At 34.9% G+C, this 288,358-nt stretch overlaps 2 long non-coding RNA genes across 2 annotated transcripts; one reads left to right on the top strand and one right to left on the bottom strand.

The window, feature by feature from the left end:
- Positions 1-61,205: 61,205 nt before the first annotated feature.
- LOC107078289 (uncharacterized) lies at positions 61,206-72,837 on the bottom strand. The gene is made up of 3 exons (XR_001479229.2): positions 72,767-72,837; positions 65,421-65,531; positions 61,206-61,362 (listed from the first exon to the last, which is right to left on the bottom strand). It is a non-coding gene; the product is annotated as an uncharacterized lncRNA (long non-coding RNA).
- Positions 72,838-98,220: 25,383 nt separating this feature from the next.
- On the top strand, positions 98,221-245,920 carry LOC107078282 (uncharacterized). Its single transcript, XR_001479221.2, has 4 exons — positions 98,221-98,287; positions 242,914-243,027; positions 243,921-243,961; positions 245,341-245,920. It is a non-coding gene; the product is annotated as an uncharacterized lncRNA (long non-coding RNA).
- Positions 245,921-288,358: the final 42,438 nt, after the last annotated feature.

Genomic DNA, 288,358 nt, shown 5'->3' with positions numbered 1-288,358 from the left:
CAGATTTGTAATCTGTGATTTCAAGTGACCGTACAATTAGAAACAGGCCGTGCTTCATAGATGAGATGGTGCTCCTTTTCTATCCACAATGTAACCATATATTTGATAAAGTTTTTTTTTCTCTCATCTGTCCATAAAATATTGTTCTCTTGTGTCCAATACAGGGCACTTTATATGCAAAAACACAAAAAAATTCTGCAATACAGCTTTAGAAACTCCTTCTAATTAGGAGTTTATAAAGTCCTCCGTAAGAGATAAAAAGCTCTAATTAGGAGTTAATAAAGGTCTAATTAGAGGATAAAAAGTTCTATGTATGAATTTTTTAATTTTTTGTATTTTTTCCTTGTGGCACTGGAATGCTGTTGTAGGGTTTATGGATTGCAAAACAAAATATGAAATTAACATCTCTTGACAACCAGGGACCTAGACAAGTCTATACCTATAATCAACACACAATGCTCAAATTAGCCAGATAACTTTAATAAAAAGGCTGGAAAAGTAGTATCAACATACTCTATACTGTAGTATTTATCCTAATTTATACACACATTGTGCTGTTGCCATTCAACGCAATATCTACTGAATAAAATTACTTATAAAACTTATAACGAACATAGTTCCCACTAGCTTTACTTGTGCTCTTTGCCACCAGAGCATTTTATAAAGAAAACACCGGCACACTTTTCTCAATTTTCGGCTTCCAAAAATAAAACGTAAAACATAAATCTAGATGGCCCGTCTTTCTGCTGCCCACAAAAACTACACCTTCCAGAAATCCACTGTTCTGATCCTTGGGTCCTGCAGGTCCAGCCCAGCCTTGGAAGTTCTTATATAAATTATGTTTGTTCAATCACATGTTGTTCATTGTTTTTCATTTTAACCTTGCAAGTGTTCATAGGAAATGTAGTTAAAATTAGCATGTCAAAACTTTCCAAAAATAATGACAGAAAGTGACAGAGTTAAAGAAATTGTTGCAGAAATGTTTATGAAATATGTAGAATACTGTTTTGTGCTTCATTTTTCATTTTATGTTTTGGAAACATTCCTATAACTTGGTTGTTTTTATTTTCAGATATTAAAATGTTCCTTCAGTAAATGATTCCATATTATGTGGATTAAAAAAAAAATTAGGCTTCCAGTACATGAAGCATCATACGTATTGATCTAATGTGAGAGCCACATTTCATTTTAAAATAGTAGCTAGGCTATGTATTTTATATATTTATATATCATTGAAAATATTTGATGTTTTAAAGAAATATGATTATTAGACTAAGAAAAAAATAAATTAAGGGAAAGCTACATTTTCAGTAATATCTAACAACACCTATTGATCTGCTTTGAGTAGTGAAGGGCTAAAAGAGGCACAGAACTGTAGTATACCGCAATGTGCTTTGTGCTGGCGTGGATTTTGACATGCATTCTAGATGACGGCATCTGTATTTTGAGCTTTTGATAAAAGCCTGGGTTTATTTATTACAGATAAGGCATTTCAATGTGACTCTGGTGTTCTTTCATCTGTTTTTCATTATGTATTCAAATCCGATTTTCAATAGGTTATCCAAATCTTGATTACATAATTTAGAAAGTTAAGGTTTCTAGTCCCCAGATGTGAAAATGACAGGGACGATATTGGGACGGATGATTGTCCCACAACTGACCACATTTTTCATTACCTCTGAAAAACAGTAGATTGATAATATTCAATGATAACTCCAAATATTTCTAGCACTACAGTTCTTTTACCTGGGAACTTTCCTGATTGTTTTCAGTATTTCCTCATGAAATGGGAATTAATTGACTTACAAATTTTTCCCCTTTGTATCTCTGTATGTTTTCTGCTCTGCAGAGTGTGTGCTGTCAGAGGTCACTCTGTGTACCCAACACTCTGTATAAACTTCAGTAACTCATTCAATGCATTGTGTTTGATCTGAAATTTCTGTTCCATGAATCCCGATGTAATGCCTTTAGTGCAATCTTACTTTGAATCTGAAGATTGCATTCATTTAGATCAATGATTATATCTCAAACATCAAAGAAAACACTTGTTGTCCACATGCCACAATTTCAACATCATTGTCTGCATGAGAGAGACATCCACTGTCATTGATTACATCCCAAGAATAGGCTTCTTCATTTGAATCAATTCTGTCATCAATACGTGCTACTCTGTTGTTCTGTCAGAGAGATATTGTTTCTTTTTTTTTTGTTTTGCACAGCCTTTGTGGTTGATCTGCAGAGATTCAGTGATGAATAACATTACATTTTCCTTTTAGTACTATTCATTCTGAAAATATATGCTTTTAATCCAATACATATTTTAAATAGTAAGAGGTGATCTGCAGGATCTGATTCTCTATCAATTTCAATAATCCTTATACTTAGGGAGTTGCAATAGCTTTTGATTATGTAAAAAATGTTTTTAAAAGTTACTTAAACATACTCCACTTATGACCTCTTGAATCATAATAAAAAATACTTTGCCTCATATAAATATCAATGCACGTTTCTAATACCCATATTCTGTAGTCCAATTGGTGAACTTTTGTTGGATTGATTTATGTTGTTTTCAGTTCTCTGCAGTTTTGTCATTGCTTTTTGCATATTTTAACAAATCTACGCTTATACTTGGGTCCTAATGCCCCAGTATAGTGACGGGGACACTATACTGTAAACAGGCGTCGTCCTTCGGATGAGACGTAAAACTGACTCTGTGGTCATTAAAAATCCCAGGGCGTTTCTCGAAAAGAGTAGGGGTGTAACCCCGGCGTCCTGGCCAAATTTCCCATTGCCCCTTACCAATCATGGCATCCTAATAATCCCCATCTATGAATTGGCTTCATTACTTTGCTTTCCTCCCCACTGATAGCTGATGTGTGGTGAGCGTTCTGGCGCACTATGGTGGATGCTGGTGGATGCTGCACATTGGTGGTGGTGGAAGGGAGTTCCCATTACCTGTAAAGCGCTTTGAGTGGAGTGTCCAGAAAAGTGCTATATAAGTGTAAGCAATTATTATTATTAGACAATGTGCTCACTATTCTTATGGGTTGATGTTACCATTCTTTTCTTCACAAGAAATGGTAACTATCATTTGTTATGAAGAGGTAATTAGCTTCAAAAACTACCTTTAACTACCCTTTAACCTTTTAAATCTTTTTTTAAATATATAATTATCATGTATTTCTGAATACAGAAATGCTGTATTATACATTTTTACTTATGAACTAATTCTTATACTGTCATGTCTGATTCTTCTTCTGTATAATTGTTTAAAATGGTTTTGATTGAATATTGTAGTATATATTAATATGATACAGAGTGGCATAGTAATATACAGTAGTAGTTAGCATTTCTGCCTCCCAGTGTTAAAACCCTGTGTGTAGTTCCAGACTTGGGTTGCTATATGCAGGAAGTATGCATGTTCACACCATGTTCATGGGGGTTTCCTTCATGGCACTCTGATTTCTTCCCACAGTCCATTTTTGGTAGGTTAATTGGATTCTGAGAAAACTGGCCTGATGCTAGTATATGTGTCTCTGTGTGTAATCTGCTTTGCTGTTGCTTGCCAGGATAGGCTCCAGCTGCTACCTGGAATTAGATAAAGTGGTAAGAAAGTGAATGGATATACAATATACAGTATAATACATGTAGAGGTCAGATGAAGAGTAAAGTGTTTATAATGTACAGATTTGGATTTGGAATCGTAAAGGGTGTATTGCATGCATGAATACAATCATGCATTTGTCTCTGACAGTACAATTCCAATTAACCCAATCCTTGTGACTTCCTGGTCACTTAGAGGCTCAAGGTGACATAAGTGATGGATGTACCTCTTCTACAACCAGCACTAAACATTACATACAGTACATCACTGTAGAGCTGGAAAAGCATTAGAACATTAAATATTGGCTGGGTAATAGGGTTGGAGGAGCTGCGTATGTACATAAGTAAAGTGATTGTCAAAGTAAATAAGCGGTGAAACACACTTAGTTTTTCTAGATTGGATTAGAAACAAGTGGTCTATATGTAAAATAATTGATACTAAACAAAATTGAGATCTTACTGTATTAGTTTTGTAAGTACTTCAAGTCATCCTCAAACACTTGTGTAATATATTTAAAAGTACATCAAATATAAGAGCTCACATCCTAAAAGGATATTCAGTCTTTTTATGTGTAAAACAATGCATATCCAATAAATATGCTGCAGAGGTAGGTGAGAACCCAGTTCCTGTAAATAATGCATTGGTCAAAGTTGAAGAAAGGTGGCAGTTTATGAGGGTCAGAAGCTGGATGCATTGACAGGTTCAAAGAAGTAGCAAGGGATTTGGAAAAATGGGGAAGAAGGTCATGAGGAGAAATAGAAAAACACTTTTTTCTTGCTCTTTATATTTGTTTTTGTTTAAAGTGTTTAAAATATTGTTGTTGAGGATGTTTAAATGTCCGTCAGTAATACAGCACATCAAAAAAGCAACATAAATAATTAGAAGTAATACAATTTGTATTACAAATCAGGAACAACAACAACAATAATTCCATGACCTCATTCTGAAATTGAGTGTGGAGGTCTTAATAACAAGTAGAGGTAAAGTTCAATAGGATATTTTTACTCCATGTGTCAGTGTATGTGAGGTGTCTTTTTGCATCTCCTTATCCCAACTTGTAGCACTTCATTTGTGATTGACAAGATGTCTATCTTGTTTTAACCATTTCTGGCAATTCAGAGTCATGGAGGGGCCATAGTTTCTCCCAGCCAGCAATGGACACAAGGCAGGGTATACCCTAGATGGGACACCAGTCTGTTGCAGAGCAGACATACAGACACGCACACACAATCACCAAAGGTTTATTTTCCCAAATGCCAATTAACTTATCAGAATGTTTTTGGACTGTGGGAGGAAACCAAAGCACCCAGAGTAAACTCACATTAACATGGGTTGAACATTCAAACTCCACACAGACAGCACCCCTAATGACTCAGGTCCTCAGCTCTTCTAGGTAGCAGTGCAAACCCCTGCACCAATGTGCCACTCCTCATAAAAAACTTTATATAAAATACTGTAAATATAAAATTATATTCTGTAGTTGTAGTAATTATGTAATTATGAAAAACACTCAAGTGTCCACTACCAACTGACCTACATTGAAATCCTCAGTATTGCCAATATGCGTTAATACAGTATGTCAATATTAATATATTAATATGTTAACATCGTCAAAAAAACACATAACAAGCAAAAATTGTAAAAATATTTTCTATAAACTCATGGGGATTATATAAGGTGTTTGGAAATCACTTCAACAGAGTGATTAAACTACATTTTGTATTCCCCTCACTTATACTGCATTGTCTCTTTCTAGTTTGTCACACTGAAAGTTCTGCAGGTCTTTAGTGCTGCTTATCAGTCCTGCATGCAAAAGGACAACTGACCATTAACTATTGATTCATGCAAACACTCATTAACCTTATGAACAGCAAATAGCATTTAACTGCAAACCAAAAAGAAAATGTTTTAAGTTTCTTCTCAAAGCATTCTCTTGTGTTATCAACTGCACCTTATCCAATTGCATTTAAATTGAGTTAAAGTTTATCTAAGCCTTCTGTGAGGGCTAAAAGATCACATTTACAATTCTTTCTCATTTTTTCCAATTTAAACTAGCATCTGCAAAAACTTTATTCATGAGTATGTTGCAGGACATAGAAGAACGGGATGATAATGTTGCTGTGTGTGCTTTTATATCCCTTTGATTTGTGCATTTTAGCTAAACTGTAATATCCTTTATGTTCCATAATCAATTGAGCTGGAGCAATAGTCAGTATTCAGTATTTTAAAATAAGAAAAGAGACTGAACTGTTAATATTAATTTCTACTTCAAAATGTTTAAAAAAGCCAGTGTTCAACCCTTAAAATCCAAAAATATTTGATATACTGTTTTTAAGTAGGAAACATGAGAAAACAACAATAAAATAATATAAATAATTATATAAGACTAATATTTATACAGGAAATGATCATTTAAGATGAAGTAGCCATCTCCTATTTTAGTGCTTGCTTTAGTTTTAAGGCTTACTTTATTTTTTATATTTTCCCCTAAACCCAAAATGAAAATCATATAATATGGTACTTTTGATCTTTCTACACTACATAAACTATTATTTTGTTGAGCATTTTATGTCAAATGATAAAAAAGTGTCAGATTTAAAAATACACAAGAAACAATTTAGATTCTCAAACATTGGGGATTCTGTCCTTTCCATAAAAAGCCACAGTCATATTTATTGTGGTTTTGTAATCAAGTGTAATCTGCATGAGACTAATCTGAAAATGTCATGTTATGTAAACCATCTATCAAAATAGATCAATTTTAAGGATGTGGACTATGTTTATTTAGTTTCAAATATTTTCAGCTACTGTACATTATTTGAAATCCATTGAGACAAAAAGACTGTTTTAAAAGTAGGTTTTAACACTGCTCCATCACTCCATTGTGAAAAATGTATTAACACAGATGACATGATGAAGCACATATGATTAAATAAATTACAAAAGTTCCACAATTTGTCTTTTTTCTGTGTGATAAAATTGTTAATGTTTTATTTTATTTTCAGGTTAACAATTTCAATCTGTCTGGTTATGGAATAACTGAACATGGAAGACATGTATGTTTATGTACACAGAAAATGGATATGTGTCCTGTGTATACAGGAACAAGCAAAGGTTAAAATCAATAGCACGAAAGATTAAAAGAAAGACATGTTCTGGCTGTGGAGCCTCTTCAGATGTATGGGGGAATAAGGGAGAGAACAGTAATACAGGGGTAAGGAGAACAAAAGAAAGACAATGAGATAATGGGTAGGGGAGATAAGAGGGCAAGTGAAAATTATGGAAATGTGACAGTCAGAGAAGTGTGTAAGGCTGATATCTGTAAACCAACATAGAGATTGTGAAAGAATTTGGAGGAGAGATTGATTTCCTGCTCTCTTCTTCATTCTTCCACACAGCTGGCGAAGGCCCAACAGCTGAAACATTTTTACCTTTACCTTTTCTTTTTGTGGAATTAACCTCTACTTCTTCCTGTGGAACTTTCACACTGAATCAGCTCCCCTCTCTAACCATGCTGTACATACTGTATAATATACTGTATATAAACACACATTTAAATAGATAAGACCCTAGGCACATTAAATATATACAGTCTGTATTTTAGCTATCTAAGTATAGAGGTCCTTGGAAAATTAATATTTGTTATACTGTATACACAACAAACTCCACACATTCAAAGCAAAAAAAGGTAAATAAAAAGGCAAGTTTTTATAAGTATTCAAACCCTTTGCTGTGGAAAACAAATTAATATAAGTGAACAAATTTACCTTAATGAGCCACACAATTAGTTTAATGACCTCTGTCAGTGTACAATAATTGTTTTCATGATTTCAGAATATAAACAACTGTCTCTGTGAGGTTCCGTAGTAAGGTAATGTATTTCAAGCGAAGACTACAGAGTTCTCAGAGAAAGTCATGGATAATGTCATTGAAAATCATAGATCAGGAGAAGGGTATGAAACATATCAGAATTTGCAACTAAACAAGGAGAAAGGTGATCAGAGATGCCATCCTTTGGTCTACAAGAACAGTTAGCAATATCTAGGCCACTTGCAACCTTTGCCCATGTCCCAAAGCTTGCCTGAACAGCAGAGGGCAAACTCATCTCATGTCCCACATGGGGTTTACAGCAAAGTATCTGAGTGAACCTTCAGATATGTAGCAAAATGTGTTGTGGTCAAATGACACCAAAGCATGGTTTTGGCAGCATTATATTGCAGTTCTGGGTGGGGAAATTTTCCAGACTGATGAAAACATAGATGAAGCAACATACTGGCAAATCGTAGAGGAAAACATTTCTTAGTCTGCTTAACACTTAAACCTGGGGTGAAAATTCAACTTTTCACCAGCACAATGATCCAAAGCACAAGTCCAAAGCTACTTAGGAAAGTTAATGTCTTGAAAACCTACCAAATCTCAAATTAAATTTACTCCCAATCAAAATATCAGCATTTATCTCCTATTTATCTTTTGGCATCACATGCTATATTCATTAGCTTTTTTTTTAGAATCTTTTGGCCCTTCTTGCCCTAATGTTGGTGTATGCCATTAGCCAACAGCTATATCAAGTGGTATTAATACAGTACAACTTTTTTTTTTACAATAACAGCAAGTGGTGTTCTTACTATGTATTCTTTTTTCATTAGTTAAATATTTAATATGTTGTAGTACACAGTTTAAAATTAATAAAAGTCTAAATAGTATAGAACTTAAATTCTAAAATTAAAAAAGATTGTTCTTCAGCATTGACCAGGATGCGAAACAAGATGTTTTCTGGCAACAGCCCAGATGCTCTACACGCCACATTTAGCTTTCACTGCTCCGCCTGGCGATTTCACAAAGTAGTGCAGTCACACAACTGAGTATTTTCAAAAAGCTGTGGTAGACCACAGAACCTGCACCTGCACAAAGTACTGCAGTATCCACCACTCATTCTGAAAGGCTGTATGTGTAACAATTTAATCTTACCCTTTCATCTTTTTTTTTTAGAATTGACATATTCTTTTTTTTATTATACAGTATCAACTTATTAGGACTTGCAAGCAACCTTTTCATATACTGTACCGCAAAAACAGATGAATTCCTCCAAAGTCCACAGAATCTTACACGTGAGCTAGCAGCAACAGTATGAGTCCCACCATTTCTTGCTAGCATCATCCTATGTCTGGATATCGATAGCAAGAATGTCAGGCTCTTCCAAACTGCACATCTACTGTCCTTTCATCTTTTGACATGCTATTAGCTCTGTAGTGACATACAACAGGCTCTGTGTGGAATGAAAGTAAACACATCCCTTCGAGAGAGCACCATAAGGCTGTAGGTACCTAGGAATTACTTAGTCAGCTTATTCCAACCCAACCCCTACAATCAGTGCAATGCTGATTGTGCACCACTACTTGCGGAATCCCAGTCACAGTCATCTAATGACATAATCCAGGTACAAATTCTCACTATCTGCTGATTACAGCTCAACCTGTGCTGGAGGAACACGCCTGTACTGGTCGATTACTCAGGAGCCTGAACCTTAATATTTAAATACATTTCTACAAAATTCACAAATAATTAAAAATTGTGCCCACCATTTACATGATCAATTCACATCCAAGGAGATATTTCTCGTGTATTGGCTGCATCTAAAAACACCTACATTTTAATCTTAACAGATGTCTCTAATAGACACAGAAAACTATACCACAGCTAAAGAAAATATTCTTCAGGTTAATGTTATTCTGGAAAATTCCCAAACAAGCTTGTCTTTGCTTTCTGTCCTTATAGGATTTATGTAATGTAACAAGTTTACAGAGTCAGAAGGCCTATATTTCCATGTTAACACCACTGAGTAGCTCACTATGCACTCTCTGGGAGCCATAATGCTCAATTTAATTATTTATTAATTTATTTGCATACTGCATTTCAAGGCTGGTATTTCAATATCATTAAAATTGTAAAACACCAATTAGAGTGCAAACAATATTTAGGTGATGATAAGGTCTCAGAACATTTACTGTATGACATTTAGAAAAGCAGAAAACAGCACAAACATAAAAAATGTCAGTCATGTGGAAATGCATAATGGAAATCAGGAAATTGAAACACCACCAGAGAACGTACCGTAGCATTCCACTTAAAATAATGAGATAATTATGTGAATTTATCAGCTGTTGTGAGATGGCTCGTGAATATAAAGTTAGACTAAAGTTGAATGTGTGTATATTATATTAACACATAAAAGTTAATTCCATGCTGAAAAGTAGAAAAAACACTCAACTGTTTATGGTGGTGAAGCCTTATTTCTTGCGTGTAATACACCTGTCATTTTAAACATTTTGTGTTTTTTCCTGTTTACTGTACTTTTAATTGTGGAATTAACTTCTTTCTTCTCCTTTGCTGACAAAGGTTTCCACTGTAATTTCTATAGAATATGTACACTGCACATACTGTATGTACATAGTGTGATGCAGTGTGGGGTGGCCTACAATAGGGGTACAGGTTCTAGTTGAGGCTAGACCGTGCAAAAAAATAGAGCTCTTCCCATAGGACTATGGGGAAGATAGTTAGCTATGACACTGCCTTTCAGATGGAGCTGGAGTGGAAAATAATAGCAGCGGTGTGGCCCTTCAGCTGGAGCTGGGAAAAAATAACAGCAGCAATGCTGTCCTTTCAGCCGGAGCTGGAAAAAAATAATAGTATTTGTAGCAAACTTTCAGATGATGGACAGACTCAGTCTAGTCTGGCTTGAGGCTGGGAGATCTGATATAATTCTTCCTTGAATTCAGCTCCTATTCGAATGACAAATACCATCTCTTTCCCTGTTTTGCACAGCTGATTCTGCTCCAGTGATTGCTGGGGTCATATTGCTCGTGTTCTGTGTGTAGCCATTTTGGGTAGGGGAAAGCTTTAAACAATGCATACATCCAAGGGGAAGGCGCCCCCCTTCAATTTTCAACTCCAATATGTAAAAAAGTAACATAAAATAATAAAATGAATAATATTTGTTATAAACTTAGTATACTTAACAGAAATGGAAAAAAATAAGTGGGAATTGACTGTTAATATCCTATCATTCATAAATAAATATATTCATAAAGATAATGTAGCTCTCATCTCATCTTGTTGTGAGGCTTAACTCCTTTAAAGTTCTGTCAAGGACTCCAAAAAGCATACTTTATTTGCATTACTTTTGATACTGTATCTTGTAATGGTATCTGCTAACACTGATACAATTTTAATGCAAGATTACTGTCACAATGATATAATACTGTACATCCATATCGTGGTAACTTATTGTGAGGTTAAGAGTACTTTTTATAGAATATACTAAAGCTCTTTGTAATGCTTTTGTAGTTTAATGTTGAAACAAAGTCTGTGGATATACAGAACAATTTAATCTCTGTTTTTTGCAGAAATATAATTTCCTCTTGTATTAATATTTAACATGCAAAATTGTAACTACTTTGGCAGTATTGCATTTGTTTTATTACATCATTTTCTTACTTTCATTTATAGATACAGTATATTGCCATTACTGAACTACATAAGACATTTATTTTATCCAAAGCAGCATGGCACACTCAGTTCAACATCATGCCCCTGTTTCAGAGGTAAATAGTGTAACTTTATTAAACATTCATTGTTATAACAAGAGTCTTGTAGTTTTCTTGTTTAGGTAAGTGTTTTTGTGCTTCTTACAAATAAACTCCAGGTAACACATATGTACATTTAACTGTCAAATAAATGTTTTATTTATTGTTTAACAGATTTTTCCTCATATAATTATCTTGTCTTATTGCCCACAACTCACAACTGACAACCCACTGAAGACCACCCTGTGGTCTGTGTGAGTCCTAATGCCCCAGTATAGCAACGGGGACACTTTACTGTAAAAAGGCACCGTCCTTCAGATGAGACGTAAAACCAAGGTACTGTCACACTGTGGCCATTAAAAATCTCAGGGCATTTCTTGAGAAGAGTAGGGGTGTTACCCTTGTGTCTTGGCCAAAGTTCCCATTGGCCTTTTTAAGTCATGACCTCCTAATAATCCCCACCTATGAATTGGCTTTATCACTCTGTTCTCCTTCCCACTGAGAGCTGGTGTGTGGTGAGCGTACTGTGTGCACTGTGGCTGCTGTCGCAACATCCAGGTTGGTGCTGCACATTGGTGGTGGTGGAGGGAAGTCCCCATTACCTGTAAAGTGCTTTGAGTGGAGCTTTTCCAGAAAAGCGCTATATAAGTGTAAGCAATTATAATTATGTATTTTTTTTATGCAGATCAAACTTTCAAAGTGGCAACAGCTTGTTTCTTACCTCTGTAGACAAGTGACAGGATTAGGAGTGCTGCAAATTTAAAAAGAAAATGATCTCCTAGTTAAAATTCAGGTCACTGTAATATTAACTGAACAAGCTATTAACTTGTAATTAATGCAATGTGGTAGATTATTGCTTTCAAGGAGATATACCACATCAATTCCTCCTGGTCCTGGAAGGCAGACATTTCTTCTGGTTTTCATTCCACCCTGGACTCTTAATAAATTTATCTGAATCAATTGTTCACTTAATTGGTCTATATTACCACTTTTCCCGGGTCTTTACTCATTGAGGATTATAAATGACCTATAAAACCTGAAGGACTATAGTGAATATCAGTGAAATATGCAATTATCTATGTCTGGTTGTCTTTCAGTACAGTATTTTCTTCAATTTTAATATTCTTCAAAAAGAATTTGTTGAAAACTAAAATGTATATTAAGTATATAATATAAATATTCAGTTTCTGTTTCCAAATTCATCATTTGTGTTTCTAGATCTGAAATTATTTTTAGAAAGAAAATTCTGAAAAGCAACCTACTGTATATTAAGTACAGAACTGTGTCCTTTCAAACAGTCCAAATAATGGGAACCTTAAAATTAAAAATATATATGTGTAACTTTAGGATGTGACTGCATTTTGTTACAAAACGTTTGGTAATGTTGCACAGAGACAGTCTTCGTCACTAAAAAATACAGTATGCTTTAAAAGCAATGCCATAAAAACATGTGAAACTAATCAACTGATGTAGTATATAACCACAGACACTTCACTTAATAAAAACTGTTATGAGCAACAGAACTAGAACATGATTTCAGTATATTCACACATGTGTTAATGTAATGACCCCTGAATTGTCTGTGCACTTAACCATTTATAAAAACAACTATTGCTAATCCTTATAGCTTCATGTCAGTAGTTACACTATGAAAAGCAACACTACACCCTATGTGAAATGAAGTGTTAAGGCATTTCAGTCTGACACATTATTGGCTGCAATGCTAAAGCAAAATTGGGGAATTAAAATGCCTCAATTATGAATATAAATTATAGAAATATTACATTTGTTTAACTATACAGACTTTTAAATCAATCAATTTTAGAGCACATATACACATATTTTGCTTTGTTAAATTTCAGTTAACTAGAACACTCTTTGCTATTTCTTTTCTTAGAAATAATACACTTATTATACTTAAAAATACAAAAGTAAAGTATCAGTAGATTTGTCTATATTGTGGGAAAAGATCATCATGAACTGTTCAGAGTGTAGTTGGCACGTGGTAATATAAATGTAATACAAATGAGTGCAAAATATTTTTTGTATAGGAAACACGAATTTAAGATAGAAACATCAGATGTGTGATAATGACCTTTTGGTCTCAGAGACAAAGTTGTCCTGTCAGTTAAATGAGGTACAGCTACGCCTCAGCAGGGGTGTGAGTTTACAAAACGCTGCTGGAGTTTTTGCGGCTGTGATATCACAGAGTTGCTGTAGCTTTACCAACCCTATTGAATGGTTCCCTTTTCATCCTTCAATGCCCAACACAGTCATCATGGTGACTACAACTGTGCAGATGGAACCAACCATTTGGAAGACTTTGAGAGAATGAGGATTTGTTTTCTTTTTTTCTTATTTCTGTTTTTAACATATTTTAATTTGTTTAGTGCGGTTCCCAGGACCCTTGTGCGGCGTGGTTTAGAGAACCAAAGACTTGAGGAAGGAGTTTTTTTTTTCTTTTAAACTATATTAATAGAGTTCTTCCCATGTAATTGTACTACCAAATGGCAAAATAGACTTCTTACTCTTATGGAGCTGTTTTCTCTTTCATCCAAAATATACTGTTCTTACAATAATAATATACTGCATGTACATTACATGTAGAGGTATTACAAGAGACAAAAAGCCTAAAAGTAAAATTGCACATCCATAAACAATTTAACAGAACTGATCACTATGCTAAAAATGTAAATGATCTGGGAAAAGTTTATTCTTTACAAATTACATTGGGAACCAGTATGAGTCCATGAGTAAAGTACATTGAGTACTGAGATGCTTCAGGCTGAAACAGAAGATATTCTGTTTTGTTTTCCCAAAAACAAAAGCATGCCATACTGAAAAGGAAAAGAAAAGATAATTTAAGACTGAGAATTGTACTTACAACACATGTATGAATGTAGACAATGTGAAGCTTCACAATGTAAAATCTGATACTTTTGTGAGTTAAATTCCTCCTGTCACATGTTTTAGAGCTTAGCTACTGGTGTAATAAATTATCTGCAGTTTTGGTAATTCTGAGAACAATGTAACATGTTAAATCAACACCTTTTACATGATAAGTAGAAATTAAGAAATTAGAGTACAGTATACAGTATGTAAAAGTCAAAATCAGAGGATGTTTTTTTTTTTACTCACAGTTTTGTGGGTATTTGTAGCCAAATGTTCAAATTAGTTGTGGAAGTTGTTTAAAAAAATCAAGAAAATGATAAACTAGGTCAATGCCTCAGATCAATAAGCAATAAAAAGCAAGGAGTTTTAATGCAAATGTATCCTTCTGTTGTTTGTAATCTTTCCCATTACATGGTGTTTTTATGAAACTATATTGAAAGATTAAACCTTCATTGATCTCTTACAGTATTTGCATAAAAATGATTAATGGGTGGAAAACAGCATACAGATTAAAGATGAAAGCTCCAATTGTGATTGTTTGAGACATCAAGATCACTAAGGCATTGCCTCTTGTGAAAGCTCTACTGTTCCGGCACGTTGATAAAAAAAGCAACTCTTAGCTGCTGTATGTCTGCATTTTCGGCTTAATCATTAACATCCTTAATATTTTTCATCTGTGTGAGAAAAATTAAGATCTCCCACCACTACATATTCCTTTATATATTGTAACGCATACGGCCACAGGTTGTGAGAGCCGGCTAACCAGATCGGTGACATCACCATCCTTCCCTGTGAATAGCAGGGACCGCAGCCGCCGGGCTGTGGGGAGATTTCCCTTTAGCTCAAGAGGCTGGGTCCCTGTTGAGGCCGACCTGAGGTGGCAGAGGCGAGGGTGTATACCCACGTGAACCCTGAAGCGCTACAATATATTAAAAATGTAATAATAAAAGAGTTATAATTTAAAACCTTAATTTGATATTCTGTAGCACACTCCTTTGCAGTTATTCCAAAAATGACATTTATATTTTAATTTAGGCTCTTTTTTATAGGTTATATCTCTATTTTTATTGACAAAGCAAAAACTTTTTGACTCTTGAAATAAGTAGTGCACATATTCATATATACATAACCAACATTTTATCCGTCTATGATATTCATTCTTCTGCTGGAAATATTTAAAAATCTCTAATAATACATTTATTTCTGAATAAAAAGATTCAATTTCTGTGACAACTAAAGAAAATATTTTAGGGACTCTAACTTTGCTGACTTTAAGAAGAATGTGCCCTAGCATAGTCACACAAAGAAAATCCTTTCAATATGGGCATGCAGCATTGGAAATAATTATACAAGCTCACATAGAATATGCATGCAAGAGTCCTCAGAGGTGCACGGTTGGACTTTAATTGGGTGTGCTGATACCATGGTTACCACAGCTCTTCTTTATCAGAAACATAAATAATTATTGCAAATGCCTAAACAACTTAAATCGGGCAATTCTGTTCATTATCATCCTAATTAACATTCTTCATTTTCAATCAGCACAGAAAAGTGATTGAAAAATCACTATATTTCTGAATTTAAGTACAATGATACCAGTATTACACCATGTACTGCATATGGTTGCATATGGTAGGTTGTCTTGATTTTGACAACTTTGGCAACACAATGTTTGTTGTACGTAGTTGTTGCCTGATTTTCTTAATTGAAACAATTAATAGCTTAGTTAGTTAACACATTTCCCAGTTGTCTATCCAATGACTGTACAAAGCTATTGAGGTGAGGGACAGTAACTCTCAAGTATTTAGTCGCAGCCTAGATGCCTAGATTCCATTAGGTCTTTGCTCATTCATTTTTGGATATGTTTTATAATATTAATGATAATATTTTTGTATTTTCTGTGATAATAATACACCTTCCTCTCTGCTGCTGTTTAATATATTTGGCTGTCTAGCATATGAGTATTTGAGCACTATGTTTGGTGATATTTTATTTTATATTTATATTGTATTTTATTACTTAAGAAAGAGCTTGGTAAGCAATAATACCCCTTTTCTATGCCTGTGCTGGAGGTTCACATGAACTAGACTGTCTGAGAAAAGTGTACATAATAATCTTATTGTATTCCTCACTGCACTTCCTCGGGTGTGGATCAGTCAACATTATATGATATTTGTGTCACTTAAAAAACATTTTCAGGATTGTGAGACTACAGTACAGTGGGATTGTGGGACTACCATAAAATGGTAAACATATTAATAGACAAAATGTATAATACCAATACAATACCAATACTTACAGTACACCACACCCCGAATAATGCATGTAAATAACATTACTGTACCCCTGGATTTTCAAAGACATCCTTATTTGGGGTCTCCAATCTCTCTGAAGTTCAGTCTCTCCAATTTTCTGGACTTATTTTCAAAACATAAACATATTTAGGGTTTCTCCTGCTTGTTTCTTTTTGCAGTTGCTGATGCTGTCAGAACAGCAATTCTTGGCAAACTTTAATACTACTGCTGTGTCTAAGCAGACAATGTGAAATTCTGCTGTATTGTTCATTGGAGAAACTCCAGATTGGAGCTGTTAGAACTGTCTGTGTGAGGGAACTGACAGTAAAAAAGGTACTAGTCCTGGAATAGACAATTATTCAAAGTGGCTTGTGCAATTGACAAAACATCTGAAATTAATACACAATAGAGAACTCAACTGGTTGCATGCTTTCATTATGCAGATTTAAATATGTAATAAAATACTAACTTTTGCACTTTGAAATGTATTTAAAGTGAGTGTATCCCAATATGTTTGGAGGGTATTGTATATTAGGTTTTACAGCCTGTGCATGCAATATTTAATCTTCAGCTCATATCATATATGTTCTGGGTTTAAGAATGTGATAACCAATCAAGAGCACAAATATTTATGCTCTCTTAACCTTTTGGTCATCGAGGGTGATGTCATGTTTTGTATTGGAATACATTTGCAAAAATAGTTTCATTACAGTGTGCAAAAGATATTGGTAAACTTAGTAATCTTAGGATGAAAACCTTATGATGAACATTCTTCACAGAACAGAGTTTTTTTTTTTTCCCCAACAGGAATCTTCACATGAACCTTTACTCTCCAGAGTCATCAGTCCCCTGGTAAGACTGTCCAAGAAGTCAATTTGTGTTTCATCCAACTACATCATGTTGTTGTGGTTGACTTGTTTGGCAAACTGATGCATTTTCATGTTTCCATGAAACACTGCTACAGATGCCAGATTCATGAGGTCTAGTCCAAATGATATTTGTGATGTATCAGATGAATAAAAGAGCATTAGAGCATTATGATTACAGCATTAATTTTCAACATAGATATAAGGTTCAGTCATGTGATCTAATTTCTCCCTTGTACCCTGGGCCTCTGGAACAGGCTCTGGATTGATATGAATCTCATCAGAACAGATAGCTTTCTGACAATAAATGGCTGGATTTTTATCAGATCACGCCTAAAATATTATTTACAGTTTTGGTCACAAAACACATAACTGCCCTGGAGTTCTAAACAGATACACTGGATTAATTTATAATCTAAGGGGTACATTATGTCATGCACAGATATAATAACTTAATCCTTTCAGTCTTGAACAGAAGAGATTTAGAGGGGTTTTGATGGAATTATTCAAGATTCTGAAAGGTAGTGAAAAAAGATAATCTGTTATTTGTTTCAGGATCAACAATAAAACAATGATGCAGTGACAAAAATGGAAAAGAAAAGAGAGTGCATTTAGAACTGAGAAAATAAATATTGTGCACAAAGTACTGTAGTGCCTGGAACACACTGCCCAACCATGTTGAAACAGATTACATCTGATCTTTCAAAAAATGGCTGGATTTGGTCCATGGATTAATTAATAATCAGTTGCCAAGCAAACAAGTCAGGCCAACTACCCTTTCTTGTTTGTAACTCTTCATATTAACACATTTGTGGCCCATTTTTTTTCCAAAGCTCTTCAATTGATCAATCAAACTCAGCTTTCTGAAGTAGCCTGCACGATGAAGTGCCTCAAAACGCTTTAGTTATACAAACCAGTTAAAAGACAATAGATCAAAACATGCATTAATATGTGTAAAATATGTGAACAATTAAAAGTCATTTTTTAATGCAAGAAGTAAGAATGCAATTCCAGATTTTTAGTTCAAATTTTCATTTCATTTTTAAGAAGAAACAGTGAGTCCTTCCTTAGCTAATTAAGGAACATTATTCCATATCTCAAGGGAACTAAAGCAGAATGCTGCACCTCCTGTGCTCTTTTTTGTATCATTGATGTTGTAAGTATCCCGGCATTCTGTGATCTGAATACCCAGTTTGGGACATATCGGTTTGAAATCATCTTTCAATTGATAAAGAGCTTTTCTTCCTGGAAAACAAAGGCAGTAAGATATTGCAAGTTTTATAAGAGTTATTTTGAAAGGCAAATAGTTGTTTTTGCAGTTGCAGATGAAATACTGTAATACATGCCAATACTCATTTTATTTTCATTTTTGAACATAGACATTGTAAATTCAAAGACTGTTACAATAGTCACATTAGTGTGAATATTACAACAATTTTCCCATACTGAAAATTGTTCAGTTCCTTCTTCATAATCATGTGATTAGTGTATACTGTTTTGTTCTTTCATTTATCTTTCAGCTTTTTGAAGTTGATATTATTAAAACCTATTGCAATTATAATTACATTGTATTAATCTAGGTAGGAAAATGTGACTATCAGCTATACTGTAATGTTCAGAATAACATTTCAGCTAGTTCTCTTGACTGCTTCACAGAATTGGGCAGAAGAGTATGCTCTTGGAGATGTTTCTGATTTCATCATAAATCATAAAATCACACTACTATGTCTCAGATGATAGCAGTGACTGCGAATGTAAACAAGGTGAAAGCATCAAGTTCCTGCTGACAGATTTAATTTTCTTTCCACTTAAGAAGAGCCATAACACTATGCATGTTATTTGCAGTGTGAACAAATATTATTTAAAAAATCATGTATATTTGAAAATATAGGTCTTTTGTGGCAGTCCCAAAATTTAAATTAGACCTTTATGCTTCCTCTGTTTTGTTGGTTTCAGTTCCTGGAAATACACATAGACACGTACGTTTCCCTAAACTGATACCAAAACAGTCAGTCACGAAATTGCCTCTGTGAATTTGAAGGTTTCACATGTAGGAAGGAACACTCCTGTGACTTTTACAATGCCATATGAATAATATTGTAAGCAGCTGTGGATTTTCTAGAAGAGGAAGTAATCATAGAATCCTCAAACTGGGTAGTTTTTGTTGGTAAAAGAATACAGTCCCTTAGTTACTGATGTTTTAAATTAAATTATTCATTATTGTTAACATGTTACTGAAACCATTTTTTTCACTTTTTTTTACATCTGTCAAACTGTCTCTCAAGTCCTGACTTACTGTAAATTAAGTGTGTGCAAGAAATAGCTGCACTCTGCAAGCATTTAGTGACACATTCAGATACTTTAAACAGTTTTTCACATAACCCATGAAAAAAACTGTTTGAAATTACTGGAGAAGGGACTATCTCAGTCTGCCTATCCTTTTGGATGTCAGGGTACCAGCTGTTGTTTCTGCCGCTCATCTTTGACAGCCAAATTTCAAAATACATTTAGTTTGGTTTCCATTGATCTCTGGTACTGATACATATGAAGATGTTTCACTGATTGTTTTGAAAATGTATCAGTTGTTTTGCAGTTATCACTTGTATTGGTACACTCATTGATTCCTCTATTTTTTTTTCTTTTTTCTAAAACATAAAGCCTTGAATGTAAAAGGTTCATGCAAATGACACATGCATAACTACAGCTACTACTACAGCTTATAAACTTCAACATCTTATAATAGCTGTGTAGTTAAATATCTAAATGCAAGTGTAAAACCTAGACTAAAACTATACTAAACTATAGCTAAACTATGTACTGTACCAAGCTTCTTGCACATGTCACTTCTGGATGAGCTATAATTTTTGTCCCATATGGATTACGGTGGAATATGATATCTTCCGGGATTTGATTAATGTTGCACAAGGACTCAGAGAACGCACTGTACCACTCCCCATACAGCACCAAACTCTGTTATGATAGAAGACCAGGTCTCCTACCACTCGAGAAACCAAGCCTTTTTACTGTAGGTTGACATTAGGTTACTGTAGGTTAATTGCTTTGAGAAGCCACCTTAAAGGTGCTACAGTATGTAAAATAAAGTTGTATTATTATTATTATTATTATTATTATTATTATTACCATCAGGGTGTTTATATCACTGTAACAGGATCAAGTGTGACTGGTGCAGATCTAAAGTTTAAAAAGAGTTCTTAGATTTATCTACATCAAATAGTACAAGTTTGTGTTATATCATTCATCTATTCCTGATGCTTTTGAACACTTTTCCCTCCTCTTTCATTTCTTACAACAAAATCTCTGTTTTCTGTGTGCTGTGTTTAGAACAGTTTTTATCCTTAGCATGAAAAAAAGGTCTTAATGCTGTGCTGCACTCTATAACTAATTTGCGAACAGTAGCATATAAAACAGATGCTGTCTCAAAATTCAATGAGAGAGAAATACCTGATGTGGGAATCCTAACACTCACAGATGTTCCATATTCCCATAGGACAATTTAGGAGATTACCTCAGAAAAGACCCTCAGTTTTCACCTTGGCTCAGTGGAAGAAGAACATAATTCTAGTAAGGTGCAATACAAACTGCTTCCATGGCAGGGGTACCAGAGAGGGCTAAGACCATGCAAGAAAGGCTGTTTATTTATTGACAAAGTATCCCAGGCTAAATAATCTTAACTGATAATCTAGGCTCTGGGAGGTAAGAACATCATTTTTTGGTGTAAAAAGAGACTAGGAGATGGCCTGAGGTTACAGAAAGAGGTCCGCTGTGTGTGGTTTACAACCAAAGTACAAATCTTACTGAGAGAATGAATGTGAGAGTCGTTGAAGGAGCTTAAATCTTGGTAAACAAAACAAATATGTGACCTAGAGAGAGTACAAATGCTATTGAGAGTTACAGTAGGTAGAGAAAACTGAGATGAAGGCCATCCAAAAAAGAGGGCTCAACCAGCAAGCAGACATGAAAACAGTGATGAGTGTTCCCAGAAGATCAAGAGAACAGGTGAGTCTGCTAATATGAACTTAATATGAAAATCAGAAAGGGCTGGAGAACAAGGATATTCAGTCTCCTTGTCTTGTTACGGAACTACTCCAGAGCCATTCATAGAAAGACTTGCTTCAGTTCACATAAATAAACTGCAGATAATTTTGGATAGGCAAGTTACCATAAGATACCGTATTCGACCTACTCACAGCTATAGTTTGGTGACCTTGCTACAGTGCTTCAAGAAACTAAATTAAACCCCAAATATAAATTTCAATCCTACATCCTTGTTAATTAACACTTACTTTAGACTTACCAAAGACTTTAACTAAGACCAATAAACAAGACTAAAAATAATAGGTGTTAAAATATAATTGTGACAGGCTGTCATTGTTGCCATTTTAATTAACATCTTCACCACCACTCCTACTATAAGAACCAGCCAAAAAATGCAGGTGTAGACTGAGGAAAAGATTATAAGATCCTGTTATAAAGATTGTAAATGCAGTGTTATGTCAGTTCAAAACCAGCACAGCCCAAAGAACTTGTAAGAACTGGAGGAAGTTCGTCTTTAAGAATGGGTAAAATGTACTTATTCCCATTATGCAAAGTTGGGAGAAGCCTGTCTAGAATTATTAAGAGCAGTAATGGTAGCGTGTTGTGCTTCCACCAAGCTTAGGAGGTCGAATACTGTACTTACATAATAAGTAAACTTCACTTCTTTTAACTTCTTTGCAGGTTATGCTGATATTCAGCCCTTTTCATTTCATGGTAACAATTATAAATATAAATAATTTGTTTGAAAACAAAACAAAAACTATTCATAATTCACCAAAATGTGTCATTATTGATAAAGTATGCACACTTTTTCTAGCTTCTTTATATCTAGCAAAGTTTTTTGTCAATATCTGAAATTATATCCACATTTATGAGTATGATTTAATATTCTAGTATAATTACAGTGCAATGTATAAAGTTTGGCACTCCAACCCTCAGTGGTTTGGGATATCAGTAATACTTAAAATTGTTATTAAACCCTTTCTATTAATAAATTGTTGTGTCATGAGACATTTTTTAGCATACTTGTTAAATATGTAGTTTTTATATGGGTATTATAACAGCAGCAAAATGAAGTGCAAAGGTATCCCCTGTAGATTTAAACCTCTTTAGAAACCCAACCCTTAATAACCTCATTGAATATTCATTTATCACCTTGAATCTCAGAAAAGTGTCAATTCAAATTCTCAGTTCTAAGGCATCTTAACAGTTCTATTTTTTTTCCATTTGAGGTAATTTAACATTGAATAAGTGTATAGGATCTATATTAGTTCACAAAGATGAAATCAAGAGAAATTATAATAGAGAGCACAACACTACATAGCACTTCAGCTAGAAAAATAAGAAGTTTCTATATAAACTGGATGATGATTTAAATTTAAGAATTTGGATTGTACAAGCCTAGAGTGAAATGGCATGCTTCACAGCACCCCTATTGGTAACACTTTATTTGAAGTTTGCTGCATAATGGTTTCATAATTCCTTCTCAGTTGCTATAAGAAACTTTATAATCGCATGTACTGTATAATGCTGTATAGGGACGTGCACAAATGACATAATAAGTGCATAAGAGGTCATGCCATTTGATCTAGCATAATTCATAACACTTGGTATGATGCAATTATTAAATAAATGTCATGACCTCTTATACATGTTATGCCATATGTTTATGTCCTTGTAAAGCATTATTCATGTGATTGTAATGTCTTATAATGTACATAAAGTCTTATAATGACTGTAATGTCTTATAATCATAGCAGTTATAGCAGTTACAGTATGAAGGGATTATGAAACCATTATTCAAATGAAGCGTGTTCTTTTTAAAAATGCCTTAGGATCCTTCATGAGCATGTAGTCGGAGCCCTTGTTGAACACCTCATTTAGTGACGGAAACAGGTAAAGATTAATTCCATGCTGAAAGGATGGAGCCTTACATATGCTGATGCAGCACCCTATCTGAACCTCATTTACAGAATGGTGGCTTGCATCTACAGTAGATGCCATACTAGGGCATTGGATGTGAAATTCTCATTCGGTGGTATAGCACCACCTATTTGGTTCACCAACACTACTTGAAGCAGCAAACTAATCTTTTTTAGATGTCTCCCATCCAGTACTCACAAGCCTAGCTCACCAACTACAAGGTGGTAGTGGTTCTGCTTGAAATAACTCTTTAATTACTTGATTACTAAAATAGGAATTACTTTCAATCTATAAAATGAATTTGCTCAGCTCTTTTTTTAATTTCTGTATAATGTTTGAGAAAATGTCCTATTGTTTCATAAAGGAATTCCTTTGAAGTTTTAATGTAAGTTGGAGTGTAGTGTTTTCTGGTTAATGATTTGGTAAAAATGTAATGTTTTAATTTTGTATAGAAAGTCTACTACACATAGTACAGTTGATTGCTTGTGTGATTTTATTTATTCAACCTAGAATAATGTTTGGAGAATCATGTGACATCTTTTAATTTCTTTTTACATTTAATTGCTGAGACTAATACATTAAATTGTTAACTGGAGTATTTTTCCTTAGTTTTCACAGGAAAAGCAAATTAATATTACATAAGTATCATGATACCTATGCTGATCCATAACATTTGCGATTAATAAAAAAAATGAAATATGCAAGTATGTAGTCAGTAATAAGAATAATTTACAAAGATAACTATGTCTCTAAGGACAAAAGTTTATAAAAACACAAATATCCCAGCACAAATGTAGAAAATGTGGTTATTTTTTATACAAAATCTGACATTTTATTACAACATAGGCTTATTATTTGTGAACTACAATATATTCTTTTTTTTAACTTCTTTTAGAGTAGATTTCTGAAATCATCGCACTAGTTTGAGCTTGTCTCAGATAACTTGGCTATCATTTCATGTCTGAGAGTAGAATGCATAAATCTTACTGGCAAGGAAAATCTATCTCCTGTTGAAAGGGTGAACATTGGTATGGCACATTGCCAAGGTAACCAGAGATAGAGACCGCATAACAGAATTGGCTATGGAGTAGAAATTGGATTCTGTGCTCAGGATTCAACATTAAGTGAGCAAGACGTCTTTACAATGTATGTAATTGAAAAATAATACACAACCACAATTGGTAAAATGCAATGAGTTCTGAAGTGTGTTGTGTTAATCACCTTCACAAAAGAAGACAAAATAATGGATCAGCATAAGTATTATGATAACTCATTTTTTAGGAGAGGAAACTTATGCAAGTGAGTAAAGATCTCAAATTACAAGAAAATAATGACCCAACAGCACTTAGGAAGTTGTCTTGATAAATTCTTGTAAAATCAGTATACAAAATAAATTAATATTTTTTGTGCATAATATCTGTTATTTAAATCAATATATTTATAGATTACAAAATTCAATAAATGATATATAAACCATTCTATTGAATGAGTACATTGTTGTGTAATCATTAAAATGTACCAGTACTCATTTATTATTTATTAATTTATCAATCCATAGATGTCATTTAAATTAGTTTAATCTATCCTAGCTCCAATCAATCAATAACATTCAAATCTTTGCATGCTTTCAAGCACAGATCACTATGTACTTTTGTATACTGTAGGTGAACCTTGAATGACCTGATGTGTTTATTGTTGTCATTATCCTACAAGATAGAATCTTTAATAAGAATATTATCAACATGCTCCTAACAGTAGGTGTCATGTCACTTTATTTTCTCCTGACTCCACAGACAAACTCCCAAACACTGTTTGAATGTTTTCAAATGTAGAATAATGTAGTTATTTTTATTTGAACAAATATGTTTGCTCAGAGGCAACAAAAATGATCAGTAGCAGCTTCTGTGTTAAAGATTTAGTATGCATATAATGCAGTTTTAAAATGTAAATTCCATGTGCTTTCAGTTCAATTCAGATAATTTGGATTATATTCACTTGTAAGCCTGTATTTGCATTTTTAGGAATAGATTTTACAAGTGAGTGCACTAAAATGAACATAACACCCTTATATAATTATTGTTACAGCTCTACATTTCCAGATTATTAGAAAGATGTTAGACTTTGACCCACAGAGTGCACATCTATTCACATCTCACCTTCTGTTTTACATTTGATCCAATGAGCATATGTCCATGTGCCATGATAATGTTCATTGAGATGCTTGATCAGTTTAATGTTTGTTGCACAGTGTATGCTGCTTATTAAATATACATGAAATGGAAATTGCTTCAGATTCCATAAATTAAAAAAAGCAGTCATTACCAGTTAGAAAGACAAGTGCTGTATCATTCTGGTGAAGTTTAATTAATAATAAAATCAAGTGCACAATGATGCAAAGGGTATTGCTCATGGCTGATTTCTCTACATAAAGTATAGGTGCAGTTATGGCCCTGGTGTTTTGACAAGCTATTCCAGTATAGTTCTTAGGCTGTCATACTGAAACATTAGCAAAACAAGCCTTGTCTGTAACTCTGGTCCAGCAGGGGCTTGCAGATCACCCATAAATCTGTGAAACCTGAAGTTCCACCCTATGGCATCAGGCTTAAGTAAAGACTGGTATTGGGTATGCTGGCATGGAGAGAACAGCTGTTTCACACATTCACAGTGTGGAAAATCAAACGAAATCTAAAGATAAAACATTGCATTGTATAATATGCTCAGTTTCATGAATGAATATTATGTTTATAAATTATGGAATCAAAATACTTATGTAATCCCCTTACAATTTACCCTTACTTTATTGTTACATTGTTACCTAACAATAAAGATTGTTAAGAAGACAACAACCAAGAGAAGCAAAAAAATAAAAAAGTTCATATTAGGGTGGGAGTTCACTTTAAACATAGGTACTGTATGTACTGTATATGTATTGCTTGTTTTAACGAGACCTCAAAAGGGCTCTTTTAGGGAGGGATGAGTGCATTGTAGATGATGATGCAGGGCCTATTGTTTTAACACACTGAGGAAATAATCTGTAATTTGTGTAATCCCATTTGAGTTTGCTTAAACAAATCTTAGTCAATTCATCAATACAAACAATTCATATATATATCAGGAGGATCACAAGACCAATTAGTAATCACTGATGTTTTCTCAGCTTTTTTAGCACTATAGAGCATGAAAAAAAAACTGAAATTCTTATTGAAATCACCCTGTAGGGCACATTGTGTTAAGTTACTTCCCACATTTGAACAATTGCTCTTCCCCGTTTGTAAAATGAAGGTACAGATTTTCTTTTCACTTTCCATTTTTAATTATATACATGAAAAATTACCTGAGGAAAAGCAGCATAACTCTATATTGATCGTATTCCTGACATAGTGCATACTTCCTTTGTTCTTTCTTCACATTAAGTATTGCATTTACTTTACTGTTAGCAGTGAAATTGACTATATTTATCTCTAAAAAAGGCAGACTAATATTGATTTGTGGCCCACATTTTTGCAAGCCAAGCTCAGATTGGGTCCATTTGAACGATTGAATAGTAATTGATTGAGCTACTATGGAGAAATGAACTCCCCACCCCCAGATTCTCATAAGATGTACAGTATAAATATAATACCTTAGGGAGAATATATCTGAGAAAGTATCAGAGTAAGATGATACTATGCCAATTATGCAACAGTGTTGTTTCTGTTGTAGTCTATGTTTTGTATACTAAAAGTAACCACATTTTATTTTCAGTCTTTTTCTCTTTTTTCATAAAGTAATACAGTCAAAGCTTTAATTCTCAAATGTGCTGCTTTGAAATCAAATTCATTATCTTAACACTTTTTTAAGATAAATAAATTGTAGTGATAAATTATCCTTTATCATTCATCACATTATAGGCTTTAAATGTATCTTTAGCACAATCGCTTTATACTATATAATGTATCCGTTAGAAATACTGCCAATAAATACTTCCAAAGTGATTTCAGCTCAGAGTCAACTCTCCTTCTTGTGGGAATTAATCAAGTAGAACCCAGTATTTGGGGAAATATACACTTCTGTGCAAATTTCTTAGACACGAGTTACAGTATATTAAATGTGTGTAATAAAAATACAAAAAATACTCAAATTCTTTACTAAAGTTTTCTATTGTTATAACTGTTATAAATACATCTTATGTTAGGTAAGAAAAACTTAAGAAATTAAGTCATTTTGGAATCTTTAATTCATATTTGCAATAATTGTGTGACCAAAACTTGGTGATAACAACCTAAGTTAAACAATTTATGAGCAGTTAATAAGTGTTATAGTAGATACATATGTCACATTTGCAAGTCAGATCTAATTGACTCATTGTCAGACTCATCAGTTACATAATTTGTTCCTGTCTACACATCCATAATTCTAAATGGACACTTTCAGTGGCACAAAATAAAGATCTTATTTGATCAACTGTTATCTTAGAATAAAATGATGAAGATCATTGTAGAATTGAGCTTCTGCATAGAGAATAAAAATGTTGTGGGAAAATTGTATAACAATACAAAATACCAAATACTTTTGCACTTAATTATGTCACTTTTGTGAGGTGTAGTGATCACCTTCTCAATAGAGAAGCATTATAATAATTGTTAAAGGACCTGGTGAAAAGCAAGTGTTTTTGCTTCATAATTGTGGTGTAGTATACTGCTTAAATGCCTTATTAAATTATTCTGTTTTTTTTGTGTACCACACAACATTTTGGCTTGCATAGAGGCATGCTTTTGCCAGAGGACGAGTGCCAGATTAATGAGTCCACAGAAGAGGTATTTGTACCTCTGAGGCATTTTGATTAAGAAACCTCTGACAATGATTAATTGAGCAGAATTCTTTCTGTGACTGAGTTGTAAGGGAACTGTGTGGATATTTAAAATAAACTCTTTCATGCCATAAACACAACTGCATCAGTAGTCTTATTTCAGAATGTTTAAAATGTGTGTGCCAACCTACCATATACTTGGAAGCACAGTGTTTAAGTAGAAATGTTTTGATACATTTCACTAGAAAACAGGCATGATCCATTGATAAATTAAAAACATAAAGATTAACTTTCATTATTTATCTTACAATAATTAAATACTGCACACAATTTCCCTTCATTTGGGTGCGTTATTATTAGAGACAAAGCAGAGTTTAATATAGGTTCAAGGACATCTGCTCTTAAAATCTCAATTTGTTAGTTTGCTATTTGCTTTCAGTTGCTCATTAAATAAAAAAAGTATTTCCCCCATTAAATTTACAACACATAAAATCTTCACATGTTGTACATGTAAGTGTTCGGAAAGGCAAAAATAACTTAATTGTAGATCAAATTTCATTTTGTGCAATACATTGTTACTGTAAATGAATATGCCTGGGTGCTTTTGCTAAATGCTTAAACATGTACAGTATCTTTTCACTTCTACAGTAGAAAGCCAATTTATTTCTAATATTTCCTCCTTACATATTTATGTGTTTATTTGGGACCCTTATATCTACAACAGTATATTCTAACACAGTTTAACTTAAAAATAGGAGTATAAGTATTACTCTTTGCCATAGTTTAGTTCTCCAGTTAATAACTTGAGTTTTCCCTCATCACAGTCTCCAAGGAAGACCAACACCCTTCACTCTCTTTTTTTTTTCCCAGGGTGGTTGAAACCCATAACATGTTTTCAAACCACCTATACTTCCTTTATGTTCTCATACTTTATATATCACCTCTTAATTTCACCTAGTTCTATCATCTTTGCAGACACATTCAGTAATAATAAAGCTACCTCAAATCAGCAGCATCCCTATTTTCTGCAACAAAATAGGTCATTATGTTTGTAAAATATTCTAAAAATATTTATGTCACATAGCTTTTTAATTAGAATATCATAAAGGTACTGTATACAGTACATGTTTATACACATAGCAGAGATATTACACATTGTAAAATGCTTTTTTATAACAGTTATTCTCCTAACTAGGGCATTGCCTTTGAAGTTCAAATTTCATATTTACATAACTGCAGTTTATGCATACTTTCTTGGAAGCTCAAATTTGGACAAAATTGTAAGCTATTTTCTAGTCTTTTGTTCTTTTCACTTTCTGTAATATGTAATTTATATTTTATTAATCTCCCTTTAAAAAGTACAGCATTCTCTTATTATTATTTAAGTATGACAAATCATTTTAACCAGAACTACAGCTCTTATAAATTAAATATATTTTATTGTTAGAAAATGTTCACTAAAGATAAACTGTGACAAGACTGTTCTTATGTTCATAGGCTCCCAATTTCATTTTCTCTAAGATGGTGACAGATGTCATTGTAATTAATGGTTCCTAAATCAAGCTGTTTATGAAAGTTAGAAACTTTTGTTCTACTGTACTGTACTTCCGACATTGTTATAATTTGAAGCACATGTTAGAAATGTCACAATGGTACCTTTTTTTCACTTAGATTAAAACGTGAAGGTCATTGAAGGTTAAGTTTTCTAGTGGTTATTAGTGGTTAAGATTTCTACAGGTTAAAGGATGAGGTTATAACTGTTTTAAAGGTTTGGTTAAGATGAAGGGAGAGACAGGGTTATTTTCCATTCCTCCAAAAAGGTGTATGATGTACATTTGTTGGATTTTGGGGATTCCAGACTCTGTGGCTCCCTGAGGAAGAGAGGTTACATATATGGATCTGGTTATATAGCTATTTGTTTTATTACTACAGACGGTAGCTGTAATTATGGTTTATGCTGGTGGGTGTGTTGTCATGGAAATCGTAATATTTCCTAGTATGAATTATACGCTCTGTAGTGTGGCTTATGGTTTAGTTTCTGGTTAACGCTTGTAGATTAGAGAGATTATATTCCTCAGGACTCTGTGAATCTCAGAGCGTCACAGAAGGCTGGTTGTCTCAACTGGGTTCAGATAAAAGGCATCTTAGTCATCTTATTGGGTCTTGGGTAAGAGGCCTCACGTTAAAGTCTCCTCAGAGAAGTAAAGTAACGGGATTGGAAGAAGAAAAGCCCAGCCACAGGATAGCAAAATCTACGTTGAGTAGCTAGGAAACCATAAGTTACAGGTTTTGAGTGATCAAGGTTACTTCTATGAACTTTTATTTTATGAAGTGCTGGTTTTTTAATTTGGAATTCTACAATTGAGTAGAGTTCAGTGAGTACAGCTTTCATCTTCAGTTAGAGATTAAATATCCTTCTTAAATGTTTATGAATACACACTTCATGTACTTAATGTATCACTGGAAACAAAAAAACCTGTGTTGGAAAATATGAATTTAGAATGTTTATTTTTTATAATGACCTATTATCTTACAAATTGCATCATTGAAATGCTGAAAAGAATGCATTGCTTTATATTTTTTCTCTGTTACCATTTTCTTTAACGTTTTTTTCTTGCCAGTTTTCATTGAGACGGTAGCTTGATGTACTCTTTTTTCTAATTAATTTTGAATCTTGACCCAATTTGTGCATATTTGAGTGCAAAAGGCATGCATTTGATACAATTTCTCCATTACAATATTTTTCAAGCCTTTGACATTATTTCATTATTCATCATAGTTCATTATTTCTGAACTAGGAAAGAGGAAATGTTTATTATTATTACTATTATTATCATTATCATCATCATCACCATCATAAAGCACTTTGAGTGGAGTGTCCAAAAAAGCGCTATATAAGTGTAAGATTATTATTATTGTTAATATTATTATTATTATTATTATTATTATTTACTAGAAGAGGCAGTAGCAAAACATTTTTGCTCCCTTTATATACAGAGAAAATGGCAATGTGCAACTAAGTTAAGTTTGTCTGGTTGTCTGAATTTGTGATATTAGGCTGCCCATGAAGGCATGAGGCAAAGTCTCTGGTGATCTTAAGGTTGGTCAATTCAAAAGATCTAAAGATTGCCTAAAGACCAACTTAAAAAGAATGCTGTATCTCAGCTGACACATAGGAGCAAGTTGCTTGTGACAGAAAGAAATGGCAAAAAATGATTTACGATGCCACTGCAAAACTTGAACAGATCATATTCAGCAGGCTAAAGGAAAGAGAACCCAGAGGAAATCAGGGAAAGAACAACCTTCAGGTCATACCAACATACACTGCTCTGTGTCTAAACTGTCCTTTCACAAGTCAGACTTTTCAAAGCAAAGGCTGTCATCACTGCCAACAAGGGACAGCAATATTCATCATGTTAGTTCTCATCATCAAGCAGCATACATGAAGTCATAAATGTAGGGCGAAATTAAATATGAAATGGGATTCTACCCCTTTTCAGTGGGGTCTTTTGAAAACAAAGATCATTACCATGGTAGTGTTTCATTGAAAGTTTCATTTATGAGTTATATTTTATAAACATACACATTTTGTGAGATATGCTTTACTTTTTATATGAAAAGAGAGTACACAACATCATAAATAGGCTATTGCACTGTTAAGTAGTGCACACAAGCCACCTGTAAGAGCCTCTTCTCAGTACACAGTGTTTGTTTGATTATACTGTATGTACTGAATAAAATGAGATATTAGATCATTTCCTGGCGTCCAAGGAATATTTTACATAAAACTAAAAGTGGAAAATACAACAAAACCATTCTGTGTTGTATAATACTGTATATCCCGACATAGTTTTCTTTTTGGTGGTTAGTAAGTGGTTAGTAAGTCAGTGGAACAACATTATCACCTAAACATATTAACATTTTATGTGGTTAGTTCCTATATTTGGGAAATGCAGATTAATTATGTTGTTTTTTTTTACTTCTGACAATAAGAATTCCTTAATATTTACAAAGCGCTGAGCTCCATGGCACATTAACAACGAACACACCACAACACTATGCCATACTGAAGATTTCTTTCTGAAAACAGCTTCACTGTCTAAACCTTCTAAGAGTGAATATTTTATGTAAGTGAATATTGTTAGTGTGGGCTAAAAAATAAATAATTCTGAAACAAGGTTCCCGTCTTCTTTGAAGAAACACATGCTGTTTCAGAACTCAATAAGAATATTTCATCTGAAAACAATCAAATTGCATGCATTTGGCAGTTCACCCCTATGGCATCGAAGGGCAAGACCTGAGTTCCAAGCTCGTAAATAGAATTGTACTACAAAACCCTGACAAGATAGCTCATGACTAATTAGAAATCATGGGTGAATGAATTTTACTGCAAGGCCCAAGTTGACAAGCCCCTGGTCATGTGAGCCCTAAACAGGCTGGGCCCCCAGACCTTTCCAGTTCAACAGTTATTGCTTTCATTTATTGCAAAAGGCAGTTAATGATCATAAGACATGGTACTGTAAATGAAGGATATTTTTAAAAACAACATCATAAACCATTGTTATTTACATTAGGGTGACTAAAATTTCAACTTTTATTCCCCCACTATCTACAGTACAACCAAGCACAAATGTTTAATGCTTGACAATATCTTATCATGTATCTTTTCTTCTGAAATACTGTACATGGCTTGCAGTTATTTTTTTCTCTCTGCCCAGATCCTTCTGTTTCCAGCTTTTCTAGAATAATCTAGCCAAATAAAAATTGAATTATTAATGTGTTCTTTTAAAAAAATGTAAACACTAAAAGATAAAACAATACTTCCATCGGCAATTGAAATTGTTTGTCTCTTTGCACTTTTTTGTTTTCATTTTCCTCCAGAGTAGCTCTGAATGACTGACCATTACAGCAGACAATATTGACATTGCACAGTCAATATATTGATTCCCTCAAATACACCCTTTAGGCTTACAGAAGACTGCATCCCTGAAAACAACTCAACACTATTTCACCTTGTTTACACACAAATTGCACATTGAACATCCATGAACCTTTTGGCAAGACAAATAATCCAGGTTTGCACTACTTAATACAAAGTCATATTACCACTTATGGCCAGTCTTACTTTAACTTCATTATCATGTGATAAACAGTAGCAATAAACAGCAATTATAATCACACTTTTTATGTTTAAATATTTCTGCAATATTTGTGCATAACTTCAGAAAATTAAAAAAAATGTGCAATCCCATCCATTTGTTTGTCATATTTGATGGCTGCAGCAGTTCTTACTGATCAAAATGTGATTTCAGTCCACCTCCACCTTTAAAGTACAGTAAAAAGCTTTAGATTCAATCATTGCTAATGATGAAGTAAAACAAAACTTTTACTTCATCATTAGCAATGATTGAATCTAAAGAATCTATGGATACTAATATATCCATAGTATTGCATGTTTTTACTTGCAACAGAAAACATTGTACTCTGTCATTATAAATTACACATTACTATATGTAAACCAAGTCAATGTTAATTACTACCAAAATCTACTCATACATTGAAATCATAATCCTTAAAGAAAATTAAAAAAAAATGTTACTTCTGATGTCCTTAAGTTAAATTTAGAAACATAATGAAGAGGAGAAAAACTTTCTAAACACAGATCATAATCAAAAGCCTGTTAAGAAAAAGAAATAAAAGTGTTTCAATAAAGACAAAATTAAAAACATTGTTTATATTAAAAACATTAATGGAGTAAATTGAAAAAGAGTAAATTGAAAAAGAATGGTTCAGCAATGCACGTTGTATAAAACTGAAATTAATCTAAGCAGCACGGGCACTGGCATGCACTGACTGTGGAAAAACTAAGGAAACGATGTCCTGGGATTCCAAGGATTACAAGGGATAAAAGGCTGTGAAATGTAATTGAAAAATATAAAGGTCCATGTGTCCAGTTGGGTTCATTCCAGGAATAAAAAACCCAGACTAATCACCCTTTACTAACATCTTAATTTATATTAAGTATAGTATTTTATAGTAGCATACAGACATTGTAGGTTTTGAAGATAACCTACCTTTATTAGTGTGTGAAGTATATTTAGCTTTACTTTTAAAACTGAAAGATTATTTCATTCACGGCACAAAATATTAGCTCCATCCTCCATGGCCATCTATTTTTGATGCATGACAGGCAACCTCTTTTTCATCTTATGAGACAAAAAGAAGCTGTATTCTGTTTCTAATGTTATGTGTATTGTCTAGGTGCACAAATGAGGTTTGAGTCTAATAGTATGTTTCTTTCCTTATGTATATTATTACATCATTGATTTGGGTTATTCTGTTTCAGTCTAGCATCCCTGCTGTAACCACAGCCCAGAGATCCATATTTCAGTTACTGATGCTGCTTTAATTGATCTATGTTTTACAAAAAAAAAATCAAATGAATAAAGAAAATTACAAATGACTTGAACACCTAAGTGTCAAAAATATATTTTAAATATTTTTCAGTTTTCTGCAATTGTTATGCATTTTAGGATGTTAGAGGGAAGTCATGAGAAACATCTTGTAATGTTATAAATTAATGATACATGCACAGATGTAGCTATCTATAATATGTGTCAATTCCCGTGCTAAAGTTAAGCATACTACATTATAATGCAGTTTTGGCAGGTGTGCCAAAATCAACCTTTCACTGCTCAAAACAGATCAATAGGTGGCACCTGTGTTGCATTCGAATATAACTGAAATGACATGTACATTTATTCACTGTTTTCCTTAGTCTTATAATCATACTGTATGTCTTGAAAATATAACACATTTTATATGTTAACATATAAATACATATCCTAGCTACAGTTCTAAAATGAAACATGGCTATATAGTATTTTTTTTTCTGAAAAGGGGATTGCATGCCATTAACATGAGATATGAGATAACACTGACATTCTGTGTTCCTGATGTTTTAATTTGGTGACAAAGGACACAAGTACAGGTGAAACAGCCTGTAATGGCAAACTAACTCACAGTAGCTTACAAAATTCCAGAGTCTTAATTCTAATATTAATGTATGTGATCAGTATAGGATATGCAACCATAAAAGTGAGTCACATTTCGTACAGACTGCTTATTAGCCTGGATACAACAAACATTTTACAGCTCAGTAGTGATATGATAGTGGTGATGCTACTGAGGCATCTACAGAAACTGTGCAACATGGATGTCTTTAGCATGTTTGCATCTTGGTCCAGATTAAATCACTTAAGTGCCAAATGGTGTTCTTTTGACCCCGGTTCCTCACTTAAGACTCGTGTCAGAAATATTACAATTACGTCCTTCTTTCACTTGTATAATATTGCGCATTTCCAACCTTATTATATTCCAGTCAGATGCTGGAAAAGTTTGTCCATACCCTTATTGTGTCTAGATTGGAATAATGTAACGAACTGCTAGCTGGTGCTTCTAAGTGCATTATCAACAGATTTTATTGTGTTCAAAAGTCAGTGGTTAGAAACTAGATTCATGCTTCACATTAATATCACTCCTGATCTGGCCTGCTTGCATTAGCAGCCTATGTCACATAGCAATTATTCCAAAATCCTAGTACTTAACATTTAGGTACATTCATACCTCAAGGACTTGTTACTCTTATTACTCTTATCGAGAGATGCCCGGGAATCTTTAATGACCACTGAGAGTCAGGACCTCAGTTTAACATCTCATCCAAAAGATGGCACCCACTACAGTATAATGTCCCCGCCACTACATTGGGGCATTAGGACCCACACAGACTGCAGGGTGGGTGCCCACCACTATTCCCACTAACAGCACTTCCAGCAGCAATCGTAGCATCCCAGGAGGTCTCCCATTAAGGTACTGAGCAGGCTCAACCCTGCTTAGCTTCTGTGGGTAGCCAGTTGAGAGCTGCAGGGTGATATACTGTAGCTGCTGGTTTTTGACCTATGTATTGTTGATTAGTTACCTCCACTGTAAAGCACTTTAAGATGTCTTGAGATGATAGGTGTTATTTAAAATGCAATTATCCATCCATCCTTCCATTTTCATATCCACTTGATCCAGTACAGGGTTGCAGGGGGAACTGGAGCCCAACCTGGCAAGCAATGGGTACAAGGCGGGATACACCCTGATCGGAAGAGCAGTCCTTTGCAGGTCACACACATACACTCAAATCAGGTCCAGTTTTCCCACAACCAAATAAACATACCAGTATGTCTTTGGACTGTGGAAGGAAACTGGAGCACATGGAAGAAATCCACACAAACAAGGGCCCATACAAACATACAAACTCCACACAGATAGCACCCCAGGAATTGAACCAAGGGCCACAGTTCTAGTACAATGAGGCAGCATTGCTATGTTGTCAGGAATAATAATAATAATAATAATAATAGTCAATTGGTATGTTGTCAGGAACAATAATAATAATCAATCATCATCATCATAAACCAAAGGTATCGGATCCATACTCAAAGAATGGTTATTCAAACATTCAGAATAATAGATATAGAAATAATATGAAATATCTGAAAAGCCTATCTGAGTAACTAAACTGATTTATTTAAAATGTGATTAAGCCAACTCTGCTATGCTCTTTGTGTAAAACAATACAACTATGATATCCTTTCACCTTCACAGGTCAGAACTAAAAGGCTTTTGTAACAATTTGCCAGTATGACTTCTAACCAATGTTATTGTAAGAAAAAATATATATGAAAGATACTTTGAAAGTCATAACAAATCCATATCTTCAACAGATATAAATGATGTATGATAATAAGGTTTAAGATTTGTTATTCTCAATGTCTTTGTGAATTTTATGCTTTTGCAGTTACAACTAATTTCCTATTCCACAGTTTCCTTTTATACATCTTTAGAGGATGCATTTGTACTCCAGTTTTAAATTGTAATGACCAACTACAGGGAAAAAACCCTACTGGGTGACGACCCCAGTCTCCCAGATAAACTCAACCAGTTTTATGATCACTTTGAAAAACCTGACGTTAAGGCCTCCTCATTACCTTCATTTTCATCCACTCCTTTGTCTCCTCCTTTCTCCAACCATACCGACAAAGTAAGAGCAATCTTCAAAAAACAAAATAAAAGAAAAGCCACAGGCCCAGACAGTTTGTCAGCTGCAGCCCTCGGCTATTGTGCTGATTAACTGGCTCCTGTGTTGATGTAACATCTATAATACTTCACTTCTTAAGCAGAAAGTCCCTCACACTTTTAAAATATCCACTATAATACCTGTTCCTAAATTTTCAAAAATATCCCGCCTCAATGACTACAGACTTCGGTGGCTATGAAAGCCTTTGTGCATCTAGTGCTTAAGCACCTCAAGCACTGTACTTAAGCACTCTAGTGCTTAAGCACATCTTCCCTGCTGGATCCTCACCAGTTTGCCTACAGGGTCAACAGGTCTGTTGAAGACGCCATCAACCTGGCTCTCCATTGTGTATTCCAGCATTTGGAGAAGGCAAATTCCTATGTCCACATACTTTTATTGGATTTCAGCTCAGCATTTAATACCATTAATCCATATAAATTATCCAGTAAACCGGACATCTTGCCCTCTGACTCTCACCACAAGTGCTCCCCAAGGCTGTGTCCTAGCTTCGTGGCTCTTTCCCCTTTTCACAAACAACCTCACCTCTTGGGATGACTCTGTCAAGATTTTCAAATATGCAGATGACATTACCATGGTCGGCCTCATCTTGAATAATGACGGGACTTGTTACCAAAAGTAGATTGACTTGGGAATAGCCTGTTTTTTGGACAATAACCTCCTACTGAACGCTTCTTAAACCAGGGAAATTATCATTGACTTCCGACAAAACTTCCAATCTTCATCAATGATCTCTGTATAGAGACCACAGACTCCTTTAAATTTCTGGGTAAATACATAAACAGTGATCTTGAATGGAGCACCAACACTGACCACATAGATAAGAAAGCACAGCAGAGGATGTTTTTTCTTAGACAACTAAAAAACACACAGAGTGAACCTGCAACTCCTCCTTCTATTTTACACAGCCACAATCCAAAGTGTTCTGACAACCTCTATTGCAGTGTGGTTTGAGAGCTTGGATAACTACTCAAAAGGCAAACAATCGTGCCAAGAAAATCATCTCAGACCCCTCTCACCCAGCTCATAATCCCTTTCAGCTTCTCCCTTCTGGAAAACGTTTGAAATCCTTCCTCTCAAGGACTGCGCGCTTCAACCTCAGCTTCTTTCCCGCTGCCATATGAGCTCTAAAGTTACGTTGAACGCTGAATTCCATTGTATAGTTATGCTGCTACATGGATAGTTGTTTACATATGTATGTGACGATGTTTGTTTGTCTTCTGTCCTATTTAAATTTGTACTGTATAAAGTATGTTGTATGGATGTCTAATCTGTGTTCTTTGCTGTACCGAAAGCAAATTCCACCAACTATTGCTGTGTGGCAATAAAGAATAATCGAATCTAATCTGCACTAATGTTCTGAGTGCACAAGTCACATACATGCCTCAGCAATACAGTATGTTAAGCCCATTTTTCCAAAAGGCAAGTACACAGAGGTATAAACACTTGTGAGAGTCCTGAGGATTTAAAGTAACAGTCTTATCTCACTACAGTGCTGTTGCACATCTAGTGTGTATTTTTCTTTGTTTTGCCAAATATTATGTCACTAAACATACAGTATATCACATCCAATTAAAATAGCCTGTGGTTTTTCATCTACCACTACTACTTCTATTTGAGAGCAATTAAATCAAAACATACACCCACAGAGACATGCATTACCAACCCACCTACCTTGTTTTCATCTATTTACAATTCAGACAGTAACTATTTTGTAAACCAAAGAAAAAACATGGTTCTTGCTCATTTAATACATAAGGCACGGCTTCATAAGGCATTGAGCCCAACACAGGTGTTGTTTATGCATGAAAAAGTTTTATTCAACTCAAGCGTTCTAACCCTATTAGTATTTAAATACATTTCTAGAACAATTGTGATGTTTGGGCCATAGTGCAATAACTTGGAATGGAACCAGTTACTTTCAAACTACTGAAGCTACTGGGGTAATCTTACTTAGTCATTCCAGAAGCAATGTGAGAGTTTCTCAGTAGGTTTTTATACATTTTAAGATATGTTAAAAAGAGTTAACATACTGAGAATGCTAATTATCTTTAGCAAAAAGGTGCTTTGCTCTTTCAGCTTTCTTGAGTGCACAGAAAGACAAATTATAATATCTGTAGTCAATAGGAAGTAAGCTTGAAGGGTACTATCAGTAGGCAGCTTGATATGACTGAGACCAAGCAGAAAGCCAACAGAGAGGAATACTAAGTACAAGTGGATTAAGTATTAGAAATTGGAGAAAACAAGCAGGGGTTGGAACTGGCTATATAATGGCTCATTGTTGGAATACCAGATTAAGCAAAGGAAAATTCTACATAACAACAGGTATGGCAATTGTAAAGTTACACTGCAATCAAGTGCAATTCAAGTTGAAATCATACACAGTTACAAAAATTATTATTGGCATACTGGGATATTACTTAGAATTACTCTTTGAATAAGGGTTTTATGTTTAAGAAGGTAATAGAACCTGTAGGAATGTGTCTCCAAGACTTTTCAAGCCAGGCTATGCTGTGTATTCAGATGACCAGTAAAGTACGGAATATCATATCAGATGGAAGCTGAGCATAAGAAAAAGGCAAGATACATAAAGTGTTAAAGATTTTCCATACTGTACAGACAATAGTATACAATAAGATTTTAATAATTAAATCTTTTAAAAATTTGCACTGCAGAACAGTGTATTTAACATTGTGATTTTTGAAGTAATTAATTCTGTGCACAAGTATAAAATCCGTGTGAGAAGAAAGCATGTATCCTGTTGATTTATTTTGAAAGACAAATGGGATTTCCATCCTTGTTTTGTATTAAAACAGTACCTATTTTAGTTTATTAAATATGGTAAATAGGAATGAATAAAGGCTTTGTAGGAAATGAAAGACAGGTTGTTTCACCTAGGCTGGGAGTGGCTAGGAGTTGCCATGGGAACTTGGGACATTCCCATGAGCGCTTGTCACTCCCCTGGTCCCGTGAGAACATGCCCAGGCTGCCCTCCTGCTTGCAGTCCTGGTCAGCTCTCGCTCAGCTGCACCACTGCCTGTTGCTCTTCGCAATCCACTAACCCTACTGCCTCCTGTACAGCGGCTTCACTGCCATCAACCCTGCACAGCAGTCGATCGGCTTCCTCTCTTCTGCCATCCCTGACAGTGCTTCACCAGCTGACCACGCTGTCCTCCTGGCAGTGTCATTCCTCTGCCACCCGCCTTTTCTCTCATCTCTTTAGCTCACTACTAACCTCTACTCATCCTGCCAGTCGGAGCTCACTGCCTTTCTGATTTCCAAAACCCACCAGAAACCCCCAAAGTTTTGCACTGACAGTGTAACGCAGGTGACCAATAATCAGAGAGGTAAATAATCTCCCTTTCACTGCTGAAGGCGTTTGGTTGCATAGCGCTAAAAGTGTTGTTAATTTCAAATGAATCTTTTAGTTCTGTTTCACCCATGCTCCCTTCAAAACACAGCTTCTTAAGAGGTCCCTCTCCATCTCTTTTGACACTATATGGCCTACCCTTAGCATTATCCTAAAACTATGTTTTAAATGTCATAACCAATCCAGACAAGTAAATAGACTGAATGATAAAAGATAAAAGATCCTACACTGTGCTTAAGTTGAATTACTTAAATAGATCTTTTCTATTACTCACTTCTTTTTAATACATGATCCTATACTCTTCTTTAGCCAAGCTCATTCAATTTCCAAAAGCTTTTGATGAGGTTTTGAGGGTTTCTAAGACCCAGTCCACAGAAGATTAAAAGTGTCGGGGAGTGGGGGAGTACATACTGTATATTGCTAGCACAACTTTTTTCTATTAATCCTGAAGTGACCTCATAAGGTCAGTTTTTATGAAAGTAAAAAAAGTAATTTGTAATATATACAGTAATTGGATACTGTACACTTCCCAATACACTAGTAATTCCCTGTACACTTGCCTTGTACACCTGGTCCCATGATATGACCTCACAGACAATTCATGGCTAAGATTTTGAGCTCTCTATAGTATTTTCACAAAACAAATACTTATTTAACACTATAAATAATACAGAAGGGAGGATAAATGAAGAAATGCTCTGAAAATACACAACACTGTAGTGTAGGTTGTATGTAGCAATGCGGCCTTACATACAGTATAGAAAACTCTGGAATTATTTTGCAGCAAAAATAATTGAAATAAAGGCCTCTCAAAATCCTTTAAAAATTGCTGAATGAAGCCCTGGAAAATAAGATATCAGTACCCTATCTTGTTGAATTAACTGTTCATTTTATGATGTCTAAATTATATTTTATAATGTCTAACACCTGTATAAGGGCACAGTGCCAATATTTCAAATAAATATCACCAGTGTGGGCTCTTCGCCTCAAATTCCATTCATACACACTGCAATGGACGGACTCAAAAGAATGTGTGTTACTGCATGCATATTCTATATAATTCCTGTGGAAACACTTACAGGTATGTGTGCCAGCATATTCTGCCAGTGTTGTGTTATTGGTTATGGGAACAAAATCTTGGAGGAGTGAAACTATTTTCATTTCCAAAAAAGAACGTAAAGCTCCAATGGGAAAATTCTTTGAGTTCAAAATCCAATTTTTTGTATAAAAGCAAATTGAATGATATGTAGTGATCACTTTGAAAGATTGCCACAGGTGGTCTATGCATTTATATATATATAGTTTAGTGTCGGGTATGCATGTGCAAGCTTGTTATTTGCGTTTTTCCTTATCTTATGAAGGGGGAACAGATCTGGCACTTGTATTATTGGAAGTGATTTACAGTATAGAGCAGATAAGATCTATTGACAGTGCCTTCATGGGGTAATCCAATCAGATAATCACTCCATCTGAGTAGACACAGTTTGATGTCAGTCAGAGTTATTTTTTTTCTCTTGCTTATTATGTACAAACTTTTTGATTAAGAATATATTTTATAAAAACAGACTTATTTTCCAAGTAGTTTTGTTGCACTTTGACATGGATTAGGGTTGGGCAATGTTTCTCAAATGTTCCAAAGTATAAAGGGTGGATGTGGCAATTTGGATTCTGAAACTCTTTCCAATTGTACTGTTGTACACAATTGTAAACACTGCAATCTTGAAATGTCAGTTTGTGTTTTTGTACCATAACACCAAACTCTTAACAGAAAGTTAAAAAAAGTCACAAGACCTTGTTGGGTATTCCCTGAACAGTGTGAGTTTGTACTGTATATAACTTTTGAAAAACAAATTGTACTCAAGATAGTGTCAGAACTGACTAATATTTAACAATGATTTAACATCTAGTACTAATGTGAACATTGATGTATAATATATACCCTAGCATACATTTATAGATTTTACAGTATAAATGTGAATCAACAGGGATTTCATGTACTGTATGTACTTTAATATTTAAGGATTTTTTGAAACTCATGGTACTAATTAACCTACTACATTGAGTTTGTGTAAACTGTAATAACATACATTTAGACCAAAATGGTCCGATATTGAATTGTCTGACTACAAAACCTTTTACCAGATATTTGGAATACTAACTGCTTTGTGATAAATCAGGGTTTGGGATTTATTTCAGTTTAGTATAAACTCTCTTCAATTATGGAGTGACCAATATATCGCTGACGGATGGACATTTTCTCCTATCTCAGCCACTGAACTCTGTAACACTTTCAATGTTATCACTCACATTCCTCCTTACTCAGCTGCTGAATTCGGAGGGACTGTGTGATCTAGCCAATCTCGTCAGTGTCTGGGTACCTTCCACTTCTTAATGATTGACTTCAGCAATGCTCAATGTTAAACAGGTCTTTTGTTTTAGAAATGTTTTATACCCTTTCCCACCTTTTGTTGTGTGGCCTTACACAACTTTACCCCGAGTTTAAAGCTACTGTACCTCATCTTCATAGTTGAATCTTTCCTTGAAATTCACTACTATTCTAAAGTCATGTGAACAACGATTGTTGCATACAGTGGCCAATCAGCTTATTATGTGGCTTGTTAAGGTCATTTAGTGCACCTAAGTTAAGTTAAATTTAGTTGTTTTGAATTCTCTGCTTTGAAAAAATGCAGTTATGGCTTTTCCATTTTTTCATGTTAATTACCTATTTACTTCTTTTTTTGTTTGCTTTGATTGTGGAGTAGGTTGTGTGTATAACCGATATCAGCTGCCACTTCAAAATGACTGGATGCTTTAAAGGAACAAAATGTGAAAACTGTGCAAGAGTCTGAATAATTTTCCCAGACAATTTTTGTGTGTCTCTTAAATCTCATTATGGTGGACTGTATTGCACTGCGTTATTTTCAAATGAGACATATTCTGTATTTTCCAATACTCCTTCCCAGCGTCCTTATATATTTTTATGATTGGAAATATCTTTGCATAAAATATCTGATACAATGCATGGTACTTAAAGTAAGTCAAGCAATATTGCACTACATATCACTATTGTCCAATTGTCCGCATCTCTTTTGTTTCTTATCTGATTTAGTTTATTTACTATTCTGAATAGGTAAAAAAAGTAACATTTTGAAATTATGATGGTGCCTTCTAAATGACTCTTTGGGTTTTACATGTTTTCAGGTCCTTATTTATCAAATGGATTATTTCAATTTCAAGCAAAAACAAAATCCCCCTCATATCACTATTCAATACACTGTACTAAGAAGTAGAAAATGTGTGATTATATTATTATTAAATGCCATACAGAGTACAAATGTGTGAAATATAAAAGTGTCTAACACTGAAATTATAGATACATTCTCATCCCACCTTCCATAATGTTAATCACCATCATGTCATAATTCCTAATTCCATTTTCATTTTGTTTGTAAATGTTTGTAGTCACAGAGTATTCTTTATGGTGATAACTTGTTTTTCAACTCAAATTAAGTAATTTACAATATATAGCATTCAGAAAATTGATTTATTTAAAAAATACAAGATAATACATTTCTTTCAGGAAGGTGATTAAGAATCTTAATATAAAATACTAGAATGCATTTTAAAATCCATCATTAGGTGTTATGCAGAAATGTACAGCATTATTTTAATGATTAAATTGTTGATTTTAAAGGATGTAGCATAACCATGTCAAGCATTGCTTGTGGGACAAATTTATTATTTTGATTTCTGTGCAGTATTCAATTAAAAAATAAAATTGTTGAGAGACATCTTTGATAAATACTGGTAATAATTAATTTTGCTTCTACCTATATGCGTTAATCTAGCAATTAGGGAGGTTTTGTGATGATTAAAGTTTGATGATTGTCACAGTTAAAAATATTATTGGGCAATGACTTACCAAACCTTTCAAATATTAATAAATATTAATATTAGATTAAATTATTTTATGGTGAATAGTTTTGTGTAATGACAGTAACCTACCTTAGTTCTGTCAGTTTATTTACTTTTCATATCCATGATTAAAATTGTTAACTATATTTTGGTACATGTCCAAGTGTACAAAATAGTATATTTTCTTTCTCTGGTGCAGCTATAAAATGGTAATCAAATCAATCAAATAAAAGAAAACAGATACAGTATATATGTGCATATATACAAAAAAAAAACACATTCCTTAATAGTCTTTAGCAACTCCTTCCTAGCATTTATTTGTTTCTGGAAGAAAATAGAAAACCTTGTTTTAATAGAAGTGATTGTAGAATGGAAAGACTAGGAGTTATTAATATCTGGTTAAAGATTAGGGTAATTGCACACTAAATCTGATCCTACAGATTCTACATTTAACATATGTAATTATCATGCATGAACTTAATAGATGATTCATTACCTATTGAACCTTGTTCATTGAGACCTTAAGTGTTGAATGACAGTGGCTAGTTCTTTACTGAATCAAACACATTCCACTTGTTTTAATTTCTTAAGCAATTAATATTAATTTATAAAAAAATATACTCTTGGGAAAATCTGAATTCTTGCAGTTCTGTTTGTCCTCTTCAAAACATAACTCTGAAATACTTTAGAATTAACCATTTACAAATCTATGTAATGAATTTGCTGTAATGTAAAGCTCTGTGCTTTTTCGTAAAATAACAGTTTTTACGAAACTTTTTACGAAACTGTAAAATAACAGTTTTTACGTTAGAGGATACCTCTAACACATTGCTTTTACATCTGCATATGTATGTTCCTTTAAATGTAAGCATATAAAACCTATTTTTTTAAATAGCATGTTATTTTTACAAATATAGTATCTTATTATAAAGGAAAACAGATGTCCAATGTGAAATAAACGAAACACATAAAATGTTCTGCAAGTGTATAGCTCTGATTTTTAATAGTTGGCTGTTGCCAACAATATTCTCTAAGGAAAAAAAAAAGAAAAATGTTTGCTTCTCTCTGCTTTGATGTTTTTGTTTTTAATTTTATATTCTTCTGTGAAAATAAAACTAATTTATCTTGGTCCTCCTAGGCCCAGAGTACTTACCAATGAGTTATAGAGCATCTAGCCCACCAAGAAAGATACAAGCTGAAACAATAAGGCACATTACTATACAGTGGCTACCAAAAGTATTCACCCCTCTTGGATTGGTCACATTTTATTGTATTACAATATGAAATCATAATGCATTTAATTGATTTTTTTTTTGCCATTGGTCAAAACAAAACACTCTAACATTAAAGTGAAAACAAAATTTTACAGATCCTCCTAAATTAATTATAAATGAAATTATAGCAATAAATCTTCTTGGATAAGTCTCTACCTGCTTTGCACATTTGATAAAATACAATCAATGTCAGTATTGGAAAACTGTCTAAATATTATTTGCATATAATCGTTGTTTATAATCGTTGTTTGAAAAGTTTGTGTTTATGCTCCTGAGTGTGAATGTTCAGTGTTTCCGACATTACAGATTAACAAGCTTGTTGCAAGACTGGCGTGGGTCTCAGGGGTTAAGGGGTTTAGGTGAAAGATCATAGAAAGTGTCTTCATGTAGCTGTGTGGAGGAGAAGAAACTGGCAGATACAAGCTGTGTAATTAGAAAACTTTCTCTTGTAGAAAACACTTTTCTCTTTGATTTCATGGGTGATTGCTTTTTTTTTTTACATGAGAAGTTAAAGGAATGTGTGCACTCAACTTGAAAATGTCCACGTGTTTGACCAAAACCATTCTGATACAGAGTGTAAATAGGGTCAGTTCTGAATCTGTTACTCCTAGACTAGGACTGCACAATGAAATTGATATTTCTTTAGAGAGAATAAAAGTCATTGTGGTAAAAACCAGTAATTAATGATACTAAAATAATATGTTAACTTTGTATATCTAGCTCTTAACACAAATTATTTTCTAAAGCATTTTGTTTTCTACTGATGTTCTTTTGTAGAACTAATTATTTAATTTCAACCAAAATAAATTAAAAAAACATATGTAAGAACACTGAATGCTAGTGATTTAAATAAACATTTAATAGTCTGGAAAGTATAATTTGTTTTCTGTGGTTATACTCAATGTCCGACACAATTACAGTATTCGAAACTAAAAAGTAAGTAATCCAGAAAAATTAAAGGCATATTTCTTAAACTTCACATACAAATACTGCAGAATGATGTTAATTTAAAAAAGGCAAAGGCTGTGATAAGGTTATGTATTGTTACAGCTTTAGGTGAATGAAAAGTGCCTCTTAGATTTTAGATAAAGTTTGTGACACTTGGAAGAGTAAACGCTTCTAATTTCAAAGCAGAGAGGATGTTTGCTGAAATGTGGTGGGCTCTTGATCAGAAACCATGGTAAAGTTTACCTTGGTATACCTAGGTAAACTGTGGGCTAAGGATTGTCAATTAACAGTACAGAAACACACAATATAATATCGCATTAAGACCAAGGATGAGAAGAGAGAAGAGAGGAGATGGAACTTGAAGCTTGTGCCAGGCTAAAGCCCCTACTTCATGATCTTCAAAACAAAACCTGACTGATTTGAACCTTGTTAGAGAGACCTCGCTATTCTAGGTTTTCAGGAAACTTGGGTTTTTAGGGTAAAAGATACATCGGTTAGAAATGTCTTTTTTGCTTAGGGTGCATTTTCTAGAATAGGGAGAGAGTCTCCCATTTATTTTGTGGCATCCCGGGTGCAGAGAGAGGGATTTAATTGCAGCTTGTATGCTAACCTGTATGGTGCAAAAACATAACGGTGTCAGAATTAGCCATTCATTTTCAATTATCATACTTTAATCTTGTTTTAAATTTTCTATTTCAAGAAAAATGGAAAAGTCATGATTTCCTAAGTATTCAATCCAATTGAATATCAAATTAAATTAGTTGCACAAAATGGTCTTAATGAACCACACAATTAGTTGAGTGTCATCTACTGTATCTGTGTCCAATAATAGTGGTTCATATGATTTCTTATTAAACACACCTACCTTTGTAAAGGCTCTCATTTGGGTAGGGAATTTTAAAGTTCAACTAAATAAGATCAAGGATTTTTTTTTTCAAAACAAGGATAGACAGAGAAAAGTTGTATAAAGGCATTAGATCAGGGGAAAGTTATGAAAACATTTCAAAGGCCCTTAACATTCAAACATGAAGACCAGTCTTTAAATACCAAGTATCTTTAAAACCAAGTCAGGGATAAAGCTGTGTAAGGCCACACAGGAAAACATTCAGATATTTCTTTTCTAAGATAAGAAATATTACAAACATTACATTTTTAAGACAACCTTAAGATACATGTCTAAAATAATCCGTTAAGATATTATATTTTTAAGATAACCCGTCTTCCATATTAAAAATTGGTGAAGTCAATTATTAAGAAGCGGAAAATATCCACTGCCTAGATCTGACTGCTGCTCTAAACTGAAACTGATTGAACTGACTGAAATCAAAATGTCCATGAGTCAACAATGTCCTCGTCAATCCACATATTGAGCTTGTATGGAAGCATTAAATCTGATGCAAACCCAACATAGTGCATTTATCAGTCAACACCATCCCTGCTCTCAAGCATGGTGGTGGAATAATTATTTTATGGTTCTGCTTCTCATCAGCAGAGACAGGAAAGCTTATAAAGACTAATGGGAACATAAATGGAACAAAGAACTGGCATATCTTAGAGGAACGTTTACTTCAGACATTAAAATGGAGTAAAATTTTACTTTCCAGGAGGACAATGTTCCAAAAAACAAGACCAAAGCTCCACTAGAGTGGCTTAAGAACAAGAAAGTGAATGTGTTTGAGTCACCTTCTTTAGTCAAAGTCCTGACTTGAATCCTGAGAATCTCTGGAAAGAATTCAAAAGTCATGTCTGAAAGCCATCCCCAAGCAACCTGGGCTTGAGCAAATCTATAATTGGCATAAACTGCACAAAGATGGAGTGCAAAGTTGGAGTTAGAGACTTTTCCAGATAGACTTGAGATTGTAATTGCTGCCAAAGGCATTTCTACCACAGAGTGAGTTCACAGATCTGAATACTCATGCAAGCAACATATTCAAATATTTTGCTTTTAGTTTTGGCTGACATACTGTATACTGTAACTTACTGTATCTTACCCTTAGAAGTTTTCAGCTTGAGCATTCTGTTTTTCCAATAACATCTTATATTTAAATGTGTATTCATCATTATGAAGTTCAAAGAATGGGACACAATAGGAAGGGTCTGAATAATTTTGCAAGACACTGGAATTTCACAAAGCTTATCAGGATAAAAAAACATTCACGTGCAGCATTTACATTATGTTTAAAATTTCCAATAAATTGTATAGTTCAGATTTAATTATATGAAACAGAACATGATCTGATCTGACTAGATATGTTTGAAAGCAATAAATATCACTTGTCTTAAACATGTATAAAAACATAACGTTCAACCAGTGTTCCATTTTGAAAAGAGGAACACCCAACATTTAGGACACCCATAGTTACATTGTGAAAGTGATTAGTTTCACATAAACCTGGTTCCTAAGAAACCTCTAATGAATGCCTGTAATAGCTAATTAATCTGATAAAAATCTATCATTATATTTTCTCTTACCCTTAAGTTAATTTGAAATACATTCTATACTTAGCACCTTAAATCTACAAATACTCTATTATGAAACATTTCTTTTATCTTTTTTAGAGAACTGGTTCTACCGAAACATTAAACATACAATAATCTTATATATATATATAAAATAAAATGCAATAAAACTCCTGCAGGAAAAAAACATTAGAACATCAGTTACAGTATGGATTCAAGATGTCCCAGTCAGTGTAATCTATTTTGCCATTATGAGTAAACGTCTTATGCTACAGGTTGGATGGAAAATTCTATCCTGGTGAAGGCTGTGGCAGGCTGGAGCCTATCCCAGAAACATACAGTAAGGTGGGATTGACAGCACATAGGACATCTGTCCATCATGGGACGTACAGTAGGAGAAATTTAGAAAGGCTAATAAAAGCTAGCCAAGCTGAGAACGGAAGAAACAGGAGCACATGGTGAGAATGATATGAAAACAGGGAGAGCATGAAGAACGCAAATGGACAAGTGCCCAAGTCTGGAAGCAAAACCAGGACCCTGAAGCTGTGAGCCAACAGTTTTACCTACACCATTACCCAGAGTAAGCTTATGTCCATAAAAAGTGCAGTATGATCTGCCTCATTATATACTGTGATATACAGTAGATTAAAAAATAAATACATCTTTTTTTTTTCTGGTTAAATACATTTATCAGTTAGATTTTACACTGAACTTTTAGATTTTATTACAGAATCTGACTAATAATTTTGCTGATAATTAGGTCTTAATATTACCGGATCATTTTTACTCTGTCACATTATTTACTTAATATGTGCATCGCACAACAAAAAAAGACAACAAATTCTGTTCAAAGAAAACCAATGCAGGCTTTAAGGAATGCGACTCTTTTTACTTTATAATATCAACCCTATGTCCTCCTTTTTTCAAGGAAAAAAAAACAGTAACTGGGTTAGGAGGAGTGTCTTGCCTGATATATCAACCTAAAGTCCATGCATCTAAAATTTAAATTTGGACCAAAGTCTGGTTCTTGCCCCACTTCCCTGCTAAGATTTTCTAGAGCCTAGCTACAGTAGTACATGATGTGTTGCTGTGAAAGGAGTGTTACAGTATGTTTCTCCCCAGAGATGGCTGTACTTCAGGGCATTATTGCTGGTCCATCTGGACATCTTCTGTTTGATATCGCTCATTATGATGAAAGGCAGTATGTAAGGGCATGTTGCTTTTTTTGTAATACATTCTACTTTCTATGAGCACAGAGATGTTAACAATTAGTGTTGATCTAAGGTGTTTCAGACATTTACAACTGATGTTTTTCATTTCTTTTTTGTGTTGTTTTCACTTTCATTTAAAAGCTGACATAATGGTTAACAGCACAAATATAACTGCCACAGGACATTTTCCTTCATTCTCCATAGAATCAAATGCCAACAACCCCCAAAGTTACAAAAATGTTGTGCAATTTTGAATCAGGATTCTCATATCCTTGAAAAAATATTGATTCATTATTCATTTTATGAAGAGCTGCCTGGTTTATATTTTTATGTAAGCTCTCAAAGACCTTAATCAATCTATTGTATCACAGTACATTTTGCTTCAAAACAGTAACAAAGCTCTAATGCTAATTCAAAGTCTATTTGTGCATACTTAACACCCCAAAGTCAGACGGAGACACTGTTTGTTGACATGATTATCCAGAGTATGTGGCATGATCCTTAACAATCACTGCAAATGTGAAACATCATTAATAAATTAGGGAAATAGCCTAGTTTACACATGACCTGGAGTGTTAAATCAGCTATTTACATTTTTGTTTCATGTGGCCAATGAAAAAGTGGTCCAAAATGGATGAAAAAGACAAAATTACCCCAAAAATGGAACATTACATGAAAAAAGCAGGTGTTGCAGAAAATAGGAGAAAAGAGATAAAGATACAGTATAGTCTATTGCTATGGAAGATATTTGTAAACTTGTAAACTCAAATTAAAAACTATACTCCTAAAATCTATACCTTTTTGAGAATTGTTCTAGAGATGATGGGCTCTGTCACTGTCACTGTCTTCCTATCTGCAGATTCAATAAACCTGGCTCTATTGATGTTTTTCAAGTTTTCTGATTCTTGGTTTGGAGTCTAACAGTTTTTGGCACTGCAAGCAGGGTTCACTGAGGATGGAGGATGGATCTGTCCCAAGATGGTGACCAGGGGCTTTCTAATTAGAAAGGTGTGTACTATTTTATTTAGCACCCTAGGATAGGGCTTATGGAAATTCACTGGGGTGAGTTCAGGTGAGCATCTAAGTAGATTAACCTGTCAGGGTGGAGCTGTGTGAATGGTTTGTCACTAATGCATGTTGGTCGTACAGTAGGACTACGTGTCGGTGGAACTATGCACCTCACAGCAGGACTGGATATCATTGGAGCTGTGTGTACAGTAGGATTGGCTGTCAGTGGAAATGTGTGAGGTTAAAGTCCTACAGTAGGACCAGGTGTCAGTGGAACTTTGCACCAGACAACAGATCTGGGTATTGTTGCAGTTGTGTGAAGTTTAAGTTGTGCAGTAGAATCGGGTTTCGGTGCAACTGTGTGTGGTTAAACCGTGCAGTGAATGGAATGAAACTGTGCCACACACAGTATGACTGTGTGTCGATGGAGACTTGTGAAGGTTTTTTTTGTGTGTGTGTAGGATTGTGCATATTTTCTAGTCACACTGTGTCTAGTAAAAAGAACTGTGTGCTAACAGTGCACTGTCTGACAGGATCCTATATAAACAAGCAAGATGTATGGGCAGGAGCCACGTACAGTAGAATTGTTCAAAAAAAGGTTGTAAAAACATAGCAATGGCAGTTGGCTTTGGGGTAATACAGCAGCTCCTGGTGCAACATACTGTACAGATGATCTGTTACTGGCAACACGACATGAAAAGCCACCTAGGGTTCTTAACAGAACTCCTGCAGACACTACAGGAGTGGGGGCTCCAAGCTAACCCTCAAAAGGCACAAATTGTGCAACCAGCTGATCTCCCAGGGTAAATCTTTAATAAGCATAATTAATTTATGATCTATTAGTGTCTATTTAACATAATGTAAGTGCACCTGCTACAAGAAATGTTATTTTCCTGATGATAACATTTTCAATTTTGTGTTCACTATAGGTAATCTAAGCAATTTGGACTGTAATAACAATATAGATGCAAAGAATATTAAACATGCCTATGAAGTAAGCTTAGTTATTTCTAACCAGTCTGATTTCAGTGCTGGCCTGTACAGACACAGCACTGATTGAGCAACACAGGGCACTACTATTAGAGTACCTAAGGAAGCACATGTGCGTTTGAAACAAGGAAGTTAATGAGGGGCAAAGAAAAACAATAGATTCTTGAAAGTACAGTAATCCCTTGTCATCCACAACAGTCCTCCTCTAGAGGGCGCTCCTACCCTATTGTATTCCAGTTAGTTTAAGTTCCGACACCTGTGTCTTGTTACCTTTTTTATTATTAAACCTGGCGTCTCTGCTATTCTGGGCTTGGTATTGGAAGACGGACGTCTGAAGGCCCGCCTATCCACTGGGCTCAGGAGATGCCCGAGGGTAAGGCCTTTTCCCCAGGCGTCCTGACCATCTGAGTCTGGGGCTCAGAGCGCCTTGCTCCATTATGGTTTTACCTTCCATGTTCCTGGATTGCTTTTTTGTCTGGATGGATCTCCTAGTACCTGGACCTTGGACTGCGCCCTGATTCCCCTTTTTGGACTTCCATCTGGACTAGATCGCTACGCCCCCCCCGAGCACCGGATCACTGCCGTCACCGTCCCCTGCTCGTCCTCCAGTCCATTCCTTGCCATGTCTTCCCTTTTGTCCTTCTCCAGCCACTTCCGGATTATACCAAATGCATAGGGTCTTTACAACACATTTCACAGAATTTAGGACCAGCTTCTGTGACACTGAATACTCACACAGGAGGTAAACTTCGGAACTTATGGAAAAAATGGGGTTAGTGGAACTCGAGTCACGAGTCAACCTATTAAAATCCTTCAAACATTTTTTTCCACTTACAATAAAGTAAAAAAAATAAATCAGAGCAAAGGACAATACTGTACATTACATTTTGGAAATAATGTTATACTGTAAATGTAAATACTGTAGATTGGCATAACAGGAGAAGGCCCTGTCACCCATACAATGTAGACAGGCTTAGGGGACAGTAAGGAGAACAGAATTAGAAGAGCGAAGGTTGCGAGGTGGGGAGTAGGGCGATAATAGTTCAGACAGGTACTGAGGTGCCAAGTCATGCAGAGCCTTATAGGTGAGCACGAGGATTTTAAAGTCTACACAGAATTTGACCAGAAGTCAGTGCAAGGACTCCAGGATAGGAGTAATGTGGACACTTGCACTAGACCTGGTCAGGATTCTGGTTGCTGAATTATGGACATACTTCAGTTTGTTCAGAGTAGATTTAGATACCCCAACAAGTAGAGCATTACAGTAGTCAATTCGGGAGAACACAAATGTGTTGATCAGCTTTTCAGCCATAGTTAGTGATAGCATAGGGCGTAGTCTAGCAATGTTTCTGAGGTGAAAAAAATATGTTTTGACAGTATGCTGCACATGTGGGTGGAATCTCAGAGGTTAAAATATTTAAGGAAAACCAGGATTTGTCCTGTAATTGGTGTTGGTTGACTACTAGGCGGAGCTCCTCCTTCTGCAACAGAAACAAAACAATTCCCCCAGCACAATGACTGGGGAAGCTGTGTTGCAGGAGTTGATTTTCTTTGGATTATTCATTAAAACATTGTGGATGCACAATTTGGCCTTCCTAAACTCATATTTTAATTTACTTGGTGAAGCAATTTCTCACTTCTCACAGGTGGGTGCTGTAATTCAGTTGTTGATGAAGTGGGTCCCATCCTACATGTACAGTAATTTGGGATCCATAGGATATTAGGAGGAAATGTAGAACTATAATTTATGATGATACAGTAATAATTATTTTTATATAGAACTTTTCCCATGTTAATTAACAAGAAAATGGATGAGAAAACAAAACCTAAACATAAATGGTTATTTACGTATTTAAGTGTACATTCTGTCACTGTGGCATTAATCCTGTTAGTATTCTACCTTCAAAAGGCACATACATGAATTTAATTTATTATCTTGTCCAAAAACCTATAGAGATGTGCTCGTAGATTATGAGTAATTGTTTTTTGCATGACAGATATTGTTCTCTCACGCCCACGGTACCATCTACAGTACACTATTTTTCATATTGTTCCTGTTCTCTTCACCTTGAAACATAAATTTCTGTGCTGTTTCTTTGTACATTTTGAAAGCAATGTTTTGTTCTGTTTTTTTTTTGTCCTTGAAATTTCCAAGGTCTATATGAAAATTTGCACCCCTGTAATCACACAACCAGTTTGTCTTCTCCCCTACCAGTCAATAAATTCACTGGAATGCAGAGTGTTAAATTAATGTATTTATCCCTTCTTTTTAGGTCAACTTTTTACGTTATCTCAGCAATACCATTGCTATGCTGCTGCTACACTATTGTTTTTGGTGGTTGTAAATTTGCTCAACCTTATAAAAGGTTCGGTTTCTTCTTACACTGTAATCTGCATAAAACTGAACACATTCCTATAAAAATATAAACAAGTATACAGTATACTGTATACATCCATCCATTTTTCTATATTGTCGATATTAGTATTCTTTTTATTTAAAATAATCAAAAATTAAAAGATGTACAACTATAATGTGTATACATCTATCATGTGGTGTATTTGTTTATTTTAACACATATCTATTAAAACCTGGGTTTATATTCTTCTTTCACACTCATAGTAAAAATAAAAGCAGAAAATTACTTGTTGAAATCTATAAAGACTTACCAAGTCCTTACTTAAGTATGTTAGTTAGAACTTGTGAAATATTGTAATATCTGATTTTTCTTTTCAGTTTTTACTGACATCCAACGTTTACCCATAAATGTGTGCAATTTGAGCATTCAATTTTAATTAAAATATTTACTGTGTGTAAACACAATTTTAAATTTGGCAAAATGGGACATCATTGGAAGGGGGTGATACGTTCAGAAATATTAGTTCAAAGTATAATTTAGAAGAAAGCCAATTTAACCATGCTTGAGAATTTTGGCAGCAAAATAGGAGTTCCTTGTGAGAAGAAAAATGGGAAGATCAACTTTATTTCAGCACCCCTAATAAAATACTATTACCATGCTGTTCCATGTACACTATGTGGATGTTCCACTGTATAAATGAAATAATTTTCCCCCTGGTGCTCATCAAAGGAAACACTATCTTATTTTTTTTTTCCTTTTTGAAAAACTGAACTTGTCAATTGATGATTTTCTGGAAATACTGGTATTACTCCATGCAGATCAGAAGAAAGACTCAACCCTCTGGTGATGAGCAGGGGCTCAAGAATATGATGATACCCCACCCACAATGTGCAAGTAGTGTGCAAGTAGTGTGGCAAAGAATTGAGATTGTAAGGCAGCATCACAATCCATTGACTGGTCTGTGTCTTATACTATGTCCGCTGGGCATAGCATAAGAGGAAAGAAAACCTTACTCCCCACTGGATTGAATGTGTTAAGAGGGTGGTGTAAAAGGTTGTCTCATGGTTAGAAGGTGGTTGGGTTGTGGGCAGTAAAAAATTTGTGAGCAGTAATAGATAAGAGAAATATTGGTTAAAAGTCAGAGTACTGAGGAGAATCATACATAGTTAGAGTCGCAGTAATTGAAGATTCACCGAGCCGCATTATTAATAGCAGATTTTTTCACGCTATGCAAGCACTTTTCAATTCAAAAGAAAAAAATAAATCTCTCACTAATGAAGTAATTTAGTGCTTGTTTCCCCATATAATATGCTTGTGATCCTTAACCAAAGCCTGAAACTGAAACAGTTTTTAAATTATATTTCTCTCATCCATTTCACCTCTTCACTTGCACTTCTCCACCACTCCCTTGAAAAGTATTTAAATAGCTCTGTGCATCCATTATCAAAAAGTTGCAAATCAGGACACAGCAAAACAAGAGCCTGTGCCTGACTTATGTATACTGTAATGGATGGTGCATGGTAGAACAGAAAGCATATAACAGCTTTCCTGGATGGGATAACATAATTGCAGGACAATGGATAAAGGGAAAACTTGGAATTTGAAACGTAACCAATATGTATGCTTGGGAGGTGGTAGCAAATTGGATTACCTGAGTAAAATCCACACAAACAAGCGGAAAGCATGTGAATTCCATGAAGACCCTGGACCATGGAGCTTTGAGGGTGCAATAATAGTCAACAGATCACCATGCTCTGTGAGTTTTAATAGCCATATATCTAATGTCAAACACTAATAACTATAAAATCCATTTAATCAAAACTGGAGTGAGGGAAGATTTGAATATAGGGAAAAGAAAAATAGTACAATAGTGCATAAATTCAAACAAAGAAGAGGAAAATAGGGAAAATGAAAGGGCCTAAGACCACTACATCACCACACGTAATATTACGTGAATAAAATATGCAACAAGAGTAATGATACAATTTTTATTGTGTGTTGAAGCATCTTCAGAAAATTAGTTAACACTTGCACATTATTTTTTGGTTTAATAAATCAAAGCAATATGGAGCGGAGCGGTGGCTCTGTGGCTAAGGATCTACGCCTGTGACTGGAAGGTTGCCGGTTCAAATCCCGCGGCCGGCAGAGGAATCCTACTCCGTTGGGCCCCTGAGCAAGGCCCTTAACCCCAACTGCTCCAGGGGCGCCGTACAATGGCAGACCCTGCGCTCTGACCCCAAGCTTCTCTCCCTGTCTCTGTGTCTGTGTCTCCATGGAGAAAAGCTGGGGTATGTGAAAAGATGCATTCCTAATGCAAGAAATTGTATAGGGCTAATAAAAAGAAACATTATTACATTAACAAACATTATGTTTCACAATATTATTCAGTTTTTTTCTGTTTTTCAAGTATAAAATACCTAGTAAATATCTATAAGGTAAGACATTAGCATCTGTGGTATATCTCTAGATTATTTTCATTTTTCTTAAAAAAGGATACACACAGTTGAAAATACATCATTCTGACAACTGATCATTGAAAGCTTCAATAATTCAATTTAGAATATATCTGATTCGTGAAGTTTTAAAGTTAAAGAGTCTTACTTTTCAGTAGGTCATTTACAGATAAATTAATTTCAAGGCAGCACTTTTATAACATTTTTTTTTAAATAGAAACCTTTGTAAGTAAATTACTTTACTAATACAAATTGTAATGAGTTTAATGCACATCCTAGCAGTTAAGCAGTTGGACTTTCCTGTTAAAGATTAGGTTAACAGGTTTGGCTAACCAGTAAATGTATGGAGATCCTTACATTTCCATTTCACTAAGTGGAATCAGTTCCCCACCCCCTTAGCCTATACCAGTAATTAGTTTCATAGTGAGAGAGCATTTATTTTCACGAGCTCAGGAGCTCCCAACTGTCACCCTTTGCCAATGGATATGGATGAATCTCGTTCAACTAATAACCCCAATGCAAACATGTTTTTTTCTGTGTCATTTATAAATGTGATACCTGGGAAACACACTAAATTAATCTCCTACTTTTAAATGATTGAGTTAATCAAGAGCCCTGCTACTGTGGCCGAGAAGACAGTTTTGAATTAACTTTCTCTCCAAACTATATTTGCACAGTATGTATGTACTTGGTAATTACCATTTTAACACATTATTTTCTTTTAAAAATTATCTTAATCTACAAGATAGTTTAAAGCTTTTATGGCAGTATTTCTGATCCACTAACATTTACTATGCAATTCTCATTAATATAATCAAATAAAATTTACCTGATATAGAATATTTGGCTGTATTTCTGTTCCTGGTGTTCCTGGTTTTACTGGTGAAAAACAATTTTAAATATTGGAAATTCAAGGTCTTGAATTTCAATGCTGGTATTATCCACACAATAATCAGATTTTTCATGTCTTCTAAAGGTGCCAGGTGTTCAAAACTATTTTATTTAAATATCTTGTTTTTAAAATGTTTACTGCAGGCTTTACTTTACTGAATGGCTTTCAATTTACCTTTTCATGGCACAGAAATGTTTACTGCTTTTCATGTTTTCTTTCCCCTCAGCTTCCTAATTGTAGATTATATATGGTCCTTTCTTGAAAGCAAAAACAATTAAATGTAGACCTTCTTTCTTGGTGCATTAATTATTCATTAAATTTAATTGCAGGTATACCTCTAGTCCAGTCATATTTCTTGAAATGGGAAGACTGCAGTCCCCAAAGACTCATAGCAAAGTAAATGTATTGTATAGCTAGAAATATACACTAATGAATGTTTTGAAACCATAACGTTTAGACAAGAGCTTGGAAGCAAACAAATGGAAATATAATTCTTGATATACTGCATTTACTTCAGAACAAAATGCAATATACAAGAATTGTATTTGCATAAACTTTGATTTTGTTGAAAAATGCTCATAATCATCACCACTACCAACACTGTTAAGAACCACCAAGGCATAATGTCCATTAGTTGCATGAGTTGGCTCTTCCAGTCTTGCCCCTTTTCTCAGTATATTTTGCTTTAAGTTATACCTTTAAAAGCACTTACGTTTCCTAAAACATTTATTTCTCATATAACATTCTGTTGCAGATAAAACATTTAAATGCTGCTCTTTATTGGGTTTGAGGGTTTCTTATTGACAATGGTTGCATTTATGTCCATGGGGTTTAATTCTCTGAAAACCTTTTTAGGACAGTGCCGAATTCATATTTTACCTATTTCATGTAGTATGCAGTTGTAGCCTGAAATTCCCCCTTGGAAAAGAAAACTATTTGAGACCACTTTAGCTTTTGGCTATTTCCCTTGTGTTTTTCATTTTCATGTGGTTGAGCATTTTACCTTTAATGGACAAAAAATATAAATATGCAATGAACATTGACTATTCCAAAAATTGTATTTTTGTTGTTACTCGTCGTTAGCTTGGAGAGAGGGAGAGAGTAAAAACAACAGGATATCGAGATCCCTACCTGAAATTAGTGTTCAACAATGATATTTATGTCTTTATACGGGGGATTATTACCTCTCCCAGAGGGTAGGAGAATATTCTAAAAAGTATGGTTGAGAGGGGTTATCCAAGGTTTTATGTGCAAGATTAATAATAATTCAGGTGGGTAGCTGCGTCAGCATGCGTAGGCTGCAAAGGAACAAGTAATAGGTTTATTCCATGCTGAAAAAAAGAAGAAAGAGAACACAACGTTTCGGCCGTGGAGCCTTCTTCAGGTGTGCACATAAGCCCTGTTAGACATGTTATTGAGTGCAAGGATGCACCTGTAATTTTGCAGCCAGTCCTGATCACATTGTTCTATTTATTTTTGTTCTGCAAGGACAAGGCGTCTCCCCAGCTCTGAATACAAAAGGTTAGAATGCTCTAAAACTCTTACAAGACAATCAACACTGTGTATTCTACATTAAAATTCATTGACAACCTTTGTTGCTCCTTTAAATGCCTTGCCTCCATATTGGTGGTCGAAGTCAATTTACAGTCGATAATAGTACCAAGTTATTTATATTCATTTACTGTTTCAATATCTGTTCCATTAACAGTTACCGAGATGATAGGCGTAGAACATTCCCTCCTAAAATCAATTATAATTTCTTTTATTTCACTTGTATTTAAAAACAGTGAATTATCCTGACACCCATTATAAAAGATCTTCTGTCTGTTTTCGTCGTCATGCAAAAGTCCAATTAAGGAAACATCATCCACAAATTTACTAAATCGAACAGTTGTACAGTGTGAAAAGCAATGGAGACAGCGCACAGCCTTGGGGTTCCCCCGATGCTGATGCTGATGGTAAGAGACTTGCCTAAACTCACTCGCCAATACTGTTGCCGATCAGTCAGTGACGACAGCATACTGTCGCCAGGGAAACTGCAAATTAGATTGCAGTTTAAATAATAACATTTTTCTTAATAAATTTGACTGCTTGTGTGTTTTAACTTTATCACCTTCAGACACCAGTGATTTAATCAAAAACGAGAGTTTTCTAAATTCAGCTTTAAAGGCAGGTGAAAAGCATAGTAATAGACACTGAAAGCTGACAGCACTTTTCATTTTCTGTGTGGGTGTTTGACTTCAAGTCATAGAATACAATATATTTACATTTAATTCCAAGCATCCCAATAAACTATGTTTCTTGATGCTTAAAATATGACATGAAATAAAGTCACTTAAATTGCATTTATTTTGCACTCCAGTGCAAGCCTGAAAGTTAGGCTAAAAGTCAACTAGTGGGAGGAATCACTCCAAGAAAACAACCTGAAAGCCTGGGTCACTGTTCAGATATCCCTCATTACTGTCAGAAACTGTGCAATCACAGAGGCACTATCTCAGCCACTAGGGAGATGTTATTTTTTCTATTTTTGCTTTTAACCAGTATGTTTTCCAAGGGTGATTACTTGTTGATGGTAAATCTGTGCCAGGTTTAGGCTAACCTCTTCTACAAAAGGTATAAGGAAGGCAAAGGATGACATCAAGCAGTATCAATCCCACTTACAGATTGTCAGTACTAAGAAAGGTTCCTGAATAAAAACAAGTTCTTTAAAACGAATACTCCTATTTTCTAATGTCACATTTTTTACCTCAATTGACATATCTGACAGTCCAATTCAATGTGTCTTCTCCATATATTTCATACCTCTATTTGTTCTTAATAAATCATGTATAGTTGCAGATGCAATATTTAAAATATACCTATTTGTGCTATGATATTGATATGTACAGTATATATGTAAACATATTAGATACAGAACATGTGTATAAATCATGTAATGTTTTTTATAGAACTTGAATTTCAGGCCTTTAATTAATTAATTTAATGTAGCAGCTTTAAAATCAATCTTGTTGCACCAGTATGTTACATAACATGTAATCATTTTTATGTGTATGTTTGTGAATTGTGTGCATTTATGATTCACTGCATTTCCAATTAAAATTTCATAAGAGCATTAAAAGTCTGGCAAATTTGCCCAGATGAGACTAAAGAGCAAATCTGTGAGGAATTAGATCTGGCACAACATTTTAATGGTTTCAGGTTGAATTATTACAAACAGGGATGATTTTAATTTATCTAGTGACAGCTTTCATAATTGCATAAAGTAGTAAACATACATGTTTTATTGTTTTCTCTCTATTGTTCATGCTTGGTAGGCACTGCATCCTTAAGGATATCTGTGGGGTTAAATACACATTTAAAGAGAAAAATTATTGAAAAGCATCACAGGAACAAGATGAGAAGTGTAAATATAGTAACAGCCTTTTTATGGGTCCCAATTGTATTGTGCTTCATTATTACTATGTGTTCAGCAGGCAAAGCAAGGACAGTAAAACCATATGTTCATTAGGAACATGTAAACGTTTATTCCATGCTGAAAAGGAAAGAAAAGAAACAATGCTGCTGGTTTACCTCTCTCCCTCAAGCTAGAAGAAAGCTCCACAGCTGAAAGCATTGTTTCTTTTCTTTCCTTTTCAGCATGGAATAAAGACAAGGTAGGGGCAGGGAGCAGGGAACAAAAAGTATCGGCACTGAAGGAGAATAGGAGGAGAGATGAGAGACCGAAACCTGCAAAAGAGCAGAGAATTTTTCTGCCGGTTTCCCTCTACCCCTCATACCTCAAGACGGCTCCATGGCTGAAACATTGTCTCTTTTCTTTTCCTTTCAGCATCAAATAAACACTTACCTTTTCCTTGCAACCTAAGCATGCTGGCACAGCTACTGACACGAACTTCATACAATCATTATTTCTTGTTTTTTTTTTCAATTTTATAATTGACTGTGTTTTACTGTGTATGGGTAAAACATGCTTGGGTAAAAGGTATTGAAATCCTCTCAACTTGTTCGGGTAATGAGATGGGAAATCCAGCTTCAGAAATCAGGGATGTAAAACCCTGTGGTTTATTACAATCACCATCACTACTGACACCATTAAGAACTTCTAGGCCATAATGTCCATTACTTGCATGATTTGACACTTACATTCTTGTAATGTTCCTCAGCATGTTTTACTTGAGGTTCAGTCTTTCAAAAATATGTATGATTCCTAAAACAATTTTCCATAGAACATTCTCTTGCAGACAAAACATTTACATGCTTGTATTTAATTGTATGGGGACTTGAGGGTGAAGGTGTTTGTCTCTGGTACTTCCCACCTCTCAACCCAACCTTGCTAACTCTAAAAAGGTACAGTACATGTGCATATACAGTATTACAATCATTAGAAATGATGTTTTTTCCCAACATCATTTATTTAGTTTTTATTTGATTCTTTACAACTGTCTTTCTCATTTGCTTATGTCCAAAACCTCACAAATTCTTTGTTTTATTTACTGGAAACAATTAATTATGAGTTGTAACAACTGAAACATTGCTGGATTTATGCACTTTAATATGTCATGCCACAGTTTTTCCAGATTCTTGTTATCTTATTGTTAGTGTGAAAGAGTGAACATAAAATTTAACCAATAATGTTGGTGACACATTTCACAATGTCTGTTTACAATATTTAAATGTTCCGTCCTACAGATGAGATATAAAACCAAGGTCCTGACCCTTTGTTATTAAAAATCCCAGGGCGGTCTCAAAAAGAGTAGGGGTGTTACTCTGGGGTCCTGGCCAAACATTCCAATGGGTTTTACCAATCATGGCCTCTTAATAATCCCCATCTACCGTCACCTCACCCAGGCGGATGCTGCACATTGGTGGTGACGTCTGGGAGTCCCCATTACCCATAAAGGACTTTGGAGTGTACAGAAAGTGCTCTATACGTGTACGCAATTATTATTATTCAATCTTTTGTAGAAAAAGCATGAATGTTGAAAACTTTAAATATGAAATGGTTTTAAAACCATAATTTTTACAATTTAAATCTGAAACAAAATTACCTGTATTCCATTTTCTATTTATACACAGTAACAATTCTAATTACTGTACGTGATTTTAAGAATGATAATTACTGTATATTAGTGTTATGCAGTATTGTAACATCTCATTTGGAGTTGTTGTAGCAACATGGTAACAACATCCTGTCTCAGCAATGTAATCATTGTATTTAATGAAATTATTTGTCACTAGTATGCATACATTGAAATTAGCACACAAATCACAAATAGGATAAACTCTACAAATTATTGAAATGTATGCATTGTAAGCTCTTGTTTCAATTGTCATCGATATGCAGGAGTGTTCAGACTTGTGAGTTGGACGATTCTTCCAAAACTAAAACTTCCTTAGCAATATTTTCAATATTTATATAAGCCTAAAAGATTCATATGGATTATACAAAAGACTGTCATGTTTTTTTTAAAGCTGTGGAATTTATACCCTATCTACGATAATGATCATAGTGAAAACAAAAAAATGAAAATTTAAGAAAATACCCAAAATTCTCTGGTTTGATCCTACAGGATGAAAAATATTGATTTTATTTTCTACATCCCCTGTGTCTTTATGGCATCAAACACAGTCCTGGAGATTCTTACTTTTCAACTTATCTTTGATTCCAAAACTGATAAAGACTTTAGAGTAGAAACAGCCAATTGATGAAATAATTAGTGTAATTAAGAAACTGGGAGCACATAGGCGGTGAATACTAAAATCTCCTGTGGGCTAGAATCTATTGAGGGCAAGAATCATTCAAGGCTCATCCTGATCATTTGGTTCAGTGATGGACAAATTCCAGATGTCAATAGTTATTTAATCAATTGGCTATTTTTTCCTTCAAAAATCTTTAACAATTACGATGACAAATAGAACTAGAGAACCTGCTGGACTGAAGATCACTGGTTTACAGTGCTTGTTCATCTCTCATGCATTACACAATATTTCATGATTCACACTGCAATTTTCTTTGCTGTTATTTATGAGCCGTTGACACCCTATGATGTTAATTGCCAATATGCCTTATAACAATATATCATTCTGTCACAACTATTTCAATCCTATCACTTAGATGCTTTGTGAAAACATCTGCCTAATTGTTTGCACATGTTCCTGTTTATGCCTCTCTGGAAAAATTGAAAATGACAGCACAGGGTGTGAAGAACTGGTTCGGTAGGATACATCAGTACACTAGCCCTGGCACAATGGTATTAATTTCAAATCTGAGACGTTGCCAAATTAAAGTTCACTGAGTACATTCTGAGTGACTTCAATTATTCAGATGTACATTCACTTTTGCCTGTGGGGCTTACTGGCACGATGGATCTAAAACTTCTGATTAAGAGGTTAGCTGAGTGCTTTGTGTGTTGAGAGGATGCCATATTCTATAAACTTCTTACAAAAAGAATTCCAACAGTGCACCAAAGGAGCTCATATTCCCAACGTATGATTGTTTCTATATTTTTTACTTTGTAGCAGATATTTACAGCTTTATTGCAACAATCACAAAGCTGTCAATTAGTTACATTTCTTGTTTCATTACAGACCTGAGGAGTACCTGGATCATGTCCTATTGAAATGTGAATTTCTTTTGTCATTTACTAAATGAGACATGAGTTCCTATATTAAAAAAAAGCAATACAAAATTGTATATTAAATCACAAAAGTAAATGTCAAGGTGTAAAAAGTGGGAGTAGGGCATCAGGTATTGGAGATTATTGTATGCAAATTTAGCATAATTATAACCAATGTCTTTGTAAGAGTTGGTGTGTTTGTCTTTATTCTCTGTTCTTTGAGCTTTCTCTCAATCAAAGATCTGCCTGGTGCAGACAGTAAGGCAGGTGCCAATCAACAAAGATTGACCAACACACTGTTTGTGAAGTCTTTTTCTCTTCTCCAGGGAATACACATCCTCTGGGTAACAGTACCATACAGGAAGTATTGTGTGACACAGTGTAATGATATATAGCACAGATCGTGTTACACATTTCATACACGTCTCTGTCCCATCTCACATTCCCACTCGCACTGTGTTTAACAAACACTCACGCTGCAAGTAAATTTACCGTTCACTCCCATCTCTATTTTAGTTCCCCTCTTTCCTCACTTCCCCCCTCACTATTGCGGATTCTCCTCGAGCTCCCAAGTTCCCGTTATTCATTTCTAGTTTATATTTGGTATCTGACCTTCTAGCTTGCCACTGGTTTACGATTTAGTCTAGCGTTTCGTATTGTTGCTCTCCAGCATTTTCTGACCTTCTTGCTTGTTTCTTGAATTACGTTTTGCTTAACGAACTGGATTGGTGTTCTCTCTCTCTTTCCCTGAAGTCCTGCACAAGATCCATACTACCTACCTGCCCACTGTCACAAATGGCCTCCATCAGGTCTGTAGTCTGATTTCTTCCCAGGATCACAGGTCCAAGATCACTATCCATCACCCAAAGGAAGATCCACCAATGAGAGATCTATAGGGTGGAAACCAGAACTATACCTGAGTATAGAATTCTGCCATTAGACCTTTCCAAAAATACTTTCCACAACAGGAGAAACATGTTCAAGAATCTGCTGTAATTTTCTCTTGATCAACAAACAAGACATTTGGACCCTTTTTCTTGTCGGCATCCGGAATGTCTTGAGGTATGAGGGAAAGATCCTTGCACTGACAGCCAGTTCTCTTCAGTGGAAAGTTCAGGATAGCACTGAGCTGAAATGGGAGAAAGTCTATGCACAAGAAGGTGACTGCTTGTTCAGGGTAAGTCACACAACAAGGGGAGAAATGTGGTTCACTCCCAGCATTGAAGCTACTGCTGAAAAATGAAATATTCAGGGGTGATAATGATAACTGTATCTGCAGGTACAGCATCTATCCCATGCATTTTGATGATTTCCAAAAATTAATTCAGTAAAACACTCCATATATGAACTCAAGATGAAGGTTATGGTGATTGCCTCTCCATCAGTTCTGCAGTCAATTTTAGTAATAAATTTAACAAATCCAAGTAATTTGCGATCCAAATGCTGCATCCAATCATGCCTCTCACTGACTGATGCAATGAAGCTAATGCAGCTCTTGCTGGTATATATAAAATATGTTTTTAACAAGCTTCATTTTGCTCAGAACTGAGCCGAGAAGCTGTTTGGATCCCAAATATACCTAGATTCTATGACTATATGTCTCTTCAACTTTCTTGTACTAACTCCCTGTGGACTTCAGAATGAATTTTAAAATTCTGCTGCACACCCTTAAGGGCTTAAATAGTCTGGTTTCAGACTACATTATTGAGCTGTTATCCCCCTGTAAAACAGCATGTCATTTCCTTCACTGTTTGGACTATGGGTTTCTTTCAGTTCCCAAAATAGTCTCTGAACCTTAGGAGACTGGGCTTTCTGTTCTGTTGCTCCAAGACAGTGGAATGATCTCTTAGACCATGTTAGATGAAAATCAGTCAGCACTTTGAAATTCTGTTTTAAAACTTGTTTTGTTCACCTGCTTTTATTTCTAATTTATTGTATAAATGTGTACTTAGTATTTTTTGTTCATTTTGTTTTATTGTTGTATTGTAAAGCATCTTGAAATGTTGTCACAATGGTGCTATAGTACATACATTATTATTGAACATAAAACAATATAAATAAACCCCACAAAACTGTTGGAGTATTAAGGGTCATTCTCCCCAATTTAATTTTTAAAGGGATGCAATTTAAAATACATTACCCAGCTATTAAAACGCTGGTGTGTTGGCACAAAAGAACTAATATATTTGATTGAGCAAAGCAGCCCACTTTATTACCGGAGGTGTGAGAGAGATCACTGTCCTATTTAAAGAGAACAACAGGTCTTGCAGAGCAACAAGTCTGAAGTCCAGCAAAATTGCTTAGCTCCAGAAAGGTGTTCTTCCAAAAAACGGATGACATTTGACAACTTGTAGACATGTCATAAAGATTCTATATCATATGAAAAAAACATGACCCATAGCATCATCCTACCACCCCTGTCTTTCATTGCATTGAACAAGCCTTTCCTGCTTATACTTTTCTTCAGCTTGTCACCAGACCTGTACTCAGCCATCACTTTGGTGGAGGCAAAACTGATGTCTTCTCGGCACACAATTTTAGACTCTCTCTCAAGCCATTTGAGAGATAGTCTACACCGAGCTTCACTGCTCTGCATTCACAAGCAATTTCCACTTTGCAGTTTTCTCATGAATGCAAAGCTTGATTTAACAACTAAGATATTTTGTTCTTTAAAAATCAGACATTTAGAAATTAATATATAATGCATTTTCACTTAACCCAATGGTCTTCATTAGGGGTGTGAAAATTCAAAGAAATTTAGTGTTAGTCGAACTGAACATTGATCGCATTTCATTTTTCTTATTTTACAACTATTTTAATTGGATTTGAATATTTAAATGAAAAAAATATACAGTTAAACCCTTTATTTTAGATCTTTTCTTCTTCGTTTTTAAGCACAGCAGTGATTTTCAAAACATTTTAAGGAATACATTCAAACTATACAAGCAATTTCAGGAGAAAATAATGATTGTTTTGCAAATGTCATGATGAAAAAAGGATAAGAGCATTATTTACTGTTGCTCAGATACAGTGACATGCAAAAGTATTCAAACCCTTTAAAATTTTTCAAATGTTGCTGGTTTACATATGATAGTTATGCATCTTTTTCTAATCAGTATACTGTATCTATTGCAAACTCAAGTGCTCAATCATTTTTTTACATTTTTACAGACAAAATTAGATATTTGACAGTGGATATCTTAAAGAAAGTTAAAAACCAAAACATGCTACTTGCATAAGTATTAATATACAGTAATATGGCCTTAGAAAAAAAACTTTTATACATTATAATGCATTGCTGAATTTTATTTTTTAATGTGAAAATTAAATCTGAAACTATTTAAGAAGCATTGGATAATTTACTGAAAACCTGTGGGACTGGAGTGGACATACTGTATATACTGTGCATTGCAATGCTGATATGCTAGATAAAAGTAACTGTAAACAATGGATGTTACCCTGTTATAATAAAGCATGTCTTTCTATAATTATATTTCTGAACCACAATGATTAGTTATATTAACATTTAAATGTGGCAACACTACATAACATCTTACAGTGGTTTTGTAGGATAATGATATATTTACCATTTTACTTTGGTGAAATAAAGGATATCTTTGTTTTACAGTATGGATAATGACAAAGAAGTAAAAGCACCTTCAGAAGTGACCATGTGTTTTTTTGAAAATATGGGTGGAATTTATTATAATAAGCCTGCTTGTATATTATATATATATAATAATGTACACACAAACATTATATGAGCACACAAAAACAGTTATGTTATTTTGACAGTTCAATTTTTAGCATCACTCTACAATTGCACTATGCACTATTCAATATAACCCACTATGAGGCTATATAATTGAAATTACTGTCTGACATTTTCTCATACTGAGGCAGAAAGCAACATAACTTTACTTGTCCACTTTCTAGACAAGACAGCCAGCTCAGCGGACCTGGGATTAGACCTGAAAATCTGCTGCCGATTACTTACAAAAATACATAAACTGCCATTTGACTAGAAAAAACATTGAAAGCTCCTGAATGAAGGATGAAACATGTGAAATGTAACAATGAAACAGAAGCACTCTTCCCCCTAACCTCCAAGAAATGTTTTATCATTTTAATCAAAGCTAACCAAAGACATTTCTTGCTTTTTCTTAACACATGTTATTTTGTATTTATGGTTTTTCTGATTACCTTCATTTTAATTCTTTGGAATTATGCTCCTATTGTATGTCAGTTCTCCTGATGGTCTACTGTTCATATCCACAATGTTATTTTTTGTGATTGATGTATTTTCTTTTCATACTTTTTTTGTACTGCTTTAAACAAACACTTCATTCACCACTAATGTCTGTCACCCACATGTTTAAAGGTCTTCAACTCCAGTGCTGATCAAATCCAGCACTGTTTAATTTACAAAACCTGATAACAGACAGCTACTGTATGTGCTTGTGCTGCTGGCTGATTAAAAAAAAAAAGATTGCATTTAAAATTTCTATTAAAGTTTAAACTTTAATCAAAAAAATATTCCACAATGGTATCTACAATTGATATATACAATCATAATAATTGAAAAGAATACAAGGGCAGGTGAGTTTCAAACCCTATAGGTATGGGGCAAGTAAACTTTTTATCCAATAACCATCAGACATTTTTAGTTAATAGTTCTAATCTAACTATATTGAAAGTGTTATTCATACCGTACTTAAAATTACCATAGAAATGTACTAATGCCATGCAAATGTTTCTGTTGTTCTATTATATTTAATTAATTCATGACAATTTTCCTTTCAGTTTAGCAGGTGATATTTGTGTATGTTAAATTTCTCTTCTTTATTGTGCTGAAAAAAAGCACACTCATAATTGTTTTCTGTTTTCAAACGACATCTTGATTATGCTATTGTTCGCCATTTTTTTTCAAACCAAATTCAACATAGAATGCATGTTGGAGTTGTACACTTATTTAGAGCTCTCATAGCAATGTGGTAACAACATCCAATCCAATGTACAGAATGCATACATCATGATTAACACAGGAGAGAATTAATAGGTTATTAAACATTTAATACTTTACTGATTTGTCTGATAACCACACGCAGCTGCTATACTGGCAGGATTCACTGTGCCACCTGACAGTTTTACAGAGTAGTGCAGTCCTGCATAAAATTTTGAAAAAATAAAAACACTATGACAATACTGTCATACTGATTGACACCTTGCATATTGTATTTTAAAATACAGGAGTGCACATAACATGAAATTTTCATAATAACAATGCCCCATTTTCTAATCATATAATTTGCCAGAGTAATAGTGTTTTTTGCTTCAACTACTAACAATAACTGTCTGGAAAATAAAGTATAAACTGTTTTAAAATGGTATCAAATAAATATTTATTTTAATACTTAGGGTAGCGCAAGGGCATAGTGGTTAGCAGTGCTATCTGTGTGGAAGGTCTAGTGTTCTCCCTGTGTTTGTGTGGGTTTCCTCCAGTTGCTCTGGTTTCCTCCCATAGTCCAAGGAAATACTGTTAGGTAATTCACTTTTTGTGTGTGCCCTGTGATGGACTGGCATCCCATCCAGGAGATGCTGCCTTGCACGCATTGTTTATCAGAATAGGTTCCAGCTTCTCCCAAACCCAGATAAAGCAGTTAGAAAATGGTCATTATTTTTAGTCATTTATGTATAGTTTATCCATAGTTTTAACATCAGTTGTCTTCTGTAACACAAATTGGTGTTCATCAACAACTTAATAATAGTATTATCAGTCTACAACATTTGATCTCTCAATGGTGACATGGTTGTTAGCACTATTGAACTACTTCAGGGCAAACTTTTAGTGACCACTTATCTTTCACCTATCTGCAGGTTGAGCAGTACGAGAGTGAATGAGTGCTCAAACTTTGGCTGCATTTTCATCTTGTGAATGTACTTCACCTGACCAGCTTCTGTCTCTGTAGTAAAGGAATAGCTTGGTTAAAGATTTAACATGCTTATGTAGCAGTATATCAAGGGTTATGCCTTATACAGCTTTCTTCAGGAAAGCATTAGATATGGATTGTATGTAGACCTGATGTGACTCATTGCCGTGCTGTGAAATAAAATAATAAAAGTTAACAAAAAATTAACACAGTCACTCTTCTCGTGTGTCTAACAGAAAAGTAAAAGAAAAAAAGTAGAGAAATTAAAAGGAAGAGAAATAGAAAAATCTACAAGACAAATTACACAATTTGTAAATGAATAAGTAGAAATGAACATCCACATGACTACAGAACTCCTCTTTAATCACAGTTAAAAAGACAACAGAAATAATTAAAAAATAACTTCTGATAAAATTAAAGGCAACATTCAAATGTTTTAATTCTCATTTACAGTGCCTGATCCATTTTAGTAAAAAAAAATGGAAATACAGAAGAAATTAAGAAAAAATATGGGACTATCTTAAATGTTTTAAGACTGTGGATAGTAAAAGAAAATGCAAAACTAATCAATAGTCTAGGGACATAGATGAAGTCACAGGGAAGACAGTATTTCCTGAATGTTGAGTTTTTGTGCCAGTGTACATCAGTTGGCTGCCTGGGGTGCTGACAGATGTTGGTTTGCTTTAACTGTACAATGTATGTCTAGAACAGTGATTGTCAAACTTTTTGCAGGTCACCCAAGCAGATGGATAACTTTGATAATTATGTTTTCATAAAAGTGAGCGTTATAAACTTTTAAAATGAAAATAATGAAGTGTGATTTGAATGAACATGCCACAAGTAACAGATGTGCAATTAACATTTACATGATTGAATTTTTAAGGTATGGTCAGTTCCCATGGTTTTAAGGTAAACATGTTTATCCAGTACATATTTTATTATTTACTTTGACTACAGATTATTTTTTTCTTTTTGACTAATACAGTACACAAGAAATACAATGGCAACTTTGTCCCTTTTTCCTCACAAGTATTTTTTTTACCCAACACAGTGTTTTAAATGACAAATAATTGAATAGGCTTTCCTAGTTATTTCATATCTTCCTAATTTGAAACAACCAGTTGTATATCTACCCTAATTGCTGGGATAATTCCTGTACTACAAATTAAGAATAAGTATCTGTAAAAGAAAACAACTTCCAAAACATGCATTCATCATTTGTAATACTCCTAAAATACCACAGAGGAAATTAAGCAACAGGCAGTACATCTCACTAATATCACTGAAAACTAGTAGATACTTGTTCTAAACTAGAAGTCTTTGCTGTAAGCCAAGGAAGAATTGGCCAGCTGTACTCTATCCAACTGATAAATCAGGCTGGTGCTTAGTAAACTAATCTGCAATTCCATAGATGACTGGAATCATGACAGACCCTTGTCACTAATCATGGATGGTTGCATCATCAAATTATGGGGGAGGCGATTAGGACTAAAATCTAACAAATTTATCTATTACAGAAAAGCAGTCAAAACAAATGCAATAAATATGGGTTAAGAAATAGGTCTTGGATGTTTAAACTGAATCTTCTGTCCCTGTCTCATTGAAGCTATTTGTCTGTTTATGATTCCAAAGGAAGGATTATGAGCAAAAACTTTGGGCTGTTAGTGGAAAATGTTATCTTTAGGCCCAAGGAGTAGAAATAAATCATAAAGGAAACTCCAAAGAGTTTGTTTTGAACTTTGGCCACTCCACTTTGGGAGTAATTAAATACTCTGGCCTTCCCCTTAAAGAAGGCAAGTCATACATGGTCAGGCTAATCAAAACACACTTTCTACATAGGACAAGTTGTATTATCATACATACAATACTGTACATATACTTATATCTGAGAGCTAGGATGTGTAGTAAGAATATTTCAGTCAAACCTCTCCATACAACTACCCTGGTTGGTGGTTATCTCTTCTCTACTATAACACTTTCAGTCTACAGCAGTCCTAGTGGAAATGTTCTGCAATCACTCAGTGGAAACTAGAATTAACTACTGTAGTAAACCCCCCCTCAATTTGACTGTATGTGACAATAGAGTGTATATACATGGTTCAAACACATTAATGAAAAAATAAGAATAGGAAATTTACTAAACAATGCAAAATGATTTACACATTGTCCATTTAGAAGATTAAGTAAAATCATACCTCTTGTAACTGCCATTCACAGAAAGAGGGCTGACACCTGGATCTATATTACCTGTTTCCATGAAGGTCTGATATTAAAACAAAAAACCAGAGATGGGCTGTCACAGGGTTTATACTGTGAATGCTATCATTGAAATCCAGGTGCAGGGGGAACTCTAATCAGCCACACCTGTCTGCAATCAGCATTTGACAAATACACTTTGATTAATTGATTGATTGATTGATTGATATGAGAGCACAACAGGTAATTGAGTGTTTATTTTTTCTAATTATTAACTTAAGGAAATCACCCTGTTCTGACTAACTTTGTTACCCCAATAATGAACAATACTTTCCAGCCTCAGCAGGTGTTTTATGTGAGTGTCTTTACCACTTGAGGTACCTGGGCACCTAAGAACTAGAAGAGTTTTGCTCTTTAGTCTTATATTGTAGCACTGTACAGTTATGTTTTAGAAGATACACATCTCTAATTCTATCTTTGCAACACAAAGCATGAAATCATTTGGCGATATTGAAATTAATTTTGTTAGCTTTGTCAGTTAAACTCTTAAGTGTTCTTTAGCTATACCTAGAGTGCGGCATCAATTGACCTATTTACGTAGCATTAGAGGTCTGGTAAATCTGAAGACAAAGTGGTAGTTTGAAGAGTAAAAAACAATCAGACACATCCTGCAGTTGGTTATACATTTAATATACTTCTAGTTTCAGTCGTAGCATTGGAAGAGTTCTATTCCAAGTTATTGGGTTAATATTCCAAATATCTGTAAATATTTATATGCATTCTGGTGCTCCTTCTTATATTCAAGTTGATGGTAGGATCTTCCTGCTTCAAAGAAAAACAAACTGCAGTCTGATACATACTGTATTTATGTACTATACTGTTAATCAGGTTTTTATTTATATAAACAGTGTATTCCAATTTTCCAATTTGTAATTTTGAATATCTCAGAAAATATTTGGGAGTTATGTAAAAATGTTTCATTCTTAAAAAATCTATATTTCTATATTTGTATTTACAACATAGTCATTCTTAAATTTAGCAGTCTTTGGCATTTGAATTTTCAAAATTCCTGCTAAACTTAAAAAAAAAATGAGACAGTACTCACTTCAAGTCTGCAAATAAAGGAAACTTTGGTGAAAAATTGCCCTCAAAAGGAATTTTAAGTTGTGTATGCCATTAATAAAATAAAAATTCAGACCTCAAACAGAATGTACACCTTTCTTCTATGAGTAGTGCTATTCAGCATTATGGTGCATCTGAAGGGAACCATTGTCTTAGAAGGGTTTTCCATCTTCAAATGGAAAGCTTCATGAAATCAAAGTATAAGCTATTCATAAATACACTTTACTGTTGTTTTCAGTTTTTCAGATTCAGACAAGGAGCTGCTTATCTGTTACATATCTTTAAAGAAGGGGCTACATAAGTGGTACTTTATATGGCCAAGTAGGAAGAAAGAAACAATATGACATTGTTAAATACTCCTAATGCAAATGTGAAACTTACAGATTCACTGAGAAGTGCTTTGTGTATGGTATGTAATATATGTGGGCAGATGTGTGTGGGAAAGCTTCCGTGTGCTTGCTGCAGGGAATTTTGAGACTACAAAAGTCTATCTCTGTCTAATCGGCTTTATTATCATTGTCAACTACACTTCCCAGTGCAGGACACGTCAATTGCCCCCCTTTAAAGCGCTTTTAATGAGCTCATGAACATACACAATTATGTATAAAAACTATGACTATACAGTAATAATATAGCTTAAATGTGATTTGTGAAAGGATTACAGACCATCCCATGGTATTAAAATCAAATTTAACACGATTCCTGTGCATTCTGGTCACGTGTTCCTGAAATATTCTGCTGAATTTAATTCTTTTAATTAGGATTAATTATTTTTTTCTTCATGTCTTGATTGAGATATTCTTGACATAATTCTTCATTCCTAAGCTGTATGTTATTCTTGAACTGTAAAAACATTACCAGAAAATGTGTATGAAAACTGTTCTTATTATTAGAAATGTAAAGTATCTGTACATGATACAATCACTGTAGCTTGACTAAATTTATGCCCAAAGCACAGTAAAAAGCACAGTAAATTTTTAATCAATGGATTAACATTATCTCATAAATTCTAGTGTAAAAAGAGGATAAGATATGGCAAGATGATTTAACTAAGTTAATTAACTTTTACTTGCTGATAAGATTTCAATGAGGAATAGCATTTTTCATCACATCATCTATTATATATCAAGGATAATAGACTGTTATCATGTGACATCCTTGACTTCATATTGTAGTTGGAAGGAATAAACTGGTGCATAGCAGAATTGTCTTAGCTGTATACTGAAGGCAGGGTGTGGAGACTGGACCATTATTCAGTACCTAGATGTATTCTATGTATACATAGCTGTAACAGCCAATGTGTCCAGAGCCAAGAAACAAACATGTTGATTTATTGTTAAATGAAGCTGGTCTTCCAGGCGGCGAACACAGCTGTAAGATGACTAACACCAGGAGTCTCAGTGTCAGAATATATCTTTACTGTGATGACTAATGTACTGTAACATTCTCACATGTCAGCATAGTATCATTTTTTGGAATAAGCACTGTATCTTTTAGAATTGACAATGTTTCATTCTAAGAACGAGTGCAGTATAGATAAACTGGGTGGTGAAAACAGGTACAATCCTCTGTAACTAGTTTGGAAGTTGCAAGACCTTATGCCTATGTGCTATAGGTGTGTAGTCCTTAGAAATATTAACCAAATAAGTCATACTGTATGTGAGATTTAAAATAAGCCAATCAAATTGCCAAATGAATGCTCTCATTGGTGGGCTACTGCCAAAGATTGATCACATTTCAGCACACATTTCAATAACCAATAATACACAGAAAAGTATAATACACAACAGCAATTTACAAACCTACAATGAAATTCTTAAGATTATAAATCTTTAAATGTATGATGAAGGCTTATTTGAACTTGAACCAACATAAGCTGTATGTGCTTTGAATCTAATCTTTTCTCTTTGGTAGCAGTGGACTGTTCATTGAAATTGTGAAAATCTAGCATGAAATTGAGAAAGAAATAACTTATTGCAGGCTCACTAATAAGTACCATAGCTCCTGTCAATCTTAAAGGGTATCCCTTCTTAATCAATGTTGTACCTATTGTTTTTTCATTGTTCTCTATGACATTCATGCTGTTTTTAAGCCTTTATTCAATCAGATTAAATACAGTAGATTTACATGATTCACAGATTTTTAAATATTATCATGACTATCCATTCATATAGCAGGGGATGTACTGGACTTGAGAACTACAAATGAGCTTACATTCTTTTTCCAAGAGCACAACAGCAGTGTATGGGATTTAAACACACAACATTCCTGTTTGGAGTCTGGACACATAACTGCTACTTCATGCTGTTGCCAGATGAACCAAGGGAGAGCACTAAGGTAGTTCTGTGCTATTAGAAATTGTGCAGTCAGGATTCCCACACTGGTGGAATTTGCAAGGGTCAGCACAGCCAAAGTGCACTGTTTGAGCCTAACTCCAGATTATATCTCTCCTGTTGGTAAAATATGTACAATATTTAAGGTTATTATTTAAATGGCATATACGTGATGGACAAACTTAGCAGGTTATGTCACTGTAATAAATTATTTATGCTGTATTATTCTGACTGATGCTATATTACAGTTTTTGTCTGCATTTGGCCTATTGTCTCAAACAAATATTTGAGACAATACAGTATATGTTAACAGATACTGTATAGCTGTTGTCTTCCTGTGTTCTGGTAGTAAAAAGATGTTCTCTGCCAGACAATACTTTGTTTTTGTTCGTTCTTTCTAACTGACCCCACCACTGAATGAAATCTAGCACTATATCTTTGAACATTGCTTTCATGAACTAAAATACATGTTTAAATCTTCTTTTCTTCCTTCTGCTCACATCTTGTGGCTGCTCATGTTTTGCTCAAACATTATTGTGTATATCGTGTGGCTGCTCAAATTGTTGTGTATATTTTGGAAGTTAAAAACCTTAGAAGACTAGAGAAATGAATCTGAGCAATGACGTTTCTCAAAGTACTCATCTCATTACTTATTACTGCATTGGCATGAATAATGTAAGACCAAACAGTTGTTGACATCTCATTAATTGATAGCACCCAGTTGCCATATTATTCTGTCTGAGGAAATGAGTAAATGCAGTAGTATACTTTTTATCTCTTAGAGGACGAGCTCGGAAATGCAGACCACTCATCCTTTGTACCAATTTTTTTAGTCTTTTTAATGGTCTAAATCATAAATAAAATAAATCAAAGATTTGTTATTTTATGAAGTACACAAATACATTTTTCCTTCATTTCCTTCTTAACAGTAGAACACAGAAATACATCAGTGAAATAATGTATCTTCATTTGCTGTACTTGTAAAGGCTCATAACTGCTAGAGTTTGATGTATTCTTCTTACCGTAAGGAAGGTAGTCCTTTTAACACATTCGCCTGTCAGGCTTCCTGAGGCCACAAAGGAGCTTGTCAGTCTCAGCTGCACTTGTAAAAGTATTTGCAATTTTAAGCACATGATTAAAACAGCACTTCAGTGACAATTTCAATGTGGGCATCAAATCGTACATAAACATTCAAGTTGACAGCAGGAAAACAAACAACAAATTAGTCCAATATAAAGCACAATGTGTTAACTCCCTGTGCTTCTCATGCCCTGCCAATGGAAAAACAGAGTCACTGTGTTCTAAAGTGGAAAACACGGGAACATATTTTTTTTTAACTATCAAGGCTGCTAAAAGACTAAGCTATATCGCTTACAGTAATTTCTAATTGTGTGATTTTCATTACTTTTTTTGTTGAATTGTTTTGACAGCATGGACTGTATACACAAGTGTCTATGGTTGCAAGTACAGAACCTGGAACCTTTATACATAAAAAGGTCTGTGAGATTAGTTTTCTTTAAAGAAAAATTCAAAAAAATAAAGAATGCACTTCATACAGTATGTGGAGCTCTCTGTCTTTATCTGTTCTATTGGGTAGTGTATTAGTATAGAGCACTTTCAGACTATATCCATGCACCCATTCACCTACTGTATGTTCTAACTGTTATATCTAATACAAGGTCACAGGAAGCCACTACCTATCCTGGCAAGCAACAGGGTTAAGGCAGGATACACCCTAGATAGGACTCCAGTACATTGCAGGGCATACAGAGACACAAACATGTACATATTCATACAGGGCCAATAATCCCAGAAGCCAGTTCAGTTAGCAGTGTGTCTTTGTCCTGTAGACGGAAACTGGAGCACCTAGAGGAAACCCACGCATGCACAGGGAGAACATACTCCACACAGACAGCATTACAGGAATTGAACCCAGGCCCCAGCGCTACATCATGCTAACCACTGTAGTACCATGCTGCCCACTTTTAGACAGTAGTGTTATCAAAAATTAGCACAAGACATCTGTGAGGGGCTGTCCAGTAACTTAGGCGTCGATATGACGGCATAATAAAAATGAACATTTTAAATTATTTAAATTGTAAAATTCGTAAAAGAGCTTATTTGTATTTACACCCTTGGGTGGACAATTGGGGAATGTTGTTCATAATGACAGCCTTGACTTAGTGCTTGTAAACTTTTAAATCAAGTGTTATCCTATTGTTAAATTTTGGAGAGGTTGCTTCATTAAAAAAGATACATAAAAATAACAGAAGAGAAGAAGAAAAAGAATCACTAGACATATTTTATTGTGACCTTTCATATTTGTTATTATTGTGAGTCTGGTGCTGTTGTTTTTGCAGTAATATAACTAGCTTTCATCAAAAAAAGTATAGGACCTAAGTCTCAATGATTCTCAGTTAATTAATAACACTCATCAGCCATTCTTTCAGTATGATCATTGTCAGAAAAATGAACACCTGATCAACTTTATAAGATGTGTCATTCAACACTCACATTGAATACATCCAAACATCGTGCCTTGCATATAAGACAATAATTTTGAATCCAGATCTTTTTCTTTTCAGGTTTCTTCCTGACACTCAATGGAAACTTGCAATCAAGTACTAATTTTGCATTTTGTGGCTGGTTAGTAAATTAAACTTTTAATTAAATCTTGGCATTAATCCTGATACATTTCCTGGAGTGTACTGTATTTAGGAAACATGGAGCAATTTCTGCAGTGGAGAAAAGATCTGTTTCAATTATTTCAGTATTACCATTTGAACAATATTGATTTTTGTTTTGAGTGTGTCTCTTTTGATGGGGAGAATCAGAAATACTATAGTATACTATTTACTACCCAAGGCTGGAAAGGTAATAACAGCATCATCTATTTAGGATCAATTGCTGTCTGTTTGTTTGTTGCACTAAATAACCGATTTTCTTAGCATCTCCAATAATTAACTGTAAATTACATAATAAAAGTGGGAACTACAATTAAAACAATCAAATTAACAAATGACCTAGAGCATTTTCAGATATATTTTATTTTTCCTCACAAGTGTAGAGTGTGTGGGATAATAAGTTAATCTTTTCACCACCATGGAAATGTATTTGCCTGCAGTTTTTGTGGAATTTGGTCCAATGCAATCAAGCTATTGAATTTGGCAAACCAATAGCTAAATAAATACCTAACCCAAAGGCTCTGCATTTATTGTAGATATTAGCTATAGATTATCTTGTCAATAGACCTGGAATATCAACAGGTGCTCACAGAAGATGGATTGAACTTGTAAACACTGTATAATGGAAAATGTTTATATAAAAATTTAATAGATTTTGAAGAAATTATACTTCAAATACTATGACTGTAAGACCTAATTGTTCTTCTTACAGAGAGTTGATTTTCCTTTCTTTTTAATGCAAATGACTTTTTATACTACTAAAATCATACACTGACCTACTCCTGATATTTCATAATCAATTTATTTTTCAATCTATTTTAATTGATGAAGAATGCATCATAATTACACCTACTGTTGCCTGTAAAGCTTCTAGTGTATTTAAAAAAAGTAAATAATACAAAATAGAATTTAAATTTGAAATGGCATTTAATTTCTAAGTATTCAGCTTGTGAATGTATAAAAGTATTAAAAGTCACTAACTACTGTGAAGACTATTATTGCAAAAACAGCTAATTTCGTTTTATAATAACATCTATGTTCCCTAAAAATACATGAAAAACATTCATATTATTGTAGAAGTTTTCATGTTTTGCTTTTATCCAATACTTAAGTTAAGTATTGAGGAGTTAATAGAAAAAGGGTGAAGCAAATTATTCATCTTTTAAAATTGAACTACTCTAAAGAAGTTCAGGCATGTTTAGCAGTGTATTGAAAAAGGTTATTGGAAAAATGTTAATGAATCTTTATCCAAGTAGTTTTTTATTCTTAAGTGCCAACAATTATTTTTGTATTCTCTGTCCTAAACGTTTCATTTTTCTTTCCATTGTGTTGAAGTTAATCGTTTCATCAAACAACTGTCAGGTTCTTTACAATTTTCTTGCCTTGATTTTCACCAGGACAAATGAGTTGAAAATAAATGAATATATGCAGTAGGATCTTCTTCTGAGAAGCACAGCATCAAAACATTCTTTCATTGTCTAATTGGTTTATTTTCTACACATGTTTATAGTAAATACAGTAACACGTTACTGCAGTTTGTGAAACAGCTCAGATTTATCTAGGTTAATGTGAACTGATCGGTTGTCAAAAGTATGTTTACAGTAGGTCCCTTTTAGTTCCTATAGTATTATTGAATAAAAAAACATCTTTATCAGGAAAAAGAGATGTAATGAGAAGAAATTATTAAAAGGTTTAACTCAGTTTTCTGTATGTCATTCTTGTTGAGGGAAATGTGTTTCTTATGAGTCACAAAAGGTCTAAAGTGGTAGGTTTCATTTTGGCATGGGCAGAGTCACCTCTATTACATTTTCAGCAGGGATATGCATCCCCTACTGATCTATATTAATCTAAAGCACAGCAAGAAATGAAGTGTAATTATTCAATACCATTTCCAGAAACCTCATCTGGTAACTTTGAAAATCTTTCACATAGAGAATCCAATTGTAATATTAAAAATGAGGAGAATAGGGGACAAACAGTGCTGCTCAAAAAGGTCATGTGCAACAAAAGATTCTCTCTTGCGCACACTTTGTATGGGCTCTGTTATAACTCAAATGTCCGGGGTGGATTTACAGCCTATCAAGAACCATTTTACTTCTGAGCAATGTTCTAATGCTCCAAGAAAATGGAGTCTTTCTTAACCCTTTGGTGTAATGAATTGAAATTAATTACTGTTCTTTAAAGCAGTCCTTAACGTGAATTGTTATACAGTATATTAGTGTTAACTGAATGATCTTAAGGATTCATTGTAATGAACATAAGGGATTGGGACAATGAATTTGATTAATCAGTTATCATCTCATATCTATACAGAAGTGGGTTGTATAAATGTGATGCATTTTTGGGTTATTGAAAAGGTTCAGAAGAGAATTACAGTTGCAGGGATGGTAATAATTAGGTGACATGGTGGCACCGTGGTTAGCATTTCTTCCAAGTGTCACGATTATAGTCCCTCCTCCTTAAGGGTGCTCTGGCCCTTTCAGACTTGATTATATGCACCTGTCCCCTGTTCCCAGTCCACCTTAAAAGCCAGGCGCTGACTTTCATCCGGTCTCTGCATCTGATCTCTGTATCATGGGAGTCCGTGACCTGGAAGCGCCTGGTCCCGTTAAGGTTTTAATCTCTGTTCCCATTCCCCTTCCGTCGGTTCCGACCCGGTTCATGTTTTTTAATGCCTTGTTGGATGGATCACCTGGCCATGGATTTATTTTGTGGTTTTGGATTACCCTCTGGATTACTTTTGGATTGTTTGCCCTGGACTCACTCCCCTGGACACCTGCGCACTTTGGACACGCCCCCCCTGTTTTCATCCCCGTATTCCTGCATGATCTTTTTCTTAGTGTTTCCTCACTTTTCTCTGGATCGTGTCATCCGCGTAGGGTCTGAAAGAACTGTTCATTACACTGGGGTCTTGGATTCAATTCTAGGTTTGGGCTGCTATCTGCATGGAGTTTGTATATTCTTTCTGTGATAGTTGTGGGTTTCCACTGGGTGCTCCAGTTTCCTCCCACAGCCTAAAAACACACTAGACATCTGAGGAAGGCTCCACAGCTGAAGTGTTATATTTCTTTTCAATATCTTTCAGCACAGAATTAACTTTTACCTGGGCCTTTGCAGCCTATGCATTCTGATGGAGGTACTCGAATGTTTTCAAAAACATACTAGTAGTTTAATTGGCTTCTGGGAAAATTTGTCCTAGGTGTGAGTGTGTGCATGCCTGTGTGTCTGCCCTACGATGGACTGTTGTGGAGCAGATTCTGTGCGACCCTGAATTGGAAGAAGTGGTTAGAAAATGGATGCATGGTAATCCTTGCATTTAACTGCAATGCATTAAATAAGGATTTATTTTACAGAATCATTATTTAGCTCTATTTCATTCTATAATCCAAATGTAATCCCATATCTCATGTATGTTTTGAGCATGTGAAGTAATAATTCAAGATGGCACCCCACAATAAAACTGTTCAAAGTTTTCCAGTCTTTGAGGATTTCAAATGCTATTTGGTTTTTGGATTAACACCCTTTAATTTCCAAACAATTTTATAAGTAAACTAAGATTATTCTACTGATTCCAGTTTCAAACCCTCTGATAAAGTATATAAAAGCCAGTATTCTACTGTAATATATTTAAGTCAATAAAAGGGATGTTCCCATATAGTTTTTATTATTTCTTTCACCCTGTGACTTAACTGAGGTGCAGACCCAATCTCTACAAACCCAGTTCTGAGAAAACCAAATCTGCTTTATCAAATCAGCAACACCATTTATGGAGGCAATCTTGCTGAAACTTCTGAAACCACAGGCAATTACCAACCAGAAGAAATAAGGCTATGTACTTTAAAATAAATAAAAACATATACTGTATAGTGTATGAAATAAGAACAAGGCAACCAGCAATTTTTGTGGCCTGTAATCTGAGCAATAAATCACAATGAGAATTGAAGGATTGTTTTTATTAACATCAAATTCAGTCGATCATTAAACTTGGTTTTTTTTAGATACCAGTCCTGGATAGTAATTGATTTTGAGTTGTTGTAACAATTGTTAGGATTATTTATTTTAGCAGTAGTTAAAGTAGTAACATTCCAACATTAATAGAAATCAGAATGTATGAGTTTGATAGTGTAGATTTTAATGAGAATTTTTTTAAATAATTGTCAGGCACAAGAAGATATCACTTTGCCAGCAGGAGAATGTGAAATATTTCCTTGATACATTTCTGGCAGTTCAACCATTTTATTGTAAGAATATGTTACAAGTCAGCAAATTTGAAAATGTCTGGATAAATACGTTTTTAGAAGCACTCTATCTTCTATCTTCATTCCTGATTCTGTAGCTGAAACTGCCCCGACTACCCCTAATCAAAAATTACTCAAAAAGCTAAAATAAAAGAAGACAACACTGAAACACTTCATGATTTGAATTTTAAGAACCTTCCCAATTGGAGTGACAGAAAACACCTCCCTACGGTCAGTGGCTATCCCTAACCAAGTGCAAGCTGTGTTGACAAGAAGGCAGCGAAAAAGAGATGGTTTTCAATCTTTTCTCATCACAGATGAGACTGACCTCTTGCTGTGTGTAATTAGGATGTAGGTTGAAAAGGATAAGTTGAAAACTTGAAAATCCTGACTGATATGCTGTACTGGCCATAAACTATAGCTAAAGCTAAAGCAACAGCTGGTTTTATCTTAAGATTGATTTCCAGAATGTAATGTGTTACAGAAGGTGTGATCAGTTACAGGTTGCTGTAAATAATTTAGTGCTCATGTCTTTGATTAGATTTATCTTCTATGTTCCTTTATTTGAATCAGTAACACTCTTCTTTTATGTAATGCTCAAAGCAGCCATCACGTTATAGTCATACCAAAACAATATTATCAACACTTTATTATTATGCATTATAAATACATTTTAATTTGTATTATAAATGAACATGCCAAATTGATTGTAGTCCAGAAGTCTTTAAATTACTGTATAGGGAGTTGTGTTCGATCTTTCTAATTATCAGGCTTCATCTATGTAATCTATATGATCTTGACTCCTGGTGTCAGCCCTCAGTTTTAGTAATTATAAGACATATTAACTAAAGTATATTTACTGCATATATTACACAAAACAAATGTAGGTAATTTAGGAATGGTTAAAAATAAGAAAAGATTATCATTTTTAATTAATTTTATATTTCTGTTTTAATCTCTGTCAAAAAACAAACCTACAATTATTAAGGGTTTAACTGAAATGTCAAAACCTAACTTACAGTAATTGTAATTTTATGTGCCCCATTTTAAAAATTTGCTGTAGGTCTTTATCTGCTTATGCACATCCTTCCATTGGACATATACTTAAGCCTTGATATAGAAGCTCAGCTCAGGTCATGACTCTACATGGCAAACTCCCCAGAGAGGTTGTGATTAATTATATTTGAACTCACTATCACATGACTATGTTACCAAAGGCAGCTATCTGTTTTATGCTCTGTGGTTACTGAGTTTAATGTCAATCCTCCTCCATGTCTGAAAGCAAGGTGATATGCTGTCTGTACAGTGAGTTTTTCTCAGGTTTTAAATTCTGGGGGAATGAATCAGTAAGGTGATTTTGGTACTAGGTTGTTCTACCCTGTTAGCAATAACAATCAATCAGGGATGTTTTGGAGAGCTGCAGGCCTTTGAACTGTTTAGAATCCTATCTGAATACATATTAAGGGTGAAACGTACCTTATCTTATAGATGTAAGGAGCTGAGATAAGTGTGGAAACATCCAGCTGCAGCTCACTGATAAGCTTGCAAATCATAATCTGTGAATGTAGTGGTGGTAATTAAAAAGGAGGGGGAGTTACAAAGGCTCTAAGGGATGTTTTAAAACCCCAACAAAGCATACATTAAGAATGGCCATTTAATTTTAAGCAATAGTGTCGATGCATTTTAAAATTGAGTAATGAGCACAATGTTAGTGATGCTTTTCCTATAGGATTTCTATGTTTTCTCTTTTCACTGTCATTTTAGTTGTATCTATTTCAAAGACCTTTGCAAAAGAACTGATGAAAACCAGAGGACTGTTGAATACAATGTAGGATAAAAAATGTTAGTTACATATTGTGGTGAGTCAACAATTGTAGCAAAATTGAGGTCCTACTTTAGCCAAAAACAAGGTCCCCTGTGAAAATTTGTCCAAGAATACTGCCCATTGAATTTCCGTAGTGAGTTGTATTAGCTAAGGAGATTTAAAAAGACTCAAAGAGAGAAAGACAATCTACGAGAAGACCTCTCCAGAGTAAGGTGCACTGAATTAGAGCCAGATCTAACAAAGACAAAATAGAAAAGGAAGAGAGAGAAATCATTTCAAAACTCATCTCCCTGGCCATATTGAAAACCCTCCCCAACCTAAAAGTACAAGAAATCGGAATACCTTGGAATAGGAAAACTGCTTACATTATTCAAGAATAGCAAATCAAAATTTGCTTGGTGTGGTGTGCTTAAATCAGGTTGGTGTGGGAGTACTGTATTAAGACAGCGAAAGACAGCCAACAACTGATAACAAGTCTGGAAAATTAGAGAGGTAGAAATATCATCAGAAGAAACATGCATTTTGAATTATAGCTTGAAGGAGAAAGAGATTCAGCAAGCTGCAGTTGAAAGTGAAAGTTACTGCCGTCTACAGTATAGCCCTGGTATCCAGTAACAGAAGAGGAGACAGCCAAACGTTTTCACAGATCTGACATTTTAATGGCTCCACCTCAGAGAACTGAGTGTGGGAGGGTCAGATGATCAAAATAATCCAAAAATATTAAATCATTATCCACAACCATTATACTTTATTTTTAAATGCATGCATAGTCTGATAGGTTTATTTGATATTTAGTGTATATTCTGCATAGAACATGTTAGTTGACACAAAGGAATTTGAAGTAATTTGAAAGATTTCTAGCTTGAAAGCCATTTCAAGACAATTCATTTTTCATTGCTATTTGTTATGCATTTTTAAATACCTGACTAAAATATTTCTAATTTATTTCTCTCATTCAATCCATTGTGTTTTTTAAACAGAATGCATGAACTTCATATTTCAAATATAAATGTGAATGTGAATTCTGAAATGTCCACACGTCAATTGAAAATTATTGGCTAAGTAGAATGTAACTTTAAATTGGAACAAAAAATGAAATCACTACGTATGTAACAGATTAACAGAATTCATATAAAAAATTATAACTAAAAATCCACTTCCTAAGTTAAAGTTGCTGCATTTTACATGTTGTTTCAGTTTATAGCCACTGATTTATTATTTAATTTTAATAATGAGTATTTTCATTATAGGATATATGCATCTAATAAAATTAATAATATTTCATTTGAATATTCTTTTTTATTCTTAGGCATAGATCAAAAGAAATATTGACAAAAAAGAATGTTAATATTACAGTATATACTGTATTCTGTGGTAGCAGTAAGGCTCCGTTTCTAAAAAAAACTCAATCACATACCCATTTTTCTAATGGTACAGTGTGTGTGTTGCAGGTTGATAAGACAGCTAATACACATTTGAAAGGTACTGGACATGCTGTTGTAACCAGGAAGAAAAACATAGTATTTCCATAACAAAGTTGCCTAAAATTCTACATCACAACATAAATGAGCTACAAGACAGTGCACCAGTGCTGCTTGTTCTCTGTATGGGTGGGACATAACAGCTCAATAACAGTTTAAAAATACTGCCGCAACATTTTGGAAACAAATTTCAAGTCTCTGGACCTGAACATCAAATGTTTCAAATACTTGCAAAACAGTGTTTTGTTTATAAAAACAACCTTAGACTTTTGTTAAAAAAATGTATTCTTCTAATCAGCAGCATAAATGTGTTTTTTTTAAATCTTTTAGACCTGCCTGGTAGACTGCTCAGGTGGCTTGATTGAAAGATTGATCAGCATGTGAATGTGGCTACATGCCTTGTTCTCATTGCTTGGACTATGACTCAAACATCTGTTTGGCTGGCACCTACCAAGTCTTTAAAACAGCAAAGTAAATTCCTGCCAAGAATGATTTGATATAGGACTATACCACATTTATATGAAAATAAGTTATCCTACAGTGCCCTTGTGGGGAACATGTAGAAAATATAAATACAGTCTATATCTTGCATGTATTATTTTTGTTTTCTTGAAAACGATTTATTGAGTTTTCTGAGTTTCTCAGAATATTGTCTTTTTACCTTTAAAGTGTCCAGTAATTAAAAGGTCAGTTCTCCCATTGTGTTGCTAGTTACTAAATGTGTCCTTTTGGACTTCACCGCATGATATGTGACAGTGTATTTACTTGTTGATTTTAATCTGGAGTGCAGGGGTAATCTCAGGCACACTGTGACTACCCAAGGATAAAGTGATTACTAAAAATGGATAGGTACTGTAGATGGATAATATTATAAGAATCTGATATTTTCCAGTCAAAAATATTGGAGCTCAAGATGCTATGACAACAGGCTTATGGTGGAAATATATGATTCAGGTTAATAATGTATACCACCTATTGGCTTGTCTCCTCAGTACCTAGCCTACACTGTATGTTGTGCACTCCCCTTCACGTGACATTTGCTCATCTCAACATACTTATACATTTTACCTGCTCTGAAAATGAAGGATCAGAATTGTCAAATCAGATCCTGTCATTTCTTTTCGAATCTTACTGAATTCTTGGAGATACATTTTATAAAGAGAATAGCTATGATAAAAAAAGCTACAGAAAACCAGAGGTTAAGGAGAACTAGTTTTCTTTGTATTTTTGCTCCCTTGCTTTTTTTGTATTCTTCACATAACAAAAGTCCTTGATTTCTGTATGCTGTGAACCTCACAGTTTTTAACTTAAAAACAATACAAAGGCTTTTGGTTCAGATAGACCTTAACTTTAAAAAATGTATGTGTATTTTTGTACATACTTCAAAACGTCATGTGTTAGAAGGGAAACACACTGCCTATACCCTTGACTCCAGCTTTGATTCTCACTTCCGCCCCATCTTGTGCACCTGGTTGTTACCAGAAAGAAATCATTTCCTCTGGGTGCTGTGATGACATACCCGGGTATTAATAATCTTCAATGACATTGGTAAAATAGTTCTTTTGTTTCGAAGACTATTTCCTTGAATGAAAAATAAGGTCCATGGTGAATTATAGGTTGTAGAAAATTGACTTTTTTCATGAAAAAGCCAGAATTTTTTTTTCCGATGTTCTTGCTTCATATTTCCTGCAGACAACATTTTGCAAGGGTTTGTGTTCTTCCCTCTTTAACTGTGTGGACTTCAGCTCTCCCCCCTGCGCTATACCGTCCACTGTTTTGCCTGTTATTTTGTTGTTTATGTTTTTCATATCTGTTCCACCACAGACAAGCTAAACATATTCCTAATTCTATATTTGCTGTATTCTTCAGTAGATGTAGCCAAAGAGAATGCTATTCTGTTAATTTAATTTGAATTATGAGACATAATTTACCAGAAAAATAAATAAAATAGAATCATGTTTACAAGATAATTCAGGCAGAAGAGTATTTTAATTAGGCTAATGCTGTGCTGTAATCCTAATGTTCACCTCATTCTGAAGTGTAGATGCTCTGATAGCAAACTTCACTTTTTGCAGTTTTATCCTGGAGTTGTTCAGGTGATTTAAGAATTCCAGAAATTTACTCCCCCACTTGCTCATTGTTAATTAGTGGCAATAGTGATAAATGTATTTGAAGAAATATATTATTACACATACTGTACAGATCATTTTTTAAAATAGCAGTTTTTTGTCTTTGTAGAGGAAAGTAGAAAAGGCAATATTACTGTAAGAAATTAATGTGCAGAATAAGCTGTGCTGCAATACTTTCATGAACTCCAAACCTTATGATTTATTTATATGCCATTTATAAGGCACATTTTACAAAAGCATTATTCACCAGCAAGGTAGATAAAGCAATTTGAAAGTGATAGAATTGTCTGTCTTCCATTCAAGTGGATTGTCTGTCTCTTTTTCTTACTATCATCTAGGAATCCAAAACCACCCTCTGCATGGAGCTCTGTGGCAAGAAGGGTCAATGTGAATTTAAGGGAAAGCAGTACCTTGGGTACTGAAGCGCAATAATGTGTTTGTTTTGTACAGCAGTAATGTCAGCAAGTTTTGCTTTGGAAAATGACTACCCCTGTCACAAAAATACAAAGTAGCTGGCAGGCTGGAATTTATTCTTTTAAAAATGATTGAAAAACATGAAAATCAGCCAAAATAATAGTTGTTTTTTTTCTACCATACTGAACTAAACTCAGACTTCTTGCTTTTAACAAGCAACTATTGATTTCTCAGTGTAAACTCAATTTAGTTTAATTCTTAACCAAACATATACTGTACAGTATACATATAGTACTTTGAAACACTTTAGAAAAATAACCTGTATTCAACAGGAAAACAGTTGCCTAACTATTTAGTAAAGGGTTATAGTTTTTAAACTTACATTCTATATTTATATCAGGTTGTTGTATAAAAGTCATGACATTGTCATGTTAAGCTATTTGTATATAAGTCACGCTATTTGTGATAACATAATGAGCCAGCCACAGCAGCACTGTGGAATATTTTTGAGACAGATGTGGAGTTACTGTTTTATGACAGACTCACAGGACTTTTGTTGTTGCAGTTGTAGGTGATTTTCCTTTTAATGTTTCCCTTAATAATTATGTTGTCATAGGTTTGTCCTGTCCTATGTGTTTGGGGGTGCGTACCTGTATAACAGGTGCCTCTTTGACATGCCTCTCTAACTTGTAACTTTTTTTTTCATTTTTGACATTGTTAATCACAAGGGACACAATGTCATCTAGCATAACACAGAGATTTAACCGTAAATTGAAGCTACATCAAGAAACATAGTTGTACATTGTATCACAGGACTCTGATTTTGAAGTTTTAGTTGGAGAATATATTGCAATATATAGGTACAAAAATCTTAGGATAATTAGATTATAATTACTATATATACTTTATGTTGAATTTACAGTAGTTAATTGCATGGAAACTGCCTGTTCATATTTAGCAGCAACATTATAAAGATAACCAATACTTTTTAACTAATGCATATAACATTTGATTTTGAAAATACACCACAAACACATTATGCAATCTCCAGTGTTCATATATGTGAAAGTTGGCAACATAACTTATTTATGCAGTCTCACTGCTTATGAAATTCAACAGGATGATAAATGGTGATCTAAAAAATGTCAGAAAAGAATTGCATAATTCATGGGAGATGTCTGCACACGAAGACATATCAAGTGAACTCAACATTCTAGTTCAAATTAAAACTGACCAAACACTTTTTCAATTTCACCCTCATTTAAATTTTACTCTAATGTCCCATTTTAATAAAAAAAAATATTTTTTTATTTTTCAGGATACAGTTCACTGTCCAGTTTAAAAATATCTCCCATGTGCATATATGTCCTACTAAGATATATTCTTACCTGAGTAACAACAGAATATCATGGCCATTAGTTATGTGAGTGCTGTGGTTTGTTATTGTAAGTATAATGAGTAAGACAATTAAACATCTTCCTAATCTTCCAATGTCTTTTTAAAACTGAATTTTGAAGCATCATTTTGAAGCATTATTTGCTCACTATAAATTTATTGATGAGTTATTTCACATTTTGATCTAATATTTCATGAGTATCAATCAATAGAAAAGTGATGTTTCCTAGTATCATTATGTAGGGGGCAATATTGTTGCAATTATTAAATGATAGGCTAACATTAATTAAATTAATGTTGCCCATATCAGTTGCTTTTACAGTATATACTATGTTCATTGCATTTCATTGCAACCTAGAGTCCATCAGCAGTTCAAATGAAGATTTCACCCTATATATATATACTGTACTTGTGGGATAGAACACAATGTTATTTACAGTATTTGTCCATTTTAAATAGAAAAACGTGTTCTTTCAGCCAATTAAAATATTTGGTTTATGAAGTGTCAAAGAAGTCAAATGTACATCATGGCCCTTTAATCCTTTAATCATTGTGTTGTTAAATCATAGCAGACATGATCATTTGTACATCTTAACACCAAGATAGTGGCCACACAAAAGGCAAATGTATAAATGAGCGACATATTAACATGAAAAGAACTCAAAGCTTAATTTTGAACAAAGTAACTTTAAGTGAAATGTGTCACCATGACATGCATTTACTTTCAGTATTCCCAAAAAAATCTGCAGGCAGTTTTCTGGTGGCCCTGGTACTAACTACTCACAATGAGCAATGCAACATCCTTTTCTTACAGGACACAACAAGAGGAATTTGAGAAGTGATGGGATGACGTTAAACCTACACGTTCTGATCAAGACTCTTTTACACTGGACATGAGATGACAAGCAATGCTGGACCATCACTGGTCTGACACTGTTGTAATTTAAAGAAAGAGTTAAGTTAAATTTTTGTATGACAAATAGGGAGCTAAGTATAAAAAATATGAATAAAAGACGAATGAATTGGTTGTATCCTATATATGAATATGTAATCTCAGCTTTACTGAATTCAAGGGGAGAAGCAGGGGTTATGAAAGTAGAGAAAAGAGCACCCGGACTACATGGGGGAACCCAGGTGCCGACTGGGTTGGCTGAGCATGAAAACATGAAAACATGAATACACCCATGAGTCACAGAGAGTCGCTGCCTGACATCTGGGAACTAGGCTCGTATGAGAGGCGCTACCTCACAACTGGGAATTAATCCTTCAAGGGGGAAGAGAAAGAACCCCTGACTGGAGGAATCACTTTGAGAGGCGCTGCCTCGAGGGGTTGAGAATGAAGAGAAAGCTGCTCGAGAAGGAAGTGAAAGAAGTCCCCTGACTCACTGAGAGTCACTTTAAGGCACTGCCTCACAACTAGGATAAACCCTCAAGGGACTAAGGGAACGAGAATTAGTAAGTTAGAGTTCCCGAGAATAATATGGTTGGGGGTCACCTCTGCCTCGTGCTTGAGAACCTCCCCAGAAAGGGTCGAGGTAGCACTGCCATCCTGAGGTCGGGGAGGTGAGCTTCACTTACCCCCCAGAGATGGACCCCGGACCAACACTTTTCCTTCCAACACCCAAGGACAAACAAAATGTGTGCCAATGCATAATTAAAACCAACAAGAGAAAAGAACAGGAGAGGAAGGTAAAGAGGCTATGTGTGAGCCTGACCACACAGTGGAGAGGAAAAAACCCCTACATGCCAATTCAGGGGAAAACCTCTGGTGGTCCCAGAAGAACAGGCATCCCCTCTACGGGCAAACTAGTTATAGATGATGAGAAGCTGAAACGCCTGAGAGAGTGGTGTTTATGAAAGGTGGACTGCAGAAGAGGACCACTGGCTCGTTGTTCAAATGCGTTGAATATCCAGGATAACTCGGGCAGCGGAGATGGCAGCTCCAATTCTGAAGAAACGAGGAGAGTAAACTGAGGGTTGAGACCAGCGTTGGAGATTGAAACTCACAGCTGAGGAGAAAACATGTATCCGGGTACTGAAGTATCCACAACGAAGTGGATCAGGCTAGAAACATTGAGAGGCTGGGATACAAATCAGGTCACTCAATTCTGGAAATGGAATACAGACAAACTGGCGAATTGCGGCTCTTAGAATCTGCAGCAGCCAAACACAATGCATCCATAAGAGCATCCTTGAAAGGGTAAAATGCCTTGTCTTGGGAAAAAGCAGAGAATGTTGGTGGAGACAGGCTTCCTGGAAGGAACTCTTCGAGGTGATGACTCTGGATTCCATGAAGTGCAAGATGGAGTGCTGGAATAGAAGGCAGTGAGGACATAAAGAGACTAAAACATGAGCCAGAACTGAATCTCAAAGGTAAGATCCTGTTGCACTTGGAAAACAGAGAGAAGAGCAAGGTTAAAATGGAAATAAAGACGGACGATGGAAAGGGGGGAAGGTAGAGCATGCAGTCCTGGCAGAAGAGTAGGCTGTGTGGGCAGATGGACTAAAGCATGTAGTAACATGTCCATTGAAGCTGGCTGGAGATTTGATTCTAGACAAAAGAATGCAGAGGTCCTACAGGTCACAGACATGGATGGCAGCAACAATAGGGCAGAGCTTTAGAAGGGCTAACAATTACACAAGGAGAGAGAGGAAAAAAAACACTGAGCACTGAATATTACTGAAGGACTACCGGAAGCATTAGAAAAAAGGGGAAGGACGTGCAGAGTAGAACATCAATTCCTGTAGAAGACAGAAGAAGTTCTGAAATTCACAATAAATTTACAGAGAGTTAAACTTAAGAAGACATGGATCCTATAATCCAGAGAAACTGGAGATTTCCAGATTCCACTACTCAGTAATTGTGATCAGAACCATCTAGTATGAGAGAAACGGAATTGACATATTTACCTTCAAGGATCTGCAGGTGACCTGAGAGCTGCATAGAGTGTGAGGCTTTAGCTGTACTGAGGATGGAAAGAGAAAAAAAAGGACTGAAGATGGGTGGGGCTGAAGGAGGCAGAGCTGAATGAAGGGAATTTTCAAGCTTGAGCAGACAGGAGTTAATATCTGCTACAGAGCGAGAAAGTGGTTCGAGAGTTTGAGAAAGCTGATCGGAAATCTGCAGAGAGAGAATCTGCTAGAGAGTTGAGTAGCTATGGAGGAGGAGAATGCAGAACTTGAGAGTTGAGAGGCGGAGGAGGGGTTGTCCGATTTACACAAGGCGGAGCAGCACTACTATAGAGAGAGAAGGATGGAGGACTTGTTGAGCTGAAACGGAATTGCATAAAAGTAAAAAAAAGGGGCTAAACGATAAGAGTGAGGAGGAATAGGAATACATCTGTTGAACAGTGATCTGCGGAGCCTTGGAAGAGGCCAGTCCTTGTAAAAGAGATGTAGTGAAGTGACAATTTGTACGACGTAATGCGGGAGGCTGGATGGGAGAGGCGATTGGGGAGAGGAGGATTAGGTTGAAAATTAGAAGGTCGAGATGGCAAAACAGCGGAAAATGAATGATGTTGAGAATCTTCAAGGAGCTGAAGGAGAGAAAGGCAGTCTGGAGATGATGGAGAATTAGGCCTGGAAGCCATTATAGGTCTAGCACTCAGAATTCAGGTGAATTGAATGAAAAAACTAGACTTGTGTGTTAGCACGATTAGGGTTTAAATAGGAAATAGATAACTGAATGATAGAGGAAGGGGCGGAGCACCTCCCCGCTTCTCCTCTAGAGCTCCAACTGTCGGTTTCCATTTAAAAATGTGAAAGCAGAAGTATATTATTGTTACTAGATTCTATGTATAATACTGGAATTTCTAGACAAACATATAATTTACTATTTAAACACTTGTATTTTCACATGTTTTCATGGTATTTATTTTCCTTTTTATGGCATGTCTGTTGTAAATGCTGCTACAAATGTATAGTTCATTCCTGTAAAATTTGGGGTATATAATCTTTAAAGCCAAGCAGAAAACTTGTAAATCTGAAACAATCCACAGTTTTGACACTATTCTCATGAAAAGTGTCAATAAAGTTTATTTGGGGAAGACAGAAATACTGATGATTTGAAGATCAGGCATATTAATAAGTTTCAAATGTTTTAGTTTGAACTACCATTTTTATGTTCCAGTCATTCTTTTCTTATTTGTCTCTTCATCTAGCTTTTAGTTTGTTATCTTTAATCATACACTTGTATCTTTGTGACTGGTTTGTATTTACATCATATTCCTGAACACTCTTGACGTAGAGTTGTTTTCACATTTTAGTCTCCTTTTCCAAGAATTTGCTGGATAAGTTCCTCTGATTACGTAGCTCTTAGCAGCCAAAAGAGCTAGTCTGGGCTAATGGCCTCCTTTCATTTGTAACACTTCTTGTACTATTTCTTGCCAAGACAAAGAAACAGACCCCAAAATTCAGTGTATTCACACACTTACAGTACGAGGTGTTGTTAAAGTAGTACACATCTTTTTTCTGTTTTGTATTATTTAATCATTTAATTTGTCTCATTTATTTTGTATCTTTATATATTTTAGATTTTTCTTTAATACTGGCTTTCTTCAGCTGAACGTTTCTTACAGAACATCCCTTCAAAGTAATTTGTTTATGAGGAGTTACAATGAGGATACAATTTTATGTCACATATTCAATAAAAAAAAAAAAATTGCAATCTAACATAACACATTCTAATATAACACTGATAAACGCCCTGATGTTTCAATGTTAAAATGGAAAATAAAATTCTTAGCAAGAACAAATAAAAAAGCACCTCAATTGAATGAATTTTTTTTATTTAAAGTTACACAAAAATACACGTTTATTTAAAGCACATGAAATTAAAGAAAATACATTATAAGCAATTATATATATATATTCTACCTATGTAAAAATAACATTTAATAAGCATTGATGGTTTCTAACTGGAAATATTTAACGATAAGGGATTGAACTCCTATAAAGATTCTGAGGAAAAAGGGATCTAAAGTGAAATGAGTTTGAATTAGGATGCAATTTCAGAGGATAAGCATTTGAGGGAGAATTGACATTGAAGAGATACTTGTCACAAAAAAAACAGAATTGTATGTGTTGTCGTGGGAGGATGAGAAATATTTTTGGGGGTATGGGAAGAAGAAATATGTGTCTTCCACAGAGAACATGTCTGAGTGAAGGCGATAGTAATGTCTCGAAAATGGCTCAGATCTGCACACAAATGCGAAAATGAAAAAGACAGGAGTGGAGATGCTGACAGCAGAAAGAAAAATCAGGAGGGCAAAGGCCATAGCTCAGTGAAAGAGAGTAAGAGAAGTGAGTAGGTGTAGGGGATTGTTACCCCCTGAAAAGCACAAATAATGAGGAGTGAATCTGAAAGAAATAAAAAGGCAAACAGGGAAATAGAAATTAAACAATGGACAAGCCAAAGGTACAATGCCTCAGAGGTCCAATATTAATGAGAACAAGAAAGAGCGATGGAAAGACACCGAAGAGGAATACTCACCTCCTTATTTTAAATTAACTAGGACAAAGGAAACCTAGGAATCTATTGTAAAAGGACGACTAAACTTTAAGGAGAAAATTAGATAACTACCAGACACTGGGTGTGTAAAGGGATCTTAAAACCAAATGAAGACATATGTCTGAAACAGAAATATCCAAAAAGCTCACTATTAACATAACTAAGATGATGTCTACACACAAAACTATCCTAGATATGTCTAGATAAAATAAAATTGCCAACAACAAACACAAATGTGATTTTAACCTCAAACTCTTTGAAGAAAGACTGACATTTAATCTATTATGCTCTGTGGCCTATAGAAGAAATTCACCAGGGGCTACATCAACCAACAGAAGTTGATCACAGTCCACGAAGGTTATATAAACATATTGAAACTGACAAAGACATAGATATATATTTATCTTGTTGTGTTCTACTCATAAGTAATAAAAACAAAAATAAAGGCTGGCTAAACTATAATCTTTAAACTCAAATCAATATACAGTATATATTATGTAAAGTAAAAAGGAAATATCAATTTTAAATATTAGCTTTTCAAATGTTGTTTATTTTCAAGATAGGATGCAGCAACCTTCATCGCATTGTCCTCCAAATCTCTTTTAAAAACTCAGTGTTTTTTAAACTGTAATTATTACATAAACTATTGCCCAAAATAACCATGAAAATGGTTTGCTGCTCACGCTTCAAGCATATCTGATGCTAGGTCAGACATTTTTACACTCAGCTGCTTGGTACCAGATGTCCTTGGTTCAGCTACTGCTCACTGTGGTACCATGGGGTGAGTTCATTTTTCACCAAATCCCCATTTGTGATTTGGCAAGGCTACTGAACATGAAGATAAATGCACATCTGAAGCATAACTGATCAGGCGAATCTAGCCCAATTTCTGTTATACTAATACACAAAAGAAATTCAACATACATGTCTAATGTCGGGTCAACTATTTTAAGCATGGATATCAAATACAATCATGGAAAGTATCAATACAAATGTAGAAAAAAACATTACAAGTTTTCAATATCAAATGTGGCACAATGTAACACATTATCAAGTTAGTACTGCTTATGATCTTTCTGTTTATTGATACAATCGGGGCAGCATTGCTACATAGATCTAATGCATTTTTGTACATTTTGTACTATTACATTTTACTATTGTACTGTTGTACATTTTTGACTCCTCTGGAAACCCTCTATGCACTTCCTTTAAAATCCCATCCTTCCTTTACAATTCAATCAAGATAATCTATTGGATGCTGATCAGAACATAAAATCTGGTCATGGCAAGACTTTATCTTTGCTTTCTTGAAGTGCTGCCATTGTAATCCTCACACTGAGTGGTCTTGTGCTGTCCAACTGGAAAACTGTCTAATGGATTGGCTTTCAGAAATAGAAATACAGTTGGTTTAATGATTTTGTCAATGTACCTCTGAGGAGTAAATGTTGCCTTTAGTATGCATCAAAGGTTCTGGTGTTCAAAGAATCCCCCAACCACATCTTAAAAATGTAATTGCCCCACCTGTTGGTTTGAACAGTGCAATGGTCAAATGATCATAAGACTCACTACAATGTCTCCACAAAATTCTTTCACCATTCATTAGTGAACATTTCATTTATTTCTGTCTCAGGTCCTAAAGTTGAGTGTTGTTCTTTCTCAAGTCCTGAAACATTATATCTCAGGACCAAAAAAAAAAAGAAAATGATGTAATTTTATGATCACACATTACTAAAAAAAACCATTAAAGTTTAAACTGAATAAACCTGGCTCGTAGAAACTTTGCATATAAGAAATCAGTCTCATGGGTACATACTGCATAATTCTAGCTACTTTCTTTGACACTGCACATTAATAGAGTATTTATGTATGTTTGTCACCAGCCAGGTGACCAGGCTTGGCTCAAAAGAAAAGAAACTCCCACAAGCAGTCTTTAAATGTGAACAAAACTGGGTTAATTGCCAAAAAAAAAATAAAACCCTCACAGGAGTACTCGCCACACCTTTCCTCCAAGGCACCCTCTTCCCTACTGAGCTCTCCCAGTCCCTTTTATAGCCCCTCCTATCCCAGGGCTCTTCTCTCTTAAAGGGACTTGCTCATATCTGGTGGACAATTTTTAAACAAAGTACTTAATACAAATCCAGAATAACCTGTAAAGTTTAACAAAGTTATGCAACAACTTTAATACTTTTAAACCAAACAAATAATCTTACATTAGTTGTTTATAGATGGCCTACTAGTAACCTTTCCCTTTAAGATCAGCACTGCTAGTACTGCTGATGTGGCAGTGTGGGGAACTACAAACAGAAAGGTGACTGGTGGCCATGTTGTCCAACACAATACAGTACTCCAACGGGGACCACTGCAGTGAGTTTAGGGGAATAACAAAAAGGGTAAGTATCATTCACACTTTATTCGTATCACATACACTCTCTCAAACATACCAGAAAGGTAAAGGGAAGTATTGGAATATTTCACATTCAGAAAGAAAAAATAACAAGCACTTTGTCACAATGTTTAATAACTTACTTGGTAGTATAAACACCAACAAAATCCACATCTGCTATGGAAGACATTGTTCAATATATTTCTCTTTTAAATCCAGTATTTATTAATACCGTCCACTACAATTGGAATAAGTATGACTTTTGACAAACATTGTTCATCTACTGGCAGCTTGTAAAAAACATACCAAACATTGGGTCACACTCTTAACCTTCTTCTGGGATAGTGGTAAACCACTTTATCCCATTAAATATTCTCATCACATTTTTTTTCAGTACAGTAGAAGTATACATCACACCCATCTCTAAATTAACCCAGTGAGAAAGGCAGCAAAATTGATCTAATCTGTCTTTCACACATTCTTAACCATCACCGATGAAAACCCCAGATAATGCACATAGCAAAGGTGATGGACTCTGAAAGAGTAACGTACAACTACCATACAGTACGAGTCACAATTTCTTTGCATTGTTGGGTAGGGTGTGAAGGTTACGTGTTGTAAGTTCAGAAATCTGTCTGACAGCCAGTAAATAATACAATCACAAAACATTAGCATTATGTGTGCTTTTTACTTTAAAAATATCAAAGTGCCATTAGGTACTTCTGACAGCCTTGTGTTGACAATGAGCTTTTTGCTATTCAAAGTCTGCCTGTGACTCTCGTTTGCGACATGTCAGACTACACTGTGGCACAATGACAGACAAGCTAAATAAATCCCTTTATCTCCTATCAGTGATATTCTTTTAAACATTATCTGACTGCCAATGTAATAAGCAAGAAGTACGGCAAAATGGGATTAAAAGGCAGAATAAAGTGTGGTCTGACCTCTATTGATTTTAGCTTTACATAATGTGTCAAAATGTAAGAGTCTATAAATGCTGAATTTAGAAAAGTAGATAAAATGCTTCCTATACATCTCATTTCTAAAGTGTATAAAGTACAATCTTGATTATATTGTCACAAATAATCCTAATTACTTCCAAATTAATATCTTTGAATGAAGATCAGTTTTGGGATTTTGTTAACATTCCCTATTCCCTCCAGAATTAAGTTATGTTGGCAGGTTAATTCAATTCAATTCAATCAGTTAGTTGTTTAAAATGACAATACAGACATGTGAAACATAGCCAACATAAATGTAATCATGCATACTGTATTAATCAGCATTTGAGTTTAAGACAAAATACATATTTTAATGCTGCATCTGTTTATTTGATTAAATGAGCTGTTGACAACTAAGTATGATGATACAAACAAAGCAACCAACACAATTGTGTCCTGACCTAGAACATGAATATAAAAAGTTCTTGGTTCAAGTGTACTTAATCTCTGCTTCTTTCTCCGTATAAATTAAATAATGAAAAAAATGAAAAGATTTGTTTTTCAATGAGCTATGAACTGCCTGACTATTACATTAAATATTACAGTAAATGTAATTGTTTCGCATAAATGTTTTATAGATTAATCAGCTGCATAGCCTATGTATATTTGCCATGTTGCTTTAACTTTATGCTTCAAATGCAATGTAGATGAAATAACTATTACTTCTTGTTGTTGGAGTTGATGTCCAGGAACATTCTTCACCAGAAAGACTGAAGTCTTGCATGATGATTCTAAACCACAGCTGTAGATATTGTATACTTATTTGTCATCCTATATTAACTACAGTAAGAATTATAATAATAATAATAATTGCTTACACTTATATAGTGCTTTTCTGGACACTCCACTCAAAGCGCTTTACAGATAATGGGGACTCCCCAACACCACCACCAATGGGCAGCATCCACCTGGATGATGTGACGGCAGCCATAGTGCGCCAGAACACTCACCACACATCAGCTCTCAGTGGGGAGGAGAGCAGAGTAATGAAACCAATTCATAGATGGGGATTATAAGGAGGCCATGATTGGTAAGGGGCAATGGGAAATCTGGCCAGGACGCCGGGGTTACACCCTTACTCTTTTCGAGAAACGCCCTTGGATTTTTAATGACCACAGAGAGTCAGGACCTCGGTTTTACGTCTCATCCAAAGGACAGCGCCTGTTTACAGTATAGTGTCCCCGTCACTATACTGGAGCATTAGGACCCACATAGACCGTAGGGTGAACGCCCCCTGCTGGCCCGACTAACACCTCTTCCAGCAGCAACCTTAGTTTTTCCCAGGAGGTCTCCCATCCAGGTACTGACTAGGCTCACACCTGCTTAGCTTCAGTGGGTTGCCAGTTGTGAGTTGCAGGGTGATATGGCTGCTGGATTATAGGCGTTAACTTGCACATTAGTCTTTACCAATATATGTAAGCATTTAGCATGAAGTGTGCTTTTACGGTCTAAGAAATACTGCAAAGGTATCATTTGTGTTGTACTTACTGTGATGACCTGCAATATTTTTTTTTACCCATGTGTGCATTTCCATGACAGGTGTATCACAAATTGTTCCCAAACAGGATAAGAACATTTCTTCCCAAACCAATTGTATTGGTTATCTATCAAGTTTCATGTTATCCAGGATTCCTCTGACCTAGCAAGGTTCTTAAACATTGGACCTTCAGGCCTCTCTATTCTTGTAATCCCAGTTTTTGTGTGTAATCTGAAACCTTTCAAATTTAATAATTTCCTCATACTTTCTGCAACTAGTATTTTAACTCCTGTAGTTATATGTATATTTCATCTATCGTCTGTGATACAATAATTGTTGCTGCCAAAAAGCATATTTTTTCTGCTTCCTTGAGTCTTAACAACTCACTGTAATATTTCAAATATTAGGAAATTTGAGTTTATGCAGTACCTTTCGTACAAAGGTGTATGAAAAATCCAGGTTTAACACAAATATTGTACTAAACTTTTATTCCTTTCCATGCCAATGTTTCTTCCTAATGCCTTTAAGTTCTTAGTGGGGATTAAAATGATTGATTCTGACAAGTATGAGGATCTTAGGCTTATTAACAAGCCTTAGTGTATTATTCATTTTAACTTGGCATTTTCAAGGGTGATCAGTTCAGTTTAGTGGGTCTAATATGTAGAAATCACTAATTAAGTTGTGTGAAACAGAATTATTCACTTATATAAGATAATTTTTGCTCATCTCTAATTCTTGATGTTCTTCACAATCACATAGTCCCCTTTCTCTACAGGTGCACTTCTCAACAGTAGACCTTTTACATCTACAACCTACATGACATGTTTCTCCCTTTCTTAGGGATTACATTGTTCAAAATCATCAGGATGGGATTTAGTTTTAAAATATCTCCCTTGTTAAAGCTAACATCGATGCCATTTAAATTAATGATTTTGTAAGAGACATTTTCATTCAAGGACACCAATCTTTGTTTTCTGTCAATGCTATTTCTCACATTACACATATATACATTTCCAGTAACACTTGAGTTGGGGGGTACATCAGGGAATGTATTAGTTTATATGGTTTACTAAATGACAACACTTAAATTAAAGGCAAACAATGTACTGTATGAAGCATTTTTCTCTTGTATCACTCTCCCATTAATATATATATATATATTGGTATGCACCTTTGTAAGTATCATTAATAAGTTCAAGTCATGTGCAGAAAATGTCATCGTAAATATGGTTAAAACTAGCATGTGAAAACATTTCCAAAATAACGACAGCAAGTGACCGAGTTAAAGAACATATTTATCAAGAAGGTGGAAAACTCTTGTTTACCTTGATTTTAAGCTACCACTAATAGCTATATAAGTATTAAAACAGATTCAACAAAGCAACCATTTCGCTAACATCTAATGCACCACGAGTGCCACCTCTCAATCTTCTTTGGGCAGTGTCAAGCTGAACCATGGTACAGCACACCCTGCTTACTGTGGACATAAGTTTTGATGCTCATTCTGAATGGAACATCATAGTATATTGAATTTCTACTAAATTAAGCCACATCAATAAAAATAGATGGCAGTAACAATACTGAGTCAAAATCTCAGGCAACTCATAACAGTACAAGCCATCTCATTTAATATGTAAGACTAGGCAATGCAGCAGCAATCTGCATGCTTACCAGTAAAGCTGGCAACAAATTAATTAATAACTATTGAGAATAAAGTCATCCTTTCAATAGGTTATTAGAACTATTAGAACGATTGCTAGAAATTAATTAAAATAAATGACAAGTATAAAAGGTTAAAACACCATTCATGGGTTTGGGCGTGGCAGGCAGACATTAACAATAATTTAGGGTAGGCAAAACTCTGATCCACTCCCCATGAAAAAAAATAAATAAATAAACATACTGTATAACATTAACATTTAACAACAGTTCATTCTTCAAACTAAGTACCATGCTTATTTTATTAGAAAAAGTATTAGTCAAAATTTAAATAATGATTGAGTTAATGTCAATTTTCCTATCTACTATTTTATTGCCAATCCGCAAATATGTTCTTCCTCTTGCAAAGTTCACAGCAATTCTAAAGCAACTGAATAGTAATGTCATTACCACCTGTTTTTTTCTGATCTGTAATTTCAATTAACTGTTACTCAATTTTATTATTTCTTTGTCTAATTAATGGATGCTTCAATTATCAGATTGCAACACTTAATCTCTGCTGTGCCACTGATCTGGTGCTCTGCCATTGAGTTATCTTTAGACCAAGGTAGTAGGCTCAGCAATATTAACCTGTGTCACTGAAGGAAACTCTGCCTGAATCCGTCTAAAAGTTTCAGAGTCTGTTCTGACCCCATTCTGCCCGTCAGCTTATCTTATCTTAGTACCAGACCAGTAGCTTGATTCCCTGCAAAATTCCCATACAGAGGTGCAGCCCCCCTGAAAACTATGCTCGCCTTCAGTCCTGTCAGATACTGGTTACCATCGTTCTCTCAGTATCTCCATCTGTTTTCATCCTGCCTTGACCATCTTTGCCAGCCTCTGTTCACATATGCATTTTGGCTGTCTACGCCGGCCTCTAACTTACTCCGAGCCCCACTGGATTTTCACTCTTGTATTCCGTAGCCTATCATCAAGATGAGGATGTCTCCATCAGCTAGCTGCAGTGTAACACTTTGATTTTCAATATGTACACATTCTGCAGCATATATGACATCTTGCAAAACAAGACAACGTTTTCTCTTTTTTGTCAGCACTCTCCACACAGAAACAAATCAAATAAAAAATAAGGGAAAGGGGAAATAGCCATGTTTATTTGACAAAAGTATTCCACATTTTCCCCTGGCAGGAACATACAAAAGGTTACTGCCATTGCATGTTCTATAGAGTATATACATTTGTTAAGCTGCACTTTGTAATCACTGGGTATAGCAGAAAATTGTCACTCCAGGGGATCATTCTACTACGTGTGCATTCAGCTGGTCTTAGACATGAATTACTGGGATACAAACAGTCCAGTTCTCCTTACTCTTTCCTTCCCATAAATAACAGTTCGGCACTTGGGCATAGTTTTGTCTATATTGCTTGCACTTGTTATGGACCATTACACATTCTTGTAATTTCTTGGATTCCTTTACAGCAGATGGTGAAGTACCTCATTAGTATATTGGTTTTAGCTAATTAACTTCATACAGTTTACTGCTTTAAAATGATATTTTTATAACATTAAATGTGCATTTTTCCATTTCAGAAAATGACAATAATTTAATTATTAGTCAGAATGACAATGAACCAAATTCAGAAATTTGGTCTTTACCATAGTCACATTAATGAAAAGGCCACTGATGTAACATTGTTACCATAACAATCCCTAAGAAAATAAGTTTCTCAGCTCAATGGTAGGTGAGCAAATCCAGTGAGCATCAATAAAGGACTCAGGTCCTGTCACCATAACATGTTCACAGAGAAAGAGTCCACTTACAGTACAGTTACCTTTTGAAGAAACTGAGAAATAACAATAAGAGGGCTTAGATGTAGATACATCAGTACATGAACAGAAGTGAAACTATAAAGCAACATGTGACATTTATGGTTAAGTAAAATTTATATTTCAATATACTGTATACCTGGAAGTATAGTATAGTATAAGTATAGTATGTTTTGTCATGTACCAGTATTTTACAGTAGTTGTACGCTATATTTTGATATTAGAAAAGTGCCAGAAAAGTATTGAAATACATTTAACAGTACAGAAAAAAATCAAAAGTATATTAGTTTCTATTTTTCTATAGTAATTTATATATACATTATACACTGAATATTTTTCTTATGGTTGCCAAACATTCAGTAAGTGTTTTTAGAGCCTTCTTATTAAGTCTTGTTAAACTGTTTCTGAGAAATTATCATTTAATTGAGCTACAAAATGTTCCTTGAAACTGATGTATTCTTCATTCACTGTTTAACCTATTTGATCTTCATATTTGGAAATATTAGATAAGTCAATGTTCTGGTATCAATAGTCAGAACTAAAAAAAATATTATTTGGGTTCTTCTCATTTGTACTTTCAATATTTTCATTGTTGTCACAGAGTTTGCTGTTTATAGAAAGAAAGTATTATATATAAAGGATGTTGAATTTATGTTCAAAGAAATTTAGGTGGAAGCACATTTACAGTAAAATAGAAATGTTTACAAATCAGTATTTTGATAACAGGCATAGACTATAACAAATGAGAAGAATGTTATACATCTGGGAAGATGAAAAACTGCAATATGCTTACAATTTAAGTGGAGAGAAGTCTTTTTTTGTATTTTAAAATGTTTACTAACTATAAAGATTGGCAGTTGCATGCATTATGTATTGTATGAGACAAACATGAATGTTAAGATTGAAGAGGTCAAAATTATTTTTGTTAAACGTTATATGAAAATATGTTAGCTGTTTTTTTGTAATAAAATGTAATGTCATGTGAAAAGTTAACCTATTGAGGCAAACTGGAATTTACAAGAAAAAACACCACCCATTAGCATAAAATAAAGTTCAAGTTCAAGTACCTTTATTGCCATTTGCATGAACAGTGCATTGGAAATCTTACACAGGAGATTTATTAATTCAAAATACAGTTCCTCACAGTAGCCAAAATTGCTGTTGGACTGATAGTTTAGCAAGGGATCTGAAATGGTTTTGAATTTACACTAAAATACCTTGATTCATGTAACTCAGACAGTGACCCTGTCACTGCTTAATTTCATAACTAACTCTGCAAAATACTTTGTTTCAGAAGTTTGATTAATATCTGATCTCACCCAAACCATTCAGCTATGGCTGCAATTTTTAAGTTTTGTAATAATCTCCAACAAATTATTGATTCTGTTGCATTTGCAAGGGTCTGTATTGATTTTCAAATTGTGATGGATACCATCAAATTGCAAAATTGGATTATACAGATTAGGATTAATTGCTTTTATTAATACTTTCTATAAAGGTTTTGTGGGTATAAATAGGCACTCAAATTCAGCCTATGGAAAGTCTAATTGCAATTGATGGCACATTTACCCAATCTTTCCTAGCTGGGGCAACGCTTTGAGTTACAGTTAGAAGAACTTCAGAGATTATTGAACATTTCTCTGACTGAAAAAAGTCTGCAATGGAAACTATTATACGGTAACTGTGCAGTACAACCACATTTTTATATATATATATTTTTATGGATAATTTTTCACTTCCTTAGCACTGGACTAATTTAACATTTTAGTCTGGCTTCAGAAGAGCTATTAGTGAGTTGATATCACTGGGCCTTATGATGAATGTCTCCATGAAAAAGGCTCTACAGTACATGTGACCTATAGAGAGAATTCATCTTTCTTACTGTGCACTTTGAAGGAGTTAGAAAAGAGACATTTTTATTATGGATATCATATTATTTATTTCACAACAACAGTACCATAAAATAACTTTAAGATCTGAAAATCAAGGGAATTAACATTCCCTGCAGGATTTTGCCAGAAAAAAAAGAGAAAACTTTCAATTTAGAGTATACTTTGGGTATACTGTATTTATATACTTTGCCATTCTTGTCTGACAAAGCACTTGGATGGAAGAAAATTTACTTTAAGTGGTAAGCACTAAGGTTTAAAAGATTTGTTATAAAAAAACACTTGTCACAGGATATGAAAAATAAGGACATGCTTTTCCTCACAGATATTTCTTTTGTTAAGGGAAATGACTCACTTTTGGCACATATTTAAATGTAAAAAAGGCACTGAACACCTGCTGAGGGATCTTCCTTTTTGCAGCTGCGAAGCCAAAAAATTCAGAATTCAGGACTGGAAGAATAAACTGATTAAAAAAATAAGTTGCCACAACAACTGGCCAATGCTGACACAATTCAAATAGTGAAGCTTTATTCAACTGGTGATAGTGCGTATGCCATGTGCAGAGCCGATATACAGTTATGAGGGCATTCATACCTCCTATTGAAAATTTCTCTTTATAACTAAAATGCAGCATGTGCTTACAGAGACTTTCCTATTTATATTCTAGTTTGAAACTTTAAATCAACTATCTAAAATTAGTAAATTATTCTGGGACAGAATGCATCACCAAGAAACGGTAGAAACCAACACCTCAGAAAAATGAGAGAGGAAATGTTTTTTTTTCCTTTTCTTTGTCAGGTTCAGTGAGCAGCGGACATTTTTATTGATTTAAACCAATAAAATGAGTGGCATACTCAATAAAAATATATGACAGTTTAGCAATGATAAAAGGATAAACGTCCCCTCAATCATAGCATTACAGCACTATTCAACACAATATACAGAGTCTACCACACAGCCTTATATTTGTTTTAAAACATTATTGATTTATTTGTATATCACTATGTTATGTGTTCATTGTGTTACCTGAATTATGTGAAGTTCTTAAAATCTAATGCTGTAGTGTTATATTAATATGAAGTTGGGCTAAATGGTACCAACAAATCCTTACCTGAAAGGAATGCTTGCTTGTTTATTTCTCATTCATTCAAAGGTTATATAAATATTAATCAACACAATTAGGGCTAGACCAATTCCTCTCAAAACCATGCAAATGAAAATAAGCTATTAGTCAATTTAAATATCACTACATTTACAGTACACATAATAAAAAAAGCTCCATTTCAGTTTATTTCATGTTTGTTGCACATATCAGAATTACACGATATAATAAAAGACAGTAACTATAGATCATCCTAATGACAGTACGCATACGTCAATGAGAAACATTTGTACTGAGACAGCATATGGAGGTGCACACAGTAGGTCTGCAGTATTTTTAGTTTTATTCACACACTATAGAATCATGAATTGTCAGAAAACAAGTAACACTCCTTGTTTGTTAGAAATTCAATCAAATTTTCACTTTGTCAAGCTCTTTAATCTGTTTTAAGTTTTCATATTTAATCATTTCCTTTGTTACATTTTTTTGTCTATGTACTGAGAATCAAAAGAAACCTATAGCACAGAAGTATTTAGAAAAAATAAAGTATTCAGATCTTGGATATTGATTAAATGTTTTAAGAATAATCTTGGTCATTCATAATTGACTGTTCTATACTCAAGTGACTTAGTTGAATAAGCACTTAATCTTCACATTAGTTAAATTGTGTGAATTAGTGAAATAATTGGTCACACATGGTAATTAGATGTATTTATATATCTATTTAGCTGTCCTTCTGGAGTATTCAGAGTTAGCAGTCTCTAAACTGAAAAAAAATGTTCTAATCAAACAGTCTGTGTGCGACAGACAACAAATCATGACATGTCAAAAGGATTGATGGGGAGATCAAAGTGTGATAGTCCAGGCAAGTGTGTCTAGTTGCTACAGAATTCCATTTGTACTGCAACAAAAATCGGACTGTGTGGAGTAACATTGATCAACTCCTGAAACCTCAGCAGCTGCGTTTCAGGAGAGATCATTCGGCACAATGTGAATCATCATGGTTCTTGTGTGTGACTTAAGCCATTGAGCCCCATTGAACATTTGTGGGATGAGTTGGGAACACATGTGGCTTCTAGGGCTCGGAGACCAGAGAACATACTGTACATGTGCATGTCTAGACATTATGAGAGCGATACGTCAGAATCCCACATGCTTTGTACTAGATTTCCAATGACTAGCCACATGATACTAGCCCATGACAACATAGAGTAAGTATGAAACTTATATGAAAAGATTTTGTAATTTCTCTTATTCTTGGGAATCTATTGCAGTTTTGAAAGGTTACTCCTGAAGCTCTGAATGTTTCTCTGATCTTTACCCCAAGTCATATGTGTTCGAAACTCTGTTTGCTGACACTTGCTTTTAGCTCTACATCTTGTTCCTAATTCTGTTTCATTATTTTTGTCTCTGTATAGTTTATAATGTTTGGCAAAATCCTGTATGCCTTACACATACCTTTAATGCTAGATAGCTATTTTAGTATTTGTCTTTTGAAAGAAACTATACATATTTTTACATGTATCAATGTTTCACTTTTAATCACTGGTTTCGTCAGATCATCACAGAAATCTTCTATCAATTTGTCAAAATTGTTTTAACTAGGCAGCGAATCATACATCTACAGAATTATAACATGCAAGATCATTTTTAGACGGTGGAGAATCAATAAGAGTCACAGTCTCCTGCCACGCTATGATTTTAAGTGGGCTGTTTGAAGTGGGTGGCAATTATGAATGTAAACAGATAGAAGTAGGTGAATGGGTTTGATTCAGATTTGATCTGATTATCTGTCACTTTTGTATTGTAAAATAATGTTTTATATATGTACTTGGCATTCTGATTCATAATTGATCTAACCATTTGGCTCCAATCCCACTCCCATAGCATACTATCACAGTTATTTCTCAGTGACAAAACAGATTTAATCTTGAATAGTCCCACAAATATTTAATATTTAGTGTTGGAAAAAGGTTATTAAAATACATCCCTTACCATTTTGTATTGTTTATTGAATACTATCTCTACTATTCAAGACAAAAACTACCTGGTGTTGTTTAAAAGTAATAGAGAATAGTTTCTGAAAAAAAATAGGTGACTGAAAATCAAATGTACCTTTATATAATGTACAGTATCTTCATAAAGAATTATAGTGCACTTCTACAAAAAATGATTTTTTAAATTTCCTTATAATAACTTAGGGAAATTATTAATGATATGATAAGTCAACTCTTGGTGCTCAGGATGTTTCTGTCATTGTGTTTCAATAAAAATGTTCAGAACTATTTAGCTACTACAAACCAAAATAGCTTTTTGTGTTGTGTTGTGTTGTAGCAACACAGACAAGCAAAGGCATGGTAAATTTAGACTTTCTTTTTGTTACTGCAGTGTCAACATAAGGCAATGAGGAAAAAGGTAAAGGAACATCCAAATGCAGTTTCTGGTATACAGTGAGAAAATATTGCCAGTGGTGCTTTAGTTAAATTGTTCTTATGAAATATTTTCCAATTATTAATCTTGAAAAAAACAATTGCTGTATCTAACTGAAGAAATTAAGCAACTTTTAAATATTATTGATATACTATCATTGCCATATACTTCTTCATGTCATTATTCAGATATAACACTTACTCTATGCATATAGTAGCTCACAAAATAGAATTTTATGATAATTGGTTTTCCAAAAACGGAAATATATTTTAGTAAATTTCATTTGCTGCCTCCCAGGTCCTAGGTTTGATTCGAGAATGGATGTGTTGTTTAATATGGATACGGACTGGATGAAATTATTTTAAACTCACGTGGTCATGACATACTTCAAATATTACTTTTTTGTTCGACTATACAGTGTTTGCAGTTTTGAATTTTTCAAAATAAAGATTTAAATGTTACATATGCAGTACTCGTTTTAATGATATTTAAATTCTTGAATGAACATACAAATCAACTGATTTAGTGGAAATTAACTACAGTTTACCATTCAAGAGAGTATGTACAAACTAGAAAGCCTATCCTGAAACAATATTAATAGGAATAATCTTAGGTAGTGAGCATGTAAACAACATCGCAACATCATCTATTAGAAAAAAGTGTAACATTTTGGTGGAAACAGCTGTTTCAGCTTGCTTTTTTATTATTACTCAAAGAACACAGTATGCTCCATCCACCAAACTGAATTCTTAGTTTTTATGACCTAAAAACGGAAAACCATATTCCTCCCTATTTCCCAAAGAGAGAAATTGTTATTTTTTACTACTTAATGGAGTTATTTACATGTATAAAGTAACTTTATAAAATTACTGAACTACATATAACCAGCTGTCATTGAACACAATAAATAGATATTTTCTGAATACCCTACTCCCTATAAACAGATGACCAAGGGATAATGCCAAAAAACTTTTTAATAGGTTCTGATGTTCTTGTTCTTGTTCTTGTTCTTTTCGGAATCAGGAACAGTAACTATATGCCACCTATAGTATATATCCTACATCTATTGTTCATGTGCACTGCCCAAAAATGGTGTAAAGTGGCTAATTTTAACAAGCAATTGATTTGAGTATTCTATAGGCTATAGCAGCTTTAGTACTGTACATACTGATATATTTGGAAGTACTTTGCATCTAAGAGAAAAACGAATATCCACAAAGCACAAAATTAAAATATTTACAATATTGTATTTATGGTGACTTTATAAGCTTAATTTACTATAAATGCTATGTTTCCTAAAGTGCAAATTTGTGTCACATTTTTTTGAGCCAGCCTAGACTGAAGTTGTTGTATGTAAGGAATTTATACGTCCTTTTAAATAATATTGGAAACAATAACAATAGTTTGAAAACCTCAGAATTTTTTTTATGAGGGTCATGGATAACCAGGGCAGGTCTCATAAAAGAGTCACAGTAATTATGGGACTGAAAGAGACTGAATCTGTTTAGCCAAGAACATAATTGATGTCATTTTAGTTAAATGTTAAACATTCATACTCACACTCACTAAAAAAAAACAAGCACAGACCTGTAATATTATTTTTTGTTTGTTACTAATGAGTAAGGCCTGAATATTAAACACATTGAAGTAGAATACCTGTTTTTATTAAATTATTTTTGCCTTGATAAAAGAATGTAAGACTTTCTACAGTTTTACATTAGTTCTGTATATGTCTAATTAATTCAGTCCAAATGCTTTATGAAAACTTTCTTGTAAAGATCTTTTTTAATCCAGTATGGAATATGAATCTACAGTTGTTATTTCATGCAATAAATGCAGCACAGTAGCATAGATCTACCTATTGTCAGACTGTATAAGCAATATATTCTTTTCCTAAAGCCCCCTGGATCCTAAACTCGACCTGGACCTATGGTTATGATATTAAAAAAACTAATTCCCTTGCTAAAATTATATTCACAGTTACACTCCAAAGTGAGTGATATCATTGCTATTCTTATCTAAAGTACCCATACTATTGTATTGGGAAGACATTGACTAAGGTGAAAAGTATCATTGTTTTAAACAATATACAGATGCAGCCATTTAAAAAAAGCGGGGTACTCTGCTATATAATGCGGTGGGCGTGTCGCATCTAAACGCGGTATAATGCATCATTTCGCATCATACTGCAAATTACCATATGCAAATTAGATTGTTAATAGTATCCGGAATCACCTTGTAAAACCGCCAGGAGGAGCTAATAAAGCTTAGCCTCTCATGTACAGCATTTGAGCTGTCACCAGAAAATGCCAGTTTCGAATCCCGATCACAGCTGAGGGACAATCTTAATTCAATTAAGAATTTAAGTTGTATACTCTTTAGACTTTTACATTTAAACTGTATACTACAGCATGTTAATCATCATTCATTAAAAAGTTGGTATATTTTATGAAAGCAAGACCGCTTAGTTGGTCAAAAGTACACAGCCTACCTTTATCATAAATATTTTAATTATGCAGAAATATTTTATGCATCAAAGTCTTTACCGAAGATATTACTAATAGTATTAATAATGAATGACCTTGGACAAGCTGTAAACTCAAAGTATTACCCTGGTCCACATTCTTTGTAACCGTCTTTGTAAACGAAAATACTATTTTTTCATTGACAAAAAGTAACACCATAACTTTTCGTTGATCTGATCACGTATTTGTTTCCAATCATACCAATTTTTTAAAATCTCCGATTCACCATGCTTTCACATGCTCATAAATTATATTAATTTAGGAACATAAACATATCATGTAAACTGTATAAGGCTGATATTGGTATTTTAAAGAAAAAAATACACACCAGTATTTCACTTTCTCCCTAAACATTTTAACCATCAAAGTCTTACATGTGGTTATTTTGGAAACGTTTTTACTTGCTCCTTCTGAACATATTAAGATTATATAATTTGTGAAAAGTGATAGTCTTTTAACCTTTTCTGTGAATCCGCTCGTTATCGGCTTAAACAAATGCATACTTTTAGAATTTGATTAACAGGGAATATAATATGGAATCGTGTATCTAAACAAATTAATAACTATATAATTATATTCATGTACTGTCTGGCGGAATAAACTGAAAAGTTAGTTAATGCGACACGGAATTATTAAGAATTATCACCTCTTTTTACACTTGAGAACAAATGAGAACATTCCACTCAGTGGGCGATGCATTGTTATCTCAATCACCTGCTAATTTATTTTACACCACGGGAAGACAGGAGACTGTGATTGTACTGTGTCTGTATGGAAGGTGTGTTGCGTTTACAAAATTAAAGTGTTTAAAGTGTATAATTAAAAAGTAAAAAAAAACGTAAAGCTTACAGAAAGATTCTGACATGATTACAACGAAGTGTATTGCATGTCTAATGGTCTAACCCCATTTTGATTAAAATCGCAATTAATTTAATTAAATGCCTTTTTTGATTCACAATCTGACAATGAAAACCGGGGTAAAGTTAGCTTGATGTTCAAAAATGATTTTGCCACACCTGTAGCATTTTCACGAAACCTCCTAGAGTTGTAAGAACACTTTCTTTGTGTATAAAGTACATTGTGAATGTTTTCACAGCCTTCACTTTGTCATTTTTATGCCATTTTTTTACCACACACGAATGTCTTATGTCCATATCTTCGCAAGGGAATCAGTGCAAATTTTAATACTAATTAAATGACTGCGGGCACTTTCCACCCCCTCTACATTCTCAGAGTAGAATAGGCTAGCCTTCTAATGAAAGACAGTCCACCCTCCCCCCACAGACAGGAAAAGTGCCCACAGGCACTTAAACTTAATATGGTCAGGAGGAGCACATAAAACGTTTCCAAAATAACCACATGTAAGACTTTGATACTTAAAATGTTTAGGGAGAAAGTGGAATACTGGTGTGTATTTTGTCTTTAAACTACCAATTCCAGCAATAAACAGTTTACATAATATGTATATGTTCCTAAATTAATATCGTTTATGACCTTCAGATGCGTTATGCTCCTCTTCTTTTTATGCTCAGCTACTAAAAATTCCCTTTAGTGGTAAAATTCCATATAAATATTCAATACTAAGCGGATTAAAATGTGTACAGTAAAGAGATTAAATGATTACATCTTTTCACTATTGACCAATGCACCATGAGTGCCCCTGTCAGTCATTTTGGCCAGCCAATCGCATAATGTGGTACGGCGCGGTGGCTCATGTGTAGTTGCGTGCGGTATGAGTTTGTACCGGGAACTTTGAATGGCTGCATCTGTACTGTAATAGTTAAGGTCTTTTTCTGTTTTTCTTTATTTCAAGTGTCTGTAGAAAATAAGACGCTAATTGACTAATCCTGCCTTCTTCAGACAACTGCTGAGCAAGACAACACAAATAGGAAGAATACTGTTTATACGGTACAAGGAAGCTAAGCACTAGAAAATACTATCAGAGTTTGATTACTTCATGCAGCAATAATTATTTCTCATTATATAAAAATAATTCTTAAACTGCATTATTAAACTGTTTGTAAGTGTTCTCTTTCCTCTATTTATTATGTTTGGAAAACTGCTACATGCTAATATACTATACAGTTTAAACAATTTACTGGATATCAATCATTTTGCATTGTGAAACTTTGCAAAAACATTTCTGTAAAACATTGCATCGTTGCGAGAATTGCACCTGAAATAACACCTTCACTTCTGAGAATATTGTTGGTATGTGTTAGAAAAATAACACCCATGGCAGAAAAACAATGCAAAATGTAAAGCAAAATAAGCCAGGTACCTTTAAATTACAAACATTATTATTATTAATCACTGCTGACAAATTGTTTTATATTACAAGCAACAAGTAACTGACAATGTGTCGATGTGTCGACAAGAACTCTACAGACATCATTCAGTAAGATGGAAATGAACATAAACATTTTGTCACAATGCATAGTTTAGTACCCTGTGCAGTCAGTATAATCCAGAAGTGACTGGAAAAAGACTACTAGGGAAACACAGTAGGAGCAGGATGGGAAGACAAACAGGAAAGCTGGTGTGACGGGTGTGATCTGGTGTTCAGGGGGCATGGTACAGGCCAGTGGGAGTCCAAAAGGGAAGAACAGGGCACAATCCAAAGTCCAGGTAGCCAGGAGATCTAATCCGAGACGAGACAAACACGGTGAAATTCTGGAACGGGATCCAGAACAGAGACAAGGACGGGGAACCAGGAAGATAAAAACAGTAACGAGGCCAGGCACTCCGAACCCCGGTCTCAGATGGTCAGGATGCCGATCAGAAACCTAAGCCCTCAAGCTGCCTTAAATAAAGACAGGGCAGGTTCATGAAATCAACTAAAATATGAAAGGGCCGGAGCGTCCTTAAGAGGAGGGATTACGATCATGACATATTTAAACATTATGCTATCTCCAACATTCATTCAATAGCTTAAAACTTTTTCTACCACTGAGCTGCTAGCTTCAACAATGTCCGTAGATTAGACATTCATTTATAATTTTCTGCCCTAACTGTTATGTTAGAATTCTCATGTCCTTAGATGATGATATTGACCACAGATTCACCTATAGTACCATACACATTATTATTGTTGTTGTTGTTATTATGAAGTGACATAGTCAGAACCTAGGTTTGACATCTTATCAGACATTGTAAGAAAACAGAAGACAAATTAACAAGGATAAGAGGCGACAAGTCCACTAGTATGCAGAGTTCATGCCTGTGTATGAAAAAGGACAAGCATTTCACACGATGTGTTACGAGTATAGTGGAATTTAAGATCTGAAATTCATAGGTCTATGTACTATACATATACACACAAAAAAAACATTAATTGTTGATGTAAGTCATTGTATTCCTTCAAAATGGTTTGAAACAAGGATTTGTTGGATATTACAATCATAAAGTAGCATAATATGAAGAAGGCGGCTCCATGGCCGAAACGTTGTGTTTTCTCTCTTTTCAGCATGGAATAAACCTATTACTTGTTCCTTTGCAATTTATGCATGCTGATGCAGCTACCCACCTGAACTACTACATCCTTATACATATATATCAGCATACAATAATTATACCACTTAAGGAAATGTGATGTTGTACTTTACTTATACAGTATAATGCTAATACATTACAATGATTTCCCAAGCACATTTTCTTTCATTTACATTAGCTGATACATTAACAAAATGCTTCTTCTGTTTTTTTTAATTCTCTCCTTACATTCTGCCATTTTGTCTTTTTCCAACTTTGTATGAATAGCTGTAATAATAAGAGTTATTGAAAGTATTTTTGACAAGAAGATTTGGAAATCATAATTTTCACACTCAAAAAAGACACTGTTACTGACCCCAGTCATAAATTTCTGCTGAATCATACCTTCATTGTATTGCTTTTTAAGTGCCAGCATGTGTTCTCGGTAAGAATAACTGTTATTGGTTGGGACATAGCCATTTAAGGCTTCAGATTCCAGAGAGATGCTGTTGTCAAAAATGTAACTATCATCTGTGCATCCTTACATTCTTGCAAGTATTTTGCACTCTGCTCTTCTGCATCACCAAGAACTACACCAGAAAATGTCCCCACTGACTACAGTGAGAGTAGAAATGGTTATATGAGAACAATCAATTACTCCTAACACACCAGGAAATCCTGACCTTAAATAGAGATCAGTTCAATTTCTGGTAATGGTTGGACTTGATGTACTTATTTCTCTTCTTTGCAATACCCTTTGACACTCTGCAAATTACTTCAGAAACAAAAAAAAACCTGTTGTACTCAGAAATGGTCTTTCATCCACCATCTGGAAACAATTCAGTATATAGACCTATAATGCTATAATCACCTCAAGAAAGGGTAGTATAGCACAATTTATGTCAGCTCAGTGCTTCATGTTAGAGCCAGCTTCACAAATTTATTAATGTAACATAATTTTTCTGAAAAGTAGACCTCTTCTAAAAGTCCCTAATGCTGTAAAATTTAAATGATTTTTTTTCTGGTTCTGTTTTCTGTCTTCTTGTACTGTAGCTCAGTGTGCTAGGGGTAAAAACCAATTTACATGGTGAAATCTGGATTTACAATTACTAGTGTAAAAGGTGTATATTTTAATTTTTGATAACAAAATAAGACTGGGTTAATTTAAACAAATATTACATATAGAATATAATTCAAACTTTCCTACAATGTTATTAAAATATAATCCATGATTCAAAATTGATTTAGTGCTAATCCGTGGTCAATCAAAAGGGCAGGATCCAATCAAAACATCAGTCAAACTAAAAACCCTTAATTTAATGGCATATTGCCTTGGGTAAAAAAAAAACAGTTTTTGATGAGTTGTAAAAAGCAACAGCTGCTCTTTTGACAGTGATATTGGCATACTGTAGACAGCTACTAAAATAAGAGTCCTTTGACTTGGGCGCCTGTGTCTGTATCAGAGAAGTGAGCTGACACTGAATAAAAATCAAGACACGTCTGTCCTCTTCAACCCTTACACTCATCCTAGCTTTGTTTCATCCTGCCTTCACTCACATTTACCAAAGGGAACAGTTTTAACGTGCAAATCCAAGCCACAGCGATTCAGCAGCAAACATAACCTAACCTTGCACCATGATGCACCATGATGGAATTGTAAAATAGTGCACTAGTTGAAACAGATCAATAACTCATCAGCTTAATCAGAGACAATCCTGAAGACTATCCAGGATTTTCCATGTGCACATTTTAATTTGAAATATCTCTTGCAAACCCATTTCGATTTCCTATGTCCTTGTAATTTACGGTAGTGAAAATAATAGTAAACGTGGTTTCTTGGTGAATTGTTTACATATGCTACAGTATGTATGTAATATACAGTACCATGGTGACAAATGGCAGATCAGTTAAAGAAAAGGTTAAATGCATCTACTGTAAATACTGTATAATGCTTATACAAGAGCAGCAGACTTTTTCTGTTAAGACATGATCTTCACTAAGGAGAAAAAAGCTATTTGGCAGTTCACCAAAGTTCAATAAATCATAAACACATTTGATGTTTAATTTGAAAAGCCTTACTACTTCTCATAGTAATCCTACAGCTCAGAACCATATGATCTTGTTGATTTTTAAATCCCAGCTTAGAAATGGCATTTTGATTTGGTTGAACATTTAAGTTACTATGCATTTTTTTTCTATTAGAATGACAATAGTGGGGAAAAATGTAAAAAAAAAACTTTCCTAAATAACCAACAAGTAAATGGCCCTCTGGCAATTTGGTAAGATTAAGTCTAAGGTCATGATTAAATTATGAATGTAAGTGCTTAATTAATAATATAATACATATGTTAAATTATAATGTGATGGACTATGTTCCATTTAAATCATTTTCTCGTGGGTTATATACAGTACCTGTCACGAATCACACGCAGGCATGCAAGCACTCCCACATTTCCACGAGCTCTACTCTCCTTAAACACCCACGCACCAATTTACTCAGCACTACTTAAACCCTCACTTGTCTTCTTTTACTAGCTCATGGTTGAGGTTTCCTCCTTGAGCTCCGTATTTGTACATTCCCAGCCCTTGTTTGATGCTGTCCCTGCATTTAGACTCTTTGCTCGTCCTCGACTACGACTTCGCCTCCCTTCTTGTACCTTCTGCTCTTGGAACCTTCCCGGCATTTTGACCTCCTAGCTTTCGTCCATGATCACGTCTTCTTCCCTTGTTTCGGCACCGAACCACTGATACCTGAATTGCCACGCACAGGGTCCAACCTCCCGTAGCCTGGTGTTACGTGACAGTGCCTACATTCAGAAAATACACTAAACATGTCATAATAGTCACCAAACAATAGTTAATGACATCACCCTAATATCACACCTAGCTCAGCATGATACTTAAATAATTTAAAATGCTCCCTTTTCTTTAAGATTGAAAGATTGAATGATTGTTTGACTAACACTTTCATTTTAAAAATGCTAGATTTTGTAGATGGAATGATGCACAATGAATACAGCTGTTGTTGTACAAACAAATTAAAAGAGCCTAAAAATATCAATCTGATCATGAATAACAAAAAATATTTGTATACTTACAAAATAAATAATATACATATAAAAATACAGAGAATACAGAAATGTATAAAATCTACCCTTAATAATGTATGAGAAAAAATACTGAGAATATCAATAATTTCTGCTGAAAGGTGAATTCAAATTGCACTTTAATAAAATGTACATTTAATAGACACGATATCTATTTTTTCCACTATAGAAATATTTGTGTATTTTCTCAGTGGGGGACAAAGTAAAACCTATTAAAATTTAAGCCACCTGTATTTCTCAATTCAGATCAGCATCTTAAAGAGAGCTCCTAATCCACCCATTCATTTTCTGTGGTTTATGCAGCACGGGGTCATGCAGAAGCTGAAGCATATCCTAATAATCAATGGGCACAAGGCAGGATTCACCCTGGATGAGATGGAGATGTCAGTCCATCACAGGGCACATACTTTAACACCAGAACCAGTTTTTTCCAGAAGCCATTAACCAGTACATCTGTAGACTATGGGAGGAAACCAGAGCAGATGGAGGAAACCCACACAAACACGGGAAGAACGCAGCAGATAGCTCCCCAGATCAGGAATTGAACACAGGGCCCCAGTGCACTGCCATGCTAACCAATGCACCACCCAGTTTTAGAAAGTAGTGCAATAAAATTAGCACAAGATATGTATGAAAGACTGCCCAGTAACTAGAGTTTACAGTAGATCTGATGGCATAACAGCGGTGCTAGCCACCATGCTGCCTTATACCTGAATCCTGATCATTGATATTATTTAGGAAGAGTGAGGTCTAGAAATAAAGTAGAACTTTGAAAAAGACTGTGATTAATCTGTTGGAATAATTCAATATTCTATAAACCACGTTTTAAAATAAAAGTTGAAACATTTTTCGTTGTTTTGTTTTATGATGCACTTGAGAATGTGTAATGATTGTACAGTAATTATATCTGTACAAGGCTCCACAACAGTAGTTGCAATTAAACCAAAAATCCCAGCATGCCTGTGCCTTTCAGGTAACCTACATTCACTCTAACAATGTGAGATTAAGCGACATCTGTACACAATAAAAAAACACTTTTGCCAATTAAAACAGAAATATGTTATATATTTTTAATTATACACCTAAATGAGGCTCTCTTTGACAAGGTTTTTACATATTCTGACTTCAGTCCAGCGCCTATAGTCCAGTCTATTGATCTTCATGTTCAGCTTGCGAGGCATTAAGTTTAAACACTAATTTGACTTTTCTTGTCTACCCCAGTCGGCATTCACACTCTATGTGTCATAATGTGCCTTCAGATATTCTTGGAATATAATTTTTATACCAGCAGTATTTTCACAGAAACAATTCAATTCTGGTCAGTAACTCCAATATATGCTGAAAGAGTTTATCTTAAACTTGATTAGGAAGACATATGTATTAATATTCTCAAGCTTTGTGCTGGAGAATAAGATAAGATGATTGTAAGAAGCAGTAGGTTCAGGCAAGATGGTGATCCAAAATGTTGTAAGGAATGAATTGCTGCCCTCAGTCACCTGGCCAATTCTGAGAAGGTGATTGGTCACGTGATAGCTTAAAGATCAGGAAGCCTCAGCTTCCATGGTCAGGTAACATCTGTACTGTTTCCCAAAAGTCACAATAGACCATTAGGGCCTACTTTGGAATCAGTACGTTTTATTAGTCAGGAAGTTGCCTTAATGAAAAACCTTAAGAATGTTTCATTGGATGTCACAATTGACCCCGCAAAATCATAGTAAAAAGTTTTTAATAAGGCCTTTACACAGTTCGTACATTTTCAGGAACGTTTTTGTGTGGGTATTGGGTTATTGTGCAGATAGTGTCAGGTTGGTGTTACATGAGGAGATTGGAAATTAAAATTTCAAACATGAAAATAATTGATTATTCCAAATTATACAATTATACTTAGTCTGTGAAAAAAAAGAACTGGGAGATAGCATAGTTACCATTAAAAGTTCTCCCACATTTTACATTGGCATGAGTTAAATATGAACAGGAAATTCCAGATAGGGAGGAAAAATAAAATGTAGAATAAAGACATGATATTTTCTTGGCCTGTGGGGAGGAGTTTTTTACACGGAGGTAATCCTGGTTTAGATGTTATGCAGTATATAATTGATTGCTATCCACAAAATGTGGAGATTGTTTAGAACTTAGCTGAATTTTAGCCAAGTAAAATTACACCATCTGCAGAGATGCATCTGTTCTCTCTTTGCAGTTAAAAGCTCATAGGTCATACAGCTTAGCTGAATATACAGTTGCCTGCTTGTGGATGTGAGCTGACATTTTGTACTGGTGATATGTATTATTAAAATATCTGAAATTAAGAAGCAACTGCAAGCATTATTAACTTTAAAACACTAGATAATGTTTTGTGAGCAAAACTCATATTTACTTACCCATTTGATAGAATCAAAAGAGGCTTACAGTACATATATTACCTCAGTAATTTTAAATAAATATTCAAGTTGTTGAAATAAATAATATCCTAAATAAAATAAATTCTGCTAATAAAATATGTTCTGAGAAACTCTTAATGGTCAGGGACTGTGAGTGAAAGAAAACAAATTATTGTGAAGCTTTGTTTTTCATTGAATACAATTATTCAGTTTGATTTAATACCTTATTTGAATGTGTTATAGGAGACTTAAAACACAATTTAACTTCATTGACATAATCATAAACAATTTCTCAGAAATAATCAATTTTTGTTTCATCTGACATTGCTATCCATTAACTTACAGTAACTGTAAATAATCACCTAATATCTGAGGCATAATTACATACCGCCTTGTCATAGATTTTAATCCCGCAGATCCAACAGCTGTGCCCAGAAATACATTCTTTAAACAAGCTACCATATATGGGTTTTATTTAAGGTAGACTTAGCTAGTTTGGTGCCAAGAAAATACCATTTCACGTAGGGATAGCTAGAGTGGATTATCTATAAAAACACTAATCCCTTACATAAATATATTTCTCACTCTTTTTTACTCAAAGATGATAGCCCTGGAATGCACAGGGCAAATGTCACATATTGTCTTTATTTTTTTTTAATCATCTGGTATTCTCAGGGAGCAAGAATAAGAAGTAAATACATATAAAAAGATTTTATGATGTTTAAAGTTCTTTATGAAAATGGAAACCATTTTGCCCAGGTACAGATTTTCTTCCTAAGCAAAAGCTTTAAAAACTACTTGCATGCTAAAGTTCTAATGTCTAAAGCCCTTTTTCTTTAGACTGCAGCACTAAACATGAACTGGTAAATACTTGACAGATTTTTAGTATTATTCTTCCTTAAAAGACTAAAACCTGGATTAACTTAAAACCTTGAGCCGTTTGCCATCTGCAGATTTTGAACCCTGTATTTGATGGTAGTTTTTTGTTTACCACAGGTTCACCCTCCTTCCCAGCAAACACTTGCCACAAGAAGTGGATTTGGAGTTTGTAATTTCAAACATTTAATTAAATTTTCCTCCATTATGAACAGAAAGGAAACCAAGTATGAAATGTCATTGAAAAATCCTTATAGAAGTGGTGCTCCTTTTTCCAAAAAAATCAATAACTCAACTGTGAAAAACACAGCACTGGGGACAAAACAAAAGTATTTTATTATGAAGAAAGCATGTAACCTGGGGTCACAGGTTAGTAAGGGCACACTCAAATTTGGAATAAAATATTACGATGAGACAATTTGTTAGTGGGTTTTGAGATAAACACTATCTTATGGCCTCATGGCACAGTTATTCATCTGGCTGAAGAAAAACTCTGGGACACTAGTTACCCTAGTAACCTCCAGTTACTGCCCTACAGCCAAAGCATGTCTTTATAGAAACATTAAGGGAGTGGACTCAGAAGATGATGCAAGGGGTGTCTTCTGGTGGTAACCATGCCTCACATGTCATGTTGCGCAATCATGACTTGTACAGTTCACTTATCCTCAGTGTCCTATTAATCCAGGTCTGACTGCATGACTGCTACAGTATGGACATTGGCACATCATTGTGTTAATTATAGGTGTTAATTATATGTTTATAGTCTTTTGAATCACTTTTTAATGACTAATTAGTGTGTGTAACTCAAGTTAATCAATTGTTAAAATCCACCCCTGAATTGTATGAATTACCTAAAAGTGACATAAATGCACACATGGATTTATGTTTTTTGAATAAGAAAAAGTTGAAAACGTTAGTTGGGTGGATGTGATTTGGGAGGCTATCTGATATGGATTGTATCATGCTAGAAAATACAACTAGAAACTGAGTTGGGTAGAGTCATCTCCTTTTTGCAAAATAATTACAGTACTTCAGGGGTACAAGGATGGGTATCGTGCTGCTTGAATGAAAATGTTCTTGCTCGTGGTGAAATGCAGATAAAACTGCATAAATTATCATTATAAATGCCATGTGCATTTTATTCTGAATTGCTCCTGCTTGGGTCCTGAAGGTAAACATATGGTGTCTGAAAACCACAATACAATCGGATAGAGTTGTCAACCCCAAAAATAAATGTTATTAAGCTTTTTGTTTCCATTTGTAGTGTCATTATATGGATCCAAAGGAGAATAGACCTACATTGTCCATGTGTAAAAGTATATTAGAACAGCCACCCTAGAGCTGATTCTTACTTTCGAAAAATAATAACTTAATGATTTCCAGCTAATGAGGCAAGGAAACCTGGAAAAACGTCATACCACCTGTGCAAGGCTTCAGTCTGTTGTCTGTAACAGCTGTGGCTAAAATGACAAAGACAAGCTTCTGTCATCAGAACAGCAGCAACATATATTTTTTCATTATGGGATAAAAATCCATAGCTCCATTGCCTAAATTACTCTCTTCCACACACAAATTCATGCATAAATAACACAAATCCCACCCCTAACTTTCTAGGGGTGGCAAAAAGTTGCAGTAGCTGACATTGCTGCCCTGCTGCATTGGGTCCCACAGTAAGACATGCTTGTAGGCTAAATGGTTGCTGGGGAAACAGCACTCATTGCTTGGACAGAGGACAGGCTCTGGCTCCTCCATGACCCTGTAATAGCTCTGTGAAGTTGGACCCCTACAGAAAGCACAAATGATGAAAACCTCCTCATTGGTTAATGCTACATTTGTGCCATTGAAAAAACAAGGTACTATATGTCGGAAATGAAAGCAGCACAAATGCTACTTACAATGGCACAAATCGGCACAAACATAGCACTAACAATTGAGGAGGTTTTCATTGTTTGTGGTGTCTGTAGGGGGGACAACTTTACGGAGCTCCCTGTAATGGAAAAAATGAATAGAAAATGAATGAATAAATGGGATAAACATGAAAAGGTGAAAGGCTATTTTCCATACCATTGTACCAATCATATGTTTATCACAGCTACAATAGTACTTCAGCAAAAGCATCGAATCTCATCATTCAATAAGTACTCAATGTAAACATATAGGATTAGGAAATCATTTAGCACATAATGGGAGCAGCAGTAATCTACTGTATACAAGAAAGACACATTTATGTAATGCCTCTTAATGCTTATTTTTATCTAAAATTGTTTTATCTTTTAAGGTGCATAATTGTACTGTTTATTAATTGGAAATATAATGACAGTATTCCCATGTTTTCAGTCCTCCTTTCTTGTTCCATCAATAGATGATATGCACATTACAAAATAGTATGAGTTAAGTAAAGGAGAAATTAAGTTTTTGTTGAATGTATTGACAGTTTGAAAGAGACTGGGTTAAACACGGCCAAGCACAATGTAAGAGCATCAATCTGAAGTAGCCAATTAAAGCCAGGATCTTAGTAAAAAAATCCTTAGTAAAAGGATCTTTAGCACACAGCTAAAAAAAGGAATTGGATCCAGAAGTAACCTGGAAGAAATTAGAAGAAATGTGTTAGACTTACAAAGTTTTATGAATCAGTTGCTTAATGTTGAGAGTGCCTTATGGAAAAAGGGTGATCAATTAAACTTTTGGATCAATAAGTTTTATTTATACGTGTTTAGTCCTTCTCTTAAGACCTTGTCTGAGTCATCATAAATTCTATTCTTTGCTACCCATTTTACAGATTGTACAGTAAGCACGCAGCAATTAATGTTAAATTTAGAATCATGGTATCATTTTCTCAACAGATGCTTAAAGCACATCTGGTGAAGGAGCCTGAGGGACATATAATAAAACAAACAGCTGTACACCTGTGTCTCAATCTGTGAAGATTTGTTTTTTTTACGATATTATGGATTTACAGATCTCTTTATTGCTTCATTGTGCATTGTATACACTTTCTTTGCTCTTTGCTCCAGTGATTATGTATTTTTATTGGTTAAAGCAATCCTGTCAATCATTTGGTGTCATTTACTGTAAAAGTACAGTATGTATCGTGTTACTGGCATCAGCAGTAATCATTTGCACACCGCACAGACCTTATTTACTCAAAATTTGATTTCAAGAGATTGACATATTTTGTTGTTTTGTGTAATTTTACAGGGGGTATAGTAATGTCTAGTATGGTATGTAAATATGCACATCAAAGCTTTAAACACAAATAAAAAATAAATTATTCTTATTCACAAAGATGTAATAAGCCCAGTAAAACATTGTTTTGACCTTCATGCCCTTTAACTTTGCTGTTATATAAACCCCAAGAGACGGTAAATAGTGAAAGAGCCTAAACAAGATGCAATTTTTCTTCTCTGAAGAAACCTGTGGAAGGCAGCTTCAGTGGAATTGATTATTTATTATTATTAAGAAAAGGTCTATCACGTTAACAAGCTAAGCATGATAACAGTTTAAAATTAATAAAAGTCTAAACAGTGTACAGCTTAAATTCTCTAATTAGAAAAAGATTGTCCCTCAGCATAGACCGGGATTCGAAACCAGATGTTTTCAGGTAACAGCCCAAATGCTCCACATGTCCCATTAAGCTTTCACTGTTCCACCTGGCAGTTGTAAATAGAACTGTAGTCACATTACTGAAAATTTCTAAAATGCTGCGTTCCCCCGCAGTCTACCGCAACCTCGCGCAGTCGCGTGAAGCCGCTTAACTGCAAACTACTGCAGTATCCCTTACGACTTCTGAATGGCTGGATCTGTATTGCTTGCCTTTGCTCCCTTATTTTTGTTTTAATTCAGATCAAAGAAAGAAATGACTTTAATGGTAAACTATGCAACATATAAGCAAAACCACTGATTTGTACAATTAAAGCTGTCAGCTTTGCTTTGTTATTCAGTTTTACTTTTGCTTAAAGTCAAACAAGAGATATCACCTTTCAAACACACTTAACAAACAGAGACAAGAAAAAGAGCATCAAACCATTGGTATTTAAAACTGTGAACTGCTGCCTGTTGATCTGTCTAGGATAGCGTGCGGTGTTGTCTCTCATCCTTATAAAGAAGTGGGGAGCTCCTTACTGGATGAGCCACTTTGGAGATCCTGTTTTCTATTGAACCTTTAAAATTCTCTTTTATTTCACCGTTTATTTGTTATTTCTGTGGATATTAACACCTGGCAGAGCTAAGTCAATGTTATACTGTTGCTGGGCACTCAGCTAATGTAAAAAAAAAACTGTATTTGGGCCACCTGTCCCACCCTGTAGATCCCATCTTCCACTCCTGGAAAATTAGACATTTAGGACCCCATATACAGCATGTGTAGAAATACAAATGTTATCATAATTTTTTTTTCTTAAAAGCAGACAACTATGTTTTTTGATTTGTCTTCATCACTGGTCGGAGTGTTACCAACCTGAGAAAGCCAAACTTGAACTCTAAAACTCAGCACTGGAGCTGGTGAGCGCTTTTCTGATTGTCCTTTTATAACAGTGCTTGATTAAGTTTTTATTGTATTTCTATTGTTCTTCACTACAACATAAGTAATGAAAAACATGTGCTTGGAAATAAGTCCCTCACATTGAATATTTTTGCTCCTCATTATATGAAACAAATGTGTTCTGTTATAGAGCCTTGTAGGATATTGCTATTGTTAGCAGCAGCAAAAAGGTGCAGAAAAGTGAAATCTAAAACATAAGAACGTTTGATTAAATTAAGCTAATCTGGTGTAGCAGAAAAGTGTACCATATGTTTATCTAAAATACTGGAGCAAACTGGATTTTCTGGTCTTGTTTATATTTAAGATTGGGTGAACTTGCACATTAACACTAACGCTGATAGCCAGAAGTAACTTTCTCATTTGTTTTTGTTGTTTTATGTTCAAAATCATCTTTAATAACCAAATAAAACAATATTTTTAATCAAAACTAATTCAGGTTTCACAGTACTGAAGCACAATGTCCTTTGCAAATTAAAAGCAGGCAGTACTGGGTCTGAATTATGTTACTGCTCCTGAGTCAAAGATAAGCAAAAACAATATCTTTTATTCAGGATAATATAAACAAGAGTCATATGCACTGCTGCCTTGAGACTGAAACTGAATCAAATATTTCTTAATTTAAAGGACATATACAGTATTACCTCAAAATAAAACTTACAGTATCATATCTTATCTTATTGGTATAATTACATGATTTCAAATCATGTATTTATAGAATCTATATTTACTATAGAATCATCAATGCAACCTCCTCAGGCTTCAAGCATTTATTTTGGAGTATGTTGGATTTCATGGACAAAATCATCTATAAAGTGACTCGTGCTCAAATGAATTTTTCCCTATGGAAGTAGTTGTGACAACATGTCTAACAGTCCTGTCTTTCAGGTCATGGAAAAAAAAGAAAATGCAAATTTCCATAAACAGATTTAAAGCATCAAAGGGAAATGTTTGCTTAAATCCAAAGGCCAGCCTTTTGTTTAAAAGCTCTAATAAAAAAACAATCAGAGGATGTGGATCAATTAAGGATTAAAAAAATACAACAATGTTCCCTTTTCTGAATTAATTTATGGAGGAAAACAACATGATGTGACATGGCATGGCCAAATAGACTCATATCATCTCCTGCTTTTATAATTCTCATTTGTGGGGTGTGAATGCAAATCTTTATATTTATTTTTCTCAGTACAGCAGGTAATGTTTTCTAATAAAAAAAAATAAATTTTAAATAAATGTTTTCCTAAAACCTGTTCTCTAAAATTAAAAAAACAAACAAACAAACAAACAAACAAACAAACACATATGTCCTGCAAAGTATACTGTACCTTTGATGAACTATAATTCATCATGTATAATTAATTGATTTAGCAAACAAAAGTAAGTGAACATAAAAAATCAACATTGTATCAATTAAAATGTACAAAACAAATACTGAATATATCAATAGTGTATCAGTAAAAATAATTCCATGTATTTCAAATTAAACAATATGTACTGTACTTACAGTATGCATCAATATGTTGAGAATAAAAGAGTCCTCTAATCTTTATTATAATAATTATGATTATATATTATTATATAATATATTATTATAAAATCTTTAATATAATGCAATCATCTCGTAGTTTCAAAAAAACCTCATAAAATTTATAGAGAAGTATGAAAGTCACCTTGCCACTGTGTATTAAAGGAGCCTGCATGGTGAAACAAAACTCAGTTCCACTTCATCATCGTAAAACCCGAAAAACAAAATGTTGACTGACATGCTATCAAGTCCTTTGAAAAGAACCAGACACTGAGAAGCACATGGTGCCTAACAATTTTGTCCTTGCATATGTGGCATGTTCTTTGTTTCTTATTGTCTCCAATTAATTTTATACATCTGTCAGCAGCTCTAGGAAGATTATACCTATATCTGATTTTTAATTCATAGTGATACAGTATCAGATCCTCCATTCCCTCCCTTTCTGGTTCTTCTTGATTTAATATTGCCTGATGTTAATGGCAATTCCTCTTTCTCACAAGGCTTACAGCTGCTGAGATTTTGTTTAGTGGTGTATTGGGGTATGCTTCAGGTGTTGGTATTTTAATACATTTCATTTCAGTATCAGGGGACAGTTATTTGCATGATTTTTGTGGATATGTGGATTTTCTGTTTTTTTGTAGATATTACACGGAACACAATCTTTTACCTACTGAACAAAGAGCTTTGCTAAACATGCATTTTGTTGGTGTTCTGTTGTAGGCCTGTCATTATCAGCATTACACCACATTTATATACTTCCATTAAATGTTCCTGCTTTGAGTGCAACAATTATAAGACATGAGGTCCTGAAAGACTTTGGATCTATTGATCAAATACATAAATAAAAATATTTTTTTCTGAAATTCCCCTGGCACCAGGGACCTAAGCTATACCTGATATTAGAACGTAAAAAAGGTTTCAAATGATAGGCCAGTCATCTTACTTAGGTCATTTGGTTAGAAGTAATGTGATCCAAGGATCTCATCCAGCTGTTTCTGGAAAGAAGCCAAGACCTTTGACATCCCAACATTGTTTTTCCATTCTTTATAATTTCAATTGCCTACCATTTTTCAGGTGCATAACTGGTTCTACATTCAATTTATGCTCTTCATAGTAATTTGTGGGTATTATTAAGAATCTCCAGGCATATGAAATTATATAACTCTCTCTTCTGTATTATATGCACCGATTAGGCAATTCAAACGTTTTTCTAGTCAAATCGCTAATTTGTTGAAATTCTGAAATTCAAAAAGTTCACTCATTTTAGCTCATTCTGCACTTTTGAAAGCACAGTACAAAAGAACATATTTCACTGTCTCTGACACATCAAACAATCCGGGGCAGTTAATGTAGTGGGATCTGGATCTGTTTCAAAAACAGTTTGCAAATGAAGATAGTAAATCTAGAACAGAGTAAATCATTAATTCTGTCAAACAGGAATCCTGGAAAGGTCAAAGAAGTGCGGCATTGTTAATTCTGAGAATTAACTGCTGGAAATGGACTATCTACTTTTACTGCAATTGCTCAATCATACAAAATGCATGATTAGTGTTTCATTAAACTGTGAGTGCTTTATCATCCAGGACCTTCTTTGCTCCTGAGGTATCTCTGTTTAATCTCCTTGTTATCTAATCAGGCAAAGTGAAAACCCAATGTTCTCAGCTCTGTCTTTTAACCAGTGATATTAATTTTAAATTAATATTGTTTTGGTTTAACATGGCATTTCCTTAATGCTAAAAACTATTTCCTGCCTAAGCTGGTTTAATGTCCTGTCATTATAATAAAAATTATAACCTTTTTGAAGTGCATATTGAAATGTTATACTGTAGTGTCGTCGTTTTATTTCCAGTTTTGTCCTTCTGACATTTTTGTATTTAAATATTTTACATTAGTTAATGATGTGGTAATATGTGAATGTGGCTTTTCTGCTTATACTGTAGGTACTGTAGATTGAAAAAGAAGATTTTTGTACTGTAAGTTAGATGAATCCGTACAAATTCCATTTGGGTCTCTGGGCACAATGGCAAGACAATTTAAGAACATTTGTCTAAAGAATGTAAAGTGAGAATTTACTTTCTTTACCTGCAGAGAATTCTAAATTATACTGTATTAGTAGTAATTAAAAGTTTGCTGTGTACATTTACACTTTGCATTATCATTTTTTATTTTTTTTTATTTTTATGGATTTTTAATAAACTACTGTATTTCAGCTTCCTATAAATATTCTTACAGTAGTAAATACTACAGGGGGGATTTTTTTTTAAGTGATAAGAGACAGGAAATTATTGGGTAAGGCCATGAAAGTTGTCTTAATTGAGATATGGTTTCAGGGGAGTGTCCATTGAATTGAGCAGTTTTTGTGGTTTGGTAATTTGTCAGTAAAATCAAATTTCTGCAATGTTTTCAGTCTTAAAAACAGAAGGCTTTTCTGGAACTTGTATTCAAAAGTGGCTAAGGGATTGACAAAGTCAATGCAGAAATCATCTTCAGAGTAAACCGTGAAACACAAACTGTAGGACACAACTATGTAAAAGTGCATTTCAAACTTCTTAAGGTAAGTGCAGCCATGTTGTTAAAGCTAGTACACTGGCTATTAAGAAACAGCTAGATGAGATCTTTGGATCAATAAGCTACTATCAAAAGGACTAGAGAGGACAGATTTATTCCTCTCATTTGTAACCATTCTTATGTTGGTAAGAATACAGGGATGTTCTTTTCCACTACTACTGTACATCTGTATATTATTTTGAGAAGGGTTAAATAATATTGTTAAAATATTTCCTTGTAACACTTAGCACATTCTAGGAAAAATTAAATGGTGATACTGCAGACTATTAAAACAATAAATAACTAAAAAGAATTTAAGAACAAATTTCAGTTGAAATGCCAAGAGGAATGGTGATACTTTTATCTCTGAAAAGGCATATTATCTCTTAATGTGTGGCAAAGAGTCTGATATCAACACAGGTGTGATGCTACACAGTTCAATGAAGCATTTAAAAAGATTGACTAGTCACTCTACATTTTAAAATATCTTCCATCTTTTTCTATTCTATACTACAAAATGGTTATAAAAGCAAAGGGGTTTGCACAGATTGTGACCACCTGATTGCATAGAGTTTGTAATTACAGCAATATAAAATTAATGTTGATTGGATCTATTTGTATTAATAAACATACTTGATTGCTATGATTTGGCTGGAATAATTAGAAAGCATTTTGTACAATATCTCTAGAATATTTATAAAAGAGCACAAAATATTACTTCCAAAAGTTTGCCTCATATTTAGAATAGTGGTTGCTCTGTATTTGAGTCTATTGCTTAATATGCTATAGTATCTATTGTATATGTGGCAAGCACATTTGTATTACTGAATGATAATGTTTGGCTCTTGGAGGAGACTGAATTGGAAAAGACAGAGGGTAAAGTCTACTTTTCAAACTTTGCTGTCACTATTTCTAAGAATGAGAATCTGTGTTTACAATTGATTCTAAGCTCAAGGTGGTAAGTCAGAAAAATCAAATAAATCTATTAATAGATTCTTCGAATCAGTTATTTTCCTTTATCAGACCATGGGAAATGCTTGAAATGAATCCATAAGTCCAGCAAAAATAATGATTCCAAATGTATTTGTCAATGTACTTGTTGAACATCCTTAGTTTTTTAAATTAAAACACAATTGAATATATAATTGTTATACAATTTTACTCATAATACTGTTAGCTTGTCTTGTGATTTGTGGCTTTTAAAAATCGCATTCACATTATCGTAGTTACAGTATACAACATATTTAAAAGATAGTGATAATAATATCCATTATGCCAAAGCTGCTTATTTTTAGTAAGGACAATAGCATACTAGATCCTATCTCAGAAGCATGCTGTAGGTTGCAAGACAGGACTGCACACTGAAAGGGTACACTTATGCACATGGGGGCAATTTAGAGACACCAATTAACCTTGCTAGCAAGTCTCCAGAATGAAACTAGAGCACTCAGTGACAACACACATGAGATGGCAGAGAATGATACTGTATCTATTTTAAATACAAATTTTAATATTACTTTATTTACCATATCATTAACTGTGCTACAGTATATCATTATAATGCAAGAGATTGAGAAATGTTTGCAGTGGAAGGCTATTCTCAAACTTTTCATTACACCATTATACTTAACAGTACAAATCTGGCTATTATTCAAAAAGTGGGATGATGCATAGCAGATGGAGTTTAACTTTTTTCTTTTTTTTAGTTCAGTGCTGTTTCTAACTGGATTGATAACAGTGGTTGGCATATTTTCTTACTTTCTGTGTTATCTTTGAAAATTAAGTAACATTTTACATGCCACAGATGGGAAGACTTTTTTTCTTCTTTCAAATCAGAGATTCTTTCAAATCAGAAATATGATGGTTTTCTGCAAACAATAAACTGACATTGTAATAACATGTATCTTTTTTGAGAGTGAGGTAGTAGATTTAATGTTTTTAAATATGCTTTGAATATAATAGCATTTGGGGGGGAAAATATCAGCTAATTTTGAACACAGGCAAATTATGATCTACTGTGGCAGTCACTTCTAAAACATGATTTGAGTAATACAAAACAATTAAGTTCCTTTAATGAACTTAAAATATTATAAATGTTCAAGGTCATACTGTGCTTCACTTGAAAATTGCTCATTACATCCAGGATATTAATGTTAACTGCACACTAACTTAAATGTAACTTCCTTTATGCAACGTTATCTGTAGGTTCTGAACTACACAAAAGCCAATGCACCATTTTTCTTACAACTAAAATTATTAGCAATATTAAATGAATATTTATTTAGGATTAAAGAATTGTCATGTTAACCAAAAAACAGAATTTTTTAGACACATTGCTGTTTCTCTTTAATGTTGTGAAACACTCAGAAGGTTGTGGGTTCAAATCCTGTACAGAGCAAAGCAGGTGTACTTGAGCTACAGTAGGTAGTTCCCTCACACTGTTTCCATAAAGTGTCCTGGTGTGTGAATAGATACAGGTTTATTTAAGTCACATAATAACTTTCACCTTATTTCGAGATAGATATGTATTTTATTTCTCCAGGCTGGATATTGTCTTCATTTAAAAATAACCCACAGAAACGCAAGTAAACTAAATTTTGCAATGCTGTTATACAATGATTGTAAACTGGGTTAATGTCCCAGTGGGAATAGGGTACTGTTTTTCTTCATCATGTGCTATTCAGCCTTTTCAACAGTGAATGTTGCCCACATTGAATCAGGTTTTCATGCCTTGGATACAGCTTCTCTGCCCTTAATTGGATAATTACCCAGAGTGCTATTTGTGTTGAGCTTTCGGATTGAACAGCAGAAGAATGCAGACAAAAGCCTTTTTCCTATTGCAAAGATATTCTGTCAGTCTGGCACTTGAAGACAAAAGAAGTCACATTCTGCAAACACTACCTAACTAAGAAATAACCATTAAAATTGTTGTAGGATTTACTCTTTAAATAATGATCCACCTTTCTTGAGGGTTGAATGGTGACATGCAAATCACTCTAAATTATTAGCAGCTATCCAGATTAAGACTATATTTATTGTAATTGTCCAGAAGAAGAGCAATTATATACTGTCACTCTATCCTTGAACCCTACACTTGTTAGATAGATTCAATCTTGCTATGACCCTCACAAGAATTAGTTATGTTCTAAAGTATATATATATATTTGTTGTTACCTGAATGTTCTGCTACATTTTATTAATTTTTGATTGTACCCTTGAAGTTTTATACATTTTAAAATAAAAATCTGTATTTAATCCCATGCACATAATCTGCTTTATCTTGAGTATTTTTAATATTTTAATTTGCAGTTCATTGCTGGCCAAGTTGTGTTTAAAGGTAGTATTACATTTTTATTTATGGTTTTAAAGGTTTTAACACCAGCATATTCAGTGCTTTCTGTAAGTTATATGATCTAGCTGTCATCTATAAAACATTAGTAATAAGAACATTCTCTGGATTTTCAAGGAAATTTACAAATACTGTATGTCCTTTTTCAGATATGACTTGAATTTTATGAACATTTTTACCCATCCTCCTATTAATGTTTGACAGTACAGGAAAAAATAGAAAAAAATTTAGTCATTTTAATTATGCTTATTATACTGTACATGAGAATATTTTCAGGCACAGCATTAGTCAATTGAAATAAATATAATGGTTGTTCTGAAATGAGGACAAATTTTGTCCTCATTTCAGAACAACCAAAAGAAGACAAATTTTAGTTGATAACTCTAAATGTATGATCTGTTAAGAAAAAGCAGTGAATTGTGCAACAAGTACTCAACTAAAAAGAACACAAAGATGAAAGCAAAGATGATGCACTACACCTTCAATATGGAAATGCTTTAAGATGCTTAAAGATATCAGGGAGTACTTTAAAGGTATTGGCTTGAAAAAAGCCAATAATGTTTTTAAGGGAGACTTTAGATAACATTTACTGTGCTATTCTTTTTTATTCACCCCTAGCCATTGAAAATGTGAAAGAAAAATATGATGAATATACTGGTGAGCACTATACAGGAGTAACTTACTTAATTTATTCACAGCAGGGTTACAGTACATGTTTATTTTTTTTCATAATTAAAACCCAGAAATTGAGAATAAGAGTATCTTGTTTCTTTTTATCAATAATTCTATGTTTCTATATTTATTATAAAAGAGTATGTAAGCTGCTACATTTGCATTCCAAATACATTTGACTTGCTATTACAAGATTAATGGATCAAAGGCGACCTATTTTATAGCTTGTAAACTTACATCATTATACAATGTATGGTATATACTGTACAACACCTTATCATTTGTGTTCTTTGAACTGGTCCTAATGAATGGAGAAGGTATTGCCTCCATGTAGCAAAGCAAGGTTGTTGAGCAATGAAAGCCTTTGATTTAATATTTAGAAAAGTGCTTTTGAAGTTAATGGCTCATTGGATCTGATTAGGTTCTGTGTTCATTTCCATTTTCTTAATGTAACCTTGAACACGAAAGTATAGCTTACGAAATAAAGAAATGTGTTCTTTGAGCATAATGACTCTGGCTTCATTTTTTTTTTATTCAGATTTCAGCGCCTGCCGGAGACTCGTTCTCTGTCACCCAGTGCCTTTTAAAGAGCAGATGGACATTAATGAAACAGAATGAGAGGTTAATTCTGGGATCTGTAGCCTGATATTGATGCTAACAGAGGCAGCTCCATTAGTCAATACTGTAGATTTGATTTTTGTGAGCACCCATGTGTGTGTTATGTCCTACCAGGTTTGGAGAAGATATCTGCCACAGCTTTATTTCTGCAAACTGCCATTAACCTCAAGACTTTTTCGTGCTGTAACAGATGGCTGAAAGAAGATAGAGTTTCACAAGCACTAATGGATTAGTCAATATCCAAGAATAGGATCTTATTACGTGTCCATTCCTCCATTTCTGACATAGAAGTTTGAAGTTTCATCCATTCTAACCATCCATTATCCACAGCCACTTCTTCATACAGAGGGTCAGGGTAAGCCAGAGCCTAACTCTGCAACAGGTCACAAAACAGGACTACACCATGAGTGGGGTGGAAGCGCATTACAGGGCATGCAAACTCAAGGGCAATACTGATGCAGCATTATCTTCTTTGAAAACGCCGATTAAGAAACAATTGGATTAATTTATCATTTACATTTCTGGAAGGTCAGTTCAAACATCATTTGTGGTGTGAGTTACGTTGTGCTATTCAAGTCAGCTACAACTAAATTCCATCATTGTCCCTAAATATTAAGAAACATTGTTTGCATTGAGAGAGTTCTGGAGGAAGGATTTATTTTATTTTATTTTTTCCTTAGAAAAGATTTCAATCATTAAGATAATTGATTTCCTTTCCTTTTTGAAGTGGGTATAACTAAAGTTTCTGCTTTACTGCCATCTAATTGTAAAGATGCTTATGGGGTGCTAAATAAAACAGAAACAAGCACGGTATATTTAACAACCAGAACAATATATACCACTTTAAACGTAGACGAGACACTCAAGGGTTCCATCTCACAGCCGACCGGTGGTCTGAATTTAAATTTAGTTCAAAAGGAGTTACTGATGGGCAGCTTAAGTATGCTGTTAATGTCCCTAGATAACTGCTGTTCTATACTTCAAGGGCAAAAGAAGCCCAGTAGAAGTGTGGAAGAAAATTGAAAAATGCTAGCACATCAGTACAGAATGTACCATAAACTTCAATTGATTTTCTAATGAGTGAGGGGAAAACTCTTAAATATCTCTGACCAATTAATCATTAAATTAATTGGGTGTTGTAATATTAAACCTGTACATGTATGTTCAGTATTGGGGATAGTTTTTCAAAAGTAAAACCATGAATTTTCCTGTATTCTTGATTAATAGTTAATAGTGACACTATAAGAGATTTTTTTTTTAATATTCAGTATGTGGATCACTTTGACTCCTAGAAAAAGATTTCATACAATTATAGCATAGAAATTCCAGTTTTAACTAATGGCATAATGCAGCCCAACTTTAAGTTTCATCCAGTGTTGTATGTAAGACTTTGAGATTTGTGAAATTGCTACTGTTGTCAAAAGAACTTGAAGAAAGAAATAAAATCAAAATTATCCATAAATGATATGAAGTTCATCACAGTAAGTTCTCTATATGATATATGACAATCCATTAGACACATGGCAAATAACCTTTTTCTAGGAACTTATAATTAATTTTACTGCAGTATTTATGTTTCGTCAAGAGCAATAAGATATTAACACAAGACAGTCTCACTGGGTCATAAACCTTTGTTGAGGAGAAGAAATGAAACACAAAGAATGAAGCAAATGTACCAGAGCAGCTAAATGTGGTACTAATGTAATCTTATTACTTTTGAAGAAACAAACTTCTTACACCAGATGTTAAACATGGTAGAGGATGTATGGTGTTATGGGATTGTTTTTCTTTCTTATGTTGTTGTCTAAAGATCTTGGTGACCTTTGTATTATAAAAAATCAATAAGCATTTGAAAACATAAGGACATTTGTCATTGTAATATGCTACCTAGAGTTGGAAGGCTGACTGGGCTGAAGTTTGTATTACTGTAGAATAATAGCTATGAGTATGCTGTGAAGTCTACAAATATTTGCGGTGAGAGGATTTGGGAGACTAGCTCTCCTGAATGCAGAGGCTTTGCAGTAAGAGAGCCAAGCTGAAGACCGACAGTAACAGTTCTGAAATGCTACTGGACAGGCCGATGTTAGGGAAGTGTGCCGCTGTGTATGAGTGAACAAAAAGTGACTAGCCACTGTAGTAAACCTTGTGAAGGGGTGGAGAAGAATGACAATCCTGGAGGGGATTGTAAGAGGAAAACCCCGTAAGGGAGAGAGTGAGAATGTCAGTCTCGGAGGAGCTTAATGAGATCAACGGAAGATTTAAAGAGACAGTGTCCTGCGAGTTTGTGAGAGCAGGGCTGGTGGTGTCCGCTGTATGTGTGAGTTAATGTGTGTGGACTAGAGTGGGTGGTGTAGTAAAGGGACCTTTCCCCTGGCGATACAAGGTATCGGAGCAACAAGTAGGGTCTATCTAGCTACAACCCTCTGAGAGGTAGTGCAGTGGTGGCTGGGCACAGTCTGAGGTGCCACAGCAGCTGCATTGATGTAATGCAGTGGTAGCTGGGCACAGAGTATGGTATGCTGGCAGCTGCATGGGTATAACAGTGCTGGTTGGGCATGATATGAGGTGGGCCGGCAGCTGTGAGTTTACAACCTGAGGCCGTGAGACTGAGGCGCCAGAGAGGTTATGTGTGTGTGTTTGTAGAGAGGGAGATTGTGTTGGGTCTTGGCATGGTGTGTAGTGCGGAAGAGACTCGGTGATGTAGGTAGTGTGTGTTTGTGTGGCCCAACCTGGTGACGTCAAGGGAGGATGTCAGTGCTGGAGGTGGACCTGGGAGTCCGAGGCACTGGATATGTGTGAGACACACAGCAGGAGCAGGAGACTCTGTGTTGGTGTCTGAGAGCAGGAGGTTCCTAGCAATGAGGACAGCAGGGTGAAACTCGGCGAGCGTGGGAAACTGCGAGCAAAGGGCTCGACGAGGTGAGGAATAGGAGATGGGACCTGATGTGAGTAAGATCGAGACTCTGGGCCTCGGACTCCAAAGGCGAAGGGCCCAGAGGTATCGATATGTGGAAACCTGTGTCTAAGTACCCTGATGAGGGGGCCAGTGTGAACCCCACTCTCGGAGGAGAATGCACATAAAGAATAAAAGGAACCTAAAAGAGGCTGAAAAGGGGCGTATCGGGGATGAATAGAATGCTTGACCATGCCCAAGATGGTGGCCACAGCCCCACAGCCTTTCTGTGATCTTTACTTATATTATTTACTTACATTATTATAGAGCAATAAAAATGATTTCTTCATTATTCTTTACTTGTAAGTGAAATTCCTGAATAAAAACAAGGAAGCAAATGAAAATATTGTTCTAAGAATTTCCAGTTGTAGTCAGACTAATATCCTGACTGATTAACTGCATTATATTGTAAATTTTAACAAGAACTGTTATAAACATTTCATTAATGTTCCTACATTTGAAGAGAAATGCTAGATTTGACATGGCATTAATTCCATACGTATTGTCATGTGTCACAAGGAAGATTGAAATTACCAGATTTCTATAAACAAGTAAACCACCAGAATTCAAGCTGAATATCATAGATTAACAGATAAATTGTAAACAAACTGTTATGCTCAGGCAAGCCAGAGCTTACAGCACTCATTCTCCACAGTAATTGGCCTCATTCTGGTGCCGTGAGAACCTGCTTGGGGCTGTTGTCCCTGCCACCTGTCACAACTTAATGGGTAATCATCTTATTAGCTCCGGATAACTTAAACTCTGATCAGCCTATGGTTCAGCGCTCTGTTAGTGAGCTTCCCAACCTGTGCTCAGCACAACCAGTCTGCCAGAAGAAAACTTATCTACCTGATTCAGCCTGTCTTCCTGATCAGTAGACAGAACTGCACTGCCAGTCGAACACCTGTCTGCCCTATATTCTCTGCTCCTGTTCAGCAACCTACCAGACCCACAGCATTGTACAGTAACCTGGTCCTCCGGTCTTCTAATCCTCCAGTCCTCCAGTCCTGCTTGACCGTGCAGGTCCCCTATCCAGGGCCAGTTTGTCCTTTGTGTACAAACATTTATGTGCACACATTTAAACATCTCTATAATGCAACACAGCATTTTCCCTCTTTTTTCAGCTAGACGTGGTGTTCTTGCACTGTGATTGGAGCAGTAAACACAGGGATGCAGCAACTTGGAGGGTGAAAGTAAGGATTGCAGCAAACCATGGACTACAGTATATCCTGTACAGGGCATAAGGATAAGTTCATGTTTTGCAGGCAGTAAGCGACTTGGGCTCGGAGAAAGGAACAATTTAGAGCAGACAATCAGACCCAGCAAGTATGTCCTTCATAATGTTTTGGGATGAGTAAAACTAGAGTATCTGGCAAAACCCATTTGAACATAAGGATAATATAACAATACAGTAGAAATAGATACCCTAACCACCATGTCCTCATTCTGCCCTGCCTTTTAATCCTGCAAAAACATAAAAGCATGGGCATACTTTTCTTAAAATGCATGTGTTGACATCTTTTATTTTTGTAGTATCACAATCAGGATGTAATGAGGGGTGCAAAAAGATGACTTGAGCACTAACGTTTTCTGCTGGACTATTACACCCTGCTATAACATAACAAGATTAATCAGTCGGCAGTGTGGAACAGGGCTCATTCAATGTGTGAGCCTGTTAGAGTGATGTAAACTCCCAGGATGCTCAGTAGTATTGAATTCTTCTCGAATAGCAGACTGGTCGTTTGGTGTAGACAGATTCCCTGTAGATTGGATGAGGTGCTGTTATGGGAGTATCCCTGAGTGATGACATCAGAAACCTACCAGGAATTAGTTGTGCAGTTGCATAATAAAGAAAATACGTTGTATTGCTCAAAATTTTAGGACTATAAATTAAATGTGGACCAAGGGCTGAAGCACAGAATAGAGTGAGGAGGTGTTTTTTTATCCCGAAATATCTGAAGCTATGTGAATTATGATTTAAATGCAGTAGCCAGGGAAATGGAGCTTTCCCATGCTATCATACCAATACAACTGCTGTGTGACAAGAATGTCCTAGTTTTGAAGTCAGGGGTTAGGAAAGGCTTTTGCCTCTAACATTCACTGCTGACTGATGATCTGCCATAGGGATTTACATTTATCTGTGGGGACATTAATGCTTATCAAGCCAAACTCCATTTTCGGATTGTACTGGCTTTGAACAGCAGTAATGTTTTATAACTAGAGAAAAGGACAGCATCAGGAATGTATTTTAATGAAGATGTATATCTACATTTTTGGGATTTTTCATGACCTAAGGGTAATGGTTCAAAGTTAATGTGCAAAGAATTTGATACATTTTTGCCCAGTGGTTAGTCAGAGCTAACATTAAAAAAACAATGTTTTTGTTTTGATTTGGTTTGCTTTTAACTATAGATCGAAATGCTGTAAAGAAATTATTGATGTTCAAAATATTAAATTAAGAATAAAAGCAAAATAATTATCGTAATAAATGCACAAATTAAAAAATGGGCTATGTTTCAGTTTTGGTTTGTGAATAGATTTTTTTCATTAGCATTTCAATTGGTTTCTGGGTAACAGCATTTATGTTTGGAAAATTATAGCTATTTTGCTAAAGGAAAGGATTATGCAGCTCTTATTTGAGGTGAATAAACAATTGAAAAAGCATCATTTTGACATTAATATAGTGAAATGATGGATCTTATAGATATACTTCCCAGTGTATTATTGTATTTCATGTTCTCTGGTGCTGCATCATACAGTACAAGATACCTGCCTAAGGAGCAATGCTTAAATAGAGAACATCTTGCCATGTAAATGCAAGGTCCAAGATATTTCCACATGAATGCTCATATTTTATCATTTGTTCATTATAACAGCTTTACCGACAACAAAAATAAAACCGGGAGAAGATAGTCCAAAAAAAATTCCAATTAAATGCTTGCAATGAAGTGCCTGTGTAAACTCCGTGTTGGTTCTTAAATACACTCAACTCTATGTACAGTATACTGAAGATATGATTCAAAGTACTGGGACTAGGGTTTTAAAAATACATCTACAGTATGTACATATGTGTATATGTACTGTATGTCATTTAATGTCATTTTAATGTGGGAGGAAAACAGAGCATCCAGAGGAAATCCAAGTGAATACAAGGAGAACATCCAAACTCCACAAAGATAGCACCCCAGGAATTGAGCCCAGCACTCCCATGCTGCAAGGTAGTAATGCTAACAATCACACCAGAAAATTCAAAACCTTCATTTAATAATGTAGTGATGTACTGTAGTGCAACACACTGTACAAGTACATAGTGTATACTGTATGTGCCCAACAATCCATTATTAGAAATAGACTTATTAATGTTCAAGGCTGAAACCTTGTGTTTTTGTTCTCTTTTCAGAACGGAATAAACCTTTACTTCCTACAGTACTTGAAGTATATGTGTGTGTGTCACTTGCAAAATCTGGAAAATATAAAATGCAGTTAATAAAAACCATTTGCCTAATTTCACAGTCCACTGTAAATTCTATTTTGTTCAGACAGGGACAGACACAAAGTCACAAAAGTGACCTTCATTTGTTCTTTCCAGGCAGAGTAAATGGTTAATCTCTCAGGGGACCTTCTATAATATTTGTGCTACTTCTCTGATGCCATAGGGTTGCACGGCTCTGAACAGACTGATATCAGATTTAAGATCAACCATTTAAAAACACACCAGCTGTGCGGTCATAATAAATTATATACAGGCATTTTCAACTGTGCAGCAATCTTCATTTCAATAAACATGAGAATCCCTTGAGCTTAAAAATGAGTCTCTCATTTTTCATGTAATATTAAGGGTAGCTAATTACATTATATTGTATGTAGTCTGTGAACACATTGTATTTTAATACCATTTAATTCATTAAAACATTGTTAGAAACAATGCACACCCTAATATATAACAGTATACCTTTATGTGAGCCCCATAAATTAAAGAATATATAAAAACATGGAAAACATATAAACATACTGTATCATCCAGTAATACTCAAGCTCAGTGTAACATTATTTATTTGCAAGAGCATAATGTGAACTTTATTTATTGGAATGCATGCAGTATTTAAAAAGGCATGTAGCAGATCCATAGTTTTGTAACATGAAAGGCTCTGTCAATCCATGACACCGCAATTACCCAATGATGAGCATAATTAAGCCCTGGATTTTTCCAGCTGTTTCAAATTGGTTCAGATGACACACAAATACCATTAGTGCACTTCTGTGTTGAACTAACAATGTTTTTAATTTCCATGGAAAACTTAAAAGAGAAAAATGACAAACATTAAGTGAGACCACAGACTACACTTTTAATTAAAGCATCAGTGTTCAGGATGTCAACATGTAAAGATACTGGTACAGGACAGATGGATCAGGGTCAAGCATGTCCATAATAACCTTCCAACAGCAGCTGCTGCTTCCAGAGCACACTAGTGCAGCAGTTGGTATGAGGCAGCAAAGCTCATCCAGCCAGAGTTCATCCTGATTACCATAGTTTTATTCAAATTGAGCACATGACTCACCCCTTGGATAACATGCTGGTCCATTGCAAAAATTATGCCAACAGTGCTTTATGTATATAGCTGGTTGGACTGGAGCAACTGGGAGACAGGGGGGACATACAGTAAAAGTACAAATGAAGTGGGGCTTTGAACCCACAAACCATTAGTAATGATTCCAAAGGCATATCCACAACTCCGTGCTGTACCCCATTCTGTATAGTAATCACTGCAAGTGGTAGACATTCAGTAAACTAGTTGATCTGCCTTTATATACTCTGGTGTGACGTTTAAGGGATTAAGACATAGGATATGAAAAACAAAAGACATGCACCAAATAAAACACAACTCACCAGAAAAAAAAACAACCATAATAAAAAAAAAATCCAGAAAGTATCAGCAGAAAATGTTTTAATGCTTTATCACAAGTTGTTTGCAGCTTTAGTTCAGCTTGCCTAATATTTACCACACTGTTTTGGAGTAATTTGAAAGCTGATCACTAAAAGTGAATCCTTCATCTTCTCTACTTTGTAACCAGGAAATGTTTAGAAAAAATGTTTGACACTGTGCCAGTGAATAATCAACTGAAAGTTGTACAAACTTGTGCGAAACCTAACTTATTCTTTCTTTTTTTCCCACAAAACAGTATTGCTGTTATTCCTGTTAAATGTGGTGGATTTGTAGTAATTAACCACAACTGACACTAAACATTGGCCATGTCACAGCCTTGGTCTGCATTTGAAAATCTTTCAAGCTGCTACTGCAGTGGGTTCAAAGCTGTTTGAAATAGTCATGATTTACATTCATTTACCCCAGAGGGATGTGATCTCCTCTTGTAATGCATACAGGAAAAATTGAAATCACATAAGAGGTGCTGCACATAAATCATGATTATTTTAGTTTCTCTATATATTCTTCAAAACGTGTATCAAGATGTTGCCTTTAAAAATATGCAAATAAAGATGGCCCTGTTAGATACATTCCACACAGTTTTTTTCTTTATCATGAAAACTCTAAAACTGGTCAGATTTATCCCTGGTTTAGTGGAATACTTAAAATGTGTTGCATCTTGACCTTATAATAAACTAAATTAATTTAAACCTGAAAATGATCACTGCAATGTTATTCTTACTTTTTCATTATACACTGTACTTAGGCCTGTGTTCATATTTGGTGTTTATATTTAAGTTTTATATTAGTAAGTATTGATTTGAGATAATGTAGATTTCAAATATTCACTTCTAAAACACTTAAGATGTTGCCATTCTTCAGTGCTGGGTCACTTTAAGGGTTTGAAGATTTTAAGAATGTCACAATTGAATCCAATATACAGTACTACTGTTTATAACATGATTGTAAGACAGAACGTCTGAATGGTTAAATTGCATTACATGACCAGGCCTATTACTGTATGCATCTGTTATGTACATCTTATAAATTATATACCTATTTAAATTATTGGTCTGACATTAACTTCCCCCAGGTAACAAGTTGCCATTTTATAAGCAGTTTGAGTCCATCTTGATTTTGAGGTTGCCATGATACAGAAATAAATGGATGAGTAAATTGGGCGTTACACCTTGCACTATATATAAAATCTTGCACCCTTGCAGCCTTGCATAAAATCTGCCGTGTGCATTGTCTTTATACTATTGATTACTTATATTGGCACCTATATTTGCTGATTACTTATTTAATCAGCAAACTGTGCAAATGAGCTGCTATTGTTATATTGTCATAGTACCTCATTTGCACAATTTGCTGATTAAATAAGTAATCAGTTCTGCACTGTTCCTTTTACAGATGAACATGCTTGTTTGAAAGTGCATGTTAGGATTAAACTTTAATGAACACAAGTTTCAGCATAAAAAATAGCTGCAATAATCACATAAAATATAAAATGTATTCCAGATACTGTTTTTTCCATCCAATTCATAGAGGACAGTTATATTGTCATGTCTTGAACAGTAGTTAGTAGAAACAATGGCAATTTAATAAACTTTTCCCCTCAATTTACATAATAATTTAATTCAGTTTCAGGGTAGTTTAAAAAACCATTTATGTCTCAAAGTGTCTGGTGGTCATGGGAGAAGGTGGGAATCTGAGATATTTACCACATACCATTGTAACATACAGTACAAATGAATAGCTAGGAAACAGGCACTTTAATCTGCATTTTATTTTTCTAATATAGTAGTGGTCACATTGAACACTATTTTAGGTGGAAGAAGTTAAATGTCAGTAAAAACTGCAAAAAAAAAATGTAAAACATCTACTCTAAATCCAGTCTATAGAGTATATATGGAATTTCTCAACTACTGTAAGTACAGTATGTAGACACATAATTGAAGGACAATTGGATACTTTGTGTAATTAGTTTAGCTAAAATATGTGCAATTGTTGCAGTATGTTGTAGAATTGTTTATTTTACCTTTGACTAAAACTTAGATGATTCTATCGAGAAAAGATTAAATCGACTGCAACTATCAATATTATAAAGATTACCTTTCTTTATTCTTGTGAGGATAATGGTTAAATATCTTCTTTAAATACTGGTGTCCATTTTAGTGTTTTTTTTTGCTGATACATGAAATCTATTACAGAACTGTAAATGATGTAAAAGTAAGTTACTAGCATTTGCAGCAGATTACCAAACAACCAGTCAATTTATTCTTCAATGTAGATCACTCTTCAAGGCAATTCTGCTTTTATATCAGTTATTTTTAAATTCCTTGGTTTGCACCACTAGTTTATGTCTTCCCCCCAATTTGTTAAATTGAGTATGAAAATGAGGGCTACAGCCCTCCCAGAAAACACACACAAATAACTGGTATATTGTTTAGTGTCAGAGAACATTTCTACAACCTGCCAGTTTGAAAATGAAACTCTTGTCATAGACAACATGGCTTTGTAGACAGGTCTGCCTCAGAAATAAAATTTATTTACAGAACCTTATATGTGTTTCTAAATTTAACATCTCACTGATATTATATATGTTAAAAACAGAAGATGTTTAGCAAATGAATTTGAAATCCACATTATTATGTATTTGAATTACTGTATTCTGACACTGAAATGTCACATATCCATTTAAAAAGCAACCACTCAATATGTGTGACCAGAAAAGGCTTTGTTAGTGATGCATTTGCTGTCATTTCCATTAGACAATCATTCTGTCATGAGAATCTTTGTCTTCTTTTAAAAATGGTCCCTAGTTCTGCCACACTGTATGTCTGATCAATATATGAATGCACAAAAATTAATCCATTTAATGGATTTCTGGTTGAGTTGATTTAGGTCACTAGGATACCTGGCACTTCTGGCAAACTGCATTATTTTACAATCTAATATTGTCATAACAATTTTCATTTCCACTTCGCTGGCAACTTATGACAGGTCAGAGTAGGGGATGTGGTTGAGTAGTGCTGTGTTGGCTGTATAGGATGATTTGTGTTATTGACACATAAACAGAGGTTATGCGGTGACTTTTTTATCACAGCACACCACCTGAATTGGTTTCTGGAGATATGTGTTTTTTTCTGGCAATCTTTTTGTTGAAAATCCACTGAGTAAAATTAGGATAAATTACTTGGGGGAATTTATTAGGTTAGTTCTTCTGTTAATATTTGAACAAATAATAAGATGCATGAAGCTACAGGCCTTGGAGACAATATTCAGTTTGAAATTGGGCAATGTCATGTGCTTGAGATCGTTGTAAAGAGGTTCCAGGAAAAAAAAATATATGGGCACATGCATAGTATTATTTACATTTGAAACTCCAGATAGGTTTCTTGATTGCTTAAGAAGGAATGATAACAAAATACTGAGCTCAAGTCATTTGATTTCATAAACATGCTAGGTTCTCAGTGTTTTGTATTTGAGTTGAGTTAAAATTCCCAAAATGAGTCCATTATTAATCTGTAAAAATGTCCAAATAAGGTGGGAGGGTGCAGGTTATGTCCTTGAAGTCAGAGAGTCAGCATGCCAGCTTAGTCCCATCACGTTTGTTTGATCCATCTGTGTAATCATGTTCAAACTCATGCTTCTATTACATAGGACACTTCTTGAAGAAATAACCTTTGCATCAATTAAATGACCGTAGGTCACTGTATGCATTAAACTGATTTGCATGCTTTGAGGCTATTTAAGGATAACTTTGACAGCTGAGAGATGACATTGCTGTCTTCTGTTAGTGACATTGGTGTCTTCTGTTAATCTGAGGTGGAGACAAGGAGAAGAGTAGAGTCCTCTATTCAACAATTAATACCATACTGCCTGTGAGTGTAAGTCACTGAGTGTTATGGTGGCTAGTTCATGTCAACTGCAACTGACCAGTCTATAGAGGAAGAGGAGCACAGCACCACTTAGTAATGTATCTACAATCTTATCAGTCCTGTGCCTCAGTTCTGCCAAGATCCTGAAAAAATCTAAGGGAGGCCACATCTGATACAAATGTTATAATTCTGTCACACTTTGGAATGCATTGTTGTTCATATCCCATGAAGTATTTGAAATCTGTTAAAATTATTTAATTAATTTCATTAGACCTGAATGTTAGGACCTATATTACTGTTAAGAGCATCCTACACAAGCATTTGTCAGATGACCTTGTTACTGTCACGAAAGGCGCTCTTTCCGGACACTATGCAAACGACACAACCTGGGATAGAGTGAGGAAAACACGAGGAAAAGACATGCAGGGATCAGGAATGAAAACAAGGGGCGTGTCCATAGTGCGCTGGTGTTCGGGGAAGGTGTGACCGTGGCAAACTGTCCAAAACTGAATCCAATGGGGAATCCGAGAGAAGGCAAAATCCAGAACCGGGCGGTCTACCAAAGACAAGCAGAATTAGAACTGGAACCAGGTAGGATCCGGCAGGAACAGGAACTTTAAAACCTTGACGGGACCAGGTGCTTCCAGGAACCAATGCAGAGCCCGGAACAGAGTGAGCGCCCGGCTTTTATAGGACGGGGGCAGGAACCGGAGGCAGGTGCAGGGAATGAGTACTGAACAAGTAAGGGCTGGAGCGTCCTTAAGAGGAGGGGTTTACGATCGTGACAGTTACCTTTCACGAGTCACGAGTAATACCAGAGACTCAATGTGCATGTCTGAAATGCAGCTCATGTTGGATGCATGTTTAAAATTTTAACATCTATAGTGTGCCAATGATTCCATTGCATTTGCTTTATTTCTTTGGAATATGTTTCTTAAGGGTAAACAATAAAATAGTAAACATGATTTCTGGGAATTATTCATTAATGTAAATTCCATAACACAGCAAGGACATAATACCATATCCCAAAAGTGTCATTTTTTATTGTATCTTCTCTTTCTAAAAAACAAGGATTATTGTAGGCAGCTGAGGAAAGGAAAGCAAATATTGTTACTACAGCAAAATTAAAGAGTAGTAATATTACAGTGAAATACTAGATTTCACTAATGTTTTAACGGTGACACACTGTAAAAACTGATGTAATGCATGAACAATTCTTGACATGGTTCCTGTACTACTGATTAATGTTTATGTAACAGTGGGCAATTGTTCAACACATTTTACTAGTCCCATTAGAAGACTGATATACCCATTGAAGCTTGGGTTTCATAAATATTTCCTATTCTGATGTAGTAACTTAAATAAGTCTGTACTGTATGTAAGTAAGTTATCAATTTGCATTTGAAGCTTTATGTCTTGCAGTTTTATGTCATAAACAAACAGGCTGATCTTTTATATTGTTGTTGAAATTCCTACATTCATTTGTGTAAAATGTCCATCCTGTTCTAAGTATTAAGTCTTCTAAACATGTGAACGTGTACATGTTTTGATTTTTTACTTAAGAGACCTTGATCTATCTGGCAAAAATGTTACAAAGATATAAAATGACACAAACCATGAGCCTGAAAAACAGAACACATTCAATTATACAACTAAACTGTTGGTGCACTGGGTATTTATTGAACTGCAAAAAGACTGTTTATTATGAAGATTGTATATTATTTTTTTGTTTTATCTGATATATTTTTGCTGTATTTTCTAATCAGTTATCCCCTTTTTAAATCAAAGGATACTTAATTTTCATTACAAGTTAGATAAAGGTAGACTAAAACTATCTGTGAAACCTAGCCACTATGATTGCTATGGCAAATTCTTTGTTTCACTGATTTCTGAATAATGGCACAATTTTCTTTAAAAGGAAATAATCCAAGATTAGGTTAGTTGGAGCATGTTGTGCAGTATGTAGTGTTAAGCTCTCCCCAGACTAGAAAAAAAATTAAAAAACCTATTTTCAGGTACAGAAAAGATCCTTGACAAACATCAAATAAATCAAATGCAAATAGATACCAATAGAAATAAGACTGGATTTAGTCTTTCACACCGTTGCGTCCTGCCAGTAACACATGACTTGTATTTGTTAAAGAGGCTGTAGATGTTACAGAATGTTACTCCCTGTCAGCATTGTCTATGGTAATGCAGTTCAGTTTGGAATGATTGAGCACCACAGATTAGAGGGGAGGCTGTGTGAGCCTATCCAAAACATGCGAATCAGCAGCTCAGTCATGTGAAACCTGGGGAAGGGGAGGGCGCTGTCTTCGCACTGCTGAGCAAAAGTGCCTTTTGCAGATCAAGGCAGAGGAAATAAAGAGGCTCTGGCTGAATGGTTTTGCCATTTTTTTTCCTGTAGATCTGACAATAAGGTCCTTTCTGCAGTGCATTTGTGGAAATGAAGGCCATAAAAATGAATTAATGTGCTGACCCCCATGTCTTGCAGCATCTTCAACATGAAATGACTTCCTTAACAGCTGTGTTTTGAAAAGTACATAACCGGATAGCATATAATTAAGGCTTAAAAATCTTTAAAGTTGTTGTAGGATCTTTGACAGTTCAATTTCCTTTTTTTCCCCCAATAAATTGCAAAGCCGTATCCAAATACTGTGTCAGTCAAATAAAGAAATGTAAACTTAAAGCGAGCAATCACTGAAAGTACAGATCACCAGAAGTGTTTCTCATTCGCCTTCTAAAGTGATTATTTTCATTATGAAGCATGAAAAACTAATACCACAAATGGGTTCAGTGAAAAACTATTTTTCATTTTAACATTGCTTTTATTACACATTTCAACTGTTTATTTACAAAACCTATCTGTGACCTGCCAAGCAATTCTCAGAAAATGCATTCATTTAGATTTTTGAACATGAAAGCAACAAATAAATTTACTGACTAAAATTAAATTGATAGAAATTAACACATATTTATGATTACCTAAAAACATAATTTTAATATTTAATAAAATTAAATGTAAATACATTAACATCTTAAGAAATATAAGACATTCCTTTCAGCCTTATAATGCACCTAGTTAATGTTCTTCCTTAGACAGATTCCAGAGTATTTTATTTTTGGTATTAGTAATGCATTTTATCTACTGATATAAATTCAGTGTTTTTAACAATACAGTGTATTTTGTGCACTAATTACCAAGTATTTTTGTATGGTGACAAAATAAGATACCTGTTAATTTTGTTTTAATAATGTGATTTAATGAAATTTTAGTCTGAATCCCAGAAGGGACTCTAATCTTGCAATTGGGCTCATCCCAGGATTGTTCCAAGGATTTGAGGCAAGGATTCTGTGCAGTTTATGAAATCTTTTAATTTATCACCTACAATATTTAAATATAGTAGCTGTGCAGAATTTGCATTTTTTGCTTGATATTTCATGTTGGTAAATTTATGAGACTTCACATAATATTCTATTAAAGCTGACATTATACCCTTTTCACCAAAATATCACAAATACAAATAATACTGTCATCTCTGCACTTAACAATTGAGATTATGCAACTTAAACATAACTGGACTACTTTTACATGAGAAGTAGGAAGTGTGTGGCAGGACTTATCATAATATAGCATGGGTCTTTATTGTACTGTATCTTGTTTTGGAACCCCTGTTGTCATCGCTAGCACATTCACGTGAAGTAATTGGCATGTGATTAGTATAAAAAATATTTGTGCATGTAATACTTTTTGGACAGTGAGAACACCTGCCAATACAGCTGTTGATATCAAAAGCAATGTGGAGGAGAAGCTAGGATGCTTGGCCAATAGGCGAAAGGTTGTGGATTCAAATTCTGCGTAGGACACTACTCTTGTATCCTTGAGCAAAGTGCTTCAGAAAATCATCATCTGCTTAAATGGGGACAAAAACCTAGTCTTTTGAGGTGGTGGCATTAGCCACTGTCTTTGGAGTGGCAGTGTACTGTATATGCATAGAGTCTGCAAGTGATCAGTATCAAATATTGACAGGGGCAGAGCAAAACTGAGCTCATCATAGCACCAGTTACATCAGTTACATCAGCATCTACCCAACAAATAACTGCTTGGTTTTTAGGTTAGAAACTCTGTTTCCGTAATGCATTTTTCCTTTTGCTGTTTGCCTTGATATATTTCTCCTTTTGTCATGTGTAGTTCATCATACAGTATCATCCTGGGATACCTGGTCTAGATTGTACTCTGGCAGTTCACATTAATTTCCCAGCCATTCAGTGTTTCCCATTATGAACTCTGGTAACTATAAATTTGTTACTAAAAGAGTCACATATTGTATGCAGTATAGCAGCTAACTACTGTTCCACATTGAAACAGGAACTATACAGCAATTCACAAGTCACTCTTACAAGAACTGGATTTAACACGTTGCAGATTTCCTTTGTATACCTTTGGACAACTACATACATCCTTTGCATAGAACATGATTTCTGGTACAATCCATTAGAAGCTGTACACACTGAACTATACACTGCTTGAGAAAATAAATGTTTTCTGCTTCCTATTATTGTCAAGTAGCATATGGTTAGTAAAAGACATGTCTAACCTCTGCCTGAGTTCTCCATATGGTCTTAAAGTCCCTGGGGCCCTACTGTCAACCTCCAGGTACCAAGCAGTGTTATCATGCAAACTCACACTCTACCCTTCCCTCCCTGACAAGGATGTGCTCTTCATGTGCTACCCCACATACTCCCTCACCCCATATCCAGAACAATGCTCTTTATGTATCATGTGGATTGACCGTGTGGTATTATCTCAGCTCAGGGAGGGAATACTATATGATTAATTAGAGTTTTCTCAGCTCTCCAAGTGTTATCTGAAGATCATTGATTTTAATTTTCTTGTTAGTGAGCCTCAGGAACCTTATTATATGATTACAGTTCTCTTGAGGCTGGTTGCAAGACCAGATACTTCATGTTGGCGATCAAAGTGACCAAAGTTATATTTTGGAAAGTTAAGAATAATATCATAAAAGGAATTTTCTTGCACATGAAGTGGGCTGAGGATTTTCAGCTACTTACTCCAAGATCAGTGACATGTGAAATCTCCGACTGTGAATTCAATTTCCCTTTGAAACCGAGAGGATTAGCTTATTAAATGATTCTCTGACATTTTGTTATATTTTCTGCTGCTTTTTGCATCGCATCTTGTAAAAGACAAAACATATTTGTGTTAAATGAATGTGAATTCAAACCAGTTACGAACATTTTATATACATTGACTGAGAAAATAATAGGTTTACTCCTTATAAAATGCCTATAATGAAAGAAACCTTATAAATAAACCATTGGATTATGTTTAATTTTAATATCAGTTTCAGATACGGTTTGTATGCGATACAGCCTCAAAATGATTATATCTCTTACAATTGAGTCAATACACCTCTCTCAGTCAGAAGGCTGCAGATAAGATTCAGGACCTGTACTAATTAAGAAAGATATGGAAATCATGGACAGCCCATTTAGCAAACTGTACATTTATCACCTGGTTCTAGAAAACAATTTAAAATGTGGGAGGTGAAGGTGAAAAAGCTTGCACGTTAGGGGAGTTATAAAGGCTCCATGGAAGGACACAAAATGCCATGTTCCTGTATACAGAATTCCCATTGAAGGCCATAATAAAAGTATATTTACAGTAACGTACAGTAGGGCTCATTCAACATATAAATCTATCACTATATGTTAACCCAATGGTAGTTCAATGGCATTCTCCACTCAATCGGTTAGCTAATTGGTGTTTTCAATGAACAGCGTAGATATTTGTTCGCAGTATGTGGCTTTGGACCTTGACGAGGAGCTCACAACATGGATTGAACCACTAAGGTTGCTGACAAATGTGCAGGGAGACTTTCTTTGACTTTGGAAGTCAGTCAAATGAATTCATTCAAAAGTAAGGGCAATGTAAAGCAGAATACATTGTGAAGTTTGAATTTTAAAGATTATCTACTACATAAAGAATTAAATAGACAATGATATAAAGGTTAACAATATGTACAGTATCATTTAATTCAATAAAAGGGACATTTTTTTTTGGTAGCATCACAATCGAACCTCTGTTTTTGCAGTGCCACAGATGAGGACATTGATCATTCAGAATGGACTGATATCCTTTATTAGACTAAAATGCACAAACAAGAATAAATTAAATGTAAAAGTACACTTAAAGAACACAGGCAATCATGTCCTTAAAAATTACTTTTTTATTTTTAAAAATGTAGATTCAACAATAATTTTGGTTAAATCCACCAGAATTGTGATAGCCAGTTTTGTGGGTTTTTTTTACATTTTGGCTTGCAGCTACAATCACAGTGAAAGCACACAGGAGAGAAAGAGGAAGAATAAGACCACCATCAAGACAATTGTCTTTTAGCACATTGTAGGCCTCAGATGAATCAAATCGGAGGAGAGGCGTGTCTGTTGCTGAGGCGTGTCTGTTGCCGATAGCACCACATGACTGGAAGTGCCTGGGTGGAGGTGGTTGTGGCCAACGAATCCCACCCTTAACCCCCCCCCCAAGGTTCTCAGCCAACTTTGCCACACTTGATCACTTGTCATTGGTGACATGATCCATACTTGAATCCACAATCATACAGCTCAAGCTGTTAATCCTTTACTGTTAACCCACACAGGAAACCCAAATTAGATTTTCTTCCTATTTACTAGTTAATGTAATTACATAATGTTTGTTCAGATATTAAGCTTTTTAAATGAAGCTGGCAGTCTTGGAATATTTATCTTTTTAAATGCAGTATCAGTATATTGTATCATTATATTCTACATTCTGTATAATAAAATGAGGTCACGTCTACATTGTGCTGTTTTACCTCTTGTGAAATCCTAAATAATAATGTCAAAAGTTCAGTTACTGTATATGAAAAAGTTGTGTAAAAGATAATGCCATACTTCCTTCTTGAGTTCCAGAAAGTGGAATGTAAATTCTTTCTTTTTTTATTCTACCAGAATATAGAGATAGTGAGTGAACAGCTATCTTTTGTAGTGTAGCCACTCTATCACTTTCACATTTAATAACAAAACAGCTTTAAAATTTCATCAAAATTCCTTCCAAACATCAGATTTTTATCTCTGTTTTGCTGATTTAAAAACCACAGATAACTTTCATTATTTTTTTTATTAGAAATAGTTAGTAAACAATACCTAAGGACCTGAGATAAAGCATCCATTTCACTACATTTTGATCTAACTTCCTTTCACTTTCTGCGGTAAATGACCATAAAATTGTTATTTATAGAACTAAGAAGACAGAAAAATTGCTATCTGTTTGTGTTAGCATGGTAATAGCAGCAACTTTGAAAGCTTGTGTTAAGCATGGCTTTAAAATATCAGTGTCAAACACCTGAGACAATCTTGTCTCAAATTACTACTTAATACCTTTGAAATTGTTCTTGCCTGAAGCTGTGCTTGGGGCTGTAACTCTTTATAACAAAAACACAGACAAGTCATAAAAATGTTTTTTAATACAATATTTATGCCACCCTTACCAGCTATGTGGCACCCTCACCAATCACATATTTGAAAACAAGGATGTAATCTCTCAGTTTTAGATTTTTTACATCAATTCAGTCAGTTGCTTGATACAAAAATAATTTATGACACTGAGTGAGTTTCATCCTATGTCAGCTCAGTTCTGAATAGTTCAATCCAGACTTTTTTTTTGTAATATGTTAAAGGTTCATAAAATTCAGTAGAACTATAGAGAAGGCTAGCATTTTAAAAAATAACCTGCTCTTTTTCATGATCCAGGTCGCACGATAGAAAGCGGGGAAGAATACCAAAAAGGAGAAAAACAAAAAGTAATATTTAAAAATATAGTGTTATTTAATTTACCCAAACTTTTGTTAAACAAACATCATGTGTTCAGCAGGTTGCATGTACTGTATAATCTATATATACTGTTACTAGAGAGCAATAAAATAACTAAATTAAAAAAGAACGGCAAAACACGTGTTCATTTCAGTGTGAACATTTCATGAGTCATGTTACAATAAATCTTGTACTGTATGCCATATAGTGCTCTGATTCCAAGACAGGCATCCATCTCCATACAAAAAGAGCCACACTAGGAATGTGCTTTATCCACATCCATTATGTAGGGTTCACATTAAAAAAACAGGGAGGTAATTGAAAATAATCTATTATAAATTTTATATATATATACTGTATATTATAGTGTAGAGGCTTAGTGAATCTGAAAGTCCCAAATGCAAGTTTAATGACATATACAGTACAGTACATGTAAATGACTCAGCAAATCATTTGATGGTTTTCTCTAAAACATTATGTTAAAGTTACCTGCAATATGTGGTCTGCGCTTTTCCTGCCTATACAGTGTCTGTGAAGGTTTCTTGCCTTTTATGCAACAACTCAATCTCAAATGTTAAGTCAAAACACAATATACTGTATTATTGAACCAAGCATACAAAAGCATACAAAATGAAATCCAAAGTTTCTCATAACATGATAATTCAAATAAATCTAAATGCCCCAAATGAAAGTGAGAGTAAAATCTTGAAGGTGCTGTATTGTGTTTGTCTACTTATGTAAGGCTATCCCAGTGGAGTAACAAAAAGACACATTCAATTTCCTGGTTGAAAACCAAAATACATTTTCTCCTCTTTACTTTATCAAAATATATTGTTGTACTGGGAGAAGTGTCTGTGAAGTTAATCATCTGGAAATTGAATAGGGAACTGTAATGCACACACATTACAAAGATAAGGTACTATTTTTTCCCAGTAACCAGGGTACTAGCAAAGGGTAAAGTGTTGTGCCTCAATATTGTGTACACTGTATAGTGGTCTACTTTATTTAGTAAAAAAATGGTAAAGAGATACTGATATTTAATACTAACTGCTCATTATTTAAGTTATATGAGGTCTAAATAAAGATAATAATAATATTGAATAATAATAATAATAATATCGAATAATAATAATAATAATAATAATAATAATAATAATAATAATAATAATAATAGAGATGGACAACACTGCCAGATGGGAAGATGAGTTGCAGTTAAGGCCTGGAGAACATGCAAACAAAATGCAAAAAACTGATGTGCAAAAGGGAAACAGTAAAATAAACTGAAAATGTCTACCTCATGATTGTCAACTATTTCTGAGTTCACAGATGAAAACAGCAGATGTGAATAAAACTATAGTGTATTATGTGGTCAGCATTTCAGTTCAGAGAAGAGCTGTCAGAAACTTAGAGAGATAAACTTATATTTGTTTTACACAAAGCATAGAGAAATGTCTTCAAATGAAGAAAGATTTAACTTTGAACCATTCTATTGAATTTGCAGTGTTAATGGAGGTGTCTGCAACAGAAAACAGTGGTGAAATTCACAACACAAAAAATGTGACTGAAGCATAACTTTTAGGTGCCATTTTGCTTTAATTCAACAAAAGAAGTCACATGACTCCAAATACTTGTTTTGGAGAAAAGTAATGCTGTCAGGGCCAATTACTGTACCATGTTCAGCAAATGTGTAGTGCATCACCAAATAGAAAACAGCAGTGAAAATAGAAAAGAAAGTTACAATAGCAGATACCGATGTAGATGTCAGACTCTGTATCAGTTGTCTTCCGTGGACTGTCTGCATTCTAGTCTGAAGTATACAACACAAATTTCAAAATTGAGTTAGACATTGAGTGATCCTAATCAGTGATTTCCTTCAAGGACTATAGTGAACACTGCCCTCATCTGAAGCTGCAACCCGGCAATGCTAAAAACGTACATGGAAGAAAAATGATGGGCAAAACATGATGGGTAAAACAACTGTATGTTGATTTTATTTGGTTGGAAATATAGTCAATTCTAGTTAGCTTGCAAGCTAATTGAAGCTCTGAATAATGAGTCCTACCTGATGTTTAACAAAGCTCACCTTGTGCCTTCTTCAGTTTGCCATAAGGGTAAAGAATAATTTCAAGTTTTACAGTAATTTTATTAAAAGTGGACTGTTGTAACTGAGCAACATTAATTGTGCCTGTAATAAGAATGACATCATGTACATCTATTCAAAGTCACCACAAACCCTATGTTGATCAATATTCCATATGAAGCCTAGAAGACATATTTGTTTGCTAATAGTGAATGATTTTCTAAATCTGACATGGCCTAAGTTTATTTGCAAATAGAAAGGTGTAAGATTCACTGGAGAAGTTTTACACCAACAACCCTCACAAAGGCCTCTTCCAAATTAACTGTCTTGTGTTTGCCATGTCATCGGCTTCAATAAAATAGAACGGGACCATGGAATAGGTGTGTCTTTCAAGATATACTGTGTTACCTAGACAGGAGCTGATGAAAATAAATTCTTGTACAACCTAGTTAAAGTGCTTTCAAGATTTGCCAAGTTACAACTCACAGTATGAATTCTTTCAAGCCTCCTTTACCTGCTGATAAACAAGACTTAGAGACGTCAAAAGATAAGATTCAGGATTCCAGCTTCATTCTTTTCTGTGACCAATGGATGTAATATTTTGGCTCAACAAACTTGTTCGTAGTTCTCCACTACTGAAATGCCTTGATACAAAGTGGTCACTAGTGGAGGTCTTTTAATGACTGCATGTACCTTCCAAGAAACAAAAAAAGATTTATTGCTTCAGAGAAGGTGCTCACTCATTTCAGCACATTCTTGCCCCAGTGACACAGATACAGATGCTATTTTTTACTATAATGCCGATGGGGAGGAATTGTAATGCATATGTGTTACTGTACAAAGATAAGACACCATTCTTCTATACATAATTTTCCCTGTTTCTAGAATACTAGTACTGAGTAATGTGTTGAGCCTTGATACTGTGTATCATAATAGACCTTGCCTGATATACACATTTGATGAAATGTGATATAAAATACCTTCTTCTGTTGATAGTCGTTTTTACATGGATGGTTTAAGTCAGCCGTCATAGCATAAATGCGTTGATACTCAGAGCACTGCCAAGCTGTGCATGATTTATGCCTGATAATTCAAAGTGAAATAATGAAATGCTAGCTAAAGAAACTACAGTCAATATCTGTGTGTAACTCATTATTTCTCAGGTTTCAAGTACTAGTACAAAAGTCGAGGTAAAAAGAGCAAGGATGATGTTCTTTTTTTCCTTGCTCCATTTTACTTCAGAAATAATACTTTTCAAGCTTTCATCTATAAGAAGCCCTTAACCCCATGCCCTGCTTGAATACCCAGGAGATAATGTCACCTCCTTGCTATTAGCTACAGGCTAACATGAAGTAACAAATCCAGCTGTGACCTCCACCTTGTGTCTGCTTCTTACAACTGCTGTTTTTTCCTCCTGCTGTTGAGGATGAACCAGAGGGGTTGTAGCTTTGCATTCCCCTGCAGCCAATGTGTAATCATGCTTACTTCAAGGTCAAGGGTACTTAGCTTGATACTAAAGAGCCGGCTGAGTGGGAGCCATACAAATATGACAGCAGCATACAATTATGCTGTAGTAAAATGACTCCAGTATGCTGAGCACTGTAGGAATATTCTTCTAGCAGAATAGCTGTGGCCACATGTAGCACATATGCATTCACAAGGAGCTCTTAATATGAATTGAAATGCCTCATTAAACCAGCAAAGTGACATAGAGGATGGTCATATAAGCAAGAAAGTGGAAACATGGTTTGAAGTATACAATACAATGGATTCTCATTAGCTGCAGTTTAAAGTGACTTAGCATATAGGGCTGCATTGTTTAAAATAAATTGCAAAACCTAATGAAATAGTTCAATACATTGTGCAACTCTGCAGTTACACTTCACTTGAACTTACTGAAGTTGAATGAGCATAACAATAAAAACAGAGAACAGAGGAAACATCAGAATATCTAGACATGTTTTGATGTGTTTTCAATTCATGGAAAGAAAAACTTCCAGAGAATCTTTAACCTTTAATGCTTCTGGAATGTACATGTCACATTTGTCACAATGTGTTGAGATTTGAGAGGGATATTTTGTTGTTCAAAACCCTGTCTCTTTATATTGTATAACACAGCAAGTGGAAAACATAACACAAAATCTGTTATATTAATAGAGATTGTAAGGCATAAAGCATATTGTGAATGGGAAAACTGGTTTGGAACCTCAAATAACTAATGTTTCATGTGGTTAATTTGTTTTTATTTTAATTCCACAAACCACAAACTGTAGCCCAGAGCCAGATTGAGCATGCGTGTTAGGTGGTCTGTCACTGTTGGCGTGCGAAACCCTCCAGGCTTCAAGAATGTACAAATAGTCACTTTTCAGAAAAAAACACAATCTCAGAGGTATTAGTCAGCAAAAGGTTCTTTAGTTTCTTTCCTCCTGTGGAATATCTTTTCAGTCCTCTGTTCCATTTCTGTCAAATTCCATTTCTCTTCCTTGAAAATATAAGCTCTTCTTTTCATCCACTGAAACCCCTGACACTCTCAACTGGGCTCTCCCATTCCATGGCCAGTCTTCCCTGGAAGACACACATTCTCCCAGTCACATTGGAGACCTACTGATACTCTGTTCCCAGCTTGACCACTGACACACAGTTTCCAAGAGTGTTTTTTTAAACACTAATCTACTTTATAGAGACTATGGAGAATGTAAATTAATCCAGGAATACATACTATAAAAACAAATGCTAAATTCTCTCTGGGATCTTTCTTCACTAAACAAAATCCATAACCAAATCCTTGCAAGTTTTTATTATCTCTTTCTAACTTTTCAAGCCTAAACTGTAGTTAGGAATGCTGGCTGACTGCTAATGTTAAAGCACAGTAGTTGAATAAACGTGCCTGTACTATCTAAAATCTCTACAATTCAGGATGCCACTAATACACTCTTGCTCCCTGAACTGCAGGGTCTTAGATGCAGCCCCCCGCCCTCTGCACCTGACTGCTGTTACACTGACTTCTACTTCTGCTGAGGAATGTCCAATTATGCACAGGGTGAATCAGATGTACTTTCTGCCTGCAGAATTCCATTCCACAAGAGGCAAATCAGTCAATCAAGGCCGTTATGTACAATTTACTTTAGAAAGAGGAGGCTTTAACGAAGTGTCAGCTTGCTCCATCATAAAGTGTTTTGATAATTACAAACTGAATTGATAATATACTGCTTAACTTCTAAGCATAAATATTATGGCAAAGTTGAGTTGTGTACCATACAATTTATTGAACAGTGTATTGTGTTAAATTGCATTACTACATTATAAAGAAGATAGAGGTACATTTATTTAATCTCTGGCTATAAGGAACCATCATTTAACTATGACCTGAAAACCTATTTTAAAACTTAGTTTATGAGATGAAGCTGGTTTTGGTTTAAGAATTAATTGTCTATAAACAAAAATGGCCACAGTATGTAGTTACAAACATTTTACTGGTAAGTATGTATTTTACTGGTAGAGTTTCTCCCTTGTCCTGCACATGATCCAGACTGTCTATCTAGGCAAAATGACTATTTGGCAGTGTCTGCAAAGTATTTGCATTAGATGTCATACACTATACATTGTAGTGTCAGTTCTTTGATACAAATATCCTGGAACTCTTTTATCATCCTAGGTTGCACTAAAGTACTGCTGTCATTCTCTGTAGTACAGTATGCACTGCACAGACCAGTGGATATTATGTTAGGCTCATCGTTCTTTTTGATGACTTCATTTTAAAGATAAAAAGTCAAGGTACTTTTGAGTTGGCCAGGCAAAAATGGTACAATGTATGGGTCAGTAAATCCTTGTTTGGAAATGAACTATACTTTGCAACAGACTTTGCAACAGTGAACATTTTGTATTGGATGACATGCTAATTTCATGCTAATACATCATTGTATAACATCCACCATGGTAGAGAACATTCACCATATGTATGATCATTCCTTAGCATAGTGCAACAAGAAGATAAAGCATTTTGTTGTTGTCTGAAGACAGTGAAACACCTGTCCTTATAAAATTGATGAAAGTTGGATTCAACCTGTCATTAATATTCAACCTCACTGAATCCATGGAATGTCTCAGCTCCTACTTAATAAGATATTAGAAATACAGTGATATAAAAAATGCAGATTAAGTGTCTTCAATATCCTTATTATAGACTTGAGAAGCCATGTCCTTCAAATATCCAATGCTTGTTACATTTTCAAGGACATTTCTTATGAAGGAAACATTCAGCAATTGACTGAAATTACATAGTTGCCCTGGTTTTTAGCATCTCAATGCCCCTGTTCAAGTCCTCATTATCTCACTGAACTCTAATATTTCTCTGAGTCATTAAATTAAAGCTAAGACAGTTTTTCACAAGGCATTTAAAAAAATTAAAATGCAGGGTCACATTATTTATACCCCAAGATTGCATACAGCTGAAAGGAATTTAATTGAACCAGAACTGGTTTTAATATAAATCACTACTTGGTTTTATAATTTATACATAATCATCAGCTTTAATAACATGTCTGTGACTGCAACTACAGCACCAGTACTTGCAATTAAGACTGACTGTGAAAATTATTGAAACAATGAATATTGATCAACAATAATTTGTCTTTACTGGAGATCATCTCAAATGTGCAGCTGGTAGTTTTTAGAGAATTGTACCAGATACTGTATAACAGCTGTTAGCAGCAATGCAATTTATGCAACATTTTTTTGTCAAATGAGTGTCTGGAGTTAGTGCCCTGTCATATAACAAAACTGGGTTGGGGAGAACTTCGATAATCTGAAGTTTCTACAAATATTGTAGGCAATACTTTAACTAAATGAATATGTGAATTGGTTTATATGCATATGTGAAGTGTACTTAATATCTGTTGCTGTGTACTATAATGATTGTAAGTTTTATGAATGTATTAATATACATCTAAGAGGGAATCCATTCTCAACAATATAAAATGACCAAAACAGCAACTATCTTCCACAGCTTACAAGGTTCTAATATGTATGTAAATTAAAAACAGTCTTCTCCAAGAGAGGATAACATGATTTCCGCCCTGCATATCTTTTTACTGTTTCAGAATTATACTGAATAAACTATACACCAGCACTTTTAAACCGTTGGAAAGAGAGTCCTTTTGTTATGAAGTCATAATGACTTGATTTTATTATTTTCACGTTTGTGATATATTTACTTTTTACATCAAGAAAATGATTTGTTTCCAAATTTAATTTATTCACTAAATACAGAACAGGTAAGTTAACTTTCAATGTAAAATATAACAAAAGGTGTTATTAAACTTTCATTTAAGAGTTCAGATTCCTGTGAATATTTGGAATTTTTCAAAATGTAGAAATGTTACAATTACAGTACATACTGTAGAACTCAAAACCATCATTTTGGCACAGCAGCAATACAAAAAAAACATATTTATTATGTTTATTGTTTATTGTTACTAATAAAAAAACAACAACAGTAATATTGATCATCATAATGTTACACATTTTGTAAGAATACAGGATGTTAACAGTTATCAACCCTAATTTAAAGTGTTTACCCTACTGAAATCCTATTTAAATCTATTTTCATGGTTCAGATAGATCTTTTTTATGTCAGTTTCTTTCTCATCTTTGATTGTGAGAAAAAATTCAATTTCAGCATAAAATACTGATGAACTAGAAATTGTTGAATTATTATTGATATATCCACCATTTTTTCTCCACTTCACACTTTATAGACATTTTTTGGCTACACAAAGAAGCAATAAAATGTGACCAGCACAGCAGAAAACTTCTCAAATGCTTCATTTAAAAACTTAAAAGAGGAACTCATTGGAAACAGACCTGATTTCATTCAAATTGTCAAAATCCCACTGTAATACAGTTGCTGATAAATCTTCTTCCCTGGCCTGACTCCAGTTTCTTTGAGATGGTTTTAGTGTTATCTCTACCATTGCAGAATATGCCAAAGCAGATGTTTTCTTTTTCTCAGCCTAATTTAACGACAGACTTGGCAAAATACAGTCCATTGCTTTATTATTTCCAACATATCACAATAAACAGATTTAGTAATTGTATACTTTTCTGTATTTTACACATTTCTAGTAATGATAAAGCTAATAATTATTATTATTATTAGCATTTGGTTATACTGCTGGCCAAATGTGTGTGGTCACCTGGGAAATCTTAAACCAACCAGTGCAGCAGGAGCTTTTGATTCGTATGAAAATATTTTTTTCTCTTTTAGTCTATCATTGAGATCATTCCATGGAAATTCTAAGTTGAGGTCATTGGACGTGCATGATATTGACTCTTAAAATATCACCATATTAGCTCTGGATTACTTAAATAAGGAAGGAAATCAGCAGGTTTTAATAAGGATGTGCTGTTCTCACCAGTTAACAACTTCAGATACTATAGAATGAGATTGTAAGAACAGCAGGGAGAAAAAGAAAATTGCAACCAGCATACAATATATTGTATGTGCTCTAAGAGACACTGTAGGCTTCATTAAACATTTACAGGTTCTGAATAGGTTTGTACATTGTGTTTTAGAAATATATGTGTCTGGTTTTGTAGCTATGGTATTTTCAGTGATTCTTTTTTCATCAACTTTTTTATGAAAAATCTTGTATTAATACATTTTCTTTGCGAAATATTTAGTTGCTATTTTGATGCTGCAGTAATTATGACTGCATGGGAAACAGTAGACAGCGATATACAGTACCTCATTAAGGCTACAGTGTGTGCAAATGTTAGTGCTTACATGAGGGGTATTTTGATGCAAAAAAAATCTCATTAAAATAACAGTCCTCTGTAGCATTACCTATTGAGAAGGTCAATTTGTTTTCATGCTTCTCTTTATACTGTAGTTGTCTTTCAATGAGATTATCTGGGTGGTCATATCATTTTGAATACCTGCATATACAGTAAATATGTCTTATTTATTTACTTTTTTGTGAATTAGAAGTGAGACTAAAAAGATAATCTAGAAAATAACTGTGTGGGTAAAATAATACATGGTGAATCCATCCACTGCTTTATCCAGTACAAGGTTGTAGGGCAAGCCAAAACCTGGCCCAGCAAGCAATGGGCACAAGGCGGGATACACCCTGGATGGGACATTAGTCCATCACAGGGCACACACAGACACAAACATACACACACTCACTTCTTTTAACCTACCAGCATTTATTTGCACAGTGGGAGGAATCTGGATCACCTGGAGGAAACCTAAAAATTCCATGAAGACAGCACCACCAGGGATTGAACCCAGGGCCTCAGCGCTGTGAAGCAGCAATGTGAACCACATGCTGCCCCCACATGGGGAATACACAATATACTGTAAATCATGTAAAAAATCTTTCGTTTGGTTTGGTTTGCTGTTTGTTTGTTTTGTTTTTTTGTTTTTTTTTTTCTATAGAGATGTATTGTTCACACTTAAAAAATGATCACATTTATGGGAATATTTTACCTTTTTGGATGCACTATAATTACTGTAGAACAATAGAATTGTTTCATGATAGCCGAAGGTGAAAAGTCATTTTATCTGGTGTGTTCATCTCAACAGATCATCAGGCATTAATAATACACTTGCCAAAATCTAAATTAAATCAGATACATTTTCATTTAGGTCTAGGCAACGAGGACATGAAAAGATAAATATGCTTGGCATTACTGTTAACATTTGTACAGTACCTTCACACTGTACATGAAAAGAACAAGAACACTGGCAGCACAAATTTGATGTTTTATTTGACGTATTTATAAGAAATTGAACACTGAACAGTTACATGTATACAGAATAACACTTCTGTAATGCATTGAAGAATGGATTTTGGAAAAGATGCTTGGATGATGCTCAGAATTATTGACCCAGAAGGTGATTTATATCTCCTAGGTGGGGACAAGTATTGTGGGATTACAATTAATGATTTGTGTTCCCCAGAGATTTCGGTTCCCCCACAAGATAACAAACAGACAGGAAAATATTGTCATTTCCATCCTTCCATTATCCTCTTTCATTTTCCTGAGCATGCAATATAATTCAGAAGTAAGCAAATAACAAACTCTTGCTATGTTTATCAGGAACCCACCAATAATGCAAGTTTAACTCAAACAGTTGTCTCCTTCTGTCATAAAAATAGTACTTTTTTTAGTACACTTTTATTTCAGTACAATTTCTTATTTTCCAGAGAAAGAAACAGCAGAACTAAGAGATGTTTTTAAAAAGAAGACCAAAGTATTTCACATTAATACATGCAATTAATGAAAGCATTTACACAAGGATGTAAACCTATAGTCTTTTGGGCCTGGGAAATCCAGGTCCAAAATTCATTTGGCATGTACATTCATACAACAAACTGAAAACCGTCAGTCTCAGTCACTTTCATTGAGTTGAGATAGTATGGAATTACATGAGATAACTGTCTCTGTATGAGAAAATACCAATGAGCTGTTTTTGAATGCATTTAGTATGAAGATTCACCCTTAAATTAGCATGAGGTCTAAGGTCTTAAGGACTAAGAATTAAGCAGGAATATTTAAAGGCCTTTGCCCTAGTTTCTGTATTGCTGAAACTAAGCAAATTTACACAAACATGCATACAGTACATCCTCTAAAACATGCATCGTCCTTATATTTACTGGATGTCAACTACAAATCAAGAACAAAAACAGCAGATCTGTTTTGTGGGGGAGAAAGGATACAGCCCTCCTAGAAAATACTACAACACAGGTAGGGAACCCAGGGGTCATTTTTTCTGCTTTTCATTCTAGATCAGGCCTCAATGAATTAATTGAACCAATTAAATGGATAAGAAGTCACATCAGTGGTGTTTTTGCAAGTCTTAATCAGGCACTAATTGAAAGATAGTCTGAAGAGGTTTGAGTGGGGATCTGTGTCAGAATGCAAGCTACAATGAATCAAGTTCTTCTTCTTTCATAGAAAGGAAGAAAAAAAAGCAAAACATTTTAGCTTTGTAGCTTTCTTCTGGTATCACAGAAGCATGGCTGTATAAAGTTATGTATACCAATCACTTCAACACCAAATATACAGCAGGATAGTCTCTCTGTTTTATTAACTATTTGAAAATCCAAGACATAATTATCTTAAAACTATTTCTATAACCATACTGGTTATTTCTATAACCATTTCTATAACCACGCAGTGACTACACACACTTATTCTATCAAACTTAATTTTACATAATAGCACAGTTAAGTGAAGTTTCACAGTTAATTAATGGAAAACATACCCTATACACACTCAAAATAACACATTCCAAAAAACTAACAATTATGCAGTTGCGCAGTACAGGTCAACCCTAGTGGTGATCCTTTTATCAGAAAAGCTCTTCACTTATCTCTATCATCTGCAGCCATCTGCGGCAATATCTAATAACCAAACTACACTTTTGACACGTAACAGGTAAATGAGGCAACATCAATTTTGTTTCATTGGGATGTCTCTATTTCCCAAGTGATGAATGGTCGCACACAGCATGTAAAATGAAGCACAGGCACTTACATGGAAGTGCTGACTATTATTGGAATGTCCTCCTGTCATATGTTTTGCTGATGTTAATTGAGGCTTTACCCATCCATTCGCATGAATCTTTCCCCGTTGTGCAAATCAATATTTAATATAGTAAGTGTACTATTACCCTGAGGGACATCTCTGAGGTGAAGTGTTAATGAAATTAAAGCACATCTAATGGAAGAGTTAAGGACAGCCTTTAATTTTACTATGCCCAGAATCCCAGACTCTTGATGACATACAGTACAGTAGTGAAAATACCAAGATGTTTGACTCTAGAAAACCAGGATGCCAGGTCTTAAATGAAAGAGAGTTAGCTAGACTCTCAATGCCATACATATCTCATCTGTGGCACCCTATGTGAAATACCTAAGGACTAAACCACAGTCCAGAGCCTACCTTTTATGTATCACAATGACTCATGGCCTGGAGGAAAGGCAATCATTAGGCATTGGACCCCCAGAGATTTTTATTTCTCCCTCTGGAAGCTTTTGTTTTTCCTCCAGACCCAGTGGATCTATACCTGCACATATAAAACATCTGCTGTATAATTCCTGCAAAGAATTCTTTGGAAAAGTGTTTCTACAGGAGTTATAATAAATAAAGATTTATTTATTGATTGATTGATTATTGTACTCTTTCTTACCAGCTGTTTGCTTATGTATTGATTTACAGGCTGAAGCATCTAATGAAACATCAATCATATATACAATTGGGTTTATATACTATACATTTTGTATATTAACAAATAATAAGTAAATTAATTATTCAAAGTATATTTTCTAATTTTATAACAGTTAAATACATATTTTTTATTTAAACATTTTACCAAGATGTGATTTTTTTTATTTTTGAATAAGTAAGCTAAATAATAATGCGCATATAAAATATCATACATTTTCTGCAATCATGATGGAAGATACAGTTGAAAGAAAGTATTTATGTTTATCACAATTTCTTCTTACCATCTGAAATGATATTGAAAAACTAACACACTGTGCAAACAGAATGTTAAACTCTAGGGTGGACTTTAAAACAAAATAACTCCTAAATGACTGACATGAACATATTAAACGCTATGCTTTGAAAATAACTCTTTTACACTATGACTGTTTAACACACACGGGGCTTTGTACTCACAAATGCACATTTGTTTATTACTCTGGTTAGGGAACAGTGTTAAAAAGCCCAGAGTGGACATTATTGTTAATTTGTTGATTTTCAAACACTCGTCTGGCTATTGTGAAACACAATGCAGAATGCTAAGATTTCCCAGGTAAACTGTGAACTTGATTTAGATACTGTATGTCTTAAATTTAGTCACATACAGTATAAGGGAACAACCATGCACAGAAACAGACCAAACAATTACAGTAGTTGGCCTTAAGAAGAACTATAGTGTACAAGCAACTACTGTATCTCAAATAAGGAAAGGAGCAAATAACTTATTTAATGCCTTTTAAATGGCATGTATCAAATGTATCAGTAATGAACAATATGTAGTTTATTAATATTCATAACACATTCCCGTGGTCAGGAATAAAATCAAAAAATTCTTTCCAATAGTATTTACAATTAAAAGTCTTAATAGACTTTCCAATGTGATTTTTTTCATTTTATTTTATTTATTCAGAGCAAACATACAATCCCAATACAATCTGCCCATTTTGTTTCTGGGCCTTCACTGGGACATTTTTTATAAAAAAACATGTTTTTATTTTCTATTATTTTACAGAATCAGCAAAAAATATATTTGTTCAGATCTACAAACCAAATTTTATTTTCCTGGGGTCTCCTACCAGTGATTTTCACTATTTCCTGGTTAAAGACCTTTCAACTTTCAAATGCCACTCTTAATCCAATCAGTAATGTACTGTATGTCGTTGGATGGTCTTTGAAAACAAACTTCTGCTGATTAGGCACTTACTCTCATTTCCTTCTTGAACATCACACAGTCCCATCAACAATACCCATTCATGGTTTTTCAAGTGTATTAGGGATCTAAGCACAGAAAGAAGCCTATGTTGAAGTTATTCCCCTTGACTCAAATTCCCTGTATTAGTGGGTTTTTTTTTATATAAGGGATATAAAAATTGAGTACTCAGAAGAATACCTGTGACAGTGATTCAGATCCGATGTTCCAACTTAACAAGCGTCATAAGAATGTCTAAGACCTGTGTCATTATTTCTGTGTTTCTGTGCGTACTTATCTCGGAATTGTAGACCTAATAAAGTTGTGAGTAAGTGTGTTCTTTTCTACTGAAATGGATATTTGGCTTACTGGTGTCTGAGTTACTACAGAGACTTTGTATAAGTAAGGCTGTTTTTTTTTCCACAAATCTAAAAAATGAAAAACATGCCATTGCTACCTGTAGTTCACACCATCACACCACTAATGCCACTGAAAGAAGTAAAGAGTGTACGATGGTGTATTCACAATCATTATAAAATTGATTATGGTAATTCACCATTTGTATCTCAATATGTTGTCATCAAGGTATTTACTAAGCTCCTAATAAATTTATTCTTGGCGAGAAGTATATTAATCAAAATGATAATGATATTATAATACTCTGTTTCTACATTAATCCTATTTTGTACTAAACTGGACACATAAACATGACATACTCAGGCCTGTGGATATGTGCACCACATTGAAAGTGCTGTTTTAATATTTGCCTCTAATTAAGATTCCTAATGACAGTTTGACAAAGTTGTAAAATAAAACTTGAATTAGAACAGAAAAGTTAATGGTTAATGGATTCTAATTTAAAATGTAATGAAAAGAGGAAAGAGAGTTATCTCTCGGATGTGCATTTACAGTTTCAAGTTACTAGGACTTTGTGAAACATTCATTTGATAAAGACACTAGTGTTGAAAAGCCCTACAAGCTGGTCCTTGGCTATAGAAGTCCTTTTAAAATGTCTGACCGCCACAGAATGGCACAGGGGTTAACTGAGTCCACCCCAAACATGTGAATCAACAGCCCAGTCATGTGAAACAGGCAGGGAGAGGGTCTTGCCTTCAAACTGCTGAACCACAGTGCCCTTCAAGATCAAAGCGGCAGAGAAAAAAGGCGAATGAAACCTCCTACATTCCAATTAATTTCTCAAGCCAAATTTAAATGTAAGTCACCAAAGGCTGACACATATTTAACAATGGGACATCTCTAGTTCCCTACTGCTCCATTGTGTTCCTGTGAATGGTTTATTTTGACACCAATCCCATTGTAGTGCTAATGTAGCATGTTTATGCACAGGAAGTGTACAAGCTTCTTGAAAAGCATACGAAAGACATTTAAAAGATTCTATAAATAGTGTCGAGTGGTTTAGTATAATTTGTTGCCTTTCTTACTTTGTCATTTAGTAAATAATATTGCATCTCATTGCTTGAATAATGCAAAAGCAACATTGGGCAGTTTTTTTTTTTTATCTGACCATGCATTCATCATTTCATTATTAAGTCTGATAGATTTTTAAAATTAATGTTACACTTAGTGTAAGTTGTCATGAATATGGCTATTATCACCTCATAAATAAAGAGCTTTATCCTACTAAAATTAGTACCAATGAAACTGAGACAATAAGGCTGTGGCTAAACAGTAAAAGCAGAATAGAGCAGGGAGTAATATTTACACCACGGACAACATGGTATTATATTGTAGACTGTGTCACTGTTTCGGAATATAAAATATTATGTGGCACTATTTTCTATGCACTGCTTAAGGCAGTTTAGAAAAGGAAAATGAATACAAATTAGCACTGCAAAGCTTGTTGGAGTTGCTGAAGGCCATTTTATTTTACTTAACCAATTTCAATTGACACTACTAAAAGCACATGCTTTCGAGGATCATTTGAGTGTTCTGTTTATAATATTTCTCACAAGTTAGGATTATTCACACATAGTTTCACTGCATAAACGTTATGCAGATGGTTTTAAATCATTATTATATCCCTTTTACAAAAGAAAGGGCTAAAACTGCCATTATTAAATTAATATACTTACTGTAATTTAGTTGTGATGTAATGCACACTCTGCCTTGCTATTTATCATTATTTTACATAATATATACGTTTGAAATGAGCAATTAACATTATCCGTGTGATAAATGACAGCTCAGTCCTGAAGTCAATTTTTAAGCCTCTTAATGATTGGTAAGCCATGGTTTATAGCTCAAATGCTAAATACTGACTTGATGTTAGAGAGAATGAATATGTAAAGATTAATCTAGCTAAGTCAAGGTCATTCTTGATCTTTTGTCCCAGGGGTGCTTGCATGGAACTTTCTATAGGTACAAATTATAGTTTGAATTGAACCACTAAGCTCTTTTCTTGGCTGATTCTCTCTGCTAATGAAGGATCGCTGCTGGGTACATTTAATATAGCTTTGTCTGCACAGCTGTCCTTAGTTATTGTGGCACATTCTGTAGCTGCTTAGCCTGATATACTGTACAATAAATACATGTATTTTTTTTTTCATTTTCTGAATAAGGAGTCAAAGAGCTAAAGGCAAGCCTCTGTTTTCAATACATTCAGATTTTGACAATTTTACAACATAGTAATGTGCACGATAAATAAAGATGACAATTAAAACATAGTTTAACAGTATTGTTAGATGGTTGAAGTAGTTCAGGTGGGTATCTGCATCAGCATGCGTAGGCTGCAAAGTAACAAGTAATAGGTTTATTCCATGCTGAAAAGAGAAGAAAGAAAATACAACGTTTTGGCTGTTGGGCCTTCATCTGTGTCACAAGGCTCCAAAAATGTGGATTTCCTCCAGGTGCTCCGGTTTCCTCCGACTATCCAAAAACATACTGGCAGGTTAATTGGCCTCTGAGAAAACTGGCCCTGGTGTGAGTGTGTGCGTGTTTTTCTGTGTGTGCCCTGTGATGTATTGGTCTCCTGTCCAGCCTGTTTCCCGCCTTGCTTGTCTGTTGGGATAGGCAGCAGCTCCCCCATGTCCCAGTATTGGATAAAGTAGTTAGTAAATGAAAGGATAATTAATGTTTGTGAAATTTTAAATCATAGCCATTTACAGCCAGGACAAGGATTAACTGGCAGTGGTGATTTGCTCAGCTGACAAATGTGCTTAAATTCTTAAAATCAAAAGTTAAACAATTGATTCTTTTTATAACTAACTAATGATTGTCTTTACGTACAGTACTTCAGCACTGAGAAAAGAAGGGACTTCTGAGTTCACTGATGATAATACCATGCCAAAAACTACAAGACAATTCCTCTTCTATGCTGAAGATGTAATCAAATCATTCCTTTGAATCTTATAATGTATACAGACACCTACACTATGCTGATAAATAATAAATTAGTCACTTGCAATCATCCCCCAGTAAATCTGCTTCAGTGTGCATTCTGTGTTTAATAATTCCAATAACATTTACACATTTAAATTACACTCCTCTTTATTCCATTTCAAGAGTTGTTTAAGATGCCCATCTATTTTACTTGTTCAGAGAACCTGTCATGTGAATGAAAGCATTATGTGCATCTTTATTATAACATTACAGGAAAACAAACGGAAGTACAGCCACAGAAACTGGAGGAGGTTATTTTCATCACAAATTCTTCTCTGTCATTCACCCAATGGTCATGAGAGGCCACACTTCCAGAACAACAGACTTCTGACCTGATATTTTTTTTCCATATTTTGGGGAATTTCAGTTTGATGATTTATCACTTCCTATTCGAACTTATTACGAATATTATAGATATACAATAAAACCACTTGGAGTACATTAATTTTAAAGTTTTAAAGTAGATCAGGAATAACCACCACATGGCTCTTAATTTAAAAAAAACTATACTATTTAGAAACTAATATTACTTCATTTAGAAACTAATATTACTAATTAAATTTCATCCATGGAAAAATTATATTTTGTAGTACAAGGTCCACAGTCCAGGTCTTGCAAATCTCCAAACAAGTTATCTTAAAGGGCGCCTCCTTGTAAAGACAGGGACGACGTGTGAAATATTTTTTATTCCATCTGGACAAATTTAGAGAACTTATGTCCTTGAGGGTCCCAGATGATCTTGATTTTGCTTAATTTAACATGAGCTGCTGAACAGATTGCAATGTTTTTTTTTCATCTATAGAAATTGGTAATGTAATGTAATTTACAAAAACTGCTGGCTTGGGCTTCTTTAGGAATAAAGATTAGAGACCTCTGCTGCAATATTTAACTCTGATGTCAACATCTTATGGATCCACCACCCATTACAGTCATTTTTTTAAAACTTGCTTCTTTGCACAAAATGATGTGGTGTTGAATATATAAAATTACAAATTTGCTTGCAGTTTATACTCCAATACTAATTCACCAAGACACGTTCCGTCTACCAATAAACCATTGTTATGTGAAAAGAAAATGGATGTGCACCATCTTCTCAACTATACTAGTCTCTTACAACATTCAACTCTTTTAAAAACAGAAAGAAAACAGATCAGCTAAATAAATTAAATAAAAGACAATGAAAAAGAGAACAATAGAAGATGTTCATTGGAATGCATTTTATGCTGCAATAGCAAGTCCAGTTAGATTCCCTTTGTGCCTCATTTGTAACATGAAACTATCCAACAACAGACAAATTGTAAAAAAAAAAAAAGAAAAGAAACCTACAAAGACAGGTTGAAAAAAACATTAGACATTTGTTGAAACCTGTCCAGCTTGGGATGCAAACTGTAGAGAAGCCCCAATGTAAGGCAGAGCAAAGAAAATGTATATTTGCTAAATGGATAAAGCCACCATTTGGGACCACTACTACAGGTACATTTAGTGTATCATTTATCATAGGATGCATTCACAGATGGAGAATATGTAAAAAAAATGTTTTGTTAACACACCAAATTTTAAAAACAAAGACAAAATCTACAAGATTTGTTCGCAAGAAGAGTTATTATTGCCATTACTGCCATTCAAACAATACACCGAAGGCCATATTAAGAATGTAAGAACATTCTTTACAATGAAAAGAGGCCATTCGACCCATCTAGTCTATTTTGTAGTTAGTAGTTAATCGATCCAAGTATCTCATCCTGTTGTTTTTTGAAAGGAACTAGTGTATCAAACTCAACAACATGGCTGGGTAGCATTTTCTATAGTTCTACTACCTTTTCTTGGTTTAAAATGCACTTAAATATAATTTCCACTTGTGCCTTCTGATTCATATTTCACTGCTTATTCTGAATTGCTGATTTATTGTGCATTTCCTGAATATATGTAACAAAAAGATATTGACAGTAGCAAATATTTTTTTTTTGTGCTGAAGGAGTTTCTAGCTTGAGTGGACACACAAACATTTTGTTTTTCAAAAGGTACTGTACGGAACAATGCATTTTAGTTTCAATGCACAATCCATCAGGAGGTGCTGTGTGAGCAAACGTTTCCAGAGGAAATCTCAAAATAAATTGAAATGATCATAAAAGTTGTTAGCAAAATAATGACAAAAGCTCTCAGTCAGTGACAGTTTTGGCAGCTTCCTTGAGAATATAGCGTTTAATAGTTCTCATGATATACCCTGTGCTCATATACAGTATAAGAAAATAAACTGGCTTTACAGAGGTGTGGTCCAGGAAATATTTCCTCATGTCTTGAAAAAATTAAGGTGTTCTTCTATCGAAAGGACCTTATATATGTAGAGCTAATAAGTCCTTGCTGATTGCAGAAATTCTATTTCATGGTGGATTTAACTTCTCATTTAAACATGCAACAAAAGCTACAGGGAAAGGTAAATATTACAGTTTAGGTTTTAGAAGTTCTTTCATTGAACAAAAGCTATCTTTATGTAAGGGACACTGAGATTTCCCAGTACACTTTTACATTGTTTACATTTCCTGAAAAAAATACAAACATATGGCTATGACAGATATATTCTCAATGCTGTGGAAATTGTATCCATACATTTCCAGAGGGAAAGGTGCTGTTTTGACTCTGACCCAGCACTATGCAACCATAACAGATGAACAGCTTGTCACTACAACACACTTCCTTTGTCTGGGCAACATTACAAAGCAACATAATAATGCAGAGCCTGCACAGGACATAGCATGTTTAAGCACTCTAGAGGAAAAAGGTGGTGAATGGAATGCTATCAACTCTACCACCCGATTGATGTGAAAAGAAGAAATTACTTTAGGGAGGAATGCTATTCTTTAGCCATTATGAGAAAAACATACTGTAAACATGCCTCCTATACAAATGGTGTGTCACCCATACACTTCAGAGCGTCAATAGCTAGCAAAACAGCAGTTTTCATGGAGTAGAGCTGTAGCTCCTCTGTCCATAGATGTTTGAATGCAGGGTGCTCTCAGGGAGTAAAAGCATCTCATATAGTATCTTTAAGGAAAAGAGTAGCCATATAATTATGCCCAGTAGACTTGTAATTAAATTGAAATGTGCTCAAATATTTATATTCTAAAACACAATGTCAATTAGATATATTGGCTTTCAGGCACCAGGGAGTTTAATATCCAATCACCAGTACCACCAGTACCTCAGTTGAGAGAACTTTGCTGCATCAAAAAAGGGCCAGAATTAAGTGTTTAGCTTAGCTAATTGTGCTGTCTAATTGTACACCTTCCTCCCTGCTTGCTTTACCACAACATTGATGATTTACAAATGAGGTGGATGATGCAATGTAATAGCAATTTATTATTTGTTTTAAACCAGTAATAGCTTCTGTCCAAGGTGTGACTACCGCCCTACAGTCTGGAGATTGTCAGGTTGATTTCAGGTTGTGCCACTTAGTAAGTGTAGATATGAGCTCCCCATCATAGCAAAAAGCTGTCAACCCAAGATGGCATGTGCTTGTGCTTGTTGGAAACATCCACAACCTGCTGAGAAACTATCCTCACCAGAAGTTACTCAAGTGCATGTGAAGAACAATGATAGGGACAGGTCTTCTCACACATCTGGAAGCATGGCAGTTTGCTTTTCCCATTCCCAAGACAAAAAAAATAATACATCAGAAGCAGAAGTGGCTATAAATGTGTGACCTCCACTCTTCTCTCAGATATCGTAAATTAGTTGAAAAACATTAATATTTGATATACAAAAATAAGGACAAGATAACTATGAATTGTGTATCTTTACTATTTCAGGCTGATGAGTAAAAATACTTCCTTTATTTATCAATGTGTTACTTTATTTTTGATTGACAGCTTAAGTATTGCTTAAATCAATAGTCTGTACTGAATGATTTTCAGGTAGTCTAAAACATTTCTTGACTTCTGCATTGTGTTTACATATAGAGTGCGATTATTGTTAAATATCACAGATAGTTGTATTCAGCAATAATTATAAAGGGATTTTAAAAGGATCTCCAAAACCTAATTGTTGCAAAAAGAATTAATGACTTTGGGGAGGAATACCATTCCTTAGCCATTCTAAAAAAAATAACAATGATGTTCAATAGCAATGATAATACACTGTAAATAAGGCTTTTTTCCAGAGATAAAAAAATATTCTATAATGTACTGAATACTTCAAAATCACTGATAATGTGACTAATCCCTGAAAAAAAGTATTTTATTATACAGTATACGTTTCTATTATATACTGTATGTTTCGATTTCAGTCTTTCAGAAAAAGAATGGGCCTAAATCCTACAAGCACAAAATGTAGATCTTCTGAACATGAGATCCTTGAGGTAATGCAATTTATGTCTGAAAAAACGTCACAGTAATCTCATCAGCCTCTCCAACGAGGATGTCAAATATAGCCTGTGGCCAGCCTCCAGCTGGGCTTTTCTTGTCCCTTCTGTCTCTTAGCATAGTGGTGACATCAAACTATCCAGTTCTATCAGTACTTTGTGAGCTAAATCTAAATACTGCAAACTATGCATGAAAGATATGCTTATGTTAGCAGTTAGGTCCAAATAATTGAATTAGTCCAGCTAGTAAAATGTAAGATGAATTCTCAGTACTGCAATAAAAAGGCATTTAAGGAAGGTTTATCTAGTTTGAGAAACTAATCAATCAAACCCCTATCTATCTTTCAGTCATCTCAATGTAAGGCTTTCACCAGAAATTAAATGTTGTGCTGTACAATATGGTGACATACTGTACAGTAGCATTAGTGCCATTTAGGCTTTGTACTTCAAATGTTTCAACTGAAGGCACATACAGTATGGGCTATATTCTCCACATTTTCAGTCTTATGAATCATTCCACAGAGCAGGAAGCAGTGTAAGCAACCCTCAGGGGCTTTTAGCCAAAAGAGCTTCAGATTTGGGTTGGCATGTGGGGTGTGCCCTGAGGCGATGGGAAGTAACTATGTAACTTAGTGTGCTGTAGGGGTTATCTTCTATTAAAAAACCCTTTCTCAGGCTCTAATACATTAGGGCTTATCAGCTGCAAAATATGTGCTGAAGGTTGTTATGAGTAGGTCTGAAACTTATTTTGGATAACTCTATCCTTACTATTAACTAGAGCTGACATAAATGAATTAAATAATGTACAGATTGGCACAAAGAGCCCAATAAAGACATGGTAACACTGCACTGCTGAGCCCCAGTCAGTAAAATGCATGTCTGTATGAGGTTACATTTTGTGATTTCAAGTTTCTATACATGCAAATTTGCTTACAGAACATAAACTTGTGTGCATTTTATATGCATGTGTACTACAAATAATATTTTATGATAAATTAAGCACAATCCCGTACTGAATTTTGTGTCTAGTGCATAAGCACTTTACTTTAGAAAAAATAAGTTAAAATGTACATTATTACTTTGAATCTGTATTCATTTTTCTAAAACCAAGAGCAAATTATCCAGTCCTTTAAATAGTAATTATGTTTGAATTAACACGGAGTGTTAAAAATCAAAAGATTAAAGACATTAGTGAATTGCTATTTCTTCACAGCAAATGTGTTTATGCTATGTCTTAGGCCATATACAGTGCCTTACAAAAGTATTCAGGACCTTTAAAAGTTTTAAAATGTTGCTGGATTATTAATGATACATACATCTTTTTCCAATTAATATTTTCTTACAGTACGTATTCAGACCCCTGTACTCTGGTAGCTCTAAGTTTACAAAGGTGAAAAAATTACCCTAATGAGGATATTAAAATATTATTGCCTTATCTTTGGCCTCTGCCTGTGGGCTATTGAAGTGACTGTCACATTTACTGGATAAAAACACCAGTCTGTTTTTAGAGTATATTCGTATATTACACACAGATACGTAGTATACTGATAACCTGTATTTTTAGCAGTATATCATCATTCATGGTACTTATTCAGTGTGACACTCTGTATAGAAATTATTACAATTTATGTTTCTTTTTGTTGTTTGTGACCATACATTTAGAACCTCATTTAGAAATTGAGCATGTGTGGACTCTCTTGAAACCCATTGACATGTATCCCAATAACTGATTTCCTGGGATTCTATGTCATGGATTGGTCAGACTACTGATTTCAACCCCTCTTGTATTGTGTCTGCCTGATGGATCCCTTTCTTCACGATTTGCAAATCTCATTACTTGCGTCTAGTCTTTGTATTGTGATGATTAATCATTCTCTTTTTACCCTACCTCAAAGCTCCTGTACAGTACAGTATGTGCAGTTTCCTATGCAATGAACTGCATCATAGAATGTGACCTTAATATTCAGCAGACATGAAACATTTTAAAAAAGAAAGGAAAATACTATATTTACAGTTGATCTAGTTACTGAATGTGTTCAGATCAGTACTCTGTTGTAGCTTTTTTCTTTATTGAGAATGGATATTTTTCTAAGTGGCCTTATAATTAGAATTGTGGCATCTTCACTAGAGGATTAATTGTAATGTAATGTTTTTGATCCAGTTTGGTTCTTTCAGGAACAGCAAACGTATTTTTTCTTGGAAATGAAAGATACATGATTACATGTATAAACCATCGAAAACTGACCTGAATTCAATTATTTGTTTTTTAAAAATCAGGTTTAATTAAAATGGTATCATAGAAGATAAAATATTATTTTGATAGACACAAGCCTTTAAATGAATTTGACTATTTTACCCACTCTACCCTAAAAGCAAAAACCTGAATGGGTTAATTATACAAGTATTTCACCCCTTTTCTATGACAAGCCTAAATTAGTCAAAATAATGGTGTGCACCTAGACAAGTCACACAATTACTGTAGTTGAATGGTCACTGTAAATGTGGAACAATATTGAATCTGGTTTGAGAATAAATACTTCTGTCTCTACAAAGTACAGTATGTACCTCAAATAGTCAGGTAGTGAATGTTAAGCAAAGATGCAATCATGACAACCATGGAGCTTTCAAAACAACACAGGGATAAACTTGTAGAAAGGCACAGATCAGGGAGATCGGTACGTTTTCAGGACACTGTGAGTGATTCTATATGCTAATATTGTAACGAACAGTTCTTTCCGGACCCTATGCAGACGACACAGTCCGACGGAGAGGGGAAACACTAGGGAAACGTCATGCAGGAAAACGGGGCTGAAGACAAGGGGGCGTGTCCAAGGTGCGCTGGTGCACGGGGGAGGTGTGGCCGAGGCGAACAATCCAAAAGAGTAGTCCTTAAGGAATATCCAAAACACAAGGGTAAGTCCAAAACCAGGAGATCCATCAGAACAAAGAATTAAAAACCACGAAGACCGGGTCGGAACCGGCAGACGGGGAACAGGAACGGGAACAGAGGTTAAAACCTTAACGGGACCAGGCGCTTCCAGGTCCCGGACTCGCACGATATGGAAATCAGATGCAGAGCCCGGATGAGCGTCAGCGCCTGGCTTTTAAGGTGGGCTGGGAATAGGGAGCAGGTGCATAGAAAACAGTCTTGAGTGAAAGGGCTGGAGCACCCTTAAGGAGGGGGAACTAATATCGTGACAAATATGTGTGTATTTAAAATACCTAACTATACATAGCATATGTAAATAATATTCTTTACTGCTGTGTTCCAGAATTTGAGTTCCTACCAGTACTCTATTGGTTTAAATATATATAATAATAAAACAAGTAAAACATATTATATACTGTAACTCCTAAAATTTAAATGTTATTTTAGATAAAACTGATGCATATTTAATTTTGTAACAAAAATATTATAATGATGAAGAACTTAATTGAAGACTTGAAGATACTATTATTTTTTACCATTCCCAGATCACAAGCAATATTGGATAAACAGTTTCAGACTGTACTCATATCCATTCAGCAGATACAGTACATAACAGTCCTGGCAATGCTGCTGTTTAATTAGATATCAAAGAAGATCAGATAGGAATCACATTTCAGAGCTTATGGGTAACAAAATGCACTTTGAATCTATGTAATATAAACTGAAAAAGACCCATTAGCACTACATTGTAATGTCAAAGACAAGATTGAACAAAGCAGAAGATTATAAAAGTAGCTGAGTCAGAATTGTGATAGGAAAGCATCTGTGCAGTGTACTACCAGTGATAAAATCTTTTTTGTTCCTAGCTGTTGTGGTGATTAAGAGATAAAACAAATCTATTAAAATATTTTTAGAATCTCAGATATTTAAATAAATGTTTCCATGCAGTTTTACACAACAATGAAGAATGCTGAATTCTCTTAATCTTGGAGCACATGTTAATAAAAGACTTACTGCTCTAGACTGTGATTTATTATGAAGTAATGTGAACTACCATTACTGCACACAGACAGTGGCCACTCGTCTCACTGTGTGGCTCATTAAAGTAATTTTTTGCAACAAAGGGGTTGAGGTATTCAAGGTATTTGTGCATTTTTCTTTCACATTCATTTCTGTTCACTGTGGTTTATACTTTTTGCTCTTAACTTTGATTGTGCAGATTATGGTGTATATATGACCAATATCAATGCCTATTTCTTGAATGCATACTTCCGTCAGCTTTGAAAGAGCAAAATGTGAAAACAATGAAAAGTGTGCCTGGGACTGAATACTTTTGCTTCTGTAAATAAGGTTTGACAAGATCTTTACTGGAATGGGAGACCTTTAAGGAATCACAGGGTGCTACTGCAAGTGTTGATGGTGGACCAGTATGTGTACTGTAACTATACCGTCTTGACCAGACGTTCTAAAACAAATGCCCTACTATGGTGTCCAGTGACACTGTGCTGTATCAGCTGTGTATTGTGGGTGCATAATGCTGTATTATATTTATTATTATTTAGCCAGTCGGCAGTTACTGTAGCTGTTACTGTAGCTGTTCAAAGCTTTGGTCCTGGGGATTCCTATTTGGCTGGATGTTTCCATTTATTTTCAGAATCTAAAGATGTTCTCTAGGTGACTTAGTATCTTGAACTTGAACTTTATTGCCATATGTAACTGGTACTGGTACAATGGAATTCTTACTTACAGAAAGTCTCTCGATTGTAAAACAAGTGTAAAAAACAAAACAAAGTGCAAACAGTGCATCAAGACAATATACAAACAAACAGTAGACAATGTACAAGTAAACATGTAGACAGTTTGAATGTAAACAATAATGACGTGTAAACAATGACTGGAGATGTGCAATAGATAAGAAATCATAATGAGGTAGATGGTGATGGTGTAGGTGTGGTCCGAGGGGGATGGCTAAATTAGCCAATCTCACTGCTTGTGGATAGAAGCTATTGAAGAATCTAGTCTCTCTACTGTTCCCCCGTATGCTTGTGTGTTGTTGTGTGTATGCACTGCACTGCAATGGCATCCCATGCAGGCTGCATCCTGTCTTGAGCCCATTGTGTGCTGGGTTAAGCTTCAATTCATTATGGCCTTGTATTGGACTAAGCAGTTATTGAAATGTTATGGATGAATGGATAATCTCATCAGAATTCAGATTTTGCAGCAGATTCATCTCTCTCAGTGCCTATGTTGTGACAGCAATGTGGAGTGGTGGCTAAGCCTCAAGACTCTGAATGGTCACATGTTCACAACCAAACAGCAGGGATGCTGCTGTTGTACCCTTGAGCAATGTACAGTATTTCACTCAAATCTCTCCAGTAAATGTCCTGATATATTAATGGGTACTCTTCAAATGTAAGAAGCAATAAAAAGACAATTAGGACGCTTGGATACATAGAGTAGAATGCAAGTCAAGCTACTGTATGTTGATGCCCTAGTTAAATAACATCTGCAATGCTGCACATCTGGTCAGCATGTTAAAAAATGAGACAAAAAAGACTTAAAGAAAGACCAAATAGGTACAGCAAGATTCATTCTAGGGATTAAAGTATGTAAATGAGTAATGTAGGCATTTTGAAATAATCTATTAGTTTTAATTTCTTTAAAATTCTCACGAGTTAAACCTTAAATATCAGACTTTGATACTACAGCTCCTGGGTATGCTATTACCTGACTTCAACCAGAAGATGCAATTGGTTAAACACAGGGTAGAATAGGCTTTCTACCATGGTATCCTCAGTTTTCTCTTCTGTGACTGCTGCATTACAGGTGTGAGAAAAGTAATTCCAAAATAGCTCTCCTGTTTAGGCACTGAGGGACTTTCCGAGTGAAAAATGCTGGACAAATCAGATGTTTGTGTCTTCACCTCTTTACAGTGGTACAGGAATCAGAGAAGTCAACAAGCTTGGTTAAGAATAGCTTATGGATGGTGTAGAAAGAAAAAAAGTGCCAGTTGCTATAAACTGAAAAAAAAATGTCCCAGATATGTAAAGACAATTTTTAAACAGAAATTTACCAAGGCATTTAATTGATCGCCAAGCTGCATTGAGGGGATAGGATACTGGGTACTTTCTAAGAAAAAGATTTGTTCATGAACTTACTGTATATTAAATTTGAGAAGCTCTGAAGCTCAGTCTAAAAATGTCAGAATTTTGTTTGCCAAATTTTTGCTGTCTGAAAATAACTGCAACTCTGATCTGAGAATAATAATCATCCCAAATGTAAAATATGATTACAGTTTTTTTTTTACTCATAGGACACATACTGCAGCACCCTTAGCACCTTTGTTACTAAAATATCACCATAAAATATTGCAGTAAACATTGAGAGAAGAATACTTCACTCTCCTCCTTCAGAAGAAAATCCTTTCGGGATAACAGAATGTCATCCTGCCATATATATCTGGAGCTCAGGGGGAAACATCTGAAAAAAAAAGGAAAACAAATAACTCCTAGCACTCTCTAAAGCATTCTTTATATTTCCATAGACTTTTGGGAAAGCCTGTTGATTCTTTACCTACAAGATTTTTTCCCTTGTCTAAAGGAGTGAATTTAATTTGAATTTTAAATGAATTTGAATTTCTTTGGAGTTCAAGCTTTGCTCTAATATGTATTGCATATCTTAAGCATAGAAAATTTTAGACAAAAAGAGTGGAACTCTCTGATGCCAACAAAGTCAAATGCAAACAAGTCATGATGTGGGGTGCATAGTGTGCAGAACATGAGGTGATGTCTGTCAAGAGAACACTGGCCCAGTAGAAAATGGTAAATGGTTCATTTAAGATTGAGACAGACGATGAAATGGAAGATAAAATAATCCATGCTGCCAAGAATATTTGATGCTGGTGGATTATCCATGCACATGTCAAAAGCCTGTCATCTTTGGCAGATGTATGTCACCCTGCTTTCTTCCTTGACAGAAAAATGTTGGGAACCTTCTGTAATCATCACAGGCCATGCCTCTGTAGGCTGTCTCAAAATTGTCTTTCACTGCCAACATTTTTTCAAATAAATTCTACAAAAACATTTTGAATTCAGTGTTGAAAGTAACCTCAGAGTATTTATCAGTCAATATCTGCCATGCAATTAAACTGGAATACCTGTGCAGAAGAGAACATGCATGCATTAATTCATATACTGTATCATATTGGTATAATATTACCATATCTGCCTATAGTTTTACATTCCTGTGTGATGTTAAGGAGATGTATATAAATAAATATTTGCATATTTATTTCCTGTAATATGTATTTTTAAAAGTGCTACACCAACCAATAATACTGTATGTAATATAAATTTTAACAGTTTAGCCTATTCTCTACTCTTTGTTTTTTTCACATTTTTTCCTCATACAGTATGCCTGTGCCCCAAGATCTTTCTGAATGTGTCCTCATAAATCAACAGCAAGTTAATTGGAAATTTTAAAAATGGAAATAGGACACCACAAAATCTAGACAGATGAGCTCAATTTCACCACTTTCAATAGGAAAGTTATCAAAACAGGATTAATAAAAAGTTTCTTTGACAGGAACTGCAACCACAGTAGATTCAAACACAGTAGTGTCAAACTTACACCATTATGAGAGAAAAATAAGGTTGGTTTGTTACTGGTGAATGACAGGAAAAACAAACAGAAATAAAAAATATTCCCCTGATCAGAAATAGAGGCATTTTTCCCCATCACAAAAATGGTACCTGCATTGGAAAAAACAAAACAAAAAAAAAAACAACAAAGCATAAGCTTTAAATTGTAGAAATATAATGACAATAGCTTGAAGAAGTTACAGTACTTACAAGAAAGATTTTAACATAAGTGTTTATGTTAGTAACTATTCTACTATACAATAAAAAAGACAAAAGAATGTTAGGATATGTGGTTAAATGTGTAGCTTTTACATATTACAGTATGTTGCAAATGTACAACGGACTAGCAAGATCTCATTAGAATACTGTGTCTAATTTTGGTCACCTTCTCTCAAAATATTGCTGCTCTGGAATCAATTATAACACTTATAGGTTAAAAGAATTCAACCATGTTGAACAGAGAACAGTATGAGGGGGAATGGACTACACGCTCCAGAGAGAACTGATAGAATCTATAGCAACTGTTGATTAAAGAACAGGATAAAAATATTGGAACAAGCAGGGAAGTGGGGGATAAGGAAAGGGTGATAATACATATAGTAGACCACAGTGATACAGTATATATTTTTAAAACTTTCCAAAACTAATGGTTAAATTCCCATAACTTACAGTAAAACAAAAGATATCCTATGAGGAAAAGATCGATTTTTTGAGTTCCTTTATAGCAAGAGACCACTTTATCTATTCAAGGACTGAAAGGTTTTGGGAGATTTAAGAAAACTTGAAATGCAAATATCCAATACATAGTATTGACCTCAATGATGCCTAGTGAACATAGATTCATTGGATCTATCTTCACCTTTTATTTAGAACCAAAGCACACAGCAAAGATGAGAAAATATTTCCTATTTGTGAAAAGAATCAAAGCACAAGAAAGGTCATTTCAATGCTATCAGGAAATCCACAAGAAACACTGCACTGAAAGGTGTGGAGTGTTCACAAGACAGAAGCAATTAATTCAAAACTGACTAAATATCTGCATTTTAATATCAAGGAAAGTCTTAGTATTCACTTGGTTGTGCTTTTGTCCTTGCATTATTTTAATTATTCTATCTTAGCCCACAAAAGGATTACAAGTATTGCTCCAATACTTAACTGGATTACTACCTGATATTAATGCTATTATTATATTGTGATTCTGTTCTTAATTACATAATATTTGTTAGTTTATTGTTTTAAAATAATATTTAAAAAATGAATATCTAAAATCTCAGCATTATAAGTATTGTTAAATATCAGAATCTTGAATATACAGTATATTAGTTTTTGCCTTTTTTGGACAACTGATCTACTGACAGGAAAGTATGGGACATATCATGTGGACCTTTTCATATGGCAAGCAATTAACCTGTTTTGTTTAGCAGATGCATCAATTCCAGTTCAGAGCTTTGACAGTTAAAATGATAGCTAAAAATGGTAGTAAAATATGTACAAATCAATCCCTATTTTTCTTCATTGATTCCATTAAAAAGCTTTTTTCAAGATTGATTACAGTCAAAATCCTTTACTTCCATGTTGCATTCCAGTTGTGTAATTCTCATCTCATTTTTTGCAGACCACGGATGGATTTTCAGTGTTAAATGTATAACTTCAAAGTCTTTACTTCAAAGAATGTCTGTTTCCTTTGCTGTTTCAAACTTGCTGTTTCAAAATGTGTTTTTGCCTTGTCGATTGATAGCTTTATGATTTTTATTCTAAAGGGAATTGTTAATCAGACTGATTGTATATATTGCGGCTTATATAAATAACTTTTGCTTTTAGATTTAATTTGTCTTTTGTAAATCATTAATTAACTCATGATACTCAGTAAAATATATATATTCTTCTTGGAAGAAGCTAAACATGTCTCTTCAGTGTGTCTGAGTGCATTGTTCTGATGCAGAACTGGTTGGTGCCTGCAGGACTATAATAATAAACAAAAAACAAAGGAAGAAAACAACTTTTAAATAAATATGTATTAACATAGGGAAAAAATAAATTAAAGTTTAAATTCATGTTTATATTTAATGCATATTTTGTTTTCCATGTCTTTACAAAAGCTGCAGGCTATAGTTTGTAGTTTTCCAAACAACCCAGTAACAAAAGACTGATTAATCATTTAAATACAAAATATAAATAAATCATTGCTGTTTGTTGTTTTTAAACATTGCTGTTAAGTGCAAGGTAAAACATTTTAACTGAAATTTTAATGTGTAGAAATGTATAGACATTTTAGCCTTGTAAGGTATAATAAAAAAATACTTGCAAGAGCATGTCACTTAGAGGTTGACAAGGACAATAAAATGTATGATGGCTATCTAAACATAAATGACCATAGCCTTTCATTCACTTCTGAGTACACTGCCAAGAAAACGTTTGTGAACCCAAATGTAATTATGGAAATTCCATTTTAATTACTATGATACCCTTGTTTAATCAAGTTTTTTTTTAATTAATCAAAAAAGTTTATACTGTTATCACCAATTCTGTATAATGGTATATAAAGTAGAAAATAATTAAAATCATAGTAAGTGAAATAATAAGACAAAACTTTGATTATTTTACAAATTTAAGGGAATAATTGTCATCAGGTGGTTAAATATTTGGATGAGAAGAAAATGATGACTGTGTTTGGGTAGCTCTGTCCTATATAGTAAGTAAAAATATGTTTAGTCTGGTTAGTGGAAAAACATCACGCCATGCAAAAAAGTAATTTTGTACGACCTCAGTATGATGATGCTCACCAGTTTCAAGATAATCAAAAAAGCATTTCTAAACAATGATAGTCCAATCCATCCACTGTCTGATAGATGGTCTACACATGGAAGATATTCACTGGAATGGTTTTCAATGGAGAATACCAAGGAAGAAACCATTGCTCTCTAAAAAGAACATTGCCACCCAGCTTATACTAAATAATACTAAATAAATAATATATCTAAAATCTCAACATCTCAAGTATTGTTAAATATGGGGGCCTTGAATATATATTAGGTTTGACCTTTTTTGGACTGCTGATCTACTGACAGAAAAATATAGCACTTATCATGTGGACATTTTTATTTGGTAAGCAATTAACCTGTTTTGTTTAGCAGATGCATCAAGTCCAGTTCAGAGCTTTTAGTTGGCTAAGAAACACTAGATGTTACTTAAGACTTCTAAAAAAATGGTGTCAAGACAACTAAATCAAAAGTTGATTTTTTAGTTTTCGTGGTGAAAACCAAGCATGCATGGCCCGGTTGAACGACTTCCAACGCTGATGGAAATGTGAAATAAGTATTGAAAGTATTTTAAAATTCTGGAGGAGAATGTCAGGCTATCCATTCAGTATCTGAAGGTCAGCTAAGGTTAAGTCCTGAAGTTAGACAAAGATACTAAACCTGCAAGCAGATTTACAACAGATGTTCTTCCTCTGCAGAAGAAGTGTTGTATTATGGATTGGTAAAGTCAATGTCTGGATCTTAAACTTCATTGAAATGTTACAGTGGGGCTTGAAGCAAGCTCCTCATGCAAGGAAAAGTCATCGACTTTTGTAGGGAAGAATAGGTATCAGTATATTGTTGTCTATTAAAAACATTTCTCACATATACAAGAGAAAAGGCACTTTTTCTAGATGAAGTAAAAGCAAACATGCTTTCTAAGCTTCCTTAAAAAAAGAAAATGTTTTATGCTGCCATTGTTACAAACCAGTAAGTGAGATGAATAACTGAGTAACATTCTTACAACATTTAAGATGTCAAAATGATGTTAATGACTAATGTTTTTTATTTTTTTATTACAATATTACTAGGAATTAGTCTAAAATCATTAACTTTATACATCTTGTGGCAAGAACCACTTATCACAACCTTTATATTATCAGAAATAACTGAAGAGACAATATAGAAATGTGTAATCACATATTTCTGAAATTGATCTTTAGAGTATTGTTTGCTCTTTCATTTCATCTGATCTCTTATGTACTTAGGCTAAAAACTGGGTTCTTTCTTAAACTAATCTTAACAATTTTTGTCAGTTTTGGGGAATTAATACAATCACAAACAATTGTAAAAATAATTCTAGTAGTCTTTCTTTAGGTTGTACAATAAAATAATGCTCTATTGAGGATGGAAATCAGATATCTAATCATTGTAATAATGTATGCATAGATTAGAGTAGTCTTTATAACGAGGACATGTACAGGGTTAATGCTAACATCTAATCCTACCAATGTTTTAAATGCTGACAAATGTTAAAAATCCAGTACATATTAATATATCAAATAGAAAAATGCAATTATTAAATTAGATTAAATAATGTGAGTTCCATTTTGGTGGAAATAACAGGGAAATGAGTGAGTCTTTCTCTGACATTTTTTAATAATGCTAAAATATTGTATGTATTCCACACAGATGAAAATAGTTTTAGAATTATTATGAAATTGTAGAATGAAGTAAAGCTAGATTCACATCCAATCAGGCAAACTTTTTTTTGTCATTTCCTGCATATGAATAAATATAAGTTTATTGTGGGAATGCCAAAAAAGCACATGCGTAGTTGGGTGGTCTCTCACAGTTGGTTCACGAAACCCCTCCAGGCTTCAACAGGCGTTAATCAGCAAAATATCCTCAGCACCTCTTCTCCTGTAGAAGAGCTGTACAGTCCCCTATTCCAATGGAAGACCCAGGACATACAAATACTTGTCCAACTATTTTGCTTCCTCGCAAAATATAAACTTTCTTTTTGTTCTCTTGACACACTCAGCTAAGCTCCAGTGCTTCTCTTAAACTGGAAAAAACAGTTCTCTTTGCTGCTCCAGGACTCCTGGCATACTCACCTGGGGTCTCCCATCCACTGCCAGTCTTCTCTTCACTGGAAGATAGATCTTCCCTGTCTCATCATAGACCTACTGCTGCACCTCACCCAGCATAACCGCTGACACCAAGTTCCCAGCTTTGAACAACAGTAATCTACCATTCCGTAGAGACTCTGGGGAATTTATATTAAACCAGGAATAGATACTAAAAAAGGTAAATGCTACAGTATATTCACTCTGGATCCATCCTTCATTCCAAATCCAATCCATAACAAAATACTTACAAGATTTATTATCACTGTCTAACTTTTCAAAACCTAAAACTGTTGCCAGCTGGCTGCTAATGTTAAAGCTAAGGAGCTGAATAAGCACTCTTATCTAAACGCTTTACAATTCAGGATGCCACTAACATTCTTCACCCTTTCCTCTCTGACCTGCAGGTATTAGATACAGTCCCCTGCTCTCTGTCCCTGGTTGCTGATATACAGACTTCTGAACTCCTGAGAAATGTGCATGCACTAGGGCCAATCACATGTACCCTTCTTTCTACCTGTGGAATGGAATTGGCAAATCAGTCAATCAAGGCAGGTGTGTCCAATTTACTCTCTAGAAGGAGGAGGCTTCAACTAAACCTCAGCTTGCTCCATCATACTTATACACAATGCTTGAAAAGATAAGTAGATTTCCAATAATCTATATTTCTCTAACACCTTCTGGATAGGTTTTAAAAGCTCTTTGGTCTTTATTGTTGATGTATTACATCTCCCTGCAGGTTGTGGCTTGAAATTCAATATCTGAGGTACTTTATAGAGACACGTGCATTTAGTCTGAAGTTACTGTAAGTTAAACACTTTGATTACACATGGTCATTCCATTAACATTGCAGCCTTTCAAATGTTTCCTTTGCATTTGAACTGATTTAAGTGTGCTATAGCAGAGCTGAATATTTACTGTATGCACTTGCGAATCTTTTAACTTTCTTTAAAAATGTCATTTATTGACATACTTTCACCATTTTGTTGGTCTTATTCCAAAAAGGATTCCAAATGTAAAGGCCATTTGAAAGCGTCATGATTGCAAAACAATGTAGAAACTTTGCATTGGAGAGAATAATTTTGCAAGGCACAGCAGAGAAAAGGTCATTAAAAACACAAAAACCTCTTTTATGAATGTTTTGCTTACACCATCGCTTTCTACCCAAAACAAATTGATCATTTGTTGTTTTTCTTAACCAGCACTTTCTACCCCAAACAAATTGTTTATTTGTCTTAACTATGTGTTTTTCAGTTCTTACTCAGTAAACTATTTCATTAGAAATGATTGCAAAAGTGAAAAAAATAGAAGAAATCTAATACATAAGAATAAATAAAACACCATGAAACTATAAATCAGTAATACAATACCAATACAATCCCATACACTATCTTCATTGTTTCTGGTTGAAATTGTTTCCATGGGATATTTTAATAGAGCAATTAATTTCTATTTTAGAGAAGAAAACCTATTTTTCACTTAAGACATTTAAAAAAATTAAGATCAGAAAAAACAGGCACACTAGTAATGTCCTTAAAATTTATGTTTTGGGGTCCTGGGGGGTGCAATCAGTGAAGGTTATGTCAAAAGCCAGCAACTGTAAGGCTAGGATTTTCCAAGTAATGACATACATTTGGACAGGCCCTGCCAAAGCTGGAGGGGTGTCGATCTTCCTGGTAATATCTGACCTGCGAAATAACAGCCACCTTGTGGTTTTCCAAGGACCTGTGAGCTGCAGTTTTGCCACAAAGAGATACATTACTACTTCCAGTTGACACTAACACACGTATAATCACTGTGGACTTGACAGCGTGAAATATGAAAAATGGATCTGACAGCTTTCCTGCAAAATGTGCACAGTCCTCATCTCTTATGATGCTACGAGGGCTGTACCAGTAATGTGAGGTGATTAATAATTGAGTCCAAAGTTGTAGGGGGTGTAATAATAACTGACAAATTCAAATTAAAGAAAGACAAAAAATTACCTCAAAACTAATTAGCACTATAAAGAATTTTAAAATGCAGTGAATAAATATATACAGTAATTAGCCTGGCTTAGTAAATGAGCACTTAGTTGGCAAAAAGACAAAAACATTTCCTCAAATGAGGAAATTCAATTAAAACAAGGATTTTTAACCATGCAGATATTTGCCTACAGGTATATTTTGAAGAACTGACCACCAAATGTACCTGTAATAAACTGGAATAAAAAAAAATGCTTATAAAAAGCTTGCCATCATGCTTTCATTATACACTAAGAACATGTGGGCCTTTGAAGGTTTTATAGGTAGCGATTAAATAATCAATCCTGAACAAGTTACCTGTAATGTGTTAATTGCTGATATGTGATTGTTATTTATAGGCCATTTGGAACATACTGTAAATTTGAAGACCCAGATATTACTAGGTGACAACCAGAACCCCTTTCATTGAACAAAATACTTGGTTAATCAATTAATAAATTCCACATGTTCCTACATTTTAAAAATAGGCCACATACTGCACTATTCTTTTCCACAGAGTCCATGGGAGAATGACAGACAACAACTATATATAATCTAAAACATGGTAAAACTTTGATTTCTTTAATGTTGCCTTCCTGTTTGATTTCAAGGCTTTGCATTTTCACTACAAATGCCCATTTTCTGAAGTTATAGATTTGATAATGCTGATGTTTTACATTCAGAATGTTTTTAATGATATTACAAGAGATACAGGATACAACACCCTATACAATATTGCTCCTATTTTTAATGTAATTGTCTTTGACGTAAATAAATGTGAAGACACTGAATTGTAAATTAAGCAGTAAGATGATATGAAAAAAGAGATTACAATTCTCATCTTATTAGGAGTAGATGGTTTCTAAGACACTTATTAAAGATGGCAAATACTGTACATTTTGTTACAATAGAAAATTATGCTGATGAAAATTAAAATGACCTGCAGTTCTAAATGCCCACTGTACAAATCTAAATAGTAGACTGGCTATCTGTTCCTTTATGCATCTCGGCATCAATTTATGCATTAAGTTTCAACTAGTGTTGTCTCAACCTTTCTGATTCTGACACCTAGCCCTTTCTAAAGCCAATCTCGGTCTCTCTGGTGCTCCTCCTCTTCGACCAGGTATTTTCGATACCTTTCCCACTCTTTCACTTCCAAAAACTAATCCTAATCTCCTTTGAGGTGGAATTAACTATCAGGGGAATTGTTCAGCCCCTGACTACCTTTCAGCTCCTGCTGGAGACTCATCTGTCTAGACAGCACCTATGATTTCTTATCTCTTAACTACTTCCTTCAGGAATAATTGTACTGTATAGCACTAAATCTTATTTATTATACCAGAGACATCATTTAATAATTACATTTACAGTACTTAATGTAAGGATCGGATACATACCAAGAGTACAGTTTAAATTGCTGCATTTTACCCACACTATGGGTACTGTACGCTCTTTTATGCTAGCTTTTCATTTTATATGTATATATTTTGACTACTGTGATACTATAAGAGTAGTAGTATTTTATTTAATAAAAAGTATTAGATACAATAAGAGTATTTTTTTTAATTGTAAGTCACAGTATATACGAGACAAGTTAATAATTAGTGATAGTTTGCCTTGCTTCCTCACAGCTTTTGGCTATTGTATTTTATTCCAGCCTTGGATACATTTCATGTGGAGTTTGCGCGTTCCTTTGAAAAAATTTCCCCTGGTGTTCAGATTTTCTCTTGCTGACCAGGCATGGTGTCTAGGTGGTTAACTGTAATCTCTAAATTGCCCCCTCAGTGCATGAGTGCTCTAAAATGGATTGGCTTCCAGTCTAGCGTGTAGTACTGCCTTGCACTTTGTGCCATTTAGGTTAGAATACATCCCACCGAGGTAATGCGGTAACGGAAAATGATAAGTTTAGTTTTGCAAGATGACATTATTGAAATTTTCCTGTTCACTTTGTATTCTGACAACGGTTTATCTTTGTTCATTCTAAATAATAAAATAGTCTGACTGAATACTCTACATAATATATCAAAATGCTATGTTTGTGTTGCTCAATAAATACAGTACGTCCTTCTTAAATAAGAGAGGCAGCAAGCAAGTTACAGTCTTCCTTTTCCATAATCCTCATGAAAAACCATGAAACCTATACATTCTGCATCCGCACTGAATTAATTGCATGCATTGTAAGTTATATTTCTTTACCCTATTTTCACTGCTTTAAGTTAAATATTTGCCTCATTACATTTTTCCCCAATGGGTTCTGGAGAGTTATTAACTATCTGCAGAAATATTGATCAACTAGTCTATACTGTCTATGCTATACTAAACCTACAGGTAGACCTATACTATTACACTAGTATATTGTTCGACATGTGCGTTGTCTATTATTGTATGTGATATATAAAAATACCATTTACAAATATAAATGGGCATACATTATATACATATATTTCAAATATACTGTATTTCAGTGTAACGTCTTCTGAATGAGGCTATGCCACAAAGTACTTAGCCCACTCATTCTTCTTAAAAATGTAATTGTCTGTTTACTTATAAAAATGTTCTGTGTTCACTCTTTATGTGGATGTGTGTTGTCAACAATTTTAAGTTTCACATTTTTTCATTACTAGATCCTAATACTTTGCCCTGGGCATGTCACCATGTAGCAATGGCAGGGTTGTTTTCAAAACAGTGGAAACAGCTGTAAATAAAATAGACTTGGCATTCATTTCAGTTTGAGTTTTACTTGTTAATATGTTGGAGAATTCTTTATGCTGCTCACTACAGGAAGCTCACATTCTTATGCTTTTCAATTCATTTAGACCTCAGGCACAAAGTCCTGCTGTTTCATTACGTGACTTACAGAGTTTCTCAGTGAGATGCAAGACAGGTCCTGTTTTTATTACCATATGTCTCCTGATTTCCATAGACAACATATGTAGCACAGTACCTGGTGTATCTTCCAAAGACCTCCTTTTTTTTTCCTTAAAAAGCCTAATGTTTCAGCATGAACTAATTCACAATGCACATAAACCTGCCCACACCAGGAATAATCCATGAAATTAAAATATAAAGAATTTACATTGATATACCAAAACCATTATTCCCAGTTAGTAAAGTGACACATTATTTTGGTGGAAAAAATCCTGCAAAATAATCCTAAAGTCAAAAATGAAATCACACTAAATCACATTAGTACAAATACGTATTTTTTGGTTTTTGTGATGACTTTCTATATACAGTATGTAAAACCAAGATATAAATACCTTTTTGAACATTATTAGTCTGCTATTTCTATTTGCTACTCATTGGTACTTACTAACATGTCTAAACTGGAATTTCCAGTAATGGAAATTAAAGTTCCATTAGACTAAATGTCCTAAAAATGATTTCTCGTGAAAATATGATAAGACCATTTCCCTCATATTTTGAATATCTTTATTTCAAAAGGAGCAAAAGTGCTGGGACAGTTGGCAGACAGAAGTTTCTTGTTGGCATAGTCTATGTTGTTAGGTGATTAGATATTTAGAAAAGAGCCTTGAACACCCTATCCACCTGCCTCACTTTGATTTCACTATTTGCAGTCAATTGTCTAAAATCATCACAGACTTTCTGTTTAAGAAATGCAGGCAATTATGAAGTTGAAAACACGGATTAAAATTTAGTCTGAAGTACAAAGATGATCTAAGACAGTTTTGAAAATGTTATAGAAGTGTTATGGACAGATGATAACACCATATCACCTGTGAACCATGGTCACCTCTGGAGCTGACTCTCCCATCTTCATTTATTATGTAATTAATGGCAGTAACAGAATGAATTGTGAAGTTTACAGAATATGTGGTCTGTTACAATATATACAAACTGTGCGGCTATACTTATTGGGCAGTATTTCATCAATCAAAATAATAATGATCCAAAACATTTTGCCAATACATGAGTTCATCAATAGAAAAAAGTGTAAAATCTTTTTTTCACTTTTTTCTATTGATGAACACATTGCATTGGCCAAATGTTTGGCCTGCCCAAGTCAATTTCCACTTTTAAATCCAAGAGAACATGTATTTTACACAAAGAATAAAACATGCATTGAAAAATGATAACAGAACACTAGTTAAAGTGTATTAGTTTTTTGTAATATAATTAATATCCAATATAATATACTGTGCACTGTATATAAACAGTATATTACCCAAAAATAAGTTCATATTAATCATATTGTCAAAAATAAAAATGTCTCCATTTTAAAGCTAAAATAACAGTTTTGTCTATGCTGTCCAAATACTTCTGAAAGAAACTGTGCTTCACTGGCCACACTTTGCTGCCTTCCCTTAGGGTCTTTAAACATGAATAAGTAATAGTCATCATCACTCTACATTGAAAAATCAGAACAAAACACTCACATTCCCTTTTAATGTAAAAAAGGGGTTTATTTATGAAATAGTCATGTCACAATTGCTAATCACAGTTTTAAAAACACATTGCAAAAATATGGTGTGTGCATATATTTAGAATAGGTTTGAAGGCTGAATTGAGTTTTTATAATTTGATGTCAGAAACTAATTCTGAAACATAATGCTTCTTTGAATTTGATTAGATTTTGTGCCTTAGGTTTCCAGGCTGTCAAAGCTATAATGAACATCAAAAGAAATGTATAATTTATTCCACAACAAATTGACAAAATTACAAGGAAAATAGTAAAATATTATATGTCGCAGGTGCTTTTATGTAGCAGGTGTTTTTTTATTGAACAGGCATAACATAACTAATTGTTTAAGCTAATTCACATTTGTCATCAACAGGGTTGATCAACAGGGGTTCTACTGTAAAACTCATAGGCTAGTATGTGTATTTATTGTTGGAATACAAACTGTACAGTATATATGTGACACATGCTTTGCACCAGGGTGCTGGTACTGTCATACGGGGTTCTGTCCTTTATCTCTAGCATAGCTTGGACAAGCCTGATTCTGTAGAAAGCTAAATGAATCCTAGATCATGCTTGATCATTCAACAAACAAGAATAGTTTTGATGCTACTGATAATATCCTAACCCCAACTGTTGTATTACCATATTTGTATGCAAAAATAAAACAGAGACCATCACTTTAATTTGTTTCATTTAGAATCGTACTGCTATCACTGTCACTTACTGTATCTGTGGTAGTGTGGTATACTTAATTTTTTCAAGGGATACAGGAAACGATCTATGTTTGAAAGATACAAAAAAAGTGAGATGGAAGCAAATGTATGTTAAGTGTGAAGACCACATTCTGTGGGTTACGACAGGTGTCAAATTAGCTTTTCATGAACACATCTACAGTCAGCACAAGCTGGTGCCTAAGCAGTCTGCCTTCTACCAGAAGTATTTAGTGTCACCATATGTCAGGGACATTTTTGGAACTATCAAATTAATGCAACAATAGAAATACCAGAGACCATCATTTCCCCCATGAGACAAGGCAATAATTCAGAAGAGGAGCAATTTGCCCTGATTTAGTTTCAATGGATTATTTACAGGGACATATGTTCCCCGGCCACTGCATTAGGACCTTTATCTGAAGACATAAGGCTAATCTGAGGCTAAAACTGTATTTCTGCAATTATGAGTATTGATTTGGCACCACTAAATCTCTAACATTGGATCCAAACCCAATAATAGAGTTTGGACTTTCTTTATAAAGAAAAAGACATGATTAATATCACATTCTTAAAAACTGAGCAATATATAATTCCCCTATATCCCCACAATCAGTGGTAACTCCCATCTGAATTTTCCACCAAATGGCCCTCAAAATGAAATCATACAGCTATAAGTATGCATCAGAAATCTGAATACATCAGCAACAGTCCTGTATACCCTCTATCTTCCTCCCCTGGAAACATGGGCCTGAGCAGTAGGGAGCTCCACATAAATAATCTAGAGACGATAGGATCAAGGAATCCAGGGCAGGGAATGCAGAGGTTCCCAATAAAGTAGCACCATCTTTTTAGCCGTTTTGAGCCACCTTTTCTCTAGCTGTGAAATAACAAGATTGAAGTCTGCATTTAATATCAGAGCAATTCTTGTTAACAATGGTGGACAAAAAAAAAAGAAAAAAAGAAACCTGTCTCCAAAATTTAGCCACTTCTGCACAGTCCCAAAATATGTAGAAAAATACTTACAGAACTAGGCAGAGTGTGTACGAGGGACTAAGAATAAACTTAATAAAATTACATTCGTAAAGGATCATACTATACTAACCCTTACAGATGATTTTATATAATGTCATTATATTAAATTATTCTATAGACTAGAAAATTCCATAACATAGTTTTTTTAAGGTTTTCATAACATTAAACTTCTGTCCGTTTTGAGTCTTCATTTGTATGGTTAAAAATATTCACATTAAAAATGTAATTTGTAATTAATCAAAATGGGACTTAACTGGAAGTGGGGATACTTTTCCAAAGCACTGTATATAAAAAGTATGTGTACTGTATGTATACTCTGTGCTTTAAAACTGCTTAGATCTTTTGTTATATTAATGATGCTGCTGTTACAGTGTCACTTGGGTTAATACCATCAAAGGAATGTGAAAAAAATAGAAATGTATTTGCAGCAATGCAATGTATTATCCAAGAAAAGGCAAATACGTTGTGTTTATCTCTACATTTAGGAAGTTAAATTGCTCATGTTAAGTAAAGATGTCCTGTTTACTAATGTTTAACTGAAAGGAGATAGAAAATGGAATATCTGTAATCAGGCACAGAGCCAGTAGGTGCCATCTGTTGTCCCTTTGCACTATATGATATACCAGCTTTGGCTTCAATGACTGCTGCCATTGAAAACAGATTTTCATGCCATGGTTTTATGAAGCATATCAATGTCAATCACAAAATTAAAGGCACAGTGGAAAGTAATTGAGGATGAAACAAATAAAATATGATTTCATTTAAAGGTTGTATTTCCTATTTGGTTGACATAGTTAACACTCACAGGTATACTCAATAATTCATAGATGTCTATGCAGATTGTCTCATACAGTCATACATAATTACATGGACTTGTCAAGGAAGCACACTTTGTATGTTGTAGCAGGATTAGGGCCTCGCCACAGCTTTAAGTGGTGAGGCCCTGATTTACTGACTAATTTAAGGTGAGATTAATTATTTAATTTCAATTACTTATAATACAGACGTTCTCACAAAATGAAAACTGAAACTGGATCCCAAACCAGCAATAGTGAGATTGTATTCCTGTCATAGACACTTTTTAATTATAATCTATAATTGCTTTGTTTTTGCCTTTCTTTTAGCCAAAGTTACAACCAACGATAATGTCAGAAGATACTCATTTTATTTCCACATACTCTCATGTATCAAATATGTTGGAGTGGAAATCTCTGCCGTACTCCAGAAGTCAAGTTTTGACTGCCTCCTACATTTTGCCATTGATTGTAAATTGTCCACTATGCTTCTCTGAGCTACCAATAAGATGGAAATAACTGGGTACCTCCAACCTGACACTCATGTTTCATCTTTCATAACAATTGTCAGGCAGGCAATTTACCCCTTCAACTTGGCAATGTGTGAAATGCTGTAGAGACAGCCTGTCTGGGTGGATTTGTGAACACAGATAACAAATAGTCGTGTTTTGGGTACACGTCTTATGTCCTATGGACAAATTTGTTTGTTTTACCCAGAAAAATATTTGTTTCATTTTCAGGCATTTGTCTTACCCTTTCGTGGCTTCAGAGTGGAACCATTCCCACCTGGCCAGGTTGCATTGGCAACTGTCTTTAGAGATATGTTTGCAACTCCTAAAACATTGTTTTGTGGGCTCACGGAAGAAGGCAATGACACCATTCCCTACTGAAACCTACAAGGGAACTTTATTGTCTCATTATTGTTGCACACAAAATATAAATAAAACACCAACTTTGTAATCTAAAAAGATTGTTTTTACTTAATCCCATGTAACCATTCAAAACATGAATGTACAATTTTAAATATATTCTTCACCATTAAAAAGACTGTCAGGACATGTAAATTAAATATAAATAAAATATAAATATAAATAAGTCCCAAAAGATGCATTGTTCCCACTATTACTAAGCAACTTGAGGCATTTGTAAGTCTATGATTAATACATACTGTACACAGTATATGCATATTCACACAAAATAAACAGTTAAATAAGCAACAGTTGCCCCTATTTAAATAGATAAGTACCCCTATCTAAGGTTAGACCAAGAAAGCAATTAGCAGGTATGAAAAATAAAATATTACCTTCTAAAAGTGAGAGTTTTGTTATGGCATAATTAACATATTTTGGCATTATGGCTACATTTGTCATGCATTAACAGTCAGGAGCTGATTGCTCTTTCTTAAATATCAAAGAATATCAAAGAGTTATGGACATCTGGAAAAAACTCCCAGCCAGACACTTGAACCTAACCCTCTTGGATCCTTTAAGAAGCAGCTGGATGAGATTTTGGGATTAATTGCTTATTAACAAACAACAAACAAGCTGGGATGGATATCCTCCTTTCTCTTGCTTTTGTGTTCTTAATATTATATTCTCTTTATTTTCTGTAAGGCATTGAAAACAAAATGTGTTGGCAGATTCTACCACTGCTTTATCTACCGAGTCTATTCCTTCAGTCTTATTAAAGATTTATTGAAAGCATTGCCATACATCTTACTGTACATTGTTGACTGTGTTGACAGATCTTATTTTTAGATTTGAATAAAAGTTTTAAACCTCTGAAAACATATACAACAAAAACTTTAATCCTGTTAACTATGTAATTTTAATATTTGTTATGGCCACGAAATGCACTGAAATGTTCATGAAAAATCATAAAAGTGGAAACCTACTATCCTAGCATTATATAATCTTTGATCAGAAGAGTAAAATGATTTTCTATTCATATTTTAGACTTGCTTTGCTGCATGTACTGAAAATATAAGAACCATACTTATGAAACTATTCAAAGTCTAAATATGATCAATCTATTTATAAAAATCTATAAAAAAAGGATTGTCAAATTGATAGTTTTTTGACTTCTTAAAATGCTTACAGCCAGAACTGTAAATATCCAACAGAGAACCATTGCAATATTGTATTGCTTTAATATCAGTTTTAATAGCCATTAAAGCATCTTAAATACCCTCATATTAATAAAATCCATTAATTGAAATGGAAAACCGATACATGTTATCATGTCAGTCATGAAGACAGAGATGGTTTGAGGGCCGATTCAAATGTTAGTTCTGCCATTCCCTCTTGGATGCACCTAATGAAGTTCTCCATTGCAGATGCAGGCTCAACAGGGGCTCTGTTTTTCAGTGCCTCAGGTTCCTTTGCTAGATCTATGAGAAATAAGGCTGACGTGAGTCAATCTACCATATCCAGAGTAATCTCCCAGGTAATGATTATATTGGTGAAGAGAGCTGGAAATGGTTCTTTTTTTTCATACACGCCTATAGCTATAGTATCAAACTAAATACGTTTTTCATGGTTGTCAGTAAACTGGAATGTATTGGAAAAAAATTCCATTGAAACTCTGAGATTTGAAGCACTGTAAATAGAGAAATTGTAAAAAAAATCTGTCAGGTGGAATCCAATGTTATATGAGGCCTCAAAGCTGTCTTGACCAGTGTTAGAAAAAATTAGGAGACAAATGCAAAAGAAACTTTTTATCTAAAATCTGTTTCTAAAGAAGAGAAAGGGATGTCAAGGTGAGGACATCAAGCAAATGAAGATTTTGAAATGTCAGATTTGTACTTGCTGTCTCATGTGACTTTCTTTTACCAGTTTCAAGGCATAATTAATAACCTTAGACTAAGAGTGAATTTTATGTTTCCTAGGGGTAGTAACACTTTCAAAGAATGTGCTGTGATGAAAATTGAGATCTTCAGGTCTAATAAGTGAAAATTTAAGCTGCACAGCTCAAAGCCTTTCTGAAAGGATTTTGAAATGGTGCTTCATTCTGAAATGAAAACCCTGCATTCAGACTCAATAATCACTTTCCACCTACTTTTAGTAGCCCAATGAGAAGCCCTCTTCTCATGCCCTAATCATTTCACATCTTCTCAAGGGTTTTTATACGAGAATGTTAAAAGAGTCAAAGGAAACCTGCAAGAGAAGAGGTTGCTTGGAAACGCTTGCTAATTCAGTATCCTATACATTACTTCTATATCATCTGGAGACCCCATTTTGCTGTACATCCTTCTGAATTGCGATAACACCACCCATTCTGTTGGTAATTCATGGTAATTCATAAATCAATTAATCATAAATGTATTTCCTAAAAAGTAAATGTATGCTTGTTTATCATAATATAATTTACAGTATATATCAATACATATACAACTCATTTAATTTTGTTGTGGGATATGACATAGATGGGAAATCAAATTATTTGAAGGGGGAACTGCTAGAATAATCTTTGATGTCATATTAATGAATTTTAAGATTTATTCTGATAGAGTGGCATGGAAGGCTTTTGCATATAAACCCTCTGTTAAAGGAGTACCTGTACCTTATCTGATGTACAGTAACTCAAACTATAAACTTAAAAGTAGGGGAGAGATACACTGTACTTCTGCCTTCTAACATTAACCATATGCTTTTCCTTCTCGTACCTATGGGAGAGCAAACCACTTCTCCCTTTCTGCCCTGTAGAAAACATAATCTTTTCCCTGGTCTAGCCCAAACCCTCAAACTAGTCTTCAGACTTCACGACTAGCCAATTAGACGATTAGAGCTGTGTTTGCTCCATATTTATAAATGATTGAATACAGCTGCTGCAGTGTTCAATCATTGCTGTCTTGTGTGAATGCCTGCACTTTTCTTCTCTCTAAATGGTCTCTGATCCGCGCACCCCCAAGCACACAGCTATGCACGAGGCTCAGACTAACAGCTGCTCCATTACAATTATTCACATGGAGGATGCTTACATGTCTGATAAAAATGTACACGCATATTGAATATATATGTATATATTTCTTAAATCTGTTTAAAGTTAAATGTTTAATGTAACCTTTTTCTCGAATAAGAGATTCAACAGTTGTAATCATTGGCCACAATATACTTACCCTTAATCACAGTCTGCTCTTTCCTGAACAACTTGTCATACGGTACGTATCATTTTCATTTATATTGACCAGAAATTTGAAACAAAGGTTTTTAATTAAAGTACCACTTCCTGATATCATGCAGTTTTTCATAGACTTTTCTGTAGACTACTGATTTAATCAGTGATACCAATGGTGCCTGTTGTTTTCATGAGTCATGGCACATCTTGGTTTTGAAAAGAATAAAATATAAAATATGTAGAAATTTCATATTAAATGTCTCTTAAGATAATACAAAAAACAATGAACATGACTGTCATAGACATAGCCTGAAGATCTTATTTCAACAACAGTAAGACCTAATTTTAATGAAATAATTTATAATAATCTCTGAACATTGTAATATTTTAAAAAAGAAGGAATACATACTGTAGTATAGTGTAAGACATTTTTTGTGTTTTAAATCTAAAGACAAATGTCATCATGCATCCACACACTTCATGCTATAACTGTTATAGAAATAATAACTGACGTACTGTAAATCTTAGAGTGCATTTTGTGGGTTAACTGCTCCCAATATCTTAAGCACCTGCTTTTCTGTAGAATGAAATTACATTTTGGGGAGTTTCTGTACTTCAGCATAAAAAAGTCTGAGCTTTAATAGACTTTGTCTCAGGCCAGCCATTGGCCTGAGACAAAGACAAACAGCAGTAAACAGCAGTGATTTTTTTTCATAGGTCAAGTGTCTTACTTGACCTGTGAAAAAAAATCAGTTTATAATTTAGAGATCACAACACTGCTTTTCTCCCCAGGGAGAGGGGACATAATCTATGTTTCTTTATTGACAGTGAAAGCCATCTGCTAAATATACTATTATTGATACTAACAGAATATACATAAATAATTTTTGTTTACAGGAAACCATAAAACTTGTTTTTTTTTCACAGTCATAACTTTGCCTGTCAGTCCGTTCCTGCATTCTTGTTTAGTTTTATTCAGGTCAAGAAAAATCAAGCATTCTGATAATTTTTGTTGCCATTATGGCCTTGAGCTTGCAATTTTTGTCACACTTTTGTAACTCACAAAAGCTCAGAGATAGATTTTGGACGAGTGATTATTTTACTCGTATCTGAAAATGTGTTTGTCGGAAACTTTTTCGACGCCTAGTTGTCGTGGTGCAACGCTCGATAATTTTAACCCAACACTGAGTCCGTCATATCAAAAGTTGAAATTAAACATTAGAAAATCGAATACATTTGCAAGAGCTTTTATCAATGCCTTTGATTGTTTTATAACAATCAGCCATATCACTCTGCAACTCACAATTGGCAACCCACTGAAGCTAAGCAGGTGTGAGCCTGGTCAGTACCTGGATGGGAGACCTCCTGGGAAAAATTGAGGTTGCTGCTGGAAGAGGTGTTAGTGGGGCCAGCAGGGGGCGCTCACCCTGCAGTCCATGTGGGTCCTAATGCCCCAGTATAGTGACGGGGACACTATACTGTAAACAGGCGCCGTCCTTCGGATGAGACATAAAACCGAGGTCCTGACTCCCTGTGGTCATTAACAATCCCAGGGTGTTTCTCGTAAAGAGTAGGGGTGTAACCCCGGTGTCCTGGCCAAATTCCCCATTGGCCCTTACCAATCATGGCCTCCTAATAATCCCCACCTATGAATTGGCTTCATTACTCTGCTCTCCTCCCCACTGAGAGCTGATGTGTGGTAGGTGTTTTGGCGCTCTATGGCTGCTGTCGCATCATCCACATTGGTGGTGGTGGAGGGGAGTCCCCATTACCTGTAAAGCGCTTTGAGTGGAGGGTCCAGAAAAGTGCTATATAAGTGTAAGCAATTATTATTATTATTAATTTATACTTATGTTTTTTGGTTTGGGGAACATGTCAAAATCTGATGCCCAGAGGGCTTCAGATATTGATTGTGGAACGGCTCTGTTAGCACTCCAGCTAAGGTTAGGGTTAAAGTTTACAGATTACTTAAACAATTTTTGCACTGATGTTTTGTTCCTTTCTGAAAATATTTTCATCTGAAACTTTTCGGTGCCTGGATGGCGTTGTGCACCGCTCGGTAATTGTATCCCAAAACTGAGTCTGTCATAAGTTGCAACCAAACATTATAGAATCTAATACATTTGCAACAGCTTTTGTTAATGCTTTTGATTGTTTCACATTCAAACTGTTTGGTTGGGGGAACATGTCTAAATCCAATGCCAGGAGGGATTCAGATATTGATTGTGAAACAGTTCAGTTGACACCCCTGTTAGTGTTTGGGTTAACATTTACACACTACGTAGACAAAAGTTCAGCACTGGATTTTGGAGCCCATGTCAGCTTTAGGACAGGTGATTTTTTACTCCTATCTGAAAATTTGTTTTTCGGAAACTTTTTAATGCCTTGATAGCGCAGTATTTTTATTTATTTTTTTAATAATGGAGGTCCACACAGTGATAGATTCATGACTAATCTTCACAGTGAGTTACATCTAATGGACGTTTCATCATAGGTTTTGCTTTTCTCTCTCCTTTCATCCTTGCTTTGGACTTAATTAATAATCATATTATTATATATCATAATAATTTTTACAAAAATAGTTGACAATTTGTTTTATTTTAAAGTTTTAAAATGGGGAAAGGGTAAAAAAAAAACAGCAATTAAATTTGAGGCAGCAAAAGACCAGTGTAATCAGGGATTAGTGTAAGGGAAATTGGTGCAAGTAGAATACAGCTGAGGAGATCATTTTTAGATCATTTCTTAATGGTACAACATAATTAATCCAAATGTTTACTTCCATTTTCACTAATTCTTTGGTGAATAAGGATTAGACTTAAAGGTCACCTCCAACATATCACTGATGTATTACTGTATGTTAACCATATATTTTCAGTTAAATATGAAAACACTATTACTTCCCCTTATTAAACTTCATATTTGAATAGTTTATACATTAGGTTAAATGTTGACAGCACAACCAGAAATAACCAAATATATGTATTCATCTAAAAATAACATGGTAAGGTAAAGGTATTGAAAAATGAAAATGGACAAGGTTTTACATGAAATATGAAATGTACCAGGCCTGGGCAACAATTACACTGATCAGCATATCTTTTTTATATTACTTTAGTGGAGGTTGGTTTTTCTGGACATATTAGCAGTCTCAAGGTGAGAGATTAATCTACAAAGTAACAAAATACACACTTCATAATTAGTTTGATGCAGACATTCATGAGTGTTTCACACTATTTTAGTTCTTCTCCAATTACGATACAGTGGCTGCATCCTGGCTACTGTGCTTGGTCGGCGGCACCTGCTGTCTGACTATGGCCTGCTGAGCTGATTCTGGGATGAGTCCCGGTTGTTTTCCCTTCCTGTTCTCACTCAACTAGTGGCCTCTGGGTGTTTCACTCTCTTTCTGTTCCTGTGCCCCATCTCTTACTGTGCATGGTGAGGTCTGCTGCCCACACAGCAGGATCCTGGCTATGCAGGTGTGCTATACTTGGATGATAAACAGTGCCTGCTCTGAGCTTCCCATATCTCCAGATTGGGCGTCAGAGGGATGGAATGAGATAAAAAACATCATATGCTGTTTTTTTCTGTAGTTTCTCTTAAAACATTAAGGTGAGGGGATTTGGGAATCTCAATCTAATGAGAGGTGTCTGTTTAGGATTTGAGACAACAGTCTTGAATACACAGTACTGGAATTCGGCCTCTACAAATGAGTCACTTGGTAATGTTTATTAATTTAATTTGTTACTTCCTCTGACAAAAACCACCAGCAATCCAGAAAACCCAGAAAATATTGTAAAAAGCAACATACTGTAGCAAGTACAATCTGACTATATTCAAAACACATTACAACTTAGAACATGATTAATTAAAAATAAATTAATTAAATATATATTTTTTAACTTAGTTGCAATTCTGATTGGAGGCTACAGATTTGGAAATGAAAGCAATGAATTATATAAGTATTATAAAAATGTGTTTTATATGAAAAATTAAACTCTGCTTGATATTGTACTGTATACGCTACCTGCAGCTTGCTGTCCTGTTAGTGTTGTGCATTTTCGTATATTATTAATGTGAGAACATAATTATAGTTATAAATCAGAGGATGGAACTTGGCCCATGTTGTTCAAGTAGTTAATAATAGCTAAAGAATTCTACAAAATTTACTTAAAAGATCCCATGAAGTCAGTCCTGGAAGTTGGTTTTAGAATCCTACAGTTCTTTGTGTTAATATCGTGCCAGATTTTTCAGTTTCATATGGCCCAAACTTAATTATTAGTTTGTGTTTATGCATCTTTGTGTGCTTCTGAGTCTGAAGTCATCTCATGTCCATAACGCTTAGGATTTTGATTCAAATTCCACATACTGTAACTGAGTAAGGCACTCAGTATAACATTTACTTCCTCCAGTCAGAATTAAGTCTGCATCTCTCCTTTCTACTCTATTGGAAATATTTTTGTATACTTACTAATCTAGCTTATGTATTCTTGTGTCCTGCATATATTACCTTGTACTTAGCCACCTTAAAAATTAATTTGCCATATTTCTGCCAAGTCCAGACTTTTGTCTATATTTTCTGGTGTTGCTTATGCTCCTGTTAAACTATTTTCAACACCACCCACCTTTGTACCATTTGCAAATCTGACAAGTTTACTCTCTACACAAGAGTCTAGATTATTGATAAAGAACACAAAGAGCAGCAGTCTTCAAAATGACCCCTGCGGTATTGCACTAAAGACTTCACTCCTGTCTTGTTTTCTGCTTTAGTACTAATTATGTTAGATTATTTTTTTAGCATTTTTTGTGGTATTTCATAAAAAGCAACAACAATGTTGATGATATTGACGATATCTGCTAGAACTTACCTGTATATCACTGCGGCATTTTCCAGCTGGTTATGTGATGAAGCATACCATAAATGGGAATATTACTTTCATCTGAGGATTTTAAGGCATAGTTCTTTATGTGCACACCACTGCACTGCATAAGATATGCCATGGAAAAAAAATAAATTTAGAATTGCACTATAAATACTTTGCTTTCCCAATACTTTCACAAAAGTATGTGATGCATTCAAACGTTTCTCAAACAGCACAACCTGTATGTTTGTAATAATAATCAGATAATCACATTTTTTATGGGATTTCCTTTTGAGAAACCTATCAGTATGTCCTCCAGGTTTCCTATTCTACTCTGCCTGTGAGATCATTCATGGGTAACAATTCCGAAAGTCTGCAGTGCCCAGGCTAAGCATGCAGTCAGAATCCAATCACACCACTTGTTGTCCTGGAAAAATGCCCAACTGAAAGATAAGACTGTCAAGAAAGCCTTGCTGAAATTGAAATTGTGTGAAGGATTTCAACAGACGTCAATAAACGCTTAGTGGCACATGTGAGAAACAATAGCCAATACAGCCCCCTGCAAGTGAAATTGTAGTTGTTCTTTCCAGTGAGTGTTTTTTCACATATTGATTAAGACAAACATGCCAGAACATTTTTTTAGCTCATAGAACAAACAGGATAGGACACCAGGTTTTAAATTTATGGTATGACAAACAGGTATTGCTCAGGCAGATTACCTCTCCTATAAATTCGGATTAGACACCATAATTCTCAAACCACAAGGAAAGCAAAAACTGCAACTGGCTTCCAGAATTTCAATATCTCATATAAATTTCTAAACTCTTCTCAGTCATCATAGTATTTTAAACCCTGGGCAAATGTCTATATCATACTTGCTAAAACAAATACAGTATTTCACTGTTTTTCTGTTGAGTACTTTTTACTAAGGAGTACTTTAAACATCACAAAATGACACATTTAAACTTTATCAACAAAATCACTATCACCACCATCGTCAACAATAATAATAATTTGTGTAGCACTTTTGAGCTCAAAGGATACCGAAGTGCTTTGCATATATGAAATGATCAACCCACTTCTGAAGTATAGCACACACCTTGGTAATGTACAACAGTTATTATGAATCAGCAGCCCCACTAATAATCAAATTAGTTGTAGAGGTAAGAAATTGCCTCACTTGTTGAATGAAAGTGGGATTATAGGGAGGCCAGATTGAGCAAACCCAGAGTGGAATGAGCAAACATGCACCACCCTGGGCTATAAATTGGCAGCGAGGATATCATCTTGATCATAAGAAATAATCAATTCCACTAACAGTGAACACCTCTACTCTTACGAACAGTGCCATGGGATCTTTAATGAACCAGTAGTCTCAACCTTGATTTAGAATCTCATCCAAATCTTCTTCTTCTTACAGTAATGTGGCCTCTGTCATCATACTATGGCATTGTTTTAGAAATTCTGGGTCAACTACTTGTCCACCATCAGCATTTACAACTGAACACTGTTTTATTTCAGTGGCTACCGATCTTGAGAAAATGCAGAAATGCAAGTAAGGAGGCTCAGCTCTGATGGGGAAGAGGTGTGTTGCCTCAGGAGTCCCCTTTTAGTTGATTTTTTCAACAAAATTCTTAATTCCATACCCTCTCAGAAATTTCAGGATTGCTGTCTTTTTTTTGTATTGCCAAACTGTTTTTCTCTCCCATAGCCATTCAATATTATGATTGATTCAAGGGCTCTATTTAAGGGTCACAGAGTGCCCCTTAGCCAAAAGACCTCTTGGTTTAATTTGAACGTTTATTTAATGAATAGTGAATGGCAGGAATTGAAGTACATATGGATGGCCCCTGGCTTGCATGTAACTGTTTAAGTCTGTAGCAGTATTAGTTTCATTTTACTGAAGCATGAGTTCTGTGATGTTTTACAGTAATGTTATTAGACTGAAGAAATATGTTGTGTATATATTTAATATTACAATTTAAATCCCAGGGACAAGGATATTTATATAGCCTTAAGTAAAGGAAAAATAATACACTATTTGATTTTTTCAGTACTGAGGTAACTGTTACCCTAACCGTATCGTTTATTGTGCAGCTATTTACGTGAACCATTAATGTCTGAGATGTAAAACTTCAGTCCAGTTTGGTGGACTTTTTAAATGTTCTCTTAACTGAATCTTGCTAGTTTTGGCAATAGACCAAGATTTGCTAGCAGAAACTGACGGCTTTGACACGGTCACAAATCTGCCAACAGATTTCTTTCTCCACCAGCAAAGAAACAGTTTTAGTTCCAAACGGCTTTGAGCTGTCAGCATTCACTTCCCTCATTACAACTCTTAATTCCCAAGGTGTGCCTTTATTTTTCAAAACCCATTTTTTTGTCTGTACTAGACCGTGCTTCCTTCCTCTTACTGAAAAACTCCTTTTGTCATAAAATATTTGTAATTGTTTTACTTTCCCAAAAAAATCAAAAGAACCTTGAATTTCTGGTGACTTAGCCTGAATCATAACCTTTAGCCAGATTCTGACATGTCCAAGCTAATTGTACCAAAGAAATATAAAATGGAATAAAACGTAGTCAGTGCTGTAAGTCTGGACTACAGTTGAAATAAGAATTGAATGTCGAGATATTACAGACTTAAGTATGTTGCAAATGTAGTTTACTCCCATTTTTCCCTTGTTCACCAAGGAATATGATTTGAATTGACAAAAGCACATTTCGACCATATCCTGGAATATGTGAACACAGATACAATAGGGGGCCTGGCAAACTTTATTTGAAGCAATGATTCAACTGCAGCCTTGGCATTAAATACAATAACAGATAGTGAACAAATGGCACTGTGGAGACTGTGTTTATCAGCTAGTTGAAAACTGTGTTGGACATAAGAAATATTTTTTGTGCATTTTGCTGACAGGTTCTCATCATGTTGAAATGTAACTACACACAGTATATTTTACAGTACATTGAAGTCTACTAGGGTGTTGTGATGGAAGTCACTATAGATTTTTTCTGCTATCACTTGGTGATGACTGGCAAATCGAAGGATCTATTAGACCCATAGATTAGACAGACTTAGAAAGCTACAAACAGCCATAGATCATAACAACTGTTCATGATTTGAGAAAAAAACACAGTAAGGTACTATCCTTGGGGAATTCGTTCCTTGCCCAGAAGGCAGAAACCGAGAGCAAAACATGAGACACCTTTAAGAATAGGATATTAGAAATTCAAAAAACTGCTTAATGTTAAATTGTAGATAAGATATTGGGGAGAATGAATATTATTAAGAGAAATCTATTTATCTGCATGTGCATTTTTTCTATGGAAGATGGTGCTGTTACTTTTGTTGGTTCCAGGAATACATTTCTGTCTGGGTAGTAAACAACATCACTGCCCAAACTCAAAATGAAAAACAAGGAGAATGTGCTTTCTCTCTACAGTTTTTGTCACATATGACATGCTGTATCAAGGTTGGACCATAACTTGGTAGTGACCCAGTGTATTTTAGTTTATTTTTGTTTATGTTGGATTTTGTCATTTGTGACAAAATCTGAGCAGTCTGAGGCAATTATACAATGCATAGGTACAGTGGCAATGGTAGACAATGTAATAAATGCACCTAATAGTTGTTGCTGATAGGTATTTTGAAATATTCGTTTGGATTTTTTAAAGTCTCTGCCCTATACCTTTTCAGTAAATCTATCAGAAATATATGAGAGTTGATTTTGACTAAATTGGTGGACACTTAACCAAAAAGATTACTTCCATTAAATATTGAGTTCCTGGCTTAGAATGCTTAGGCAATGAAATTGCCTACCCAATATTACAGTAAGTTACCATCTTGCCAATAGAAGTCATCAGTTGAGAAATCGGGTATTGAATAAAATATTCATATAAAAACGTGTATTACATTATTTTATTTATAAAGTATAAAGTATTACATTATTTCACAGAATGGGACACTAAGGAGGGTTCTGAATCCAATAATTTTGTAAGGGTCTTTCTTAAATAAATTACAGTAGGTACTTTAAAAAATATTTAAAAGTGGGGGCTTTCCCAAATTCAATTAGAATTGCAAATATTTTACTCATTATAAATAACCTGTTTTACTTATGACGCATCTACTATTATGTTATGAAAATGAAATAAGGAGTTAAAGTCATGCCATTAAGTATACTGAGTATCCAGCCTGAATTTAAAAAAGGAAATATTTTTCAACATTAAATTGTTTGAATCAGTAAATATCAATAAAATATTTAATTGTTAGATTTCCAGAAGGCTTTTGATAAAGGTAAAAAAGAATAAAAGCAAGCTTAGCCAGCTGCTTCTGCAGAAAAAATATAAAATTAAATGTTTAGTGATATATCAAATTTGATCTTGTAATCTAATCTACTCTTATTTCATTATAATATGTCATTATAATTTACATTTATATTTCATTTATATATTTCTAATAATTCTTAAATCCTTAAAGGTCATTTAGTTTTTATAAAACTTTTTTGTCATAATGGTTATTTTCTATTATAAGTTGAAACTTTTCTAATTGTCTGTAATATAATGCTTATTGATTAATTAATTAATTAGTGTTTAATACTGGTTACAGGATTTTGTAAATGTTTTCTTTTTATAATTCACTGCCTCAAGAACTTTAATTTGATTTCAAATGCTTTTTATTTTGCTTTTAGTCATTATTTTCTTTAAAAAAAAAATTCTTGTTACCTTTTCTGCCCGGTTTTGAGCTGAGTTTGCAACTGTGAACCATACTGTATGTACTTTGCGATTGAAGTTTAATACGTAATGAGGATTATGGAGGCAAATACTTCAGCCTTTAATAAAGAAGAAAATGAATTTTTGCAAAACTATTGCTCAGCCACATATGTTGTTGCATTTGACTTTTCTGAGCCCTATTTTTACTAATCTATACTGTTTCTTATAATTCTGACAAAGTTCCATGTTAAAGACTAAATAGTAAATTCAGTATTTTAAAGTGCATATGTACAGTAGATTAAACATGATCAATGCAAAGAGAGTATTGATAAGAAGGGAATTAAGGGTGAGTAACAAATAACAGAATAGGAAAGATCTAATCTAAATGATTTGGGAAAGACTGGGCAATTAAAATATAATGTTTAAAAACAAGGAGGTGCATGGATGTAGTGAAAACTATAGTGCATTTCAAATGTATGGGGTCAAAACTATTATTTTTGCTTTACAGTTAAATTTGTAATTGTGATCAAAGATCAAGATGCAGTGGGAGGATGTGTGTTGTTGTTTATAACTTATATTTATAACTTTTTATATAACTTATATAGTTTATATTTTATTCTAGAAAACTAAATGCTTAGATTAAAGAGAGTATTGATTACTTTGTCAATTGGCTAGCTGGTTTGAGTCCATTTGGATTGGTTCTGTTTTCACACAGTTCCACGGGGATATTTTCTGATTACTGTACCAAAGGATTTATTGCCGCCCCTGCTCAGATTGCTTCAGATGAACAGAATAAAGAGATAAAACAGATGCATAGAATATGTTTGAAAAGTTGAACTGTAGTTCTGTCTGAGCTTGCTATGGTGCACTTATGCTACACACCAGTGTTAATGAAATAGGAATATGTTTGCTGTTTCTAGCTTCACACATCACTTCAGTCATTATCTGTTACGTAAGGAGTTTGCTTTGTGTAGGGACTTGAATTCCCTTATGTAGCCCCTTAATTTTGAAGATTCTGAAGAACTGTTATGCAAAACTTAGAATCCTCCTCTCAGTTCTGATTACATTTCCATTGTCCTGGAAAATTGCATGAAAAGCAGTTTTTACAGACAGTTGGAGTACCCAGTGAAATCATTTTTCTATGCATAATATTGTCATCTGTAATGGAGTGTAATCTCTAGAGGGTGGGACTTACCAAAGCACTGATCCGCTGATTCGACAGATGTTACCATTTGAACTCTGTACAAAACAATACAGTATATGTATTTACACTGCTTGTAAGAAACTGCAGTTTGGGATATAATGGCAGACTAGGGACTGGGGTAAGTTAACTATTTGTCAGATAAACCAGTTTATAAACCATAGTTTGTTACTGAGAACAATGTTGTACTATGAAGTACAACTTTGTGTATAATTGCCTACAATTTACATGAGGTAATTGCATCGGGTGTTTTATAGTCTATTTTGAGTTTTGAATATATTGAAAAATGAAGATTCCTTAATATTAATTAATCTTATTGTAGTTTCTGTCTGGAGAGATACTCTTAAGGTTAATAATTTAAACAAGGCACATGGTTGTAGTCAGAAGGTGTTAGGAATCCCTGGTGAGAAGATACACGGATCCTGTGCAGACGCAGGCACGGGTGATAGATGAGGCAGGCGAACAAACCAGAACGAGAGGCAAGGTCGTAGTCAAAAGGCGAAAGGCAAGTCGTAATCCAGGAAGTACACCGGTAGCAGACAGTCCGAGTCGAGAGGCGAGGTGCAAAGTCGAAAAGGCAGAAGGGGAATCCAAAAACCAGGATAAACGAGGTACGGGGGGAAAACCGCCAGGTAGAGCTCTCAAGGAGTAGACTCAATACCGAGCAGAGGGAAGCAGGTGCAGATGGTTTAAATAGCAGTGCGCAGATGGTTTAACTCGTGCGGCGGCGTTTGTTAATAATCACCCGCTGCTGGGTCTGATTAGCTCGCTTACGCTTTGTTCTTGACTGCCTGGTTGTCGTGACAGTACCCCCCCCTTCACGGGCGGCTCCCGACGCCCGAGACGGCCGATCGGGATAGTCCCTGTGGAAGTCTCCGATTAGCGCAGGGTCCAAAATATCCCTCTCCGGAACCCAGGATCTTTCTTCAGGGCCATAACCCTCCCAGTCAACCAGATACTGAAGGGTACCGCGGTTCCATCTAGAGTCGAGGATCTTGTGGACTGTATATGCCTGGTGCCCCCGAATGCGACGCGGGGGTGGCGGGCGACGTTGGGGAGCCGCCAGAGGTGAGCGGTAGAAGGGTTTCAGGAGGGAGACGTGGAAAGACGGGTGGATTTTAAGGGTGGGGGGAAGTGCAAGACGGAAGGTAACTGGGGTGATCCGGGAGAGTATCCTGAAGGGGCCGATATACCTAGGCCCGAGCTTCTTGGAAGGCAGGTGTAGAGGTAGGTTCCTTGTTGAAAGCCAAACAAACTGGCCTCTGCGAAAACGGGGGGCTGGTCTGCGGTGTCGGTTTGCGAATTTGGCCTGGCGCTGGGTTGACTTGGTGAGAGCTGTCCTCGCCATTCTCCAGGTCCTGCGCAGCTTGGAAATATATTGACGCACCGACGGCACCGCCGTGTCCGGAGGGTTGGTAGGAATGAGAGTGGGTTGATAACCTAGTGAGCAGAGGAAGGGAGAGAGACCTGTGGAGGAGGAGGTAAGAGAATTATGGGCATATTCTGCCCAGGGAAGTAGCGATGACCAGTCATCCTGCGAGTTGGAGGTGAAGGCTCTCAAAAAGGTAAGGAGGCTTTGGTTGGTCCGTTCCACCTGACCATTGGCCTCAGGATGATAACCCGAAGTCAGAGATACATGGGTCCCTAAAGCTTGGCAGAACGCTTTCCAAAAGGCCGAGACAAATTGAGGTCCCCTGTCTGAGACCACATCGTTGGGCAACCCATGTATCCGAACGACCTGTTGCACAAACAGTGATGCCATTTCCTGGGCTGTGGGCAATGCTGGGAGGGGGACGAAATGGGCTGCCTTGGAAAAACGATCAGATATCACCAAGATTACCGTATGACCTTGACTGCTAGGAAGGTCCGTAATGAAGTCCACAGCTATGTGGGACCAAGGGCGGTGTGGGATCGGAAGAGGGTGAAGGAGACCGGTCTTCTTGGCACGCGGAGTCTTGATCCTGGCACAGACCGGGCAAGCTCGGACGTACTCTGCAACATCTGATCGCATGGAAGGCCACCAGAAATCTCTGGTGAGTAGGTCCAGAGTGCGTCTGCACCCGGGATGGCCTGCAAACCGAGAGTCATGCCCCCATTGCAGGACAGCAGAACGCAAGTTGTCCGGTACAAAAAGCTTATCCGGGGGGCAGCACACAGGAACTATAGCTCCCTTGAGGGCACGTCTGATCTGATCTTCAATAGAGCAGTGGATCGCCCCGAGGATTCTGTTAGGTGAAATGATTGGTTCCGGTGTGTAGTCCAGATCCTGGGGATCATGGAGCCGAGAGAGAGCATCAGCCCTCCCATTCTTCGAGCCAGGTGTATAGGTGATCACAAAATTAAATCGAGAAAAGAAAAGAGACCAACGGGCCTGACGGGAATTGAGGCGTTTGGCCGACTGAATGTAGGCCAGGTTCTTATGGTCCGTGATAATGACAAAGGGGTGATGAGCCCCCTCCAGCCAGTGTCTCCATTCCTCCAGGGCCAGCTTGATAGCCAAGAGTTCACGATTACCAACATCATAATTAACCTCGGCAGGGGAGAGTTTCCTCGAAAAGAAGGCACAGGGATGTGGAATGTGCTTATCCCCGTGGCGCTGGGAGAGGACCGCCCCAACCCCATAGGCTGAGGCGTCCACCTCCACTATGAATGGCTGAGAGGGATCCGGGTGTCGTAGAAAAGGTGCCGAACTGAAGAGTTGTTTTAAGCGTAAAAATGCCTGGTTAGCCTCCGGGTTCCATTTACCCAAGCCTGGTCGATTGCGGGTTAGAGCGATGATAGGCGCCACGACGGAGCTAAAGTTCCGGATGAAACGTCTATAAAAGTTGGCAAAACCTAGAAAACGTTGAATTTGCTTTAAGTTACGAGGGGCTGGCCAGTCATTGATGGCCGCCACCTTAGCAGAGTCCATTTCTACACCAACTGAGGAAATGATGTAACCCAGGAAGTGAATTTTAGAAGCATGGAAAACGCACTTCTCAAGCTTGGCGTAGAGTTTGTTGTTAATGAGTCTAGTCAGGACCTCCTGGACGTGGTGGACATGATCCCTAGGGTTGGCAGAGAAGATGAGGATATCATCCAGGTAAACCAAAACAAAATTCCCAATAATGTCCCTAAAGATGTCATTCATGAATGACTGGAAGACAGCCGGGGCATTAACAAGACCAAAAGGCATCACCTGATATTCATAATGTCCATGGGTGGTCATAAAGGCCGTCTTCCACTCGTCCCCTTCCCGTATCCTGATTAGGTTGTAAGCCCCCCGTAGATCTAATTTCGAGAAGATGGAGGCTCCCCGTACGGACTCCAAAGCGGCTGGAATTAAAGGCAGGGGGTAACGATGTTTGACCGTAATGGAGTTCAGTCCTCTGTAATCAATACACGGTCGCAAGGAGCCGTCCTTCTTTCCAATAAAGAAAAAGCCCGCACAGGCTGGAGAAGAGGAGGGACGAATGAATCCTGACTCCAAAGCCTCCTTAATATAATCTTGTAAAGCCTGGTTCTCTGCCTGAGTGAGAGGGTAGATCCGTCCTTTGGGTGGAAGGGTTCCCGGAAGCAACTCTATAGCACAGTCACAGGTACGGTGAGGTGGAAGCGAAAGAGCCTTCTGCTTATCAAAGGCCTGTTTCAGATGCCTGTATTGGGGCGGGATGGTAGAGTGCTCCTCTGTAGAGGTTACTGCAGCAGCAACCTTAACCGGCTGACGACAACAGTTGACATGACAGGAGTGGCTCCAGGCAATGAGCTCGTTCTTGTCCCAGGAGATGTGGGGATCGTGCTTCTTGAGCCAAGGAAGACCCAGGATTACCGGGTAGGCAGGCGAGTCCAGGAGAAGGAGTGAGATTTCTTCAACATGAGTTGCACCAACTGATAGAGAGAGAGGGACGGTCTGCCATGTAATCCGTCCAGGTGCAATCGGGGATCCATCCAGAGCTTGAATACAGATTGGGGGTGAGACCGGAGCCAGGGGAATATCCCACTTCTTAGCAAAAGTGACATCTATAAAGTTCCCTGCTGCCCCTGAGTCAACAAAAACCAAAAGGGGAAGTTGTGCGTCAGCCCAAGAAATTTCAGCTGGGAATAAAGGGCCTGATGAGGTTTGAGAAAAAACAGCACTACTGACTCTAACAGTAGGCTGTGGAAGGGTTCGAGAGGGATAAGGGGGTCTCAAGGGACAAGCAGAGAGAAGGTGATCAGGTGCAGAGCAATAGAGACACAGTCCCTCCCGACGGCGCCTTTCCTTTTCTTCCGAGGAAAGGGGTGCATGATGCCGAGTGGGCACTGTGGGGGTAGTACTTTCAGGACGGCCAGGACTGCTTCCATCATGACTCTCTGCTCTCCGCAGCCGAATGCGGGTGTCCAGTTCAACCACCTGAGCGATTGCCGATTCAAGAGAGCGGTTGCGAAGTGGCGAGAGCACCAGGTGGTCCTTTAGATCTTCAGAGAGACCCTTACAAAAAAGGCAAATCAGGGCTTCAGGGTTCCAGTCAGACTCCGTGGCGAGGGCTTGGAAGTCAGCCACATAATCATTCAGAGATCCATCACCCTGACGAAGCGAGGCGAGCCGGAGATGAGTCAGGTCCGGGTTGACTGGAGAAAAACGTGCCTGGAGCTGGTCAGCAAAAAGCTGGAAATCAGCAAACTGAAAGTCTCCCCTAGCAAGCAACACAGCTGCCCAGTCCAGAGCCTTGCCAGTGAGCAAGGAAAGGGCGAAACCGATCTGCTCCCGGGGAGAAAAAAAAAACTCAGGATGCAACTGGAAAGTCAAGGAGCATTGCGCAATAAAACCCCTACAGCCCGCGGTGTTGCCGTCATATCTTTCCGGGAGAACAAACGGTGAGGCTACGGGAGAGGTGGGCGGGGTTACAGGGATTGGAGCAGCGGTCTGTGCTGGAGGCGAAGGGACAGGGGAGGGCGGAAGGCTAGCGACGTGATTGGAGAGAATGTGAAGCGAAGATTGAAGCTGGGTGAGAGCTTGGGAATGGCGATTAAAAAGTGAGCCAAAAGCTTGTGCGTCCGCGGGATCCATCTTTAGGCTCGGTATTCTGTTAGGAATCCCTGGTGAGAAGATACACGGATCCTGTGCAGACGCAGGCACGGGTGATAGATGAGGCAGGCGAACAAACCAGAACGAGAGGCAAGGTCGTAGTCAAAAGGCGAAAGGCAAGTCGTAATCCAGGAAGTACACCGGTAGCAGACAGTCCGAGTCGAGAGGCGAGGTGCAAAGTCGAAAAGGCAGAAGGGGAATCCAAAAACCAGGATAAACGAGGTACGGGGGGAAAACCGCCAGGTAGAGCTCTCAAGGAGTAGACTCAATACCGAGCAGAGGGAAGCAGGTGCAGATGGTTTAAATAGCAGTGCGCAGATGGTTTAACTCGTGCGGCGGCGTTTGTTAATAATCACCCGCTGCTGGGTCTGATTAGCTCGCTTACGCTTTGTTCTTGACTGCCTGGTTGTCGTGACAGAAGGTCTCTTCATCACTTTTCAGACTATGTTCCCTTTGTTTCAATCCATTTTATTTAGTTCTCATTCTAATTTTAAATGATATACAGTACCAGGAAAACACAAGTTGCTCCGTGTAGTCAGGCCTCAGTGGACACCATCAATTCAATCTTTCGTAATCTGTAAATCTTTAACCAAAAAGCTGACAATTCAGATAACAAAACAGCGGTCACTGAAAACCACATATGGACTATAGGGTGGGGGTTCAGTTGCTTTAAGTCACGTTTACAAATATCAGTTTTAGAAACAAGGGACCTGTGTACAGGTGCATTTTTGTGATGAAGAAGTATACCTATGGCCAACTTTCTCTTCTCTGCTCAATTGTTTGCCTCATTTTTTCTCAAATTGTAATACTACTGACCTACCATATAATTTCAGTTTCAGGATTCCATTTAAATCTCTTAATGTGGTTGTCATGTTGTTGTCTGCTTGCAACGTTGTGGGTGGTGCTTTTACAACATGGGCTTTTATGTGACATCAGAACTTTGAATATGAATCCTTGTCCCTTCACCTGTAATCAGACAAGTACAAAATCCCACTAGATTCCTATTTTATATCTAATTAAACAGCTATGTATAAAGTTTGATATACATTTTGCAAAAACCTTGTGAAAGCTGTAGAGTATAAAGATTAATGATTGATGCGCTGTCTCTGCATTGACAGCAATGTGATAGCAACAGCTGTGGCTGCCTTGACATCTGTGAGTTTGCAGAACTATGAGTGACAGAAGTGTCAGCCTTCTTTGTGATGGATTTGCAGTCCAGTGTTTTCACTGAAAGGTTGCAGTGCACCAAGAAGAAAATTACTTCATGGTTCATGTATGCATATGATGTTTTTTATCTATCCAGTGCTGATATGATGGTGCACGTTGGGAAGGCACATTTACAGTTCTATATAAAATATTTAAACTTTTTCATTATGTCCAATTTTGTTTAAATTAAAACATGACATATAACATTTCTAGAACTCATTATGTTATCCAAGACCTGAATGCTCAAACTGAAGATTTCAAAGAGCAATATATGTTACAGTTATAATCAGCAAAGACTGAGTAGAACAAATTGCAAGTATTCAAACATGTGAATCAGTTTTGCTGGAAGCACCCCTGGTAGCAGGTTTGTGCACCATCTTATTGCAATTTTTCTATTCCTATTCTCAGATTTGCTCAAGCTCTCTTAGGTTGCTTGGAGATCATTTATAAACAGCAGTTTTAATAGTCTTTCCACAAATCCTCAATTAGAATTCAAGTCAAGACTTTGACTGGGCCATTCAAAGACATTCACTTTCACTCCTTAAGCCATTGCAGTTTAACTTTGTCCTTGTGCTTTGGGTCAATGTCCTGTTGAAAAGTGCATTTTTGTCCCAGTTTTAGGCCTGAAGCAGGGTTTCTTGTAAGGCCTGAGATTTGCTCCATCTGTTTCCATCAGTCTTGACAAGCATCCCAGTCCTTGGTGATGAGCAGCAGAACTAAAACACAGTGACGCCATGACCATGCTGACTATGGCTGATGTTGACTGAGTGATGCACTACATTTGTTTGTGTCTTATGTAACACTTTGCATTTGCACAAATATTATTACAATTTTGTCTTATCTGCCAAAAAAAACTTGTGTCAGTTGTTCGCAGTATTGCTTAAATGCTTTGACGCAAACTCCATGCAAAATTTGATGTGGGTTTTTCACACAGGCCAGCTTTGTGGTGACAGGATATTTTTGACTCCTGCATTTTTCTCCCTTCTCAGCCACTGAACCTCTTTACAGTACCTCTTTCAAAGTCACAATTAGCCACACAGTTGCATCCTTGACCATTTTCCATGCTCAGATGGGCAGTCAGATCTAGTCAAGTCTATTTGTATAGTCCTGAAAGAGGTATTCACTGTTTTTGTCTTTTTATACCTTTCTCCTGATCTGTTCTTTTCTACAACACTTTCTCTAAGTTGTTTTGAAACCCCTTCACTCTTCACGATTGATTCTATTCCTGAACTATACTATGCACCCCAGAAATTGAACTCAGGTCCCCAGCACTGTGAGGTAGCAATGCCAACCACTGCATCACCATGCCACTCACTCCCATCTCCATGTTGTGGAAAATACTTTTTCTTTGTATATTCTTCATAACTGTTTTCAAATTGTATTCAATTGCTTCAAATTGTATTTTGACAACTGTACTTTTGAGATTAAATGTATCTTCATTTATTGAGATACTGCAGTTATATTCAATGTATGGCTAAAAAAAATGCATGACCATGTTATTTTATATCAGCTATTGCTTTTGCCTGTGAGCCCAAAGATGAAGGCTCAGTGGTAAATGCAAGATTTTGTGGTTTAAAGCAATAGCTTGAAAGAACAGACCATCAAACATGAGAGATAATATAATCTTATATATGGCTTTTTTTGTTGTGATGTTGTGGTGCTTATAACCACCACAACATGCATTACTGCAATGAAGCTTACTGTGACCTCAAAATACATTAGATAAAATTTCAGCGCTCCTGCCATGATGTGATGAGCTGTCTGGAGACCGCACACTTGTTATGAAATACTAGTGCTTTTGCAAATATTTTACAAAAATCATTTATTTCTGTTTTTGCACCACGTCAACCTCCCACTTGGTGACTTCCACCACCTGACTTTCTCAAATGACACGGTGTTCCTGCATATCCTTCCATGCGTATCCAGCCTTTGTTAGACAATGAATTGGCAGGATGCTGGATTAGTAGACAAAGTCCCATTCCATGGTCCAGTGTTCACCAGACCTTGTGCCCTCAAAGGTTTTTCCCCTGTGTCAAAGGTTTCCAGCTGTACAGCTCAAATCTCAAATGAATTTAAGCAAAATCCAATGAGAAATTACTGTCTGATGCCAAAAACCACTAACGTTTACACATAAACACTTAACACCACACAGAGATTATTTAAAAGAATATTGCCTACAATTTACACATTGGCGTTAGAGTGCTTACATGGAATGATTATCTGTTTTAGACTTTATTTGAAAAGTAGATAATTGTGTCAGCATACAGATTGCAAAGGAACAAACAGAGGTCAATTCCACAGTAAAAAGAATAAAGAAAAAACTAAAACATTTTAGCTATGAAGCCTCCTTCAAGTGACCTGGTGTGTAGCCTAACCTCTACTTGTTATCCATATACTGTAATATTATTACTATTTCTATAAGACAATTGTCCCTATAGATCCTGTTATTCATTCAGAAAGGTAGTGCAGAACTAATTTAATCTGAATCTTTGATGAACTTTTAACTGTCTTCTACCAGACCATAAAGAATATTCTTGTGTTTAGCTCGTAAAATAACCATTATTATAATATATATCACGATTACATTCCTTATAAATTACAGTAATTTATAGAATAGTATAAAAAGAATTAGGTAGTAGGAACAACTAAATTCTTTCTCTCATTAGTTTAACATATTAACCTCAAAACAGCAGAATAATTCTGAATCAATCATTCTAAAATCCAGCTCATTACTATTATTCTTTTTTCTCTTTTTATCAAAGTAACTCAGTTTTTCCCATGGAAAAAAATGTCCTGCTTGTTAGTTAATTTTCTTAGTCATCAAAGAACAGTTTGATCACAGCATTTTCAGAGAACTGACATCAAAGATCACCTTATTATTACTACCCATCTTTATTTTAAAAAATATCAGTAATTCCTTTACTTTGCTTGATGCAGCTGGATTTATGTTCTATGCAAATCCATCTTTGTTTTCTGTAGTTGACTTAATAATACTGATAGTGAAATTTGTTTCATTATTTTCAATGTCAGAGCTATTTATTACAAATATTTTTTTTCACATTTGAGAATGATTGCCTTGCATGACCACTTTACCTGTGGAACTGGAGAAAGCTGATCAGGCAATGATAGACAAAACAATTTTTTTCTGAACACTCAAACATTGTTGGGCTTCCTTTGCTTTCTTCTGCATACAGGCCATACTACAGTATAGTCTAATAATTGCATGCCTTCTAAAGCTTGATTTTAAAGGAATATATAACCTGAGATAATATTTTCATTCCCAATTTTGCATTCCTAGATTAAAACAATTGAGACCTTAAGGATGTAATTGAATAGTTTTTAACAAGACATTGACTGCAAACCTCAGTGGATAAGGTCTGCTTGGAGAAATATTATGATGCCCTTGCTGAAAGGAAGGAGGTGCTATTATCTTTGTCTTTTCCCGAAACATCTCCTCCCTTGTCATCACTATCTCACTGGTGTCCTGTGTTATTTCTTGTGAAGCACAGGAAGACTGCTTTCATAAAAAGTTCAGGAACTTGTCTGTTTCCTCCTCTTTGGGTATTTTCTATTTTAACTTGAGAAATTGTCGATAAGATGTTCATGTAAGGTGAATAATGCATAATGAGCTAATAATTGAGTCACATTTCAGACCAGTTTGAAATTTCTTGCCCTTCATCAAATGTTTTGTGAAATACGTTATGATGTTTTTTTGTGTGTGTGTTTTGCAGCAGAGGTGCTGACTAATATGGGCTAATATTTCATTGTGCATAAAAGTAATAACTAAACTAATATAAAGAGCTTTACAGATGAGGTGAATGTCTAATAAAATAACAGCAGCAGTTTTAGTAGTAGAGTATAGGTTTGTAACATTTCATAGAAAATGGTTATTTCAAATGCGGTATAAAGCCATACTCTGCCCCATTATAGTATGGAATCTGATCCACAAACATTCCGAATAGAACATGAAAAAAATTTTTTTTTTTTCATTTAACAGATAAAAAGTCTAAAAGAATATACCATCTCAACAGAATAGTCTGTTGCCTTCCTCACATTTAAAACTGTAAAGAAAAAATGAGAAAATGATCATTGAAAACAGCCCTAAGCTAAAGTTATTTCATTGTGCATAAAAGTAATAAAAATATGGACTTGAGCTTAGAAAACAGTTAAAGGATCTTAATTAGGCAGTCACAAAACATCTTGCAGCAAGTGCTAATTATTAACTTAAAAAACAAGACTGAATAAGGGCCATGCCATGTTTATACTGTCTGATTGGCATATTTTTCACACATTATGTTTATAGTGAACATTATTCAAATGTAATCATTTGGAAAAAATGGCAGTGTTAACAGCTTAACTGTATGCTTCACTAATTCATATGTACAGTAGAAGAATATAGTTTCTGTGTGCAAAGAAATGAAGAAACCTAGACAACTTCCTGAGCTCCATACAGTATACTGTATATCCAAGGACAATAAGAAAAGGAAAGCCGTTTGGGAGAAAAAGGAAAGGCTTTTGATTTAATTGACCACTTGTCTTTTCAACAACCACAACTACAATAACAATTATTAAATTACTTGTCTCTAGCAGCTCCTCCTGAGGGACTCCCAGGCAAGTGGGGAGATATAATTCTGGGTTTGCCCTGAGTTCTCTTCCAACTGGGTCATGCTCAGTACACCTCCAGCTGGAAGCTTCCAGGGGGTATTTTCATCAGATGCCCAAGTCACCTCAACTGGCTCCCGTCGATCATGAGGAGCAGTGACTTGACTCCAGGGTCCTCCCAGACTGCCGAGCTCCTCACCCTGTTGTGGACAGTGAGCCCAGCAACCCTACAGACAAAACCTCATTTCTGTCGCTCATTACCTGCACTCTCATTCTTTCAATCATTTCCCAGAGCTTGTGACCTTAGGTGAGGATAGGGATGTAGATAGATCGGAAAACCAAGAGCTTCGTCTGAAAAGTCAGCTCCTGTTTCACTGCCACAGTCTGGTACAGGGTCCGGACACTGTACAGTGTTACTGCAGCTGCTGCTCCCATCCACAGTCAATCCCATGATCCCCTCTATCCATACTCATGAACAAAAAACCCTGAGTTACTGAAACTAATGATGATGAACCTTTATTAAACCAAATAAATAAGCTGACACCTGATTCTCACTATGATGACGTGGACAAGAGGATTACAACAAATTTGAAGAGCATATCCTGATATGAGGTGTCAGTGTTAACAAGCATGAGTTTCAGGAAGGAAAGATTTAATCTTACAACACTTTCAGATATGAAGATGGATAGTCTCAGCTCACTCCTCAGATTGTTCCAGTCACTGACAGCAGCAAATTGAAATAAGTTGTACCCAGAATTGGTAGCTTCTCTTGGGATGTTCGTTTTTATGAAACGTACTATATCTCATATTGTAGCATGATACAGAGACCTGCAATACAAATGAAGGTAGGAAAGAGTTTTATCCATTAAAGATATGTAAATTACATTATTCTTGTCAAACACTTGTCTAGTACAGTATGCAGGGGGTGCTAACCAATTAAAAAATGATGAGCATGGTTGGGGAATCCAATGATAATTCTTATTGCAAATGCTATTTAACAAGGTCAGTTTCAAAAGCCACATAACCTCAATTCAGGACAGAATGTATGGCCATTAACAAGGAATGTTCCTAGAGTAACATGAAAAACAAGATTTGTTGTGATAAAAGAAGTCCAGGCTTGACTTATGCTTGTAAATTTTCTATATGAGTTTTGACATTTAAGTTACCATCTAGCCAAATGCCTTAAGGGATCAGTATACAGTATACATAAACTTTATTTAACAGAACAAACATTGTTTCATCAGACTTTGGTAGAAGATGTACTACGTCACAGAAAGCCATCTGATTTGTATTCATACTGAGCTACAAATTAGTCATTACAAGCAAAAACTGGTTCCAACTGGGCATAGGATGGTATCATTGGGGTAGAGGAGGATATCAATTTGCCTGATACCTGAGCTATATTATTAAATTTCTGCAGACAGAAAGAACAGTAGTGCCCAGGATGTGATCCTTGTGTGAATCCATTAGTAATTGGGAGAAGTTAGGAAACACATTTGTCAGAGATTAACAGACCTTTATTACACAATTTAGTAATTTCGAAACCAGAATTCACTTCATGACTAATGATGCACAATGTTTACAGAAGGATGGAATAATCCATGCTACCAAAAACCTTAGATAAATCTATAAAGAAAGCTGTAACCATGTTATACTGTATCATTGAGATGTAACATGCTACAGTATGTCACAGTCTTTACTGTAGAGGTGATTGTTAGATGTCCACCAAATCCAATGAGACTTTATCATATTTCTCCAATATACTCACATGCAAACCATTCATCTCTTGACACATTGTCTTAGCACCTGACAAAAAAGGTTACCATCCATTGGAGGAGTAGCATACTGTATCTCTCTTTGGCTTTACTGCAAGCCTGCATGTACTCAGCCAAAGGAGATGTTATCTGCAGTCAAAGCTGAGACATCCCTGACTGACTAATCCCAGCCCTATCATGGTGTAGCTCCTGTCAGCCAGTGGCATGATCCAAGCTCAAACATGTGACTCCTAGGGCTAAGAGTTTGAATGTTAAATAGGTTCCCTTGTTGCTTGGGTTGCTTGAGAGCCTATGAAACTTGGAGCCTTTTTTTTCTTTCTAGGAGACAATTGGAAAAAACCTTTTAATGTTACATTGGTTGTACTGTATATATATATATTTTATTAAAGTTGGTTTAATGACTTCAGGGCTCTTGGAACAATGGTACCTGCTAACAATGCTGTGGTCTACTATTTGGAATTCAGCAGTAACAGACAAACCCCAATTTATATTTGAAAGCAGAATATTTATTGATAAAATGTCAGTGATGACTTGCCTGGCTGAGGGATAAGTAGAAATTACCATGTAACCCCCATACTGTACATACGATATTACTGCAGAAAACAAAAGCTTAAGAATTAAAAATACCATATTAACACACAAAAAAAGTTGGTCCATGAGCAGTACCAGGGAAAGTTTATTTTAAAAAGTAATACATTACAGTTGGAATGTACTGCTCTAAGGGATTGCTTTATATGACCAACAACAAGTTAAAGCAAAATAACTTTGAAAAGTAAAAAATTATGAGTGGTACAGTATATGTACAGTATGTACTGTATAGTTACTCTTTCTTAAAATGAATACATCATCTCTTAAAAGCAATTGCCCAAGCACAGTCACTGCACATACATTACACGTTAGTATTAAGCAAAGTAAAAACAGTCCTTACTCCAACCACTCCAGCAAACCCACCTTTAATAAATTAGTACCAAAATTGCTTGGAATCTTTTATGAAGGATTAGGAGACAGATGTTAACTAACATTCTTTCCTTTTTCACCTTAGCAGTGCTTGTGACCCTGCTTGTCTGTGGGTGGTACTAATCGGGAGATGGAAAGCTGTGAAGTCTTAGTGCAGTTACTGTATGCCACACATATACATGCATATTTGCTGGATAATTATAATGATGCTTAGGACAAAGTAAATGTAACACAAGACTGCCATTGCCAGGCCTCCACTGGAAATGAACACCATTGAACATGTATGGAACTACCTCACACAGAATCTGAGCTGTAATGAGCAACAATCTTCCAAATCTGGACTGTGGATCTCATCCATAAAATGAATTATTTTGATGCATCCTTGCATAAGGCATCAGTATCAGCAAAAAGAAAAAAAACTGTCAGTGCACAGTCCCATAGTAAACAAGCATTCCTTCTCAAACTGTATCTATTCATTAGTCTCTAGCCTCTGTAGTTATCGTTATTCTGGGAATGTTAAGATGAAAGAAAATCCTCATTCACTGGTTCATTATGCTGTATATTTTTATTAACAGGGAATTCAGAAGGTCACTCAAGTGGAATTAATTTTTTGCATACTGAAAATTCAATTTGAATAAATTGACCTTTCTCTAATAGTGGTCACAAATGATCATTCAACAAATTGAACTATTTAACATTAGTGTCTGCAATGACTACCGTATGCCAGCTCTTTCCAGCCAAAACTGCTTAACTGTATAATATGACTTTCAGACATAAAAAACTATGTTTTTATGCAACCGTGTAAAATAGTGTAAATTTCACACTAAATAGAACATGTAAAATAGTAATAGTGTAAAAAAAACATCCATGTCGTATAATATAAAATACATTATTTTTGACTTAGGAAACGTTCATGCACACCTGAGAAATATCAGTACAACATCAAATCTTATTTATGAGATTTGTTTTTTTTATATAAAGCTTCAGCAGCTGATAATGTATTTTATTGTCTTTTATGTCGATCAGTTGTAATCCATACTGATTAACATTGTGTAATAAATTCTCCTTTAGATCTGAATAGTTAAGCACACTTTCATAATCACTAGACAAAAAAGGGTGTCTTTTCAACAGAATTGAAATTGAAGTAGCAAATAAGAAACATACAAACTGATCTGTTGAAAGTCCAGGAAAATTAATGATGCATATTCTTTAAATAAATAAACATCATGAATAAATAATATACATTTTTTTAAAAAGCTGCATAATACTCACATTTCCGCAAAAAGAAGAATGTTTCATTGTAAGTTATCTCAAAAAGTCTGCCACCTTGTTTTCAATAATATACAGTAGGGCTTTTCAGAAAAAAACTAAACCCAATGGAAGAGCGAATGTCAGATGATACAAACAGTTTTTAAAGTATACACTGACCTTTGATTCAACTTTTATCATCTGTAGCACTGTGCAAAAGTATTTTTTTTATTTTGATTTAAGTACTGTATATTTGAAAAAATATACACAGTATGTACTGTATAAATATAAAGATTATATTAACAATCGCATAAGAAAATATAAACGGTATTTAACTAACTTTATACAAACTAGTAAATGATAACTCCTTCATATAGTGTTTTATACTCAAAACAATATCCTACAATACTTTAAATGAAGGAGGGAGTCCACTTCATCTACCACTGTAGATGATTTGTAAACACCGGAAGACACATTTGTAATACAGTATATGTGACCAATTTGGTCAGAATGTTGCATACATTCATAGACTACAGTATTCTGCACAAAAATATTTTCCTTTTCATGAGAGAACAGTACCTACAGCTAATTATAGCCTTGCAGTTCGGTGATTACCATTCGAAAACCCTGCTCAAAGGTGGTCTTTGGTCTTATTAATTAATTAATTAATTAATTGTTTCATTGTGTTCATGTCAAATCACTTCTCATTGTTCCAAATAGTTCTTTTCAATCGTCTCAATAGTTCATTCGGTTGCTAGCAGCTGAATGATCCAATGATCTCACATGGTTGTACTTGAAAGATTCACTTGAATTGACTTTGATATCATGGTTGGGTAGCTTGCTCCAGACTCCCACAATCTTTCACTAAAGAGATGCCTCCTGATCTCATATTTAAATACACCTCACCTTACTTTCCATTTGTACCTAAGGGTTTAAATATTTTGAAACCCATAGCTTTAACTCAGTGTCAATTGTAAATTGTAAATTCTTGAATTAGGTTCTGTTTTAGTCCACACTGTCCAAGACTATACAGATTCAGTTCTTTCAGCATGTCAGAGTAGTCCATTCTGTTGAGCCTCAGGAATGTACTGTAGCAGGATTATTTTTCTTTGGAATGTTTCCAGAGAGGCAATTACGTTTTGGTAGAAACTAATATATACACAGAATTATAAATGTGGACTTACTTGTGTATTGTACCATTTTAACATAACATCCCTTGATTTAAATTATCCTAACTACAGTACATATATAGTATGAAAACATGTCAACATATTTTCTAGAAAAGTAAATAATTTTTCAACAAAAAAACATAATTATTTTTCTTTTGTTATGATCATTCCCATTTTATACTCAAAATTTATGTCTTTGCTACTGTATCTACAATGCAAAACTCTGTACTGGTCTACATTAATTTCATGTACCAAATGCTCTCAAAGTCTCACTTAATCTTGATGAATTTCCTTTGCAGTTTACATGGTGTTTGATAATCCTTCTATTTAGGTATCATGTACAAGCTTCACTAGTGTACTCACTATGCCAGAATCTAGATTATTGATAATAATCAGGGAGAACAGCGATCCTAATACAGATCCCTGTGGTATTCAACTAATTTCATCACACCAGTCTGAGCTTATCTGTACCCTCTCTGTTTCCTAACCATTAACCATTTATTAATCCATGTACTTTCCTGAATATCTGCCTCCTGTATTATAGAGTTTTAAACTTTTTTGAAAAACGTTAACAAATGCTTTTGGAAAAATCTAAATGTATTTTATGCTCAGTTTATGTACAGTATCTTCATTATGCTGATGTTGTTAGTTTAACGAACTGTAACACATCAGTTTATGAGAACTGTTTGTGAGGGTATATTATCAAAATGTAAATTGTCTTGACAATACTTTTCAGGATAGGATATACCGAAAGAACAATAACTGTAGCTGCTGTTGCAAACCTACTGCATAGTATTGGCTCAGTAATTGTTTTAAATTGACTTCTAACACACTAGATGTCCACCTTCTAAACCTCCCCCTGAAATTGCACTTGAACTGAAACAAATTTTATCAGCGACCTACTGTATTTCATCTATTTCAGACTTCTTTTGACTTCTTTGGCTTACGAAGGTGATGTATGTTGGGAATATTTCCTCTCAAATTGTTATAAGGGGAGAAATACATTATCAACTGTTCTTCAGATACTGTATTGGATAAAATGCCTATGAAAGTATTTATCTTGAATCTTTGGAGCACATTAACAAATGTTATCGAGCAAACACATGTCCTCTGCCTGTTAATTAGAAATTACAGACAAAAGTTTGATCTAGAAAAATCTATTTGCAATTAATGTTTTAATATTTACTTTTTGATTTGATTTAGTAGTTCATATTCCTGCCACAGTATAATGTCACACAATATTCCTACAGTATTAGTTGGCAAAAACCTTTTCATGATAACATTTTTTACTTACAAGATGTACAATCATCTCAGGAGCCTTGGTTTCAGTTCATATACAGACTTTATATTTCCAAGTTTGGAAAATGAGAAGCTTGGGGCAACCAGAATAAAACACATGGCCACTGACAGATGGACTTGGAGGCCTTCCAGTCTAGAATTCCTCCCTGACCTCTCTAAGGACTTGTCTCTAAAGAGGAAAATGGTTATGTAGGATGAACGCCTACTTAGAGACAACAGTATCAGTTACAGATTAAACTGCCCGATTACATGAGACTCACTTGGGATAGGCAACCACAGCCACTGAATGTCTTTGGATACAAGGGGCTGTAGCTTAAAAACATAAAAACACATATTCTGCTCACTCCATGTTTTGGCATTTGTGTGATATATCAGACTGAATCTGATGTTAAGTGCAATTAAAAATTAGGCAACCTAATATTACTATTTCTTTCACTGAATCAGAATGGGAATTCTTAAACGGAAGCATTGTAAATTCAAGTATTTCCCAAATATGCCGTCAGCTTTTACAGTATATTTATTATATATCACTCTATGCTTCTGTTAATTTTTGTAAATATGTCTCTCAGCAACATTCATAATAAATATTTGCTCTTTACCATATTAAAAACATCAGTACCAATACCGTAAACATACAGTATACTAGTCAAATTAATGGAGCACTGCTTATTAAATATTCACGAATAAATATGATATTATCTAATTAATGTTTCATATTCAAATGATCTCATTATACCTGTTCCTGCTCTGTTTGAACTAATACCTGAAAACGAAACTTGCAAAACCACATGCTTTCAGATTTCAGAGCGGGAAACGGGACAGGGACTCAGGGTGTTTCCCAGAATGCACGGCCAAGCATGAAAGACAGTGAGTGTGGTAATCTGCCAATGAAAGAAATGGCAAATTACAGAACTCCAAAGATCACTAACACTTTTTTTTGATGAAGGGACCTATAGTGACCTAGCTTTCTAAAATGTCCTAAATTGGCCCATGTGGAGATAGGAGCAGATGGCCGTCTTACGCCAAGGGGTGTAAATAACAGCCGTTTATCAAAAGCATTAGAGTATTGCTGTTTTAAAGAAACTGGATACCCCCCCACCCACACCACCACACACACATTTTGTAAAGGCTACTTTACAAGCTTACAAGAGTAATCTAATGTATAATGCTTCTTGGCAAATTAATATTGTTCAACAATGCAGTCATCATTTTATTTTCCAATAAAGATAATAAGTGTTCATCATTTTCCATGTAGACAAATGTAATGTAGACAACTTTCGTCATCAGATTTGGATTACACAGTTACAAATAGCTACAATTTGGAGACAAATATGCTGTAGACAGACACAAACTATAGAATTTACGTGTTTAGTAATCTTACAGTTTTGTAACAGAAGTGGAAATTATTTAGTAAACAGATTGTAACATTGAGAAATAAGTAAATAAAACTTGGTTTCCTCTCCTGAATATAAGATGGCAAAAAGTCAATTATACTCTTAAAATAAAAGCACAAATTCCTATGATATACAGTATGTATAGATGTATATATAAATAATATATAAAGATGTGTAAAGTACTCCAAATTTTTAGTCAAATCTAATTTAGTAGTCATGTGTGCCAAGTCATTAACACCCTTTGTTCATCTCTACACGTTCATAAAGCTAAACGAAAATTGACTGTAATAATTGTATTAATTTCTAATACAATTCAGTAACTTTACTAAACAACAGATTTATCAGGATTAATTATTAGTTTAATTAAAATGGCTAAACCTTCAATAAAATATTGCCATATAATTGATCGTTTCTGCGTAAAGAAAAGTATTCAGTGAGAAGATAAAGACCCCCGGATATTTGTGCAGAAGTACATATTTAATATGTCATCATTGTTAAATGTCTTCCAGACATTTCTATCTATAGTTAACATTGAAATTTCTCCTGCAATCATAAAGAATTTAATCTGCTATTTCACAATTTCTTCTTGTTTTTTTTTAACATGAAAAGCAACTCCAGAGTCTTTTTTTCCATTCAATTATGATCCATTCTTCTTGCTACTTGCATATTTTAATATTTTAATTCTTAGGGTGGATGGAAATTGTTTGTCTGTGGTCTCTTTTCTTTTTATAATTCCATGTTTCATATCTATATATTAGCCCAGATCAGAACTTTTGACTGTAACTTCCAGCTTACATCAGAAATTGTAACGAACAGTTCTTTCCGGACCCTATGCGGACGACACAGTCCGACGGAGTGGGGAAACACTAGGGAAACGTCATGCAGGAATACGGGGCAGAAGACGGGGGGGCGTGTCCAAGGTGCGCTGGTGCACGGGGAGGTGTGGCCAAGGCGAACAATCCAAAAGAGTAGTCCTAGGGAATATCCAAAAACACACGAGAAAGTCCAAAACCAGAAGATCCATCAGAACAAGATAAAAACCACGAAGGCCGGGTCGGAACCGGCGGATGGGGAACAGGAACGGGAACCGAGGTTAAAACCTTAAAAGCCAGGCGCTTCCAGGTCCCGGACTCGCACGATATGGAAATAAGTTGCAGAGCCCGGATGGGCGTCAGCGCCTGGCTTTTAAGGTGGGCTGGGAATAGGGAGCAGGTGCATAGAATACAGTCTCACGTGAAAGGGCTGGAGCACCCTTAAGGAGGGGGGGACTATAATCGTGACAGAAATGTTGCACATGAAAGGCCAATACGTCCATGGAGTTTGTCTGATTGGTAAAAGTATTAGTATTATCTAGTGATCTTATCCGGGGACTTGTTGAAATGAAAATAAAAGAAAGGTATTATTTTGAAAATCATGACTGTTGTAGACATGCACAGCCCAGACAAATCTCTCTTGTCCTTGTTTTTTATACACTTCCTAATAATTTCCATTGTTTTAGCTTTGTTTTTCACTGTTGATTCTTAAGATGTCCTCTGGGTTTTCTTTACAGGTGACTTTGAGAATTTTGTATTCTGGAATAATGTCCCCTCATAGTCTTCTCTATTTAGTCATTAAATAATTCAGTTATTTTAGTCTGTCGGTGTAGGACATTCCCCTAAGCTTGGAAGTGTAACTGTCTGCACTTCTTGGGAATCATTTCAGCCGAGCAATATATTTTGTATTGTAGAACATAGAACTCTAAATGAGGCCTAAGTACTGTATTGTAAGCTTCTAACAAAATATATTGTGAAATAAAGTCTTCCCTTTTAACTCTTTACCCTACCATTGCATTTGCCTTTTATTGCTTTCTCATATTGTCTAGAGGAGAAAACTTATGTGTCAACAGTACTAATTGAAATCAACAGTATTTATGATCATTAACATCTTCAATATTAATGCCATTTATTTCAGTCTTGAGAAAACCATATTTATTAAAAATCCCTTTAATTATATAGCTATTTATTTTCCGGTTTACTTTGATGCCTGTGTGCAGCTCTTTATTCCATAAATATAGTTTATCTAGAGTTGTGCAGCTGTATAATGATATTGTCAGCAAATCAAAAAATGATTAATGTAGGCTCCATTACATTTCAGTCCTTTGTCTTGCCAGTTCAGTATCTTGAAACTGTTTTCCACTGTGGCAGTTAAAATGTTTTGTGGATATTTTATTTTCTCTGTGGAACCCCTGTTATTCCCGAGTTTCTTGCCATCTATAAGTAACCGTATTGTTACAGTTGAAGTTTTATATGAAATACAGTCTAGATAATTGCATAATTTCTCAATACCTTTGTGTTTTGAAGGAATAAAAAAATAATGTTGGACACTGCTATGCAAAACTCTCAGATATTTGATTTGATTTGATTTTCTTTTTTTTTCTTATTGCAGAAACAATTATATGGTGATCTTCTGCTAAACTGTTAGCCATTTTCTTTTAAATAACAGCAATAACAGGCAATACTTGACAACATATACTACATATACTGTACCTCTACATATACTAGAAGCTTAAATATATACAGTATATTTCAGCATTGGTGACATGCTTTTCTTCCTTTAATGGATGGAAACAACATCCATTGTTTCAGTTCGGGTTTGGGCGTTCGTTCTTTTATTTTAAATATTTGAACCCCTTACCAATCTGTAATTAATAGTATTTTTTCCATGCACTTCATTCAAGAATATGCTGAGAATGATATTCAGTCAGTGGCCTGGTGTGTTAACGTCATCTGACAGGTCGACAGAGACTTCTCTCCACTTGTACAGTATACACTATATGTGATTGACTGTATTCATTAAAATAAGTCCTTCTATTGGCTCACACTGCTGAATCATTACTCCATGGCTGAGTTAATGTGAGTAAACATAGCTGAGTGAATATGCAGCATTTTGGTGACATTCAGTTAATTGAATCTTCCTGTAGGATACTGTAGATGTCACGTGACATATTTAAACTATGCAGGCACCAACAGGTCTACACCTAGCCCAGAAATATAATCACCAACCCAAAAACAATTTTTCCCCAGACTTGAAAAAAAAGCATTAGTCCAAGTGGGCAAACACCAAAATCTTGAAACAGTGCATATAAATAAAAAACTGAGTGTCTATTTATAGTGTCAGCCAGATTCTCTTGTAGTACCCTCAAGAAGATTACTTGTTCTAAAGAGGATGTTCGTTTCAAGTATGTTGAAGGTGAATTACTTCAACCAAAAAAGAAAAAAATTACTTCAACCAAACAGGAAATTGATGCACTGATGTCTTCATCATGAATGGTACATCTGAACGAAGCACCATTAAATTGTTTGGGCTGGAATTGGATATCCAAAGTTTACAAAATCCTAACCCTTTGAAACTTTGTAAAATACATTATAATAGAAAACATTTTTAAAACCATTGAAAACCTGATTATGGGGATTTTCATTACAGCATGATTCAATTTTCTGTATGATTTCCACCTACTCCAAGTGCTAAGTGTATGATGACTAGAAGCCACAGTATGAATAGCTGAAGTCCTATTTCTTCTATTAGGGGTATGTCTTACTTCATTTTCCAATATATTTTTCATTTTGAAATGACAAAGAGGGGTATAGCTAAAAAGCTAAGATAAAGCCTCTTAGCTCCATTTCCAAGTTGCATTCCAGAAGATAAAAATACTCAAGTGCCAAGCCTAAAATATTCAATAATAAAAATCTCAAAAATTGTTAAATTAAATTATCTTAGACAAATAGTGTATTTCAGACAGATGAATGAGAAGAAACTAGAGTGCATGTTGAATAGTGGGATCTAGAAAAAATTGAAATTACACTTAAAGATCAAGCACCATAGCCTACCCTTGATGTTCACACTGCTTTGGGGATTACTTGACAGCTTCTAAGAATTTCTTCTGTGCAATTCATGATGTTTTAAAACAGGGTTTGTCCTTACATACATCTCTAAAATCACATTACCATGAATATTCTACTATCCAAGAACAAAAAAAAAACATTTACAGGAATGTATGTACAGTAGATGACGAGTAATAACTCACTCAGCTGGGACTCCTGTAATCCTAGAGAGCTTTCATTACATAAGATCTATTTATTTGTTTCCAGTAGTTTCATGTGTTTATGAATTGCAAGAATAACTTTTCTAAAATTAATTTTATTGTTTTAATCCCATTTTAAGCATTGTATCGAATGCAATTCCCTGCATTTCTTACTGAGAAATTGTAAATCCACTTTCTAATCCTTCTTTAATAACAGTGAAACTTAAAATGAAAACGTTTCTTCTCATAAATCAAATTAAAATAAGCTCATGTACTGTTTAAATTATCTTCAGTACAACCTTATTTATGGAAAACACATCTGTGTGAGTGTTAATTTAAATCTTTTTTTAACCTGATTTAATTTTCCAAAGCATTTTGCTTGATATAGCTTGTTGTGCATTGCATTTCTTCAATACTAAGTCTTGTCAAACACTTTTGAAGTTACAGTATATAATCTTGATGAACAGTTGAGGTATCAAGTTAATGTATTCAAATCCATTGATAGATACACACGTGTACTGTACCCTCCAAATACATACAGTACATACCATTGATGAAATATAAACAATAACTATCAAATAATAGTAAGATATGCAGATTTGATAGTGTTGATGTAAAGCAGATACAACATGTCTTCAAAGATGTTTGGCAAGTTTGAGTGACCTCTGTATGCGGTTTGTTCTTAGAAGAGGCTTCTTCCTTGCAATCCATCTATGAATTCCACATTCATGCAGGCCACTTTAAAGGATCTGTACACTGTACTACTCTGTGTTTCATGACCCTTCCCACATGTCTCACCTGGGTTGCAATCTGTAACCAGTTTTTAATATGCACAAATTACAATCCCTGTTCCTTAAGAAGTTTTTTTTTATTCTTAGCAAACTTAGGATCTCTGATGACATCATATTCATGTTATCTTACATCTCTCATGTTCTCTTACAATTATCTTACAATATACACTATGTCACCTTCTCGGATCACTTCTCCAGAGCACCACATTTCATAGTTTCTATTTATTCATTTATTCAAATCAGTCTCTGCGAACAGGCCTTTTAAAAATACTGTTATTTCCAGCAACATTTACAAGAATTTCAAATAGCCACCTCTTCTGACTTACTACTCTTTGAAAAATCACTTGTGACTAGCCACTGGATCCTACACCTCTTCCTTGAGGCACGTGCCAAGGCTTTAGCACTCAATGCTTTTGAGTGGTGCAGAGTTCTCCCCTGCTCACTAAGGAGTCCCAGTCACCAGTCTCTTGATCGCTGCATCAAATCCAAATTCAATCCATTTTAATCATGCTCACCATCTTCCAGACTTGAGGATTAGCTTAATTTGGAAAACAAGAAATCAAACTTTTCATTTAGCAATCTTCAATTCATATCGATCAGAATATTTAAAAAGGTTGATTACAGTTCAATGTAAACTACATATGAGCAGCCAATATAAAGTGTTAATACAGCTTATAGTCACATTTACCAACTGAATATAATTGACTCATTGTCAGGAGTTCAATGCCTTAATATAATTTGTTCCTGCTACACATCCATAAAGCTAAAAGGCAAAATTTCATGCTACAAAATACAGATCTACTGTATCAGGATTGATTGTTATCTTAATTGTTATCCATCCTATGAACATAGTGATTTAACTATGTCTGGGTGGGTTTTTAGCTTTAATTGGAATGCAAGTTGCCTCTCCAATCTGCCAACATTGTTATGTTTCTGCATCAGTGAAATACAGTAGCTTGAAATACTTGAGCTGCATGGTTACAATGCTCTTAAATCCTGTATAAACACCACTAATATTTATTTTACAGAATATACAAGTATTGTAATTAATTAGGAGAAAAACAAAAACAATTGCTCAAGAGTTTCACTTGGTTCACATGTCTCAACTCAGGCAAGGGAAATACAAAGGACAGTATTTTGTAGCTTGTATTTTTATGTAAATGCATAACAGTTTTGCACTTGTGATTTATATATTCAATAAATATCTCTAGTCTTCTGACCCAGAGGGGAGTGCATACACTTCTACACGTTCAGGGACTTCCACAGGCATAGCTGTGTTATATTTTCTTCTGGAATGGATAACATAACATGCAAAATTTAAATTAGATTTAAAAACATCTCCACGAATTCGGACAACAGCTATAACCTGAGCATAAAACATTTTACAAATTGTATCTCATCTTATTGAAGATTCTTTAATGTTTTTCAGATATATAAAATGCTGCACAAAATGATTTCACTAGGATGCACAATTAAGCTGCTAGCCATGAAATAAGCAAGACTGACATCTTTCTTTTTCATTTCAACTTAATATTTCTAAGTAATACATAAAAGTTAAGAAGAAAGCAACTCCAGTGGTAGCATATACAACAGAATGTTGGCAATAGCAATCATAAAAAAACCTTAAATCACTTATTATGGAGCCTGAGTCAGAGATTCAAGAAGTCCTAGTTTGCAGAAGTTTGTGTTATAATCTGTCAATGAAATGGAAATCATCTCTGCATCACGCATAAAAGATTCTGTAGGCAGATACATGGTCTATCCTTGAATAGGATTTATAATGAGAAGAAAAAAGGTCTGCTCTCTAGCTGAAGGGTTGAATACCCAGCAAATATCTACTACATTTAAGTCAGCTCCTCATTTTTCTAATAAGTGTAGAGGCCAAGTGCTGTGAATCCCCCTCCTGTATACCCGATCTGTCAAGGGAATGATGCATTACAGCATTTAGTCCTCACCAATGACCAGGTGGAAGTCAGAAAGTGCAAGTAAGGAGCTGTTTAGTGAGCGAAGATACCCTACTTCAAACACAGAGTGAATAACTGAAATGATTGCTCATTTTTTTTATTAGAGATATTAGTTTTCAATAGCACAGCCTTTACAATAATATGAAGATTGTACCATTATAATATCAGTTCATCCTTAGATTTGCCTTTCTGCAGAGGAGGAGGCAATCGACAAGTTATATTTACTAATTAATCTGGGGATGTCTTGCTAGTTTAAATGAGAATCATGAAAAAATCATTTATCTATAGTTCTGGGATAGGCTCTGGGTTGCCACGACCCTTGCAAGGATTAAACGGTTTCTTGATAATGGATGGATGGACAAAGCAGAATTTGTTTTTATTACGTCTATGGAAGAACATATAATAACGAAACAGAAAATTATGGGGGCTGTAATGCCATTCCAGGAAATGAAGTACATAAAAAAATTGTGCTTCACACACATGCTTTATTGCTTTATCAGATCCCCTTGATGGGATTGCAGTATTATTTATTGTGAAAATATTTACACAGAGAGAGATCACTCAGATGTAATGCAAGTTCCAGGAGCAAGACGCAAGATTACAGACATACCTAAATATGAGTCACCTACTTCAGGAATGGTCATGCCCCAACACTATCAAGGCCTTCAATGCTCTAATTTAGAAGGTTTTTAATAAACATATCTTTTAAATCTTTGAGTGTAGGAAACTAAAAATACTTATGGGAGCATGGGAGGATAGGAGGAACATGGGGGAGGTTTCTTTATCATGAAAATGTCTGAAAAACAATTCTGCTGCATATGAATCTGGTTATTTCTGGTAAATGTAGCCATAGAACATAATTTGTCTTACAGGTTGACAACATTTAGATATTTAGATATCTCTATTGTACAGAAGATAAAAAAAAACATTACAGTACATTATTTTTCCACCTTCATAGTTCTGCTTAATATTTATCTTTAATGTCTTATAGTAAATATCCTTTGAATCACTGGAAAAATGCTCTTTAAATCTAGATAGATAGATAAGACTTTATTGATCCCGAAGGGAAATTAAAGTACTTAATATTAGTAAGGCAAACTATTAAAAGCAAACTATACACAGTATGTGTGTTTTGGAAGACATGTTATGCCAAAAATGTGGTGGTGAAAAGATAGAGTAGTTGAAAATGGAAGTGGTTAAACAATGGTACTTTTATTTATTTTTTTCATTTTCATTTTTAAACATTTAGACCACAAAACTATAAAGTTAACTTCTATTTTTGCTTTCCAGTGTTTCTATTTTTCCATAATGAGTGTGCTCTTTATGTTTTATCCTGCTGTATACATATTTATCATGTTTATCATACCTGTAAACATACGGCTATTTAGATAATAATGATAACCCAGGATCACAACAAATTTGCAGCACCTGTTCAACAAAACAAAAAATTGAAGTCTTAAATTTTTACTTTTACAAGATGGATAATATTTCATTTTTATGGCATAATAAGGTACCGTATTGAGAGCTAAACTTTTAAACTGGTACAGTAAATATCAATGAGTAAAAAATCTTCAGAAGGAAAAAAAAAGTAACCACAACTTATGCTGTTGCCTTACAGCAATGAGGCCCTAGTTGTGCTCTCTGTGTGGAGTATTATAAGTTCTCCCCATGGTTTGCATGAGTTTTCATGCTCCAGCTTCCTACCACAATCCACAGACGTACTGCTAGGTTAATTGGCATTCCCTGATGTGATTGTGTGCATATTTATAATAAGAAGAAAAAGAATTAGTGCCTGTTGGTTTCTGGGATATCAGGCTCTGTTTCCCTCACTACTTTGGATAAAGTAGTTAGAAAATGGATGGACAGACAGATGGAAGTCACACTGTTCACTGTTCAACTCCTTAGCTTAATTGCTTTAACCCTTATGATTTTAAAAAAAAATGCACATGAAATATTGATTTGATGGTTGCCAGCTGGTCTGCTAGTATTGAGAATATTTACTGGGAAAATTACTGATCTGAGTGGAAAATTAAGTGGATACATTTTACTCCCAGAAGAAATTACATTAGTAAATGTCAGTTTTTGTTTTTGATATCTGAAAATCTTTAACATAAGCTTTAGTCTTTTTATTTTACTGTATTTGTAACTTGCAACATAGTGCAAAACAGAATCTTTAAAATATGTCATATATTTTTTTAATTTAAACTCAATTGTTGCAGTTACAATTTTCATGTTGACATTATACAACTAAAAGGCTTAGAGTTAGGGTTAGGGGATTTAGCTTACAAAGATTAAGTTTGAAATTTCCAGGATTTTAAAACAACTGAGATTTCTTTTTGCCCAAGAATCAGGTCTGAAATAGAAGAATGTTATAGAATGCACAAGAGCTTATTGGCACAAGACATTTGTTTTCTTAATAAACATACATTTAAAGCATATCTCTGGTTTTTCCTGATCATACAGACAGAACAGATGATATACTATAACAATATGATAAAGAATGTAAGTAATTTCTTAGAGGAACAATGTAACATTTTAATAAAACACACATTATATCTTGTCATGAGCCAAAATCCAGTAACATGCTATATTTAAACATAATTTGACAGAAAGCATATTACGATTTACCAGAGAATAAACTATCTGTGTTCAGCTTGCTTCACTGATTCTTCTGCCACCTTTAAGTGCAATTTTGATCCCAACATAGCATAAGAAAGAGACTTCAGAACTGCTCTTCGCCTACACAGGAAACATACAGTATCTGATTCTTCTGCCACCATTGAAATAAGTTATATCAATTAGTGCTCATTAAGGTCCATGAACTTTAATTGTTTTTGAAAAATTAAAGTTTTCTGGGGACCCTAGACAAGATCTTGGAAATGGGCCCCTCCAGATCATGATTTGCACTTTAACCACCTCCTGACAAACCTCATTTTACTATTTAGAACAATTGAATAAATTAATTATATAACTAGAAAACATATTAACCAGCTTTGAAGAGCACATAATAGATAAGTTACAAAAGAGAGCAAGAAGCACAGATTCTGTGCACAGGATCTCTGTTATTTCACAATTACAGCAAATCATAACTTACAAATTACTGCACTGAAACCTTTGTGGAAAGGAATTGTAGAAATATGCATTTAGGTAAGAAATAATTACATTCAATAACAAGGGAGGTGAGATTACTAAGGCTGAGCAGACTGTAAAGTTTTATTTTAAAAAAACATTCTAGAAATCAATTTGCCTAGATTTCGAGAGGCAAAATCATCAGTTACATCTTCAAACGACAGTAGTTGACCCACTGCATGACTGATGCCCATGATGGCCAGTCCAGTGAGATGGTATTGTGCCATGGATGACCTCAGCTATGTTTTAATCAGCTTTAGTTCTCTGCTCTGATCCTGCCACTGTTACTGCCCTAGGTAGTCACCTTGTTGGTCTATGACCAGGACCAACCATGGCTTATCTTCTTGTCTTCCTTGGAAATTTCTAAGTAATTAAAAGCATATGGGAAAATTAAGGAGCATTTTTACATTTTAATGTATGTTATTTTATGTTCAATAAAAAATGGAATACAACACAATAATAAATCATTTGAAAGCAAGACAGTCTCAAGAAAATGTAGCAATGTGATTTACTTTAACATCCCTTTCTGCAGGAGAAGATGGTCAATGGCTATAATCCAAAGGCATCTTATCCTTTAACTTAAAAATAACCAATTTGTTCCTCAAGCGTAGTGCTCATCTTAGACTTCAATATGTTAACCATGCTTGTTGCACTGTGGCAATGCTGTGTGTTCCCTTTACAACATAATTTAGGCACTATTACCCTATGAGATAATGTGCTTTCATAGAAAAACTCCATATATACTGCAAATTGTATCAAACGATGCTTGCAACTCTGAGAAAAAGTGCATAATTGTGAACAAAATAAGAACACTGGTATAACATCACCAACAACAAAAATATTAATTAACTGATGTTTTATATTGCCTTTTTGGTTTATGTACTGTATATGTATGATGTCTTTTTTGTGAGCAAGGATTAATATATTTTATGAATAAGACATATATACATGTTTTGTATAAGGATTTGTGATAATTACATTGAGCCTTACTTGTTATTTTATAAATCCACGCTCTTTAAATAATTGGAATACAACCCATTGTTTTGATTAAAGCAGTCATGGCTTGGAATAAAAGCTTAGATTCAATTCACAATACAGTTGTGAATACAGGGAGCTTGGTTTAAAGTTTGGTGGTTTCATATTATTTTTCTTCATACTAAATGAACCTGAAGCATTATTTTTTAAGTCTAATTCTTTACATAAATATTAAAGAATCTTGGGTCACGTTTATCTTCTCTGACAGACCATATTGTGTTCATTGATTGAACATGTACAGTACTGTACATACAGTACCATGAGTCTCCTAAGAAAAATATTACAAGACAGCATTATAAATAAAAAGCAAGACTTTACTTATACTGTATGAAAGAGCTCACTGCATACAGAGCTTCAAAAGTATGAATGCCGAACGTTTTTATGAAGAAGAATTCCAAAAGCAAACTTTGAGAAGTTAACAGTCATTAACAGTCTGCAGTTAATGGTTTTACTAAATGGTATGTTGTGGTAAGTCCCACAACATACCAGGTAATAATCATGCTGATGGTACAAGACTCAGCTCTCCAGCAGCAATTCTCTATTCCCTCTCATGCTTGTTGAAAGTTGAGGAGAATGAATGTCGGAGACTTGCTTGTCTGACACACTCACCTGTAGTGGCATTTGTCACTTGGCCCAGATTGTGAATGCATTACAATGCATCTCTTTCTAATGTCACAGGCGTTAGTGTCTGCCAGACAGCTGAAAGGTCCTTGGTTGTCTAATTGCATCCCTACCCTTCCAGTGCTCTAACAGCTGTGAATCACCACTTGGGAATTCTGGTCTTAACTTGGTTGTGACACAAGCCAGGGTCGGGTTACCTGGTAAATCTGGATCATGGAACTCACCTGCAATCTGGGTAAGCTTTTAATGGATGAGTTATGTAGAGCCTTGGTGGTACATCATGGTATGCAATGCAGACAAAGTACTGTATATAATATGACCCAGTAGTCAGAAATTTAGTTTAACATGTCATCTGAAGGATAATATCTCCTTTGGAATAGTGTTCCCTATAGTTGGGTAATTTAGGTCTAGGGGGAATAAATACTTACTGACCCATCAACACCACTTATAACAGCAACCTTTTCTTCCCTAGGGGTCTTCCAACCCCTAATGATTTATCAATGATTTATCATATATAGCTGATAACAACCACAGTGGTAAAGGTAAGATATATACAGCACGTCTCAGGTACTAATGAGCATTCAAGTAAGGAAGCTGTAAACAGTCCATATTAGCAGATTGTCATTTTTCAGGGCTTTGCAGCGCTGGACCCTGGGCTCAAGTCCTAGTGTGCTATCTGTGTGGAATTTGTCTGTTCTCATAGTTTTTCCACAAGTTTCCTCCTCCTGCTCCAGCTACCTACCACAGTCCAAAGACATGTAGGTAGGTTAGTTAGCTTCTGGGAAAACTGGCCCTGGTGGGATTGTGTGCATGTTTGAGTTTGTCTGTGTGTGCCCTGCGATGGTTCCTGTCCAGGGTGTATCCTGCTTTATGTCTATTGTTTGCCGGGAAAAGCTCCAGCTCCTCCATGACCCAGTATTGGAAAAAGCAGTTAGAAAATGAATGGATGGATATTTTAAGAAAAATGTTACCATTTAACTCAAGAACATAACCTTGTTTCACCCACTGATTTTGACACTGGTTTAATTTCTGAATAAGCACTGTGGTTTCCAAGTTTTTTTAATGCACTTTAAAATGCAATATTACTATTCATGCAATTTCATGAGTAACTTTACAAATTCTCCACAGGAAGCTCTCTTTGCAGCAGATGTGTTCCTGAAATAGGCCAGGTAATTCAAATCATATAAATTAAAACATATAGAATAATTTCCAATTAATATACAGGTATATACTGTACAATACATGTTGATGGGTTCTGACTTCATTTCCAACCAGAGTGGTTTATTAAGGAAAATGCATTTATTTACATAATATGTTGATACAGCTTTAATAAAATCATTTTCAACTAAAGATTTGTTCTTATTTAATGCTTTCATTCAAAATGAGAAGGCAATGTGTTGTCAGTGGTGGGTGGTGAGTCATGTGTCCATCTGGACTCTGCAACTAACTTCAGATATTTTACCCACAGTGAGCCTTATGACATTTATCTTTAAGTTTTGGAAGTAACATTAGTTTTTTTTTCCTTTTGTGTTTTAGCTGATTATTAAATGTATCCTGTTTTATTTATCATTTATAATCATTTAACTCACAAACTGTTTAGCTGTACAATTTTGTTTTGTTTTATTTTTAAAAATGGCTTCACATTTTATTTAAATATTCTTTGCATACAATTTCATTTTTAAGATTTATTTTACACTATATCTTCATTTAATTTTATTTTAGATTTTACACAATATAGACATAAAGGCCAAAATAAGACAAAGATGTTCAGTGAATATATTTACTGTATTAGGTGTGAGACAAAGGAAAATGAATGAAGGCTGTAAGAACACTGAGACAGAGATTACCCAGCTGCCTGTTTGTCATCAGTATTCATCCCTGAATGCAACTGGGTGTGAACCATAAATATTGTCTCAAACACTCCATCATGTTGTAGAGTATGTTGCTAACCGTGTCCTAGCAAGTTAAAATGTAATCTGTAAAATGTAAAATGTAAATGTAAGTAATCTGTACAAAATTAAGAGTTGGTGCATATATATGAGCTGCACTAAACCAAAAATGCCTTAAAAGGAGAGCATAAATCAAGAACTTCCTGCACATGAAACATGTTAGCTAAAGTTTCCATTAACCTGATTTCTGGAAATCGGGCTAGTATGCACTAGACTATAGGTCTTTCAGCAGAATCAAGGTTGTAGATCTCTTTTAAAATATGTTGCAGTACATGCACAGTACATTTATCATTTTGAAAATGTTATATTTATTATTATAAATAAAGAACATTTACTTTTTTCCATTTAATTGTAATTACAATTCCTTTGCAGTTAGGTAGCAATGGTTCTGAAATATTGGCTCTATACAATAGTTTGTTTTTTAAACTTGGACTGGTGCTTGTAATCTATCATAAAGAACCAGAGCAGCACACAAGCAAAACATCAGCTATTAACAACAAGCAATATAGACATTAAAACTCCTGAAAAGAATGAACTTTTCTGATGTTCTCCGACAGAAAGTCCTTCCATCGCTTTTTGTCCACTTTTTTCTATTTCAGGGTTCTGGGGGAACCGCAGTCTATCTTGGCAACCTACACATGGGACCAGGGAACAGAAAGCCAAACTCTGCAAAAGATGGATTGGGCTCAGAATGCAAAATATTGATATTATATCAACATTACTCCGTATCTGAACAGATTAGACAAAAATCTGAAATTCTGAATAACAGCTCAGGATCATTTTCATTTTAAATTTCCTTGTATGACAGTTCATATGACTATATGAATTTTAAGCTAAACCAATCAATTTGTTGTTTCTCATCAGCTTAATGTAATGTTCAGTTTTACTTTGAATCACTGCATGATATCTGAGTGCCAGATTAAAGAAAGATGCTTCGTTTCACGATAGGGTGGTGAGAAATTCAGGACACTGAGTTAACTGGAATGAAGATGAAATCAATAGTCACATTAAAACTGGTGAAATGATAAATTGTCTTAGAAAATGGGTATTACTGTTAACTTCTGCAATGAATAAGTGGCCTAAATGAAGGGAACATTACAGAGGTATGGTAATATTGTATAGATGAAAACGAAAGTTTTCTTTCTTTTCAGAAATCATGTCCCCTTTATGGTGTGTTGTGTAGAGCGGTTTTGGATATTTAAAAAATAAAAATAAAAAAAACAATCACACAAACTTCTTAAATGGGAAAGTAAGATTTTAGACCAAATGCAGGATCAGAACTGTAAAAAATATTAAAATGTGCAACACTAGTATAAATACTGTAACTGTATTATATGTTAACAGCACCAAAGTATAAGAAGTAAAAAGAATATGCCCTTAAACTGTACCCATGGAAATCTATTGTTGCTCTAAATTTCACACCAGTTATATTTATCAGTAGTACACACCTATGGTTAATTTAAATCTCAAATTAGGAATTTAAATCATTGTCACAATCTTTATCCTTAAAAACATTTCAAAAATCAAATGTTCCAATATCTCTTTTAAACTACTAGGTAATCTCTACAGATAAATTAGTTGTATTCCAAAACAAACTATTCAGCTTCAGATCAATGGTTTTTCAAAATTATCAGAGTCTATTCCTGCTTTTTCTGGGCTTGAATTAGAGTTCAGTAACACTGATGAGCCTCTCACCCAGATGGACACCTTTCTAAATTTGGGAAAGGACTTTAGCAGATCTCTGTTATTTGCTGAATATGCCAAAAATGTACTAGTCTAGGAGATAGGGCAGCTAGTCTATGGCTCAAAAGGGTCCAGTAAGGACTCTATGTGCTGCCTGATGTAGTCTTTTCTGAAATAATAGGATCTGACATGGGAATAAATGTCATTTCATCAGCAATATCCCAGTCAATCCACAAAGAAGTTTTGTATGGTAAAAACATTCCAAATCCCACCGGTAGTTAGCAAAACATTAAGTGATACTGCAAATATGAGGCAAAGAGGGTTTTTTTGGTCACACAAGACAAACTTGGAAGGGTTTGAAGTCTTACATCTAATAGAAACCCAATGCACTGGAATACTCAGTCAACACTAACCATAGTGTTAAGTACTGTATGGTGGTGGTAACATTAAATTCTGCATCTCATTAATAAGGCTTTTCAAGATGATAGGGGGAATACTGCATTTTTCATTAAAAATCTGATGGGATGGGATGATAGATGGAGCAAAGTACTGACATACCTTAGAGGAAAACCTGCTTCAGAGCTAAAACTGGGTCAAGAAATCACCTTTCAGCAGGACAATGACCCAAATCACAAGGGAAAGCTACACTGGAGTGGCTTAAGAATAGAAAGTGAACGTCCTTGAGTGACCCAGTCAAAGTCCTGACTTGAGAATCTGTGAAAAGACTTGAGAACTGCTGTCCATAAGCAATCCCCAAGCTACTTGAGTGAGCTTGAGCAAATCTGTTCAGAAGAATGGGCAGGAATTGCAACTTTGAATATAGCATTCGTGACAGTAAAAATCAAACTTTGTTAAAGAAGTTAACGATGTGAAAAACAATTATAAGAAAGAAGAAAGTTTGCATAAAATGCAGTTGTTTTATTGGTCTGACGTTGTGGAAAACAAAATATGTACTTAACATTACACATAGTGGTATTAAAAAGGTTTGGATTTTGGTTCATACTGCAACACATCCTGGATGCTGGTACTGAAAAATTAATCCCTTGGTAGGAGAATATTCCTTTTATTTAAATAATCTCAAAACATATTCTTATCAGGATTATGTTTTCATTCTCTTTAAATCCAGGTCTTATAAGTATGATGGGACCAATTGCAATCTCTGAGCATGCATGGTAAAAATGTGGGAATAGATTGTTAATGAAAAATGCAGCAGATGGAGGATATAAACCTTTTTCCCACAAGAGCCAGTATTTGCAGCAAAATGGAAGAGAAGGGATTAAGGTCATTTTTTGCCTTTTTTTAATTTACAAATTTCTACATAAAAGAAATCATTGGCAAGTTTCCAAGTCAATTCCTGGCAAAGCTAGGAAAATGTTTAAAAGCCAGAAGAAAAAACAAAACAAACAAGAGTCCCAAAATGTATCTAAATTCTGAAAACATTGTGAAAATCAAAATGAAGATTTCTAGGGGGGTAAACATTTTTAGATAGTCGTCCAGTAGAATGAAAATGCTTGTTTTGTCTACCTAAAAGCCTGCATCATCAAGCGGTGCAGGTGGTGTTGGATGGCCTTCCAAAAGAATGCATTGTGACCAGTGACATTTCAATTTGACGCAAACCTTCCTGGTATTATGACAACTCGTGTGGAACCCAGCCAGTTTTGGGTGGGATTGACATTGTTGTGCTGTGGGTACATTTGGCATTTACCAAAGTGTGAAAAACCTCTAATCCCATTAAATGGGAGAACTTCCCTCTGAATGATTTAATTTCCTATTCATTGTATTTGGGCAAGGACACAAGTCAGAACTATTGTGTCTTCGTTCTTCTTGGGGTGGCAGTGGCAGACAGCGGGGACTCATCCTCAGTGTTAGACCATGACTAAAGAGAAAGCATTCATTGTTGAAAATTACTTTTAGAAACACATTTCATTTAGAAAATGGTGTCTGAAAGGAACAGTATCACTGAGAGTGGTTAACTCTTTCATTGGAAAGATATTTGATCATGTATGATACAATTTTTTATATTTGTGTGTCAAACCCAATGTCTCACTCACAGAAGTTTAACATTTTATCAGTTGTAGCCATTAATTACCCAATATTTTTGTTTTTACCTAAAAGTAAATGACACATTTTGCTCACATTTAAGATTTGTTGCATAATTATCGTTTTACTTAACAATACAATTTCATATTTTACAAAAATGTTAATCTATGACTGATTTAAAATACCTTCTCTTGCTATCTCAATATATTTTAAAAATCCTAAAATCAAGCCCTGAGATCATAACCATGTTTTTGATATTTGGCAGTAATTCCTGTCCATCTCCTTAGGGTTAGAAATAAGGACAGGTTCTAGTACTAGAGGAGACTAATTCTGTTTAAGAGCCAGTGCAATGTCTGTCAGCCAGACAAGAGAATCTTAGCTGAGTTTCATTTGAGTTGATAGAGATCTAATTAAATTTAGTACAACTGTTGGTATGTAGTATCTACAGTAGCTATGTTGTATCAGACATTTTGTTTTGTTTAGTTTTTTTTTATTTCATGGACTTGCCTGAAACTGGTGAAACAATTCAAAAATCTGTATTTATAGATGTTGGAATCCAGATTTTGATGATATATGGGGATAACAAAACCAACATGTAATTCAGTAATAACCTATTTGGTTTTCACAATCACTGATAACCATGCTATGAGAAAACAAGAACACGCACAAACTGGCGCCTACTGTATGTGAATGTAGTGTCTGAGCCACACAGTAGTGAAATAGCTGTAAAAACAGCTTTGTTTTTTAATTAAAAAAAGGGTATTGTATTTTTTTTAAGTTGAGTATCGTTTTACTAGCTTATTATATCTAATTTATTTTAGGTGGATACTTTTCTGGAGAAATTTAGGTAAAGTACCTCAATCAAGGGTCCAACGAGCAAGTCCCATCAGGGATTTGAACCCACAAGTCCAGAAGTCCAGAACCCTAACCACTTCTCCACACTGCTGCCATTTTTGTTTATTTTGCTTGGAGAATGTACATTTAGATTGTTTAATATTTCATGTAGTAATAAATAAGGCTTCTCTCTAATCTACATGTGTTTAGCATAAAAATCACTCTTGATGCATAGATGTTTTTTTGTAAAAATAAACAGATTTTGTTTTATTAAATCCTTGATTAACGTCTTTGCTGTAATTGTGATTAATTAATCAATCATGGCTGACCGCTACACAGTCAATGACTTTGATATTGCATAAGAGCTAAATCACTTCATTAGTGAGAGAGTAGATTGAGCACCGGTGATGAAATGTGTTATATACACCACTTATCTAGAGATCAATGTTCAAATCTGGAATAATCAGTATGCTGTTGTTGTTTTAACATGAAACAATTTCTGATTTGAAAACTACTGTAACTGCAGTGTTGTGCTGCCGGAGTTATCAGCATATGACCCAAGTTACATTCTTTATGTGGCTACTCATGTACTTCATTTTGTAATTTGTAGAAATGTAAATACAGCAAACTCAAGAAAAGGCTGCTACAATAAGAGTTCTGTATTCTTCATTTCTGTCTCTGAGTGCTACAGCAACAGCATTCAAGTGTGGCCAAAAAGGTATCTGGGTTATTATATTTATCCTTTGAACCTCAACTGAAACATCTATTAATGTACAATAAATCTTTTCCAAAAGTATAGAAGGAATGAAGACCGGATATTTCACATTTGTAAAATAACAGGCATTCACCAGCAAGGAATTTAATTAACCATGCATTATGTAAAATATGTATAAATAAATGGCTTTTTGACAATGGATGAGTGGATTATAAATAAGCCTGATAAATGGGATTTACATAAACTGCAAAAATAAGAAAAGCACAGTGTAATAAAATCAAAATCCCCAAAACAATCAGATCTAATTATCGTGTGTATATCCCATAGTTCATAGCAGCTTCTGTTAGCTCTTAAAAACACCAACACTATAGCCTTGAAAAGTTGTCCTTGTAAGAACAATATCGTGCATAATATACTATAGACAGATTCCCAGGAGAAACTGTCATTTTTCTGCTTTCACATTACACTCTCAAAAGCATAATAATCCCTTACTGCTAGACACATGGAATTAAATGAAAAGTCAGATAAATAAATGTTAATAATGTACAGATACTGTAAATATTTATATGTACTAAATATAAAATACATACAATGTATGTATAAAAACTATGCCTAAGATGCTGTCAGAAAAAGGAAAGAAAGTTTGGTTGGATGAATAAAAACTCTTGCGTTACAAAAGAGGCACACATGGTTGGACCAGATGAGACTACGCAGGCCAGTGGCAGTGACAGATGCCTGAGATACAGTACACCAAGTGTCACTTATCTGCATATGTTCAGGGAATGCTTTTAGCTCAGTGCTCCTGCAAGCATATGCCCAGCAAAGGTCACTGATTTCAAAACACCACACATTCTTATTCTAGAAAATAACATTGTCAGACAATACATGCAATAAGCTAGCAAGAGATTTATAGCAACATAAAACAAAAATGGGGTCCAGCCTTAAATTATTTAAAGAGAATAAATAATATTTGCTGCAAAGGAAGTGAAAAGCCAGATTGTTTCTGAAAAGTGAAAAATAGTCGAGAGCAAAAACATTTTCTTCTTGCACATACAGTGTACTGCAAATAAGCTGTGTATGGTGTAATAGAAGTCATAATCACACCAATTTTTTAAAAAGAGCAAATTTGGCACAATAAAAAATGTAATGCTTCTGCAAGTTGCACAGAGTTCATAAAGAAATATTGCTTAAGTAGTGCAACTGAAAAGTCTTGGGATTTCATTCAATATTAATGTAATGTAATTGTTTAATAAAGTAATACTGGAGTTTTTCTGCGTATTGCAGCTTGCCTCTCACATTTTTCTCTGGTCTTAGAGAAATCAGTGTATCCTGTCAGTGTGAAGACATCCTCAGAGAAATACATGAGAAATACATGAGAAACATCATTAAATAACATTTTGATGGATTATAGTGGAGACACCCCTGAGGTAGAAAAAACTGTGGATTTCTTGTCCTTCACATTGACAAGGTGTGTGTATGAATATCAGGTTAACAAACAATACTTTTTTGTATGTTTGCCTGAAAAGTCAATTTCATTATGTGACCACAAGGGTAAAGCTGCAAAGATTCTTTTGGAGAGTACAATCCACTCAAATTTTCAAGGACCCTGTCTCCATCTTGCTATGGGCTTCATTAATCATTCTTTTACAGATGTCAGGGAGTGGGTGGACCCCATTACATGGTGAGCCATCTCACATTGTGGTCACACTAGAGCTGCTATTGAAGGCTGCTGCAGTCAAGGCGATATGGTCAGCTTTCCTTCGGTTATTTCAGACAACAACCTCCATTAGAAGAAAATGAAATATATAAATCAAATGAAAAGTATGAAGCAAATGAATGCATAAGCCAAGAACATTCATGTACAAAAATGTACACTTTATGAATCATATTTGTAATGCTGTTTACTGTAAATGTGCCCTCATAGAGGGCAATCAGTTATACCTGTCACAATTGGACAACCTAGATATCTACTCTGCTTCATGAATATCAAATTGGGGTGACAGATGTTTTACGTTTTGTAATTCAAGAGTGTAGTGTACATTATAAATTCAGGTTCAGGCTTAACTAACCCTGGGCTGTCAAGGTTTCCAAATCAAATCCTACGCTATTTGGTCAGCTCTTATTTATATCTAAGATAAGTGTCCTCTAGAACCATGAATAATGCAGCTGAAGTTAGGTAGTGTAAATATTTTTTCACGAAATGACAATAAAATATATGATTTGTTTAGTTTGTTTAGCAAACCGTGGGTGGGACTTTCACCGAAAAAGCATTCCAAGTCTGAGGGTGGAAAAAAAAATAGTCTAAAATACAATATGTTTTCATCCTTAAATTCAAACACCCTCAACAAAAAATTCACTAATCTCCATCTGGAAAAAAGATGCTGAAATATTTAGAGCAGAGGATGGTGTACTCAAATACACATTCATTAAAAGCTGTGCACAGGGAGCAGATTGCAACAAACATTTTCTTACTAGTTCAATTACAGACTCCAGTCCAACTTGCATATTCTAGACTGAAATTCACAGTGGCTGCAGATAAAACTGGAAAAGAGATTTGGCAGGGTACCACGGTTTGATAGGACCCTTTATCTTACCTCACAACACTAACAGCTCCTATTCTGTTTATGGTTTGGCTTGTGTGTATTTCATATGAACTGCACTGCTCCTCATGGAATATTCTTTCTAATGTATATTCTGCATAATAGAATAAGCAGGAAAGTTAGTATGCATGTCAACTCAACACCTGAGACATTTTTGGCTCATTTTTTTAATATACCTGTAGCAACAATTATTTGAAGGGATTGCTCTTTAGTATACTTGAAACATTAAAACGAAGCTGAAGGAGGCCAAAAAAAGGGAGTTTTAAAAAACACTGCATAGTCTAGTATTTTAGAACCCAAGAAAATGTATATATTTTAGTAACCTGAAGATTTAGAAAGGGAGGATGCAGATTCATCTAGGTCCCAATTTACTTGGAGTCCAAGGGGGGTGTCAAAGGTTTACTGATGAATTGCAAAATAACTCAGGAAACTTGTGATAATATATCACAAGCCAAGTGATTGTGAGCAGGACATTTTGCATTCGGCTCACAGACAAAAGCAAACAAAGGGGAATTTTAATAAATGCCACAAATGGAATCGCCAGCCGTGTCGTGGAGTCAGTGTAATAAATTGTTCAGACTGTTGCAGAAATGGAGGGGAATATGTGATGAATAGGAACTTTGCTTTCTTCATATTGCATTTGATCCATTATAAGAGATTTTGTGGAATTTGCTGCTGAACTCCTTTTGGCAAAGACATAAAAGCTTTAATACTTAATAGTGCAGTGTAAAAGTGAGTTTGCTGCACATGTCTTGCCACTTCTGCTGCTTCCCTCCAGGTACTTCCAGACATGTCAGTGGAACAGATGCACACTTTCAGTCAAGCTGTTACCTTTGCGAAACATGGAGAACCAGTTATGTTTATTTATGCATATCAAAGAATCTAAATAAAATGTTTGAAAATAAGAAAAAATATATTTTTCTTATTTTCAAATATATATATAATGAAAAACAGAAGTGTAATAAAGCAATTCCATATTTCAGATCCTACATTTTTTAAATTCACAACGAATGACAACGCCCAAGATCAAAGGGTGATGAACTATTATGGACCGGATATCGGCTATAACCCTCTTGGCTGAGGTCACGTTGGTATTTATAGCGTTTGGTGGAGGAAGGATGACGGGAGTGATTGCTAATTACTGACAGCTGAGTACGATTGAGCGTGGTTATTGTCATCCCTACTGAACTTTCGTTATAAACTCCATTTAAAATTAAAATTGAAGAAACATAGTTATTTGTCAGTACAGTACAAAATAAATGGTATACAGTAGTTATATTTCTACAAGAAGCTAATCATATACTGTAAACTGATAAATTTGGACATTTTAAGATAAACTTCAATTCAGCCATTAGACCATAATATATGTAGAAGGGACAGGATATGCAAAGTGTATTTAGCCAGACCCTTCTCTGCGTGATGAGAAGCCCCAGGTGCGAGACTTATGTACTTAGGTGAGCAGAAGTGTGTGAGATTGGGATCCAGCCCTCCTCCTAAATTTCTGTTATATCATCTGTTATAACTCAATTTATTGTTGAGTCAGCAAAGTCTCATCACATATTGTTATGACTATCTTTAATTATTCTCTGCTCAAATTCTTACTTTGTTCTTATGATTTTACCATTATGGTTAAAACAAAGAGTACGTTATGTTATGCCATGTACACTCATATTGTTGCTGGCTTGAAATTTGTCTTTTTATAAGCTGATTTTGACCAGTATTCCCTAAGCAGCGTTGCACAAGAAGCTATAGTAAGCCAGCAATTTCCCAGATATCAGTATAATAGGAGCCTGGAAGAATGTAGTGACAGCAATGAGAAATGTGTTGGTCATCCAATTGACGGACTAGAGTCCAACATGCCTCTTCTAAGGCATTATGGAGCTCATAATGAGTTAAATCCGGAATGATAATGGGCATGTTCAAACATTTACATTGCATAAGAAAGAAGGAAACTCCAACATTTGCAAAGCCAGAATAACATATAAACATCAACGAGTTATTTTTATATACCTGTAAGCGTTGGAGTCTAAGACCTCAAAATAATCATTGCTTGCTTTGAAAAACAATGAAACAACCCCAAAAAAAGACCAAGAAAAACCAAGGGATTAGGGATCCCTAGTCTAATGTGAATAAATAAGGTGTCTGTACTCTGGTCATCCTAAAGTTACTCTGTTCAAAGTCAAAGGGCAGTTGCAGTAACAAAATGGACACCAGTCCATTTAGACAGTCTTCACCAATATTTAAATCAGTTATGATAAATACTGCTTCCCCATCTTCAAGTAAAAATGTTGAATTTTTAAAGCTGTTTATCATAGGTCATTTTAAAATACAAGCAATAGTCTTAGAATTGTTTATTCATGCTTACCAAATTTAGCAATAGTTTGGTCAGGATTAGTTGATAAATATTTTCTGTGCAAATATCTTATCTTTATCTTCTTACAAGATACACTTTAACCAGGAACAATCTAAGATTTTTTCTTCTTTGTATTTTCCAGCTCAAGCATGTTTCTCTTTTTCAATGAAAGTGTTGTTTTAGATTTGGATCATTTTGTATCCATTGGCTCAGATTTTCCGACCACCCACTGCTTGCTTATTTTTAAAAAAGCAAATAACTTATTTAGTGAGTTAAATGTGTCTGAAACTGCAAGTTTCAATTCTTACAATTAATTATTGCTTCCTTGCTTTACTTCCTCCAAATCCACATGCAGTAGAACAGCTACAACAACATTGATTTCATACTGTATTCTCATGAATTATGATTGTTTGCTCCTCCAGAATCCCCAAAAAATGTCAAAGGAATTTTTTAAGATTGCCAAAATGTTTACTTCCCATTTTGCACTTCAGAATGCCTTTATTATTCAGCAATAAAACACAGATCCACACAGATGGTACTTAAAATTCCACTAAACCAGAAGAGTTTGAGTTTCAGTGTAAAATAAGGAGATACCTATTTACTGTATGTAGATTAGATACGTTTGATCTGACCTGCATTCACCCAGGAAATGTTATTATGGATATTTTAGAGATTGTCAGAATATACAAAGCAAAACCATGAAAAAAAAAGATCTGAAAAAGGAAAGCCAGATAGGATTATCATTATCACTTTGTGCTTTAAACATCAGGACTTTCATTAAAAAAAACAGAACACAAAGAAATCTGTGATGTACTTTCTGAATCAATTGTGTGATACTCAGCCTCAATAGAGACACAAGTCACAAAACAAAGGGGAAATGACATATTATTTGCAGTGTATGTTTTCTTTTCCATGGTTGATAAAATTTTTCCTTTTAGACAAAAATAACGTAATGCTAAGCACCAGCTTCAAGAGAAATACAGTGATTAGCAGGCACGGGTGGTGCTAGCCTTGTCCGTGTGGGGGACTGACATAGGTTTCAAAAATAATTGGTTCCCAGGAGAAGTCCCCCTCACAATTTATTTTTTTGCTTTCCAAGGGGGGTTGTGGGTTGAAAATGACTGTGCATTAAACTATGTGTATATGGGAGGGGTGTATGATTAATGCACTTTAAAAAATGTTTTAATCTTGGAGGATTAATTACATAATTTAACCATAATTATTTTTACATACAGTATACAGTGATGCACAATGATAACACTAGAGTCCATGTTTTACACATCAAGAGCTTTGTAGGCACGTACATAATGCAGTGTATATTTTCTAATTAAATTTGCATAGTGCTTTTCATCCCAAAGGATCTCATAATGCTTTAAATATAGGATCTCATCCACCAGTGAAGTACAGTACTCACCTGAGTGTCATGCAGCATCCATTATGCGCCAGAAGCCCCAAAACACAGCAGATTCGGTGGAGAAGTGCAAAATTGCTTCATCAATTAAGTTGATTGGAAAGTTTAGGCAGATCACTTTGTACAAACTCAAAGCAGAATCTAGCCAGGACGCCATTATTAATGACCATTGTTTATACCCTTACCCTTTTAAACAGTGCCATGGGAGGTTTGATGATCGGGTATTTAGGACCTTGGTTCAGCATTTCATCTAAAGGATGGCACCTTCTACTGCATAGCGTTTGCCGAGCGGGGAAATGTTTTTTTGAAAACTTGAATCAGAAGAAAACAAGGAACCACCTAAACCAGTGGCCCAATACCATTTACAGCAAGGACCTGGTTTTCCAGCCTGGTCTCCCACAGGGAGAACATGTAAACTCTACGCGACTGACCAGACCCAGTGTTATGGTAAGATCTGGTTGAAACATGGTAACACTACAGTCAATTTTAATTGTAGACCAGGAATTGTTTGTTGATTGTAAAAGTAGTATTGTTCCTTGAGGTAACGTAATGCTAAATTCAAAGCAGGATGTTTAAAAAAAAATGTCATCTACAGTACTTTGTATAGTTTGAAAGTGCTCAGTGTTTGGAATTAGATTATTTAAATCAGTTAATAATAAATCTGTTTGAATAGCCATTTGAAAATGTGAAAATGTGATTTTAAAATAAAGATATGATCATATATTGCAGACAGAAATTTCTGAATTTCAGAACTGAATGAATATGGAGAGGTACTCTGACAGACACCTGCACTATTATTGTGTGTGCTATTTGTAGTTGAAAAATCTACAAAGTGTATGTTTTTTTTCTTATTAGTTCATTTTACAAATAATGCGTAAACGTTGCAGGGACAGTTATATTTCCTCTAGCTTTATCTAGGCAATACATGTCAAGATTAAACAAACACTAGTGGCCTTTGGGTGGTATATGCAGACAGTTTCTTTCATGGTCACTTACTAAGTTTTAGTTACACGGATTCAAAATCATTTAAATGCTTGAATAGTATTTTGACATTTAGGAACCACTCAGCTTTGAAAGGACACTGAAATAACTGCATGATGTGCATTTTGCTATGCTGAAAAGAATGAATTCCTGTGCATTTGTCAAGGAGGGGGTCTTACAGTCCAACGCTATTTATACATTTCAGGATGAACAACATGGTGAGGATCAATTGACTGCAATCAGCTAACAGCAAAGATGGTAATGGTCTTTTCTTCTTCATTCAGAAGACCTGAAGGGTCAAACTATTAACTTTTTAAGATGTTTTTTCAGCCTCAGTAGGACATTCTTTAACCTCTCTGTAGACAGCAAGTCTCCTCCTGAGAGCTTAAGAAATACTTTAGTTCTAGCTGTCTGGACAGCCTTCCACCCTTTTCTTTGTGCGTGGGTTAATTCATGCTGGGGAGGAGTACTCACAAAACTCCTTTCCAAAGACTCTGTAAAACATTTTCTGGGACACTTGATAAGTTTGTAAATTTTAGTTCTTCTGGAACATTTTTAATCAATTCCTATTTCAAGCCAAACCAAAATTGCTATTTCAAACAAAAAAAAACACTAAGTCTATCACTTTTTCAGGAAAAATTCAGCAGTAGAATAAAATGTTCATTTTTGTCTTGGGAATAAAGTCATCCAAAGGTGGGGTTTCCCCTCTGTGACAAATACACGTGAATTCCTCAGTACCTAGGGAATTTCTACTTTTAGGCTCACACCCTGAGCAGATCCATTCCTGTAGCAAAAACAGAGAAAAGCAAGAAATATGATCACATATAATTGGAAATTTTTTAAATATATATATATATTACAAATTCCCATTTATCCTTGGTGTTTACTCACCTTGTTACTTATTATAAACATAATAGGCATCAGGCACCAAGCTTTTGTTTTAACACAACCTTCTCATTCCTGATTTACTATCCATTGTGTTACCACAAATTTCAATCTGTGTCATTCGGAGAATGTCCGATCCAGGAGTTGCTTTTAAGGTGTAGCATTAACTGGTTTAATACAAAGCTCACTACATTTTAGTTAATTTATTGTTGAGTTTTTCCAAGCTTGTGCCCACTTCAAAGAAGAGGGGCTGGGAGTGCTCCATCTTTATAGGTAAAAAGAAAATAGAGAATAAGGAGTCTTTACCTCACATAACAACGTCTTTCACATTCAACATTTAAAAGTAGCAACTTTCAGATCTCCGGTTAACAGAAACAAAGTACGTTTAAAATTGAAATGCTCAATCTCAATGCAAATCTTTTCTTTCTGTTCAGCACTTTTCTCCCCATTTGAAGAGTATTTAATGACTATTTTTAATTTCCTGCAGCAATGCTCTGACCATTGCAGAAACAAAAATCTGCAGTGGCAGCTTCTCCATGCTTCGTTAACTGCGTGGGGTATGCAAAGTGTACAGCAGTAAAAATGAAGAGCTCAAATTCCAGCCAGACAGAAACATTACTAACACAGCAGCAACTCATATTTATAAAACCAGTTTTGTTATTGGGAGCCAGTCAGACTGCACTAATTAAGGTTACTAAATGTCCCAGAAAAACCATGATTGTCCCAGTTTTCACACTTATTTTTTGTCTCTATGGAAAAGATTACAACTATTAAACTGTCCTGGTTTTTATCTGCACCTCAGTACAAATCTGAGATGCACAGTTTTCAGTGTATGTGGCCCTGTTTAATTCGTCTTACAAAGCCAGATCACCTGACAAAGCCAATTAAAAAATCAATGCTGATATTGAAAAGAAAAATCAAAATCAAATGCATTAAGTAGTTATAGGGGTGTGTTTACTAAAACAGTTCAATCAGATTCTGATACTGTAGTTCTGATACTGTTGCATAATACTTGCATGTTAAGGTCTTAAATTTGCCAATTTGTATTATTATGTTAATTATCTAAATTGATTAAAAAAACACCAAGAAAACAACTATTAAACATTATTAAAATATAAATTTCATTACTGAAGGCAATATTTATAAAAATAGAAAACATAACCTTGTCATATTCATATTCATATTACTGTAACTTCAGAATGAATACAGAATAAAGAAGGGGAATATTCCCAAAAGGCAATATTGTGCTTTGCATTTGTGATCCACACCAACATTCCATGTGCAGTAGATCAAAGCATATTATTTAATGGCAGGAATCACCTTCTTATTCATTTCAATGGACAGTATGATGCAATAAACTGTAGATGAGATTCTTTACCATTAGCCACGGATGTTAGGTTTAATGAAATTCAAATTGTTCAATAGACAGTTGGAAACACCAGAGAGTTGTTAATCAGATTTGTATCCTCATCACTTGATGAATCACCTGGAGCATCTTGCACCCCATTTTCCTCAGCCTTGCTTTAAGACTGTGCAACAGTATTTGTTGCAAACATATCAGCAGCACAACTTATACCTACTGTATCTGGCTCATTCTTGATGTCTGCTGCAAGCTATTCTTGTTATGTCTCTCGGTATGTATGTAACACTCTGTTCAATCAGAACACTATGTCTTTGTTATTACTAGACAGCAGTAGTTGAACCCAACTTCCTCACCACTGTTCCGAAGACTACAATGTTCTTTGAAGGGTTTTCTGTTTCCTGAAAGCAGTCTCTCTTTCATGAAGTGAGGACAAATCTGCTGGCATTAATTGCATCTGGTTGGTGAGTTATGTGAGATTGTTGACTCCTCCAGCTCTCAATAATTTGAACGCTGGTGCTCTGTCACTTATCTTTCTACCTTTAAAAGTTGAGGCAGCTGAGGATATAAACTGTGAATACCAGATTCTTCCATCTTCTGTTGTTCTTGTGACTTAAATTATTCTCATTTAACAGTAAAGTCACATGGTTCTGCTGAATGGGATTATATAACATATTATATAATGGGATATGTTCACGTACAGTATAACAAACAATCAATTTGGCTACCTTTTTTCATATTCTGAAGAACTATTTAGAGTGTTACATTGGGCCTTATTTTATGCAGACTGCTTCTTCCACCCTACGAGGGTCTCCAAATATACTACATCACTTTGGATATGTGGTCCTTAGGTTATTGAGTGATCAGTGCAGTTGGTACTTAATTGCTGGCACTATGTGGTGTATTTTGTAACTTATATTAGAATTTGTATTTACTCTGGAATACTCCATCCTTCTCTGTTTTCATAAGATAAAAGTTAATATTGATCCATCCAGGCTTCTTATGTTTTCAAACAAGCATAAGCATGTCCACTTTAAGTTACAGTACGAGCAAGGAAATTCAGCTCTAACTATTACATAATCAATTCACAGCAGTAATTCCAAATAACCTAGGAAAAATGCCATTTTTATCTAGCGCTCATTCAAAAAAGGCACAAAAAATTTAAGAAAAACTGGAACTTTGTCTTCCTTTTAAAGAATAAGAATCTAGTTAAGTGCATTCAATTTAGTCTCTGTACAGTATTTTAGCTTATATGTTCTTTTTTTCAAAGTAACCCTGCTGCTTTTATGCACCTACTGTGAATGATTTATGGTCACAGAGCCTTACTGAGAAAAACAAACATATATTTTTTTAAGTACATCAAATATACTGCACATCTATCATCTACAAATGCATATATTCTCCCTTCTATGCCTAACTATAGAAACTGTACCAATTGTTTTTCACAACTATGTCATCTTCCCACCCACTCTATGCTTTACCATAATTGTAGATAACTATGTAGTACAAGTGTGCTTTGTTTCCTCACAAAAAGGTGTAGTGTCATTTTGATAATGTGTAACACAAAGCTGTTTATTCTTTTAAGCCTTCTCATAATAAAAACAAAATAAAGTTGTAAATTATATCTTCTGCTCTGTCACAGAATTGTGAAATTCCTTGCTTGGCTGTCAAGGGTTTGGGTATGTAAATAGATGTATTTAAGTAATTTGTGTTACAATCACACAAAAATATGATAAGGCATTTTACGTTTATGTACACAAACAAGATCAATTTGGAGATAGAAGAAAGGACATATCAAAAGTAAAAGTATCTTGTTTGTGTATAATGAGATCTTGTTACAGGGTTTTTAATGTTTGTAGCTTTGTAGCATTAAGCCAAGCAGGATATTATTTAAAATTCATGTGAAATGTTGCAGTCCGTTTTTGGTATTATGTTACCTAACTAATGTATGATTTGTACTGTTGCTTTACAAAATATGTTTATAACTATATCTGCTTTCTTTTTGATAAAATTATAATCCTGTCTCAGCCATGATTTTTAAGTACATTATGTGATGAAAACTATACATGACATCTTGACTAAAATAAGGATTTACTGCTCACTGCTAAGTTGTGTAGCAATACAAGTACTAGATTTAAAGTAAAAGAAAACCTGCTCATTTACACATAAAACCCAATTCAAATGTTTTCTTTAGAAACCTATCTAAAGTATAATAACACTAGTGTGTTGCTTCCCTTTTAAAATTTTTATTGAACTGCAGTTGAATGAGAGCAATTAATCAAACAGCAATTACATTAGAGCACTTGAGTACGGATTAAATTATTTTGACAGACAGTTCCCTGCTTTCAGAATTGGGGACGGAATATTATGACTGCCAAGCTTTAAAAATGTGTATAGTACGACAGGATGAGTTGGACTTGTGATCTGTAGTATATTACTAACTATGGCCCCCATCCAATGCAATAAACTATTCTAAAAGAGTGAAGACAATCAGAGTTTAAGTACATTCATATTTAAACATAAGCCAGCAGATACAGTATGTTGCAATGCATACAGCACTTCCAATTACACATCCTGGGACTACTAGTACATGAAACTCCATTTAGACTGCACAAATTTGGCATCCATGGCCTCCCAATTGCACGTATGCCTGGAAGTTATTCCATTACTTACAAATTTTCCAAATGTGTGGATGTCATTTTGCCAATCTAGCTAATATAATATAATGTATAATTAATGCAGAGGGCTTGTAATCTTAACTTAGTTTGGCAAAGCTATTAATATACTATTAAATATACCGTACTATTATAAAGTATTACATTATCTGTATTTTCATTAATAGTGGCATTTTTACGAGCATTAAAAAGCAAAAGCAAAACTGCACTTTATACTGTATTTATAAGCTTTAGCACCTATTACAAATCAAACATCTGAAAACTAGAAGCTATGGCTTGATTGTCATTATTTTAACAGCAACTTTGCTTATTTGCATAATGTCTGTTCTTCTTATGATAATTCACTAATTTGCACCTTTGTTGCTGTACTGGGTGTCATCCTCTAGCTATGTTGTAATAATAGTCACTAAAATAAAATTCACTTTAGTATTAGTGACATGTAACATTTTAAATGAACTTCAAGAAAAGAGGAAAACAATTTTTACAGATAAAAATGTACAGTAGATCAATTTAAAATATATAACCAGGAATGTCACATAAAAAAAAATTGCTGAGGAGAAAAAAGATAAAAGCAAAGTGAGAGAGAGAGGGCAGTTTTGTTTCATTCAAAGAAATGCAGAACTTGTCTGCTGAGAAGAGTCAGCCATTAAAACTAAATTGAAAAGATTCTGCAAGTCACTCATGGATGTTGGACACCTTTATGACTGCATCCCCAACTCAGTGGCTCCCAGAGTCCTGCTGATAGCTTCCAGAGTCACTGCCCCACTGTGATGCTAATGAGACAAGAAGGCATGCTGCTGAGAGCTGCAGTAATTACAGAGTCAATGGTTTGTTTCTTCCTGGACTCCTTCCTCTATCCCTTCCCTCTACTCCCATACTTTTCTTTTACTCCCTAGGTCCTCTGTTCTTTAATCACTTTTTTCTTTCTTTTTCTGTGGGGTGGGGGGTAGGGGGATGGAGTTTTTTTTCTCCTAAAGAATACTCTTCATTAAAACAGCTTTGACTTTTTAGCCTTAGCTGTAAATTGACTGCCCACTCACTAATAAAGCTCACTCATTACTAATCTGATTTTCAGACTTTGCTGACTTAAATCAGGAGTTTTCAGGATAATTTGAAAGACTGGAATTTTCTTGCGTTGTGTGTTTGTACTTCAGTCTAATGATTAGATTATACCACAAAAATCTTGATCCTCACTTTCAGGATGGACACCTGCTGCAACCTGCAGTGCCTAAAGAGATTTTTTTTTCAAACTCGTTTAGCTCCTTGATGGGCTCCAAGGAATCATTTTTTTCGACATTTATGATATTGTCACTCTGCTATTAAAGAGAGTGAGGTAAGTGTGAATTTTTATTTCTGTAAACCATCATGTAGACTTTATGTACAGCATTACATGATGGTTGGCACTGCTGCCATAGGTTAGCATCTATGGACAGTTTATTTGGGGTCATCAGCAAGACAGCTTACACTTATCAGGGATATTGGCAAATATACACACCTTAAAAAGAACATGTTTTAGGGCTATGGTGTCTTACGACCAAGCAGTTGCAAATTCTTATGAGAATGAATATTATTCTCACTAACCGGTCAATGTTAGCAATCATTAAATCAAATAATCCTCTGAAGATTGTTCAACTGGAAAAATAATCTCTAGTTTTATTTTCTATCTTGAAAGTTTCTCAACTCAGTAGTATCTACCTTTGATGACTTAGCTAATTAGAAATTTAGACATCTTATCATTGAAATTGCACAATATACGGCATGGTAGGAAGAAAACCCGAAAGATATCACAACCAGCTAACTTCTTCAAATGGAAACATGTCTTTTTTGTATGCTTTTGATTAGTTTAAATATTTTATGTAATGTTTCCCTTCCAACACACTTACTGTATATACAGTAACTGTCGTGTAAGCAGACCACATTTCTTTTACTGTGTTGCTTCATGTACTGTATAATAAGCATTATGGAAGAATAAACCCTTAAAATAAGAAATGTATTTCTTGGACTTCCCAAGTCCACAGTTCACAGTGTCAGCATTGTTTATGGACATATAATTATAAGACATTCTCAGTGCTTGCAGACCCATATTTAGCACTTACCTTTTCTTTTGACAGCATTTTCTTCAGAGGAACCTGCAGGCATATTAACAAACTTGCCAAGTGATATCGAATGCTATTGCAAGTCTATTTTGTATTACTGTTATTAACTCTTGAATAGATAATACAAGATCCATAACTTTCAGTACAAGAAATTAAACTCTGGGTTTATAGCGTTAGTTATTCATAAGGCATTTCTTTGGGCACCATTTCATGGTCTTCTGAGCAGGCCTCCTAATCTTTATTCTCTTGCCAAAGCACAGTTTTTATAATAAATTAAAAAACATGTCAGTCCAGGATTGAAAACTTGGCATTGTGGCAGCAACACTCCGTGCTCTCTTAATGAAAATCATGATGGCTTTTCAGAGTTATTCTCAGTGTGAGGAATTCAGGTAACCTGAAAACGAAAACCTCAAGCACCTACTTAAAGTAATACAACTTTCTTTCAGCAGTTTTTGCTTAATGTTTCCATTTGCTGATGCACTCCTACTCTTTCTGTTAATAGAATTGTTTTTAACATTTAGTAAAATTGCATTGGACAACAGGGTTTTCTGAAGCTTAAGTCTCCCTTAGATTTCATATAAATCAGTAGATAAAAAAGCTAAATTCATTTCTGCAGATCAACTCAACTTGGTTCAATGTGAATCACCCTGAGAATTCTGGTCCCACATCTCATTTCATGGAAAAAAAAATCTAAAATGTCCTCAGAAAAAGTGCTATATAACATCAATATCCAAGATAAAAATAATCATGTAACCTGTTTTTTGTGTCTTCTGCCTTGGGCAAAACCAAGAAATATGCAAAATGTAATACCATCTTATATATATACAGTATACATATAAATCTTGTTGCATTTGTATCATTATCTGTCTTGCTATGTACAGTTGCAGTGACAGGCAGTCTGTATGGTGTTCCAAACACTATGAAGCATCCTAAAAAAACTGAAAATTAAAAATTAAGGCCATTTTGTTCAACCATTAGAAAATTGTATCTGAAAATTAAAAAGAGATGTAGTAGGAGAGAAGGTTTACAGTACCTGCACATATTTTAATCTACACCATCAGCAGTTTTGTTTTTCTTTTCATACAAGGTTAATACTGTACTGTGGAGACAATATTCACAGTAGCACATGTCCATACTGCATACAGTACAATCAGAGCTATTTTGCCAAACAGAGGAACTGACACAGCTCTCAAGGGTAACAATGCAAGGTCAGGGGTGCTTTGTCAGCCACAAAGGATAGCAAGGGTTTATGGGAAACCAGAGAGAGCCAAAGGAGTCCTCAACTTCAACTCCAACTATGAGCCTGACAGAGTTTGATCAGTTGTGCTGTGCCGCTTAGGACCTCCATGGCACAGCTGGCTAATGATATACCCAGGAGTAAACCCAGTGATGTCTGGCATGTAGTACCCATCTTGTGATTTGGGCCATGTCCTTAAATGTTTGAGCCACTTGGGACAAAGGATATTTTTATCTAAAACAGTTTTCCATAACAAATACAGCTTTAACATTTCCAGCTGTTTCCCGTGTGACAACATCAGTGTCATAAAATGGTGACAAAAATAAAAAAACATATTTATTCATGGACATCAGCAGCTGTTTTGAAAGGGATTTTTTTGCATGTAAATGAGTACTTAAAAAGGTTTGAAATCAGCACCTGAAATCTCTTATGCAATTATATGTGGGTTAAAATTGATTGTTTTAACGTTTCAAGGAAACTACTCTGTGTTACGCATCATTCAGTTGCAGAAGGGAAAGATAAAAGGAGATGTAACTAACAGATAGGCAAAAATTATGACATATTCAGTCATCTTTGAATTTACAGCCTTCTTCTCTCTAAAAAAACACAAGCAAATCTCTGTGTACTGAAGCACTAATATACAGTAGAAGGAAAATCAAGTCTGTTATCAGGGGATTTGGATGTTTGATATTTGATTTTTACACATGAGTGTCAGAAGACTGGATAAAGACTTGCCAAAGATCTATTTTTATGAGAGAAGACTAAAACACCAATGTCTATCCGTGTCAAACAAGTATTGGAAACAAGGTCTTTGAACTGTGAGGAAAGATGGAGAAAATGCATCAAGAACATTGATTATACATAGCTGTTGTAGTGTAGGGTGGATGCTATTATATTCTCATGAGTTCCATGAACATGAATCATGTTACAGTAATAAAAGTACAGTAGAAGTGCACTATACAAATATCCGCAATAAAGAAATTAACTTTAACAATATTTTGCAAGAAGGAAGGAATCTTTATTAAAAAATTTCATGAGAGCTGAAAAGTTGATTTTCAAGGTACTGTAGTTGCACAAAGAAGACAACAGTCAGTAATTCTTCCCCCTACTACTCTTTACATAAGATGACAAAAAATATTGTGAATTTGTGATAACAAATAAAAAAGCATCCTTCCCAATTCCAATGCAAGAGACCCGACAGGCATTTTAAATATTTATTTTTGTTTGTTATTTATATCTGAAGACTGCTGAATTCTTTTTATTAAAAAATAGATGATGTGGAAAATAAAGCCCAGGATGATTTAATATATAGATATAAAAGGCATCACTCTTAAAGAAACAGCTAAAAAAATCCAAATAGACACACATAAGGGCAATCCAAGTGGAACAAGTGTGTCTCCAGTGAATACTCTATTGTATTTATGTCTTGTGCCAGTTTCAATCAGAACAAAGAGAATAGTGGGTCTTCTGTCTGAGGCTATCGATATTGTGAAGCCCAAATCTAAGATACAGAGCTAGATCAAACTGACTCCATGACTTGGTATTTTGAGAAGATATACTGGTGTATTCATTATTTCTGTAACCATCTTTAGAAGCTCTCAGGCACAAATGTCCAATAACCTCAGTTAATAATAAGGTCAGTAAGCTCAGTTGAACTTTCTTCAGTCATATTGCAATGTAATATAATGGGTATTTCCCCTCATCAGTAATACAAAGTAACATAACATACTGACCACGTGTTGAGATACAGTTAAAAACTGAGATTAGCAAACGTTGTTAGATTTCAAAGCCCCTAAAATATGGACACTTCTTGTAAAAACGTGTTTAGTGGATACTGTATATGACATTAATGGAGATTATTCACAAAACTGTTGTATACTATTTTGGCATGACAGTAAGGGCTGTTACCGTGTTGTTGGATGTTTCCCTGACTTAAACTGTTTGCTGGCATACAGTAGCTGCTGTAAATGCATCAGGAGCTGAGCATAGACACAATGAATAAGGTCTTGCGAAATTGTGCAGTTCTAGAGACTTCCCAGCTGTCCTATTATTTCCTTGCTATTTGGTCACTATGGTGATGCGTGAGATCTTATTGTGGGATAAACAAGTTGTCAATTTAACATTTCTGTCGCTTTCAGTGACAGCATTTGCTACATTCTGTTATTAATTCAGCAATTCACTTGCATTTGTTTATTTTCTATATTATGGATCACTTTTATAATGTCTGTAATTGTAAACTTAGAACGTCAGCTTTAATTACAGTATCTGTCAAAAGTCTCCAGTGTTGCACTTTTTAAAAGCATGTTGCAGACTATTAGTATAGTTGCTAAAACTTAGATCTTTTCCAGAATACTTTAGCAGAATAAAATAATAAATTCCTGAGTTCAAAAATGGGGCTTACTTTGCCTTTCAGTCATATTAATTTAAATTCTTTAAGCGCACTTTGCCATAAAAGTCAGCCATCACACTTGGACATTCATATTGATTTCTATTGGTTGCTTTGACACTTTCAATCACAAATAACATGTCAGTATGACAAATCTTATTTAACCATAATTTAATGGCTTTATGAATGTGGTAAAAATTGCGTTTTAACAGGAAATTAAGTACATACTGTAAGCTGTACCATATGTTTTTTTATGTAAGAACTCCAATATATCTTAATGCGTAGGCCACAGTAGTTTGAGAAGTTTGAATGCAACCAGCAGGATGATGTATAATTGGTATACAGGAGGATATGACCCAGGTGTTGAGTAATGTACAATTAGAAAACACCTGTATGTATTGTCTATACTGCTTTGGTCCAGTGTAGGAGTTGTTTTGTATCTTCTTCCACTGAGTGTGACCTCTGGTGTTTATTGAATTATTAAAACATAATAAAGTATGTGCAGTGGGCTTCTGTAAAAGAAACATCTAAATCAAATGAGCAATGAAATGCAGTCCTCAGCAGCGATTTAAAAAAAGCTGCATTTTCTAAACATAAAACAATGCATTGTATGATATTGATCTTCATCAGATTTCTTGACATAAGGGAAACTCCGTGGTCTTGCAGAACCCACTCTGATGGGTTTTGAATACAGGTAGTCAATATTATTCTCCTTTGAAAAAACAGTTTGATGGGATTCTGGAACTGTTAAACTACTGATAGCCGCAAGAAAGATGGGCTAAATACCCTCCTCCTCTCTTTTATAACTTGTTTTTTTATGATTTTATTATCTTCGTTGTCAAGGGCTGTTAAATGCATTTGAGCCAGATTTACTTTTTCATAGATGCTTCTTGCAAATCAGCTTTTGGAAAGATGAAGCATAGCAGACACATGCGTTTTTATTTTTGTTGCTTTTGTTCTTTTTTATTTTATATTCAAGCTGTGAGTTACCTCCTTGAATAATTGAAAGAAACCCAGCATCAGAATTTTCAGGTAGTGTTTTTTTACATTAGATTTTCTAAGGCTTTATTTATATTCCATGGGTCAAAGCCCTGCACTGGAAGCACTGGAAGTGACAGTGCCCATTACAGCATGGTTACTTTAATGAAAGCAGTGAAGCTATCCCTTTGAAAAGCTAAATCTGATTCTAACTATACAATTTCTGAGGGCTGGCTGGCTCAGAATGATTATAAGAGATGTGCTGGATTGACTGGTACTATCCTTTACTTTTAACATACTTCTTTTACTTATAGTATTGAAACCTGAATAATGCTAACCTCAAAATAATGCATCATCAAAGTGTTTTGTATGCTTTGTAACACAAATATTTTTTTTTTCCTCTTAAGACATATCAGGGTCCTGTCTGTTCTGTGTCTTGCATTAGCCTTGTTCAGGTCAAGAAGAATCTGTTCTAAGAATAGCTAAGAAAACTTCATCATGTTGTGCTTTACAGAATAGTTTATATCACCTACATGCTCCTGTATTTTTTCCATGTCCTTCAATTCTTTTCAGTCTATTGGCGATGCACTGAGCAACAAACTCTGTCTAAAACTGATCTACAGTACATCTCTACATTATTTCCTTGCATTTAGCCTGAAAGTATCTATCCTGATTCCTTCTTTAGAGGAATAATTAAAATGGTAAATATTAAACAAGTAAAAATCTCTGAAGAAGAGTATATGAAGCAGACAAAAATGTAATTTGATAAATAAATAAATTTGAATTATTTACTCCCCATACACCTCTGACAGTGGATCCCATCTTGGGTAGTTGGATATCACTTTCTTTTTAGGAAAGAGACTTGTCCCCCTCCTACAATGGTGCATAATTCATAAATTGAAACATTAAGTTAATCTTTATTAGTAAAAACATCTCAGAGAAATATCTTAGCAAAAACTAAAGAAGTGCTACAACGAAAAAAAAACAATAAAAAATACACCATCTCTTAAGTAGCTTTTAATTGATTAACTAGACTTAAAGGTGTACCCACATCCCAAATAAAAATTTTTACATCTCAGTTTAGTTATTTTGATGTGCATTGGCATGAAACTTGCCATATGTCCAGAGATCCACAAACATACTTTCATATAGCACTTCCTAATGTGCTTTTCAATATATCTATATTTTAAGTTCAGAGGCAAGTTATTGCAGTTTATGTAGGTAATATACTGTATATTATATCCTTCTGTTTTTCTAAATGTTTTTTAGTTAAAAATTACCTTTACATTTACATGCGAGAATATATATTACTTTATACTAATTACTTTTAGTTCATAATGTATTGAAAAGATTATCCAAACAAATTACAAAATCCTTACATTGTACAAAATACAAGCTTATACTGTGCTGGATGCTAATATACAATTAAACATATAACATAACCACATAACATATAACCAATTTTACAAAGTGCTACAAATATATATATATACTGTATATACAAAATCTAAGACCTGTTGGTATAAACTTAAGTTTCAGGTTTAAACGTGTTCATTCTTGTCATGTGCCCTGTGTCATTTATATTTAAATTGGAGAATGAATTATGGAAAAGAGACAGTGTATTGACCTTGAGGGCTGGCCGGAGGTTTTCCCTGGAAATTTTCTTTGGAATGTTTGGAATAGGTCCTCAGAACATGGACAAAATCAAATTTTCCACCTGCGCCAAAGTTGAGCCAAAAGTTTCAGAAAGGACAAGAAGATGTATTTTGAAACATATTCAAGAGAGTTCATAGAGCACAAAATTATATCACAACATGTTCTTTTGTCACTTCTAAGAATATGTACAGTAAGCTAGTGTAAAAACACCTTAGTACTACTACTTGAAGGATTTGCTGATACGTTATTGATTCATTTGTTATATTATGGGCTAATCAGAGATATTCATCAATCACTTGGCCAACTTATCTCATTTATAAATTCTGTTACTTTAAGATTCTGTGGCACAGCAGCCAAAATTAAAGTGTATCTTAATGTGATCACGGTAAACCACTTCTTCCTTTGATTGTTGGCTAGATCTCATACTTCAAACCACCGATCTTCAAAGATATTCAGGGCAAAACAACTTACAAAACATTCTGAAACATCCCCAGAAACTCATTTTAATATACTTTAATCATCTTGAAAGGGAGAAACTAAAGTACCAGATATCTTGGAAAGTACTCCAGAACAGCAGGAATATCCTGGGAGAAGATTTGGATAAACTTCAGGATATCATTCCCTGGCATACAGTATTAACTTTGTTTTTTTCATCTGAAAAGAATAAAAAACCTCACACTCACCACTATCACTCCATTAATTAATACCATGTAAATGTTTTGCTTCAGTATTTTTTATACAAATAAAACAAGTTTGGGCACATATTGTGCTATGAAATTAAAATAGTAATTCACGTGCTTCCTGAGCAATTTTATATTGTTTTAAGATCATTTTTTTAAAAAGCAACATGAATTTTCCTATCAAATGCACAATTTCAGAAACTCTATAATTACTATATTTGAAAGTGATCACAGTTTGGTTGGAAACACTTAGTTGTAAAATCTGTTAATTTTAACTATTCCATCAGGAAACATGCTCTCTAAAGTATAAGTTCCCAAAAGAAGCCTAATTTAATATTTAATACTTAATCTCTGTAGATTTGAATATGTTAAGGATTTAAAAAATGCTTAGTAAACTTGCTTCAGTTGCCCTTGAGAATCCTGAGTCCGGGCAGTTATTCTTCAAGGGTTCTTCTGTTTCACCCTATGGAATAATTGTCTTCATATGTACCTTTATGAAGTCTTAAAGGAATATAACATGAATAAATAAGGAGCATTTTTAATACTTTAATATACCAAATTGTCATATACCTGTATTATTTACAATATATTGTACCTTAAACAATATATTACTTTTTTCTCAAATCTGACGCACTGTGTATAAAGAAGAATTCATTAGGTAAACCTAAGACATCCACTGAGATTTGGGGAGCTACATAGTTATGTCCCAAATTAACTATATTTTAAATAGTGTTATTCTTGTTTTTATCTCTGTATTTGAGTGGTTCTGTATTATAAAATAATTGAAAGCAACTACAAGTGCCGGCAATTGAGTGAGGAAATTGATGCAGAAGAAAGAACATTAATGCTAACGAACAGCAGACACCAGACAAAAGTTCCACTTTTCCATGTTTGACAAAATTCCACTAAGTATGAATTCTGTGACCAATACAATATAAACTATAAGTGTCCAGTTCTGGTCTTGGACAGCCTCAATCTTGCAGTATTAACAGATAATAAAATCCTCACCCTCAAAAGACCTGAAATAATTGTGAGCAATTAAGCAGTAGACAGGTAAAATTGGGTCATTCAGAGGTCTCATGGTACATAAATGGCTTCATCCCTCAAGACAAGACTTGTATTAATTAAACAAGTTATTTGGTTAATTGACTTATTCGTAATCTTTGGGAATATGCGATTTAGGGTGGCCTACAGTATAACACTTATTGGGCTGGGACAAAATGTAGAATGGACACAACTGCATCTTTTATAAACCTTCAGAACTTGCACCAAAACAGCACACAAAATTGAAATGCAGCTACAAAATGGAAAGTAAAAAAGTAGAAAGAGCAAAATTGTGATTTAGGTGATTAAACAGATTTTCCCCCCAGCCTTCATGTGTCAGGATGGCCGGCTGTTAATTTGGAAAGCCTGCAGATGATCTGAATGAAATTCCATGTGACGTTAAGGAGTATCTAGGCTCTGTTCTGGAAGGAGAGGGTAAGAATGATTTTTGTGTAGTGGAGTCCTTGTTTAGAATTTACTGTGTTAATTTAAGGGCTGTGGAATTTGTTGAATTAAGGATGCTTGAGAAAATACAGTTTAGGCCTTTACTGAGGGGTATCATAGGTGCTGGACAGGTGGCTTCTTGTTAGATTGATTGCCAGGCTCAATCTGATGAAGTGTGCTGCTGAGGAATGGGTTGGGGCAGATGAAGCAGGACTGATGGGAGGTGTTGGGATCTGAAGGAGCAGAGCAAGGAGTATACCTTCCTCTTGGGCAACAGAAGATTGAATCCTCATTTCTTGCTATGCCTTAACACCAGTTGATGAGGCTACCAACCAGCAACTGTTGTCAGCAGTTTTGATTTGCAGAAAGGTGTTGCTGGCCAAATAGTACCAGCTGGAAATGTTAGTGGTCACCATTGAAGATGTGCTGCTTCTTGAAGAGTATGATGTACTGTATCTATTATTGTAAAGACTGAGAACTGAGTGAGGTTTGAGTTGGGTTCAATGTGCCAGTTGTGTGATGTGTAATGTAAACATTGAGAACTGAGCAATTTTCCAGTGCCTGCTGATGAAGCCTGAAATTGGATGTCCTGAAGCAAATGAGTAATATCTTGTGCTAATTGAATTATTGTTCTCAAATTAAACTGGGTGTAACTGAGTCAATAATGCTGGCTTTTAAGTGGGTTGTCAGTAGAACCAAATAAAAACCAATTGAGAAAGAAGAGGAATGTGCACCCTTCTGTGATAGGGGACCAATGTTCAAGAACTAGTGTCCAGAAGGGGGGTGTGACAGACCTCTTGCATGTGAAAAATAAGTGAAACTCTGGTAGTCAGACCTCTGGTGCCAAATGTGGTGGTGTTGTTCCCTGTGGTGGCACTGTTTTTATTCCCTTTTTTAAAAAAATGCCCATAATACAATTTCCTATCAATCTGGCAAAATCAGAGGGACTCTAGATTATGCCAGGCATAATCTTCATTTTGTTCCTTGTGCTGTTTATGCTGTTCCTTTACTTCCCTGTACAAATACAGGGAAGTAAAGACAATAATAATGTCTTTTATTTTCAAAATGGTCTCAATGAGTGCTGTCTGGTGTCCAGGTTTTTGGAAATTACACATTTGTGGTAGTTTACCAGCTATTTTTTAACTTGATTTTGCCCTTATTTTGCAAAATTGTACTGGCTTCAAAATTAGAAATTGATTATCTTTATCCAAAATTAACCTTTGCTAATTTTGAATTGTGAACATGTATGCAACAGATAACTGCCTGGAAGTTTAATAGGCAAATGTTATTACAGTCAAAAACATCAGAGAGGAATTCCTCCAGGAAAGTTCTTCTTGATGGTTCATTGAAATGTAAATGTATCTGTCAACCTCCCTATTTTGCCCTTTAATCAGATCAAATATATACATCAAAACCTTTCTTTTGAAAGTATGCTTTGGTAACACCAGTACAGGGGATGCAATCTCATGTATAATTCCTGTGTAATCTGTAATACAAGAAGAAAACATTAATATGGTACCAGTAACCTGGTAGTAACAGACCCTTACTCATGATTAATTGCATCGTTATTAACATACAGTAGATATGTCATTTTGATCTACTAGATCTTGATGATAACAATCAAATGCCTTTGAGCTACCTAATATAAAGTGATACTCATGCTTTTTTAATGGATTAATCATGATCAAAAACAGAAAACATTACTTAGAGAAATACATGTGAGCTAACCTGAGGTGGCAGCTCACTGGATATGATGTTAGTGGGTACAATATACTGCAGTTTGATGTGTTTACTGTTTCTTGTTTTGTTCTAATTATAAGTACAGTTTATCAAGATGCTTGTTTCTTCTTTGCATAAACCATTTCTTCTTAGTACATCTTAAATATCTATATAAAGATATTTTTTCCATAAATGCAAGAATGTCAGTTTAATTATTTTACTCAGTCTTGTACTGAAAGTAGTACTTTTCTTTGTATAAGATGTATTTATGAATGTGTTTACTGACTATAGTCCAGATATTATGCTGAATTTAGTGCTTTGGCACATAATGGCATGTTTATACACGTGCTATAATTTCTAGGTCACTTTATAATAATGTTATAATAATAGTTATAACAGTATAATAGTTACAATGTGTATACTAACATTGTTTCATAAATGAAGTGAAACATATCTAAAGTACCAAACAACAAATTTCATCTCATGAGAAGGACTCATTTATGAGTCCTTGCAAATCTAGTAATTAAAAAATGTCCTTCACAATCTCAAGCACACAGGTGGCTGCTTGCAGTCCATGAAAGTGAATGGTTAATTTCCAATCCTATTAGTCATACTAAGTTAATTTCCAATATTATTAGTCATACTGCAGATGACTTTGGTCTCATGTCGTCATTGTACCTCATTAAAGCTTTTTAAATGTGTTTTATGGCAGTATATGATTATTAATTATATTCAAATTAGTTAAAAGTAGCATTATTGAAAATATCGGTGAGATATAAAAAGAATATGTAAGTCCTCCAGTTAACAGTGAAGAAACTGGACAGGAGAATAGCTATGAGAAATGTGTAATGGTTGACTACTACTGTATGCTTTCTTATCAGTATCAATAAGCAAAATCAGAATAAACAGTCATAGAAAACTTATCTTTTAAATTACTTAAGCCTGACTTTTTCTGACATCATTTTTTGAAGTGTAAAAAATAAATTTAAAAAATAGTTGTACGCAAGATCAAAAATGAAAACAAGAAAAAAACAGGTCAACTGGTAAATCAGATAATATTTTTGATTTTTTTTAAACATGTAATTCTTTCTCTTGACAGAGCAATTGTTCAATTTAAATAAAATCTTAGTATTCTTAAGAGAGCACATAGAAATAATGTTGTGTCACTTTATTACTTAATTGTGTCCTTTTTTGTGAAGGGGGAAAAAAATCATGTAACATGACGTGTGCTGGTAAATGTTTTATGAAAAACATGTTTTATGGTATTATATATTTTCGTCATTTAAGTCATGTCAGCAATCTTTCTGATTACTGCCAGTGGAGAAATCAAGCATTTCAACTTCCAGTCTTACTTCTCATTCAGACGCAAGTTGAGTGCTTCCTTCATAGCTAAATAAAATCACTGTTCTGCTTCAGTGAAGGGCAGGGGAGCAGTGGAAGGTTACTAATATAATCAATCCTGTATAAGTCTGCTCTCTTTCAGTCAGTTCTTTTTATAAAGAGACCCACAACCTGAAACAATATAGAATTTTCAAATGGAGCTCACCAGCTTCACACCTGATGGAATTGTGTGCCGTTTTCAATCTTCCAGAGAAGACATGATGTTTGACAATGCCCCTAAATCAGGACAAAAATGATAACAGTAGATAGCTCACTTTAATTCCTTACTGGACAAGGATTAAAACTAACCAATGTCAAACACACATTACAAAAAAATGTATTTCTGTTGAAAATAAGCACTTTCATTACATTTGTACACAGAATGAATGATGGACACCAAGTAAAGTAGATTACGCTGAAAGAAGAAAGAATGTTTGCAGTAAAAGGGTGTTTGATTAAAAGGGACAAATGAAAACATTTTTTTTTAATAACTCATCACAGATATTCAATTATTGTAAAAAAGTAATTCAGTGCCTTCTCATGTGTAGCAGTTAAAGAAAGACATTGTCTCATTCTCTTATTGTAACCACTACTGTTTCACCGATTCAACTACAAGTTCAGGTAAATGGCCCATCTCTTTCTTAAACTGGGTTGGAAAAAGCTCCTGTCATTATAATCTTGTGACTGCGTTCTTCTCTCTAAACAAATTAATTGATTTATACAGTACATTCATTGATCAGTTAAAAAGATATCTCTGACAGGCTAGGATCTTGTCATTTCACACTGTCACACAATGTTACTTATGCAATCACAGTATTTATTAGAAATCTGAGAAACAGTGATGAGTAAATGATCTATAAATTACTGTTCACTTGTACAGTCAATCTCGCTGTGTTGTGGTTGCACAAGTCCTGCTATCTGGCTTTTTTTATACAGTAGTTCCCTTGAAAACTCTACAGTAGCATCTCAAGAACAAGGAAAGGCAACAACTTGTCCAATTAAGTAAATAATAAACTCAATTAGTTCATTAAGAACTCAGGTGGAAAGAATGCTAGTGAACACTAGGACTGGGTTTGTGCAACCCCTGCTCTACATAGACTTAGTTCTGGGATTCAACTTTGTGGTTTGCATTTCAACTGAGCTCTGTTAAATAATTGAACTATTATTTCAGCTAATAATAGGCATAATGTAAATTCTATAATAGTTTTCAATTCCTATACATGTTGAAGATTGTGTTTGAATAATTGCATTTCATATGTAAATGGTGATCTACAAAATTAAGGAGGAAAACACATTGTTACAGTTATGTTTTTTAATTCAGGATTAAATTGATTAATTAAAAAAGATTCTCTTGAATGAAAAACAGCAAGTATATGTGGGAGTATTAATATTTTTCCAGTGCCATGGGTATTATATACAGTACATCTTTAAACCCCTTATACTGCACATAGTGAATGTATGCTGAATTTAAGTTTAACACGCAGAGCAGCAGATGTGAAAATACAAATGAGCAGGCTGAAGGGTCGCCTTTATTTATTTTGCTGAAGGCTAGCATATGATCTTGCTTACCTTTTGCCGCTGTACTTTAATTTTTTTCTCACTGGATTATTTTGCACCTTGAACCTGCTTGTGCTCTGTGAAGGATATTTTGTTTATGTCGCTGGGCTCTGTGACTGCTTTGAAAAATATGACCTAGTGACAAGGACAAATGGCAATGTTCAATTAACCATGTGCTAGCCATACACAGTGGCCATGACAAGCTATTCAGACTGTGAACAATTCCTGAAGGATGAACATAAGCCAAAAGAAATACCTACATTCCATTACTCTGGCAATAAAATGACACACTAAAAATACTGGGCACCGTGTGAGAAGGGGTTTGCAGCTTAGTGATTTGGACAGAAATCAATGCAAACATTAAGAAACAAAAATGTTAGAAATAACATGCAGAGCTCTGAAAGATGTCCAACTGCTTCAGAGATTAAGTGAATCTTTGGAAATTAATGTCTATGTTATGGTATGAATAAGTTCACTTTTGGTTACTGAGTTTGGGAACAGTTCTAAAAGCACTTACAGGACTTACACTCTGAACTCAATTGTAATTTATTAAATTCTTTCAATATTTCAGGACAAAAAAAAACACTTATTATGATGAAAACATACTAGAGAACAATTCAGTAAAGATGATTTACCAGTAAACAATCAGATCGTGAAGCAGGAATAAGAAGAGATTAATTCCACACACGAAAAGGAGAAACAACAATTTTTGTTGTTGAGCTTGACTAGAGGAGGTCACCTGAAAAAGAGTCAACAGGTGTAACTTAACATTTATATTTACAATGTATACTTTTTCTTAATCAGGGGAAATAAGAGAAGGATAATTGTTCAGATACAGTCTCGCAGGTCTCCGGCGTCATCCCAGGTAACATCTGCCAAAGACTTGTAATTCTTGGAACTATGCAGCCCACCCTGCTCTAAAAGGGTTTAATCCTGCAAAATCACACACCACCATGAAGAAAAAGAGCTGACAAGAACCTGTATAGAGAAACATTTAAAACATGTTCAGACCTCTACTGGCTACAGGCACCAACTGGACCTACCTTGTCAGATTAAACAGGCAGAAAATGACTAACATGTACTGTACAGCATCTGTACACCAAGTCTGCAGTCTGCAAAAAAAACAACCCATTCTGAGACAATGGGGATTGCTTAAGGATTTGTGTAACTGTCCTTTTATTTGATCATCTCACTTCAGGCAGTCAAAATGACCAAAGATCCAGATGAGAAAGAAATGGTACTAATGGTTAAGTCAGTTAAATCATTACTGCCATCCTAGACGAATAATGTTTTACAGAGATCATTCATATCTAACCGTTACTTGATTATTATGAGTGAGGTCATTAACCCAGCCTTCATGGGGATGTGACAAAGTCGTCCTCAAGTCAGGATAAACGGAGCACATACTGTAATAAACAGAGCAGAGAGCAAGAAGAGAAAGGAAGACATGACTAAAAAAGTATCTGGGCCACGTGAAAAAAGCCACATCCTTCATACAAACTAAGAAACTTGGATTGTCCTTTAAGTATGCTATACACTTAAGTAAAAATACTTCTCTTTTGTATTAAGAAAAACACTTATTTCCCCATAGTGGAATTCTAAGAAGCTAAGAAAATATCTTGTTTAGTGATGGGAAATAGGGAAATAAATTCCCATTATTTTGGCATTCATTTTAAGAGTTATTTAGCTTTGTGCAAGATCCTTGATTGATAGGACACAGGTTCAGTCTTTTAAAAGTGTTTTGTGTAATTATTGTTTATATTTATACATTACTTGCATAGCAAGACGGTTTATATTAAACTGATATCTCTTATTTTATAATTGTTCAAACCAACTTATTTGTAACAATTTAAAACAAGAAGATGGTTAGTTTGGTGTCAACTACTCCAAAAAGAGCAGGAACTTCTAAACTTGGACTTTTGGTCGCTCAGAAAAGTAACTTTGCTTAGAAAAAGTAGACACGTAGTAATTGTCTGCAGAGTGAGAATGAGAATGTATGAGAATGTATTAATCCCACAAATGCTTAAAAAGGATGATATAGTGATAAAGCCACATGCACATGCTTGGTTTCAACAGGTGTATTACAGATATCAGTTACAAGACAAGACACAATGAACACTGGCAGCAGAAAAGAGATGCTAGTCTCAGTTTCTACCCTTGACACTGCAAGGTGGGACGATTCTGGGAGAAGAGCCTCCCAAGTGTAGGAGACCCCCATTCAGTCAGGTTCCATCATACCACTGGTGCTCCCTCTATTCATTTGCTCTCTCCCACCTATGAGTGCTGTGTGACCTCTGCTACTGTAAATGCTCCCGGGCCTTCAGACTGAATAGGATGTGTCAACAGCCACTCACCTCCAGAATCCACACTATCACAGGCACACAGGCAAATAAGAACAGGAAGAAGTAGACCATTAAGAACAGGGAAGTGTAACTACTGTATTTTAATGTCCAGCACTGTGGCGCTGTGACTCTTAGAATACATTACAATTCCTTATGCTAATCATATCCAGTTTCACACTTCTTCTCCAAATGTCTAGCTTTCTTAAGGGAATCCTTGTCCTCTAAATATTCCACAAGTTACATCAATATATTAATTACTTCTGAATGAAAATATCTTAAAAATGCATCCATAATGCATTATGCATACATAATACATTGGCGCATAATACAAACATCTTTATCAGGGGAAAAGAGAGAAACAGAGAAATTCATCATCACACAGGTGTATCTAAATGTAAGCATAAATTACTTACTAATTGATCATTTAAATATTCAAAAGAACAACTGTGTATCATACAGTACATGCACATAAAGGTAAGTTAATTAATCAACCAATTCCACACAAAATTCTTGGGACCACAGCATGGTGCTATTCCTTTATACAGTACATCAAAGTGTTACATCAAAAGACAATTGTTAAACAAAACATGTTTTTTTTCAGAACTACATCCATCAATTATCATTTGCCACTTGCTACTTACATGGGTCATGATAACACAGAGCTTACACCTGAAGCATAGGGTGCAAAACTGGACTACAATCTGGACAATATAGCAGTCCACAGGATGGCACACATAACTATAAGACATCAATTAATTTAACCAGTTTTTTTTCGGAAAGGTTGGAAGAAGCACGAACACCCTTAGGAAACCACTGGAACAAGCAGGAAATGCATGCAAATTACAATTTTGTGGAACTGAACCTACTGTACATCTCAAGCTCTGTAAAAAATCAGCATGAATTGCCAAGCAGTCATGGTACCTCACAGAATCGCTGATATATCAAAAACATGATAAAATCTTTTGGTGCTTAATAATCCTGGTCCTGAAATTCAGTTAATTCCCTTATTGTTTCCAAATTGACACCCAAAGAAGGCTCGACAGCCAAAACATTGTGTTTTCTCTTTTCAGCATGGAATAAACCTTTACTTGTTCCTTTGCAGCCTACATCTGCTGATGCAGCTACCTACTTGATCTTAGGATTTAGTTGAACTGGTTCTTGAAAGAAGTCATGTTTTGCAGCGTGCATAGCGTCTAATTTCTCTTTCTGACTAACATATGATCTAAATGCCCAAAGATCTGATCCAGAGGGAAGAATAACTCCTGCTGGAGCACCAACACTACTTACAACAGCAACCTAGTTTTCCTTAGAGGTCTCCCACCATGGTATTGGCTAAGCCAGCCCTGCTTAGCTTCATATCTCATGAGAACAGGCTACAGAGTGTTAATTTACTAATGTTAATATTTTAAACCAAGAGTTTATTGGAAAGGAAATTTTATTTTAAAGAATTATGCAGACTATATGTAATTTTTAAGGTATTTTTAAAACAGGTATTTTCATGTGCAATTTTTAATTGTATATTACATACTGTATTTTTTTCAGATCTTGTTTAGGATTGTTATGGGTATTGCTATATTGGAGGAACCAATAAGTTATTTGTCCCTATGGTAATTTTATATACTTTATCATCATTAAAATGTTTATGGTAAATAGGATGGGTCCTGCTATTCTAGTAACCCGCAAAATACATTTTTTGATTGAAACTTCCTCTTCAGAAGACATGCACACAAAAATTCTTACAATGTCATCAAATTTAAAAAGATAAAATGTTGTATGCATAGAAAGCATTACTTTTGGAGGAGCGGATGTAATAAAAATACAATGTTTCCTTTAAATCTGTCACAGTCAGCGTTATTTGATTTGGAGAGATAGTGAATGTTTGCTATGTTTGCATTCAGTGTTCCTGTAACCTCAGTTTATGTTAGTCTTTAAACCGTTGAGCCTTTCATTAAAGAACTTAAAGTTTTCAATAATGAAAATCCACGCTAATTGCAGGTTTTAAATAGCCACTTATAAAATCTTAATCCCTATGAACCATTGTGCGGTTAGATAAACAAGATAAGAAGAACAATACTTAATGTTCATGGAAACAGAAAAGCAGGCAATAGAAAATCCGAGCTGATAAAAACTCAATATATCTGTTCAGCTCAGAAAGCTGATGACTCTAATGTCTGACTCTCAGCATGCTTATCTTTTCTGTTATTGGATGATACACCTTTTTTCCTTAAGCAAATGTACTGAAATTCTGTTCATCTTGTACTCTATTCACACCCACAGAAACCCTACTGGCATTGGTAGCAGGGATGCTAAGTAATTGCTTCTGTTATTCTGTAGTGATGAAAAATACTGTTTGCCTTGGCCTTTATTAGTATAAGGGCACCCAACTGATTATAAATTTTGTTGTAATTAAAGTGAGATGCTTAAACATAAGCTTTTGTCATGGGCCACATTCATCAAGACATTAATGTGCACACTTACTGTACATACAGACTTCCAAAACAAAAAAACACCTTGTTACAGCTGTTTAACCCTCAAAACACTGCAAATGTTTTGTCCAAGTGTATTGCTTTTCCTACATTCTAATTTTATTATAGGACTGCTATGATTTCAAAAGTTACTTTCATGTGACAAGAATTGTTTCATAGATGTGCTGCACAGCAGCAGAATGCGTTGCTATAAAAAGCCGTTGCACAGCAAAGTTTACAATCACATTGTTTATTATATATTCATTTTTAATCTGAAATAAGGGAAATGCATAAAATGAAACATCTTAGGATGGTTCATAAAAAAATCCTGAATACAGCCTTTGAAGAAATTGCTGAAAGCTCAGCAGTCCTTATAGTTCAAACTGACTGTGACTGCTGCAGCACTTCTCAGCATTTAACAGTGTGCAATTCCTCCTTTTGAAAGTAGACAAGCTTGCAGATCTCAGCAGACAAAAGTACACAGTTCTTTCAGTCGAAGAGCTAATGACTGGAACTTTCAGCAGACACAAATATATCGTTTCTTTTCTGGGGGCATCTGTGATTAGAGGTATGAAACATTTATCTCACTAGTAAAGTTACACTTTCAGCCTGAGTTCTTAAGCCTGGAACTTTAATGAAAGTGGTGTTGTCTTGTGGGTCCAATACTACTTATTTTGCTAAACTGGCAGACAAAAACATGTCATAGGCACTTGGAGCCTAACCCAGAAGCATAGGGTACATGGCAGGACATCACCCTGAACAGGATGCCAGTCTGTCTCTGGGTACACACTATTTAGTCACATCTATTGTCCTAACCAACATGTCTTTGGCAGCAAACTGGAGCAAAGTGAGAAAAACAGGAAATACATGTACACTTGAACCCAGGAAGCAAGGGCTATATAGTACCAGGACTAAAGAGCAATATTACCCACCATGCCACCTTACTGCCCTATGGAACTTAAGATAAATCACAATAATTATTAAGTTTCTTGAGGCTCAGTGATCTTAGTTCAGAAATCTACTTCGTATCTTTGTGTTTCCTAATTAAATTAACATCACCTCCCATTTTTTACATGGTAGTATAGTCCATTCGGATAAAAATCTTTAAAGTGCCTTACATCTGAATATTTAGCATCATAAGAACACAAAAAGGTTACAAAGGAGAGACAACATTCAGATAATCTAGATTGGTTGCTAGTAGCTAATTGATTCAAGGTCCTCATTCACACCAATTACACATGCAAGCTTGTCTTTATTGGAGGGCGGACGCAAACACACAGTCTCTGGCAGTCATACCTAAACACAGGGGGAACGATATAAGCTCCACAATGAGTCAGGGTTGCTACACTATTTGTTTTCTTAAACTAAGCACAAAAGTGGATTTAAAGCATTTACATCAACCGTGTTGGTTTTTACACGTACATGCACAAACCTTTTGAAAGAACCTTGACGTTGTTAATGTCTTAAAAATATAGTATTAATGCTAGACTATTCTCAAGCAGTTCAGGCATGTGAGATAATTTAAATATCTATTTCAGGCTTTGATATACTGAAGACAAAATATTAAGTTTACTCACATATAGCTTTATTCTTTGGGTTTTGCACATTGGTATTACACTGGTGTGGTTTTCAGTCTGTAAGGGGAATGAGATCTGCAGCACCAGACAGTGCGTTGGCCAGACCATTGAGTTATGCTGTCTGGCAGCATGGCTGAGCAATGAGCTTGTCTGAAAGCTGGGATGGTGAGGTCTGCCAGTGCGGAACAGACAGCATGGTTATGAAAAGCTGACAACTGTCCAGAAGCCAGTCCTGGCCTTCAGGATTACTTAGTTATTGTTGTTGTTATTATTATTATAATTATAATAATAATTATTATTAAAATATAGGTGTTTCAGATTCATGAAATGCATTGCATTTTATCAACGTGCTGTGATTGGCAATCCATCCAGATGAAAAGTGTGGCTTTCATCAATAACCATGTTTCTTATTTCATGTATTTAAGTTTCTAAGATTTAGATTTCTAAGATTTCCAGGAGAGTCAAAGCTGTTTGTCAGCACAGGATATGTGTAGACGTTCTTTCAGGATTGCATGTATAAAAAATGTTTGGTGTATGTATTGTAAATGCATGTAAACATGTATTTTGGGTCTAATGACAAAGACCTGAGCGAAGATGTGCACATTAGGCCTTGCGATTGTTAGACATTTATAACATACTTATAATAGTCTGTAATATTTTTACAGTTTCAGAAGACCACCGGGGCCAGGAACACAACAATCTAGATCCGAATCTTAAAAGTGATATTTGATTTTTTTTATCATGTTGACCTTTAAGCATCATGGAAGGCCACTAATAGACAACTTGATGAACTTTAAACTGAATGAATTTGAAAATCATTGTGGTCTTGTTTGCCATTCTCACATTACAAATACATGCAAATGCATTCAAAATCCCACTCCCCAAAGAGCTCCTACCAAACTCTGAAATGAATCAACTCAACCTTATTTTCCCTCCCTAGATTTTGGGAAGCAGAGAAACAATTCTGAAATCCCTGAAATGGGGACACAAGGCATGATGAACAATTCTGGAACTTGAACCGGAGAGTACAGAAAACAGTGATCTCGTGCTCCTCACATGTTTGTGCTTGTTAAAATGATATATCACTGGGAAATCCCTTACACTGTGTATTACAAATGCATACCATACGTACAAAACATCACTTCAGCATATACCTAAATAATTATGCCGTGCTGATTACATCAAATTCAAAAGGGTACAAAAAAATCTATTCTAAAATACTGTATTTTTTGTTGGAAATATTTTTTTAAAATATCAATGTATAATAAAATCACAAAAATATTAATGCTACAATTTTGCATCATAGAATTACATTTTGTTGCACTTTTCAAAAGACAAGAAAAATTAATTTAACTATCTATGTGACCCCTTGATATTCTCTACTGTTTCGATTAAGGGTAGGAGGAGTGAGTAGTAAAATTAATATGTACCACAATCAATAGTAAAGATGAATAAAAATAATGTTTTAACAGCATATTGTTGTTCTTTTCTTTCAATACATGGGAGTTGTATCAAACCAGCATTGGCATTGAATTCACACAAATCACATATCTAAGAAATTTAAGAACACACAAATAAAACTTCCTAATGGAGTTGTCTTACAATCATGGACCGCACACTTCTTATATCATAGCTGACAAATGCGGTGTTACTACTTTGAAATGATTGTAGAAACATGTTATAAAATGTGTTTGTTAATTAAAAATGAACTTCAAATACTACAAACTACAACTACACTACTAACTACAAAACAAAATGCCAGTTATCTCTGCCTCTCTTTTTCAATTAAAGAGAAATTGCATACTGGAAAACATGGGGAAGCCAGTGTCACCCTATCTGCCCCTGCTGAGCAGTGCTTTGTGGCAGACTGGTAATGAAGCACTATGCTTAAAGGATTGCAGTGTCCTGTGTGTTTCTTGCCCAGGTCACAGTGGAGTTAATTACCCTGGCTTTAACAGTTAGTTTGTTCTCCCACTGGGGTTAGCACAGCATACATGAAAAAGCTGGGCCTCAAACTGACTACCTATGCAGGGGGCAGCTAAAATGAACTTTTATGCTGTTGTTTGAAAATCTACTGTTGCCTAGACTAGAGGTGGCTTTGGGTCTTGCATAAATTCAAGATAAGTCTTCCTTCATCTTACTTTACCAATAGAAACAGGAATGTTTTCTTTTTTATTTTGTTGGGATCTGAAGGCAGTGTGGACTACACTGGATGATGTCATTTAAATCAATTCATCCTAAAGGGTTATTCACCTTTCTTTCATATGTTGTACATCTGGTTGGTCGTTTTTTTTAACAGCCAGCAGAGGAAGCTCTAAAGGTAGTCTAAAAGATTATATGGTAGAGAGAGATGGATTTGTCTGCTATAAATACCTGAAACGACTCATAAATTTTTTTAAAATGAAGAATAGAATATTAAAGTCTGGCTTTGCCAATTCTGCAATAGGAAAGATTTGCCATTTTCATTTCACATGTCAACTCATTCTAAAGACTTGAAATGTAATTTGAGACATCAAAGGTTTGCGAAAGTGTGAAAAATGAGTTTTAGGAGGAAAAACAACTTTATGAACATGGGACCTTTTACAGTTGCTATACAGTAAGAGCAAATAGCTGGCAGCTGTTCAATGAAGCCTATCGTTGTGTCATAGTATTTTGGGCCATTTAATAGGAACTAGGCTTAAGCAGCCCTGGAATCTTTAGTTTCACTTGCAGTTGTCACTCAGTAATCCCTCTGCAAAGTGTAATGCAGTTGGATTAGTGTTGCAACAACTAGATTGCTAAATTATCATCAGAAATGAAGTGAATGCTGGTAATAAGAAAAGCATTACGTAACATGTAGTTTTTTTTAAAGCAGTAAATTAGCATGCCACTACAACATCAATGTCCGTATTCAGTGCCTTGAAACTTCAAATCATTACTGCAGAGTACAAGGATTTAATCCTGAAGGCCAGGCAAAGTCCATCTGTGCTGAACTTATGACTAATCCCCCTCTGTGTATGAGGGAATGAGATTGAACACTGCAGAAACTTGACTTTTGTTCTCAGGAGGGAAAGCTAGAGCTAAATTTCTGAAGCACATAGGACTTATCCTACTCAATCTAAATCACACCCCAAATCCTGTGTGACAGCTGAATTAGATCACCATGCTCAGTCTTTACATTTTTATCTTGCCTCTTAAATAACAAAAATATGTTATATGAAATGTGTATATGTATATTTAGAAATGCCCATGTTTCAAATGATGTCTTCCAAAAAAAAACATTTATTTCTTAAAGGTGTGTTTTTGTGTCTCTGGACTTCAAACTAAAACAATACTTTTATTATTTACAAATATATAATGTGATTTTGTGTGGTCCCAGAACAGAAAGAGTTCTGTGAAAATACATAAAACATTCCAATTTCTGTGTTCCACTTTCTGAAATCCCATGATGCCTGCAGACCAGGGGCACAAGAGATGGCAGATTAAAAATGTACTCAAAATACGATTTGGCTTTGCTGTGCATCTTGATTTATGATGTGATCAAATGTTGGACTATTTTACATGAGGGAAAAAAGTTAATGTGAGCGTGCTATATCCCTTTCTAAAAACATGATTAGTCCTCACGTTCTTTCTCTGCAGAAGTATCATAAATCTTGCTGTTAGCCCCCTGTTGGCAGACACTTTCATACAATGTGCTGGAAAAACAATTGAAAGCAGTCTTTAAGAGAAAAAAAAAAGCAAAAACAAATCTTCAGAAAATAAAAGGCCAAAAATGTAGAAGAAAAATATAACCTTGTTTTTAACCTACCTAATACCAATATTGTTGGGATCACTTCACTACTTTCTGCTACAGAACAGCTAATGAAAATAATTTTAAAGGTTTGTTTTCATAGAAGCTGGTTAGTTGCTCCTTCATTTGCAGTTAAGCAAGAGAATACATAGGTTTTACATAATGTGAAAACAACTAATTTCACTTTATCAGGTGACAACTAACTAAACATACACTTCTGTACATCTTTTGACTTAACCTTGGGAGATGTTTTTCATTGTTACCTAGCAAACAGGAAGGCGAGGGCTTATTTTTAAAATGTGACCCTTAAATTAAACACTTGATGTGTCCTTCTTTTTTCCTTCATGGCACATTTTGTGAAATTAAAACACCTGCAATACGGCTTTATTGAGGGTTATGTTTCAGAGCCTGCTTCCCTTTTCGTATTTTTTCACCAAATGCAACGTGACAAATTCTATTTAGATGTGTGTCCAATTCATTTTTCCCCCTGCCGTAGCAATGTTGCCCCAAGTCATTTACTATTGCTCTCTTGCTGAGAATGGAGTCACATTCTGTCTGAGAAGTCAGGTTGGTTCCAGTGATTATCTCTGTTCAATGAGCATGCTCAGACTACTTTGCCTGTGGTCAATGGAGTGGAATGGATTCTGCTGGGAATACGGCTTAACTTCATGTTAATAAACACACAGTGTCAGAATGGCAAGCCAATAAACATCCCGGAGCACTTCCTGTTAATATTTAACACGATGTAGC

The sequence above is a fragment of the Lepisosteus oculatus genome, chromosome 6, assembly GCF_040954835.1.
Source record: "Lepisosteus oculatus isolate fLepOcu1 chromosome 6, fLepOcu1.hap2, whole genome shotgun sequence".
NCBI classification, from domain to species: Eukaryota; Metazoa; Chordata; class Actinopteri; order Semionotiformes; family Lepisosteidae; genus Lepisosteus; species Lepisosteus oculatus.
Note: the sequence above shows the minus strand (reverse complement) of the source record. Positions and strands in the feature narration are given on the sequence as shown.